Source organism: Callithrix jacchus, chromosome 5 (assembly GCF_049354715.1).
Source record: "Callithrix jacchus isolate 240 chromosome 5, calJac240_pri, whole genome shotgun sequence".
NCBI lineage: Eukaryota > Metazoa > Chordata > Mammalia > Primates > Cebidae > Callithrix > Callithrix jacchus.
The window spans coordinates 150,596,042-150,884,399 of NC_133506.1; the positions used below are offsets into that span (position 1 = coordinate 150,596,042).

General features: G+C 39.5%; 3 long non-coding RNA genes and 1 pseudogene across 19 annotated transcripts; 3 read left to right on the plus strand and 1 right to left on the minus strand.

The window, feature by feature from the left end:
- The first annotated feature begins 41,049 nt into the window (after positions 1-41,049).
- Positions 41,050-202,675, plus strand: LOC128932224 (uncharacterized). 15 transcript variants are annotated; one of them, XR_013536193.1, is made up of 13 exons: positions 41,050-41,119; positions 45,369-45,452; positions 47,893-47,998; positions 49,607-49,737; positions 50,498-63,372; positions 68,870-69,021; positions 71,765-71,897; positions 92,677-92,791; positions 94,548-94,728; positions 96,183-97,398; positions 118,540-125,031; positions 194,269-194,352; positions 198,107-202,675. It is a non-coding gene; the product is annotated as an uncharacterized LOC128932224 (long non-coding RNA). The 15 variants fall into 15 exon arrangements; XR_013536191.1 differs by having other exon boundaries at positions 194,269-202,675; XR_013536192.1 differs by lacking the exons at positions 194,269-194,352; positions 198,107-202,675 and adding an exon at positions 126,162-131,241.
- Positions 201,665-209,675, minus strand: LOC118153936 (uncharacterized). Of its 3 annotated transcripts, none has more exons than XR_004743761.3 (6): positions 209,524-209,675; positions 209,317-209,399; positions 208,565-208,687; positions 208,101-208,400; positions 203,489-203,615; positions 201,665-201,838 (listed from the first exon to the last, which is right to left on the minus strand). It is a non-coding gene; the product is annotated as an uncharacterized LOC118153936 (long non-coding RNA). The 3 variants fall into 3 exon arrangements; XR_004743760.3 differs by having other exon boundaries at positions 201,666-201,838; positions 208,101-208,207; positions 209,579-209,675; XR_004743759.3 differs by having other exon boundaries at positions 201,666-201,838; positions 208,101-208,207.
- On the plus strand, positions 203,072-218,622 carry LOC144582774 (uncharacterized). The gene is made up of 2 exons (XR_013536206.1): positions 203,072-207,540; positions 210,631-218,622. It is a non-coding gene; the product is annotated as an uncharacterized LOC144582774 (long non-coding RNA).
- Positions 218,623-271,688: 53,066 nt separating this feature from the next.
- On the plus strand, positions 271,689-272,192 carry LOC100395826 (divergent paired-related homeobox pseudogene; annotated as a pseudogene).
- Positions 272,193-288,358: the final 16,166 nt, after the last annotated feature.

Genomic DNA, 288,358 nt, shown 5'->3' on the forward strand with positions numbered 1-288,358 from the left:
TATTTATGGAACAATATAATAAGGAACCATCAGTTGGGGAGAAAGATGTGGAAAAATTTAAACAATAAAATATTCCTTAAAACCTGATAAAGAATTGGAAGCATTTGGCTAATTAACATTTTCATAGTTAAAGCTCTTAGTCTTAATTAAAGTAAGAAGTATTACAAAAATGCATGGGCACATTGACAATTCTTTTTTTAATATAGTTAAGCATGAAGCTGGATTTATTGTGGAGGCAAGTTTCACAACTTACTTGCATTGCTTCACACTGTGTTTACTGTTGTACGTGGATAGTGTGCTTACTGCTTGTGCCCCTGGAGTGAATCTCTTGATTGCACAAGATATATGATGGTGTTGGTGAACTTGGGGACGTTGAGTTGTGTATCAGGAATAAAATATTCATTATGTGGGTGTTCTGGGGCCCTAGGTAACATTGTAGGCTCCAGGGTAAAGTTAGTATGAAAATTTAGGGTTCGTTTCCTGTTTCTTTGTTTTTGCTTCTGGTTTTTATTCCTTTGCTGTTTATTCTCCTCTAGTTTTGCTTGTGTATCCATACATAGAAAATCATGTTTTTATTATTTTAATTTGGTTCCGTGAATAGTTATTTTGTTTCCTATGCACTTCTAGCAAATCATCATCTGTTCTATTTTTCTATTTATCCGGAATTCTTAAGCTACCTTTGTCAGGCCTGCAGGAATTAATGGAGCACATTAGCTTTTTATCCTTTGTAGAAAATAAAAATAAATAAAAGTTCTTCTTCAAAGCTTTCCAGTTAGTTCATTATAAATTGTAGCTCCTTTAAAAATTAATTTACTCTAGACTCTTGGCTAACACTCCTGAGTAGCTGTTAGTCATAATAAAGAAATGAATGTATCCCGTGTGCTTAGTTCTTACACTTTAACCTAGATATTTGCACTGACACACCTGGACAAGCCCAGGCACGTCCTAGATCATAGCTTATTCCTCTTTCTTATTTGGAAGAAGTTTTGCCCCTCTAAGCATTCCTCAAGTTGCTTCCTCTTTTCTTTTATTCTCCTCTGCCTTTACCTAGTTAGGAAAGTTTTAAGTTGTTAGCCAACCAGGTGTAGCCTAGACTGTGAGGTCCAGTTCCAGCCAGTGGAATCAGGACACAGCAATAGGGCGGATGCATTAGATATAAATGGCCCTACCTCATTTGTTTGGTGTACTCTTGTGGCAAACTGGTGGTGAGTGTACCTTTTCTGCAGAAAGTAAAGTTGCCTTGCTGAGATAAAATTTATATTCAAGTGGTAATTCTTTTGTGACACCAAAAATTTACATATAACATCCTTAAACTAGCCTTGGATTTTAGGCTTCCTGATACTTTAAGTGTGTTGAGTACACTCTCACAAATATAATTGAGTCATATTTCTCTCTCTCTGCCTAATTTCTCCAAGATTTGTAAAGTATTCATGAATATTCTTAATTCATGTGTTTGTTTACATACATTCAAGCAGGGTCCCCAGGGCCACTCAGGGAGAGAGAACCCAGAAACCTGGCATGCCAGCACAAGGGTAAACATTTCTTACCAGTCCGTCTCTGGCCTTTTTCTCTAAGCAAACTGGTTAATCTCCTCTGTGAAGTTTTAAGTTAATTGGTTTAATAATAATAAGAATTTAATCAAATATTTTATCAGAAAAGTGAAAAAATGCTTTTTATTTAGTTCATGTGACTTGAGTAATCTTTGGAAAATAAAGACGGTTTTAAAGACTGTTAGTAAAACACAGTTGTCTTCAAAATGTAAACATTTGGTCTGAATTCTGTTCAAATATTAGGTTTGCTAAATGCTTTAAGGTCATAAACTGCTTCTTTGGCCTTTGAAAATTGTTTAACTTGCCTGCTTTCCAGCTAGGTAAGGCCTGGGGACAGATGGAGTTGGTAATGCGCCCCTAGCTGTGTAGGAAATAGTCAGACCTTATCAGAACATAACTTACCAGGTTTTACATTAAAGTTAAAATTGCTAAGAGTCGCCATTGTAACATGCAATTAAGATGACTAGAAACAGTTTTACATGCAAGGCGTGTAAGAACCGTAGAATGTGGGTTTTTGTTTTTCTTTTTTTTGTAAAAGGTTATAAAAGGTTTTTGTTTCTTTAAAATGTCTGAATCATCATTTTGGCAAAATAAATAATTTATGGTAATCTGAAATTCCAAGATCAAACTTCAGTTTCAACATTGTCTTTCCTAGTGCCTGAAAACATCCAGAAAAGAGGTAAACAGGATTATCTGACATGTTTGCGGACATGGGATTGCCAAAATGATGGTCAGTCTTCTTTAGGTTATGCTTTTATGAATAATACTAATATATTCCAAAACTGTATAAAGCTGCTAATGCAAGTAAAACCAAAAAATTAATTAAATATCATGAAAAGACTTTCATGTTAAACCAGTTAATACTGAAATTGTTTAAAATAGTTTATAACCAGTGCTTGATCCCATATTTCTGAGAAAACAATGAAAGCTTCAGGTACATTTGGTCACCTGGTCGGTCATTTAAACATTTTTTAAAGGGATTTCATTCAATTGTTCTTTTCAGGGCATGTTTTCTGGTTGTATTAAAGCTTTCCCATGCAAGAGGGCTGATGTTATAACAGTAGATTATTATGCTACAGTTTATTTTCACTAGTTAAAGAAAGATTTTTATTCTTTTTTTGAGACAGAATCTTGCTCTGTCTCCCAGGCTGGAATGTAATGACATGATCTCAGCTCACTGACACCTCCCCTTTCTGGGTTCAAGCAATTCTTTTGCCTCAGCCTCCCAAGTAGCTGGGATTACAGCTGTCCACCACCATGCAGGCTAATTTTTTAAAAAAAATTTTAGTAGAGACAGGCTTTCACCATGTTAGCCAGCCTGGTCTTGAACTTCTGGCCTCAGGTGATCCACCTACCTGAGCCTCCCAAAGTGCTGGGATTGCAGGTGTGAGCCACTGCACCCGGCTAGAAAACTTTTTATGGTTTGAATATTATGGAAACGTCAGAGAAAGACTGTCCTTGCCATCCAAACTACAATAAAACTTCGGGACCTTGAACTTCAAGTTTATAATCTCACAACTGAGAAGGGTCCCTCCACACTCTTGGAGCTGTGCACCCATTGGAACCATTAGGTTAAAACTAACCAGGGAAAATTCTCCCAACAAGAGAACAGCATCCTTGATGTGAACAGGTTTTCCCGAGTTCACAGATGAAGACTTCTACTGTTACAACACTCTTATCTTTGAATATTTTTTCTTGCTTATGCCTCTACGAACAATGGAAGTGGAAAAGGGATCTGTTATTTGCACTAATGGGGTAGACATTTATATGTGAAGGAGTTTGCAGCCAGCCTTTTACATGGATAACCTTCTACCTTGATAGATAAAAGATGAAGGCCCGACGTAGGTAAGAAACTTTAATGGTACATGTGTTGCCTCATAATCAGTCAAAAACAAAACATTGGTTCGCTCCTCTTAACCCACATCATGGGGTAAAGAGAGCATTGCCAGAAGGCCTTCAATCTTCTAAAAGGCCATGGTTTAAAGTAGAAGAAGCAATGATTAGAAATGTATCCCTCATGATAGCTTCTATAGCAAATCCTGCTGTAAAGGCTACAGTTACACAATAGACTAAATTCTCTTGTGAAAGTTATGATAGAATTGGTTAAACTGAGACGCATCTCTGAAAGCTGCTGGCACTTGTGGCCTATGGAGAAATACATCAAAAGAAGATTATAGAAATTCAGTGGTAGGGGACTGAGGAAGAAAGTGCATAGTGAAGTGGGCGAGCTCTTCATCTAGCTCATTCTTTGGTCTATTTGATTTTAGGAGGTTTGGTTTATGGTGACCATGGGTAAGGAGCATACTCCAAACTCTTGGTATTTTCCTCCCAATAGTCATAGTAATAATCTCCCTGATACACTGTATTCTCTCATGGGTTTTAAATGCTTGCATGCAGCCATCTCTAGAATGTCATATGGTCTCTCTTCAGCTGGAATGAAAAGAGCTGAAAGATATGTACAGCCATGAGGACATCATAACCTGTAAATTACATGCTGAAACTGGAAACCCAAAATTATGGTAACTAAGAGTGGTGCTGAGGCCCTAAGTTTTGGTCACACTCTTAACCTAAGTGAGAACCTGATCACAAATGGGGAATTTTCTTAAACAAAATTCTGGGAGGCCATTGTTTTGGACTGAGCTAATGCACTAGGCCCCAACAAACCAAATCAAACCAAAATGGAGTCGCTTGTGCTAAGACTTTAAGGAATCACATAGATTCTAGAACAAACCAGGTTTTGTTTTTTCTCCTACAAATCTCTATATATTCTTGACAACACATTAAATCTTCTAACCAAATTCATTTCCTCTTGCCTAGAGACTATCAAGCTTCAGATGATCATGCAAGAAAGGGTCCAGCCAGTTCCAGGTGAAGACACCACCACTGGCCATCAGAAAGCGGCCTGCTCCTGTTGGAGCCGGGCGAGAGTTCCATGATCCCCTGTAGGCAGGGACTATACCTGGAGCCAGCGTGAAGCAGTTATAGAGAAAAGACCGTCGGTCCTTCTGACTCCCATAACGATTTATGGGGATCACATCTCTCAGTAGGGAGATGAGGCAGGAAAATAGGGTGTGGAGGCAGGGAACATAAGGCTGATTCATACCTCAGCTATGACAGGAAATGCCGTCTCCATAGGGCATACACCTAGTAAATGACTTTGTAACTTTACTTCATCCTCTTCATTTACATAGGGCATACCCCACGTAGGGGATATTTAAACTCACAAAAAGTCTGTGCCAGGGCCTTTGAGCCCCTATGCCTAGGCCCGCTCCCACACTGCGGAGTGTACTTTCATTTGCAATAAGTTCCCTCAGCCCTTCCTTGCCTTGTGTGTTTTGTCCAGTTCTTTGTTCAAGACGACAAGAACCTGGACACCCCCTACCGTTAACAATTTCGGCGCCAAATCCTTCAGCAGGGATTGTAAAAGACTGGATGCTCTATGCTTGTTACAAGCCCTCATTCTTCAGGAAGAAGCTAGGAGTTGAGGATTCATGCTTATTGTAAGGAGCTGTGGTGAAGATGGGGTTTGTGCATCAGTATATCTCTACTCTTCCTCCCTGTTTCAATGTGGATATTTTCTCAGTTGTTTGGTATTCAGGAGTCTTTCAACCAGTTTCTGGCTTTCTCTTGGAGGGAACTGATCCAAATATAGGTGTTTATTTGGTGCATTTGTGGGAGGAGGTAGAGTCAGGAGCTTACTATTTCTTCATGTTGCTGATGCCACTTTCCAGAATTTTGTCTTGAGCAAATGACTTGAAATAGGCGAATATGATAAATTACTTTTAAGGTCTTAATCTCCTGAAGGAGATTGTTTTGGCAAATGTTTTGGAACAGATATCTATTTAGATTCACTAGCACATAGAGACAGAGACACTAACCAGCAGATGTTCCCAAAATATAGGTGGCAGAGATTTATTTAATTAAGGCAAGTGGTTTTCAAAAATAACAACAAAGGATGAGTCCAAGAATTGGCATAGTTTATACATAACTGTGATGTTTATATTTATTTTTCTCCAAATAAGGCATTTCTCTGCATAAGATAATATGTAACCATGCTTTTGGGTAAAAGGAAATACATATTAAACATTTCTAAAGCATCTGGAAAAATATCCCTTTCCCCCATCTGTTCTAGACAGTTAAACATACTTTGGACCAGTTAAATTTTCCACAGTAGTTTCTTTGGACATTAAAATGACTGAATTCTCCAAGCAGAAAATGAAAATCCTGAAATAGAGACAGAATAACAAGTATTACTTCTGTTCAATCAAATATAAAATTTAATTAAATTACTTCTGTTTATGTGCTTTAACATTTAAATCTTCTTGCCCCCTAAAATAATTGAAACTACCTGATGGAAAATAACCAATTTGAGACTGAATAAAATGAGCCTGGTGGTCTCAGGGACAAGCACAGTTAGTCAAGTAGTGTTGGTAAAATCCATTTTTATATCTAATTTTGATAGCAAGCCATTAGGTCAGCACTGAGTTTAAGAATATGGCCCCAGAGAAAAGCTGAAACATGGTGTCCTCACTGTTTCTAACTTCAGCCCCATCTGGTTGAAAATTTCTGCCGTGGTTCCCAGAACAGCTTTTAGGTAACACTGAGGCATTTCAAAGGAGCTTTCTAAGGACCAAATAATCTTCAAAACTTTCAAAAGAAAAACCAGATGGTCTTCTAAGCCTTTGCTACTCAAGGTGCTTATTGTGGGCTAATAGTATTGACATATCCTGGGGGCTTGTTAGACTTGCAGAATCTCAGGCCCCACCCAGGCCTACTGAATCAGAACGTTCTTTTTAACAAGATCCTCAGGTGATTTATATTAAAATTTGGAACACATTAAGTCTTGTTTTAAGCTCTTTAACAGGTTTTTGTCGGAGGGTCAGTTGGCGGTGAGAGAGTTCCATGTTTTAAGAGATAGGTATGGGTCTTTGGGAGGAGATTCTGGCATTGCAGCTGTGCAACTGAACAGCTCGCTGGGAAAATGCAGAAAAGGAAAGGGCCTCATTGAGATCATAGCCTCTGGTGGCAACCATGCTCAGAAGACTCACCTGTTCTGTGGTACAATGAAGTTTCTCAACGCCTTTGGTCACTTAATCAAGTTTGAATGAAACCTGCCTATTTCTACATCAGGCAGGATGTAGAAAAGCACTGATGCTACCTCCACAAATTCTCAAACCCACGTTTGTGTTCATTTATGGACTAACAGCCATCTTCAAGGGGCTAATCCTTCGGCACTTGATCAGACAAGAGAAAGTAATTAAACCTACAAATAGCCTGACTCTTTAAGTGCACAAAAAACATTTCTCTCTTCCCACAGAAGGACACAGATCATTCCATTCCAATACCTGGAGGGACGCTCACTGAGATGCATAACAGGGTCCAAATTCAGTCTTTTTCCAATTTTTCAAAGTGCAGTTCTGGCCCAAACCTCTACAGAAGCATAGAACCCTGCCAGTTACATCTTGTGCAGTACGAGGAAATCCTTTCCATTTTAGTCTCTGGCAGTCAGGACCCTCTATTTTGTTTTGAGATTGGTTTTCTAGCTAATAACTTTGTACTTTTTGTCCCCAAAGATCTTTATGGGCAGAACAGACAGATGTGGATGGGGCGGCTGAGCAGAGGCCGGGTGGCCAAGTAACTTCATGCTGAGCATTGAGATGCGCTTGTTGGGAGGGCTCTTTCCCTCATTTCTCTTCTTGGGTCTCTGTGTGTCTCCCAACCCTTCATGCTCTCATCCTTGTGTAACCAGGGGAACATACTCAGTTCCAAGTTCCAAAGAGGTTCTTGACCTCGCTAACCCTGAAGAATGGGGAAAGGGGCCCCAGAGGTGCAGTGAGTTTGCCGTTCGAATAAATATCGTGGACCCAAAGAGTTTTGCGGAAAAGCGATTTTTTAGACAGAGAGAGAGAAAGACAGCTCCCATGCTGTCGTGGGAGGGGACCCAGGGAAGCAGCCTATCTCTTACTGCTGGTTAGGGTCTGACTAAGCAGTAACATGGTATCTTTCCAATACAACTCAGGGACCTGCATTTGATTCAGTCCCTGAGTTCTTTGTTTAAGACAATACTCGATTGGTTTACAAAGTAGCAGCACTCTTCTCCTAAAAAGAGAAAGGTTCTCTTCTCTCTGCTGTTAGCAGATCCAAGGCCCTTCTATTTTGAAGAGCCATGGCACCTAAAGAGTTAAGCTGCTTCTGCAGAGTTTCAAGAGAATTAGCAACCTTTTCCATGTAATCATTTAACGCCTGAGATAGCTTATAGTAAAACCGAGTAGAGGTAGTAATTCCTCCAATGCCAGTACCAAGTGCTCCTATTATTCCAGCCCCCACTGTGAAAGGAATAATTGGGGTTTGAGTATGGTGTGGCCTGGGCAAGAGAAGACTCTGCACTTGAGAGTCGGTGTAAATCGTCATGGGGGGCACTAGGAAGGAGAGGAGGCATATTTCCCCAGGGGTATTGTTCAGGCAGCTGTAAGCTGAGGTGCCACAAAGAATAAGCCTGACCAAACAGGTGGGGGCTATCTCAAAAGCCCCGGGGTAACACTGTCCAGGTGAGCTGGTCTAAAGGGTTTACAAAGGCGAAGAGAAACTGGGAGTCAGGATGTAATGGAACACAGAAAGAGGCATCCTTAAGGTCCGGGACTGTAACCCATTGGGCCTCTCCTGGCATTTGAGGGCGCAAGGTGTATGGGTTGGGTACGGCTGGGTATGAAGGGGTTACAGCTTCATTAATAAGCCTGAGATCTTGCGTCAGCCTCCACTGTCCATTAGGTTTTGTATTCCTAAAACTGGATTATTACAAGGGCTGTTACAGGACCTCACTAGACCCTGAATTTTTAAGTTCCTTACAGTATCCCATAGCCCGCTTTTGGCTTCTGGTCTTATGGGGTACTGTCTTTGGTAAGGAAAAGAGGTCGGATCCTTTAGCTTTATTCGAATTGGGCATGCATTCTTTGCCCACCCAAATTGTCCCTCCTTTGCCCAAACCTCGGGATTAACTCCTTCTTTAAATAATGGGCAGCAGAGAGGGATTTCCTCCCTGACGATGTTCATATAGATAATGGCTCCTGCTCTGTCCTTCTCATCTGGAGTCACTTGGTTATGTACTTGACCGAGGTACCAGGTGTCCCCAGACTCTTGAACTGCTGCTAGAGCAGCCTCTCATTGCTGGTTAGGGTCTGCCTAAGCCATAACATGATATCTTTCCAATCCGATTCAAAGGACTGACCCAGGCCCTGCAGAACATCTATGTACTTGTCTGGGTCATCTGAAAATTTTCCTAAGTCTGCCTTGATTTGCTTTAAGTCAGAAAGTGAAAAAGGAGCACGGACTTTGGTTGGGCCAAATTCTCCTCCTACTGCCTGTAGGGGGCAGAGTTGGGGCATCCTAGTAGCCTGAGGTGCCTTTGGCAGCTTTGGCCTTCCCTGAAGCTGAGGAGACCTGGTCAGCATCGGTGGAGGGAGGAGCCACAGGGAGTCCTAAATCTGGGGGTAGTCCTGAGGAGGGGCCAGTAGCGCATAGGTTACAAGCCTTAAGTAGCTAAGGATTATCCCTTAGAGAAAAGAAAACTTGCACATAGGAGACTTCAATCCATTTACCTTCCCTCTTACAGAACAGGTCTAATTGTAGAAGGGTGTTATAATTTATACTTCCCCTAGGAGGCCAGGCTTCTCCACTCGGCAGAGGGTATTGTGGCCATGCTGTTTGGCGGAGAAAAATGAGCCATTTCTTCTCCAAAGATCGTGGGTCAAATTGGTCCCAGTTATCCAGGATACACTTTAAGGGTGATTTTGCCTTGGGAAGAGTAGCACCCATCTGAAATTGAACACAGGGATACCCACATCCCTGGTTATTCCTCGCAACTGCTAGCCCTGGGGCATCCCCCAGTTAGAGCACCTTGTGGTTTCCTCGTGTCCTAGATGCGTGATTATCTCCTGGGCCCCCCAGGTGCCAGGTTTAATCACTCTTACTGGCATCATGTGCATACCCTCACTGTCTAATGTCCTTATGGCCACCTTAAGGACATGGGGACCGCCAGGCTTAGTGGCCCTTTACCAGCATGTCCTTGAAGAACTAGGCCAGTGAGTCTTGGGCAATGGGTGCCAATATTCCCTAGCAAGAGTTTAATTAACATAGGCCTGATCATAAAGCTGCCCTAGGAGGATAAACTCCTTGGGAGGGGCCTCTAATCGCAACAATCTTAAAGAAGGTAATGGCAGGCTGCCTGGCTGGAACAATGCCCTCGGGACCGGGCCTTCTCCCCCACCCCACTTTCCATTCTAGGAATATGCCCTAGGGTTGTGGGGCCTGTAATGAACTATTTGAGCCTCAGACCAGGTCTGACTATGGTATTTTAGATGGAAAAGTTCTGCCATACGGAGAGTCAATCCTAGGCAAGACAAATTGTACGTCATCGGGTTCTGGCACCACTCAGTTGGACTGCGAAATTGCCAGTGACAAAAAACACAATGTCCTATAGCCTCCAGTACCCTCTGATAGACTCCTGCTCTGTTAGGACATAACCTAGCACAGTGGACTAAGAGAACTGGCCCTGTGTACTGTAAGAGGTCCTCATGGGCATAAGCCTAAGGGCACCACGGGCAACGGTCCTGGGACTGCTGCCCCAAGAGCCTCAAAGTCCTAGCAAGGAGGATAATAACCTCCTGTGTAGAAAATATCTTTGAAAAAAGAGCCGGAAGAAGTCTGCCTTACAGAAATCTGGACCCAGGAGGTTGGGGTCTGAAAGGCTGGGCATAGCTCGCACAGGCGGCTTTTTGTTAGAAGGTCTAAGTGGGGCCACAACCTCAACTGGACTGAACCAGGAGTTTGGACCACGGCCCTTTCCTCTGGCCGGCCCTCGGCTTGGCCCAGAGCGAAAAAGAACAGCAAGAAAGGGAAGCTGGTTCGGGGCGGACGGACTCCCAGTTCTGGAGAGCTGGGAGCTGTTGCAGAGTCCGTTCCCAGAAAGCCTGACACCCGTGTCTTTAGTCCAGCGGCTGCACTAGTTGCACTTTGATGGCCAACAGGTGCCTGGTTTTTACCTCTTCTACAAATTTAAAAGAAGAGAAAGGACAGATTAGCAAGCAAAAGGGGTCCAATATCACTCACCGCTCTGAAGTCCCACGTTCTCCTGGCGGGCTTGGCAGAAGATGTAACTAGGGGAGCGTCCTGAAGATGCTCCCAGTTCTGAAGAGGTTCTTGACCTCACTAACCCCAAGAATGGGGAAAGGGGACCCTGGAGGCGTGGTGAGTTTACCGTTCGAATAATATCATGGACCCAAAGAGTTTTGTGGAAAAGTAATTTATTAGACAGAGAGAGGGAAAGAAAGACAGTTCCCACACTGTCGTAGGCGGAGACCCAAGAGAAGGAATCCTATAGGTAAGGAGCAGCTGGAGTTTTAACCCTTGAGTTGTATGCCTGCCCCATTCATGTTCTTGTCCAATGAGAGGAGTTCTTTCAAACTTCCTCTCGAGTGATTGATGTTAGACTGATATTACTTGGTCCACAGCCCTGAGTTACAGAGCCCCCTTCCTCCCAGGGCTTTCCCATGGGCTCTTTGGGACAAAGGAGCTTCACCTGGCTTTCCGGACCTAGCCCACCTGCGGGAAACCGAGACAAAGAACTTTACATTTGAAACCCCTCTGGTTTCCAAATGGAGGTGTGGAGCCGGGAAACTCCTGCCTTTGAAACCATGCCCCTTGTGGACCGGGGAAAAGTCCCTCACTTGTAATAGTAACTTTCATGATCGAATTTAGTTAGCCCATCAGTGTGATTCCATTCAGAAATGACTACCTAAAATGATATCTAAATTTCAAGTAATAATTGTACTTTAACCATCACTTTTAACTGATTGCCCAGTCTGCCGTTTTAGGACTTTACAATTATGCTCTGCTTGGATATTTAAAAGGGTCTTCACTGAATCAGCCTAAAGCTTTCTGAAAATGGCCACTAATGAATTATCACATGGAATCTTCACAGAATTCCTAAGCCCCAGTGTTCCATAATAAAGACAGGAATAGTGGGAAGAAGGCTGGCTTTGAAGCAAGATGCACCGAAGTCAGCATCTTAGCTCTGCCATCTTGGATAAGTTACTAAAGCCTCATTGAGTCTCAGTTCCCCCACTGTATTGGGAGAAATAATACCTATTGTATGGTTTTCTGTGAAGATTAAAAGAGATAGCAAATTTGAGTTGCTTAGCAAGAATACTGGCACCTAGTGGGGAATCAAGAGGTTTAATCCTTACTTTTAATCTGCCTTTCCTTTTGTTTATGAATGGCGTCTCTAGCCTGTTTTCTCCAGAAAGCAGAGCCTCAGTCAAAAAGTTATGTCAAAAAGCTACTGTTCACATAGCAAAGACTTAGAACCAATCCAAATGCCCATCAAGGATAGACTGGATAAAGAAAATGTGGCACATATACACCATGGAATACTATAGAGCAATAAAAAAGGATGAGTTCATGTCCTTTGCAGGGACATGAATGAATCTGGAAATCATCATTCTCAGCAAACTGGCACAAGAACAGAAAACCAAGCACTGCATGGTCTCACTCATAAGTGGGAGGTGAACAATGAGAACACGTGGGCATAGGGAGGGGAACGTCACACACTGGGGTCTGTCAGGGGGTGAGGGGATAGGGGAGAAATAGCCTTAGGAGGAATACCTAATTTAAATGATGGGTTGATGGGTGCAGCAAACCACCATGGCATGTGTATACCTAGGTAACAAACCTGCGTGTTCTGCCCATGTATCCCAGAACTTAAAAAAACTATAATTAAAAAAAAAAAAGTTATGTGCTAAAACTTTATAGAGTGAGTGCAATCCAGGGAAGCAAACATGAAGGAACCAGGTAAATGAGGTAATGGAAGAGAAGTGCAGAATGGTGCATTTCCAAACTGTCTACACTTGACTGGAAAACTTTCTTGTTGCTTAGTTATGCAGGACATTGCCAGGGAGGGCATATGGAAGTGTGAGTCTCAGCACAATTTCTCAGGAGGAGGAAGAGGAGAGAATAATCTATCTGTTGACTCCTTTCTGTCTCCTGTTGGTCATTGGCCAAATCCATCCCCCACCAGCAGAATTGGGTTGTCAACCTACGTTTTTAGGTTATTTTTGCCGTAAGAGTGCTGGCATTGAGCCAATGAAAGGGCATAAGCCAGAAACATTTAATACTTGTCTCTTTGCAACATGCAGCTTTGCAGACCCCTCTTGGAAAGTCAGTGGGTTTGTCTTAGGAAGCCCCTGGCATCTGCATCTTAGCATTGACAGGAAAGCTCAAGGGTGAGAGGTGAGAGCCCTGTGGTGTGAGGTAGAGGTGTGATGTGACACACAGCCTGGTCCTTCCTCGAACTACACGGGACTTCAGGACGAGCTGCTTGCTGTAGCAGGGTCAACTGCTGGGCAGCTCCCCTGAGGGGACAGGGATGAAGCTCAGTGGGCAAAGATAGACATCTTCTCTCTGTGCCAACAATAATGTCACTGGTGCCAAACAGTCTTCCTGGAGAGTCACCCAGAGCACTGAGCAGAAAAGTCCTAGCCAACCAAATCTGACTACATGAACTGGGGCTGGTATTGTGACAATAGGATATGGGCTTTCAATAATTCATGAATGTGGAGGGATATAAAGTTGGCTTTCAACACAGATTTGACCTGGGTCAAGTTTATTCTTAGAGCCCTTTGGATTAAAGCTCAGGAGAAAGGTTTGGTTTAGAGACCTTGATTTGCAGGATTAGCTTGTCCTCTTTTTGACTTCAAAGTCTATTTCCAATCACATCACTGTGCCTACTGCCTTAGTACAAAGATGGCACCAAAGCCATGGGATGGAACATCATCATCCAGAATGAGCAGGGACCAGGACTCCTTGTACCTGAAATGATGGAACAAAAGGCTGTGGAAGACACTGAAAAATAAGGTCTTAGCAACAGAGAGAAAGCCAAGAGAGAGAAATTAAGAAAGAAGAGATTTTCAGATTAAAGGAAGGGATCGCCAGTGTCTGATGATACAGAGAGGGCAAGGAGAATGGGAAGAAACAAGATAACAGAATGTTGTAACTGCTGCTCTGACCAATTTCTGTGGCAAGATGGGGACTACCTAAAAGCATCTGAGTATTGAACAGTGTGAAGTGAGGAAATAGAGCTAATATTTTTTGAAGTTTTTACTTAAAATTGGCAAATAGGAAAATAAAAAAAAGTTTTAGTACCTTGCCAGGGAATGGGGAATCAGAGTTGAAGCAAGTTTTTTTTTTCAAAGCACAATTCATTAATTCAATTTGCTGTAATTCCATTGGGCTGTTTCCAGCTTTTTGAAAAGTAGAAATAATGCTGCTATAAACATTCTTGTAAATGTCTTTGGGTGCATATGTGTTCCTATTTTGGTTAAGCATCTCTAGCAATAGTCACGGTGCATTTCAATATTCAATCAATAGCTCAGTTTATTGATTTGTCAGTTACATCATGTTGATAAACCATCTGTTACCGTACTATTTCTGTAAGTTTCTGTTCTGTCAGTTACTGATGGAGGTGTCTTTAAACCCACAGTACATTATTGATATCTATGTCTGCTTTTACTTTTGTTAATTTTTGCTGTGTTAGAAAAACGTACAAATTTTGAATTGTATATTTAAACATATACAGATTTAGAACTTTTTTTTATATCTTCATGGTAAGTAGACATTTTTATTGCTGGGAAATTTCCTTCTTTATCTCTGGTATATTTCTTATCTTGAAGTGTTCTTTATCTGATATTCACTGTCTCCTGCTCAGGGTTTGGAAGGCCTATCTTTTTCTATCCTTTTGCTTTCAATCTTTCTATGTCCTTGTATTCAAGACTTGTCTCTTAGAATCAGAATCTTACTTTTAAATCCTATTTTCTCTGATCAAACGTTGCCATTTCTAAACCATTTAGTTCATTTATGTTTATTATAATTATCTATAAGCAGGTATTTTTGAGACAGTGGAAGCATTTATTCCACTACCTCAAAAATAGTGGAAAAAATAGTGATCTGAATAGGCCACTTTCCTGGTGTTGGTCTCTTGGAGATGGAGTGGGCTCAACAAGGAGATGTGGGAAATGCTCCCATTTGTGGGCAGGAGGGAATGAAAAATGAAAGAGATTGAAAACATAACTGAGGGAAAGAAAAATCTCAAGTAGCTGTCACCTGTCTTTCCCTGAAGTCCCCTATCCCTACGTTCTTCTATGTCTACTTTGCCAAAACTTCAAGGGGGCAGCTTTCCCAGATTCTGCTAATGCTGCTGTTCTGATTAATTTGGAACTTTGGAAGAAGTCTATTTGGATTGGCAGAAATAATGACTTTTTAAATTTATCCTTTTGATTTTTATCTTAATATGTAATCCAATTTTATCTGATTTTTTTTTCACACAAGCTGGTGCTCTCTGTACCCACTATATTAAAACCTTCCCTTTATTCATGGACTGGCTAATTTACTAAGTGCTCACTTGTATTTGTTGCACGATGGGATGAAAGGATGAGGAAGAGGCGTGGTTGGGAAGGAGGCTGGATCTACTGGCTGAGCACCAAACTGTGCAGCCTATGGCAATGGAGAGCTTGCGATTCTCTAATGCACAAAAGCTGATGCTGACCTTCTCTGGGCTGTACTTTTTGCCAGCTTTTCCTTACTAACTCCCAAATAAGAGTATCCTTAGCAGAAACTTCTTGCTACCTGGTGAGATAGATAATCCTAGTGGCTAAATTCACGGGCTCTGAAGTCACACTGGTTTTAAAGCTTGGCTCTGTTCCTTACAATCTGTGTGATCTTGAGCAAGTTCCTTACCTTCATGAGCCTTCACTTCTTCATCTGTGAAGTGGGGATAAAATGATGCTACCTTCTGGATTTTTCATGAGGGAAAAATGAGCATATATGTTGTGATGTTAATTTTACCTGTCAACTTGGCTAGTCCATAGTACCCAGTTATTTAATTAAACGGTAATCTAGGCGTTGCTCTGAAGGTATTTTGCAACTATGGTTAACATCTACAATCAATTGACGTTAAGTAAAGGAAACAATCTTCTGTCATCTGAGTTGGCCTCATTAAATCAGTTGGAAAGCCTGAAGGGCAGAACTGAGATTTCCAGGGAAAGAAGAAATTCTGCTTCAAATTTCTGTGGATTTTGGACTTGCCAGCTTCACAATTGCATAGGCCAGGTCCCTGAAATAAGACTCAATGTGTATTTATACCCTGCAGGTGCTGCTGCTCTGGAGAACCCTGACTAATACATATGCACAAAGCGCTCGGCACAGTGCCTTGCTGGCCGTCAGTCCTCAGGAAGTGTTGGCCTACCGTTGTTATTTTGTGCATGTCTGATTAGCGTAGAGAATGCTTTCTGGAAGCATGAAGCTGTCAGAAGATAATCCTTATGAAAAGGCAAGCTCAACAGTCATTCATTCTTGTCATACCTCCTGCAGTTTTGACCTGCCTCTGTTCTGTTTTGTTTTGTTTTTCCTGTGCAACGATGCTTAAGATGCTCGTCATAATATCTCAGATCTTGCACCATTCCCCCCTTGGCAGCTGACTTGCCCCCTGTGATTCTCTGACATTTCCTTGAGAAGGCCATTGGCCACCACGCTGCACTTCAACCTCAGCCTCTACCTCTTCCATCATCTGCAGCTCCTGGGGCACTCTTGCTTGTGTGTCCTTTGTGGTTATTTTGTGAGTCAACATTGAGCCCTAGAATATTCCTTAGTGGAAAAAAGAGCAACCACAGAGGGCTGAACTTCATCCTGACTGGACAAAATGCCCTACAAGCTGTCAGTTCATGGGCTGAGAGCTTCAGAGCATTTTATTTGCGGCACTCACTTTACATAAGACATTTTTGTAGGTCAAAAAGATTGAATATTGGTGACTTCATATACTTCACCCTAATAATGACACTCTCCCTAACTGGAATGGATTTATATATTCTCTCTCTACAGTTTTAATTAAAAGATGTTTCTATGACCAGAGTATTAGAGCAAATCAGTGCTGTCTAAGACTGTGCTAAGCAGCATGCGTTGTTGTTGTTGTTGTTATTGTCATTAGACTTTACAGCAAAAGGCAATCCAAGGGCATCACAGGGTGAGTCTTGGCCTGAATAGGCCACCTTCCTGGTGTTGGTCTCTTGGAGATGAAGTGGGCTCAAGCAGGAGGTGTGGGAAGCTCTCCCATTGTCGTTACAGACAGGCAGGCTTAGAGCAAGCTATGCCTCCAGCCCAGAGAACCATCGCAGAGCCATTTGTTTGCTCCCCTGAGTATTAGCAGCTATTAGCAACTCTTCTGTGCCAGTGAGTGGTTTTCATTGTTCTGTGGATTTTTAGTACAGATGGTATCAAAGGCCATGTGGCAGAATGCTAAGCGTATACCTACGTGGGCTTTTGCAAAGTAGAAAAATACTAAACTTTAGTCATTAAAAATTTTACAATTCTGTCTAATGCATGACACCATCTATAGAGGCTGCTGAAGTCCCACATCCTTACTGGACGCTCAGTGAAGATGTAAGCTGCCATGTGATGTGGTGGTGTCAAGGCCTTGACTTTTAGCTGGACTAACCAGGCTTGAGTCCTAGTTCTGTTACTGCATGGTTGTGTAACCTAGGGTAAGTTAACCTCACTGTGACTCAGTTTTCTCAACTGAAAATGGGGACAGAAACAGTCCCCTATCTAAAAGGATTGTGATGAGATAGTATCTGTTAACCACTGTGCTATGTATATAAAAAACATGGTATGTGCTGATTATTGTTTTGTTTTGTTTTGTTTTTGAGACGGAGTTTCGCTCTTGTTACCAGGCTGGAGTGCAATGGCACGATCTCGGCTCACCGCAACCTCCGCCTCGTGGGTTCAGGCAATTCTCCTGCTTCAGCCTCCCGAGTAGCTGGGATTACAGGCACGCGCCACCATGCCCAGCTAATTTTTTGTATTTTGAGTAGAGACGGGGTTTCACCATGTTGACCAAGATGGTCTCGATCTCTCGACCTCGTGATCCACCCGCCTCGGCCTCCCAAAGTGCTGGGATTACAGGCTGATTATTGTTATTAAACGAATGGCTCTTAGTACACAGGAGACATTTTAAAGTTCAAATTGTGTTACAAAGAAGCAATACGATGCAGAAAGCAAACAATCTATCCGGCAGTCAAACTCCAAAAACTATACTATTTTTTTTCTTATTTTAGGATGGTATTGGTCACTGTGTGCTATTATGTAGGTCGTAGACTAGCTTAAGTCTCTGGGTTTCAAGAGGACTTCTGTTACACTGTTTCTGTTCTAACCCATTTCTCCCTCCTGGCATTTGATAGCTCTTTGACAAATGCCTGAAGTGGCTGATGCAATCATTTTCCTTCCTACTGACCTGTGGCTGTGGCATTGAAACTGTTCGTTGGGCTCCAAGAACAAAATAACTTGACTGGTACAACCAGATCCACCCACTTATCCTGAAATTAGAGACTGCATCTACCCATTTTGCCCACAATGAATTAAAAATGAATATGTTTTGCTTCTTTTGTTCTTCTATTGCTACCTGGCATTTTAGAATCTGACAGTATATAATCATAGGAAAGTATTATTCTAAACTACCAGCTTCTTTGAAAGGCATATCTCACAAGAACTCAGAGGAAACCTAGACATCTTTATGAGTTATTTTCAAAAAATGTCTTGGAGGAAGCTTGGGATCTCAGTAGTGCATGATTTTTCTCACTGCTCTGAACACTGCATTCAGATTCACTCCAAAGCTACAGAACTTGCCTCAAAGAATTCAGCCTAAAAGGAGAGAAATGGCTTTTTCAGCAAAAGCGATAAAAATAACCTAAATTTCCAGGGTGCCTTTCCGCCGAAGAACTCATAAAGCCTTTACAGGAATTGGTGAAAGGATTTTTGTCCAGAAGGGTTCCTTTTCTCAGGTAGCGTTTGATTGGTAACGTTTCTCCAAGTTTAAATATATTTCTGAGCGTCTTTCTCATCTTTTGTTATTGTGTTTTCCGCTTGAACGCATTTCAATTTCACTTATGGACATCTATTCCTTTCAAGAAAAAAAATCAGGGCAAGAGCTGAGTCACTTTTCTTATTCCTCTCATCACTGAGTTTCTCTGGATAGCATTTTCTTCCCAAGTCTTCTGCTCTTTTTCAGCCACTTCTAACTTCATCTTTCCATTGTATTTCAGTCATTCCCAGCCAGGGCCAATGAGCTGACAGTGCCTCACTCCAGGGCCTGGGGCCCCAGTTAACAGCCTTATGTTTTAATAGAGTGCCCTATTCCGTTAACTAGTGTTCAGAACCTTTGGCCTTGGCTCTACCGGAGAGTTGAATCTTTTGTTTCTTCCCGTTGTGCGATGGTTAATATTGTTCTTTGTAGCTCCCGGCCTTTCTTTGCCCACACATATACAGCTGTCCCTTGAACAACATAGATTTGAACTGTGCACTTCCACTCATACACATGTTTTCTTATTCCTTTGCCACCCCTGAGACAGCAAGACCAACCCCTCCTCTTCCTCGTCCTCCTCTACCTACTCAGTGTGATGATCCCTTTGCACTTAGTGAAGAGTAGATATATTTTCTCCTCCTTATGATTTTCTTAGTTACATTTTCTTTTCCCTAGCTACTTTCTTATAAGAGTACAGTATAGCATACATATACAACGTATGTGTTAATTGTTTATATTATTGGCAATGCTTCCGGCCAACCTTAGGTTATTAATAGTTCAGTTTTTGGGGAATCAGAAGTTATACATGGAACTTTCACTGCACCTAGGATCGGTGCCCCTAATGCCTGCATTGTTCAAGGGTCAACTGTATTTGTTTGTGGTGTTAGGGGAATCAACTTATATTCCTAAACCCCTGAGTTCTCAACTTCTTAATGTTTTCCAGCCTTTCTTTAATTTCATACACACTACCCAAATTTTCCAACTCTGTTTTATTTTAAATCAAGTATTTTATTATAAAACCAAATATTTCTAGTTTCAGACTCTTTATTTTTTTCTATTATTATTATTATTGAAATATGGTCCTGCTCTGCCACACGAGCTGGAGTGTAGTGGTTCTATTGTAGCTCACTGGAGCCTCCAACACCTGCACTCAGGCAGTCCTCCTGCCTCAGCCTCCGAAGTAGCTAGAACTTGGTGGGCACCCCATGTCTAATTAAAAAAAAATTTTTGCAGAGATGGAGTCTTGCTATGTTGCCCAGGCTGGTCTTGAACTCCTAGCCTCAAGAGATCCTGCCATATGGTCTCCCAAAGCGCTGGAGTATATAGGTGTGAACCACCACACCTGGCCTGTATCTTTCTATTTATTATAAGAGCTGTATATGTTCATTATAAAAACAAGTTAGAAACAACTTTCTGTATGTAATCCTACCTCAAAGAGATTAACAGTTCCCTTTTTCTTACAGTTTTGTTTTTGAACCCCCAAAATCAAAATTGGTGTCATTCCTTATAGGTATGAATTAAAAAAATAATCAGAACTGGAAGAAACAGTACACTTGGCATAATGTGCCAAGTATTTATAAATTTTGTATCTGATTTTTGTAAAAAGTTTATATTATTTTGTGACTATTTCCTCAGGTCTTACATCCTCCAACAACCCCATGAGTTTATTGTTTGAAAGCGTGTGAGGGTTTAGGTACTCCTGAGTGCTCATAAAACTCTAGGCCCTGAATGATGGATTGTGTTGCTTGTGACTTCAAAGGAAGGAAAATAATAACAGATCACAGTCCCTGGAAAGTGAAGGCACAGTTATAAATGTAACAAACCTTGAGATATGTGTATCAGTCATGGTTCTCCAGAATGCAGCCAATAGGAGATATATGTGTATATATATATTTAGAGAGAGAGAGGCTTATTTTCAGAAATTGGCTCATATGATTGTGGGTGCTGGCAAGTCTGAAATCTGTCAGGCAGCCTGGCAGGGTGGAAATTCAGGTACCAGTTGCTGTTGCAGTCTTGGGTCTGAAATCTACAGGGTAAGGCGGCAGGCGGAAACTCAGACAGGGTTTCTACATTGCAGCCTTGAGGTGAGGGTGATGGAATTCTGTACCCAAGTAAGTCTTTCAGCAAACTCTTAAATAATTGTTTTCATTTATAGTCTGCAATCAGGCAATTCAATACCACAGGCTCAGGAGACGCCTGACAGTAAATGGTTGAAGAACAATCCAGAACTCAGAGAAGTGCTTGAAGTCAAATGCTCCTTCCTGGTTCTATTACTACATATGTGTTGACTTAAATAACCTCTGTTTCTTAATGATTCTCATTTTCAAAGGCCAAATCTCCACATTAAAACCAACAAGCACAAATCATTATGAAACTGCTAAGGGATAGGCTGATTCCTGTGCTGAAACTCGTCAACAGCATTCAAAGATGAAATGCTTTCCCACTGATTTTTATAGACCTGCAGCCAAAGTTTTAGGCTCCAGGAAATCTACAGCCAGGTCAGTGTCTTCTCTAAGCAGCGTCTGCTATAATTAGTTTGCATCAACTCAAAACCTCTGTATATACTTATTGATTTGTGTAACAGCACAGAAACAAACTTCAGAATCATCTGTCTTATAAAATGCATGGAAAAAATCCTGTGTAAATGTGAGCAAATTTGAGTCCAGGGCTTCCTTACTCAGGTGTTGGCACAGAGAAGGCAGACCTGCTATCATTCAAGGATGCAATCTGTCTGGGCAGGTAAGGAAAGAAAAAAAAAGGAAGCTGGACAAGAAAGTTTAGGGTCTGGGCAAGAGTGGGATGGAGATGCTGCACCATGAAATCTAAATTGCAGAGAAAGGGAGGGAAGTGAACAGAGACAGGGCTGTGGATAAGGCCAAGATGGAGCATGGGTGAGCTGGGGGCCTTGCTGACGGTTCCAGGTTGGAGCCCAGGACCACGTGCCACACAGCAGGTGCTCCACAGAGGCCGGAGCCTTCACCGCCAGGTGGGGGAGTAATGGTGTGGGAGATATTTGGAAGGTGGGCAGGACAATAACCTGGTGAATAACAATGATAATTATAATAAAGGCTCACCAGGTATCAATCTATGTGCTGAATACTTTATATATCCTATGTCGTTAAACACGGTGTGAAGAACTTCTTGAAGTCTGATGTCTCAGGGGACAGCTAGTGACAGTTACGCTGGGGAGACCAGGAGGAGGTTCAAAGAGGAGTCTGAGGTTAGAGGGGAGTTGTATAGGAGTGTAGGGTGTACTGGTTTGGGAGGGAGGATGATGAGGGGGAGTGGGACCAAGCATTGGAAGGATGATGATATTGGAGTGAGGAATAGGCAGGAGGCTGGGCTGCAAGGACAAAAAGAAAGCATAACCCAAAGGATGCCCAGCTCAGATGGGTCTGCTTTAGCATGTTAACTGAGTGAGTGTGGGATAGACCTTATAGAAAAAAATACAGCATGAAAATCCTGGAGTTGCTCAGGGATTCACGAGAAGACCCAGACAGGACATGTGCTGACAGCCGAACGGCTCAAACCAACCGCTGTGGGTTGGATGCGTTGGACAGATTTGGTTCTTTCGAGCTCTTGTGGCTTGAGGACAGGCTGACTTATTATGTCTGGCTTCAAGTTCATCATGAGATCATAAGAAAACATCACCCAAACTGGGAGTGCTGAAATCCTTTCTTCCTGTGTATCCAGTTAGCATTTATGAACACATGGCCATAGAGAGAAGGAATTATGTGCATATGTGTGTGTTAAAATAGTACTTGACGATGGTCTAATGCTTGACCTTACCTTGCTCTGTGCAAGTAAAGGCATGGCTTAAGGAGTAAAAGAATGTCTGGTAAAAATAAAGGAAAATGCCCATTAAACGTGTGTACAGTTTAATTTGTACAGTTAATATGGTAAAAGAATGTACATGAGCCCTCATAAATACTCCTTATGTTCCTTAAATCTTGGTTATTGCCATTTTCCTATATGCATAGTTTTCTCATAAACTCCTTAGCATTCAGATTTCTGCAACACGATGAAAATCATGCAGTCAAGAGCAAAACTCTTAGAATCTTATCCCACTTCTACATCCTTGTTTTTTTTTTTTTGTTTTTTTTTTTTTGAGACAGAGTCTCGCTCTGTTGCCAGACTGGAGTGCAGTGGCATGATCTTGGCTCACTGCAACCTCCGACTCCCTGGTTCAGACTAAACTCCTGCCTCAGCCTCCTGAGGAGGTGGGACTACAGGCACCCACCACCACGCCCAGCTGACTTTTGTATTTTTAGTAGAGACAGGGTTTCACCGTTTTGGCCAGGATGGTCTTCATCTTTTTACCATGTGATCCTCCCACCTCCGCCTCCCAAAGTGCTGGGATTACAGGAAATGAGCCACCGTGCCCTGCCCACTTCTACATTCTATGAAAATATTTAGGATCTATTTTTGTTTTTCTATTCCTTTAGTACCAGAGCCAATGTGTCTTTTAATTCATCCTAACACTTCCTACTAATAATCAGATCAATTAGGTGGGAGAGAAATATATATGTAAAATTGAGGAAAATAATTTGTAGGAATTTAAAAGGAGGGATACTTCAATCAAAATTGCTTACTCAGCAAAGCCTTTCCTCCCTACAGATGATATAAAACAAATACAGGTACACATCCCAATTCTGTACCTGTAATATACATAACAATGTATCACAGACTGGGTGGTTTAAATAACAGAAATTTGTCTTCTTGCAATTCTAGAGGCTAAAAGTTCAAGATAATGTGTTGGCAGGATTTCTTCCTTCTGAGACCTCTCGTGGCTTGCTGATGGCCATCTTCTGCCTGTGTCTTTACACAGGTCTTCCCACTGTGTGTGCCTGGGTCCAAATTCTCTCTTCCTTTAAGGAATCATCCTAAAGACCGCACGTTACCTTAATTATGTCTCTGAAGATTCTATCTCCAAATGAAGTTACATTCTGAGGCACTGGGGGTTAGAACTCAAACCCATAAATTTCTGGGAGGACACACACTTCCACCCATTACGGTGCCCTTCCAAAAGCTTCTGAATTGTAAGTCAATGGAGACTTTCGGAAATCAGTTGAGCTTTAATTAGTAAGATCTCCTGGCTGTTACAGACAACTTCACAACACATTTTATGGAAATGGACACACAAATAGGAAGGGAAGGTCTCTTTAGCAACCTCATTCTTGCTCTGAGAATGTAGAATGCATTATGGACTTAGAGAAAGCCATTAGTAGGAGTCTCACTGAGATGTCTACTCCCTGTGGAACAAGCACATGCTCAGGCAAATTCTCAGCACATTCTCAAATTGTCCAAAGTGTTGTCACTTGACAAGAGTCAGGGAAATAGCAAGTCATTAGATGAATCCATCACTGGGTGCCACCTCTTGGGTCATGCCTGAGCCTCTCAAGAGTTTTCTTACCTGAGGTTTCGATTTCTGTCACTATGTTAGGTATTAACCATAAAAAGCATCTATTTTAGGGGCCGGGCGCGGTGGCTCACGCCTGTAATCCCAGCATTTTGGGAGGCTGAGGCGGGTGGATCACGAGGTCAAGAGATCAAGACCATCCTGGCCAACATAGTGAAACCCCATCTCTACTAAAATTTAAAAATTTAGCTGGGTGTGGTGGCGTGCGTCTGTAGTCTGAGCTGCTTGGGAGGCTGAGGCAGGAGAATTTCTTGAACCCAGGAGGCGGAGGTTGCAGTGAGCGGAGATTGCGCCACTGCACTCCAGCCTGGCGCCTGGCGACGGAACGAGACTCTGTCTCAAAAAAAACCCAAAAAAACAAAAAAACATCTATTTTATCATTAATGGGCTACTGGGCTGGGCCTTGGAGTTGTTCCTGACCTCTGTTTCCACCTAAACATTGGAGGGGAACCACATTAAGGAGACCTTGGGCCAGACACAGTGGCTCACACCCATAATCCCAGCACTTTGGGAGGCCAAGGTGGGTGGTCACGAGGTCAGGAGTTCGACACCAGCCTGACCAACATGGTGAAATGCTGCCTCTACTAAAAATACAAAAATTAGCTGGGCATGGTGGTATATGCCTATAATCCCGCTACTCAGGAGGCTGACGCAGGAGAATTACTTGAACCTGGGAGGCGGAGGTTGCAGTAAGCGGAGATCACACCACTGCACTCCAGCCTGGGCGACAGAGCAAGACTCTGTCTCGCAAAAAAAAAAAAAAAAAAAAAGGAGCCCTCACGATCAAAGATGAGCAGCATAATGGGGATGGAAGGGCATAACAAATGTCTAATTGCCACAGTTTAACACAAAGGATGAACAAAAGTGTCCGACAGAAGTGGAGGGTGGGAGGTTTGTAGGAGAGAGTACGAGGTGACCTCTGTGAGATGGCCCATGGTGATGTATTTATTAATGGTAAAGGTGAAATTACAACTCCCTTTCCAGGAAATGAGTCAAGGTTTGGAAGAAAAGATGGAAGTTTTATGATGTCTTGCAGCAGAGGAAAAGAGCTTAGTGAATTGCGATGGGGGGCATGAGAAGTGTTCCAGGCAAGCGTTCATGAGTGAATCTGTCAGCAAGTGGCAGCTCCATCCAGTACACGCTGGCCTGGTGGGAAAGTTACAGCTTAAATATTGCTCAACACTTGGTGTGTCAGAACAGATTGTACCCCTTGTTTGAGAAGACTAGTTTTATTTACCCCTTTCTTGGCATTTCAGGAAGCCACATGGATTTCCGCCCAGCATCCCACCCCTTTCCAGAATCCCATTTCCTCACTCTACAGCCACATCCGTCCATTGCACAAAGCTACACACCTTTTCAGTGCTTTCCCTGCACGTGCTCTTGCGGCTGTTACTTCTCTTTGGAAAATTCCTACTCTTCAATCCTTTCTAAGACTTATTAAATTTCAAGTCCTTTACAAGGATTCTCCTGATCCTTTTACTTTGAATATTTTTTTCTTTCTCTTCTGGACACCTACAGCATTTTAAACTTAGGATGAAATTCAACCCGTTTCATTATATATTAGGATTAACTTGCTCTGATCTGTCCCCATTTCCAGTAGACTATCTAACTTCATGAAGAAATCAATTTTTTATTTTCACTTATACCCTCTCCTGTACCAAGCACAACTCTTACACAGAATGTGCATCATAAATACCAGTCGGATGAAGCGGAATCAATACTTGCTGAATGATGTTGAATGAATGCTGCGAAAATGGCTCCCTTCCTGTGGGTACCCCCTTACTTAAAGTGAGACCAGGCTTCCATACAGCATGGTGCTCTGGGGGCTGGACTAGAAGTGCAGGAGGGGTGGATTGTGGCTAAAATGTCTGGGTATGGTGTTAAGGGCATTCACAAACCATAATCCCAGGGTGAACAGAGTTGAGAATGAAACAGATAGTCCAAAGGAAATGTCAGCTGAAGAGGCAGCAACCAACCGCTGAACAGGGTGTAGTAGCCACCCGGGCTGAGGAATGGCCGGAAGGTTGAAGGGTCTCCTCAGAGAGGCCAGGGTTGAAAGATTGGAACCTGGTGGGTGAAGACCTGTTAAGTGGACTAAGCTCTCTAAGACACTTCACTCCTTTACTGTTTCATGTAGAGATGTTTCAAACCATTGTGTGCCATCGTCTTGGTTCAGACATCATCAACAGAGCTTTATAGATACTCTTACCAGTTAGTCTGGCAGGTCATTTTAACAACCTATCTGGAGTTCATTTTTCGTAAACTTTCCTTTAACAGGAAGCCTTCAGACTGTGCTACAACCTCGAAAATGAGGCAAGGCGAGTGGATTTCTCTAACTCTGGTCCAACCGAATGGCTGGGACAAACCACAGATGACTCTTCCCCTCAGGGACAGCCGGCGGAACGTAGCCACCTCCTAGAATCTAATGACCAAATTGTGTCTCCTTGAACTTTGATTTCCTTCTGGGTTCTAGATCTCTTGGTGATGGTGAGACGTGCTATAAAGAGTTCTCAAATTAGTCCAAGTCCCACTTTTTCCACTGACAAATATTGTAGTTGAAGGATAGATACCTTGCTTTTAATTTTCATTTTATTTTATTTTTATCATTTTTGTTTTTTGAGATGGAGTCTCACTCTGTCACCCAGGCTGGAGTGCAGTGGTGTGACCTCGGCTCACGGCAACCTCTGCCTCCTGGGTTCAAGCCAGTCCCCTATCTCAGCCTCCTTAGTATCTCGGATTACAGCTGCCTGCCACCACACCTGGCTAGTTTTTGTATTTTCAGTAGAGATGGGGTTTTGCCATGTTGGCCAGGCTTATCTTGAACTCCTGGCTTCAGGTGATCCACCCGCCTCGGCCTCCCAAAATGTTCGGATTATAAGCATGAGCCAGTGTACCCGGACACCTTGGTTTTACAATGGGATAATAATCCTAAGTATCCCTATTTGCAAAATCTTGAAGGTTGTGACCTGGACACGATAGGTCCTTGAGACTGTTTTCTTCAATTAGCTTGGTTAATTACTATTTCTTGAGCACTTGTTTGGAGGGGCTCAACAGGACAGTCCCTCTAAGTGCCTACCCTCTATGCTTTGGCCTGCTTATCCCATGGACCTATTTGCCTTGTGGAATTCACAGTTCTAGCAAGCCTCTGCAGTCTAGAAAAAATATTGAAACTGAAATCATTGATATCTGCCTCACTACTTTATATATCTCTTTTTTCTTTTTCTTCCTTTCTTTTTTTTTTTTTTTGAGATGTAGTCTTCCTTTGTCGCCCAGGCTGGAGTGCAGTGGCATGATCTTGGCTCACTACAACCTCTGCCTCCTGGATTCAGTGATTCTTCTGCCTCAGTCTCCCAAGTAGCTGGGATTATAGGAGTGTACCACCACATGTGGCTACTTTTTTTGTATTTTTAGTAGAGATGGGGTTTCATCATATTGGCCAGGCTGGTCTTGAACTCCTGACCTCATGATTCACCCACCTCGGCCTCCCAAAGTGCTGGGATTACAGATGTGAGCCTCTGCTCCCAGCCTACTTTATAATATTTCTGTAAAGTGAAGATAATTAAAAAAAAAAAACTACTTGACAAAGCTGTGCCAAAGATGAAATGAAATGCGACTTGGAAGGGATTTGCGGACTGTGAAAACCTTGAGAAACGTAAATGATCATTACTACCATCTGCAGACTCAGGAGTGCCTATTCCTGCTGCCCTGGTCTGAGCAAGACTAGGAAAGGAGCTGGGAAGGACTGGTGGCTTTTCATGCCGTGGCTGCCCTCTAGTGGCTATAATCACAGCCGCTTTATGGAGGCGTGGCCCAGAGAGGAAGGGAGGAAACCCATCAGGTTGGGAGAGGAGTGTTCAGTAGGGCAATCAACTTCGTCCTCAGCCTTCTCTGTGGGAGACAGTGCCCACACCCCTTTACCTGTCTACACTGCCTGCTGTAGTGGAGGCACAAGGCTTTGGAGGTCAATAGGCCTGACTCTGTCACTTACCACTGACCTGAGTCAACTTAATGACTCAGATGATACTTAATCTCCTGTATGTATAATGGAAAAAATAATGCCTAATTTGAGAGTTGTTGTGAAGATGAAATAAACTAATTTATGTAAAATAGTCTTTGCAATATCTGGCACATTTTAAGCATTTTTAAAAAGGCTTTTTATTCCCTTCAAACTTTATTTATATTTTGGGGTTTATATTGGCAGGCTACTGAGGGCTGGGAGTATATATTTAATCCTTATGTAGATCATCTTAGATGTGTTTCCAAGAAGCAGAATGTTCCCACTCTAACCCTTCAAAGGGAAACCAGCTGCCCTGGAACTGATAAGTTCTGCAATGCCAGGGTTTCATAAATCTGCTCATCTAACTCTGTTCTCATTTTCTTTCTCTGGTCTACTTGCTGCTTTAACTGGGGACTGCATCCTGCCCAGGAGGGTTTTTGAGTGGAACGTCTCTCTCACAGGCCTCTGGGGTAAAGAACTGTCTTATCATCTAGGCATATGCCCAGCTCAGGTCTTCAGGAGCTGAGCGTGAGCAGCGTTCACGGGGCAGCCATTCCCTCCACTTTCCCTCCGGCCCCAGCCGACACCAAACAGCTGAGGCAAATCAGGCCACTCACTCTCTGTGCTTTGCTGAGAATGGGCATCTTCAAGGCAGGAGACATTATTGGCTATTTCCAGGGAGGACATATTCACGTTCTCAGAAATGTTCAGGCATTTGAAGGGATGGGTCTTTAAATCACACAGAGGCAACACATTGAATGACTTCAGGCCAGTTACTATCTCCTGGAGTGTGCTGGGACTGGCTCCCAAGAGCTGGTTGTGCCTCTCTCCTGTCAACCGCATGTGGGAGCAAAGAACTGAAGGAGATAAGGGAATGAGCTGCTCAGCTATCAGAGAAGACTGCTCCAGGCAGGAGGAACAAACCGGTGCCTGGCATGTGGGAGAAGCATCAGGGGGACTGATGTGACAGAAGAAGAGGGAGCAGGGGAAGATCTGAGGTTGAAGCAGGAATTAGGCCTTATAAACACTCGGCCTTTTTCTCAGAGTGAGATGAGCAGCAGGGTCTGAGTGGAAGAGTGAGTGGAAGGTTTAATGAGATCATCTGGTTTCTCTGTTAAGATGAGGCTGTAAGGAGCAGGTGTAGACACAGGGAGAACAGGTAGGAATTCTTGCAGCTCTCCAAGCAGATGCCCTTGGCATGGGCAGGTCCAGAAGTGGTGAGGGGATGAGCTCCTGGATATCACATGACAGCAAGGCCTGGAGATTTGAAGATAGATTGCCTCTGGAGTGTGACAGAGGGAGGGGAGGTGAGGATGAGTGGAAGTATGTCGGCCTGAGCAACTACAGGGATGAAGCTGCCATTATGAAGATGAGAAGACCATGGGAGGAGCTGATTTGGGGAGGATATTCAGGAGCTGGATTTTGGACGTGTCAACTTTGAGATGCCTAATAGACATTGACAAAGAGAGAAGTTTGATGTTTGGTTACACAGCCTGCAGGTCAGGGGAAAAGTTCAGACCTGATGTAAAAGTCTTCAGCATAGAGATGATACTTAAAACCAAGACATTCGATGAGATCACCAAGGCATGAGTATTGATAGGATAGAGGTCCAAGCAGTAAGCTCTGAGGCACTCCAATGCTGAGAGGTCATGGGGGTGAGGAAGCGTCATGGAAGAATACTACAGAGGAACAGGCAGAAAGCCAGGAGCCAAACTAGGCAGCCAAGGAGAGAACATACCGCAGAAATAGGGAGTAATCAACTGTGTCTGACTGTGTTGACAGGTCAAGTAAGACGAGGACATGGAAGTGACTATTTAGCAACGTAGAGGTCATCATTGACCTTGATGAAGCAATTTTGATATAGTGCCCCATATCCAGATTATAAAACCAATATTGTAGCTTGTTAATTTGTTTACATTTCTTTCTATCACACTGATGGGTTCATTTCTTAGACACGGGAAATAGGAGGTCTCACTCATTTCTGTATCCTGGCATGTGCAAAGAATATTCTTGGAATGAATGTGTAAATACACAGAAGGGGGTACTTTAGATATTGGCCTAGGCTGCCCGTTGTGGGGCTGCAGTCACCCCCCACGACTGCTGAAGCAGAAAGAGACCTCTACTAAAGATTGACTTGGATCACCCGGGGATTTAGGTGGCCCTTCGTCCTATTGTTAATGGCACCATCAGCCATAAGTCTTACTTTGTGCATATCGTCATCATCCAATAATCACATTCTGGCAATTCTTCCCTCATGGTTCATCGAAGAGAAACTCTTTTGACTCTACTTACCAACTTCTCATGACACTCCGACATTATCAACTCTCTAATACCATTCGCTACTGCTGAAGACTAATTTTCCTCATGCTCAAACTTTCAAAGACCTATATATTATGCTTATTATTCTTTTTGTGGCTTTAAAGGGTGCCTGTCATTTAATCATTGAACTGGAGATATCTATTGAGTGAGGTGCGTGCCACCTAGAGGTTACTCTTTGGAGATACACGGTGAGCAAGTTAGACACAATGACTGCCCTCAGGGAGCTTGTAGTCTAGGGGGTTTATGTGGCAGAGACTTTAAACAAATAATTACAGTGAAGTGATAAATGCCATGAGAGAGAAAGTGTCCTCGTCGTCCATGTTTTCAGGGGCTCTATCCTAGGTCCTCCTCTCCTCGCTCTGTATGTGCTCCCAGGTGATTTCATTCACTCTCTTCGATTCAGTTAATGACTCTCAAACAGACATCTGCTCAAATCTTTCTAAACACATCCAACCAATGTCTATTGGGTCTCTTTTCTTAGGAGTCTCAGGATCACTCTCATGGACAACGTGTCAAAAACAGGAGCAATCATCCCCTGTGCCCCAAAACACACCGACACCCAGGCTCTTCTGTGTTCTGAGCCACCATCACCTGCAGCATCACTAGGCCAGCTGCCCACCCCAACACCACAGCTCTAGCCTGGGCTTCCTGGTCGACCTCACCCTATTGTTAGCAACCTGTCTCTAGTTCCCTTACTTGTTTCTCCTACATCTCTCAAATCCCACAGTTCCCTTTTTTCCTGCTGAAATTACCATTAAATTGCAACTGTTAACTTTTATTGGATCTTACTATGTTTCAGGCCCTGTAATAAGTGCTTTAAACATGTTTTCTCATTCAACCCTCAGAGCTGTACTATTGGGCAATCTCCGGTGAGCGCTAGTGTTATTCCCACTTTTACAGAAGAGGAGGCTGAGATATAGAAAAGTTAAGTACTTTGGAGAGTGTCACACAGCTGGTAGGTGAAGGAGCTTTGCACTGTGAACCTCTGCCATTACCACAGAGCCCTTAGTTCAGGCAGCTGTCATCTCTCGTCCGGATTGCTCCAGTGTCCTCCAGCCATAGCCCTTTTCTAAGCCTCACTTCACACCAGAGTAAAATCATATTTCTACTTAAAGTTCTTTAGTTGCTCCCCTCTACCCTTAGGATAAATCCCAAAGCCCGTAATGCAGCTGCTGCCATTGTTCCCCATGATCTGACCTCTGGTTACTTTTTAGGGCCTTCTCATTCCCTCCCTCCCGCACTCACCACACAGCCCTAAAGCACGTAATTTCAATAAAAATTATTACTTATCCCAAAGGAAACGTTTTATTATATGAAAAACAATTTTTCTTGTTTAACATTCATCTCCCTCTAATCTGCCCCTAAAAACACTTCCCCTCATTTATGCTGTTATGAATTTTTTATTTTTAATTTTTTCCCCAATGTTTTAAATCCATTTTATTTTGAACTAATTTAGACCAACAGAAAAATTGTAAAAACTGTTCCTTTATATTCTTCAACTAGCTTCCCCTAATGGGAACTTCTTGTAAGACCATAGTGCAATAATTAAGAACAGGAGATTAACATGGGTGTAATATTATGAAAGACCTTATTGTAATTTGATCATTTTTTGTTAATAACCTTTATTTTTTTAGAAAAAGATAAAAATAGGAAAATAGGACTAATAGGAATGTTTTGGAGTGACCTGCTTTTTTTTTTTTTTTTTTTTTTTGAGACGGAGTCTTCTCTGTCACCTAGGCTGGAGTGCAGTGGCACAATCAGCTCACTGCAACCTCTGCCTCCCAGGTTCAAGTGATTCTCCTGCCTCAGACTCTGGAGTAGCTGGGATTACAGGCACCTGCCACCATGCCCAGCTAATTTTTATATTTTTAGTAGAGACGGGGTTTCACTATTTTGGCCAGGCTGATCTCAACCTCCTGACCTTCCTCAGGTGACTCACTCGCCTCAGCCTCCTAAAGTGCTTGGATTGCAGGTGTGAGCCACCTCACTTGCTTTTTTATTGCTACATAATAATTGTACATATTCATGGGGTACATATGGTATTTGATATAAACATACAACATGTAATGATCAAATTAGGGTAATTGAGATGTCCATCACTTCAAACATTAATCATTTCTTTATGTTGAGAACATTCCAAATCTAGATATTTAAAAATAAACAATAAACTGTTGATAACTATATTCTCCCTACTGCGCTGTCAAACATTAGGATTTCTTTCTTCTAACTGTATTTTTGTACCGTTAATCAACCTTTTTCCATTCCTGCCTGCTCCCCTTCCAGCCTCTGGTAATCACTACTCTATTCTCTACCTCCATGTGGTCAACTTTTTTGTTTGTTTTCTTAGCTCCCACATATGGGTGAGAATATGGAATATTTATCTTTCTGTAACTGGCTTTTTTCACTTAACATGTTGTTTTCTATGCTGGTTCATGTTGCTGAAAATGACAGGATTTCATTCTTTTTATGGCTATTATTCCATTGTTTATATATACCATATATTTTTTGTCTGTTCATCTATTGATAGGGATTTAGATCAATTCCATATCTTGGCTATCTGAATAGTGCTTCAGTAAGCATGGAAGTGCAAATAGCTCTTCGATATACTAATATCTTTTCTTTTTTTTTTTTTGAGACGGAGTTTCGCTCTTGTTACCCAGGCTGGAGTGCAATGGCGCGATCTCGGCTCACGGCAACCTCCGCCTCCTGGGTTCAGGCAATTTTCCTGCCTCAGCCTCCTGAGTAGCTGGTATTACAGGCACATGCCACCATGCCCAGCTAATTTTTTGTATTTTTAGTAGAGATGGGGTTTCATCATGTTGACCAGGATGGTCTCGATATCTTGACCTCGTGGTCCACCCGCCCTGGCCTCCCAAAGTGCTGGGATTACAGGCGTGAGACTAATATCTTTTCTTTTGGTGTATATCCAGCAGTGGGATTCTGGGTCATATGGTAGTTCTATTTTTAGTTTTTTTTGAGGACCCTCCCTATTGTTTTCCATAGTGGCTGTGCTAATTTACATTCCCACCAACAGTGTATAAAAGTTCCCTTTTCTCCGTAACCTCACCAACACTTGTTATCCTTCATCTTTTTGATAATAGCCATCCTAGATATCTCATTGTGGTTTTAATTTTCATTTCCCTGATAATTAGTGATGTTGAGCATTTTCTCATATACCTGTTGGTTATTTGTATGTCTTCTTTTAAGAAACATCTATTCAGGTCCTTGCTCATTTTATAATTGAGTTATCTGGGGTTTTTTTTTTTGTTATTGATGTATTTGAGTTTCTTGTATATTTTGGATATTAACCCCTTGTCAGATATGTGATTTGCAAATATATTCTCCCAATCTACAGGTCCTCTCTTCTTTCTATAACTTGTTTTCTTTGCTGTGCAGAAGCTTTATAGTTTGATGTAATCCTGTTGTCTATTTTCATTTTCGTTGCCTGCACTTTTGAGGTCATATCCAAAAAACTATTGCTCAGAAAAATGTCATATTGTTTTCTCCCTATGTTTATTTCTAATAGTTTTATAGTGTCAGGTGTTGCTCTTAAATTCCAGTCTCTAATACATCTTGCATTGATTTTTCTATGAGGTGTGAAATGGGGGCCCATTTTCATTCTTCTGCATGTGGATATCCAGTTTTTCCAATTCCATTTATTGAAGAGACTCTCCCCTTGTGTGTTCTTGGTGCCTGTGTTGAAAATCAATTACATGTAAATGCTTAAGTTTATTTCTGGCGGAAGCACTTTCTTTGGTTCCACAAACATGTTTTCCTTCACCTTTGAGTCACCCTCATTTTCCTCTGTTTAGGAAGTGTTCTTTCGCTATGTCTGACCCTCCTCCATCACTTATCCCACATTTTCTGGAAAGATAATATCTTATCAGTTAAGTTTCAGTTCAGAAGTCTTTTTTCCTGTGGGAAGCCTCCCTGATTCCCCAAGTCTGGATGAGATGGTGTGAGAGGCAGAGTATTGGCTCCCGAAATATCCATGTCATTACTGCCCCACACCTGTGGATATATGACCTTGCGTGGCCACAGGACTTGGCGGATGTGATTAAGAATACTGAGTCAGGCCGGGCGCGGTGGCTTGAGCCTGTAATCCCAGCACTTTGGGAGGCCGAGGCGGGTGGATCACGAGGTCAAGAGATTGAGACCATCCTGGTCAACATGGTGAAACCCTGTCTCTACCAAAAATACAAAAAATTATCTGGGCACGGTGGTGCGTGCCTGTAAACCCAGCTACTCAGGAGGCTGAGGCAGGAGAATTGCCTGAACCCAGGAGGCGGAGGTTGCGGTGAGCCGAGATCGCGCCATTGCACTCCAGCCTGGGAAACAAGAGCGAAACTCTGTGTCAAAAAAAAAAAAAAAAAAAAAAAAAGAATACTGAGACAAGGAAGTAATCTTAGACGATGCAGATAAGCAATGTGATCACAAGGGTCCCGACAAGAAGGAGTCAAGAGAGTCAGAATCAGAGGCGATGTGACTGTGGATGCTTCACATCGCCTGGAAGCTGGAAAAGGCAAGAAAACATGTTCTTCCCCCGAGCGTCCCCAGGAGCACAGCTCTGCGCACTCCTGGATTTAGCCTTGTAAAACCCATTTTGGACTTCTAAACTCCAGAATGATAAAATAATCCATTTGTGTGTTAAGCCACTCAATTTGTAGCAATCTGTTGCAGTAGCAACAGGAAGCTTATACAGATGGCTTTCCCTGTGCTTCCACACCTTCCACACTCTGTGTCTTCACACTGCAGATTCCATTTCAATAGCTTTATTACCTGCTCATCTCCTTAGTGGCCCATAAGATCTGTAAGAGAATGCACTGAATCATGTTATGCAGCTGATATTCTCAAGGACAAACATTGCTCTTGGAACGTAGCTGGTGCTAAATTAATATTTTTTGGATGAATGCTTGTCATATGTGTGGAAGTGCTATAATGGGTTTTCCAGGTTTCTCAGGGAATAATTGTGATGAGAACCTAAGTGTGGTGTTTCTTTGTGGGCTTACCTCAATCTTAAGTGTGTATGTATCTATATATATATATGGAGCAAAAATTACTGCTTTTTCTCCATAGGATTATTCTTAGCTTGGTTTGCTTGGCTTTGCTTGCCTGCCTGGAAATTGATGCTTTAATAAAGTGCTTTCTTGTATTTGCACTCCTGCAGGCACAAGGTCCCTTGTTATGAAGAGCTTAAAATAACCTTTCTCAATTACTAGCCTCTTCTGCCTGAACCCTCAGGTTATTGACGTCAGACAACTTACAATTGGCAGGTGACATAATACCATTTGGGAGAACTTTTAAAACTAGACATTCCCAAGTTAAGGCTGGGACCTCTAGCATCAGAATCTCCAGGAGAGGGATCTGTTCTGCAGGTGATTCCGATGCAGATCCAAATTTGGGAACCTCTGAGACTCAACCCTACAGCAGCTGTCACTTTGGCCACTAGATGTCAGACTTTACTCTCCGCCCTGTGGTTCCAGCACAGAAAACTTGTTACACCACCCCACCCACCCCACCCACCCCACCCCAATGGAAATTTAGTATGCTTTGGGCCAAGTGCTAGGATAGATATTTTCGTATGTTTTATCCCATTGAGCTTCACAAATGCACTGAAAGTTAGGCATCATTGTCCCCAATTTACAGATGAAGAAACTGAGGCCTGTGGGATAACACAGAAAGGTCATATCCTTTCCATTTAACCATGCTGCCTTAATCTGGTTGGCTTAGACAACTAACCTGTCTTGCCTGTAGGAGCTTAGTGAATATTTAACACATTAGCAGATAAACGTAAGCCTAAGAGCAGCACCAGGTGATAGCTCTAATTTTCTTTCAAAGCAACTTTATTACAATAATTTATCTTTATTTCAGTTTTCATAAAAGGGCAAGGAGAAATAAAAAAGAGGTAAATGTATTGCCTTTTAAATTTCTTGGATAGCCTTTGAAGACAAATAAGCAAAAGTCTAGTGCTGGGCATGCTGAAAAGATAATCATATTCAGAACGTCCAGTGTGGCCACTGCTAGAATGTGGTCTCATGAGACTGGAAGGAATGAGGCTCCTTGAGAGCTGTGTCTCTAAAATTGTGTTCCTCCGAGTCAGGATGCTGGCTGGTGTGTGGTGTGTGTATCTCTCGTATGTGGGGGCGGCCTTGTGGTGTGTGGGTGTGAAAGGACGGGGGGCCAGGGAAAGATGGAAGAGAGAGGACATTAGAACTCTCAGTCGCTGTTTCAGTGAGAACATCCCAACGTTATCCTTTTATGTATTGGTACCCCATATGAGATTCTGTTTGGAAAATGGTTTCCATGGCCATTAAGAGGAAGAAACTGTTGACCTAGGTCATCCCCCAGATTGATAAACAATTGTATTATTTTATGCAAAAAAAAGTTCTTTTTTTCTGAGATGGAGTCTTGGTCTGTCATCCAGTGGTGTGATCTCGGCTCACTGCGACCTCCGCCTCCCAGGTTCAAGCGATTCTCCTGCCTCAGCCTTCCAAGTAGCAGGGACTACAGGCATGCACCACCATGCCTGGCTAATTTTTTGTATGTTTAGTAGAGATGGAGTTTCACCGTGTTAGCCAGGATGGTCTTGATCTCCTGACCTCGTGATCTGCCCTCCTAGGCCTCCCAAAGTGCTGGGATTACAGGTGTGAGCCACTGCACCTGGTCATTTTGTGCAAAATTTTAATCTGTGTTAGCAACCTACATAGGCTCAGCAAAACACTTCGAATGTATTCTTAAACTGTTTCAGTTAAGGAAAAAATGTTTAAGGTTTGTAGGAAAAAAGAAAATAAGACAAAAACAACTACACTGTTTAAGTAAGAAAGGTTCAGACAGAAGTATTTAAAAAATCTATTGTTTTATTTTTTCTGTTAAAAGTCAATATGATGTATTAACACAAATGATGAAACTGAAAATGAGAAATCCCTCCTTTTTAGCAACTCTGTCCTGAATCAGGGATATGATTACGTGACGAAGGACCGCACGAAGGTCCGTGAGAAGCCCTGTGTCATCGAGATCATTGCAACGGAAAAGTGACTTGCTGGGCCTATAAGTGGGTCGCTGAACGTTCCCTCAACCTCCCTCCTGCCACCCTGCCCAGATTTTAAAGAGCCTTGGGAAGGAAGTGTCATACACACTGGGAGCAGCACAGTAAGCCTGTGTGATTAATACTAGGTTTCCCTTTTTTAGCTGCTTAGGATCAAAAGGAAAAAATAAAGGTTAGAAAAAATCCATATCAAGCGTAACATAGGATTGGAAACACATCAGTGGTTGGAACAAATGAGAACCACATTTTCATCATCTGGCTCCAATAACTGAAGGAAACACCCTTTCCTTCTTTGGGAGCTGTATTGCTCTCTGGAGTTTCAGGGAAGCCCAAAGGTGGAGACCACGTGACCTCCAGGTGAGCCTGTAACCGGGTCCTGCCAAAGCCTCTAATGGCCCCTCTGACCCCCTTTCCCCTTAAACTACACCCATCTCGTCTCTTCCCAGGACATGGTGTCTTTTAGGGACGAAGGGGATGGTAGCATTTCCTGGAGATTTTGGACATCCAACAGCCCCCTCCCCACCCCCCATAACTTCTCAGCTGCCTTCCTGGCCCCTAGGGTAGAAGGGGCAAAATCAAGACCCTTATGTTTTGGAGCCATTTAAACAATTTTATCAAAAAGTTTTGTTAAAATAGATATTCTTATTTTTCAGCTTCTTTTGTTCTTCAGTATTTACATGCTAAGTGTACATGCTTGCATATTCTTGCATATTTCACAATATCCTTTTAAAAAGCTGTTTGGTTTCTTTTGACAGGAGTTCAAATCTGGCTTTTGAGCTCTGGCACAGCAGAAGAAAGGTAGCCAACAGTGGAATCTGAAACAGCCCGAGGGGCCTTCTCTCATTAGCCCTTTTGATACCCAGAGAAGTCACTCTGTCTTTACAGCATCTTATTTTTTTTTTTACCTTTATCACTGAACTCTAGAGATAATGAGATATCATTCTCTCTCTCTCTCCCCTATTTAAATATGCATTCTGTGAAGGTGGGAACCTTAAATAGTGCCTGGTATATAATAATTGCTCAACAAATATTTGTTAAAAAATGGGAAGATGCTTATTTAGACAGTGAAGGGCTTGTGGGGGGTGGGCAGGGTTGCTGCTCTGGGTGCAGTCTGGGGAAGTAGGTATGGTGAGCAGGTAAGACGTGCACATGGTCTTGTCCAGGATGTAGGAGTCGCAGCACCACAGCACATTTAAATACTTCTGGAATGTTTGATACTGGCATTGAAATGGGTGGGGGTTCCCTTGACCCCTTCGCAGGACTTGTGAAGGGGTTGGCTCATTTACTCAGCTGCAGCACTCAATCTCTTATGGAAGTGAGCACAGTAGCAGATGGGTATGGGAACGTGAACAAATGAACACTGGAACTGACTGGTCCCTTCTCTCTGGCAGGAGCAGGTTCTGTGTGGGCCCTGTGGCAGCATCCAAGTGTGTTATAATGCTCTTTTAATTCTGCTGTCTGGAAGAGGATGTCTGCAACTCCCCAGAGCCCCAGAGGGCATGTGTTATGATCAGTGCTCTTTTAGCGTTTGGTATTCACAGACAGCTAAGTATTAACCAGGTCAGTGAAGGGTCAGGGTGACAGCTTTTTATACCCTTATACCCTGCCCTCTTGATACCTGAGTTCTTGTCTGATGTCAAGAAAGAATCAGGTCACAAGAAATAATTAAAGGTGGAAATGGCTCTCAGCAGGAAGGGGAGCTGGAAAGGGGGTGGAGTGGGAAGATAATCTTCTGGAGTCCAGCAGTTCCCAGCTGAACTTCTCTCCTACCATAGTCTCCAACATCCAGCTGTTTCTTCTCCTCTTGATGTTTAGACACTTCTCTCTTCTGTGCGTATGATTGCTGAGTCTGGGGTCTGGGGTTCTTACAGGCACATGATAGGGGATGGGGTGGGCCAAAAGGCAGTATTCAGGTGGGAACACAGGGATAGTTCTCACTTTGGTCCAGAGGTCCAGGCTTGAGAGTGGAGCCCTCGCCAGGAATCCTACCCTCTTCTACCCAGTATTTCCATGCCTCCTGTCCTTATCAATGTCACCTCTTCCTTGAGTTCCTAGTGTCAGCCAGTCCAAGTCAATGAGTCAGTAGATTTTCTGATTTTCTTTTCTCTCAAACTGTCAAAAGCTGTTCAGAGTTATTGAAGACACTCAATTTATTGCAGTTAGGAATGCAGAAACTTAGATGAATAAAAAATGTTATCAGATTTTAACTTAAGACCCTTATTGTTAGATGTTTATTTTCTTTAAGGCTTTTGGAAAAGGAAATAAAAAAATCTTAAGTACATATAGATGGCATGAAGAGGAATGCAAAGATTTATGTCTTTGACAATGAAGTGGATTTTTTAAGTGTTAAAAAAAGAATGATAATTTTTAGTTTAAAGGCATTGAGTGCAAGGACAATTACGCAAGTAAAACCTCACTTTTTGAACTCAGAAAGTGATAGTTCATTGACTTAATGGATTTTCAACTTAGCAAAATTGCCTTCTAAAAAATAACTAATGCTGTTTTTCTCCTGAGAAAAGTTTTTTTTCCCCCCATCTCAGTGTTTTCATAAGCCCTAAAGTATTTTTGCTTTTAGTCAGGCTTTTCTATGTGGGTTTTGGTGTGAATGTAGATAAATTTTAAGTTTCTTTCTGCACCCAAATTACCACTCAGTATTTCTTTCATATAAACATGCTTTGAGTTGAACCACTCATTTCTACTTATAATATCTCATTTAGCTACAGTAACTTCACGGACCCCTTAACTTGCTCTATAATAGTGGGAATACTGAAAGTCACCAGGTCACCATGGGCATAGAATGTGCTAGAAGTGACTCTTGCCTGGTTATAATTTTGGCTGGCCCTGACTTGCATTGCATGTCAATTGCAGGAGTTTGTTACCTACCTAGGAGGGTTTCAATGGGGAAGAACCCTGCAAGCTGCAGGAAGTTCTTCATATGTCTACTGACATTTGACTTGTATTCTTGCCGAGAGGTGGTATGCTTCCAGGGATCACTGGGGGACACAGAAGCAAACCTGGGAAAATTGAAGCAGGGCCCCTGAGATGTAATTTACCAGGTATATGCACTGGCATCCTGGCTTAAGGGATGGAAAAAAGAATAACCTGTGCATGTCTACAAATTGTTTCAGATTTGAAGAAAACGCCATGATAGATTCCTCTGTGTATTTTCTGAAAAAGCAATTCCTCAGCAGTTTGCTTACATATTTACAACACTGTTGAGAATGTTCATAATTATAATCATAGCCACAGAGAGATTGAAGATGTTTAAATTCAGCCTCTGGTCAATCTGAGTGTTCTGGAAGGAAAGGAAATTATTTCTGACTGCATGTATTTCTGCATTTCATATCTTGATATTAATTCATGCTGTGATCAAGCAAACCCTCTCTGGGACTTATTAATGCTTTACATTTACTTTGGGGCTTTTTCTTTGAGGAGGTATTGTTATAGTAAGTAGCTGGTCAGGGATAGGCAAGACAGGAGAGGGCTCTCCCACCCTGTCCCAGAAATGTCAGGCGACATCAAGGGATGGTCAGGCAGTTGTTAATTGTCTCTCTAAAATAATGATTGGTCACAGCCAGTGCTAGGGAAAGGCGGTTTCCCTATGATAGAAAAAAACCTGAAACAGGTGAATGGCAGTTTCCTGATGAGATCTCGGGAGTTGGGCAGTGGGCTCCAACATGCGCATCAAGAGGCAAAACTACAGTTTAACTGGTCTGTGACGTTCCATTGACATTTGACTGGTGAGGGAAGAATGCCTCAAGTGAGCATGCGTACAACTCCAGTAAACACACTGCGCATGCTCCCCTCCCAAGTGCCCGCAGGTCACTGCAGGTGCAAACGCCCACCACCAAGGGAGGAATCGGGGGAGAAGGAACGCAAGACCCCGGAGGTATGCCAACATAGAAAACCACAAGTCAAAAGGTCAAACCACACACTTGTCCTCAAAGTTGCCTGCTTGGCCCTCTTCTAAGTATACTTTCCTTCCTTTTTCTTCCTGCTTGAAAGCTTTTAATACACTTTCATACCTACTCTAAAACTTGCCTCGGTCTTTTCTTCTGCCTTATGCCCCTTCAGTCAGATTCTTTATTCTGAGGAGACAAGAACTGAGATTGCTGCAAACCCATATGGATTTGCTGCTGGTAACAGTATGATTACTTTATTTGAAATGTTCACACCCTCTCATCATATTACAGAAAACAGACAGTATCCATGTAACTGTCCTCTTACCATCCACTTCACTCCCATCTTCCAAAATAAGCAAATTATAGCCCTAAGTGGACATTACGATCAATAAGAAAGGAAGTGGAGGGAAACAGGTTTATATAGTGGGATGAGCACTGGACGACAGCTAGGGAAAATGATATGACACCCTACTGCTGCTAGCCAGAGATGTAATGTTGGAGAAAGGTACATTTTGGGGTCATAATTTCCTTGCCTAGAAAATAAGAAAGGTTGGCCAGATGACTTGTAGGGTCTCTTCAAGCTCAAATTCTAGGATTGGAGTTCAGAGAGCAGCAGAAAATGGCTGTGAGACCCTCTTTGGGGACAGTCTCCCCCACACTGGGGATTCTCTTCTTTTTCTTCTCAGGGAAACAATGAGCACATTGTGAATTATAATAACATTCAGCAGGTCGGGATTTTGTCACCATTGTGAATACAGCTTCCAAAAGGAAAGGGAGAGAGAAAAAAAGACTTAAACAAGAAAAAGAGTTTGATTTAAAAAAGATAAAATTTATACCAAGTTCAAAAACTAAACTGTGCATCAAAATGTACACTCATGGTGTATGGATACATCAAAAAATGAAACAGGGTGAATAATTTTTAAAAAGGAAACAGTATTTATGTATAATCCAAATCAATCTACATGGTGTGTTATTTAAAGGATTCCCCATTCCAGAGTGCTTAGGAAATAAGAGTTTCTGGATGGCTGAGTTTACCCAGATACCTAAAGGTTAGTTAATCTTTTACATTTTGTAATTTATTTTTAATGAGAAACTTTCTAAAGTGTACATTTCCTTGTCTTTTGAGACAGAGTAGATTAAATGGAACATAACATTTCAGCATAATTAGCCCTTGGGAATATAAGTCTCGAGTGCTCAGTTCAAAGTTATAGACTCAGATGTAGACATAGATGGTATGGCTTGTGGGCTGAAGGCTTATAGACACAACTGTGCTCCTGAAATGTGTTTGTGTTTTTGGAATTAGTGCTTTGGAAATTCCCTGTTATCAATCTGCATCACAGTCATTTGCCTGCTTCTTGTAAAGAAAGTGTGGCCTAAGGCTACACCAGCTAAATGAATTCCTGAGGAGTTGAGCATAGCTGCCTCTCAGAACATTAGCGATCTAATTAAGGCAGTCTTCCTAATGACTGCTCTTAGGTCCTTTGGCTCGTAAGCACTGTTCAGTACATGGTTGTTCACATTCTGGACCACAGGCTGTGTGGGCCACCCCTCCTCTCTCCGATGTCAGATGTCATGCCTCTTTATAGCCACTTCCCCTAGTGTTTTCTGCTCCCAGGTCTAGAACTGCCCTAACAGAACAACCCATCAAGGTCCTCTTCCCTTCTGATCAGCACATTAACCAGCTGCCATGTGTTAGTATTTGACTAACACATTTGGCATATTGGCCACTGGATATTCAAGAACCTTGTTGCTAAAGAGGCAATTAAAAGGATTAACAAAAGCCATTATTATAGTTCTATACGTATAGTGTACTTGTAGGGTTATGATATATATTACTCTTTCTTTTCCCCAAATATAAAAGGTTTTCCCTCTATCCAATGGGTTCTTGCTCCAGTTGTCAAGCCAGGCCCCCAGAGTTCGAGGAAAGGGATGGACAGCAGGACAGTGGCGGTGTTGCTGCTCCTTGCAGCAGAGCCTGGTACCCATGGGAAGAAATAACAAGCCCAGGTCATGCAGCTGATAAGAAGAAGCAAATCTGGGATTATTTCACTAATCTTAGGTATAAATTTGCCTCAGCATAAGCTATGAGTTAAAACCAGTAGAATCATTAGAATCACAACAGATTCAAGGCAGCATCTATTAGAATTCATGATGTTTTTCCTTGTTTCCTATTGTTTACTCACAGTCAGGGAAGTATTTGGTTTTGCTGCCTGCATAAACATGATATTGGAATTCTTTCAAACATATTATTTAGTTTCAAGCTGTCGCCCAGTTCTTATTTTTTGTTTATGCGTACTTCAGCTCCGTATAGATTAACTGCAAATTTATTGTATTCTACTACTTGCTTCTTTCAATTTTTACGATGTATTTACTTGGTCCAGAGCGCTAATATAATAATCCATTTACATATGTTTTATAGCATGACTGGCTTTTTAGGTACCAACATATTCTGAAAAGCAAGATTGTTATTTGCATTTATAGTGTCATATAAAAGATGTAGGATTTTATCCATCAGTAAATTTGTTGCATTTTATATTTATTGATATCAATATACTTCTTTCTATCCCTGTGATTTTATACCTTTTGCCCAGAATGTTGGAATATTGCTGATCATGATTTTTGTATTGGTTCTGATAAGTAATATACCATATTTTTATGGGTAACATAGTATTTCTCCTATAAAACCACAGTAAAATCGCTTTCAATCCTTTTAGTTTGATAAAAAGTACTTTATTTTTCCCCAAGAGTTTTTCATAAAATCTCCAGGTACCTTGTATGTGGCGTGTGTTCTGTGTGCCCATTCAGCGTCTTCTGAGTGATGGCTGTGAGCCTCACTTCCACTTCAGCAGCAGGGTGATTTAGAGCTCCTTCTAGCATATCGTGAGAACTGATATTTGAATGAGCTCACAAAATACATGTATGTGTGGGATTTTCCAGGCTCACAAAGGGTCACTTCTCATATTTTATCATCAAACGTCCACCATTATTTTTCCTTAACCAGATACCTTTTATAGTCATGATCCCCCTATAACCTTAGCATTTTAAGTAAGTCATCCACCTGTGAACTATTACCCAAACGAGGAAGAGGAGAAAGGATCATTTGCCGGGGACCATCTTTGTCATCATGTGGTTTGGGTTCTTAAGTAGCCACGATGTGTGAGGACCACTTGCATTTCATGATTTTTGAATTCTTATTTTAAATTCACTTTCGTTGAACAAACTTCTGTGTTTCTTTAACTATTTTTATTTCTGGTTCAAATTCAGGCATGCTCAGAAGAGAAAAAGAGTGGTTTGTTTTTATGATGTTAGCATAACACAGTACAGAACTGTCTCATTTATTTATAGCTTGAGATTTATGCCACCATCTAATTCCAAAAGGAATTTGAGGTGGTACATGGAGATGTTGACTTTGCTCTTATCTGAGCGCCTTAAAATGTAATTTATGCTGGTTGTTGTGTCCCATGTATCAGCCCCTTCTTGGCATTTGGTGATTAATGTCTGTGAATGGAACAAAACTCATACTGAAGGTATAAAACATCCTCTCATCTGTGAGGTCTTGGCAAGCACTGAGAAAACTGCAAGAAGAAATAATTTGAAATTGCACACTGGGCGCAAAAGAGTTGAATGGCTGTTTTGGTTTTAAAGGGGAAGTGTGAAGGGTAAAATCACTTTTATTTTTGAGATGGAGTTTCACTCTCATTACCCAGGCTGAAGTGCAGTGGCACGATCTCAGCTTACTGTAACCTCTGCCTCCTGGATTCAAGTGATTCTCCTACAACAGCCTCCTGAGTAGCTGGGATTACAGGCGTCTGCCACCATGTCCAGCTAATCTTCTGTATTTTTAGTAGAGAACAGGGTTTCATCATGTTGGCCAGGCTGGTCTTGAACTCCTACCCTCAGGTGATCCACCTGCCTTGGCCTCCCAGTGATTACAGGTGTAAACCACCATACCCAGCTGATAAAGTAACTTTTTTGAGACATTTCCACCAGAAAATGGCTAATGCTCCCCTTTGTACTCTCTGTGTAGGCAACCCCCAATCATTGGTGCCCCTCTGGGTTTCTGTCCTGTTGCCTCACTACTGGTGAACTGCAGGAACTAAGTCATGCATTTACTTATTTGTCTTTGCACAATGTCACATGGAACAACTCTGTGACAAAATAAGTTAAACAAGTTTGACATCAGTAAACAACGCAACTTCTGTTTTAATCTCGCTTCTCACATCATCCATTGGGAAGTAAAATAAGGAAGAAGAGGGGGAAGATGAGGATGGAGGAGGAAGGAAGAGCTGAAGTAGACATTTTTGCGTGGTGTTTCATTAGGTGAGTGATTGACCCCACATTTAATTGGCTGGCAGATGGCTCAATGGCTGTTTTTCAACCCAATTGACTGGATGTTTGGGCTCAGCAATTTCTCTTGGCAAAATTGTGAAGCAGTTTTGAAGCTGTCTTCACTGCTCATTCAGTTTCCTTTCCATGCTACCCTCCCTGATACCTTTGTGTTTTCCTCTGGGTGCCTTTCTGGGAGCACAGCCTGCCTCTCAAGGACCCAGGGTGGGACACACAGAAGGGAGAGTTCTAGAAAGAAAAGGAGGACTAGGCCATGCACAGGTGCAAGATCAGAGGCTCCCCTCTGCAGAGGCTGGGGAGCCACAGCCTTCATCACTGGGGTGAGGACCGACAGGCGGTGGATGCTGTGGACGTGGCTTCCTTATTTGCACCATCGAGGGTTTCCAAATCAGAATCACTTATGCTTATTAAAAAGTCATTTTCCTTGCCTCTATTGTGGACCAACTAAATTAAAATCTCTCTGGGAAGGACACTAAAATCTGAATTTTACCAACTCCTTAAGGTGATTTGGGTGGACATGAAATTGGACCCCCAGTGGACTCTCTCTCATCTACACGATCTCTTATGACTCAGCTCTAACCTTTAAAATGCTAAAGCCAAGTGAGTTTGTCTCACTTTATTCCCTGTAAGGAGAAGCCCTGGGCCACAGATGTCCAGCAGGAACTCTCCGAGAACCTTATCCTCATCAACCTTCCTCAGCACGTCATGCCTTGGCAGGCACTGCATGCAGGTGTGGATGGGTCACATTGCCCTCCCTGTGGAGCTGGGAGCAAAACAGTGTGACTCCACTGGGGGCTGGTCCAAATGCGGCCTCGTGATGGACTCCTGCTCGTGGGCACGAGGGCACCAAAGATAGGAGGGGCAGAAGGAGGCTCCCTGCCAATGGGCCCGCCAGCAAGTTCCATGGCAAGGAGAGTGGCAGGATTAGACAGAGGCAGCAAATGGAAATCAGGTCAGGCTGGAGGGAGAACATTCTGGATGACATCATGGTCGCCAGGAAGCTGGGGAAGGGAGCCTGCTTGGCTAGACCATGCAAAGAGTCTGAAAGGGTCAGAGGCAGGGTCAGCCGATCCCAGAGGGAGTGCAGATACTTTCAGAATGACCTCTGGTGCCGGGATTCTGGGGTGCTCTGGGGATGCAGGAATAGCCTGCCACCCTGAGAAACTCGTTGACGCAAAGTTCTAGAAACACAGCCAGCTGTCTGAGGGGAGTCAGGTCCATTTAGGAAGATCCTTTTTTTCCCCATGGCTCACTAAAAACGAAATCTAACTTCATCTCCCTGGGCCTCAGTTTTCTCATCCGTAAGATGTGGGTGTAGATAATCCCCGCAGTATCCTCCAGTCCTCTGTTTCTATGGAAACTAAGCAAAATAAATAACACAGGAAAATATAAAAAGACACTATTAAACAAGATAGAGGAAAGGTAGAATTTTCTGGAGAGGTAAAAGCTTGTTAAGGGCAGAAGGAAGCCTTGAGCATAGAGAAGCTGAGCAGCAGGCCACATGAGGAGCGGGGGTGGCAGGGCTGGCTCTAAGTCCAACACACACACTTTGGATTTGGCCCCATGGGGAAGCCAGGAGGAGGTGAGTGCTCACCGCTTACCCGAGGCTGGCTGAGGTCAAGGTACAAGCAAAACTACTCAAGGCAATCACTGCTCAGGGGATCCTCCAAATAAAATGGCTCATCCGCCTCAATCTGCTTTAATGGCTCCATTGCTGCTTATGTAGCTTTTTTTTTTTTTGAGATGGAGTTTCACTCTTGTTGCCCAGGCTGGATTGCAATGGTATGATCTTGGATCACTGTAACCTCCACTTCCCAGGTTTGAGCAATTCTCCTGCCTCAGCCTCCCGACTAGCTGGGATTACAGGCATATGCCATCACACCCAGCTAATTTTGTATTTTTAGTAGAGACGGGGTTTCTCCATGTTGATTAGGCTGGTCTTGAACTCCTGACCTCAGGTGATCTGCCGTCTCCCAAAGTGCTGGGATTACAGGCAGGAGCCACTGCACCTGGCTGCTTATGTAGCTTAAAAAAAAAAAAATGCCTATGCATTAAAAGGCTTCAGGGAATATTCACTTTGCTCAAATCCTTAGTGACAGTGAGCATCAAGCTTCCAAATGCCAAACATACTGCCCATAGCATGTTTTAAAAGCCTAAATAAATTGAAAGAATATCCAATGTACATGTTCCATTCTGCAACCCCAAGTCCCCTAGTGCCCTCTGGTTCCTCAGCGGGCCTCCTGTGTGTCTGGGTGGAGAGAGTGTCTTTGACCTGTCACAGGTGTGGTGCACTACCCCTAGCTAGGGCCCTCCCAGTCAGGAGGAGGGTGGCTCCTTCAGCAGGGGGACCAGCTCCAGAGTGCAGTCCCAGATGAGTGCCATTTCCAATGCATCTTATTTCCAATGTACCTAGAGACTCCGTCAGGAATGGGACCACCTCATAGAGTCACACACACAACCCTTCTTTTGGAGCTTGGAATGCAGAAAACCCAGCAGCACCAGCTCTCTCTTTAGACAAGGTAACCAAAACCAATTTTAAATCTCAAACATTCCTCTGCACCTTCTGGCAATAGGCATGGATGATCCCTCATTGAGGAATTTGTTCTTATCCATCTTGGGATTGAAGAGACATCCAGGTTGGGCTCCTCACACCGTAGGCTCCCGTTGGAACACAGGAGTGACTTGCAGGGAGGCAGCCCCCATCCCAGACGCTCTGCCCCTATCTCCTGTCTCTGATCCCCAAATGGGTGTGAGAAGAGTGAAATGGGAAGGTCACTTCTCACTGATTTAAAACTCTTACTACAGCACAGAGGGGCTACTTGTACTTTTACAGCAACTGAATAGCCAGTACATCATGTACAGAACACAGGAAACATTTGTTCTTGAATTTTCTTGATCACAGATGGTTCTAAACTAAGGTTGTGGAGCTTATGTAGACCCAGAGCACTCCCTTGCTTGTAATAGACTGTCTTTGGAAGAAAAATGCAGGACCTATTAGGTGTTTTCTTCCTGCTGTGAAAACTGAAAAGCAGGCTTGGTCCTCTTAAAGATTTCACCTCTGTACTGTCTAATTGATCGAGTGTATTTTAATTTTTGTCATCACATCTTTCATTTCCACGTTTATAGTAGGTTCTTTTTCAGTGCTGCTTGTACCTGTTTCATTTCTCCTTGTTTGTGTTTTATGCGGTCTTTTTTCTTGTTAAAAGAAGTTATGCCTCATTTATCTTTTTGAACACATTTAGCCTACATATTTGAAGGTTTTGCCAAAAAATTCTATAAAATTAAGTCTGGAGTAAATTTATATTTTGATGGTTAATTTTGTTGGCTGTCTCTTTTAGTATTAGATTGCATAATGCATCTGTCTCTCTCTCTCAGACTAGAAGATTTGCAATTGCTTCCTCCCGGCCCTCTGAGCCTCTGGGATTAAGAGGTTTCAGAGCAGTTTCAGATGCCTGTTCCACTGTGATGCTGGAGATGGCAGATCCTCTCACTCAGCCAGCTGGCAACGTGGTTTACTGTCACATTTAGATGAAACTAGGAGCTGCTGTCCAAAACGATCTCTCCAGAGGACATTTGCTGTGTTACTTTTTTCCTTGTTTAGTCCCTTTTTGTGATTAGGGAGAGCCCCCTCAGTTCCTGCTTTCAAGCTGCAAGCCTGCCCCCTGCCCTGTGTTTGATGGAGAACTCCTGGTCCCCCTTACCCAACAGAACATTATCTCTTGGTAGCCACTGCCTGCTTCCAGATGTGGGGCCTACTGGGATCCTGGTCTCAGCCACCTCACCATTTTGCATCTCTATTCCATTTCTGGTGCAGGAAGACGTTTGTTTTGCTGATTCTGGCTGAAGTTTTCTGTTCCCTTTTAAAATACGTTCCTGTCATCGCTATATTGCACTTATTACTATATGTGTGACCTCAAAGCGTGAACACTTGGATATAACTCCAAAAATGTGTTTCTGTTTCTGCAAAACTTAATTTTTAACTTATGCAAAATTCTGCTGTGCCTTCGTGCATTTCAAACACTTGTCAGTTCCTAATGTGTGCAGGTCATTGTTCTCAGTTCTAATGGAGCAGTGGGGAGAAGTGTTATAAAGCTTTTCGACTTCCAGATGGTTTCAATTTAATCAAGGTTCAACTCTCGTACTCAACGAACTGTAATGCAGACAATGCCCATCATCTTCTGAACCCAAACCAGAAGGCCTGGTCTGACTGTAATCAAGCAACTTGAACTTTCCAGTCTGTTTCTCCATCTGCAAAATTGTAAGTGTAGAATCTACTACTTTGGGTCATTTTAAGGATTAAATAATATAACAGAAATAAAACACTTAGTATCTGGCACAAAGAGATTAACTATACTTATCTCAGTAGGCACTGTATCAACTTTAAGTATCATGACATTCACACACACACACACACACACACACACACATATATGTATATGTGTCTATATAGAGGAGAGTAGTTTCTTAAAAACTTAGGTTTTTTGTTTCTTTGTTTTGAGATGGAGTTTCGCTCTTGTTGCCCAGCCTGGAGTGCAATGGTATGATACTGGCTCACTGCAACCTCTGCCTCCCAGGTTCAAGTACTTCTCCTGCCTCAGCCTCCCGAGTAGCTGGGATTACAGGTGCACACCAACACACCCAGCTAACTTTCATATTTTTAGTAGAGAGGAGGTTTCACCATGTTTGGCCAGGCTGGTCAAATTCCTGACCTCAGGTGATCTGCCCCCGTTGGCCTCCCAAAGTGCGAGGATTATAGTCATGAGCCACCATGCCCAGCAAAACAAAATATTTTTGTTTTAAATTTTTTTCTCCTTAAATTCTTGTAATTGAACTGTGATGGAATGGGCTTTTCTGCCCCCTAAACCACCGATATTTTGGTGTTTCCTCACCTGGCCCAGGAGGGATTTTTGTAGCAGAATAATGCATCCACATTATGCACAAGAGAGATTCGTTTGTCTTGAAAGGGTTCTTTTTTAAAGACGATAAAAAGTCACCATCTCCTCCTTGAATGAAACTAGGAATGGGGTTTCAAGGGCTTCGGCACAGAACCAGCAACAAAGGAGGTTCTAGGGGTGGACAGAATGTAAAGAAAGGAAGAAAGGAAACCAAGGGAGAGGAACTCATGGATGCTCATCTGAGAAAGCCTCTGCATGTCTGAGAAGTGACCCAGTGAGAAGATATTTTATACTATCCTCTGTACTCTGAGAGTATTTGTGATTGGTGGTGAGTGTGATGGGATTCTTTTCTGGTAATGGGTATCCTTAAGTTCACTGCTGGAATGGCTGAGTGATGCCCATTTTTCCAAGGGTAGAACCATGGCCGAAAGCTTGATTCCCTGGGATATCAGATGCCCTGGGATGCCCTAGATCACCATAGGCAAAGCTAATTGTGAAGACTGGTGAGAAAGTAGTGTCTACACGAAACATTTCCCTAACCCACATATAGATATTTTGGTCCAAGGGCATCCTGGGAGGGGTGTGGGCACTTTACATCCAATGTCTTAAGACAATGGAATGATGCAGTATTTAAAACAGAGACTCTGGAAAGTCTAAGATGAGTGGACCCCAGAGCAGGATAGATGCTGTGTGAGTCATTGGACAAGAGAAAAGCTCAAGAGTGATTCCTTCCTGATCAGAAAAGGCCCATGGACTTTGTGCTGAAGAGATCTTTATTTTATTTTATTAAGTTCTGGGTTACATGTGCAGGATGTGTGGGCTTGTTATATAGGTAAACGTGTGCCTTGGTGATTTGCTGCACCCATCACCTAGCTATGAAGCCCTGCATGCATTAGCTATTCATCCTGATGCTCTCCCTACCCCTATCCCTCTGACAGACCCCAGGGTGTGTTGTTCCCCTCCCTGTGTCCATGTGTTCTCATTGTTTGGCTCCCACTTATAAGTGAGAACATGTAGTGTTGGTTTTCTGTTTCTGTGTTAGTTTCCTGAGGATAATGGCTTCCAGGTCCATCCATGTTTCTGCAAAGGACATGATCTCATTCCTTTTTATGGCTGCATAGTATTCCATGGTGTATATGAACCACATTTTCTTTATCAGTCTATCATTGATGGGCATTCGGATTGGTTCCATGTCTTTGCTATTGTGAGTAGTGCTGCAGTGAACATATGTATGCATGTACCTTTATAATAGAATGATTTATATTCCTTTGGGTATATACCCAGTAATGGGAATGCTGGGTCAAATGGTATTTCTGATTTAGATCTTTGAGGAATTGCCACACTGTCCTCCACAAAGACATCATTTAAAGTGCATCCAGTAGTACAAAACTGGGATGATGATGTGCCAAGCACTTTTAATTTTATTTTTCTCATATTAATAACCACAAGCAGAATGTTGGCTGATGGCCTGTTTTGATGATTAAAATGAGAAGGCTGTAACAGAGGTAAAAGACCTGTACACATAGCTAAGTGCTGCTGGGATCATGCCTATCAAGTCAATATCATCTGGAGGAGCACAGAAAAAAAGGAAACCTTTAACATGATTTGGGATGGATTTAGAGAAAAATGTCAACAGCCACCCTCATTTTTCACAACCTCGGTATCACAGCAATAATTTTTCTAATATGCTGAAACCCTTATAAGTTAAAACAGCCCTCATGAGCAGCCACCTTATTTCAGGAGAAACCAGATAGTGTTGAGCTTCATTTTTGAATGTTCTTGTGGATTTTTCTTTTTTCTTTTTTTGAGACAGAGTCTTGCTTTGTCTACCAGGCTGAGTGCAGCGGCACAATCACGGCTCACTACAGCCTGGTCCTCCTGAGCTCAAGTGGACCTTGCGCCTCAGCCTCTTCAGTAGCAGGGACTAGAGGTGTGTGCCACCATGCCCAGCTAATCACCTTCTGGAATTTTGAATGGATATTGCCTCCCTGCCCAGGAAGACCTGGAATGCTCATGGATTGCTGGGGCGGATGCAGGCTCATGGGGACAGGGTTGAGGGGTGCTAGGTGGTCTGCACATGTGGCTTTAATGTGTAGGTTCAGTTTTATGTTTCTCTCCAAGAGTTTTATATTTGTCTCCAAGAGTATTAAACATAAGTTAAGACCCACTCAAAATGAAGCAAGGCCACTGCAGTCGGTCTAAAATAAAGGAGGGAAATTGGAAATCATAAACGTTTGTGGTCAGAGGTCACAAAATGCCTGGCTGTGCCAAAACCAAACCAAGCAACATGAGATGCTTTGGGCCAAGCCCAGGCTCAGAACATCTGTGTCTGGAATGGCCCAGATTCTGTTCTCAGATTTTATCTGTTTTTCGGCCTTACCCCAAATTCCAATACAACGTCAAAATAGAACCAAATTTTCCAATGGCATGACCAAGGCTTCCTTTAGGGAAGAGTAATTTTTCCCTTAAGAGTGTTAGCTGACTGATCCTTCACCTATCTCTGGTTACAAAATTCATACAATCAGGATTAAAAACAGATTTCTTTTCCATGTTACTTTTCCTTATCAAGGGCTGCAACCCACTAAAAACAGCAATTTGCTAATTTTCCCAATATCTTCCATTTTCCTCTTCACAGTTCCGTTTCACATCCATGACTCTTTCGAGTGATGCCTTAAATTCTTACTGCTTGCTTCATTTGAAATTTATGACATTTAATGAATTTTTTGTCATAAGGTTGATGGGTTTCTTTCTTCCTGTTTCTCGTCCCTTTCATAACATGACATTTGGAAACTTGGACTTTAATATTTTCTAAGTCTTCTTTTTAGCACTGTTTGCTCTCTCGTGTTTTTAGAATGATACTTTTACCAGTTCTCAAGTATTGCCAAAAGGAATCAATTAACATTTCTCCAGATCTCATCTTGGAAATAAAAAGATAAATACATTCTTCCATGCTAAAAAATAGAACAGAAGATCGTCCTTGTGCGCATCCTGGTCAATTCAGATTATGAGTCTGTTGAGAGAAAATTAATGGACAAAAGCAGGCTATTAAGAAAAGAATATAAATAATTACTTTCTACAATCAATTAAGTAATTCAGGAGAACATCATGTGGTAACTAGATTATTAGAGACATATTTTTTTACTGACAGACTATATAAAACTCTGATACTTAAAAGAATACTGTCTTTTCTTTTTTTTTTATTGCCCTTGAGGTTCTGGGGTACATGTGCAGATCATGCAGGACTGTAGCATAGGTACACACCTGGCAATGTAGTTTCCTGCCTCCATCCCCCGTCACCTACATCTGGCATATCTCCCCATGTTATTCCTCCCTGACTTCCCCACCCCAACCCACTGTCCCTCCCTCGGCCCCCCACATCAGACCAGTGTGTGATGCTCCCCTCCCTGTGTCCATGTGTTCTCATTGTTCAACACCCGCCTAAGAGTGAGAACATGTGGTATTTGATTTTCCGTTTGTGTCAGTTTGCTGAGAATGATGGTTTCCAGGTTCATCCATGTCCCTACAAAGAACATGAACTCATCAATTTTTATGGCTGCATAGTATTCCATGGTGTATATGTGCCATATTTTCCTTGTCCAGTCTATCATTGATGAGATTTGGGTTGGTTCCAGGTCTTTGCTATTGTAAACAATGCCACTATGAACATACATGTGCATGTGTCTTTATAATAGAATGATTTATAATCCTTTGGGTATATATCCAGTAATGGGATTGCTGGGTCAAATGGAATTTCTAGGTCCTTGAGAAAGTGTCACACTGTTTTCCACAATGGCTGAACTAGTTTACACTCCCAGCAACAGTGTAAAAGTATTCTTATTTCTCCACATCCTCTCCAGCATCTGTTGTCTCCAGATTTTTTAATAATCACCATTCTAACTGGTGTGAGGTGGTATCTCAATGTGGGTTTGATTTGCATTTCTCTATAATCAGTGATGATGAGCATTTTTTCATATGTTTGTTGGCCTCATATATGTCTTCTTTTGAAAAGTGTCTGTTCATGTCCTTTGCCCACTTTTGGATGGGTTTGTTTGCTTTTTTCTTGTAAATCTGTTTTATTCTTTGTAGATTCTGGATGTTAGCTCTTTGTCAGATGGGTAGATTGCAAATTTTTTTTCCATTCTGTTGGTTGCAGCTTCACTCTAATGATTATTTCTTTTGCTATACAGAAGCTCTGGAGTTTAATTAGGTCACATTTGTCTATTTTGGCTTTTGTTGCCAATGCTTTTGGTTTTTAGTCATGAAGTTCTTACCTATGCCTAGGTCCTGAATGGTTTTGCCTAGGTTTTTTTCTAGGGTTTTTAACAGTGTTAGGTATTATGTTTAAGTCCTTAATCCATCTGGAGTTAATTTTAGTGTAAGGTGTCAGGAAGGGGTCCAGTTTCTGCTTTCTGCACACTGCTAGCCAGTTTTCCCAACACCATTTATTAAACAGGGAATCTTTCCCTATTGCTTGTTTTTTATCAGGTTTGTCAAAGATCAGATGGTTGTAGATGTGTGGCATTGCCTCCAACGCCTCTGTTCTGTTCCATTGGTCTATATCTCTGTTTTGGTACCAGAACCATGCTGTTTTGATTACTGTAGCCTTCTAGTACAGTTTGAAATCAGGTAGTGTGATGCCTCCAGCTTTGTTCTTTTTGCTTAGGATTGTTTTGGCTATGCAGGCTCTCTTATGGTTCCATACGAAGTTTAAGATGGTTTTTTTCCAGTTCTGTGAAGAAGGTCAGTAGCTTGATGGGGATAGCATTGAATCTATAAATTACTTTGGGCAGTATGGCCATTTTCATGATATTGATTCTTCCTAACTATGAGCATGGAATGTTTCTCCATCTGTTTGTGTCCTCTCTTATTTTCTTGAGCAGTGGTTTACAGTTATCCTTGAAGAGGTCCTTTACATCCTTTGCTACTTGTATTCCTAGGTATTTCATTCTCTTTGTAGCAATTGTGAATGGGAGTTTGCTCATGATTTGGCTCTCTGTTAGTCTGTTATTGGTGTATAGAAATGCTTGTGATGTCTGAACATTGATTTTGTATCCTGAGACTTTGCTGAAGTTGCTTATCAGTTTCAGGAGAGTTTGGGCTGAGATGATGGGGTCTTGTAAATATACAATCATGTCATCTGCAAATAGAGACAATTTGACTTCCTCTTTTCCTAACTGAATATGCTTTATTTTTTTTTCTTGCCTAATTGCTCTGGCTAGAACTTCCAATACTTCGTTGAATAGAACTGGTGACAGAGGGCATCCTTGTCTAGTGCCAGATTTCAAAGGTAATGCTTCCAGTTTTTGCCTATTCAGTATGATATTGGCTGTAGGTTTGTTGTAAATAGCTTTTATTATTTTGAGATATGTTCCTTTGATACCTAGTTTATTGAGAGTTTTTAGCATAAAGGGCTGTTGAATTTCGTCAAAGGCTTTCTCTGCATCTATTGAGATAATCATGTGGTTTTTGTCTTTGGTTCTGTTTATGTGGTGGATTACATTTATAGACTTGGGTATGTTGAACCAGTCTTGCATCCCTGGAATGAAGCCTACTTAATCATAATGAATAAGCTTTTTGATGTGCTGTTGCAATCAGTTTGCCAGTATTTTATTGAAGATTTTTGCATCTATGTTCATCATGGATATTGGCCTGAAGTTTTCTTTTGTTGAGTCTCTGCCAGATTTTGGAATCAGGAGGATGTTGGTCTCATAAAATGGTTTGGGAAGGATTCACTCCTTTTGTATTGTTTGGCATAGTTTCAGAAGGAATGGTACCAGCTTCTCTTTGTACATCCGGTAGAATTCAGCTGTGAACCCATCTGGATCTGGATATTTTTGGTTGGTAGGCTATTAATTGCTGCCTCAACTTCAGCCCTTGTTATTGGTCTGTTCAAGGTTTCAACTTCTTCCTGGTTTAGGCTGGGGAGGGTGCAAACGTTCAGGAATTTATCCATTTCTTCCAGGTTTACTGATTTATGTGCATAGAGTTGTTTGTAGTATCTCTGATGGTAGTTTGTGTTTCTGTGGGATCCGTGGTGATATCCCCTTTATCATTTTTTATTCCATCTATTTGAGTTTTCTCTCTTTTCTTTTTTATTAATGTCATTTGCAATCTGTCTATTTTGTTGATCTTTTTGAAAAACCAGCTCCTGGATTGGTTGATTTTTTGAAGGGTTTTTTTGTGTCTCTATCTCCTTCATTTCTGCTCTGATCTTAGTAATTTCTTGTCTTCTGCTAGCTTTTGAGTTTTTTTGATCTTGCTCCTCTAGCACTTTCAATTTTGATGATAGAGTGTCGATTTTACATCTTTCCTCGCTTCTCATGTGGGCATTTATTTCTTTAAATTTCCCTCTAGACACTGCTTTAAATGTGTCCCAGAGATTCTGGTACATTGTATCTTCATTCTTATTGGTTTCAAAGAACATCTTTATTTCTGCCTTCATTTCACTGTTTATCCAGTCAACATTCAGGAGCCAGTTGTTCAGTTTCCATGAAGTTGTGCAGCTCTGAGTTAGTTTAATTCTGAGTTCTAATTTGATTGCACTGTGGTCTGAGAGGCTGTTTGTTATGATTTCTGTTCTTTTGCATTTGCTGAGGAGTGATTTACTTCCAATTATGTGGTCAATTTTAGAGTAGGTGCCAGGCAGTGCTGAGAAGAATGTATATTCTGTGGATTTGGGGTGGAGAGTTCTGTAGATGTCTATTAGGTCCACTTGGTCCAGATCTGAATTCAAGTCCTGGATATCGTTATTAATTTTCTATCTCGTTTATCTGTCTAATATTGATAGTGGAGTGTTAAAGTCTCCTGCTATTATCATGTGGGAGTCTAAATCTCTTTGAAGGTCTTTAAGAACTTGCTTTATGTACCTGGATGCTCCTGTATTGGGTGCACATATATTTAGGATCATTAGTTCTTGAGGCATTGATCCTTTTACCATTATGTAATGCCCTTCTTTGTCTCTTTTGATCTTTGTTTGTTTAAAGTCCATTTTATCAGAGACTAGGATTGTAACTCCTGCTTTGTTTTGCTCTCCATTTGCTTGATAAATTTTCCTCCATCCCTTTATTTTTACCCTATGTGTGTCCTTGCATGTGAGATGGGTGTTCTGAATACAGCATACCAATGGGTTTTGATTTTTTATCCAATTTGCCAGTCTGTGTCTTTTGATTGGGGCATTTAGTCCATTTACATTTAAGGTTAATATTGTTATGTGTGAATTTGATCCTGCCATTTTGATGCTAGCCATATGTTTTGCCCATTAGTTGACACTTTTTTCATTGTGTTGATGGTCTTTACCATTTGGTGCATTTTTGGAGTGGCTGGTACTGGTTGTTCCTTTCCTGGTTTAGTGCTTCTTTCAGGAGCTCTTATAAGGAAGGCCTGGTGGTGACAAAATCTCTCAGCAATTGCTTGTCCATAAAGGATTTTCTTTCTCCTTTGCTTATGAAGCTTTTGGCTGAATATGTAATTCTTGGTTGAAAGTTCTTTTCTTTAAGGATGTTGGAAAATTGGCCCCTACTCTCTTCTGGCTTGTAGGGGTTCTGTGGAGAGATCTGCTGTGAGTCTGATGGGCTTCCCTTTGTGGGTGACCTGACCTTTCTCTCTGGCTGCTCTTAGCATTTTCTCCTTCATTTCAACCCTGGTGAATCTGATGATTATGTGCCTTGGGGTTGCTCTTCTTGAGGAATATCTTTGTGGTGTTCTCTGTCTTTCCTGGACTTGAATGTTGGCCTGCCATTCTAGGTTGGGGAAATTCTCCTGGATAATATCCTGAAGAGTGTTTTCCAGCTTGGATTCACTCTCCTTGTCACATTCAGGTAAACCTATCAAACGTAGATTAGGTCTTTTCACATAATCCCATATTTCTTGGAGGCTTTCTTCATTTCTTTTCATTCTTTTTTCTCTATTCTTGCCTTCTCATTTTATTTCATTGAGTTGATCTTCAATCTCCAATAGCCTTTCTTCTGTTTGGTTGATTCAGCTATTGAAACTTGTGTATGCTTTGAGAAGTTCTCATGCTGTGTTTTTCAGCTCCATCAAGTCATTTATATTCTTCTCTAAGCTGTTTATTCTAGTTAGCATCTCATCTAACCTTTTTTCTAGGTTCTTAGTTTCTTTGCATTGGGTTAGCACATGTTCTTTTAGCTCTGAGAAGTTTGTTATTACCAACCTTCTGAAGCCTGTTTCTGTCAATTCATCAGATTCATTCTCATCCGTCTTTGATCCCTAGATCATGAGGAGTTGTGATCCCTTGGAGGAGGATAGACTTTCTGGTTTTTGGTGTTTTCATCCTTTTTGTGCTGGTTCCTTCCTATCTTGGTGGCTTTATCTACCTGTGGTCTTTGTATTTGGTGACTTTTGAATGGGGTCTCTGAGTGGATGTCCTTTTTGTTGATGTTGAAGCAATTTCTTTCTGCTTCTTAGTTTTCCTTCTAACAGTCAGGTCCCTCTGCTGTAGGACTGCTGGAGGTCCATTCTAGACCCTGCTTGCTTGGGGATCACCCGTGGGGGCTGCAAAACAGCAAGGGTTGCCACTGGTTTCTTCCTCTGCTATCCTCGTCCCAGAAGGGTACCCATCAGATGTCGGCCTTAGCTCTCCTTTATGAGGTGTCTCTTTGTGTATATGGGGATTGGGGAATTGTTTGAGAAGTCTGTCTGTCCCTTATAGGAGCTCAAGTGCTGTGCTGGGAACTCTGTTGCTCCATGCAGAGCTGCTGGGCAGGTACCTTTAAGTTTGCTGCAGCTGAACTCATAACCACCTCTTTTTCCAGGTGCTCTGTCCTAGGAAGGTTGGCATTATTTATAAGTTCCTGTCATGCTGCTGCCTATTTTCCTAGATGCCCTGCCCTGCATGGAGTAGTCTAGTCACAGTCTGCAAGCAGAGGTGTTGCTGAGCTACCGCAGGCTCTGCCCAGCTGCTGTGTGAACTGCCTCATTAGTGGTGGACTGCCTCTGTAGTGGGTGATGCCCTTCCCCCAACTGAGCTGGCCCATCCTGGATGCAGCTGCACTTGCGGCAAAACTGTCAATCCAGAGTGTTTCAGATTGCTTGTTTAGTGGGGGTGGTACACGTCAAGCCAGATCACCTGGCTCTCTGTCTCAGCCTCCTCCCTTTCAGTTGAATGGGTGGCTCTGTCTCCCGGGAATTCCAGGCACCACTCTAAACAGCCACCCAGACTTGTGTGAGTTTCTGTGCGCTGACCCGGCACCGACTGAAACCGCCACACTGAAAACTTGTGGTGCTTTTTGGCCTGGTATTCTCCTGGTCTGTGGGCAGTGAGGACTTGTTTGGAAATGTGGTGAGCACTCACCCTCTGTGCTGTTCTCACTGGGATCTGCACTCCGGAGCTGTTCCTATTTGGCCATCTTGGATCCTCCAGAATACTGTCTTTTCTCAATAGGTGGAAGCACAATGTTTTGAATGCATTTGAACAAACTCCTACTTCTTATGCTTATATGTAAATATCTGCTTGCAAATATTCTCAAAAGTAATTATTAAAGTATATGTTGAAAGAATGAGGGTCATGTTACATGAAGTTCCAGTATCTTCCTCTGTGATAACATCTCCATTGATTTAGAGCCCTTAGAAAATTCTTTGCCTTATAGCAACTAACCAAGTCTTGGAATAAATGCTGAGATAAAACCAAACTGGTGCAAAGTAACAACATTAATGAGACATGGTCTGCTTATTTTTTCCTCTGGAGTATTACATTTTAATACTAGAAGTTTCAAATCAATTTCTTTTTTCATTCCAAGTACCCAGAAGCTATAAAATCAGATATTAGCATTGGTGAAGATTTATTACAAGAGTTATATATTGAATTATCTATTCTAAGAGACCTGATAGAGTCAGATACTTCAGTGAAATTTTTGTACAGTTATCTTGGAGTTTTTTTAATTTGTTTTGTAGAAAATCAACACTGTTTCATCTATCCAAATATGTTACAGTCTAGCAAAAATAGGCTATAGGCTTACAAATATTTACATCATTAATAAACACACATATCTACTTGAAAATCCATGGTATCTATGAGCTCTCCCACTCAAGTATTTTAAAGTAATGTAGGAATACACCGTCTTTGTGAAAAACTTAGACATTATGGATTAAGCTAGTGTTTTTCAGCCCTCCATTTTCAGTCCTGATTCTCTTCCTCATGTTAACCAGTGTTAACAGTTCTTTGTATATGATGCCAGATCATTTATTTCTTCTATGCATTTTCATCTATATCTGTATTTATATTTATAGCCATACAGCCATTTGATTGGACACTATTAGCATAATCACAAAAGCTTACCCATTTTACAGAAACCATGAAAATATTTAGATCCTAACATTCTTTCCTTTTTTTTTTTTTTGTGATGAAGTCTTGCTCTGTCACCAGGCTGGAGTGCAGTGGTGACGTCTGGGCTCACTGCAATCTCTGCCTCCTGGGTTCAAGTGATTCTCCTGCCTCAGCCTCCTGAATAGCTGGTTCTACAGGCACCTGCCACCACACCCAGCTAATTTTTATAGTTTTAGTAGAGGTGGGTTTCACCATGTTGGCCAAGATGGTCTTGATCTCTTGATCTTATGATCTTCCCACCTTGGCCTCCCAAAGTGCTGGGATTACAGGTATGAGTCTCCGCGCCTGGCCAAGTTTTTTATTGCCTCTAAAGTATAGAAAGTTACAAAATTTGAAAATAATGCTTAAAACTCTACCAAATATAATATTACCAAATTTAGCATTTAAAAGAAGTCATTTACATTTGAAAATAATGGTTAAGTTGGACTTTCTGTACTTCACAAATATTCCCAAGTACAATTGAAAATTATTGAAAAATCATAATTAATTACAGAGTAAATAAGTTACATTAGCCAAATCTTTTTGAAAGCAAAATTAGAAAAATCTTTTCTAATTTTTACAACAAAAAATTATATTTAATTTAGGAAAGAGGTCCCAAATTTGGTGGGGTAGTACCTTCAAAATTTAAAATTTTCCAGATCTTACAAATTTCTTAAAACAGCCTTGCAGAACTATGTAACATGCTTTTGTGTATTTTTTTAAAAACTTGCTTTGTATGTAGAGATTTTCAACATGAGTAACATATATCTAGTTCCTTGTTTGGAACTGACCGCTAATATTTCATGGTGCTATTGGAAAGTGTAAAGTATGGTGGAGTATAGCTGTCAATGGAAATTAGTGAATCAAGTCCCTATCTAGGGACTATCGAACATTAGCCAAAATAAGAACTAGTCTGATATCGAACTGGTATGAGATATTAACTAGATCACTTTCTCTACCAGTATGTGTTGTTGAGATTCTAGAATATGCTCCTTATTGTGCTAGGTATTGGGGGAATAGTGCTATATAAAGTGAGTTCCCTCTTCCCGGAGCTTATAGACTAGTAGCGGGGAGGGCAGATGTTGCAAAATAATGCATAAAGTTTACTATCACAAGGAAAGTAGAGGGTGCTCTTACCCATTTAGGGGTTCAGCAAGATCTCCTTGAGGAAGTAAAATATAAGCTGGACTTGATGGTTGAATAGGATTTTGCCAAGCCACAGGGAGGTGTCAGTCTGAATTGAAGAGCAAACCTGGCACTACAAGTTGAGGGAATAGCATGTGGAAAGGCTTAGAAGCAAGAGGGGATTTGGCCTTATGTATAAAATAACAAAAAGGAGAAAATGGAGACAGGAGAGCTAGGCAGCTGTCAGAGTCTGAAAGGCTTTGAAAGCAGTTAGGGAGCTTGACTTTGCTTCTAAAGGGAGTGGAAAGTCATTGCCAGGTTTTAAGACCAACATGGCCTCTTAGAAAGATAACTCGAGTGGCCATGTGAAGGACAGATTGGCAGGAGTCAGCCTAGGAGCAGAAAGACCAATGTGGAAGTTGTTGCACTAATTCAGATGAAAAATCAAGACCCAGGATAGAGTGATGGGGAGAATTCACTGACTCAAACTGCAGAGCCTGCCAGCAGGACACATCTGTGCCATCTCATTTTGGCCTTGGTAGGACCTGGATTAGAATAAAAGGTTTGGTCCATCTGGCCGTCAGGTGAACGTTGGTTCAAATCAATATTTGAACCATGACACTATGTACCAGAGGTGGTCCCATCGTGTGTGGGAAAGATGAGGAAGACTGGGTTCAATTACCTTTACAGAGATGCCTAGATATGTTCCTTGGATTTTAGACCAGGAGTCTGGTAACTTATAGACTTTGGGCATCCCATAGAAAAATTTGTTTTGCCTACCAGTGTTTTTCTTTTTAAAAGGAACTAATTATCAACATTTTAATACTGTGATACTTTATATCAAAAGCTGGATTTTCAATCTCTAGAAAAATCAGGCCTAGTTACGCTGGATTTCCATTTCTACCTGGTAACATCCTTCACGTTTAGATGAAGCCTATGCTCTTTCCTTTGCCGCATTCCTCTCCACTCTCTATTGCCTCCTTGGTTCTGGGTATTAAATCATGGTGCTTGTGATAGAGGTGGGAGGTTGAGAAATGCTAGTCAGACAGAGGCAGGTCCCCAGTAAACCCCACCTCCAAGTGGAAGACAGTTTAAAGCCTGAAAGCCAACCTACAAGTTAAATCTTTAGACCAGATTGATATCTTGTCTTTCTGTTTGGCAAGGTTTTTTCTGATGGGTCCCATCCTTCACCTATTTTACATTATACCTACCCTTTCCTAATTGGTTTTTCTACTTTGTCATGCCCACCTTTTAGCGGTGTCTTTGCTTTAACATTTGTTGTATAGTCACAAACCAGTCAACACACACTCCCCATTCTTAGTCCATAAAAGACCCCAGAGTTAGCCACAGTGAGGATCTTTCCCAACTTTGGGTAGGGGAGCCATCCCTGCCCCCACTCACTGTGTCCCCCCTCTGCTGAAAGCCATTTTCATCATTCAATAAAAATCTTCTCTACCTTCATCATCCTTCAATGTCTCATGTATTCTCATTCTTCTTGGGCGAAGTACAAGAGCTCAAGAACCACTGAACACGGGTACAAGCTATAACACAGGTGAGCTGAGGCACACTAATGTGGCCAAGCAAGGTATGGGAGGGGCATCACCAGCCAGGAGTCCCTGGCTTGCAAAGTGACTGAGAAGAAAAATCCTACATCACTTGCAGTGTTACACTGCATTTCTCACACCCAGCCTGGTTTTTCTCATTTATGTTCCCTGCTCCCATCTATAGGTGTATTTAAATTTTTGACCCCCATTATAGTGAATTTTCTTTAAAAACCCTGGCTTGGCATTAAGTGACCTACCTTAACCTAACAAACACTAAGTTCCTCTCTTATAGACTTTATACTTAAACTAGAAAAAAGGCACAAATCGATGTAGATCCAAGATGGCCGATCACTAACAGCTCAGGATTGTAGCTCCCAGTGAAAGCTCAGAGAACGAGACGACACCGCACTTTTAGATGAATTTTCGTCACTCACGGATCAGCCGATTCCCAGTGGAGGAGCCCCACGGGTTGCCAGCGCGACTCTTGTGGCCGCCGCAGCAGTTTTGCCGGCGCCTTGGCGCAGCAGCTCTTCATGCAGAGCAAACGGGACTGCTACCCCTACTGACCGGAGTTTGGAGCTCCAGTAAGTCAGAGCTGCTTGTTGCGGACTCAAGAGGGAAGCCAGAGATTCCCAGGCAGAAGAGCACCATCAGTTTTATCACTGCTATTTAGGCTGCCACAGTGGGTTGCTTGGATCCCTGCACTGGGAATCAATAAATCAGACGTCGACTCAGAAACCTAATTAGAAAGGCGGTTCATCTACAATGAAGGAAAAAAACGGCCTAAGAAGGCCGAGTATACTCAAAATCAGAACCCATCAGCAATGGAACAAGCCCTGATGGAAAAGGACTCATCAGCAACCGAACAAGCCCTGATGGAAAAGGACTCATCAGTAAGGGAACAAGCCCTGATGGAAAAGGACTCATCAGCAGCAGACAAGTCCTGATGGAAAAAGACTGTGTTCCATTATCTGAAGTAGGCTTTAAAAGGTGGATGATAAGAAACTTCTGGGAGTTAAAGGAACTTGTTCTAACCCAATGTAAAGAAACTAAGAACTTTGAAAAAAGGTTCGATGAAATGATGAAAAGAATAGACAATATAGAGAGGAATACAAATGAACTTATGGAGTTGAAAAATACAATATGAGAACTTAGTGAAATATGTACAAGCTTAAATAGCCGAATGGATCAAGCAGAAGAAAGGATATCAGAGGTCGAAGATCAACTCAATGAAATAAAACGACAAGACAAGAATAGAGAAAAAAGGATAAAAAGGAATGAGCAGTCTCCAAGAAATATGGGACTATGTGAAAAGACCTAATATACGTTTGATTGGTGTACCTGAATGTGATGGAGAGAATGAATTCAAGCTGGAAAATATTCTTCAGGATATTATCCAGGAAAATTTTCCTAATTTAGCAAAGCAGGACACTATTCAACCCCAGGCAATACAGAGAACACCACAAAGATATTCTTCAAGAAGACCAACCCCAAGGCACATAATCGTTAGATTCACCAGGATTGAAACAGAGGAGAAAATATTAAGGGCAGCCAGAGGGAAAGATCAGGTTACCCATAAAGGGAAGCCTATTAGGCTTACAGCAGATCTCTCAGCGGAAACCCTACAAGCTAGAAGAGAGTGGGGGCCAATATTCAATATACTTAAAGAACAGAACTTTCAGCCCAGAATTTCATATCCTGCCAATTTAAGCTTTACAATTGAAGGAAAAATAAAATCTTTTAGGAACAAGCAAGTACTCAGAGATTTTATTACCACCAGTCCTGCTTTACAAGAACTTCTAAAAGAAGCATTATACATAGAAAGGAACAACCAGTATGAGCCTTTCTAAAAATACACCAAAAAGTAAAGAGCATTAACATAAAGAAGAATTTACATCAACAAAAGGATAAAATAGCCAGTTAATATCAAATGGCAGTAATCCTAAATTTAAATCGACTAAATCCCCCAATCAAAAGATACAGACAAAATCTAATGGTATATTTAAAGATATACAAAGACTCAAATAAAGGGTTGGAAAAAAACTTACCAATTAAATGGAGAGCAAAAATAAATAAATAAAAAGCAGGAGTTGCAATTCTCACAATGAATAAAAGAGATTTCAAAGCTACAAGGATACAAGGGTAAAAGGATTAATGTAGAGATCTTAACACCCAGATACATAAGACCCATAATGAAATTTAGATTCAACGAGACAGAAAATTGACAACGATATCCAGGACTTGAACTCAGATCCAGAACAAATAAACTCAATAGAGCTCTCCATTTTAAACACACAAAATATACATTATCCACTTTAAACACACAAAATATTGATCAGCCATTATTGATACCCATTTTAGGAATGAAGTAATATTTCTTTTTCCCTCTTTTTTTTCTCTTTTTCCCTCTTTTTCTTTAAAAAAAAAGAGAGAGAAAATAAAAAAGAAAAAGAAAAAAAGGCACAAATATACATTCATTCATTCAATATTTCTTGAGTACCTGCTATGTTCAAAGCATAAATAAAGGAATTTATTTATCACTGCCTTCATGATTTTTACAGTCCAACTATAATATAATAATAAAATTGCTATTGAAATAATAATAGCAATATATGATAATATAATCACAGGTGAATTCTGAGAAAGTAAATGGTTACTATGAGAAGTGGAAGACAAAGGCTTAATTTACATCAAACAACCAAGGAAACTTTCCAAAATGTAGCACTTGTTCTCCACTCTTGGATAGGTAGACAGTGTGATGCTCTGAACTATATCTACCCTTCAGAACTGGGAGATGTCACTCAAGAGTTACATGGAATAGAAGGTTTATGAGACTCAGATTTAACTCTGAACTGTGAGGAACATAGTGAACTGCCCTTGAGGACTGTGAGTCACCTCCTCATATCACTGCGCCTCGAGACGGTCTACAGAAACATCAGTTTCCACTGCACTGTCTCATCTCACTGGGAAAATCCTTTACCCTCTCTGTCACTGGGAAAATCCTTTACCCTCTCTGTCACTGGAAAAGCCTCAATAATTCCTTCTGTAAGTGATCCCTAGTGTCCCTTCAGCTCTAAGGTCCTATGACCTGTGAATGAAAGGGCTAATAATGCATGACAAAGGGTTTGAAGTATTACCAGGTGGTACCTTACCTGCCTTCATGGGGTACCAAAATATCTTTCAGAGGTGGGGTAAGTCTGGTTAAGTGAGATTCTAAACTCTGGAATGAATTTGAAGGTTTCATTTCAGGGAGAAGAGTTAAGAAAGTATCTTAGGTTGAGGATGTGCACCAGAGGCAAAGATATAAGACATGAACCATAAAAATAAAGGAGTAAGGCCGGGTGCAGTGGCTCATGCCTATAATCCCAGCACTTTTGGAGGCCGAGGTGCGAAGATCATGAGGTCAAGAGATTGAGACCATCCTGGTCAACATGGTGAAACCCTATCTCTACTAAAAATACAAAACTTAGCTGGGCATGGTGGCACATGCCTGGAGTCCCAGCTACTTGGGAGACTGAGGTTGGAGAATTGCTTGAACATGGGAGGCAGAGGTTGTAGTGAGGTAAGATTGTACCTCTGCACTGCAGCCTGGTGACAGAGCAAGACTCTGTCTCAATAAATAAAATAAAATAAAGGAGTAGGCAAGCATAAGGCACAAATTGATGAGTAAGTGTCACTATGGAGAGCAAGAGGGAGGCTCAGAGATATCCAATGACGCTGTGAGTGGAAGGAATTGGATCCATGACTAGAGAATTTAGTCTTGACCTCATAAGAAGGATCAAAGTGGTGTTTTAAGGTTGTTCAAGCAGTTCTGTAGAACTTCTCACCACCCTCAATGTCATTGACTAACAGTTTTCAAAGCCACCTATCTAACATTTTGGGCAGAGACTCCTGAGTTCCTATTCAACAAAGGCTGAGCTTTTGGGTCTTAAAGGAGTGAATCACAGCTGAAAGTCCATTGCACTGTGATAAAGAAGCCTGGGATTGAAATGACATTATGAATATAAGCAACCTTCCACTTAGATTTTTTTCAGCCAATGGCTGAGAAAGTTTTCGTCAATCACCAGTCTGCACCAATCCTAGGTAATTTGCTATTATTAATCTCTTTTTTCCTCCTCATTGGCTAGGCAAACACAAGGCCTGTCAACCAAAATAAGAGAAAAAAGAAGCAGGGTGAACTGCTTTTCAAGCTCTCTGTCTTACTTCCTGGTTATTTGCCAATGGCAGGCAAGGCTTCATTTTTCTGGATTCTTCTTTGAGAAGTTTGAGATTGAGTTTTCTAAAGTCTTACACCTCTTTTAAAAGCAAAAAATGAAAAATAGTGCTGAAAGATGCCTATACTATGCCAGCAGAGAAGAATTGGACTCATAAGTGACTAAAGATTTCCACTTTAATATGATTTAAAACACAAGGATAAAGCCAACTGCCTGCCAGAATCCCTGGCCATATCATCAGAAGTTCCAAAGCACTAACCTCGACAATGGTGACTTTCTTCAACTTAGTTTTATTATTTTATGTCTTCTCAGTTTGAAAATTATTAACTCAGCCGGATAGTAGCCATCAGAAGCAAACTTTAAACTCAATTTAGAAATTCCTTGGGAAGAAAATGACTAGGAATATGTATTGTCGACCTCATTTTAAGAAATTTCCTTATAGGCTTTCTTGTTTATCTTTTTTTTTTTTTTTTGAGACGGAGTTTCACTCTTGTTACCCAGGCTGGAGTGCAATGGCGCGATCTCGGCTCACCGCAACCTCCGCCTCCTGGGTTCAGGCAATTCTCCTGCCTCAGCCTCCCGAGTAGCTGGGATTACAGGCATGCGCCACCACGCCCATCTAATTTTTTTTGTATTTTTAGTAGAGACGGGGTTTCACCATGTTGACCGGGATGGTCTCGATCTGTTGACCTCGTGATCCACCCGCCTCGGCCTCCCAAAGTGCTGGGATTACAGGCTTGAGCCACCGCGCCTGGCCCCTCCTTGTTTATCTTAATGAATTAAATCCCATCCCAACTTTGCAGATAGTTCAGAGGAAAAATACACATCACTGTAGGTTTCAAAGAAGTTGTGGAGATTTTTTGGTGGGGAAATGGAAGAAAAATGACAGAGAACTTATATATCTAAATTATTTAGAGCCATGGTTTTGGAAATATTTTGCTGGAGGTGATGAAAAGTCAATCACAGTTTATCAGATTTAAAGTTGGGGCAGTTGCTCTAAGCAAAAATGCTGTGTGCCTCTGAAAACCAAAGAAACAAGGCATTAAAACACTCTGATAGGGAAGCTGAGCTTTATTACACATCATCTCCCATGTTAGAGGTCTGTCCCAATTGCTACAGGGCACATCTGCCAGCTTGCTAAGCAGCTGTGGATAAGGGTTTTCACTATGCAAGAAGAATTTTTGTAAATAAACTTCTATTTTAAATGTAGCAAGGGAGATCCTATTTAAAGAATTCTACCCTTTAATCTCTAGATCGTCTTTGAAATAATCCTTTTTTGTTTTTTTTTTAGGTCCTACAAATCAGATCATGTGACTATTCTCTTGCTAAGAATGTTCAGTGGTTTCCTATTGCTTACCCTTAATCTCTGTCTCCAGAAACTTCAATTTTCCTGCTCCAATTATAATGGTAACAACAACAAACTTCTTGGTCTGATGACATAAAGTAAGAATTACTCCCAATCACACGAGTCCTTTGGTAATTATATCCAAGTAGTCTTCTAGATTGAAATACCATGAACGCAGGGAAACCATGGCAACACATTGATTTTTTTTTTTTTTAGCACTCTCTTACTGTTCTGTTTTGCCATCCTTGAGGGAAGTTATCCCTTTTTATCTAGTGAACTTGTTTATTTCCACTTGAAGCATCACCTTTTTTGGTAAACTTGCCCAAAGCCTGCAGCCCTGAACTGTCCTAACCTTAATCCCAAAGCATTTACATTTCTTTGTATTATAACAACTGGGTTTGACTATAATTATGCCAGAACAGCGAGGTGTCCTCCAGTACACTCGGAGATCTGGGAGGGCAGTGGACCCTGTTTTATACAGCTTTGTGGCTATAGTGCCTGAAATACAGGCAGTACTTGAATGCCTATTAAAAACATGACTTTATAAAACAATGATAAATTCTTTTATAAGAGCTATTTTTCTGATGTAAAGAACCATACACCAATCAATTTAGTTAAAAGTCTGAATATCCCTCTGTTAGGTTTTCGTGAGTTGGGGTGCAACAATATGCCATATAGCTTCATGGAGAACAACGGGAAAATTATCGCAGATATTTCCATGCCTGATACAGTGACGTGTCCATCAGAGTGTCACAATAGACTAAGAAAAGTGGCGGAAAGGAAAATGAAAATCCCAGGCTTCAATTCTATTTTGTGATTAATTTTCAATCTCTGTCCTTTTAATGGACTGGAAAAGTGTTAATGACATTGTCTGGTGAAAGTTTCCTTGCCCTATCCCTAGAGAAGTTTCCATTATCTACAGCAATATTCAGAAGGCTGGAGGTGTTTGGGGAAAGGAAGTAATGGGTTAGCCATGTTAGCATTTTGGCTGTTAATATCTTCTTCTCTCCTCTTCTGCAATTCGAATTTAAATGACATCTGCTAGACACACCCCAAAATTCCCTCCCTCTAGAAAGCCTGCTTTGGTCACCCTCTCAACGTGTAAGTTCCCAAACAAAAATTCCTTATTTTATTTTTATAAACATTTTTAAGCCTTTCATGTCTGTTCAGGATTCCTAATTATAATGAAATCTTCCTCAGGGAAAAGCATACATGTTCCATTTCTTTCTTACCCTCTTTCCATAAAATGTTAGTCCCTTTTGTGTTGCTATAATAGAATACCTAGGACTGGGTAATTTATAAAGAAAAGAGGTTTATTAGCATATGGTTCTGTAGGCCTGGACCTATGAGAAGCATGACACTGAATCTGCTGGACTTCTGGTGACCACCATGTGCTTTGTTGAGACATGGCAGAGAAAGTCCAAGGGAAAGTGGACATGTGTGAAGAAGGAAAATCAAGGGCATCCTCATCTTGGCTTTTAAACAAACCATATTCAAGCAATGTTCTCAAGAGAGCTAATGTAGTCTTGCCAGAGCAAGAACTCACTACTGTGAGCACCAGGCCACACCATTTGTGAAGGGTCTGACCCCATGACCTCAACACCTTCCACTAGGCCCCACTTCCAATACTACCAGATTGAGCATAAGATTGCAACATAAACATGGGGATAAACTCAAACCTTATTCAAATAATAGTACATACCCCAAAGCAACAAGCACAGGCTTGACCTCATGTTGATAAATTAAATATTTACTTCTATAGGAAATCTTTACCATTTTGTCAACTGTCTCCTCATCCTCTACCCTCCCAATGAAATGATATATGGATGGTATTTAATTGAGATGACTTTCTTCTTTCCGTCCTTTATTTTGTTTTATTTAGAAAATATTGTAGCACCTCTAAAATCAATTTGGAGTCCCAAATTGCTACAGATAAAATCTTGTGATGCTGTATCTCAAAACCAGAATAGAATGAGTGTTGTGATAAGTCTTGTCACCAGGGTTTTAGTCCTGGCTCTGCCCTGATAGACATTACTTTGGGTTAATTCTGGTCTTACTTTGCATCATTGTTTTAGTTTCCTAATATGTAAAATAGGAAGAATAAATAATACCCTCCCACTATCATCGAATTGGTGTAAAGATTATTTGGATAGGATGGAAACACACTTTGGAAAGAATAAGCTACTACTTTTGAGTGTTCTCATTTCCTAATACCTGTTATCCAGGACACGCATATTGAGAGGTGTGCTAGTAAAGACTCCAATTTGTAGCAGCTGCCAATTTCTGTGGTGTAAATACTCCCACTATGGTTGATTTCAAGCCATCAATTATTTAGCATCCAGCTTCCAAAATTCGTGAATGTTGAACAACTGAGTCTTGACACAGGCTGGCTTCAGCATACTCCTGTACATACGTCAGACTCTGAGGTCATATAATTAGACTATTGCAAAATAACATGATAAAATAACAAACCAGCTATTTCCAATGTGACAAAGTGAAGATTACTCCTGATTCTCACATAAGTCCTTCCATCGTTGTATCTAAGTGGTGTTCTGGGTTTGGATACCATGAACGCAGAGAACACACAGCAACACGTCAATTTTTAAAAAATATTTGCTTACCTATTCTATGACTGCTAACAAAACGATTCTTTTGTGGGTGGCCACCCAGTTACAACGAAGTGGCTGTAACAGTCTCTTCTGAGCTCGTTATCTTATGTCTTAAGTGAGGAAAAAGGAGTAATAATCATCGCTACAGCTAATGTTTAATGAATCCTACTCATCTTTTCCTCACAGCCACCTTGTGTGACATGTAATTATTATTTCCCATGTTACATTGCAGGAAAGTGAAGTCTAAGTGAACAAGAAGCAAAGGGAGGAGCAGAAATGCAACTGGAGGCAGCCAGGTGTCAGCCAAGGCGCTCCATCAGCTCGTTTCCCTGTGTGAACCATCTTCAGCATAATGCTGGTGTCAAGTTAGTTTCTTAACGTATTCTACCTATGGGAATATTTACTTACATTTATCACAATGCAGTCATGTTCCCTTTCCACTCTTAACTTTACAGCAGGAGGCCTTCTTGAAAAATTTTGCTCATTAAAATAGGAGCTAGTTGGTTTCTATTAATGGCTCAGATATTCATCTCATCATCTGATTTTAATTTAGACTATTTTTTCCATACGGTAATGGTAGATTCCCCTGCACTCAGTATGTAACAGGGAAGAATGTTCACTCCAAAATGGTTGAAATAAATGGTGTAATACCACGTCATTGTATACAGAAAAGTCTTCTTATTTCTTCATATCTATGCAAGCCCCTATCTCTACACAAAGTTTTCTTTTAGAGTTTGACTTTTATATTATTGTGAATATCCTACAAATAGAATTTTATATTTGCTCTCTAAACACACCAGGAACAAAAGAAGAATAAAGTCTAACTCTGAGTGCCTGTTAGATTGGGAAGGAGGGTCGATTGTGTGCATCTGGGAGAAAAGTCTGTTTTTTAAATGAGTGGTGGCTTGCAGAGGAGAGGTGCAGAGGAGATTGGGTTGGAGATGGTGTTTATAGCAAAGAAAAAGCCATGAGAGCTTAGTGTGACCTGTGACCTCTCAGAGCCTGCACTGTATGAGCAAGCACAGCAGGGTTAGTCTACTGTTACTGAAAAAATTGCCTCTTGTAGATAATGATTTCCTTTCCCTTTCCCTCTCTTTTGTTAACAATCCCATTTCATAATTGTAAAACCCTTTAAATTATGTTTGAATGTAAATTATGGTAAAAATAATAAATACTCAGTCCAGCCTAGGCTATAAGATTTCTCTCTCTTGATTTAGGCTTCTCTGTATTCCAAAAATACTTGATTCACTGCAAGTGCTAAGTGAACAATGAAAGTGAGAAGTAGAGAGAAGTATGATTCTGTTCGGTCCAAAGGCAATTTCAGTGGAACTTCAGCTGGCTTTATTTATTCATTTATTCATTTATTTGAGACGGGGTCGCATTCTGTCGCCCATGCTGGAGTGCAGTGGCCAATCTTGGATCACTGCAACAACCGCCTCCCGAGTTCCGGCAATTCTCGTGCCTCAGCCTCCTGAGTATCTGGGATTACAGGCACGCACCACCACAGCTGGCTAATTCAGCTAGAATTAGAGTTATACATTGTGGAACTACATAAACAAGGAGAAGTTTTAAAGTATTTCTAGTCAGAGGAGAGGTTCTTCATTCTACTCTCTACCTTCATGAGGTCGACTTTTTTAGCTCCCACGTATCTGTGAGAACATGCATATGGTCATTATTTCTTGATTTATACATTTAACATATTTCCATTAACCCTCCACTTTGAAAGATGAAGATTTACTTCCATAACTTATCCAAGTTATTTTTTTCATCTCTCTATTCCGATTTTTGGTAGTGATTATTTTAGTTCTGTTGCTTGCCTTTGTAACTTTAAATGTCATCTTTAAACTTGCATTTCTTATTTCATCAACTTAAGTTATTGACTTTCTACTATATTAGATAAGAATATTACTATTTGCTTCCTTTTTTTCTACACTCTTCTCTTCTTATATCATCAAGGTTGATGTTTCCGTTCTGTTTTGTAACTATATTTAAGGTTAAGGATTAATTCAGTGAGTTATCTCTCAAAGTTGAAAGGGAATAAATAATATTTATGTAAGTAAACTCTTGCATTTCGTTTCTTGCCAAGTAAAATAGGATTGCATTTCATTCCGCATGGGTGCAATGACCTAACTCCTGTGTCGTTTGAAGGAGAGAATTCACAGCATGGATCCTGAGTGGATTTTCTTTTCTTAGACTCGCTCTATTCTTCAAAATCATGCCATAGTTTACTTTGCAATGCGTTTGGACATGATTTCTTACACAGTTTTATGGTTTCCTTAACTGTTCTAATTAATTTGTCCCCTTCTGGTTGTGAATAGAAAGTGTTTTTGTTTTTATTTTTACTAATGCAAGATAGCTCTGTAGTCTTGGTATACTGCTTGGAATCCATCCTATTCCCTTTTATTCTTAGACTCCTGTGGCTTCTTATTTTTAATTTGAACCAGTTGCTTACTAGACATTCTGCATAGCTATCATACTGGCAACATTTTCGTTGAGCTCCTCAGTAAGGTTCATTATTTCTTATAGCCCATGATTCCCTTTCTCTTGACCCTTGTTTTTCTCCTTAGGGGAAAAAAATGAATGGTAGGTAATATTCTGAGCACTTTAACTTCTAAAAATGCTTTTGTTTGTCTTAACCCTCATGAAAAATTGGGTGGGTATTTAAAAGGTTTAAAAAATTTTCCCTCAGAACTGAAATATCACGGCATCTAATGATGTTTATATTCTGTTTTGTAACTACCTTCTCTAAATGTTGAAAAGCAGTAAATAGTATTTATATAAGAATAGCAATTTGCTTTTTGTTTGTTGCCAAGTAAAATAAAGTGCTAGGATTGTTGTATTTCATTCTCCATGGTCCAGTGTCCTGATTCCTGTGTCCATTTAGTGTTATCGATAAGATATTCAATTCCTGTCTGAGTTCTCATTTTCTGTGTTTAGCAATGTGGAAGTGTTAGGGCCTTCTCTTTTCCTTTAGCATTTTGAAATTTCATGGCAATATATTTACAGGGTTTTTAAATGTTTCATTACTTCTTGGATCTCTGTATTCTCTTAGAATTCCTGGATTAGGTTCTGTTATCTTTCATGCTTCAATATTTCAGTTTTGTATTCTAGGAGATTTCCTTCACTTTAACCTCCCAAACTTCTATTACATTTAAAGATATTTCAAAATAATGTTTACTTTTTAAGGGTTATTCTTTATTTTTATGGTTTCTATTTTATAGTATTTTTTTCTTGTTTAATGAATGGAATATATTCTTTAAACAAATTTATTGAGGTACAATTTATATACCATAACGTTCGTCCTATTTAAATGTGCACTTCAATGATCTTTGGTCAATTTAAGAGTTGTTCTTCCACCAGTAGAATCCAGTCCATCACCTCAAGAAGGTCCTTGCGCCCGTTTCCAGTCAATTTCCATTCCCAGACTCATCCCCAGAAAATGACTAATCTGCTTTCTATCTCTACAGATTTGTATTGCAGTCTTTTGCACCAGGTTTCTTTCACTAGCATGTTTTTGAGATTAATCCATATTGTGGCAAGTATTGGTAGTTGATTCCTTTTTATTGCTTAATAGTATTTCATTGTGTAGATATACTAATTTGGTTTATTCATCAGTTGATGGGTATTTGAGTTTTTCAGTGTTTGGCTGTTATGAATAATGCTGTACAAACAATTTACGTTAAGTGAACATAAGTTTTCATTTGTTTTAAGTAGATATCTAGGAGTAAAATTGCTGGCTCATATGGAAAGTTGAACATTTTAAGAAACTGTCAAGCCATTTACCAACCCCACTCCCTGATATTGATCTTTTTTACCAGCAATGTATACAGAACCTCAACTTCATAGAGGATGGCAAGCAGGAAGAGTGCCACAGCTCCGTGAGTACTCCAGGAAAGCAGACAAGCCTTAAGACAGTTACTTACTCACAGCACAGAAACAGCGCAGCATAATTGTGCCAGTTTGCCTTGTCCTCAAGTCCCATAAAGGACCTAGAAGATGCTGTAGAGGAACCCAGGGTTTAGGGCCCAGAACCCTTTGCAGCAAATAGCAAACAAGTCAGTCCATGACTCCGGGGAAGCAGGAAGTCACATGGTAATCAAGCTACAGTTGCCTCCATGTATTCTTTCCCAGCTACAGGAACCGCTCACGTTTAAGGAAAGGATAATCCTTGCAGTTTGGCACATGCAGCAGTGCAGCAGTATGCAGGAAGGCTCGGAGCCCACAGCCGACTGTCTTCCCCAACAGTGAAAACAGTGAAGCTTGTGGAAATTGGTTAGATCCAGCATATATTTTAAAAACAGCTGGTAGGATTTCCTGAAAGATTGTACTATCATTTTCAAAAATTTTTGGTAGTAAGAATATATTCACCTCATTAGTTAAGTTAGTTGTCTTACTGATGTGTGCTTGGTGCCTAGATGGGCACCTGATGCAAAGCTGATGTGTTACTTGATGTAAATGTTTAGTAAATTATCTTATGACTAACCAAATGAAATCAGTTCAACATAGCCTTATTATCAATGTGTAAAAATTACTGTCAGTGGAACCAGGTAGTACACTATGATATGTTTCTTTTTACATGGAACAGTTTTCTTTTGCTTGGGTTGATTATTGCCTCTTTATTTTTCGTCTGCTCAGGTGACTAAATATCATCACTAATTGATCCTGGACTCTCTACCAGAAGTTTAACTGTCTTCCCCAAATAGTCAAACATATAGAGAAATCCTCAGATTCATTTTCTTAGAGACACCCGTACTTGAGCCCTCAGTTCTCTTGCCCTGATGTATACACATTATACTCTGCACTTCTCGTACATCTGTTTTCTGCGGTTCTCATCTGGGAAACCCCTTGATTCTTGCAGTTGATTTACATCTTCCAGAACATGGCTGAGAGGCTGGAAAATGGTCTATGGGAGAGACATTTGAGGCCTCCCATGTCTGAACTATCTTTATAATATGCTAATACCTGACTGACCTGAGAGATTGGTTGAATACTGTACTTTCGAAATCAGTTTCCTTCAAAATTCTAGGGTTTGTGTTCTTTGTCTTTTAGATTCCAATAACATATTACCTGTTTCCCCCGCCCCTGGATTACCTATTGGTCAACTAGATTGTAACTCTCCGCAACTATGTTTCATTCTGTGTGTTGGTCATTCAGTGAATTATTCCTGTAGTAATTCCCCTCCATGTGTTTTTTTATTTTTCTCTTGGAACTCTTACTATTTAAATGTTAGATGGTCTGGACTTGTCCTCTAAATTATATTATTTTCTCCTAATTTTCATCTCTGCTCTTTGTTCTACCTTTGTTCCACTTTTTGGGAGATTTTCTTCCCAGGAAATCTTTGTAATTCAAATTTTCTACTGACTTTTTCTTTGCTATCATACATTGTTATGAGTTGCATTGTGTCCCCTAAAAAGGTATTTTGAAGTTCTTACCCCCAGTGCCGCAGAAGATGACTTTATTTGGGAACAGAGTCTTTGTAGATAGAATCGAGTTAAGATGAGGCAATAGAGTGGGGTCTAATCCAATATGACTGGTGTCCTTATAGGAAGAACACAGGGACGCAGAGGGAGAATAGCATGTACTGTCAAAGGCAGAGGTTGGAGTGATGCAGCTGCAGCTAATAGATGCCGAAGATTGAGGGCCAGCACCAGCAGGGAGGGAGAGGCAGGAAAGGCTCTGCTCAGAGTCTCAGAGGGAGCATGGCCTGGCTGACATCTCATATTCCAATTCTAGCTCCCAAAACTATGAGAAAATAAATTTTGGTTGCTTTAGCCTCCTGATTTGTGGTAATTTGTTATGTCAACCCTAGGAAACTTTACATAGATGTAACGTCCAAGATCTCTTGTCAAATTTTCTTTTCTTTATTCACATTGTATGTTTCCTCAAAGATTCCTCCCTCCCGTCCTTTTTTCCTGCCGTTTCCTTCTCTCTCTCTCTCTCTTTCTTTTTCTTTTCTTTTCTTCTTTCTTTCTTTTCTCAGGGTCTTGTTCTGTCGCCCAGGCTGGAGTGCAGGGACACGATCATGGCTCTCTATAGCCTTGAACTCCTGGGCTCAGGTGATTCTCATTCCTCAGCCTCCCAATTAGCTGGGACTACAGGCATGTACCACCAGGACTGGCTGATTTTTTTTTTTTTTTGTAGACACTGAGTCTTGCTATGTTGCCCAGGCTGGTCTCAAGCAATCCTCCCACCTCAGCCTCCAAAAGTGTTGGGATTATGGAGGTGAGCCACCATTCTCGGCTCCTTCTTTCCCTCCCTTCCTCCCTCCCTCCCTCCCTCCCTCCCTCCTTCCTTCCTTCCGTTTGGTCTCTGTCTTCCATATTAATGGTATTTTACAAATGTCTGGTGTTGTTAGTCATCCATTCAATTTCAAGATTATCACTCTAAAACACTGATTAGAAGTCCCTTGCTATGGGCAGGGCTCATTGAGAGTGACAGGCAGAAAGGCTCCCTTGGGGAACCTTGGGTCTGTGTCTGAAGTATCGGTTATTAGTAGATCTCTTTTCTTGGTAAATTACACCTGAAAGTCGCTCTTTAATTTCCTTCCTGGGAGTGGGACTGGGAGTGAGGGAGCTAAGGGTCTCCCTTTTTGCATGTAAATTTTTGCCTGAGGTTACTCAGGCCTAGTGCACCTCTGATTCAGTCTCCTCCAGCCTCCTGCCAGGCTGGGGCAGGGTGGTTACATAGCTGACTGGGAATGAGGAGGGATCTAGGGGTTTAACTGCTTCCGTTACAGATTTGCAATCAATTCTCTGTTTTTAGCTTCTTCTGTGCCCATTTTCAGAGGTGACCGGTGCTTCTGAAGTGCTGTCCTTGTCTGGGGTAAATACCCAAGGTTCATCATCTCATACCAAGGAAATCGAGGACACAGACACACGAGAAGTGAGTTTAAGAGCAGAGGTTTAATGTGTGAAAGAAAGAGAAGAGCTCTCTCCTGCAGAAAGAAAGGGGCTCTCCAATGGGTCTTTGGTTCTGAGGTGAAATGCACAGGGTTTTATAGATGAGCTTGAAGAGGCAGTGTCTGATTTACATAGGGCCCAAAGGATTAGTTGGAGCAGGTGTTCTACTTACATAGCCGTGAAAAGCCTGGCCGTCCTACCCTAATCTTTTGTTATGCAGATCGGCTCTCTACCTGGCTGATGCCCTGTTGCCTCCATTTTTACTGCACGTGTGTTGTCAAAGAAAAGGGAAGAGGGAACCTCCATGTTGAACATGCCTGGCTGGCAGGTAGCCTTTTCTTATTGGCGGAGCTGCTGACATTTACCCATGCAAACTTCCAGCTTGCTTATTTATGTCTGCAGCCTGATTTTACAGGCTGCTCTTTGTTAGAAAAGAAATTATTTCGGGGCTGTTTTCTGTTAAAAGGGAAGCCTTACCAAAGACTCTCTTACCCTCACCAACTGCCTAAATAATTTCTTTTTAACTCCTGTATCTACTTCCTCTAAATCTAGGGCTCTGCAGAATGATTCGGTTTGCTTCTGGCCTTCACCGGGATTTCTCCAGTGCTGTGTTAGTTTTCGAAATTTTCCCATCTGTAATATCAATTAATATTCATCTATCTTACAGTCAGCAACATTTTATTGCTGTCATCTGTTTCCCTGTCTACACTTTTAAAAGTTGTCTCTTGTTTAAAAGTGGTGCAGTAGGACAAAGAGGTAAACTTGTGTATTGAAGTCACCGTGTTTAACCCATTGCTTTCAATCTTTTTTTGGTCATCATATCTCCACTATAATTTTTATACACAGGAAATTGCTTTATTGTAAATAATCTAATTGGAGAGTCTTCATTAAATAACAAAGTGATTGTCAGGATACTTGGATTTATTTTATCAGTCTTATTTTGTTCTTTCTGTTTACTATGCTTGTTTTCCTCCTCTTTTGACTTCTGTTGAACTGATAGAGTTTTTTTTCTTTCTTTTTAATTTCCACTACCTTTTACTTCTAGATTCTTAGTGATTCCCACTTACTGGACGTAGTCTCAGTTAATCAACATCTCTGCCTCTCCTTAGCGATATAAGAATCTCTGACCATTTTAACTCAGATATTTTCTCACATTACTGGTGCACTGTATTTTAATCCTATCTTGCTTATAACAACTATTTGTCATTACTGTCATTATTCTTAGAGTTTATTTATAGTTACCCATAATTGATCGTGCTTTTCATTGCTTCTTACATTCTATTTCCTCTTTCTGTTTTGATTTTTTTCTCTTCATATTTTCTTTTAATTCTCCTATTTTTAGTTTTAATTTGGCTTCTTTCCCAAGTGTTTAAACATAGAGGGCCTGGTTAAAATTAACCTCTCAATCAGCTTTTAAATCACTGCTCAAAATGATTTTACCCTTCAGAAACATTCCAGATACAGTTTACATGTTTTTTATATTTTGAGTTACTGTGTTGAACTTTCCCCATCTATCACCAAAGACAGATGGGTAACTCCCATACTTCATTTAGTAGTTAATATAAGGATAAGCATAAATTTCAGGAAAAAAGGTGGAGGGAGAAAGATAAATAGAAAGAAGGAGTAGTGAAAGGAGGAGGAGGAGGAAAGGGAAAGGAAGGAAAAGAGAGAAACATATATCCTTATAGTTTTAAATATAATTTAGTTTTTTTTATAAATCTTATTCTGATACTGGATTCAAGAGGCTCTAGGAAAATGTTTAGTTCCTTAAGATAGGCAAAGGAAAACATGAGGTTTTATTGAAAGAAAAGATGTTCTAAAAGACAGAAACAAAAGGGACTGTCTGTTCTTAGAGCACAACTCTTACGGCAATTGGATGAGCTCCAAAGGGCCTTAGAGCTCATCCAATCCTAAATTGCTTAAATAGCAATTTAAATCTCTCACCCTCTCTTTTGTTTAACTGCAGCTATTCTTGAATAATGGAAAAATAGGTACATAGAATAACTTTTTAACAATGTCTCACTCCTGACACAAAAGAAGTTTTTTATTAATGCATTCAACTGAATTCCGATTTAATAGTTCAATACATTTATCTCAACCAACATTAATTGGCTGGTGATACAATTTCTCTTCAAGGAGAAATGATTTGAACAAGAGCAGAGTTTTAAAAATCTTTTTTTTAAAGAGGAGATTTGTACTCCAAGATTCTTTTGTGCTGTAGTCAAAAGAGATGTGCCTTATGGCTAAGGAAAATAAACCCAAAGAAAAGAAATCTGGGAAAGACTGTAGGTCTAAGAGGCATGGCTAGGGTGTTGAATGTAAGTGAATGTAACAGACGAACTTCAGTATTTGGGTCTGTTCTCGGAGTCACCTTGTTTTATCATAAGCAGTTGAGCCACAGAAGAAATGCAGAGTAAATATTCCAATTCCAAAGGATACATGTGTTGTAGTTCACAACCTTTAAGATAAAGTTGATGCTTCAGCCTTCGAGATGACACTAATCAGAGCACGCATTTCTCTGAGCTTCAGCTTCCTTATTTGTTAACAAAACAAAAGTGAAATATGACTTGGTTATGAACATGAGCTTCGAGGTCAGGCAGAGATAGTTTGAGTCTGGCTCTGGCATTTACTAATGATTTAAATATGGATACGTTATTTTATTTTTGTTTTGAAGCTGGGAAATGAGGATTACAAAAATACCTATGTCATAGAGCTGTGAGATTGAAGTAGTTTCGTTGATTAAAGCGCTTAGCCCCAATGTCTAGACAATGTAAGCTCCCACAAATGTCGCTGTTATGATTACTATTTCAGTTAAGATTTTTAATGTCTCATCATAATATCTAAAGGTTGCTTGTTGTAATAATAATAATGCACAAAATAAAACCTCATTAGAGGTGATTAATAGCAAGATCCTAGGTAACTATTGAGGTTTTTTTCCCTATCCATTTATAAAACATTGAACCCAACCTGTCTTAACCAGGTATCCTGAAGGCTGTATGTGCTCATGCACTTAAAGAGAAGGGACAATTTATGGTAGACCCTACTCCAGCTTTCCAAAACCCACTTCTTTCCTTCTTAGACGTGTAGGAATCTTCATTTTCCAGCCAGATGGGGTCCTGTGACTTGTTCTGCTCAATGACAAGCGAGAAGACATGAAGTATCACTTTTAAGGCAGTGGAAAGCCTTGGAGATTGTCGGGGTCTCTCTTCCTCCTGTGAAATGGTGAAACTCGGGGTTCTGAGCTGCTTGGATGACTGAATCACTGCATGGAGAAAATCTGATCTGGAAAGTGGGCCAGGCTACTATGGACTTTGGATGAGGAAAACCTGTTACTATGTAAGGCACTGAGTTAATGGGGCTGTTTGTTAACAGCTGTGTAGTACAGGGGATCCTCACTAATACACTGCTATAAAAGCTCAAAGTTACTCTTCATTTTTCAGACCTTAAATTGAGAGAGTTAAGTAGTTACAAGACAGAGATCACCTAATTAGTGACCCAGCTAGGACTAAAATCCTATTTCTAGGTTTCTTTTTAGTACGTGTCACTATTGAGATACCAGAGTCCACACCTAATTTGCAGGACTAATATGAAGAATAGAGACAAGGTAAGAAAATACCTAGCACACAACCCATCCCATAGTGGGTAATTTAAAGAATAATAACCAATGTTTTGATTATCTTTTTTTAAAAACCTACACTTCTGCCTGTGCCAAGCATGCTGATTAATGCTCTTTAATTCGGAACCAATATTAAACTAGAAAGTGAGAATGCATCTCAATTTGGGAGCAATTATATTTTTATAGCTTAGACTGCTGGTGCAGAATCTATACTTCAGTTCACTTACATTCATTTAAAACAAGAGAAATGCCACTCCATTTTTCAGATAATGACAGAAAACTCATTCACATTTTAAGCATCTAGAAAGTTTGAGAATTTATAAAATCAGAAGCCAGGCTCCTGGAAATTATTTTGTCATCATCCCTTTTTGGTCTTAATTCCTCTATCCTGTATCTCCTCTCATCCTCCTCTTCTTTACCTGTGCTCTTTATGGTGTGCCCCTTGTCTTTTGAGAGAAGTATTATCACATCATTGTAAATTCCTTTTGGCATTGCTAAGAAGGCATCTGGCTTCAGTGTAATTCAAGGATATCAGAATGCATTCAAACTATTAGTAAGAATATAGCATCTTCAGCTCAGAAAGGTCTAGAGCTCATCCAATTCTTATTCTAAATTAGGTCTTAACTTCTCATCCAAACAAATGTGTCAGAATTGCCAGAGATACGTCTTAAAAATGTTAATTCTTAGCCCCACCTTAATCTACTGAATCATAATACCCATGATTATAGAGGGGCATAGTAATTTCTTTTTTTTTTTTGAGACGGAATTTCACGCTTGTTACCCAGGCTGGAGTGCAATGGTGCAATCTCGGCTCACAGCAACCTCCGCCTCCTGGGCTCAGGCAATTCTCCTGCCTCAGCCTCCTGAGTAGCTGGGATTACAGGCACTCGCCACCATGCCCAGCTAATTTTTTGTATATTTTTAGTAGAGACGGGGTTTCACCATGTTGACCAGGATGGTCTTGATCTCCTGACCTCGTGATCTACCCGCCTCGGCCTCCCAAAGTGCTGGGATTACAGGCTTGAGCCACCGCGCCTGGCCGAGGGGCATAGTAATTTCTAATTTTAAAAAGTGGCTCACGCCTGTAATCCCAGCACTTTGGGAGGCCGAGGCGGGTGGATCATGAGGTCAAGATATCGAGACCATCCTGGTCAACATGGTGAAACCCCGTCTCTACTAAAGATACAAAAAATTAGCTGGGCATGGTGGTGCGTGCCTGTAATCCCAGCTACTCAGGAGGCTGAGGCAGGAGAATTGCCTGAACCCAGGAGGCGGAGGTTGCGGCGAGCCGAGATCGCGCCATTGCACTCCAGCCTGGGTACAAGAGCGAAACAACATCTCAAAAAAAAAAAAAAAAGAAGCATCATTTTCATCACATTTCTCTATTTCCTTCTGGTTATGTCTCCTACCAGGTCATTTCAATGTGTGGTCCAGTTTGGGAACTACTGATTAAGTTTCAGTTTTTCCCTGATTCTGGAATCACCTCTGCAAACTCTCTGGCAAATTTTCTCCTACTGTTATACATATCGTTGCCAATTTGATACTGTTACCTACTATATTAGCTAACTGCATCTTTATCTATAGCTTCATATATTTGTAAAGATGATACACAGAATGCTTTGTTTTATTCCTACAATGATGGACTGGGCAGGGCCCCTATCCCTTGTAGGATAGAGAGCAGACTTATGTATATGTAATATACATTTATATTTATGTATATTATATATATGTATATGTTTACTCAATAAGCATTATTGAAAACAATCTGAAGGGAAGTCTTCATGGTATAATATGTTGCATATTTTATATATTTAATTTAATTATAAATATATAATATACATAAATATAAATATAATATAATAGACCATGAAGACTTCCCTTCAGATTGTTATTGATAATGCTTATTGAGTAAATAATACTCTTTTCTCTGAATACATTTTTCACTGTTAATAGTCACTGAGTCTTACTTTTGAAATTTATAGTAGCAGCATTTAAAAATTAAGGCCAATGCTAAGCTATTTTGAGCATCTTTATTGCATCTTTTGAAGACAAAGAATCCTTTAGAGCTGAATGAAAGGAGTTGTTACATTGAGCACATTAGAAATTCAACAGCAGCAAGTAGGCTAACTTGGAAATGTTTATTGCAGCCTTATTCATAACAGCCCTGAACTAGAAATGAGCCAATTCACCAATTGTTCATTGCACAGTTAAACTCCTCTAAATTTAATTCAGTTGAAGTTTTTCTTTTATCAAGCTCCAGCCCCCAGTCTCCAGGGAGGGGAGAAGGGCTAAAGGTAAAGTTGATCACCAAAGGCCAGTGAAGTAAGGAGTCAGTTATGCCTGTGTAATGAAGCCTCCATCAAAACCTAAAGGGACAGGATTCTGGGAGCGTCCAGAGAGCTGAACACGTTGTGGTTCTGGAGAGTTGCGTGCCCAGAGGGGGCGTGGAAGCTCCACGTCCCTACCTATGCATCTCTTCATCCAGCTAGTCATCTGTATCCTTTGTAATATCATTTATAATAAATGATATCTGAAAGTAAAGTCTTTCCCTGAGTTCTGTAAGCCAGTATAGCCAATTAATCAAGCCCAAGGCGGGGGGCATCATGAGAACTCCTAATTTATAGCTGGTCAGTCAGGAGTATGTGTGACAACCTACTACTTGGTATCTGATGCTGTTAGATAGTGACAGAAGTGAGTTGAGTCAGAGAATACCTAGCTGGTGTCCACTGCAGAAGTGACTAGCTACTGGTGGAGAGAAATCCCCACACACTTTGGTGACCAGAGATGAAGTAAGTGTTTATTGTTGACTGTGTGACAGTAGGAAAAACAGTTTAGGTTTCTCATCCTTTTAGAGGTAGACCTAATCTTGAAAAATAAGTAGGGTCCAAAACTATACTACATGTCAATGGGGAATTTTTCTACACCCAGACTAAGTGAAAGAGGACATTTAATCACTGTAAAATCATTTTTCTGAATCCTGGCTTCATAAAAGAAGAAAGATCATTATGGAAAATTGAGAAAGATAGAAAAGTAGAAAAAAGAAAACCCAAAGTAGTCATAATTTCATGACATGGGGATAACTATATTTAGTATTTGGTTGTATGTGCCTCCAGGAACCCATGTGTATGTGTATCGTATTGCCTTGATCTTGGAAGCTTTCAGTTTTAAGATACATTTTAACTTAATATTTTACCGAAAACAAGTTTTTAAAATGTAATACATAATGTATTATTTTAAATCTTGTTTTATTTAATCCAAATAGTGTCATAAATTGCTTTGAGCCATCAATAGCTGTCACAGCTATTAAGTGATGTGATGCTTTTCATAATCCAGGCCTGTGATCATTACTTCTTCGTTTCTTATAGAAATGAAAGTATAATTTTGAGGTACACTGAAGAAAAAATCAGGGATTTTCTGCATTTCCTAGTTGGTTAAACTTGTTCCAAGTTTTTTCTTATCTGGAATACATACTTTCTCTTGGTCATCAGCCAGAGCTTCTGAAAATAGATCTGAAGGCTGAGTGAAAGTCCTTCACTACTCTTGAATTGGTCATGCCACCTCTCCTAGCTTTGAAAATTCTAAAACTGAGATCAATTTCTGTAGCATTTAATGCCATTACCTAGTGTGTGACCAACCAAATGCATGACAGGCAATCTTCTGCATACAAAATAATTTTTGTTTGAAGTATGCACCTAGAATCATTTTAAAGCATTAGAAGCAATAATTTGTGATTCAAATTTATGTTAAATGCAACTGCTTATACTACCCCAATGTTAATAACTCAGCTGAGGTAGCAATCCAATGAACATTATATGTACATAAACTTCGATTCTTATTTCTGATTACTATGGTACATTTGATAAGCTAAACTCAAAATATGGAGATCAATATTTTGTTTTATCTTAAATATCTTTGATTATTAGTGAGTTCCAATATGTTTTATACTTATTGGCCATTTGCAGTTTTTTTCTTTTTGAGACAGAGTCTCACTCTGTCGCCCAGGCTGAGTGCAGTGGCACGACCTTGGCTCACTGCAACCTCTGCCTCCCAGGTTTAAACGATTCTCCTGCCTCAGCCTCCTGAGCAGCTGGGACCACAGGTGTGTACCACCATGCCTGGCTAATATTTTGTATTTTTAGTAGAGGAGGGGTTTCACCATGTTGACCAGGCTGGTCTCGAACTCCTGACCTCAAGTGATCCACCCGTGTTGGCATCCCAAAGTGCTGGAATTATAGGTGTAAGCCACCATGCCCAGCCTGGCCATTTGCATTTTTTTCTCCCATGAATTGCCCTGGAAATGCCTCCTGTTCATTTTTGCTCATCGTTTTTGTTTCTAATGCGTAAATATTCATATATTAAGGAAAATAGCCTTTGCTTATCACAGTTAAGGTAAATATTTTTCTAATATCTTAATTGACTTTTAAACGTATGTTTGTGTGTACATACAAAATATCTATGTTCATGAAATCAAATGAATCCATTATTTTCATTAGAATTTATTTCAATGATTTTATACTTGGAAAGTTCTCTCTCCATCCTGAAGTTAGATTAAAATATAAAGAATATATTTTAAATATATTTAATATAAAATGCATTTGCTTGAAAAATATATTTTTGTTTATAGTTTTATATTTTATGTATCTCTTGATCTGCCCGTAATTTAATGTTTTATATAAAGCTCTATTTTTACTTATAGGAAATAATTTATGTAGTTCATCCTCCTCTGAGTAATTGATCATATTTTGCTTATTATTATATTAGGTTATATGATATTTCTGGATTCTCCTTCTGCCCAATACGTCTGTATGTTTTTTCTTACATCAGTAGTATGTAAATTTAATTGGTGTAGAATATCAGTTTGCATTGCATTCAACTTTAATAGAAATCTCTACTATGAAGAAGGCACTTTTTTTTCACTTTATAAAAGTCGAGGGGCGAGTAGCCCAGAGTTGATCAGCTGCTCAAGATAACATCAGAAACTGATGATTCTGCCTACTTCTCGTGCTTTCAGACTCACTGGAATTCACAGCATCAGCTCTGTGGCGTTCCTGCTCCCCAGTGGCAGCTCCCAGAGACTTCCCAGCCTCCATATTGCACAATCCAATTTCTTCTTACATATATACATATATTTAAACATATGAATATGTGTATTAATATTTGTACCGGTTCTGTTTTTCTGAAGAAGTCTACCTAATATAAATATAATTGAATACCTTTTGTAGCAAATAACTTCCCTTTCCTTCCCCGTTCACCCTTACTGAGCCATATTATCTGAGATAATAAACACCCTACTAACTTTAAAATGTAGGTAAACTCTTCAAATTTGAAACAAGTTATGTGAAACCAATTATGTGAGTATTTAAAACAACTGCTATATCTACCTCTATATCGCTACCTGGTTTCAAATTTCTCTGCTAATCCTTTCTAGTCACTTTGGTTTTTCATTTTCAAGCTCTTTCATTGCTCTTTAAAATTTTTTTTTTCCTGCTGTTGAACATCTGCTTATGACTTTCCTTGGTCTTCACGTATAAATTTCAGTCACTTGTTTTTTCTACTGGGAGCTCCAGGTGTTCTACCATTGTGTTCCAGCATTTATTGATTTTGAAAAGCACTTTGGGGCCAACTTGATGTGTTTCTCTTTGTAGGTAACTTGAACATTTTCCTTTGATTGCTTTTAGAGTCTTTTAATCTCCAAAAATTCTAGCAGAGTATGTCTTTTTTGAAATTGTTTTTCTTGTAACATGAAGCACAGCCTCCATTTCTGGATTTATGTTTTACTTGTTTAGATCGGGAAAGCATCTTTCTATTTTTGGGGGTTATTGTTTCTAAATTTGATATTTGCTATCTTTGGAAGTTTTATGGTCTGTCATTTGGATATCTTAAACTGAGCTTCCTTTTCTATCTTTTTCTACTTTTACTCTATTTCTGGAAGGATACTTTCTCATTCAAAAAACTTTTTTTCAGTATCAAATCTGTTATTCATGTCTGAAACCAGTTTTTTAAAAAAATTGTGTTTTCCATGTTCTTTTAATTGTAGATTATTTTTTATTTATGATTAATTATTTTAACTTGACAGATTAAAAAATCTCAAATGTTTTCTAAGATTTTTCACCTTTCTTTGTTAACTGTCTTTTAAAAGGAGCTGCCTTTTGTGATTCTTTTAAACCACAGCATCCTTTATTGACACCAAGATTTTTCCTCTCCTTCCCTGAAAGAAGGAGGTGAAGGCTTATTTGGTGTGGTGTACCAGTTAGCAATTTCTGCATAACAAACCACTCCAAACTTACTGGTTTTATATAATAACTGTATTTCGTTTATGATTCTGTGGAACAACAGTATAGGCTAGACTCAACTGGATGGTTCTTCGAGTTTTTGTTGGGCTCCTTCATGCATCTGTGGTTGACTTGAGGTCAGCTAAGTGACTCTGATTCCGAAAGTTGACGGGCTGCTAGCTAGGGCACCGCACCTGTTCTCCACAGCCTCTCATTTCCTCCTAGGCTAGCTTAAACGTGTGCTCATGAAAGGATAATGCATCCAAGAGAGCAAGGAGACACATGAAAACACCTTTTTTACACTTCTGCTTGCATTGAATTTGCTACTGTCTCATTACTGAAAACAAGTCACATGGCTAAACTCAGCTTCAGAGTTGGGAGGACTGTAGCATTACAGGGCAAAGGGGGTGAGGTCACCAAAATATTTGTAAAATTTGAGAATTTTATGTATTCATAAGGATGAGTCCTTTAACTTCTTTCAGCTAGACAAAAAGCAAAACAAGCAGAGGTCCCAAAATGCAGTTACATTTTATATAAAGCAAGTGGTGTCTCAAAAGCATTAGACTTTTCAAGTGATTTTAAGAAACTAAGGAATTAAATGATTGCTCACAGACTTTGGGAATTCCAAAGTTCCTACTATTAGTAGTGTATTAGTCAGTTTTCACACTGCTGATAAAGACATACCCAAGACTGGAAAGAAAAATAAGTTTAATGGACTCACAGTTTCACATGGCTGGATCGTGGTGGAAGGTAAAAGGCACTTCTTACATAACAGTGGCAGGACAGAATGAAAGTCAAGCAAAAGGGGTTTCCCCTTATAAAATAATCAGATCTCATGGACTTATTTACTACCAGGAGAACAGTATGGGAGAAACCACCCCTATGATTCAATTATCTCCCACCAGGTCCCTCCCACTACACATGGGAATTATGGGACAAGTTAAGATGAGATTTGGGTGGAGACGCAAAGCCAAACCATATCATTCTGTCACTGGCCCCTCCAAAATCTCATGTCCTCACATTTCAAAGCCAAATCATGCCTTCCTAGCAGTCCCCTAAAGTCTTAACTCATTTCAGCATTAACTCAAAAGTCCACAGTCCAGTCTCATCTGGCAAGTCGCTTTTGTCTATGAGCCTGTAAAATCAAAAGCAAGTTAGTAACTTCCTAGCCACAAGGCAGGTACAGGCATTGGGTAAATTCAGCCATTCCAAATGGGAGATATTGGCCAAAACAAAGGGGCTATAGGCCCCTTGCAAGTCCAAAATCCAGCAGGGCAGTCAAATTTTAGAACTCAAGAATGATCTCCTTTGACTCTGTCTCACATCCAGGTCATGCTGATGCAAGAGATGGGTTCCCATGGTCTTGGGCAGCTCTGCCCCTCTGGCTTTCCAGGGTATAGCCCCTACTCCTGGCTGCTTTTATGGCTGGCATTGAGTGTCTGCAGCTTTTCCAGGCACATGGTGCAAGCTGTTGGTGGATTCTGGGGTCTGGGGGACAGTACCCTCTTCTCACAGCTCCACTAGGCAGCACCCCATTGGGGACTCTGGGGGGGGGTACCTACCCCACATTTCCCCTCCACACTGCCCTAGCAGAGATTTTCTATGAGTGCCCCACCCCTGCAATAAACTTCTGCCTGGACATCCAGGCATTTATATACATCCTCAGAAATCTAGGTGGAGGTTTCCAAACCTTAATTCTTGACTTCCGTGCACCTGCAGGCTCAATACCATGTGGAAGCTGCCAAAGCTCCGGACTTGCACCCTTGAAGTCATGGCCTGAACTGTACCTTGACTCCTTTTAGCCATGGTTGGAGCAGCTGGGATGCAGGGCACCAAGTCCCTACACTGCATAGTGCAGAGGGACCCTGGGCCTGGCCCACAAAACCACCTTTTCCTCCCATGACTCTGGGTTTTTGATGGGAGGTGCTGACACAAATGTTTCTGACATGCTGTGGAGACATTTTCCCCATTGTCTTGATAATTAACATTTGGCTCCTTGTTACTTATGCAAATTTCTGCAGCCTGCTTAAATTTCTCCTCAGAAAATGGGATTTTCTTTCCTATCACATTGTCAGGCTGCAAATTTTCTGAATTTTTATGCTCTGTTTTCCTATTAAAACTGAATGCAGGCCAGGTGTGGTGGCTTACACCTGTAATCCGAGCACTCTGGGAGGCTGAGGCAGGTGGATCAGGCAGGGGTTTGAGACTAGTCTGGCCAACATCGTGAAACCCTGTCTCAACTAAAAATATAAAAATTAGCTGGGCATGGTTATGCACACCTGTAGTCCAAGCTGCTTGATAGGCTGAGGCAGGAGAATTACACAAACCCAGGAGGTGGAAGTTGCAGTGAGCCGAGATCACACACTGCACTCCAGCCTGGATGACAGAGTAAGACTCCATCTCATAAAAGAAAACAACAACAACAACAACAACAAAAACTGAATGCCTTTAACAGCACCTAAGTCACCTCTTGAATGCTTTGCTGCTTAGAAATTTCTTCTCCAGATGTCCTAAATCATCTCTCTCAAAGTTCCACCAATCTCTAGGGCAGGGGCAAAATGCCATCAGTCTCTTTGCTAAAACATAACTAGTCACCTTTGTTTCAGTTCCCAACAAGTTCCTCATCTGTATCTGAGACACCTCAGCCTGGATTTTATTGTCCATATCATTATCAGCATTTTTGTCAAAGCCATTCAACAAGTCTCTATGGAGTTCAAAACTTTCTCACATTTTCCTATCTTCTGAGCCCTCCAAACTGTTCCAACCTCTGCCTGTTACCCAGTTCCAAAGGCACTTCCACATTTTCGGCTATCTTTTCAGCAGTGTCCCACTCTACTGATGCCAATTTACTGTATTAGTCTGTTTTCACATTGCTGATAAAGACATACCCAAGACTGGGAAGAAAAATAGTTTTAATGGACTCGCAGTTCCATGTGGCTGGGGAGTCCTCACAATCATGGCAGAAGGCAAAAGGCACATCTTACATGGTGGCAGCAAGAGAGAATGAAAGTCAAGCAAAAGGGGTTTCCTCTTATAAAACTATCAGATCTCGTGAGACTTATTCATGACCACAGGTACAATATGGGAGAAACTGCCCCCATGATTCCACTATCTCCCACCAGGTCCCTCCCACGCATGTGGGAATTATGGGAGTACAATTCAAGATGAGATTTGGGTGGGGACACAGAACCAAACCATATCCAGTAGTGTCAGCAAAGTTTAATTTCTTTCAAAGCTTTGAGGTCCAGGCCAGGGCAAGGACTGGGCCATGGAAATATAAAGGAAGGAAGGAGGAAGATATGAGACAGATGTTGAAAAAAATGAGAAGCAATTGAGTTTAGCAAGTTAACTGTATCAAGAGTTACCAGAGATGATAGAGACTTGGATGGTTCTGAATTTGTAATGCAAATGATTGGGAGACAGAAATAGCACTATCTTGGCTATTTATGAGGGGAGAGATAACGAGTTTTGAAACATGCTGAGTCTGAGCTGGTGAGGCATCCATGTGATAATGCCCATCAGTTATTTTTTATATTTTTCATCTCAAGATGCAGTTTTCTTCTACAATCATAGGTATGACTCATAGAAGTCCTTATTTTTAGAAATGAAGCACATTAAAGTGGTTAGTTATAGGATTTAACAGCCTAACATAGTATGTTTTTCAATGGTAGAAAAATCATCAAAAATATCATTGACAAGAGGAAAATAAACCAGAGTCAAAAACATTATTTTCACATCCTTTTATTTTCTAGTCAAGCGTTTAATGGGAATTGATTTGCTATCTTTCGGTGGCTCAAAGGAACTATCCACTCACCTCTAGTAAACATACAGAAGCAAACATCTTATTGACGGTGAATTGACAGAGTCCTCTGTACAAATAAAAAAGAAAATGATAAAGAAATAAGTGCTTTGCTATTTCTAAAGAGCCTTCAAAAAATCAATTATTTACATAAATTAATATAAAACTTCAAAATAAAATAATCTTTAGAATTTAAATTGTGTATTCTCAAATAATGAATAACTTCCATATCAAAATAAATCATAGTTTACCAAGCAATTTAACATGTTATCTCAAGTGAGCATCTCAAATCTGTGACGAGGTAGGGGTCCTTACATCCTTATGAGGACTGTAGAACCCGGAAGGGCTAGTTGACATGTCCATGATTGACCAACTAACAAAAATGGGATATTTTATTCAAGAAGTCTGATTTCTGAGTTCAAAATTCTTTAAAGTTTTGAAAAATAATTTAAAAAGTGTATGCATGTGTGGGAGACAATGATACATCTTTCCTAATTCCTTTTAACCACGAAGATGAAAGTCTGTCTTTTGAATGACTTAATTTTTTTTAATTCACAGTTTTGATGCCGTATCCATGAAGGCCCACTCAGGAACACAGAAGCAGCACCAGTTATTCGAACAAGAGTAACTTGACATGAGAAATCGATTAAACAGATATGAGAGGACTAAAAAGGTATTGCAAACATAGTCACTGCAGGAAGCATCTACCACCTTTGGGGCTGGGAGAACAAAGGGCAACTGAAAGTTGGGTGGGCATGTAGGGAAATGGTAACTGGCTAAGGATATGTTGGCATGCCACTGACAAGGTCTGCGGCAGGGATATGCAGAGAATAATTGATTTTACTGGTATTACTAGTTTCATTTAACTTGCTTTATCAAATGCCACTAAAAGTCGAATCCCAGCTTTTCAGAGGTTTGAGCTACTCCGAAAAACAGTTGTGCAAAATCCAATCAGGTATGTCAGTGGCATGGGGCAGTTGGACTATTGGGAGTGAAACTCCCTGGTACAGGCAGTAGGGAGATAATCAACTGCAGAGAATTTAAAAACGGTAATAAAACCGATTAAAAGACAGTTTGTTTTTATTATCACACTGCATTAGCAATTCTAAACAATGTCAGTGAAGTACTCCTCCCTCATGGATAAAACATCGCCCCCCCCACTCTGTTCCTTGTGTATGCACTGCAATAAGCTGCTTTATCTTCTAGGGAAATATATTTATGGTCAAATTATCTCAGGTGAGCATCTCAAGTCTGTGAACAGGTAGGAATCTTTAAATACCCATGAGGACTTCAGAGCTCAGAAAGACTAGTCAGTATGTCCATAGTCAACCAACTAGCAAAAAAGGGATCTTTTATTCAGGGATTCTGATTTCTGACTTCAACATTCTTTTAATTATAAGTTTTCGAGTAGCAGTTAAAAAAAATATGCCTTTGGGGAGATAATGGTATAACAAATGAAGCCACTTGTTTCCCCCTAAGTTTCTGGATTCTCCAAGCAGTCTGCTGAATGAAGAATGACTGCACCTTAATATTCTAAATCATTCACATGAGTAGGCCTAATTTCAGTAATGATGCTGAAGTAAACTACTATGGTTACATTTAGCACATGGCTGAGAATCGTATTTTTTTTCTTTTTTATTTGAGATGGAGTCTCGCTCTGTCGCCCAGGCTGGAGTGCAGTGGCATGATCATGGCTCACTGCAAATTCTGCCTCCCAGGTTCAAGCGATTCTCCTGCCTCAGCCTCCTGAGTAGTTGGGATTACAAGCACGGCCACCACGCCCAGCTAACTTTTATATTTTTAGTAGAGACGGGGTTTCACCATGTTGGCTGGTCTGGTCTGGATCTGACCTGGTGATCCACTTGCCTCGGCCTCCCAAAGTGCTGGGACTACAGGTGTGAGCTACTGCGCGCGGCTGAGAATTGTGTTAATAGTTGACCAAACAAGAGAACTCTTTCTTTATCTTCTGTTGATAGTCAGTAGCCATTGTGCAGAGGTGAAGCTCCTGCCTACTCTATTGTTTGAAAAGACAAAAGATTGGGAAATATTAAACCCTAGTGCTCATCAGAAATCCTTGCTATTAACTTTGTTCCACATGGTTGCTCAGAGACCCAGATCATTGCTTCCATTTTATTACTTCACCATCCCAAGGATATCAATTTCATCTGTGTGGGAGAGTTGAGTCATTGCCTTGTTCCCTGGTGTGTGGAGGGCCAATGATTTTTTTTTTTTTTTCAAACAAGTGATACAGAAGAAGCCTGTATCACTTTCATTCATATCCTGCAATCTAAAAGTATTGTTTAGGAAAATTGAGCATATAATCTCACAATGCTACTTTAAAAGAAACTAAATACATGCTCTAGATCTATCAAGCAAAAGAAAGACACAGAAATGTCATTTCCTCTGAGTCCTCTCTACTTCATTGCCAGGCATGAGAAAACTGCCTGCTTAAAGGATTCATCGTGAGAAGCCAGCCCTATGGGAGTTATTCACTTATGAGAAGCTGAGAAACAGTCTCTAGCTAGGCGACCATGGCTCAGCTTAAACTGAATTCATATGGAAGAAAGGAAGATCAAATTTTAAGGAGCAGTTAGCAGTCTGCCACAAACAGTATGTATTCACAGAGTTTTATAACGTGTCTTATCTCACAGCTAAAAAGATAAGACTCAGCCCACAGCTAAGAGAGCAAGTTTTAGTAACAGCTTCTAGAGATTGTGAAATTGACAGATGAGTGAATATGTATTCACACAGACATAATGAGATTATAACGTCATGATGAAATCAGAACTCTGTATTTGCATTTTATTTCAATACAATGTTTTTCTTGCCAGATAGAGGAAAGCTCATTTGTTCTTCTGGATGCAAGAACAATGCAAGCAATTAAAATATAGCAACTTGCTACATATTTGGAAGACCTATTTTTAAACAATATGAATATTATTTATTTAAACACTTAGATTTCCTTGGAGACTTTTACCTCAAGGTCTACACAAACCAAGAAAACAGTTTTAATTATTTTAATTTGAGACAGGTTCTTGCTCTGTCGCCCAGGCTGGAGTGCAGTGACCCTATCACAGCTCACTGCAGCCTCAACCTCCCCAGGCTCAGGTGATCCTCCCACTCAGCATCCCAAGTAGCTGGCACTACAGTTGCATGCCACCATGCCCGCCTAAATTTTCTATTTTTTTTGTGTGTGTGGAGACAGGGTTTTGCCAGGTTTCCCAGGCTGACTCAAGTAATCCACTATCCTGGCCTCCCAAAATGTTAGGAGTACAGGTGTGAGCCTCTGTGCCTGGCCGAAGAAAACATTTTTATATGGAAAACACTGTATAAAAAAACCAGGGGAAAGTCTTCCTGTCCTGACACTATTCAGTCAAATATACAATGTTTGCCAGACTACTGAGGAAAGCCACCATCTCTGGTGATGGCCAGCATTTTCTTTACTGATGTCAAATCAGCAGTTAATAGCGTAACCTCATTTTGTCTACTTTATTTTATAACTAGGTTACATAGCAGTTCACTAATAGGTATGATACTGAATATATTGCCAGATACAAGTTGTCAAAATTGTCTGTGGCCTGAACTCCTATTATTTTGGCATCTCCCTGGTGTTTATTACTGGCAGAAGTGAAGTTGGTATTACAATTGCCTGCATATGCTGCTTCACAGAAGAGTAAGGGATCAATTTCCTCCTAGTAAAAGAGATTATTAAAAAATAGAATTATAAGCATAAATTCTATTTTAAAATGTTGAGATAACACTATTGGCATAACTTGAAGATCACACCCAACTAAAGCATGAACTACAAGTCTTATTACTTATTACAAGATCTTTTATTACTATGCAGAGGTTCAGTTGACTACCCTACAAAGAGGGTGAGTATGTTAAAACACAAATAGGAAAAACGCGTTCTATATACAGTCATGTGCCTCGGAATGATGTTTTAGTCAATGGACCACGTATATATATGAGTGGTCACATAAGATTATAATGCCATATTTTCACTGCCCCTTTTCTATGCTTGGATATGTTTAGATACGTAAATATTTACCATTGCCTTACAGTTGGCCACAGTATCCAATGCAGTCACATGCTGAGCAGCTTTGCAGCCTAGGAGCAACAGGCTACTCCCCATTGCCTATAGCGGGCTGTGCCATCTAGGTTTGTGTAAGTACACTCTGTGTATGAGATCTACACAATGACAAAATCACCTAATGGCATATCTCTCAGAATGTATCGCCGTTGTTAAGTGACGCAGAACTGTTTCACGTAGCATTTGAAAATAAAGTAATTTGTTTTGCAGAAATGTCAAAAATGGATTTCTTTTTCCTCAATAAAATGTGGCTGCTTCTAGGGGAAAATTAACATACAGGACTTGAACTTACAGTGTTAAAACCATGGAAGGAAATCTTAGAGCGCATGTTGTTAAACATTCCCCAAGTCACACGTTACTTCATCACCCCTGACAGATTCCCCTCCATTCACCGCTGTCTGAATGCTTCCGTGAGGCAGACCCCATTCCATTCCCTCACTGTATTGATGGACAGCTCTAAACTGCCTCTTCAACGTCTTATTCTCATCAGCCTTTTCTGAAACAACAGCGCAAATCTGATCTCATTTCTCCGATTATCCATCACATTTTTGAGGAGTATTATTTTTTTTCCCGGCTAACCACTCCCAACTTTTTCCATATTCCTTGATAGAAATCACTTCCTGTCCCACTGCGATTCTGATGACCTTCCTCTGGACATACTTCTGTTTTTCAATGTCCTTCAGAAAAATATTATAGATGTCTTGTGAGCAGTCCAGAGAACACAGTCCAGTAAAACAATCTTTTATGAGCTTGGTGATAAGCATTTATTGATGACAGTGATGCGGCATTCACTTTCGCATCAGTTGAACCCTATGGCCTTGTGTGAACGGCATGGGGAGCCCTCTTATTCCCAAGTACGGCCTTGCAAGGAGTCTGTACTTCCATCTCTAGTGATTGAAAGATTGGATTTATTCACTTGATACTAAAGTGTTTTGTTTTACACACATTTTAAATTCCTTTAGTAAAATATGTCATTGGATATAGGTAATACTTTTAACCTTTTTCTACGGATCTTTTATTTGGATTTAGTTGACAACTACATGAGAGCAGGAAGGGAGAAAAGCTGGCAGTAGAGAGTTCATGAAATGAAAAGCATTTTCAATATCATTGCCATGAAGACAGCAACAGGGAATCGGGAAGATACCAAAGAATACGTTTTACCAACTACAAAACTTTCCTGACTCTTGGTGTGTTGTATTGCATTTGCTGACCTTTAGTGTTTATACTTGGAAGTTACTTTGTATTTCAGACATCTAAAACCAGGAATGGTCTAAAGATAACTAAAGAGAGAAACAGTACATACAATTTTTGGGTTCACATCTTAGATTAAGACTGTGTCTACTATTAGGTTGATACAAAAGTAATTACTTTCAATGAAAAAAATCTGCCATTACTTTTGCATCAGCAATTTCTTTTGCATACTTTAAAAAGATCCTCTCTTTTACCCCATGTCTTTACATTCAAAGTTGGCTTTTTATACACAGCACACAGCTAGGTATTGCTTTCCATCCCATCTGACAGTTGCGATTGAACTGGAATATTTAAACCAGAGCTGTCACAAATATATATAATGTGAACCACATATGCACTTTAAAAATTTTGAGCATTCACTTTAAAAAAGTAAAAAGAAAGGTGAGTTGAATTTTGTTTTGTTTTTTTTTTTTTGAGACAGAGTCTTGCTCTGTCACCAGGCGGGAGTGCAATAGTGCGATCTCGGCTCACTGCAACCTCCAACTCCCTGATTCAGGCTATTCTCCTGCCTCAGGCTCCTGAATACTTGGAATTATAGGTATCTGCCACTGTGCCCAGCTAATTTTTTTGTATTTTTAGTAGACATGGGGTTTCGCCATGTTGGCCAGGATGGTCTCATCTCCTCACCTGGTGATCCACCAGCCTTGGCTTCAAGAGTGCTGGGATTACAGGCGCGAGTCACCGCACTCGGCCAGACTTTAAGTATATATTTTATTTAATCCAGAACATACAAAATATGTTCATAGGTAATCAATATAAAATCATTGATCGATATTTTACATTATTTTTTGTGTGGTCTTCAAAATTCAGTAATTTAGACCACTCATTTATGAAATATTTGATAATCACATGTATCTAGTGGTTATCAAATTGGATAGTTTTAGACAATTATGCTTAATCATCATTAATTAGATTAAATGTGTCATCTTTCTAGTTTATTTTTTTAATTTAAATTATTGTTTGTTCCTGTCTCTCTTTTATTGACTTCCACCCTTGTCATGCTGTAGTGAGGTTCTCTAAGCTCCTGCTGTGGGGTGGTGTTAGAGTAAGCTAAGTAGGAAACTGGGACTTTATCACTTCTGGATGTTGATGAAGACATTCCCCCCATTCACAGCATCAGCGAGGAGACTTTTTTTTTTCCATCTCTACCTAGCAGTAATGATGCTTTCTTCCCCTACACATAGGGGTAGTGTCAAAGGGGACCTAGTAGAGACTGAGATGGTTTATCCCTGCCCACACTACCCCAGTGGCATCAGTAGAAGCAGAAACAAGGCACTCCCAGCTTTCCCAGTCAGAGTAATATCAGTAGAGACCTTTCAGGGAGTGGGAGCTCCCACCTCTTACCAGCGGTAATGAGGGAGATCCTCACCCCTTTGGGTATTAATAGAATCCCGGTGGGGAGTCTGGACTTCTGCCCCACCTAGGAGTAGTGCATCAGGACTGTCCTTCTCCTCTTCTCTTTCCTATATAGTGTCAGAGAGGGTCACCTACAACAGAAGGCTTATAAAAATACAAAATCTCATGATATAATACTCAAAATGTCCAGATTTAAATAGAAGCATCACTAGTACATCATAAAAAGAACAAGGAAATCTAAACTTGAATAAAAAAGAAACACATGCAAACATCAAGATAACCAAAATATTAGAATGATCTTACACAAACATTTATGGCAGCCATCATAAAAATGCTTCCATGGGCAATTATGAGCATGCTTGAAACAAATAAAAAAAAAGAACTAAAGAAATAAAAGCTATGAAAAGGAGCCAAATGGAAAGTTAAGAACTGAAAAATTTAGCTAAAATCTAAAACTTAATAAGCTCAAAATCAGAATGAAGGAAACAGGAAAGAATCTGTGAACTTCAAGGTAGAACAATAGAAATTATCCACTTTTAACAAGAAGAAGGCTCATCTGAAATGCAACATTCCACAACATTCCTCACATGCTGGAAGAAGAATGATTAGAGCCCTACTCCTGTAAGATTATAACAAAAGCTCAAACATGCGTGTAATAAGAGTCCTACAAGAAGAGGGGAAAGAAGGTAAGATGGAAAAAGTGGCTGGGCGCGGTGGCTCACACCTATAATCCCAGCACTTTGGGAGGCTGAGGCAGGTGGATCACGAGGTCAAGAGATCGAGACCATCCTGGTCAACAAGGTGAAACACCGTCTCTACTAAAAATACAAAAATTAGCTGGGCATGGTGGCACGTGCCTATAATCCCAAATACTCAGGAGGCTGAGGCAGGAGAATTGCTTAAACCTAGGATGCGGAGGTTGCGGTGAGCCAAGATTGTGCCATTGCACTCCAGCCTGGGTAACAAGAGTGAAACTCCGTCTCAAAAAAAAAAAAAAGATGGAAAAAGCACCTGAGGAAATGGTGGTTGGAAACTCCCCAGATTTGGTAAAAGACATAAACTATACACTCAAGAAGCTGAATAAATATAAAATAGTATAAACCCAAATAATCATAAACCAAGACACAGTCAGTTTTCTGAAAACTAAAGACAAAAATCTTGAAAGCAGTAAGAAAGAAATGACTGTGTATCATAGAAGAAAAAGAATTTGTATGATTGCAGCTTTCTCACTAAAAATTATGACTGACAGAAGGAGGTAACACAACATCTCTCAAGTGCTGAAAGAAAAGAGCTCCCAACCCAAAATCCTATATCCAGCAAAAATATCACTCAGGAATGAAGTGGAAATTAAGATAGTATTAGATAAAGACAAACTAGAAGAATATGTTGCCAAAAGGACTACCCTGAAAGATTGGCTCAAGGGAGTTCTCTAAATAAAAAGGAATAATAATAGAAGAAAAACTATTTTGGCCCTACAAAGGGCACGAACTCATCTTTTTTTATTGCTGCATAATAGTCCATGGTGTATATGTGCCACATTTTCCCTGTCCAGTCTATCATCGATGGGCATTTGGGTTGGTTCCAGGTCTCTGCTATTGTAAACAGTGTTGCAATGAACATTCGTGTGCATGTGTCCTTATAGTAGAATGATTTATAGTCCTTTGGATATATACCCAGTAATGGGATTGCTGGGTCAAATGGAATTTCTATTTCTAGGTTCTTGAGGAATTGCCACACTGTCTTCCACAATGGTTGAACTAATTTACACTCCCACCAGCAGTGTAGAAGTGTTCCTATTTCTCCACATCCTCTCCAGCATCTGTTGTCTCCAGATTTTTTAATGATCGCCATTCTAACTGGCCTGAGGTGGTATCTCAATGTGGTCTTGATTTGCATCTCTCTAATGACCAGTGATGATGAACATTTTTTCATATGTTTGTTGACCTCATGTATGTCTTCTTTTGTAAAGTGTCTGTTCATATCCTTTGCCCATTTTTGAATGGGCTTGTTTGTTTTTTTCTTGTAAATCTGTTTGAGTTCTTTGTAGATTCTGGATATCAGCCCTTTGTCAGATGGGTAAACTGCAAAAATTTTTTCCCATTCTGTTGGTTGCCGATTCACTCTAGTGACTGTTTCTTTTGCTGTGCAGAAGCTGTGGAGTTTGATTAGCTCCCATTTGTCTATTTTGGCTTTTGTTGCCAATGCTTTTGGTGTTTTGGTCATGAAGTCCTTGCCTTCTCCTATGTCCTGAATGGTTTTGCCTAGATTTTCTTCTAGGGTTTTTATGGTGCCAGGTCTTATGTTTAAGTCTTTAATCTATCTGGAGTTAATTTTAGTGTAAGGTGTCAGGAAGGGGTCAGTTTCTGCTTTCTGCACATGGCTAGCCAGTTTTCCCAACACCATTAATTAAATAGGGAGTCCTTTCCCCATTGCATGTTTTTGTCAGGTTTATCAAAGATTGTATGGTTGTAGATATGTTGTGTTGACTCCTGGAGAACATAATTCTCTGCAAACTGACACAAGAACAGAAAATGAAATACCGCATATTCTCACTCTTAGGTGGGTGATGAACAATGAGAACACATGGACACAGGGAAGGGAGCACTACACACTGGGATCTATTGGGGGAAATGGGGAGGGACAGCAGGGGGGGGAGCTGGGGAGGGATAGCATGGGGACAAATGCCAAATGTGGGTGAAGGGGAGGAAGGCAGCAAAACACACTGCCACGTGTGTACCTATGCAACTATCTTGCATGTTCTGCACATGTAGCCCAAAACCTAAAATGCAATAAAAAAAACTATTTTGGTATATCAGAAAGAATAATAGAGTAAATGTAAGGGTAATTTCAAAACATTTTTCTTCACCTATTAAGTTTTCTAAATTATGTTTGATGGTTGAAGCAAAAGTTATAATAATATCTGGATGGCACTGAATGTATGCAGATGAAGTACTTAAGACAATGAAAATGTATATGGGAATGGGATGTAAAGGGAAGTAGATTTCCTAACTTCATACTATTTGGTGAAGTCACACTGGTAGACTGTTTTTATGGTACTGGGATTTGTTTTAATCAGGTGTGGCAAGACACACAGACATAAAAATGACTCTGATGAAGGAAAAAGTTTTATAGATCCTTAGAAACAGGAGGCATGACACATCACAGGGAGGCCATACAGGGAAACACCAGTGTTGGCCAGGAGGCAGAGGGAGCAAGGGGGAAAATGTGGGCAAGAGACTCCTGTTTTTTCTGTGCAAAACGCAAGGCAAGACAGGGTAAACTGGGTTAGGGTTGGCTAGTTTAAATAATTTCAGTGGGCTCTAGGGTATAGGGTCCTGATCTGTCTGGTACAGGGTCCTAAAGTGATTATGGAATATGGATAGTTAGCCCAGATGTAAGTACTAGATAAAGGCAATCCCTGGGAATTTGAGCTCCAGATTGGTTAGTTTGTATATGAAAAGTGCATTCCCAAGCCAGTCATTTTCTATTTCTAGAAATTCATTAGCCTTAAGAGGAGCAGTCCATTCAGGAATAAGATGCTAAAGTATTAAATACAAACAATTAGAAAATTTGGTGTGTGTGTTTGCATGCATGTCTGTGCGTATGTGTGTAAAATACATTATATATGTTATATATTACATATACCACGTGTATTAGTTTTTTTTTTCACACTGCCGATAAAGACATACCCCAAACTGGGAACAAGAAGAGATTTAATTGGACTTACACAGTTCCACATGGCTGGGGTGGCCTCAGAATCATGGTGGGAGGTGAAAGGCATTTCTTACACAGTGGCAGCAAGAGAAAAATGAGGAAGAAGCAAAAGCAGAAACCCTGATAAACCCATCAGATCTCATGAGACTTGTTCACTATCATAAGAACAGCATGGGAAAGACCAGCCCCCAGGATTCAATTACCTTCCCTGGGTCCCTCCCACAACAGATGGGAATTCTGGGAGATATAATTCAAGTTGAGATTTGAGTGGGGACACAGCCAAACCATATCACCATGTTATGTATCTATAATGTAATAATTAGAGAAACAACTAGAAAAAGTGATATAGAAGGATGCACCCCAAAATAATTTAACAAATGAAAATGAAATTCATAAATGTTTTTAAACAGGAAGACAAGGAAATTAAAAAAAGAAAACAAAAAAATGAACAAAAAATAAAATGAAAAAAATCCAACTTCAGCATCATAAGGAACTTAGAAGTTATTATTTTCATTCTTACAATAGAAAAACTAAGTAAACTGAAAATCAATTATTTTTCTTGTACTTGGGAGGATTGATGTAACAGGGAAAACTACCACCCTGACATCTGGAGAAACAAGCAAACCTGAGGGAGAACCATAGCTAAAATCTGCTCAATGGAAAATGGGTCCCTGAGGAAGCACAGACACTGTACTTAGTAGAAAAAGACTTTAAGACAACTGTCTTAAATATACTAGAAAAACTAAAGAAAACCATCAACAAATAAACTAAATAAATCCAGAAGAACTATGTATAACAAAATACAAATCTGTAAAGAAAAGAAATTGACATTATAAAAAGGAGCCAAACAGAATTCTGGAGCTGAAAAATACAATAACTGATGTGAAAAATCCACTAGAGTGGTTCAGTAGCATATCCGAGCAGGCAGAAGAATGAATCAGGAAATCTGAAGATAGATCAATTTAAATTACCCAGTCTGAGAAGCAGAAAAGAAAGAAAAAAAGAAGAAAAATAAGACGACCTAAGAAACCTGTAGGATACCATCAAGCATTTTCATATACTTATAATGAAAATCCCAGGAGAGGAGAGAAGGTGGCAGAGAATAAATAATGGCTGAAAACTTCCCAAATTTGATAAAAGACATAAAACCACACATTTGAGAATCTCAGCAAATTCCAGAAGGATAAATGGGAAAAGAATCACACAGAGACAAAGACAAAGACAAATTGTTGGAAGACAAAGACAAAGAGATAATTATCCAAAATGCGTAACGAAACAACTCATGGCATACAAGATAGCATTGATATAGCAGATTTTTCATCAAAAATCATGAAGGCCAGAAGAGAGTGGGATAACATTTTGAAAGTGCCAATAGAAAAAATTTTGTCAACTGAGAATTCTATATCTGTCAAAACTTTCAAAAATGAAGGAGCTGAGTGCAGTGGCATGTGCCTATAGTCCCAGCTATTCAAGAGACTGAGAAAGGAGGATCACTTGAAGCCAGGAGTTTCAGGCTGTATGGTGCTGTGATCATGCCTGTGAATAGCCATTGCACTCTAGCCTGGGCAATATAGCAAGATCCCATTTCTTAAAAAAAAAAGAAAGAAAGAAAGGAGGAATGAAGTCATTCCTAACAAACAAAAGATAAGGAAATTTATTATTAGTAGACCTTTCCTACAAAAAGTGCAGAAAAAAATCCTTGAGTCAGAAATGAAAGAGGCTGGGCAAGGTGGCTCACGCCTGTAATCCCAGCATTTTGGGAGGCCAAAGAAGGCCAATCACCTGAGATCAGGAGTTCAAGACCAGCCTGGCCAACATGGTGAAACCCCATCACTACTAAAAACACAAAAATTAGCTGGTCATGGTGACACACACCTATAATCCCAGATGCTCAGGAGGCTGAGGCAGGAGAACTGCTTGAACCCAGGAGGTAGAGGTTGCAGTGAGCCTAGATCATGCCACTGCACTCCAGCATGGGTGACAGAGCAAGACTTCATCTCGAAAAAAAAAAAAAAAAAGAAAAATGAAATGAAAAAAGAATGAATTCCTTACCCAGTCCCAGGTGCTTCTTCCTGGCAGTGTGAAAATGGACTAATGCACATAGTTTTCAAATTTCAGTGTGCTTTAGAATCCAAGAAGACTTGCGCAAACAAGGATTAGCCAGCCGTGTCCCTGGAGCTTCTGATTCAGTAGGTTTGGGGTGGGGCCTGGGATTCTGCATTTCCATCAAGTTCCCAGGGGATGTTGACATTCCACATTTTGAGAACAGTTGCTTTATAGGATGCTTTTCTGAGGGAGTGGGAATGAACTCTAGTTCAAATCAGCGATTCCCCCTTGAATTCCTCTATTAGTGCCTGTGTAATGGTAATCATCCTAGATTACGTCCTAGGGTGGAATCAGCATAGTACGTTCAACTAGATGTAAACCGGCAAAACCAACCATACTTCAACCCATGATTGGCCACCATGTAGCTTATATTTTCTCTTCTCAAACATTATTGATAATTGATGGTTAAATAATGACTTGGTAATATTCCTTAAATATATATGGTAGTGGAGCAATCTTTGTTTTTCCACCACAAAAAATCCTCTTCCGCTTTTGAAGTTCTTGCAGCTCTGCCCTCCTCCCAGTCTCATTACTGAATTGTCCCTAAATTACAAGCATGCAGTGGGTATTTGGAACAAGGGGAGGCATTTCTGCTTTTCCACTGTTTCTTATGGGGATATGTTGCTTCTCTTCCTCCCTGGTGGTGTTGAGGCCTCACAAACATCTCAGCAAGGGCCACTGTGTTACTTTTGTAATAATTTATTTCAGTCAAATCTGCAAAAGGCTTTTCTGGTCTCTACACTTTTGTTAACTCTGACACTCACTGTGACACCTCACCACCCACTCTTAGTTTTTCTCTATTTTCTGATAAAGAGATAACAAACATCAAAAGATGTGTTAATCTAAGCTCCGCATGCTGTAATCCTTGCCTTTGGGAATTTCAAAGCTGCTTCTTAGCTGAGGGCATCTTCTTCTTCTTTCTTTTTTTGTGAGATGGAGTCTCACTCTGTCTTCCAGGCTGGAGTACAGTGGTGTAATTTCGGCTCACTGTAACATCTGCCTCCAGGGTTCAAGCAATTCTCCTACCTCAGCCTCCCAAGTAGCTGGGATTACAGGCGCACACCACCACACCAAGCTAATTTTTGCATTTTTAGTAGAGATGGGGTCTCACCGTGTTGGCCAGACTGGTCTTGAACTCTGACCTCAGGTGATGCGCCCGCCTTGGCCTCCCACAGTGCTGGATTGCAGGAGTGAGCCACCACGCCTGGCAGCTGAGGGCTTCTTAAAGGAGACTGTTCCTCTTGATGAATGAATACTTCGCTTGTATTATGAACAGATTGACTGCAAAGCAATTTCAGTGCTGTCTGCTTGTACTTATGCTTTGCCTATTTTTGCTTTAAAGATTGATATCTTTAAAAAATGATTGATGATATCTACTACATATTGCATGATCTAGCAAACAGCTAATATACGCTGAATATATGCCACATGCCAACATCTACACTGAGTGCTTTTCATAATTTAATTCTCATAATTACCCTGTCTGGTAGGTACTAATATTCCTATTTTACAGATGAAGAAACCATCTGTAAGTTGAAAGGCTAATTAACTGAGGTCACAGAGCTAAACAGTAGAGTGAGGATTAAAACCCAGTTAAGACCCAAATACATTGTATTCGGAACGCTCAGCTGCTCCTCATTTATTTGCCTGCCCAGTTATCAGCAAATTTACACAATTGCTACATACTGGCTCCAAATCCTAGAGAATCTTAAAACTGCCTTCTCTTTCCATTTCCATTTATTGAGGAAAGGATGTTCACATCTATAGGCAAAGATGCAGATGGGGAACACAATGTAACAGATTATGGCTCTCTAGAACAATTTAAAATGCTGTCATCTCCCTTTCACTGATATTCTCTGATGGATTCATTTGCCCATGATAATAGAATTGCTGCTTCAGTCTCCTGCCTCCCAAATTTCTTCTGGCTCACACTGGCCAGTGGCCTTTGGCTTTTCACTCTTAGCAATTCCTTCCTGAAAAGCCTGTTTGCTGGTGCATCTCTACACCCGGAAGAGAGGAAATCCATCCTAACTTTCTGACGGGCTTTTCATTAGTTTCAAGTTCAAGTTGAAGTTTTTACTTTTGTTGAGAAAAATACACATTACCGGGAGGCAGGTATAGGAGGAAGCAGCCTGGTCTCTCGTTTTGTTGATGTTCTCTGTTGCCCAGAGATCCAGTTTCATGTTTTGAAATTTTTAATAGTAAAATCAAACCCAACGGGAAAGACAATCAACACCCTGAAAAGAAAAGAGCCAGGGGAAAACAGATAGCTTTCTTCACTGAGGTTTCACCGGATTTTCCTGATTGTGTTGATTTTAACTTTTAAAAGGCACCATGGTTTGCTGTGTTTATTTTCCAAGTTTCCATTCCTAACATATGACCCTCATTTGGGTAGAAAAGTAGATTCATTATTTCCTCCTTTGAACAACTGCTTTTCTGCTACTATAGAAGAGAAATGAGAAAAAGTGAGCTAAATTCAAGATCAAAACTGAGAATGTACAAAAAAATGATGTTATTTTGCATGAGATTGTATTACAAAATTATTTCTAACTTTTTTTATTTATTTATTTATTTTTGAGACAAAGTCTCACTCGGTTGGCCAGGCTGGAGTGCAGTAGTGTGATCTTGGTACACTGTAACCTTGAACTCCTGTCCCCAAGTGATCCTCCTGTCCCAGCCTCTCAAGCAGCTAGGACTACAGCGTGTTCTGGCATGCTCAGCTAATTTATTTTATTTTGTTTTTATTTTTGTAGAGGCGGGATCTCACTAGGTTTCCCAGGCTGGTATCAAACTCCCGGGCTGAAGTGATCCCTTTGCCTTAGGATTACTGGCATGAGCCACCATGCCCAGCTATTTCTAACTCTTCATTAAAAGCTAATGACTATCCAGATCTCTGCCAATATAATTTAGTTTCGCTTGTTTTTGAACTCTATATGAATTGAAGTTACAATATGTATTATTTTGTGTCTGACTTCTTTCACTCAATAGAATGTTTGTGAGATATAGCCATGATGTTGTATGTTGCAATCTTTCATTCATTTTTACTACTATGTAGTATTTTGCTGATGGTTATTCCAAGATTGATTTATCCAATCTCTTGTTTAATGATGTTAGATATCCAATCTCCTGTTGAATGATACTTTTTAGTCATGTTGCTATGAGCATTCTTGTACATGTCCTTGGTGCACGTATGTATACCAGGAGTATAATTGGTGAGTTAGAGAGAATCTGTGTGTTCTACTTCATTAAACAATATCAGACTGCTTTCCAAGACAGCTGGCCCAATTTATACCCTCACCAGGAGTGTATGGGAGTTCCTGTTGTTCCAACAATTGGTATTGTCCTGAGATGCTTAAACACATCCTTCCCTTTAATGCCAAACTGACATTTATTGAGCCTCCTTCCTGCATGACAGGGAGATCGGTCTTTGTAGTTCTTCCCCCAGTAATTTCAGACACTCTCCAGAGAAAGCTCACGCATACTGTAGATCCCGCTCAGCTGTTAACCTTGTGTTGGTCTTGTAGACAGTTGCTTCACTCCCTGCAGGCAATTCTTGCCATTTTATATTCTTAAGCCCTGCTGAGGAAGCACAGTGAATGATACTCTTTTGGTGGAGGACTCGGTAAGCATCATGCAAGAGACAGGTTTTGGGGGATAAGAAATGAGTGATGGATTCTGAAAGTTGTGACACTCTTTTTTTTTTTTTTTTTTTTTGCCAATCAGTTTGAGCTTATGACGTTAGCCTTGAACTGATGACCTCACCTTCGCGAGCGCCATGACCTCCGGCGGGAGCCACTTTGGACCCCGTTGTGACACTCTTTATGCAGACTAAAGATTAACTGGAGTACAGCTGAGTGTAACCAGTTGGAGGGGAATGGTAGAGGTGTCTGGCTTCAGGTTATCTTCCAAGTGATTTACCTGGGATGTCTGCCTTCCACCCTGATGCTCTGTTCCTTTGACTCAACTAGGCTTTCTGGCTAGGTAGAAAATTTATACTACTATTAAATTTGGGCAAGAGGGGCTCTAGCCCTAGGCCTAGCCCTCCTGTTCTGCTTTCTCCAGCTGTGCTCCATTCCAGAGTGCAAGGAGAGCTCAGGGTCAAGGAGACATGACCCCCTTCTACACTGTGCTTCAGGGACCCAGCACCTCAGAATCCCATGTCCAAACAGCCCCAAGCTATGTTTCAAAGCCTGGGTGGGCTCCTTCCCTGGGTCTGTTGTCCTGAGGCAGATACTACTTGTGTGTGTATAGGCCCAGACAGCCAAGGAGTAGGTACTTACAGAAGGTATGAATTTGGATATGAGGGCTGGATTATTCTCAGGCATGTGTACAAGCCCATTTTGCCTTCTGGCCTGAGTTGGGGAAAGAAGAGAGAGAGAAGTTTCGGGGAGCTGGGAGCCTGGACCAGTTATCTCTGCACGTCCACATGTTAATGTAGAACTCTGAGGAGTATGAGAATTTTAAATTCAAATACGGCCTTGTAAGTCATTAGGAAGGTATTATTTGTTAAGGTAAGAGAATAAAATGTCTTTTATTTTGTAGTTTTCAGCTTGACTTATTGTAGCTTTTAAGTATCTAGACCAATGGTGAGGGCTTGTTCCCATACCCTCGTCCTGGGCCCTGCAAACGTTAGTGAGGTTTCAACCTCTATACCTCGATGGTCTGCTCCAGCTCGATTCTGGCAACTAGCTCTGGAATCTTCTACTTAGTATCTCGCTGGCATTAGTTATTTCCTCAGCTTTCTCAGGTTCCCTTACTATCTGATTTTGTCCCCCAACCCTGCAAATATCAGTATTTAGTGACTGAGGTTGTCATCCTGCACCTTACTTGGAAGGATTCTGCCACACCTCCTGATTAATAGTGGATAATATCTTTTCCTTCCTCTACCTTCACCTACCTACCAAGTCTTTCTGATTAGTCAAAGAAATATCTACATTATAAAATGAAGAACTATCCACCTCTTTAATGACTGGGATGGACCGAGACAAACCAAACCCCACTACCAAGCATCTTTTGTAGAAAACATCTTTTAATAAATACTTTAAGGTTAAGTTTTTGTTATCAAGTGCATTTGAAAGTTGGAGAGAATCCATGTGTTAATTATCAGGAAAATTCAAGCTTAAGGGAAAATGTGGAACATTTATATAAATGAAATTTTGATTCGGCAATCTAATATAACTCTGCAAATAAGCAGTTGCCTATTAGCCCCAGGCACCTAAAATAATGAAAAGCACAGAAGAAAGCATCCGCAAAATTATAGAACGTATATATTAATTTTTCCCCTTAAATTATAAAGGATTAGTGAATTACTTATGTATTAAGGTAACAAAATATTTTCAAGCTGATGTCAGAGCCCATCACAAGGAGAGTCAGTGTTGACTGCACGTGCTGATTGATGACCTTCTCGTTGTAGAAAGGGAAAGTGGTCTGGGTGGGTTAGGAAATGTTCCACACAATAGGGTGTGGGTGGGGGACCATAGGATTGTAAAGTACCAGGGAGCAGCTTGTTAAGAAGAAAATGTGAAGACAGAGAGGGACAGCAAGGTGACGGGCACTCAGGGGATGGAAGAAGAAAGTTGGTGAGAAATCCCCCTAGGCGGGAATGATGGAAATTTTGAGAATGGCTCAGAGGTGTCTAAGGCTGAGACCAAATTTCAAATAATCTCCTATGCTTTGTGATGTTACCGCTCTCCTGCCTTCTCTCTACAAAATGTTAAACAAAATACCTCTATGTAAAACTATCCCATGTTACAGTATCTGTGAGAATCACGAAGAGGAAACTATGCTTATTTAGGTTAGTATATGATGAAAAGCAAAACCAGTAAGAGGGGAAATTCGTATGAAATGGGACATTCTACAGAGGCAAGGAATAAGGGTAAGATTTGACTTAGAGAAATATAATCTTCTCTAGAATCCCTGGACACTTTGGTGGTGATGCCGTTTCCCATCATTTGTGGGACGGGTGCTGAGCTATTGTGATGTAAATGTTAAAGAAGAAGGTGATTCTGTAAGGCTGGAGGATTTGGGGGCATCCATATGATGGCACCTGGGCCATCTTCACAAATTCAGGCTGTCTTTATTTTAAAGAAGTGTTTTTATAGAATACAGTACATACAGAATTGATTAGAAGTGATTTAATTCTTTATGAAATGTGAAGTTTCAAAATTGATAGGTTTGTAAACTAAAGGATGTGATGTATTAGATATGGGTTTTAATCAACAAGCATTTTACATTTTTTCTGTTCTTAGCATTGTACTTATGCTGAGAGACACAAAGGGTATGTCAGACACAGTTCTTGCTCTACAGGAGGTAACAAACAAGTCACATGACGCAGTAAGAAGGTGGGGTGCTTAGGCTTGTGCTGGAAGGCAGCAGGAGTTAAGAGAGAGAAAAGAACAGCTGAGATGCAAACATCCTAAGAAGTTGTGCTGTACCATAAGGGAAGGCTGGAAACAGGAGGCTGGAAGAAGATGTGATCTTCCAGGTTGAGGTAACAGCATATGCACAGGCACAGACAGATGCAGGAATTCAATATGGCATGATGTACACACACTACAAATTAGGTGACTGGGTAGAGGGTTTTTCCCCAAGAGGAATAAAGGAGACACATGCCTGTGGAGCAGGGAAGATAATGAAAACTTTGAAAGACCAGGTGGGGATTCCCAGGTGGGATCTATGATAAACAATGGGGAGTCACTGCATATTTAATAAATGGTATTTTAGATATACTTGCCTCACAGCAGGCTATAGCATGGCTACATAAATGATAAACTAGAGGTAGGAAGGAAACAGGGGCCCAAATCTGGGCATGAGTGACATGTGACCAGACCAAGATGGTGGGATCACGGTGTAGTTGGAGGAGCCCCAGAGGTTTTCCACATTTGTGCTCTATTAAGCATTATACCCTTAAAAGCTTTCTTCAGATAAAAATATACCATTTAACAGAGGTCTAGCTATTACTGTCGTCCCACATTCAACATATATTTTAAACTTTTTCCATTTGAGCAATTTTTCATCCACTTTTTTTTTTTTCTGAGACGGAGTCTCCCTCTGTCTCCAGGCTGGAGTGCAGTGGTGCAATGTGGGCTCACTGCAACCTCTACCTCCTGGCTTCAAATGATTCTCATGCCTCAGCTTCCCAAGTAGTGGGGATTACAGGAACGCACCACCACACCCAACTAATTTTTGTATTTTTAGTAGAGACGGAGTTTCACCATGTTGGCCAGGATGTTCTTGATCTCCTGACCTCATGATCCACCTGCCTCAGCCCCCAAAGTGCTGGGATTACAGGTGGGAGCCACCGTGCCTGGCCCATTCAACTTTATAATACAAGCCCCTCTAAAGACGTTTACTTCCCGATTTTGGTAAATTTCCTGTTTATGCATTTTTATAAGCTTGGGATAGCCAACCTATTTCCTAGAAGACTCATGCATTCTAGACCTCTGATAGGAAAGGTGAAATTAAAATTCATTATTATTTTATCTTTTGGTTTCTTTGGTCATAGAGTGTACAAGACAAAGATGTACAGTGTGTGCAATATCAGGTGCCCTGCTGCAAAGTGGCTCTGGTCTGGCAAGGCTGGGGACGGCTCTTGCGGGTTTGCAGTGGGATTTAAAGTTTGATGAATGGATACAAAACATATCACTGGTATAATCTAAATGATGTGACATAATTTATGCTCCAACTGTAAAACCCTCATAAATCCCAGCAAATGACAAGAAAATCGCATATGTTGGGCCATTCTGCGAACTACGTACACGGGCCTCAGTGAATTTATGATCTTTCTGTTTTCGACTCCTTTCTCCCATTTAGGAGATTAGTTCCTCTCTTGTTAACTCTATCCTGCGAAAGGCACAAGCTAAAACTGTCTCACAAACCTTCACCATTAATCCTCAGATGAATTTCAGCATTTGAAAATGCTAAGATGCCAGAACTTAAAAAAAAGTACGACTTTGCTGTCTGTTTTATTAATCACTAGTGTCTTTGTCTCCAGAGATAAGTGCGACATTAATCAGAAATTCAGGAAAGCATTTCCCATGTTGATTTAAGTGGGTTTCTGGGGTCACTTTTAGAAAGCATAAAACATTTGCTCATTATTCTGTATATACTAAGTTACTGAATGGTTATTTCTCATTTTATGATCTTATAATTCAAGCTATAATTTTAGTCCTTAATTAGAGAGGGATTAGGAAACATAGCAGTTACTCATTTATAGGAAAAAGGGCTTTCATTATATGAAATTGCTTTATAACTGCAAATATTACTAAGACAAAAGCAGGAAAAAGGAAAATATTTAACAAATAGATAAATAAAAGAAAAACCTTGTGGAGATACTAGCTATAGATAGGTGGGTTTTAAGTTTAGAGAAGCTAAGCCTCAGGATGCTAGATTTTTCTTTTCAGCTGTCAAGGCTGTAACTTGGGTATTAAAAGCTGATGAATAACATAAAGCAGCAGCATTTTCTGTAGGTGCACTTGGAGTAAAGATAACTTAATGAATATAATTGCACTCAAATAGCTTAGGGTTAGCAATTATAACTAATTACTGGTGTAGAGTTTCTCTCTCTCATTTCTAATAAGGAGTACAGTGGAAGGATAGTTTAACTCTAGACACCAATTTAATTTAAACGTTAATGGGAATAGTTTTGGTTTTGCCTAAAAGATTTTGATGAATTTTGATTGCAGCGAACTTCAATTCCAGCCATGTCTTCATCATCAGCCTTTCTTCGTCTGTCACTTGGAGGATGTTCTATCCTGTCCTAACGTCTATAAAACCGAGCAGCTCAGAGTCTCCCATGAATTAGTGAAAAGCCCTTGCACGATTTTGGGTGAGCAGTGAGGCTTAGCTTCTGTGGATTTTGAACTGTTGCATGAAATCAGTCAGGATTTCAGAGCACCAGTGAGTGGAGGTGTCTCCTACATATTTGTATTCCTAGAAGCATCCAACACAATGGCCAATAAGTAGTTAGTGCTGAAGAAATGTTTATTGAGAGAAGAGGTGAATGCAGGTATTTTTGTATATTTGGGTTGGGTCATTGTTTTCTTCTCTCTCTTTTTTTCTTTCTACACATAGGATAAAGAGACTGTAATACATGACTAGAATAATTTGATACTTAAAAAATAAATGGTTGGAAACAATGACACATTAAACTATCTATTGTGCAAACATTCACCACCAAAGCCATTTTTGGCCACAGTGCAGGACTGTTAGAACTTATGAGGGACCTTTAATCTCTGCCAAAAGTCCCAAGTAGTTGACAATTATATTATTTCTCTATAAGTTAATCTTAACTGATTTGCCTGTTTGGGGACAAAAACCAAAAACAAGCCATGTTACCATTATGTTCACAAACCAAGAAGCAGGAAGCCTTTTAATTCTCATTATCTTCATTAGTGAAGCAGTTTACTTTGCTGTGTTTTGTGCTTTGAAAAAGTTTGACTAGATATACAAAATATAGAGCAGAGAGGAGGAATAATATTGCATATGAGAGCTAGAAAACTTAGGCTCGAAGGTGGCTCTGCTGTGTGACCTTGGGTGAATTAATTATCTGTAGCTAAGTTCCTCATTTGAAAATGGGGGTATAATAATGGCGCCTAACTCCAGATGGTGTGACGATCGAAGGAATTAGATAAAGTGTTTAGACAGTGCTTGGAACATAACAAATTGTGTATAAGTATCAGCCATTTTGGTATATGACTTTACAGAAAGCATAAATGCTGAAGAGAATAACCCACTTACTGAGAACCACAGCAGTTTCATGAATATAAGCATATCATTCCAAAAAATATTATAGGAGAGATACATTCCAACAGCACAAGTAAAGGAAAGAAAACACTTTACAAATGTGTAGTTAGTGAATTCTAGTATTCTAAAACCAGAGATATTGGTGGCATGTTGAATAGGAGAAAAAAGGAGTCCAGGAAGATTTGGAGTAAACAGGGAGTCAGACAGTTGATTTTCAACCTTGGACCCTGTTCGAATCACTTGGGAGCGCCTATTAACTCATACCGGGGACTCTATATTTTTGAGAAATGCCCTAACTGATTCTGATGCAAAATGATGTTAGAAAAGAGCCTTAGAGAATGAAGGGGAGCCGAGATCTGGGCTTGGGAGTGGGAATGAGATTTGGGTAGGCAACTCAGGCAGTTGGCACCATGGGAAAGTGTCACTCAGTGTTACCAAGCCACAGCTAGAATAATTCGTTCAACTCAGATCAATCCATCAGCTTGTTACTGAGTGTTTCTGTTCTGGGTTCACATAAAACTGTGTTTATTTTCAAATCAACTACAATCTTTTTCTCTGATACAGGATGAGAATAATTGCTTTCCAGACAGAAAGTTAAAGCCTTAAGCAGTAATTCCTTCCTGTCCACAGTAAGTCTTGCTTTCAAGACTAATAACAAGTATCATTTTCTTATGACTGATCTCTCTATCTATCCATCCTACCTATCATCTATATCAATCTGTCTTCATCATCATCAGTTTATCCATTCTAGGTCTTTTGGTAGTAGATATTTCAATACATTAAAAACAAACAAATGAAAAACCAAAATAAGCCTGACATTTAGTGCCTCCAAGCTCCAACCATTCTCTTTTTTTAAACCACTTTAAGTAGAGACAAAATAAGCAAAAGGTTTACTTCGGTGGTAGAGTAAATTTACACTTTGTGGAAGTTTAAATTTGAAAGGCTGAACTAGATTTCTGAATTTTTCGAAGTGAAACTGATGAGATTAAAATAAATTGCTCCATTTCCTGGAATCAGGCCCCACCCAAATGGATCATGAGTTTTTCTGAAAACTTGATTAAAATTAAAATGATCTCATATAGAGAGGCTTTGGAAATGGTGGAGAAAACCCAACATCAGGCATGTTTGTTCTCTATACGTTAGAAAGAACGGGTCAGAATTTGGTAAGATTTGAAAGTGGGGATGTTGTATCTTTCTTTTGAAATTTGGTCTTATCCTACTTCCAGAATGAAGAGATTCCATTTCTAGTACTAAGTGTTCTCTATTTCCTTTCACATTTCACAATACTTTCCAGGCCAATTTTTTTTCCACATATAACCAATGAATCCAGTATCATGTTTTTAACAATCTTTCATTTCCTCTCCAATTTGTGATGTTATTTGGAATTCTTATGTGTATAATAAACTGCCTACGGATTTAAATTATTTTAAATTCATGTATATTGGGTTACTCCTTGACTGTTTACCTTGTGACATTGACTTATCTCTTTATTTTTGCATCTGTATCAAGCTTGGCAACTGTATTTTTTAAAGCATATTTTCGTATCTGGCAAGATGACATCCATAGCCTTCTTCTTCTTTTTCAAAATGCACTTCGCTTTTTACCTAGTTGCTAACCTATCATTACTTCAAAAAATATCCCTTATCAACAATTTTTAAAAGGCTATTGGGATGCCTCTTGAAACCATAATAAACTTATACATTATTTTGGAAGGAATTAATGTTTTTATAGCATCAGTTCATCAAGGAACATGACACACCTCTACAGTTATTAGTTTCTCAGACCTCTCAGTAAAGCACACTTCTGTTATTGCTTGGGATCATTCTGGTTTCTTGGTGATTTTTGTTGCTGTGGCAAATGGCATTTTCTACCTGGTTACCGTTGGCATAAGTGAGATTTCTACTTATATAATTATATGGTTTGCAAATCACTGAAAGCTTTTCTTTCAATAAATTACCTCTTATTTCTGTTTTGTGTTTATTTTATTTTATTTTTTTATTTTTTGAGACAGGGTCTCTCTCTGTCACCAAGGCTGAAATGCATTGGCACAATCTCAGCTCACTGCAACCTCAACCTCCTAGGCTCAAGCAATCCTCCCACCTCAGCCTCCCAAGTAGCCGAGACTTCAGGCACATCCTACCATATCTAGCTAATTTTTTGTACTTTTTATAGAGACAGAGTTTTACCATTTTGCCTAGGCTGGTCTCAAACTCCTGGACTCGAGTGATCCAACAGCCTCAGCCTCCCAAAGTGCTAGGATTACATGTGTGAACCACTGTGCCTAGCCTGGTTTGTGTCTGATATCAGCTAAAACTTCTAGAACATGTTGAATAATAAGATTATAGTAGGCATCTTGATTTTACTCTCAATTTTACTGGAACCTCCTCTAGCATTTCTATTTTAAGTATGACGTTGTCTATGGCTTAAGATAGATGTTATTTGTATTATATGAGAAGCTGTCTGGGATACCCAACCTCCAAAATGTCTATAATGATTCTTATCTTCTGGTAGTCACACTTTTGTGAAGTCTCCTCTCATAGTAAATAAGGCTGATGTGTGTAACAATATTATGGATATGAAGTCTGACGACTTCTGGGGCTGGTTCATAAAAGACATTGCAGTCTCTGCCTGGAAATTTTCCTCTGATTACTCACTCTGGGGGAAGCCAGCTGCCATGTTGCAAGAATCTCAGGCAGCCCTATAATGAATGGTGAGGAACCAAGACCTCCCATCAAACAGCCAGCTCTAACTTGCTAGGCATGTGAGTAAGTCGGCTTGGAAGCAGATAGTCTGGCCCCATTCTAGCCTTCAGAAGACTGCAGCCCTGGTTGATATTTTGATTGCAAACTCATGAAAGACCTTGAGTCAGATTCATCTAGCAAAGACACTTCTGAATTCCTAACTTATGAAATATCTGAGGTAATAAATGCTTATTGTTTTAAACTGCTAATTTGGAGGTAATTTACTATGCAGCAATAGATAGCTGACAACTTCCAAAATTATATTTAAAATAAATTATTTAAGGCCAGGCACGGTGGCTCTTGCCTGTAATCCTAGTGCTTTGGGAGGCTGAAGCAGGTGGATCACCTAAGGACAGGAGTTGGTGACCAGTTTGACCAACATGGTGAAACCCATCTCTACTAAAACTACAAAAATTAGCCAGGTGTGGTGGTGCATGCCTGTGATCCCAGCTAGTCAGGAGGCTGAGGCAGGAGATTTGCTTGAACCCGCAGAGGTTACACTGAGCCAAGGTCACACCACTGCACACTAGCCTGGGCTACAGAGCAAGACTCCTTCTCAAAAAAGTAAAAAACAAAAATAATAATAATAAAAATAAAATAAATCATTTAAGTTAGCAATGGTAAAAATGATGCTCAATGCCTTTTGGACATCTGTGAGATTATTCTTTTTTTTTCTTCTTCTTTGGTGTTGAAGGCAGATGCTTTATTTCATTAGTTTTCCTAATATTAATGTACTTTTATCTTCCTAAAGTCTTCTTGATCATGGTAAATTATTATTTTAATATATTCTCTAATTTTATTTTCTAGTCATATTTATTTTGAATAAATATTTTGAATTTTAGCTGTAGATAGGTGGGTTTTAAGTTTAGAGAAGCTAAGCCTCAGGACGCTAGGTTTTTCTTTTCAGCTGTCAAGGCTGTAACTTGGGTATTAAAAGCTGATGAATAACATAAAGCAGCAGCATTTTCTGTAGGTGCACTTGGAGTAAAGATAACTTAATGAATATAATTGCACTCAAATAGCTAATTATCACTAATTACTGGTGATTAAAAGAATAAAACGAATTTTGTATATATCAATTAATAAATAAGCTTGACATACACTTTTCTTTTTATCATAATAAAGGTTGACATACTTTTGGAAAATTATCTGTTGTTTATTTTTTTTCCCTGTTCTTAGAATTTAAAGGGAATCATCTGTCCCTTGAAAACTTAAAGACCATGAACTCCTCTGAGCTCAGGGCCTTTTGCTTGTGCTTTCTTTGATAATTTTCTCAATCCCTTCGTATTTATTGGTCTATCCAGGTTTTCTACTTAAATCCATTTTTACAGTTTATTATGTTACAGAAAATGTTAACCAAATCACCACTGAGATTATTATCCTATATATTTGCTTTTGGTATTATTTTTCTTACAGTTTTCAAAAATCTGGCTGAAATAAGATACGAAAGTGGTGAAGAAGCTAAATCCATCAGCAGAATTAAATATCCAATGGGAGAAATTGCTCTTTCTTGATGCTATTTCATCTGTGGTAGGAACCAGCTTTGGGGAATGACTTTAGCTGTTTTACCTGAGTGGAGATGTAGCCAACATGCAGCCGAAAGACTCAGAAGGAGTTGGATCAGTGGAATCTAAGGAAAGCTGGGAAGCTACATGAGGAAGGAAGCATATTCACGCATCTTGCTTGACACTCCCCCGAAGAAATAATGTTTTGTTATTAACAGTTGAATTAACTTATCTGGGAACATTAGGCCACTGAGACACTAATTGCATAATGGCTCCCACATTTACCAGCCCAAAGTATCAAAGTAAGAGGAAAATATAACATGATGAGGAAAATACGAATGATTTTGGTTGCATGCCTTTATAGGAACCTGCTTGCCCTCATTCCGGTCCTGTTCACATTCCACGCATGGCTCAATCTCTGCTACGGCTTCTGTCATGTTCGTTATTCTCACTAACGTCTCAGTTGACATGAAATAAAGGTTTCCTCTTCGCCTATGGAGTCTAAAGCTAATTTACTTTCTGAGTGGCTTAAACTAACTGAACCCTGCAGCTTGCTCAGCACTTGGAGCTATATTTGGAAAGGTTTTTGACAGTCAGTACAGTTTTCTTCTCTCACATCCTGAAAATTTTATCAAAAGAAAACATAAAATTTTTTAAACGTCGGTTTTCCCCCTGCACTGTTGTAACTAATCAGTACTTGGGGAGGCCTTTGCTCATCTGCTTTGGTTTCGTGTCACCACTGAAGTGAATTTATACGTGGACTACACACTCCAGAAATCCTTTAACCCTCTAGTGTCTTCTCAGTTACTTTCTGCAACAACTCATTCCCCGACCAAAGCAGAAAGGTCCAGGGAGACCGTCGCCTTCCCATTTGGCTCAGCTGACTGGTCAGCCACAGATGCTGGTGATTGATGCCTCTCTATTCCCCAGCTCTGCCAACATTTCCAAATCTGGACTTCTCTTTCTTCTTCTTCTTCTTTTTTTTTTTTTTGTACATCTTTGAAAGCTTCCTTGTTTCACTAAACTTGTCAGTAATATATCCTATTTTCTGCTCACAGCTGCAGTGGAAATGTAACACTATTCTTCCTCTTCACTAAGGATTTTCCTAAGGCCACGGTGATAGGGCTGTCCTATGCTCATGAGGCCCAGCACCACCAAACAGCTGTTGTTTTACTGTTCCAGATTAGCGAATGGTTAAAAAACCCAGGCAATGCAGAGGTCCTGTGAGCACTACAATAAATGCTAATTCAGTCTTAAGCCCTTCACCATCCCTTAAGAACTTTAAATGCTGACACCTGGGGTCAAGCGTTTGCCACACATTTTCTGAAGGATTTGGGGCCTGCTGCTGCTTCACTGCCCCTTACCAATCAGCTTGATTGGTGCTTTTCTGAGGACCTACCCTTTATTAAAGAGCCTTCCTCTGCAAACTATTTTAAATAGTTTCTGTCTGGAAATAACTTATCTCTTGCTTCATGTTCAAACCATCTGCTTAATTTGTAGACTATTAAGAGTACACATACTTTACTCTGTAATAAAAGAAATCCTTGGAACTGTGAGCCAAGATCGTGCCATTGCACCCCAGCCTGGGTGACGAAGTGAGACTCCATCTTAAAAAATATATAAAAAAGAGAAATCCTTGCAATCGAGCTTTTAAAATTGCTCTCCAGGTGACAGTGGGGCAAGGCAGGGGAGGAATGCGGTCTGTTCCCAAAGCAGGTAGCAAAGATTTTGACCCAAGTCCTGCCTGTACCATTTACCAGCCATGCGTCTTTGGGAAACTGACTTCTTCTCTTTGATCCTGAGTTTCTATTCCTGTTAAACCGTAAAAGGAAAGGGTGATAATAATACCTACCTCCTAGTGTTTTGTATGTTTTGTTTTTAATATAAAATAACACAATATACTCAAAAATATTTTATAAATGATAAAACATCAGAGGGCATTAGAAAGTATTTTGCAACTGCTCTTGTAGAAGACTATGGAAATGTACAGACCTTTGTTTATTTACCATATTTGGAGATTCTGCTCCTTGGAGAGAATTCTAGACATGCCTTACTCAGGGCTATCGGCTCCACTGATAGAACAGATCACCCAAGCTGATCTCTGTATTTAATATGCATGTACACTGTTGCCCATGGCTTGGGAAACTTAACCACAGACTCTCTGTTCATCATCTCTGGATTGGTTTTATTTTCTCATCTCTAAAATTTTGTTTGCTTTTGTGTTCATGTTTGTTATTGTTTGCTAGGCAGTATATTATTTTAATAAGATTTAAAAATCAGTTTCTAGCTCTATGTATTTCACTATTTTCAGTTTTCTAATTCCTTTCAACTTAGAATTTTAATTTCTCTTTTCTAGCTAGGTTTTGTTTTTACTTTTTTTCCCTAGTTACTTGAGTTGAATCTTTATTCTCTCACTTCCTGTCAAAAGACATATGGTCTTTCCCATGCTAACTAATAAATACTCTTAAAAACACAACTATACATAGTATCCTTGTACTTGCTAATCATTGCTTTTTCTTGATAGAGACATAACACATTACATATGTAATATCATCCCTGTTGTCTTGTGAATATTTCTTAAGATTCTGCAGCCTTTCTCAAGATAACTCCAGCCTGGCGACATGGTGAGACTCTGTCTTAAAAAAAGAAATTTAGAAGTCTTTAAAAAGTGAATTCCAAAATGATCTCTAGCAAGATCATTGCTTCAATAGGCTCCCTATGCAGTGCCTTTTTGGTTTAACAAAACAGGAAAATAAATGAATATCTTGATAAGCTGCATTTCTCACCTCATTCCTTTTTTCTGCATCAAGTTTAATCTTCACTGTTGAGTTTGCGTTCTTTAGCATATACGTGCTATTTAGAATGGCAAATATTGTTCAAAACATATACTGTCGTGAGAAGGGGGAGAAATGTGTTCCTACTGGTGATTAGTAGGAAAATACAATGGTATCTTGTTTTTGTTAGTGAATTTGGATAAACTTTCATTGATCTCTTACTTCGTTACCATCAGATGAGACTAATTCTTTGGAGTGGATTTGTGCCAACATTGCTTAGTTAAAAAGGTAAGAGATATGCCTCACTGAACTATCTGTAGCATCATCAGAAAGCTTTGCTCCTCCTCCTTGAAGGGGGCAAGACGTTTAATTTCTGTGTGTGCTGCTTTGCCCTCAGCATGTAATCTATTGACACCACTATGACATGCCTTTTATTTGCAGCACAGACAGGACTTGTGATGTTTTATGCTCCTGATTCCCTTTGCTAAGACAGCTTCCGGATGTTTAGTCACACATGCACGCACACACACACACACACACACACACACACACACACAGCAAATGTGATGGCAATCTGCCCTTGTTTACCCAACCTCCTGCCACATTAAACTCGACACAATTATTTGTGTTGAGGGTAATTTCTAAAATATTTTACAATGAGCTGCCTCCTTCTGACAGCTACTCCACAGCCTGAATCCAGAAAGTGTTACGGCACAGAGTTAAAAGGTGTTTGTCTTATAAAGGAAAGAGAGAACACGAAGGCAATGGACAACAGAGGAGGAAGTTGAGAGGTTTCTTATTTAAGAGGCTATTTTGCTCTACCAGATAGTGCGGCCGGCCACAGGCTGCAAAGCACAGGACCTCCCAGTGATTCTTTCTATGTCCGGTACATTCCAAGACAGCATCTGTATGTTCACATAGTTGTTATTTTTAGAACTCGGGACTACTGTAAACATTTTTTCTCCTCTGAGGCTGTACTTTGCATTTGCATCAAGGGTAGCTGAGGTGTCTTGAATTGCTCTCTGTCAACAGAGGAATTTAGGCAGCTGTAATTCCCCAGGAGCACTGTGTCCATGGTGTCCACTGAGGGCACAAACAGGCCCTCCAGATCCAAAATATTCCTCTCTCCGAATACACCTGGGAGGTTTGAACTGAATTAAGACTGTAAGGTATCTGAAAGGAATAAGAAATTCGCAAGCTAGAATATTAGCAGGAATTAATTTATCAATCACCTCTTGCTTCCAGGCAGAGGAAATGAGACCCAAAATAGAAACCTTCCCTGGACAGAAGAAGTGGGAGAGGTCTAGAGCTCTGAGCTCTGAGGCCCAGTCTGTGAGTTTTTTAACCATTCACTTATTAATTCCCTAATTCACTTATTAATCCATTGGTGTGCCAGCGCTGTGCCCATGAGAAATGGGCACCACAGGATTACTAAGTAAATAGTTAAACAATGTTGAGTAAATGCCATTGGGGCCACCCTGGTAGCCTTGAGTGATAAAGGCAGATGAGAGGGTTGGTAGGCATGGATTGAGAGGCAGGAGGATTTCCTGAATTTCTGTGCCTATCCCTAGGCAATGGACAACAGAGGAGGAAATAAGAGGTTTCTTATTTAAGAGGCTATTGCTCTGCCAGACAGTGTGGCCACTCTAGGCAGGCTCAGAGCAGGCACCTCTTAAAGTTTTTGGCTATTGAACTCCCAGCATGATTTCCTAGCAGCGCCTCTCCGTACTTTGCTCACTCACTTATCCATAGCCAGAAGCATCTGCTCTGGCATACCAGGAGTGGAGCTTCCTTCCTCTGGGTTTGTCTCAAGAATGGCCGAGTTGAAATAGATCTATCAGAAACACTTTCTAGAGGGCTCATCAGAGAAGGATGCTTATTCTCCCCTAACCTTCAGAAAGCAAAAGCACTTTGATTTCACCAGAATGAAAAATAAATTCTAATGAAATACTGGATACAAATGCAAAAATACCTATTGGCAAAATTCACTCCATGCTTTGAAATTAATTCCAAGGCACACTCACATTTATCTTCGATTTAGAAAGGAGAAAATTGCTTTCCTTTTGTTCTTTAAAATTTATGTAACTGTAACAGAGGGAAAATTAGAGTACATGAAGTATAGAAACTGAATCATAATCCAGTGCAGTGCATTTCTTTTTCCGGAAAGTCAAATGTCATTTGCATTTGAGCTGATGAGCCTTTTTTAGTAACCTTATGAAGACTTTTTCCCCTTTCTTCCTCTGATATTTAATCAGAGGATTTTTAATCTTCAAATTAAATTTTAATCTTCAAATTAAATTTTTGTAACTTAAATAACTCCAGTTATTTTCCTTTTATGCAGGCTCTGCTATTATAGTAATCAGGTTCTCTGAGACATAAGTAGGTCACATGACTATATTTCAAAATAGGATTTGGTGCTCACAAAGAATCATATGGAAATGACTGGGGAAACAAAATGAGGGTCTTTGATGATGGCAGTGAAAGCCTGAGATTGCTTAAAGTTGAATGTGAGCCACTGGGTTTAGAAATGGGGGAGGGACATCGCTGACTTTCCAGAAAGCAATGAAGGTGTTTCTTTATAAAGTCCTCTAGGCATTAAATGAGCTTTATTTCAACTTTTTTTTCTGATTGTAATTGGTATTTAAAATATACATTCATATATATACACACACACACACACACACACACATACACACACACAGAGGGATCAGCTCGCTATATAGTAGGGCTGTGAGAAGTAGGACTCAGTGAAGTTCAGTTTCTGTCCTACTAGAGTTTTATTTTAGTTCAGTTTTTCAAAACTTTTTTGTAGAGACAGGGTCTCACTATGTTACCCAGACTGGTTTGGTCAGGGAGAGAGGCTTTGTTAGGTAGCAAATAAGTATCACACTACAGGCCTGCTCTAACCAATCGGTTGTGATTGCCTGGGAACTCCTTGGAGGAATGTTGGTTTTTCAATCTGAGTTTGGAGTCTATTAGAGATGCCAACCCTGGTACAGCAGAGAGGGTGCAGCTTACACACCCATGTATACCAAACTGGGTCAGTGGGTGGACTTTTGCTTCTGAAGAACATGAAATCCCTCCATTCTGAAAGTTTCTGCTACTCAAAGATTAGTTCTTACCCAGTGGTTCTCAAAGTTGAGTGAGAATCAGAATCACCTGGAGGCTTGATGCAACACAGACAGCTGGACCCAACCCAGAGTTTCTGTTTCAAAAGGCTGTGCTCTGAAGTGTAGAATATTTCCATTTCATCAGATTTAATGAACAGTTACAACACAGAATCAAATATGATTTTTTCCCCCAATGATCACTACCAGCTGTTTTCTATCAAACACCTTCCCCACTGACAATGCTGCCTTAAGGGCATCTCTTCCCAGATTTGATGACTTGTCAGCTTCTCTTGATTGTTAAAAGATTCAAGAGGTCTGGAGGGTGGTGCCTTAGATTTTGCCTTTCTAACAAGCTCTAGGTGACCATGGCGCATGTCAGGGAACCACACCTGAGAACCACAGCTCCACAGACCCTTCCCCAGCTCTGCTCCCCTCTTTGAAGGTGCTGCTGGCTGTCAGTCCAAGGGCATCCTCATCACGACATGAAATACAACAATCTGGAAACCCAGTAATTTCCAGGTAAGAGAGTGCGAGGTGTTGGGTGGGGAGAGATTGACAAAAGCTGACTTTTACCAATAGATCGCCCATCCCCTTTACTGAATGAGATCAGTGGATGAGGTAGGAGTGTCTGGAAATCTCTTCAGAGCTAAGAGGGGCATTCACCAGTTCCTACTGAAGTGCATTTGAGAAGTGAGATCAACATTTAAAAATTAGGAAATAAATTAAATATGTTCCGGTTTGAAACAAATATTTTGGTCACCTGTTCCTCAGAGGCAGTCAGGCAACCCCATTGCCTTGCAGAACTGGCCTGGTTCTTGCCAGGACATTAGTTCTCTTGAAAAGGTGATGGTCTTACAGCTTAGCTCAGTGACTGCTCAAATGGGAATTTTCCTGACTTTCCTTCCCCTTGTGCCCCCTGAGCCTTTTGTATGCAAATTGTCAGCTATTTGTCACAGAAGTAACAGCGAGTCAAGTTCAAGCTGTTCAGTCAATCCCTCTGCCACATTCGTGGATATTTTAAGCTCATTTTGTTAAAACTTGCTACCTTTTCTATCTTATGGTAAATATTGAATTTAATGATTTTAGGTAAAAATGTTTGAATTGTTCCCATTATGTTTCATTACTAAAGATTAATACTCTTGTCCTAGAACAATTGCTACCATATTGATTTAGTAACTAGATTTGAGGAATGGATTTCACTTCATAAGATAAAGGTTTATTCATCCATCAAATGAATCTTTATTATGAGCCCACCATGTTCCAGGTGTAGGGATTTAATAGGGGAAAAAAGTCCCCTTGCTTACAAAGAATATAATGTCAGGCAGTGACAAATGCTGGAAAGAAAAGTTGAACGAGGTAAGGGAAGAGAAAGGCAGAGGAGGTGACATTTGAACAGAGACCCAACTGATGTGAATGGTCTGAGTGAAGAGCCCATGCAGAGAGAAGCCACTTTCTTTTTCTCTCCTTGCTCTAGGGTAGATATTATCTACTTTACTTTTTAACAGATGTTTTCTTTATTTATCCAGCATTTTGGGTATTTTGTATTGTGAGGACTATGAGCTGTCCATAATATGACTAGAATAGGAATTCTATCTTATTTAATCTTAACCACAGCATATTGGAATATATAACTTATCCCCATTTTATAGATGAGGAACCTGAGGCTTGGAAATTTTAAGCAGAAGCTTGCCTAAGATCAGCTAGCAAGGGGTGAAAGTGGATCTAAACCCAGATCTGACAGACTCAGAAGAGAGCACTCTCTTTATGAAACCGCACTGCCTCTTCTGTGTACCCACTAAGCTGAGCATCTTCACCGAGACATCTTCATGGAATCTTAGGGGAATCTATTCCACCTTGTACAACATCATGATCTAGGAGTGGAGAAGGATATAGTCTTAGAAAATGAAAAGCAAAGCCCCAGGGGGTCGTCCCTCTTTGATTTCCCCCTCTGAATAAAAACACTGTTGCACACTTGGAATAAGAAAACCAACTAACCCAACTGTGTACATGAAAGCTTCACTCTAGATCTCCGTTATGCTGGACATCTACATGCATTAAATTTACATAAGGATTTGACATTATGCAAAGTTTATGATTTTTAGTACATTGAAAAATTAGTCTAGCTAAACTGGCATTCTCTAAGGGATATAACTTTTCTGCCCTCCCTCCTCTGGCCCCTGAAATCTTGACTGCAATGGGGGAGTTGAGTCTACTCAGCCTAGATACGGATCCATAAACACGTGTTTGTTGTGGAGATTGACTGGATAGATGTGGGGAGAGAGGAACATCTTCATGGATTTCATAAAGACACCCCAAGGATTCACTGAGGCTGAATCAGTCACACTATGGAAGAGAACCATAGAGCGTTCACTCCGCAGTTAACCTATGTGTAGTGATGCTGAACCAAGTACAAACAATTGGCAGTAGAGCCACCGGGCAGCACGAAGTTGGCAGAATAAACTGGACTGGAGCCGAGGGACCTGGACTGGAATTTGACCTTCTCCTCTTCCTGGCTCTGTGACCCTCAGCACAGCTCTCAAGTGCTCAGAACCTCCAATTCTGTCTACAGTGGGGGTAATGTACCTCTCCTATGAGAGAATTGTGGAAAACCCTGGACTGGTGTCAGGATTGTGTGTCAGGCTCTCCCTTCCTAACAAACTCTCGTGTCATTGTATCTATAAAGAGGCTATGCTCCAAGTGTAGAATATTTCCATTGAAATGGGAAATATTTCATTTAATGAATATTCATAAAATGAATATTTTATTTAATGAACAGTTTCAACATAGAATCAAATATGAATGTTTTTTCCCCAGTCATCACTGCCGACTGTTTTCTGTCAAACACCTTCCCCACTGATAACATCTCTTCCCCAGATTCGATGACTTTGCAGCATCTCTTGGTTGGTAAAACAGATTCGTTCTAGTTTTCATGATTTAGTTCTGTTCAAATTGCATTCTTATGTTTTCAGGGGTGACTCACGGGCCTGCAACCCATTCATTCACTAAGGACCCTGTGCTTGGCCCTTCACCTGTTACTGTCTTGAAATGATTAACAATTTTAAGCAAGGGGACCAGCGTTTACATTTTGCACTGGACCCCAGAAGTTATGTTGTGAGTCAAGCTCTTCTTCTATCTCTAGTGTATAGTACACTTGGGACTCTGAGGGTCTTGGGACAGGGATAGGGCCAATGTATTAGTCTGTTCTTATGCTGCTAAGAACATACCCAAGACTGGGTAATTTCTAAAGGAAAGAGGTTTAATTGACTCACAGTTCCACATGGCTGGGGAGGCCTCACAATCATGGAGAAAGGCGAATGAAGAGCAAAGTCACGTCTTACGTGGCAGCAGGCAAGAGGACATGTGCAGGTGAATGCCTCTTTACAAAACCATCAGATCTTGTGAGACTTATCCACTATTATAAGAACAGCATGGGAAAAATTCACCCCCATGATTCAATTACCACCCACCAAGTCCCTCCCATGACCTGTGGGCATTTTTACAATTCAAGATGAGATTTGGGTGGAGACACAGAGTCAAACCATGTCAGCCACTGTGTGTCCTCTTCCACCCTCCTCCGTCTCTCTCCCTTCTTTGCCTTTATTCCTTTGGATTGGAGCAGAGAGGACAGTGTGAAAGGCATAGCCCCCTCTGTGTTGAAAATTAAACTAAACTGCCTCTGCCTTCTTGGTATGAGGTTAGAGGTGGCCCCCCAGACCTTGCTGGTGAGGTTGGCACAGTCCTAAGCTGTTCCAAAGGCTTACTCACCTTCTGGCCCCCTCAGCCCTTGCCTGGCTCTCTCCTGCCTCATGTCTCCAATGAGTGTGCTATGGCAACTCGTGGAGTCTGATTGCTTGTGTGCACCTTCTCTGAACTAGACCCTGCAGAGTTCCATGCCTTCCTTCTTAATGAGCAGGCTCTCATCTGTAGTCCTTGCACTAGTTAGGAGCCCACAACCACAGGTGACATTGGTGAGTGACTGAGAGACCACATAGTGTGGCTAGAAAAGGAATTCTGTCTTATCTATCAAGCCAGCTAATGGAGACTACAAGTGAGTACTCAGTGGCTTTCTTCTGCCTTCTCCTGCCTGCCTCCCTTTGCCCCCTGCCTTTGAGGGATTATCCCTCGTGGACAAATGGACTCAGATGTCCTCAGAGGCAGCAGGAGCAGCCAAGCCTATGCTCAGTGGCCTCGTCTTTGTGCTCCCAGTGCTAAAGGTTGTTGTTAATTAAATTGGGTTTATTTGCCTGATAAATTTTGGTTGTTTAAATAAAAGACCCAAACCGAACCCAAAATGCAAATTGTTTTGGAGCACTTTGCTTCCATTCATTCACGTCACTTAGACAATGCAACTGTGGCTATCTATGAGAACGTTATATGTCATTGTGTTAGAGGTATTTATACCTGGGATTTTTATATATTGAATACCAAGTCTCTCTCTTTAGATTGCTGGTGAAACATTACATCAAGATTAGCTAAAAAAAAAAAAAAACCAAAAACCAAAAAACAGTCTTGTTCTACTTTTGCACTGTTGGTGGGAATGTAAATTAGTTCAACCGTTGTGGAAGACAGTGTGGCAATTCCTCAAGGATCTAGAATCAGAAATACCATTTGACCCAGCAATCCCATTACTGGGTATATACCCAAAAGATTATAAATAATTCTACTATAAAGACACACCCACACATATGTTTATTGCAGCCCTATTTACAATTTCAAAGACTTGGAACCAACCCAAATGCCCATCAATGATGGACTGGATAGAGAAAATGTGGCACATATATACCATGGAATACTATCCAGCCATAAAAAAGGATGAGTTCACATCCTTTGCAGGGACATGGATGAAACTGGAAACCATCATTCTCAACAAACTAACACAGGGACAGAAAACCAGACACCTCATGTTTTTACTCATAAGTGGGAGTTGAACAATGAGAACACATGGGCACAGGGAGAACATCACACACTGGGGCCTGTCAGGGGCTAGGAGGCATGGGGAGGGAGAGCATTAGAACAAATACCTAATGCATGTGGGGCTTAAAACCTAGATGATCGGTTGATAGATGCAGCAAACCACCATGACACACATATACCTATATAACAAACCTGCATGTTCTGTACATGTACCCCAGAACTTAAAGTTTAAAAAAAAGCCATGAAAAAACCTGTCTTGTTCTGATTCAGAAGTTTGGTTTGGGCTTCTCTGCTTCTTGGTTATCCTGGTCCTACTGAGATTCCTTAGGCAGCCTCCTCCTCCTGTCCCCTAGTGTCTAGGCTTGTACTAAGGCCCTTGACATTATTTGAAGAAAAGCTTATGACTTTTAAAATACAGTTAGGCAAAGTTCACTTAACGTGCTATCTTTTTTTTTTTAATCCATGAAGTTTACTCTCTATGCTTGCTTGAAATAGACCATCAAAGATACTGTATGTTTCAAATAAGTCACCAGTTTCCAGTCTATAAGAAAAAGTGCAAATCAGTCATCAGTAATTAGTGTGCTAAGGCAACAGTCCCCAACCTTTCTGGCACCAAGGACTGGTTTCACAGAAGACAATTTTTCCAGACTAGTGGCTGGGTGGGGATGGTTTTAGGATGATTCAAGTGCATTATATTTATTTTATGCTTTAGTTCTATTATTATTACATTGTAATATATAATGAAATAAAATTCGTCATAATGTAGAATCAGTGGAAGCCCTGCGCTTGTTTTCCTGCAACTAGATGGCACAATCTGGGGGTGAGGGAAGACAGTGACAGATCATCAGGCATCAGATTCTCATAAGGAACACACAACCTAGATCCCTCATATGTACAGTTCAAAATAGGATTCATGCACTTATTGGAATCTAATGCTGCTGCTGATCTGAGAGGAGGCAGAGCTCAAGCAGCAATGTGAGCGATGGGGAGCAGCTGTAAATACAGACGAAGCTTCACTGTCTTGTGGCAACTCACCCCCTGCTGTGCAGCTCAGGCCACCGACCAACACTGGCTCTTCCCCAGATTCAATGATTTTTCAGCATCTCAGTATTCCTGATTATTTTTCACATCCATACCTCTTATGGGCCCTTCTTGTCCTGCACTGACCAACCTGGAGTGTGAACATCTGGTGTCAGGGCCTGGTTTTTTGTTTTTTTTTTTAATAAGATTCTTTTCTTATAGCCCCTTCTACTTCTTTCCCTCCCTGCCTTCCTTCCTTTCTTCTTTCTTTCCTTCTCTAATTCAAAAGGCTTTTGTTTGGTTGTTTTTGGTTTTGTTTTCACAGAAATCGACACTACAGATTAAATTATAGTCTTCTTTGTTCATCAAGTTTGTACCATTCTACTTTCTTTTCTTTTCTTTTTTTTTTTTTTTTTGAGACAGTCTCACTCTGTCACCAGGTGCCAGGCTGGAGTATAGTGGCACGATCTGGGTTCAATGCAACCTCTGCCTCCCGGGTTCAAGCAATTCTCCTGCCTCAGCCTCCCAAGTAGCTGGAACTACAGGCGCGTGCCACCACGCCCAGCTAATTTTTTGTATTTTTAAGTAGAGACGGGGTTTCACCATGTCGGCCTAGGTGTTCTCGATCTGTTGACCTCGTGATCCGCCTGCCTCAGCTTCCCAAAGTGCTGGGATTACAGGTGTGAGCCACCGTGCCCGGCCACCATTCTACTTTCTTTCCAGATAGCCAAACTCCACAGTGACTTTGGAACATATCTTCTAGTGATATGAGTGTGCATTCAAGCGTGATATTGTTTTGTGTCATTTTTAAATGGACATTGATATTGTCAGACTTTATTATTAGTCTGTCGTTTCCTTTTTTATTCACTATTTTATTTTTATTTATTTAATTTAATCTAATTTTTTATTCATTTCTGTGTTTTCCAAGTTTCTGTGTGGACAAATATATTTGTCAAGAACTGCACTGCTGTTTTGTGAGTTCTAATTGCCATATTTTTTGGTTGCCCATCTTTTTTCTGCCTTCTGGATTATTTCATCTTTATTCATTAGTGATTTGGAAAAATACATTTTATTTCTATTATATCGGTGGTTATTACTAAAATTAACACACATGTTTAAAAAAAAAAAACCTAAGCCAGAATCTTAATCCCCCTCCTGAACCTTAGAATATTTGTTCTCCAAGATCCCCCTCTCCATCTTTCAGGTGATTATTGTCTAGTATTTCACAATTCTAAAGCAGTTATCGCAGAGAATTATTAGTATTTATAGTCAATATTTACTTTGAACTTTTAATAAGTTTATAAATTTTTGGCTAAATATTTTTTCTTTACATCTTTTTCAATATTTTTCACCTCCATATTTAGGAAACATTTTCAGTAAATATCTATGAGTAGTAAACTCTTTCAATATTTTAATGTCTCAGAATATCTTTACCTTGTTTTTGTTGCCGGAGTACTATTCAGTTGCTCATGCAATTTTAGATTGACTTTTTTCCTCAGCATTTGAAAATGTTATTTTATCATTCTGATAACTGCTACTGTTTTTGGATATCTGCTGATCGAAATTGTAATTGTGATTTCATGGAGAGAGATCTCTGTTTTGCTCTGTGGCCGTATCTTAGATTTTGTCTTTGTCTCGTTGTATAGTCTCACTCCTAAGTTCAACCTGCTTAATGTGCTTTTACAAGACTCCTGTCTTTTTTTAAATCTGGAAAAAATTTAGCAATTTTCTCTTCAGATGCTGCTTTTCCCAATTCTCCGCATTCTCCCCTTGTGAAAATCTTACGGGATATATGTCGGATCTTTTCATTTTTGTCCTCTGTGTCTCTTCACTTTCCTTTCTTTTCTCCTCCGAGCTCCAGTCTGGTTGTTGCACTTACCCACTTGCATTAGACTACTGGGATTTTCATAACAAAATACCACCACAGACTGGGTGGTTTAAACAAAAGAAATTTAGTTCTCAAAGTTCTGGAAGCTCAAAGTCCAGAATCAAGGTGTGCGCTTGTTCTGTTGTGGTACTGCCTTCACAAAATTATGATGGTAAGAGAAATTTGATATCGTTGACTCCATCTTGTTTCTGACCTCCAAGCTCTCCTTAATCATTCCTGAACTTAGGCCGAGCTGCCTCTGGAAAAAAGTAGTTTATAGTTGAACCCTAAAAGAAAGAGAATAGCCCTTCCTAAAACTAAAGTAGTTTTGTAAAACTAGTGAAAACCCACAAAGTTAGGGTTATGAGAGGGGCCTGAATTCTGCTAAGATGTAGGCATAGTTAAACAATAACCAGCCGTTGTTCCAGAAGCCACGAGATTTGTGACTTCCCTGAGTACGCCTGTAGATAACATCATTATTGTAGAACCTAAAATTGGCCTTTTGAGATTTTTTTTTTTTCAGACTTTTGCTTTTCTGACGACTGATGGCTCCACCTGGACTCATGACTCAGCTGATCCTTTGGCCCCCATTCAGAGGCAGACTCAGAGGGGAGGACTGTTTGCCACACCCCTGTGGTTTCAGCCCCAGCCAATTAACAGTTCCTAATCCCCTGTCCACCAACTGTCCTCGAAAAATCCTAATCTCCGAGTATTTGGAGAGACCGATTCGAATAATAACTCCATCTCCATTAGTTGCATGGGATGGCCAGCCTCGTATCAGCCACTTCTTTACTGCCCTACCATGGTCTCAGCGAACTGCTTTTGTCTGTGCAGTGGGCAGGAAGCATCTATCAGTGGGCAGGAAGCATCTATCAGTGGGCAGGAAGCATCTATCAGGTGATCATAGCTTTTCATAAGGCCTCTCTCCCTGGTGTGCAGATGGCCGCCTTTTTGTTGTGTCCTCTGTGTGTATGGACACGTGGTCTTTCCTCTGTGTGCACACATCCCTGGTGTCTCTTTGTGCGTCTACGTTTTCTTTTCTTTTAAGGGCACCAGTTACACTTTACAAGGGCCCATACTTCTTTAAGGACCTGTCTCCAAATACAGTCACATTCTAAAGTCCTGGGGTTTAGGGCTTCAATTCACCCCGTAACAACCTATTAATTCACTACTTCTTACTGTCTCTAAATCTATTTTTTTATTCTTTGCGTTATTAAATTTCAGCAGCCATAGATTCAGTTTCAATAATATCTTTTCGTTCTTTCAAAGATTTGTTCTTTTCCCCCCAACATCTTCAATATCTTCTTGCATTTCTTTCTTTCTTTAAATGTTTTAGACATACATATTTTAAAATCTCTTTGAGGTGGTCTTGTCTTCAGTTCCTGGGAAGGCACAACTTCCAATGATGTCTCTTCTCTTGACTCTCTTATTTTGTTTTCTCATGTCACTATCATAATTTTCTTTTCTTTTTTTGGGGGGGATGGAGTTTCACTTTTGTTGCCCAGGCTGGAGTGCAACGGCATGATCTTGGCTCACCTCCACCTCCCAAGTTCAAGCAGTTCTCCTGCCTCAGTCTCCAGCATCGCTGGGATTACAGGTGTTAGTCGCCATTCCCGGCTAATTTTTGTATTTTTTGTAGAAACAGGGTTTCACCATGTTGGTCTGGCTGGTCTCGAGCTCCTGACCTCAGGTGATCTGCCTGCTTCAGCCTCCCAAAGTGCTAGGATTACAGGAATGAGCCACCACGCCCAGCCTACAATTTTTATTGCTATTATTGTTTTACTATGAGCTCCTCATCCTTGGGTTGTCTTCTGTGGGGATCTCCTGGGTGCTGGTTGTGACTTTAATCTTACAGAGTAGTTTTATGCTTGCCCATGTTGGGAGCACACTAGGTTTCCACAGTGCTAGACCACTGTTCTATTACATTCTTAACTTGGTGTTCCTCCACCATGCTAATATCATGAGTTCAGACTTCACATATGTGCATGGTGCAAGAGGAGGGCTCAGATTTCTCACGATTGGCTCTTTTCCCCCATATTCCTTAGGGGAAAACAACTGGAGTTTCCCTTTGTGACTTGTCTCCAGACACCCGTGCTAGAATCAGAACTCCCTCCCCATCAGCCTTCCTTCCCTATGTGTCCTTACGTGTCCCTTTGTGTCAGGTCCAATAGAAGGATAGCTCCTTGGCTTCAGCATTCACTCATTGTCGTGACTTGGAGTTTTCTCTTCATTTTGTGGTTTTGAGTTAAACTATATGTTAAACACTTCTTTGTTATAGTCAGCATGTCTATGTTTTAGAGGTTAAAGAGGCTTTTGTTTCCCTGCTAATGCTCAGTCAATTTTATTGACCCCGAAGACCTGAAGTACTGGATCATTGTCAATGTCATCTGTAATGATGTTTGCTTCATTTAATATAAAATGCAAAAGTTCTGCTGCTGGCTATAGACGAGCTACATAAGACTATTCCTTCTATTTAATCAGCTCTGCTGCTGTTTCTCCTGTGTTTTGTATCTATGTTCACCCCAGATGGAGAGCCTTCCTCTTTATGTTTCTTTTGGTGGGAGAATGATTTTCCTTTTTAATCTATGCTCGGATGGATCCACCACTGGGCCAAAGCACAAATATGGGCTATTTTCTCTATTCATCTTCGTTATGGCAGAAATTCAAAATTTTTAACCCATCATAGTTTCACATCCAGTGTTGGGTGGATCATACTTTTACCCACATTATCTCATTTGACCCTCTTAAAATCCAGGGCAGCTATTATTATCTTAATTTTATAGCTAGGGAAATTGGTGTGCAGGGGATAATTATTTATCCAAAGTTAGTAACTAATGAAACTGATGATGACGCCCTTTCCTCCATGGAGGAGGAGCTTCACAAGGAAACGTGGCCCAAATGGAGTGTACTGGCTCATTTACTCCTCTGTGTGACATGAGCAGAATCTTAGGGCTCCTCTCAGCCTAAGAACCTGTATTTATAAAATCACCAAGAAAACCTCTGCAGGACCATGCCCTTTATTGTACATATTTAAAACAACACCAAAATTCCTTGGAGGCAATTATGATAATAGATACAAGAATAATTCTGAGAAATGCATTCATTTGCTTTCTGAAAAGCTGTGTGTTGCAATTTTAAACTTCTTGAAATTATTGTCTGAAATTTCTGGGACATAATTTTTGGCACCAATTGCTACAGAATTAGAGCAAATGGCTTTGTAGACAATATATTTACATGATAATGTGTTAATTTGATAATTTTATATCATGGAATATTGCTTATTTTCATCTTCAGAAATGCAATTCATATACTGGTGGAAAATTCAGAAGATTGCTTTGGCCCAGGTCTTCATAATAGAAGTTTTGTGATGCCTTAAAAAAATGTATTAATGTTCTGCCTCGAGGCCCTCAGCTTCATCATTTCTGTCTCTTCTACTCCCGTAATAAGTAATGCCCTAACACCACCCCCATGTTTTGTGCTCTCTTGTTTTGTCCTGTGGAGTTAATAAAAAGTGATCTGTTGGCAGCTTTTGTGGGCAACTCCTCATGTCTTTTTGGGGTCCCCAGGTGCCTGATGAAGCCACCCTGTGTCTTTTGCTTCCTTACCTTCTACGTGGAAAAGGGAATTAAAAGTCTTTCCACCTGCCCTGCATTTGCCTTGTGGCTTCAAGAATATGAAAACTAATCAAAAGTGGAAATTGTAGCTTTTTATAACATCTCACAGCAGGGTCCTTTCCTTTAAAAAGATAGAAAAAAGAAAATGGAACAGAAGCACAAATTGACAGTTAAACCCATTGGGTCCAAAAACCTTCAAAGTTTTCTCTCTAGGGTCTTCTAAAAAGTAAAAGCCTGTGCTCTCGAGGTTTTTACCTCTGGGACTTAATGTGCAAAGATGCTTTTGACATTTCAAAGGGGTTTGATGTTTCACAGTTATGGGCAGATCTCCTCAAAGTTGCATTTTGCCTGATACGCTGTTCAATGTTGTTCTTTCACATGGGCGATTTCAGCGAGAGCTATGTTCTAACGTCTCTTAGATCTTGAAAATTACTCGTCCTGCTATTCCAGGAAATGTAATCTTACAAAGCTGAAAACTTCACCTAAACACCACAGACTGGGTGAAGAAAGGAAATAGATGATGATTTTTAATTACTGCCTTGAGGCAGGTGCCCAGAAACATCTCCCCACTCACTGTCTTTTGCAAATGGTTTTTAGGGTGGAAGGAGAGCTATACATATTTTGGTTAGCAAGAATACATTTTGTGTGTGTGTGTGTGTGTGTGTGTGTGTGTGTGTGTGTGTGTGTTGCTATATTTCCTGATTCCTTCTGTGAGCTTCAATTTCATTTTGTCAGTTCCAGGATATCTGTTCTCAAGAAAGGAAATTTGAGATGCCTGAATTCTGCTGTGTTTATTGCCGTTAATCTTTAGTGCCTCTCCCCTCTAAGTATTTACTGAAAACATTGTGTAACTTATTTGTAAGAATGTCAATACCTGTATAACATTGCTCAGAGAATTTCTAAAAATCTACCAGAGAAAACATTTGACACACAAAAAATATATTAAGTCTCATTGACAGACACACAAACACATCCCTTGAAAGAAACTGAGAAAACCACTGAAAAAGAAATAAGATTTTGGACTTTGCCAGAGACAAACTGAATCGGAGAGATTAATTTTAAAAGCATTTTATGGTTTTCACACAGCTTAGCATGGAAGAATGACCAGGTCAAAAATGGTCTTCATTTTTAGTAAATGAGGCAGGATGCCCTGAAGCGGTGGCTTGCTCTGATTCTCTACTTGTCTTTCTAAACATTGGTTTTATGGATTCTTATTGCCCATCCTGCTGACAGCACAGCACACAGGGCAGAATTCAATCTCAGTGTGGATGTGTCCAGCTTCAGATCAGTGAATCAGGGGCAAGGCCTCATCCTGAGTTTACAATCTTTAAATCATGGATTCCCTGATCTATAGCCAGGGAGCTCAGTTTTGCTATTTGAGGATATAGGCTATTGATTTGTGAAGCAATAGCTTAACAATTAATCAAGAAATGATTATTCATGGAGCATCTTTAATTCGTTGTATACTCCCTGGGACTGATTGGGAGTACCCTTTATCTGTCCTTGCATAGCTGATGCTAATCTGGTTGGGGAGATGCATTGTTTAATATGTATTAGACACTAAGCAATGAGCAAGCTGTGCCAGTCAGTATTAACAATATAATTAATGTTGTCAATATGCAACTCTCTTTGGGGTTCACAGACCAGTAAGATCTATGAGGGCAGAAACTATGTAGGAAGGCTTCAATTAGAAAGGTGGTTAAATGAACCACAGGGAAAAGAAGATGCATTATTGGCTGACTTGGTGGTAGAACACAGAGTAGAATAGCCTACTGAGGGAAAATCATATCTGAATAGAGGTGTAGGGTCATCCTATACCTCCACCCTCATGTTCCTCTACACAAATCTCCACATATTCTAAGCTTCAGCCATTTTTGACTACCTATCATTATCTTTATTCATTTTTATTCACATTTTCATTCAATGAAATGAATATTTATAGAATGCCTGCCTAATGTTAATACTTTACCAGTCACTGAGGGCTCAAGGGTGAGTCAGCAGCCATGGTTGCATCCTGGTTATGAGCATGGATTTTGGAGTCAAATAGACTTGACTAAGGGCTGTTTCTGACAATTACCAGTTAAACAAATTATATAAATTCTCAAAGCATCAATTTCGTCATGAGCAAATAGGAATACCTCACAAGGTTGTTTATAATTAGAATTTTGCCTAGCCTTCATCCTTACCGGTTTTTTTCTATAGAATAATTCCTTCCTCTTCCCTGAAGTTTTGGGATGTTTTCCAGTGGAAACTTTATGTGTCCTCCAGAGGGCAGTCTCTTGCAGATACTCTCCCGGATTCTCAGGACTTTCCTGACTTCCGCCAATCCTGTAGACTGGTGTAGAGCTTTTCCTTCGATTCTGCGCATTATTACACATCTGCATATCCCCCCCCAACCCCACCACACGAACACTTTTTATTTTGGTTTTAAGTGAGCCAGCCTCAGATTCTATTGCCAATGAATACAGATGTTCTGAGAATTAAATGAAATCCAGCAAAGAAGGCATCTAGCATAATCAGAGCATGTAAGTGTTTAGTAATGTGAGCTACCATTATCGTTTTGTTATTTATTTATTTATTTATTTGGGACAGGATCTCACTCTATTGCCCAGGCTGGAGTGCAGTGGAGTGATCTCAGCTCACTACAACCTCTGCTGGCTCAAGTGATCCTCCCATCTCAGCCTCTTGAGTAGCTGGAACTACAGGTGGATACCACCATGCCCAGCTAATTAAAAAAGTGTTTTGCTTTTTTTTTTTTGTAGAGACTGGATCTTGCCATGTTGCCCAGGCTGGTCTCGACCTTCTGGGTTCAAGCAATTTGCCTGCCTTAGCTTCCCAAAGTACTGGGGTTACAGGGGTGAGCTACTGTGCCTGGCCCATCATTTTATTTATTAAGACGGTGATGACCTCTGCCCTTACTGTTCTTGGAGTCTAGTGTGTGATGTAGAAAGATAAATGGGGACACGGTGTGCTCAGTACTCATTGAGGGAAGTAGGGAGTGTTCCTTATGCTTGGAGGGAAGCAGACAGTACCCAGGTCAGGGGCAAAGAAATTCATCATGGAGAAGGGACTGCTATGTTGAAATACAAAGCATGAGCCCCAGACAGCCAGACCTGGAACTGGGGAGGGAAGCATAGTGGGATAGAGAGAGGGCAAGCAAAGTTATTCAAGGCAAGAGACCGAAATATGTAAAATCTGGAGAGAAAGAAAATAAAATGTCCTAATAGAACTGAAATAGGTTGTTTGAGAAAATGCTGGAAAAGTAACCAGCATCGGAACATGCAGTTCTTAGACCATGTTAAGAAGTTTTCACTCTATCCTAAGAGCAAAGAAGAATTCTTGAGGAATTTCAAGCATAGGAGGGATATGATCATGGTCCTATGCTTTAGAAATATCTCTCTGATGTGGAAGAAATGAAGTCTCATATTTTGCCCAATTAGAGCTGCCTAAACCAGCCATAATCTTTGTAATAGTGATATCCATATGCAGACAGAGACAGACTAAGTATCCAAAAATGCTTTAGCTAAACCAATAAGTCACTCAGCATTTATAGGTTGAAATTAATTATAGGAGAAATTGGTTCCTGTCTTTTTATAATTTAAGTGGAAAGATATAATCTTCTATAACAAATGTTATAGCCTAAGTGGTTATGCTATACTGAGTATATAGCATATACTCAGGCCTATAACTCAACAGTTACCTACATTAGAAAGTCTGTTTTTATCACCTTAAATACTAGTCAACATAGATGCTTTACCAAGTGATCACCAGGAGAAGATGCTGTACATTTGTAGTCTTTAGAACTCAGCCCCACTTGTCTGGCTGCCAACAGTGCTTCTAACTTACTGTGTTTTCATGGCCACGGGAATGTAAACATTCCATAACCTCTTCTTCCTTGTCATTCCTAGAAGAGCAATTTTAAGGCAGTATTAATAATGCTTCATGTACATGTACCTACAGGGTTGCTTTCCCTTTCTTTGCAAATCCTCCTGCCAAATACTGTCATAACTCACTGCTCCATAACCAAGATCAGTAAAGATTGAAAGAGGATCCTCCTTGATTCTACACTGGATATTCTGTAGAGAATCAACTGAAAACAAGATTGGAGATGGCAGTTATCTGAATATGAATAGTGGAAACGGGAATGTGCTAAGAAATATTTACATGATGGACTCGATGAAACTTGAGTAACCTATTGGAAAAAAGGCATTGGAGAAAAATTAGGAAAGAATGAGACCGGATAACACCTAGGTTTCTATCTTAGGTAACTGTGGAAAGTGGTGACATTACAAGAATCGGAGCACATATTAGGGGGTTAAGATGATGGAATTCTGTGTGGGCATGTGCATTTGAGGGCTTCTTAACTGTGTTGTGTGTCACGTATCCTAGTTTCTTTCTCCCGGATTCTCTCTCTGACTGATGAATGCAGGAGTGACCATATGGACCTTCCAGGAACAAAGCTTAAGAGCCAGATGTTTTCCCACACAGTCTTGGTCTCAGAAGAAAAACAACATAGAGTCTCAACTGATTTGAGATGAATATGTGGTATAAGCAAGAGATAAACCTATGTTTTACCATAAGCTGCTGGGATTTGGGATCATCTGTTTCCTCAGCTTAACTTAGCTTATATTTACTGTCGCAACATCTAAGCTATGTCTGTGGAAAAGGCACCAACTCTCAGAAGAGACATCAGGACTGAAGATACGGACTTGGAAAACTTCATTGTTTAGACGGTAGCCATATTCACTACAGAGGGTGCTATTTTCTGGAGAGATTACATATAGATTAATAGGAGAAGGGAGTCTGTATCAGTGAAGGTGAAACCAAACTAGAAATAAAGAAACCACCTTGGGTATTTTAAAAAAAGATAATTTAATACAAGGAATTTGTCGCATAAGTAATGGAAGAGCTGAAAAGCCAGACTATGACAGAGAGATACCATCTGGAGATTAGCACTAACAGCAGTTCACCACCACCCAGGGCCAGAAGGACAAAGAGAGGAGGGGTTATGACCAGAGCCCCGAGTTCAGGGTCTTTGGCAGAAGATGGGACCACAGCAGGCCTGCCAGTGAGAACTGGTGCCACAGAGTAACACAGCTACTGCTGGAGATGCCACAGGAGACAGACAGAGAGGGAGTTAGCCTCCCTGTGATACAGAGAATCACCTACATTTTAGACTTGATCTTCCTTGCTACAATTACATAGCAGTAATCTGATTCCACCTTGGAAACTGAGCTCATTCACCTGAGCCAGTAAAGTAACCTCCTCTCGGTCTACTGGTTCAAGAACATGAGGAGCTCAAATAACCAAGTGACACAGTCTCAGTTCCAGCTTACTGGGATCCTTGTGTCACTTGGTAGAAATACTCTTTCCTTGGCTGCACGGAGAGGAAGCAAAAATTCTACAAGTGTGCTATGAGGTACAAAGAGCACCCATGCCCAGTTCCATGACATGGACCCAGAAGGCATGCATTGTTGCTATGGGAGAAATAGCATCATATGTTGGTGACTTGTTCAGAGCATACACTGAGGCCGTGTGGATCTGAGTTGACATCAATCTTTAGGGACATAAAAATGTCACAGTGGCGTTTAAGTAACAGAAACAGGGAGCAGTTCTGATACTTACTAACTCAGGCGCTTTACTTAACTCTTCTGAAACTTACTTTACTTTTGCTTTAAATGAAAGAGTTAAAAATGCCAACAGGATATTACTTGGGTCAATACATGATTGCTGGAAACACCCAGGAAAATGACAAATCATGAGGTGGAGAGAAAGACTTTATCAACAACAGCAGGTGGAGAAAAGTTTATTCAAAGAACTTGAGCCTCAGAGGTGCAGGAACTTTACCTCTGTGACTTTGTTAATGTCACTTTATTTTCTCTGCTGGATGACTTAGCTGTCATGTAGAATCCTTCTCATCTTTAAGAGATCAGCTCAAATGCCATTTCCTGCATGAAGATTTGCTCAATGGGAATTACCATCAACATCTGCTCAAACAATATTTACTGAGGTCTTGCTATGAGTAGGGTGCTATGCTAAAATATAATGAGGTCAAGCTGTCAAGTCAAGTGAAACAAACCAGTCTGAAAAGGCTGCATACTATGTGATTCCAACTATATGACATTCTGGAAAAGACAGAAGTATAGAGACTAAAAATACTGATGGTTTCCAAGGATTTGGGAAAAGAGAGGCAGGATTGAACTGGTAAAACACAGAGTACATTTGTGGCAGTGACACGATTCTATATGATACTACTGTTGGGGTCCGGCATGTCTGCCAGGGGACTACCGACCTGCAGGAGTCCCTGAGACCACCAACATAGATGTCTCGCTCAACCTGAGGGAGAGAGTGCGCGGAAGTGAAAGAAAATAGAAAAGCCGAGTCTGGAGGGCTGGCTTAGGCTATGTCCAACCAGCCATTTTATTTTTGCAATATGTTTCCTTATATACTTTTCTGAAGTCAAAGTTGTTTACACCAGATCAAGTACTTAAGTTACAGTAAGCAAGTTACGCCCACTAAGTTACGCCCAGTAAGTTAATCCCATTAAGTAGGTTACACCCAATAAGTAAGTTACTTTCAGTAATTAGCTTACCCCCAATGGATCAATGTAAGTAAGTTACAGTCATGCGCAGTAAGCGATGAGAAGTAAGTTACAGTTACACCCAGTAAGTTATGGTAAGTACGTTACCAAGTGTAAATACTTAAGTTAATATTTTACAATGAAGGTAACAAGGGTCCAAAATGAGCACAATCAAGCAATAAACCATAAGAAGCCGAAAGTGGACACATTGACTCCCAAGTCCTCATATTCATAAAGTAATGTCTGTTAACTATTTAGAATATCATAGTCCCTCTCTCAGTTCCTGCTTTCCCTCAGCTCGACTCCCCCAACCGGGGATCTGTGTCCTGGCTCAAGCTCACCATATGGCGAGGCCCATTTCCCAGGGGCCTCACACGGGAGCGGTCCCCACAGATTCCCTCATACTATAATGGGGGATATCTGACATTATACATTTATCAAAACCCATAGAACTGCACAACCCAAAGAGTGAACCCCCATAATCGACTGGCCTTAGTTAATAATTATCAGTATTGATTCATCAATTGTAACAAATCTACCACACTATTGCAAGATAGAAGAAAAGGAGAAAGTGTTGGGTTGAGGGAAAGGAGTATATGGCAGCTGTCTGTACTTCCCAGTAAATTTTCTTGTAAACTTGAAACTGCTCTGAAAAAATCAGGTCCATCAATTTAAAAACTATGTAATGGAGTCTTCTATCTATTGCTTTAAAATTGAAAATTTTTCTGGGCAAGAAGATGTCCACAAAATAATTTCCATGAAAGTGTATGCTATATGAGCATGAGGGCATAGATGGTAATGATCATAATGTTCAGATAAGTATTCTCTAAGGACTGAGGCAAGGCACTGATGGGAGGGGAGAGCTTGGGTAAGAAGAAAAGAATTGCAAGGGCATTCCAAACCAGGCAGGCCATCTGATTAAAACTGGAAGAAATGGTAATAGTCATGCTTTGCTCAGGGATACATTCTGAGAAATGAGTCGTTAGTAGATTTCATCATGTGAACATCACTGAGTGTCCTCACACAAGCCTAGATGGAATACCCTACTATACACCTAGGGTATATGGCACAGCCTATAGTTCTTAGGCTACAAACCTGCCCAGCCTGTTACTACACTGAATTCTGTGGGCAACTGTAACACATAGTAAGTATTTGTGCATCTAAAGATATCCCATAGAAAAGGTACAGTAAAAATACAATATTGTACACTTATGGAACCACTGTTATATATGTAGTCCATCATTGACTAAAACATTATTATGTGGTACATTTCCATATGTGTGAAACCTCTTGCTAACTGTAGGGGAACTTTTAAAAATAATTATGATTGTTTTTTTTGAGACAGAGTTTCACTCATGTTGCCCAGGCTGGAATGCAATGGCATGATTTCAGATCACTGCAACCTCTGCCTCCCAGGTTCAAGCAATTCTCCTGCCTCAGCCTCCCAAGTAGCTGCTGAGATTACAGGTGCATGCCACCATGCCCAGCTAATTTTTGTATTTTTAGTAGAGATGGGGTTTCACCATGTTGGTCAGGCTAGTCTCAAACTCCTGACCTCAGGTGATCCGCTCCTACTTCGGCCTATCAAAGTGCTGGGATTATAGGCGTGAGCCCCGGTGCCCAACCTGTAATTACAATTTTTAACTCTCTAACCTTAAGAGAGAAGGAGAGGAGGATGACTATCAAATTTGCTTGCAAACTGCAAGTAATAACTTTGTACTTTCTTTGTTCTTCCTATTTGCAAGTACTATTTAGTTTTTAGTTACCAAAATTTGTCTCCCAGAGAAGCTTAAAGAATTGGGACCCAGCCCTGTTGTAATATCCTAAGGGAAATAAGGCAGTGAGGGGCAGGGCCCTGAAGCCAGGAGTGGTGGGTGCATGGAGGGCTGGGTGGGAACTGTGAAAATGGAGCCCTGGCCAAGGGTGGGACTACAGGGTGCAAACCCTTCATGGTTTAGAGAATGTTTGACACCATACCTCACATTGGTTTTTCCTGTAATAAACTGTTTGGTCAAGGCCCAGGATCACCCAAAGCCAGGTCTCAGAAGGTTCATTCATGTTTCATTCACCACTGTATGTATTCATTTGCTAGGGCTGCCATAATAAAATACCACAGACTGGGAGGCTTCAGGAACAGAAATTTATTTTCTCATAGTTCTAGAGGCTAAAAGTCTAAGATCAAAGTGTTGCCAGGGTTAATTTCTTCTGAGGCCTCTCTCCTTGGCTTGTGGATAGCTGTCTTCTCCCTGTGTCTTCTCTCTGTGTTTGTGTCCATGTGCTAATCTCCTCTTATAAGGATACCTGTCAAATTTGATTAGGGCACACCCTAATGGCCTTATTTTAACTTAATTACCTTCTATCTCCTGTACAATCACAATATTAAGTACTAGGGTTTAGGAATTCAACATATGAATTTTGAGGAAAAATGCTTCAGCCTGTAGCAATCACCACCCATGTTTCTCCTGAGATAGACACTGATCACCTCTCCTGGGATCAGGGGTAGAAGATCAGGAGATTTATTAGTCATTGCTGTTACTTAACAATAGCAACAAAAACAATATTAGTTAACTTATGTTGAACATATACTGTTGGCCAGGCACTAGGATCAGGGCATTAAGTGAACTGGTGATGTTTGACTCAAGAGACCATTAGGCCAAGCAAAGTGGCTCAAGCCTATAATTCCAGCACTCTGGGAGGCCAAGGCATGTGGATCACTTGAGGTGGGGAGTTGGAGACCAGCTTGAACAACATGGCGAAATCCTGTCTCTACTAAAAAAATGCAAAAATTAGCTGGGTGTGGTGGTGCGTGCCTGTAATCCCAGCTGCTTGGGAGGCTGACACAGGAGAATTACTTGACCATGGGAGGTGGAGGTTGCAGTGAACTGAGATTGCACCACTGCACTCCAGTGGGGGTGACAGACTGAGACTCCCTTCTTTGTCCACTTCACCAACAAATCAACTTTTCTCCTTTTTGAAGGATTAGCATTAATAAGGCTCACTGTTGGGAGAAAATTATCCATCCATGGGTCTCTTGTGTTTCTGCATACATCCTACCAGCAGAGGTGCTGACTGCCTGTTTTTCTCAAATATATTTTCTGGGATGCTTATTATAGCGAAATGCCATGAAAGATAGATCAAATGTTTCCCTTAGGAGTAAACAGCTGGCATGATTATCGCTTATTACAAAAGTTATGTGTTCCCTAAACTCGAGTTCCTCTTCTATAATGCAGCCTGCTGTATGTGCTGATCTTCCCTGGCCTTCCATGTATTTCCCTATGTTTTGGGCTCTAGAAACAGCTGCAAGAAAATGCTTATACTCTGACTACTCTATTGTTGTTAGTAAGAAAGTCTTTTGTCTCTGACCGAGGAATCTCATGTCTTCTACAGCATCCATGAAACTGTAGCAGTTTAACTTGATAGTTTACAAGTAGGGCAAAACGTAAGACTCTTCATGTTTCTTGGTACCCATTTAATCTGTCCATGTGGGTAGATTAGGAATAACTGGGTAAATTCTTTCCTCTGAATGGTTAAAATGATCAGGCCAGTTGACGGAAAAGAGGGTTCCTGTCGGCATATGAAGGAAGTAAGGCTAGATCAAGAGAGACGTGAGCCAGATGTAGAGAAACTGGACTTCCTGCTGAAAGGTTGGCTAGATCTGATAATTAATAGGGAGATGTGGAACAGGATGGTGAGGGTGTGCAGGTTAATGAGTTGGGAAGATAAACAGCTGTATTATTTAAGGTAGATTGGAGAAGGAAAAGTTCAAAGTATAGGAAGAATGGTTACAAGAGATTTGTCTTGGCAAAAGGTGATAAGAAATTGGACTAGAAAGATGAAAAGAAAAGAAATGGAGGCAAAAGAATTAATGTTTATTGAGTTCCCGAGTTCCTGAATTAATGTTTTGCCTGAGTTCCTACTCTGACCAGAAACCTAAGCTATATGGTTGTTTGATTGACTAGAAGTGGGAGTTGCCCAGTTATAAGCAGTGTAGCAGGGACTGAGGCTGTGGGTGCTGAGGCAGGAGAGGCTGGCAGGAGTGGGGCATGGTACAGGCTGCACATAACCTTCTGCTTTGTTGTGGAGACCTAGAGGGACTGAAATCTCTCACTGTGAAATCATGGAGAGAAGAAAATCCTAAGTGGCCTATATGGTAGACTGAGGCAACCCAGGGTGAGTAGACATGCAAGTATCAAGCATGCTGTGAGGTACTAGCAGTGCTGCAACCGGGAGGTCTTACAGTTCTCATAGAACTATATGCTTTTTCCTTTTCATTCTGACTTTTATTGAGTTTAGTCCAGGACTTCCCAGGTCCTTTCCAGGTAATTGTTCATAGGACAGCTCTTTTGCCTACCAGTTGGTCCTAATCCCCAAAGATAAATGTTACGTATCCATTGCCCTTTGCATTGGATCAAAGCTTGTGGGATCAACGGACACTGATTCTGTAGTATTTTGGGGAATATCTTTATTGGAATCCACAGAGAATTAGAGGGAAGGTCTGGAAAGCCAGATAGGGAGAAAAGGTTTGAGGATGACACCAAAGTTTCTCGTGTGTCTGATGAGATTGTGTTAATGGCAGAAATAACTGCCAGAGTTTGGAATAACTGCCAATTTTAGGGGGAGGAGGTGGTAGGATTTAGGACCTCAAATGTTCCTTTTTACACCCTTTCCCTGGTAGTACGTTCATACTTCCCATATTGTCTTCATTATCAAAACTTCTAATTCTCCTCCTGTGCTTGTAAAATGGCTAGAAGTAGTGTCAAAGAATGAACAACAATCTGAGTCACGTTTTAGGTTTTCAAACTGTCAGAAGCAGTTCAAACAGTTCACACAGCTGCACTATAATCAACAGCAACAGAGAGAAAGCAATAAAATGCTATTGCAGATCTCAGAAATTACACTTTTTAAATAGTGGATGGGGAACAAAAGATCCAGATTACAAAGAGAAAATAATTTGATAACCGTTGGAGTTATATCTGGAGCGTTTAACAATAAATACAATTAATGAAAACAATGAACTGTCACTATCTCCAATGTTTTTCACTTTTTGCAATTACCTAAAACTTCTGCAGACAACAATGCCCACACAAATATAAAGATTTATATTTTTAGACACGGTCTTATCAAAAAGCCATTTGACATCAGGAGTCTTTGTCTCTCTTGGCTGAATGGAAGGAAAGTTGGCACTCACAATAGAGAGCACAGCTTAGGCAACTGCCTTGCAGACAGTTTCTCCCCCAACCATTTAGCTCACCAGAGCTCTTTGTTGAGTTTACTAGGCTTTAAATTCAGTTTTCTAATCAGCACATAGAAGGATTTATAACATAGCATCCCCCAAACCACAATAATTTCAAATCTGAGGAGATTTATTCCTAGTCCTTTACATTGAAATGTGATTTTCTTCTTAAAGGGGAACTCATATTTCTGATTTCATAGTTGCTCATTTCAAAGAGGAGGCTTAAATTATTTTGTTTCCATGATGATTCAGGGCGTTTCATGTTCCAGCATCTGCATTTAACAGATTGAAAGGTGTAAGCCAATAGTGCTCACATTTATTTTACCAAAGACCTCATCATTTGCAGAGATTAAGTAAAAGGAACTCATGACCATTATACAGTTATCCGAGCAATCGTGTATATTATTATAAGTATAACTAAGATGAAAATTTGAAACTAAAAAGTTATGAAAAAAAGCAACTAGGGAACTGAAGCTGAGTTTATGGCTTACAACTAAGGAGACCAGGGGTAGAGGAGAGACCTGGAGCAAATCTAGAGTTTCTTGCTTCTGCTGACCAGCTAGAGAAGCACATAGAAGGGTAGCTTCTGATTTTTTTTTTAAAACTTTTTGATAAATTTTATTTTCAGAGCAGTTTTAGTTTATAGGAAAATTGAGTAGAAAGTACAGAGGGTTCTCATACATCTCCTGAAACTCCTCTCCCCATTTTCCCTATTATTAACGTCTTTCATTAGTGTGTGTACATTTGTCACAATTGGTGAGTCAATACTGATACCTTTTATTAACGCAGGTCTCTACCTTAGGGTCCACTCTTTGTCATGTACATTCTGTGGTTATTGTCAAATACATAATGACTTGTACCCATCAGTATCATACGGAATCGATTCACTGTCCTAAAAATGTTCTGCTCTCCACTTATCATCCCTCCCTCCTCTATGACCCCTCGAACCCCTGGCAACCACTGACTCTTTTTGGGGCCTCTATAGTTTTTCCTTTTTCAGAATGTCATACAGTTGGAATTACACAGTATGTAGCCTTTTCAGACTAGCTTCTTTCACTTAGCAATATACATTTAAAATTCTTCTGTCTTTTCACGGCTTAATAGCTTATTTCTTTTTAGTGATGAATAATATTTCATTGTACAGATGGACCGTGATTTGTTTATCCATTCACCTTTAAAAAATCATCTTGACTGCTTTCAAATTTGGGCAATTATGAATAGGATGCTGTAAACATTTGTGTGTAGGTTTTTATGTGAGCATAGGTTTTCAGCACATTTGGGTAAATACCAAGGAACACAATTGCTGAGTTGTGTGGTAAATGTATGTTTAGTTTTGTAGGAAACTACCAAACTGTTTCCAGAATGGCTATACCGTTTTGCATTCCCATTACCAGTAAATGAGCTCCAGGTGTTCCACATTCCTGCTGGCATTTGGTGTTGTCGTTGTTTTGGTTGTTAGCCATTCTAATAGGTTGTAGTAGTATCTCATTGTTAGTTTAATTGGCAATTCTCTAATGACATACCATGTTGAATATCTCTTTATATAATTATTTGCCATTTGTATATCTTTTCTGGTAAGGTATCTGTTCAGATTGTTGGCCGATTTTAAAATTGAATTGTTTGTCTTCTTACTTTTTAGAGTTCTCTGTGTATTTTGGATGCCAGTCTTTTATTAGATATATGTTTTACAAATATTTTCTTCTAGTCCGTGGCTTGCCTTTTCATTTTCTCATGAGTGTCTTTTACAGAGCACTGATTTTCTGCCTACTGGATCTGTCCATTTCTGATAAAGTGTTGAAGTTTCCTACTAAAATAGTTGATTAGTGTATTTCCACTTGTAGTTCACCAGTTTTTTACTTATGTGTTTTGACACTCTGTTGACAGAAAATTTTAATTTTATCAAAGTCCAAATTATCAAATTTTTCTTTTTTTCTTTCATGGATTATGCCTTTGGTATTATAGCAAAAATGATCACCAACCTCAGTTCACCTACATTTTCTCCTGTGTGTTCTTCCAGGTGTTTCATACTTTTGCATTTAATGTTTAGGTCTATGGTTCGTTTTGAGTTAGTTTTTATGAAAGATGTAAGTCTAACTTCATTTTTTTTTTTTGCATGTGGGTGTCCAGTTGCTTCCACATCATTTGTTGAAAGGACTATCCTTTCTCCACTAAACTGCCTTTGTTAAATATGAGAGGTCCAAGAGCACACCCTTATCTTGTTCCTAATCTTAGCAGGAAGGCACCTAATTTCTCACCATTGAGTATGACGTCTTTTCAAATGTTGAAGCAGCCTTGCATACCTGGAATAAATCCCACTTGATTTATCGTGTTGTGATTGTGTTGGAAACTTGTGATTGCAGTTGTATAATTTCTTTTCATGCATTGTTGGATTAATTTGCTAATAGTTTCTTGTGAATTTCTGCATCTATATTCGTGAGAGATGTTGGTCCATACTTTTCCTTTCTTGCGATTTCTTTGTCAGGGTAATCCTGGCTTCATAATGAGTTAAGCAGTATGTCCTCTGATTCTAGTTTCTGGAAGGGATGGTAGAGAACTGATACCATATCGTCCTTAAATATTTGGTATAATTCACTAAAGCTACAAATGGGTTTAATGCTTTCTTTTTGGAAGGTCATTAATTACTGATTCAAGTTGATAATTATATTGACATTAATCAATAATTAATAGAAGAAGATTCGACTTTAATAGGTGGATTCAGATTGTTTATTTCTCTTTGTGTGACTCCTGGTAGATTGTGTCTTTCAAGGAACTGGTTCATTACATCCAGGTTTTCAAGTTTTTGGGCGTAGAGTTGCTTGTGCTATTCCTTTATTATTCCTTTCATGTTCATACAATCAGTAGTTATAGCCCTTATTTCATTCATGATGATATTCATTTGTGTCTTCTCTTTTATTCTTAGCTAATCAGGCTATTCTTTTACAATTTTACTGATCTTTTCAAAGAATTAACTTTGAGTTTGTTGATTTCTTATGTTTTATTTCATTGATTTCTGCTTTAATTTTTATTGTTTTTTTTTTTTTCCTTTGGCTTTAATTTGCTCTCCTTTTTCTAGTTTCATAAGGTAGAAATTTAGGGAATTGATTTCAGATCTCTATTATTTTCTAATATATGCATTCGGTGCTATAATTTTCTCTCTGTGCACTGCTTTCACTGCATCCAACAAATTTTGATAAGTTGTATTTTCATTTTTATTTTGATTAACATATTTTTAAATTTTTCTTCAGGCTTATTTTTTGACCTATGTATTCTTTACAAGTTATTTAATCTCCAAATACTCAGAAGGTTTCCAGATCTCTTTTTATTATTGATTTGTAGTTGAGTTATATTGTGATCTAGAGCATACCTTATATGATTTACATAATTTTAAATATGTTAAGATGGGTTTTATGGTACAGAATGGGCTCTATCTTGATGACTGTTTCACATGACCTTAAAAAGAATGTGTATTCTGCTGTTATCAAATGAAGTGTTCTATAAATGTCCATTAGATCCAGTTGATTGATGGTGCTATTGAGCACAACTATGTCCTTATTCATTTTCTGTCTACTGGATCTGTCTATTTCTGATAGAGAATGTTGAAGTTTCCAATTAAAATAGTTGATCTGTCTGTTTCTACTTGTAGTTCTGTTCATTTTTTACTCATGTTTTGACACTGTTGTTAGGTACATACATATTAAAGATTATTATATGTTCTTGGAGAACTGACCCCTTTATCATGGTACAATCCCCATATTTATTCCCAATAATTTTCTTATTCTGAAGTTTCCTTTTCCTAAAATTAATATACTACTCCAGGTTTCTTTCAATTATTGTTATCATGATTTGTCTTTCTTCATCTCTTTACTTTTACCCTATATATGTATGTTTTTATATGTAAAGTAGACTTCTTGGACAAAATATAGTTGGTTTTGCCTTTTTATCCACTATGACAACCTCTTTTAATTGGTTGCCTGAAACCACTGAAGTTTAAAGTGGCTATTGACATAGCTGGATTTATATCTGCTATATCTGTTACTGTTTGCTGTTCACTGCCGTTGGATTTTCTTTTGTCTACTTATTGGTATTTCACTCTTTTTCTGCCACATTTGGTTTCATCTGGGAATTTTATGTAACTCAATTTCTCTACCTAGATCAGTTGAGAATAAAAATAAAAGTTTTTACTTAATCTTCATTTCTGCCTTCTCTAATGTTCTTCCTTTCTTTATGTATATCCAAGTTTCTTGCATATATAATTTTTCTTCACTCCATAGAACTTCTTTTAATATTTCTTTCAAGGCATGTTAAACTTCTTTTAACATTCTTGCAAGGAATTTGGCAACAAATTTCCTTAGTTTTTACTTATCTGAGCAAATACTTTTTTCTCCTTCACTTTTAAGAATAATTTTTCTGGATATAGAATTCTAGGTTGGTGGTTTTTTTTTCTTTTAATACTTAAATACCTTATTCCACTCTTTTTCTTGCTTTCATGCTTTCTGAAGAGAAGTCCAATAATATTTTTTTTTGTGTGAGACAGAATCTCACTGTGTCACACAGTCTGGGGTGCAGTGGTGTGATTATGGCTCACTATAGCCTTGACCTCCTGGGCTTTTTCACTTTTTGAAAAGTAAATCTCCCACCTCAGCCTCTTGAGTAGCTGGGACTACAGGCCTGCACTACCATGCCCAGCTAATTTTTGTATTTTTAGTAGAGACTGGGTTTCACTATGTTGGCCAAGCTTGTCTCAATCCCCGATCTCTGGTGATTCTCTCACCTCAGCCTCCCAAAGTGCTGGGTTTACAACAGGCATGATCCACCTCACCTGGCCTGATATAATTTTTATCATTGCTCCTCTATAGGTAAGGTTTTTTTCCCCCTTTGGCTTTTTTTTATACTTTAAGTTCTGGGGTACATGTGCAGATCGTGCAGGTTTGTTACATAGGTATATATGTGCCATGGTGGTGGTTTGCTGCATCCATTGCCCCGTCATCTACATTAGGTATTTCTCCTAATGCTATCCCCTCTAAATCTCCCACAACCTGCTATACCTCCCCTAGCCCCCCAATCCCCAGGCCCCAGTGTGTGATGTTTCCCTTCCTGTGTCTGTGTGTTTTCATCATTCAATACCCACTTATGAGTGAGAATATGTGGTGTTTGGTTTTCTGTTCTTGTGTCAGTTCACTGAGAATTATGGTTTCCAGGTTCATCCATGTTCCTACAAAGGACATGAACTTATCTTTTTTATGGTTGCATGATATTCTGTGGTATATATGTACCACATTTTCTTTATCCAGTCTATCATTTCTGGGCATTTCAGTTGGTTCCAAGTCTTTGCTATTGTGAACAGTGCTGCAATAAACATACATGTGCATGTGTCTTTATAGTAGAATGATTTATAATCCTTTGGGTATATACCCAGTAATGGGATTGCTGGGTCAAATGGTATTTCTATTTCTTGATCCTTAAGGAATTGCCACACTGTCTTCCACAATGGTTGAATTAATTTGCACTCCCACCAATAGCGTAAAATCATTCCTATTTCTCCACATCCTCTCCGGCATCTGTTGTCTCCTGATATTTTAATGATTGTCATTCTAACTAGCATGAGGTAGTATCTCAATGTGGTTTTGATTTGCCATTTTCTAATGATCAGTAATGATGAACTTTTTTCATATGTTTGTTGGCCTCATATATGTCTTATTTTGAAAAGTGTCTGTTCATATCCTTTGCCCACTTTTTGATGAGGTTGCTTGTTTTTTTTTTCTTGTAAGATTGTTTAAGTTCTCCACAGAGTCTGGATATTAGCTCTTTGTCTGATGTGTACATTGCAAAATTTTTTTCCCTTTCTGTTGGTTGCCAGTTTACTATATTGATAGTTTCTTTTACTGTGCAAAGCTCTTAAGTTTAATTAGATCTCATTTGTCTATTTTGGCTTTTGTTGCCATTGCTTTTGGTGTTTTAGTAATGAAGTTCTTGCCCATGCCTATGTTCTGAATGGTATTGCCTAGGTTTTCTTCTAGAGTTTTTATGGTGTTAGGCCTCATGTTTAAATCTTTAATCCATCTAAAGTGAAATTTTGTATGATGTGTAAGGAAGGGATCCAGTTTCAGCTTTCTGCATGTGGCCAGCCATTTTTCCCAACACCATTTATTAAACAGGGAATCCTTTCCTCATTGCTTGTTTTTGTCAAGTTTGTCAAAGATCAGATGGTTGTAGCTGTGTAGCATTGTTTCTGAGGCCTCTATTCTGTTCCATTGGTCCATATCTCTGTTTTGGTACCAGTACAATGCTGTTTTGAGTACAGTAGCCTTGTAATATCGTTTGAAATAAGGTAGTGTGATGACTCCAGCTTTTTTTTTTTCTTCAGATTATCTTGGCTATGTGAGCTCTTTTTTTGTTCCATATGAAGTTTAAGGTGTTTTTTTTCAATTGTGTAAAGTAAGTCATCGGTAGCTTGCTGGGGATAGCATTGAATCTATAAATTATTTTGGGCAGTATGGCCATTTTCACAATATTGATTCTTCCTAACCATGAGCATGGAATGTTTTTCCATCTGTTTGTGTCCTCTCTTATTTCCTTGAATAGTGGTTTGTAGTTCTCCTTGAAGAGGTTCTTCACATCATTTGTTAGTTGCATTCCTAGGTATGTTATTCTCTTTGTAGCAATTGTGAATGGGAGTTCACTCATGATTTGGCTCTCTGTTTTTCTATTATTGGTGTATAGGAATGCTTGTGATTTCTGCACATTGATTTTGTATCCTGAGACTTTGCTGAAGTTGCTTATTAGCTTAAGAAGATTTTGGGCTGAGATGACGGGTCTTCTGAATATACAATCATGTCATCTGCAAACAGGGACAATTTGATATCCTCTCTTCCTATTCAAATACCCCCTTTCTTTCTTTCTTTTGCCTGATGGCCTTAGCCAGAACTTCCAATACTATGTTGTATAGGAGTGGTGAGGGAGGGCATCTTTGTCTTGTGCCAATTTTCAAAGGGAATGCTTCCAGTTTTTACCCATTCAGTATGATATTGGCTGTGGGTTTGTCATAAATATCTCATTATTTTGAGATATGATCCATTGATATCTCATTTATTGAGAGTTTTTAGCATAAAGCGCTGTTGAATTTTGTCAAAGGCCTTCTCTGCATCTATTGAGATAATCATGTGGTTTTTGTCTTTGGTTTTGTTTATGTGATGAATTACTTTTATAGATTTGCAGATGTTGAGCCAGCCTTGCATCCCAGGGAGGAAGCCAACTTGATCATGATGGATAAGCTTTTTATGTGCTGTCGAATTCGGTTTGCCAGGATTTTATTGAAGATTTTTGTATCAATGTTCACCATGGATATTGGCCTGAAATTTTCTTTTTTAGTTGCGTCTCTGACAGATTTTGGTATCAGGATGATGTGGGTCTGACAAATTGAGTTACAGGGGATTCTCTCTTTTTGTCTTGTTTGGGATAGTTTCAGAAGAAATGGTACCAGGTCCTCTTTGTACTTCTGGTAGAATTCAGCTGTGAACCCATCTGATCCTGGACTTTTTTTGATTGGTAGGCTATTACTTGTTGCCTCATCTTCAGACCTTGTTATTGGTCTTTTCAGGAATTCAACTTCTTCCTGGTTTGGTCTTGGGGGATGTAATTGTTCAGGAATTTATCCATTTCTTCTAGATTTACTGGTTTATTTGCATAGAGCTGTTTGTAGTAATGTCTGATGGTAGTTTGTATATCTGTGGGATTGGTGATGATACCCCCTTTATCATTTTTTATTGCCTCAATGTGAATTTTCTCTCTCTTCTTTTTTATTAGTCTGGCTAGTGGTCTCTCTATTTTGTTGATCTTTTCAAAAAACTAGCTCCTGGATTTATTGATTTTTTAAAGGTTTTTTTTGTGTCTTATCTCCTTCAGTTCTGCTTTGAACTTAGTTATTTCTTGCTTCCTCCTAGCTTTTGAATTTGTTTGATCTTGCTCCTCTAGTTCTTTTAATAGTGATGTTAGGGTGTCAATTTTATATCTTTCCTTGCTTCTCTGGTGGGCATTTAGTGCTATAAATTTCCCCCTAGACACTGCTTGTCCCAGAGATTCTGGTATGTTGTGTTTTTGTTCTCATTGGTTTCAAAGAACGCCTTTATTTCTGCCTTCATTTTTTTATTTAGCCAGTAGTCATTCAGGGGCAGGTTGTTTAGTTTCCATGTAATTGTGCAGTTTTGAGTGAGTTTCTTAATCCTGAGTTCTAATTTTATTGCACTGTGGTCTGAGAGACTGTTATGATTTCTGTTCTTTTGCATTTGCTGAGCAGTAATTTTCCTCCAATTATGTGGTCTATTTTAGAATAAGTGTGATGTGGTGCTGAGAAAATGTATATTCTGTGGTTTTGGGGTGGAGAGTTCTTCAGATGCCTATTAAGTCCGCTTGGTACAGGTCTGAGTTCAAGTTCTGGATATCCTTGTTAATTTTCTGTCTCGTTGATCTGTCTAGTATTGACAGCGGGGTGTTAAAGTCTCCCACAATTATTGTGTGGGAGGCTAAGTCTCTTTGTAGGTCATTAAGAACTAGCTTTATGTATCTGGGTGCTCCTGTATTGGGTTTATATACATTTGGTTTTTCTAGATCCCCAGATATATTTCAGAGCTTTTTAAAGCTCACTGGGGACATGTCATTCCCAATTTTTCCTTTTAAGTCTTTGGTCAGCCTTTTGTTACCCTCAAGTAGTATCTTCCCCTCAGGCAGCTGTGATGTTAAAAAAATTGTAATGATTATTTTTGACAGTACCCTAGGGATTAAACCGTGCATAGAAATAGTTCTGAGTCAGATCAAATAAAGACAGTCGTTGAGAAAACAGCTTTTAGGAGAGCTATCACACAGGTCAAATAGTGACAATTCTCTGAAGATAAGGCTTTGGGGGAGCTCCAAACCCATTCATTCTGGGCCCTTTGGTGGCTATGAGGCTAATGGTTTTCACCACTACCATATCCACAAGGCTGTTGGTTTTCAAGGCTACTCCAAATCTGGGAAGAGGTTGATGGGAATAGGGCAGGTGAAGAACCATATAACTTACTACTCTTACCAATATTCAGCTGTTTATCTGAATACAAGCCTCTGAGATTTTTGTAAGTCTTTGGTTACTTTTCAGAGTTCTGAATGAGTTGATTTTGACAGTTGTTGTCAGTGTTCTCACAGCTTTTATGGAGGATCACATTTTCAGAGGTCCTCACCCTGCCATTACAGAAGTTAGACCCAGCAATCCAGTACTAGATTCAGAGACATAAATTGAGAAGCTACCCCTGATTTATGCTTCAAGTATTCTATGATTTTCTTCTTTTAATTTTCTTTTATGTGTTAAATGCTTTTTGAAAATGCCCATCTCATCCACTGCATTATGGCAAATCAGGGAAAGAGTTTTTCTCAGGTCTTCATCAGAGTGGGTAGAGAATTAAAGGAAGAAAATGTACACCTGAGCCCCAGAAACTCCTAAGTATTGGAAACTAAAATTAGTAAACCCCCAAAGAAAGGTGAAACTAGGCTTAGGCAGCATTGGGTCCCACCAAATGCTCTTCCGGATCTAGATATTCTTCTTGCCATACTAAAAAAATTAGAATATTTAGGTTGGCCGTGTTGGCTCATGCCTGCAATCCCAGCATTTTGGGAGGCTGAGGTGGGCAGATCACTTGAGGCCAGGAGTTCAAGACCAACCTGGCAAACATGGAGAAACCCTGTATCTAGTAAAAATACAAAAAAAAAAAAAAAAAAAAAAAAATTGGCTGGGTGTGGTGGCTCATGCCTGCAATCTCAGCACTTTGGGATGCTTAGGTGGGTGGATCACAAGTTCAGGAGTTCAAGACCAGCCTGGCTCACATGGTGAAACCTCGTCTCTACTAAAAATACAAAAATTAGTCAGGTATGGTGACATGTGCCTATAATCATAACTACTCAGGAGGCTGAAGCAGGAGAATTGCTGAACCCAGGAGGCAGAGATTGCAGTGAGCTGAGGTTGTGCCACTGCATTCCAGCCTGGGTGACAGAGCAAGACTTTGTCTGAGGTCGGGGTAGGAGAAGTAGCTGGGTGTGGTGGCAGGTGCCTGTAATCCCAGCTACTCAGGAGGCTGAGGCATGAGAATTGCTTGAAACTGGGAGGTGGAAGTTGCAGTGAGCCAAGATGGTGCCACTGCACTCCAACCTGGGTGACAAAGCAAGACTTTGTCTCAAAAAAAAAAAAAAAAATATATATATATATATATTATCTATATATATGTATGTATTTGAAGTTTTGTTTGAATAAATGAGCAAATTAAAAAAAAGCAAGTTGCACGTTGAGTAACACCTGGATAACCAATTTAAATAATTCACTATCACAAATGAATTACGTTTCAATATGTGCATCAAATGGATCACGCAGATTGATGTAGACTTCAATACTTTTCTACTAGTAAAATGAGACTTTGGTTCTATATTGCTAAAGTCCTCTGATTTAACAGAATTTAAGAAATAACTTATTGTAGTAATAAAGCAGAAAGAAATATAGATAAGAAACTTAAAAGTTTAGAACCTGAATTGGCCTCACTGATTTAAAAAAATGTATTCAACGCCTGCAATGTACAGAGCCTGTGATGGGTACAAGAAATAGTAAAATGAATGAGACAAGAAGAAACAAGGATAGAAATCACTTAATCCTATTGGGAATTATCTCCTAAAAATAAAATAAAATTAAATATTTTATTAGGGAAATTGTAAATTATAATTTTTTAAAATTATTAATGCCAATGAAAGTGATCTGTACTTGCTTTCAAGTTAGATTGTAACCCTATGTCCTATTTGTATTAGAGATGTCATGACACTCTGAATATCCTAAACTACCTTTTATGAAATATAGTGCTCCTTTTGAATCAAAGTGAAAAATTATACTTCAATGTATCCTGATCTTACAATACATTTTTTGCAAACCTGCTGATCACAATGTAGCAGATTAAAATTTCTTTCAAAAGAAGAGAAGAAATACCATTCATAACCAGCTCATTAATCTTGAGTAATGTCTACATAATGCAGAAAATAAGTACAATAATGCTTCCCAATATGTCAAGGGCAGTAATAAATACTGGCCAGTGCTACTTCAGTTCCCTCTGATCTTTCCTTCTGAAAGCACAGAACCCATTCAATATCTTCCATCACCGCTGGCCTCCGCTAATTGAGCTGCTCCCCACTGTCCCCGTGTTATCTCATGGTCCCTTCTCCCAGGCAGCAGACTAACTACATCACATTTGAGAGTCCCTGGTATTAATAGAACCAAACTGAGAGATTCCCTCTTGATCTGGCCAATGAGTTTTTATAGAATGAATACTCCTTAAAATTGCAGAAACGAGAATGGTTCCTTCTCCTGAGGTTGCTTTTACTCTCAGCAGTCAGAGGAAAACGTCATAAGTTTCCGTCACCACATAGTCAATAGCTGTGCCTCTGTGAACTGCTCTTCTTCCCATTACTAGGAATTAATTGTTCATGTTCCTAGCTATGGCTCCACCCTGTGCATGAAAGCTAATCTCCTCTTTCCTATTCAATGACACCACTTCAGAAACTTCCTTCTTGTCTTTCTTCTCTACTGGATCATTCTTGTGAGTATAAACCATGCTATTATTTCACCTACTTAACCCCACATGTCCTAGTGAACTTCATTTCTTTTGTCCCCTTTAATGTATTGCAAGTTTTAAAAATCATCTGATTTCATTGTCTAGTTCTCCAATTTCTTCTTGACCCCATTTCAGCCAGGGTGAATTTCGGTTCTCATCATACTTGACCTCCCAGCCACATGTGATGCTGCCAGTTACTCTCTTCTGGTTGAACTGCTTGCTTCCTGTGCTTCTTATGGTTTTCCCCTTTCTTTCCTATTATAGTTGCTCAGTCTCTGTCTCCTTCACCTGGTCCTTCTCATCTTCCCATCTTCTTTTTTTTTTTTGTATTTTTAGTAGAGACGGGGTTTCACCGTGTTGACCAGGATGGTCTCGATCTCTTGACCCTGTGATCCACCCGCCTCGGCCTCCCAAAGTGCTGGGATCACAGACTTGAGCCGCCGCGCCTGGCCCCCCATCTTCTTAAAGTTGGAGTGTCCATGAGTTTGGTCCTTGCATCTCTTTTTCCCCTTGCTTCATTCAGCCAAAAGATAATTCTATCTAGGTTTAGATACTATAATATGCTGAAGATCCCAATTCATATATCCAGACCAAACCTCTCCCTGAACTTCAGATTCATATATCTGACTAATTACTTAATGTCTCTACTAGATATCGAATAAATATCTCAAACTTACATTCAACACTTATTGTTTCTCTTCCTCCCCAACAATATCTATCTGCCTCTCTGGCAGACTTTGCCTTCTCTGGAAATGTTAACTCCATCCTGTCAATTGCTCAGATCCCGGAGCCATCTTTGGGTCCTCTTTCCCCCTCCAATTCCACATGCAATTCATTAGCAAATCCTGTTGGCTTAACCAACAGACTCTACCCAGAATCTGATCGTTTCCAGTGAGTTGCACTGCTGTCACACTGGTCAAAGCCACCATCCTCTCTCACCTGAATTACTGCAATAGCCTTCTAACTAATGTGTCTGATTTGCCCCTTTGCTCTTTCTACAGTTTATTCTTGTTTTTTTTTTTTCTGCTGCAATGAACATATGTGTGCATGTATCTTTTTTTTAAGGATACTAATAAGTAAATAATAAGCAATAACTACTATAGTATCTAAATATGAATTTTTTCCCTTAAAGTGTCTTGCATGGATATATGTGAAATTCAAATACGTTTTAATGGGACACAACTATTTTAATTCATTTTCATATTTATTGCTGCTTATCACAATGATTGAGGCTTGGAATATGTTAACTGCTTTCTTTTCTTTTCTTTCCTTTTTTTTTTCAAGGGAAAGATCTAACTGTATGGACTTCACATGATGTAGCTCGAATTCTGGCCTCTAAAGGAGGCTTATGGCTATCTGTCAAGTGCCTACTCAAATGTCAGGACTTAGGGCTCAAAGGGCCTGTACTCCAGCTGTGCACATGTGCAGCCCTCAGTCCAGCTACTTTTCTTCCTGAGGAAGGAACAAACACAGAACATGACTGTCAGTAGATTATAGCTCAGAACTATGTGGATCAATAGGATCCCTTATTTTTTTTATTTTTATTTTTTGGAAAGAAAGAAAAAAAAAGGAGTTAAGGGGAGGAAGAAAGAGGAAGAAAAAGAGGGAGAGAGAATGGGAATGTAGCTTTATTCTAAAAATGGGTATTAATAATGGCCAATCAATATTTTGTGTATTTAAGGTGGAGAATGTATATCTTGTGTATTTAAAGTGGAGAGCTCTATAAATATTTATTGAGTTTACTTGTTCCAGATCTGAGTTTAAGTCCTGGATATCCTTATTAATTTTCTGTCTCATTGAGTCTAAGTCTCTATGTATCGGGGTGTTAGGATCATTAGCTCTTATTGTTGCATTGATCCTTTAACCACTGTGTCTTTGTTGCTTTGAAACCTATTTTATCAGATGCGGGATTGCAACTCCTGCTTTTTATTTATTTATTTATTTTTGCTCTCCATTTGGTTGGTAAATCTTTCTCCATCCCTTTGTTTTGAGTCTTTGTGTATCTTTGGATGTGAAATGGGTCTGGATGTAGCATACCATTAGGTTTTGGCTGTATCTTTTGCTTGGGAGATTTAGTTGACTTAAATTTAGGGTTACTGCCATTTGATGTTAACTGGCTATTTTATCCATTTGTTGATGTAAATTCTTCTTTATGTTGGTGCTCTTTACTTTTTGGTATATTTTTAGAAAGGCTAATACTGGTTGTTCCTTTCTATGTATAATGCTTCTTTCAGAAGCTCTTGTAAAGCAGGCCTGGTGGTAATAAAATCTCTGAGTACTTGCTTGTTCATAAAAGATTTTATTTTTCCTTCAGTTGTGAAGCTTACTTTGGCTGGATATGAAATTCTGGGCTGAAAGTTCTGTTCTTTAAGGATGTTGTATATTGGCCCCCACTCTCTTTTGGCTTGTAGGGTTTCTGCTGAAAGATCTGCTGTAAGTCTAATAGGCTTCCTTTTGTGGGTAACCTGACCTTTCTCTCTGGCTGCCCTTAGTATTTTCTCCTTCATTTCAACCCTGGTGAATCTAACGATTATGTGCCTTGGGGTTGCTCTTCTTGAGGAATATCTTTGTGGTGTTCTCTGTATTACCTGGGGTTGAATATTGTGCTGCTTTGCTAGATTCAGAAAGTTTTCCTGAATAATATCCTGAAGAGTATATTCCATCTTGGATTCATTCTCTTCATCACATTCAGGTACACCTATCAAACATAAATTAGGTCTTTTCACATAGTCCCATATTTCTTGGAGACTTTCCTCATTCCTTTTTATCCTTCTTTCTCTATTCTTGTCTTCTTGTTTTATTTCATTAAGTAGGTCTTCGACCTCTGATATCCTTTCTTCTGCTTGATCAATTCAGCTATTCAAATTTGTACATATTTCACTAAGTTTTCGTGTTGTGTTTTTCAACTCTGTTAGTTCATTTATATTCCTCTCTATATTGTCTATTCTTGTTAGCATTTCGTCAAACCTTTTTTCAAAGTTCTTAGTTTCTTTACATTGGGTTAGAACAAGTTCTTTTAACTCCCAGAAGTTTCTTATCATCCACCTTCTGAAGCCTACTTCTGTTAATGGAACACAGTCCTTTTCCATTAGGGCTTGTTCCATTGCTGATGAGGAACTGTAATCCCCTGTAGAGGGAGAGGGGTTCTGGTTTTGGGTATTCTCAGCCTTTTTAGGCTGGTTTCTTCCCTTGGTTATATATTTATCTATCTGTTGTCTTTATGATTACCGCCTTTCTAGTTGGGTTTCTTAGTGGACGTCCAGTTTATTGATTCCCAGCACTGGAATCCAAGCAACCCACTGCGCCTGCCAAAACAGCGGCATTAAGACTGATGGTGCTCTTCTGCCCAGGAATCTCCTCCCATTTACTCTGCACGAAGAGCTGCTGCACCGAGATGCCGGCAAAACTGCTGTGCCAGCCACAAGAGTTGCGCTGGCGACCCGTGGGGCTCCTTCACTGGGAATCTTCTGGTCCGTGAGTGATGAAAATTTGTCTGAAAGTGTGGCGTCCTCTCGTCCTCTGCGCTTTCACTGGGAGCTACAATCCCAAGCTGTTAGCGATCAGCCATCTTGGATCATCTTGGATCTACAGTTTATTCTTAACACAAAATGCAACGCAATTCTTAGATCACAAGTCAGACCATGTCACTGCCTACCTCAGAACTTTCAGTGCCTTTCTCTCTTATGTAAAGTAAAAGGCTAAAAGTTTACAATGCCTACCAAGCTCTAAAGATTTGATACTCTTTCCTCTCTAGCTGCATCTCTTACTACTAGCCCCCTGCCCTTCAACTGCATTAATCTCTTTGTAGTTCTTCCAACACAAAAGGCATGCTTCTACTTCAGGGCCTTGGCATCTGCTGCTTCTCCGCTGCAGAGTGCCCATCCCTCTGTTACCCAGATGCCTGGGTCCCTCATCTTATTCAGGCCCTTGCTCAACTGTCATCTTCTCAGTGAGGGCTTTCCCAGATGTGCTATTCAAAATTGCAAAACACTGTCCCAATCAGCCTACATACTTCCTATGCTCTTATTCTGCTTTACATTTTTCCAAAGCACTTTTTAACATCTGACCTGTAGTATTTTTTCTTATGTTACATCTCAAGCACCTAGAACAGTTTCAGGCACATAATGTAGCTAATGCATATTAGCAGAATGAATGTTAATGCAGAACCTGGGAAAATAATTACCATGTCTCCTCCCAACACAACCACTGGAACAATGGGAAGCCAAGGGCAGGAGCTACCTTCTGAGTAAGAAACAGATTCCCATGTGAGTAACATTTCTCCACCTAGGCATAAAGGACTAAAATTAAGCCTCATCTTAGAAACAAGAATTACCGAGAAGACAAATTATGAGTGAAAATTGCAGAACTAATAAATAATCAATTCAGGGTTCCCAAATAATATTAGAGTAATCAGAGAATAATACAGAATAGTTACTATGAGTTGTTTAAAGATATAAAAATTCCAGTTAGAAAATATCAGGAATTACTAGATTTATCAAATGTTACTGTTAATGTCAAAATACGTGAATGTGTTTAACAGCAGATTATGGGAAGAATTTAACCAGCATTTACTTAAGATGGACAGGAAGACAGAAAATGTGAAAGAGAGGTTAAGGGATAAGATTGAATGAGAAAATCTACTATAGGAATGATGGATGTCTCCAGAGGATTAAAAAAAAAAAAAACAAAGAAAAATTTGGAGAGAAAGTAGTTTAAACCAGTGGTCTCCAACTTTTGGGCATCAGGCATCAGTTTCGTGGAAGAAAATTTTTCCATGGATAGGGAGTTGGAGGGAATGGTTTTGAGATGAAACTGTTTTACCTCAGATCATCAGGCATTAGATTCTCATAAGGAGTAAGCAGCCTAGATCCCTCTCATGCACAGTTCACAATAGGGTTCATGCTTCTATGGAAATCTAATGTCATTGCTGATCCGACAGGAGGCAGAGCTCAGGTGGTGATGCTTGCTTGCCCACTCACCTCCTGCTTTGTGGCCTGGTTCCTAACAGGCTATGGACCAGTACCGGGGTTACCCTGAGTTTAAATGATAATAACTGAGTCTTTTACCAGGGGACTCCTTGTTTAAATGATAATGATTGAAAATTCTGCAAACACTGAGGTTTAAAATACACCACATGAATCCAGGAAGACCTACGAAATACAGTGTGTCTAAAGCAGGATAATAAAAAGAAGTTCATTCTTAGATAAATGTGCAAAAAATGGAAAAATATCAAAGGCAAAGAGAAGATCTTGAAAACAATTATAGAGAAAGAACCGATCATGGTAAAATGAGAACAGACTTCCCAACAGCAAAAATGGAAGTTAAAATACAATGAAAGAATAATTACAAAGTTTGGAGAAAAAATAATTCAGCCTAGAATCCAGTGTTCCATATAGCTGTTATTCAGGATATAATATAAATATAAATGGGAGCGTCTGCTACCAACAGACTTACTTCAAAAGAACTTTGAAATTATTTTCTTCAAAAAGAAGGAAAATGATTCCAGAAGAACAGTCTGGGGTGAAAGAGAAAATGATATATGATCACATGGTAAATATTTAGGTAAATCCTAGCAAGCATTGTCTGTGTAAAACTACAACGATGGTTGAAAAACAAAACCAGCTAAGAATTCCAATGTCTCGCCCAACTCTGCCACCAACAGGATCTGCAGTCTTCTCACAGCACCCTAGTAGCTGTTCTCCACCAGCCCCGTGCCTTCCTAACTTAGTCTTCATCCAAACTCTCAGGGGATTTCAATGCAAATTTCTAACAACTATTTTTGGGCAATGGACAATAGGCAGCATAAGGTTATGCTCTTTGAGAGGAAAGAAACACTAAAGATGAGCTCAACATTCAGCCTCGCTTTTCATCTTGGGCACTTGCCAAATTGCAGCACAAAGCGGATCCCAAATAGAAAGCAGTATCATGGCGGAGCAGAAGGAACAGAGCCGAATTCAGTGCTGTTAAGATAGCTGCCATTCGTTGCACATGATCATGAGAACAGGCAAACACATTAATGTGTATTCATACAATGGAATTCTACTTGGCAATGAGAACCACAACGTTCTAATGCATGGAGCAACATGGGTTAAACTTAACAACATCCTGTGAAAAAGATGCCAGACTTGAAGGAGAACAGATAACATGATGCCATTTAACAGGAAAGTCTGAAAAAGTCAAAACAAATTTATGGGATTAGAAATTAGAATAATGGTTGCCTCTACAGGGGTGGGGAGGTAACAAGGATTCACTGAGAAGGGACAGACAGATTGATGGGCATAAAACTCACTGAAAAACTAAGAAATGAAAGAAATATCATTTTAAAATTTTTATTTCATGCAACCTGATTTCTAACTCCTTAATCCCAGGCATTCTAATGCTTCCTTCCTCTTTTGGGGTACTGCATGGCACTGGGTTCTAATGCAGCACCGTAGCACTCAGGGCAGGAGACACCCTGGCTCTTGGTCACCGACCCCCAGACATTGCTCCAGACAGCATGATCCTCCTGCTACTTCTGCACCCTCTTGGCCACAGGGTCCCATCTTCCTAGATGTGCCATGCAGCATCCCCTCCAGAGTCAGGCCATCTTTCTGGAGGAGCTGCTGATGAACAGCCTCCTGTACTCTATGGAGCCTTTAATTACTCAATCTCTGCGAGCTCTGGGAGAATCCATCAGGCTTGGGGAGGGCCCTGAATTCACTGCTACTTCTCCAAAATGTTTACTTTCCTCTTTTTGGAGACAGAGTCTTCCTCTGTTGCCCAAGCTAGAGTGCAGTGGTACATTCATGGCTCATTGCAGCCTCAAACTCCTGGGCTCAAGTGACCCTCCCACTTCAGCCTCCCAAGAAGCTGAGACTACGGGCACATGCCAACATGCATGGCTATATTAAAAATTTTTTTTTTTTTTTGTAGAGAAGGGTTCTCACTGTGTTGCCCAAGCTGGTCTTGAACTCCTGGTCTCCAGCAATCCTCCCAGCTTGGCTTCTCAAAGTGCTGGGATCACAGGCATGAGCCACTGCATCTGGCTGTTTCTTCTTTTTCATGTATGAATCCTCTCTTCTTTTTGGGCTTAGGCTTTCAGAAATACAAGCTTCGAAAAGAGATGTTTGTCAAGCAATCCTAGATTTCCATCTTGCCCCACCCTCTGAATGGAGTCATAAGCTCGGAGTCAACTCTGGAAATCGAGAGCAGGATAAAGGATCAACAAAGGACAAAAGTACTGGTGTCTTAAGATACTATCTCATGTTATTTTGCTAGTCTCTTCACTCTCTCCCTTATGGAAAATCAGACTCCATTTAAAATTTCACTTCATGGCCACTGAGATGTTTTTTCTCTTGAGTAGGAACTGCAATGTGCCCATAATCACCTCCCTTTGTAAATGGCCCCCTGATGCTGCGTCTGCATTTCCTGCACATTCTAACTGTTGTCTTGACTCTGAGGAGTTCAGTGATGTGCCGGGGTTCGTGTTGCTGAATGGATTGGTGTCATTAGCCACTGTAATCCCAAACTATCAGCAACAGGATTCTCTGCTCTCAGGTTTTGTATAATCTGCTTGGCACCACACCACCAAGGTCTTGTAACTGTGTTCAGCGGGCTCTGCAGCACACACATTACTTCCTGGCCAGCAAAGGCCTAATCCCTGACCAAGGTATTTCAGGTCTGCTCTGAAATGGGTAAGAATTTCTACTCGGCTAATAGCTAAGATGAGTAAAAGTCAGATAAAATTGTTAAAACTGTGTAGGAAAAATATCCTTTCTGCAGCATGTACCAAAATTAAAAATATGCAGTTGTGAGCAACTTTGGTTCAGAATCTTTTCTTTCCCTGACATTCCTGAGGGCTTTCTCTGACCTTTCTCCTGTTCTGTGACTCAAATCACTGATCCATTAAAATAGAACAAAAGAAACAGAATTTCCATGCAGATGAGAAAAAAGAGCATAGCATTTTTTTAACCCTGCGCAAGGCAAGAAGTGCCCACATAAGGGATTTGTTCAAATACACGGACAAGGTGGACAGACTGAAATAATCTTGGTTAAGACCAACCAGTTAGAAATAGAAAAATGTACTGAGTTCTGATTGTGTTGACCTTTTGGTTTGGGGTTTTATATCCAATTTCCTCTGAGGCTGACAAGCCTCTGGACATTTGTTTTTTATTTATTCATGGATACGTCCTGCAGCCCTTCTGGGAGGAGACTCCCAATCCTCCTCCTCTGCTGTGTTCTACACCCAATTTCTCCAACCCTATGCTGTGAGTCACTGAGGTCATCCATCAGCAAGCACTGCCTCACGTTGCTGAGAGTCTCCTAGAGCATACTACACTGCCAGTGGAGAGAGAAGATTGGTCTGCATGAAAACTGTCTTTTCTCCTCTCTTGAGGAGAAAAGTACATTCTGGGGTTGGTGCTAGAGAGAGCAAAACAGTCCTCAGCAGCGGGTCAGACCTGCAGACTGAGCAAGGTTGACAAACCAAACTAAAAAAGAGAAGATTGGTCTGCATGAAAACTGTCTTTTCTCCTCTCTTGAGAAAATTCCTAGGTGAAAAGTACATTCTGGGGTTGGTGCTAGAGAGAGCAAAACAATCCTCAGCAGCGGGTCAGACCTGCAGACTGAGCAAGGTTGACAAACCAAACTAAAAAAGAATTAGAGTAATATCAAAGAAAATATGACACCTAGGGCGAGAGTGATGTCTTAAAGGAGACATAAAATGCAAACTATGAAGGAAAAGATTGACAATTTTGACTTCATTTCAAAAACTGTTGTATGACAGAGATATAAAAAATGTAAAAAGCCAAAGGAGATTTTTACAATGTTTCTAAGCAACAAATAATTCATCTCAAGTATCAGTTTAAAAGATGAACAACTCAAAAGAAAAATAAGTAAAGAAAACAAGCAAGCACTTCACAGAAAAATAAATACTCATAGCCAATAGATAAGAAAAGATGTACAGCTTTTGCTAGTGATCAGGAAAATGCAAATGCTCTCCCTCCATTTTGGTTGACGAAATTTAAAGTGCATGACTTTACTAAGTGTGGGTAGAGAAATAGAAACCTTCATCACCGCAAGTACAACCACAATCAAATACATTTTGGCATCATTAGGCAAAGTTAAAAATAAACACACATGCCTATGATCCGGAAACTATTTCTAATTACTCTAAGAAAAACTCTACTTTGGAGAAAGAAACATACTCAAGGACATTTCTGTAGTGTCTTTCACAACAGAAGAGCCTTATGTAACCCAACTGTCCATCAATAGGGGAATGTATGCATGAAGTTAGAATTATACAATGGAAAATACATACAGCATAGTCTAAATGAATTAATTGGAGCTATATGTGTTAATATGAACATGTTGAAAACTGACCCTGGCTGACATATTGCCCGTGTTGCAGAATGGTCTGGGGAGTATAGAACTACTTATATTAATTTTTTTTTTTTTTTGAGATGGAGTCTTTCTCTGTTACCCAGGCTCAAGTGCAATGTTACGGTCTCGGCTCACTGCAGCCTCCGCCTCCCAGGTTCAAACAATTCTTTTGCCTCAGCCTCCCGAGTAGGTGGGACTACAGGCACAGGCCACCATGCCTGGCTAATTTTTGTATTTTTAGTAGAGATGGGGTTTCACTATGTTGACCAGGCTGGTCTTGAACTCCTGACCTTATGACCTACCCACCTTGGCCTCCTAAAGCGCTGGGATAACAGGTATAAACCACCACACCCAGCCTACTTATGTTAACCTTTAAAAGAGAAAAACAATAGTATATATGGTGTAATGTTTACATGTATATATAGGCATATAGGGTGTATATACACTAGTGTGTATATACTATATATAGTGTATTATACTGTATACATAATAGTGTTTTTTCTTTCTAAAATTAATATAAATGGCTTATATATGGCATGTATATATGTGTGTGTATATACACACACACATACATATATATGATAAAAATACCAACTGCAGAACGCTGATAACTTCTGGAAAGGGAGAGAAAGATAAGGAAAGAGGAAGAGGAGGAGGAGGAGGAAGCTGGTACCATTCTTTTGAGTGCTTCTTCTTTGCTAGTCACTGTTCTAACTATGGTCAATAGATTATCTCATTTCATTCACCCACATAGTTACCTATAATACAGGTACTATTATTATCATCCTCATCTCACAGACAAGAACATAGGATTTCAACTTGTCCATTGTAAAGTGCTTTTTAGAAAAATTAGACCTGAAGTAAATTTGATGAATAGTCACATTTATTACATCAGTGTGGGGGCCAGCATACATATTATATTTTTGAGAGGTGTCTCGTGACACAGAAGCAGGCAAGTGAAACAAATGGGATCTTTTGCCACATTTGAAGATCTCAGAATACCAAAAATAAATTACTCTCTTCCAAGACTTACTTTCCTAAAATGCTGAAAAACCACTAAAGTGAATTAATATCTTTGCCTGTTCAACCTTGGTAGTGACTTATCATCAATATAATTACTGAGTACTAACCATCAGATAAACAATTATTTTCTTAGTTAACAACTGAATACATTAATTTACTAGCCTAAGCCATCCTTCAAGGCAATTTCTTACTTTATAAACATAAGTTAAACTTTAGGATTACAAAGAAAATAGTGTTTCTTATCTGATAATAGTTAATTTGCAGTTTATATAATTTTATATATGCTTCATGCACTAATTCAATCAGAATAAACTGGCTGAGTGATTTGAAGAATCAAGAGAAAGTGCTACATACCATTCTTCAAAGTCTTCATTTGCCTTCCATTCTCTTAACATTTTCCCTAACACTTTAATCTTGTTGGCAAAGAGTCAGCAGGTGGCAGTTTGGTCAAATGTCTCACCATTTCATAGTGAGGATCACCCACTTTGTAGCCTGGGATGATTGAGTCCAAACCCATCATTGCTCTATCTGCTCTATTCACTCATTTTCCCCATTTTATCAGTTATACGTAACTTATAGCACCCTTGCTTCCAAGAATCATACATCATCAATTATAAATATATGGAGCTGCAAGTAAGAGAATGCCTCACCTGTACAGTCTCTGACTTACTGTGGAGTGTTTGACATGATGGTGTGAGAGCAATATACATTCAATAGAAACTATACTTTGAATACCCATACAACTCTTCCATTTTTCACTTTTGGTACAGTATTCAATACATTACAGGAGATATTCAACACTTTATTATATAATAGGCTTTGTGTTAGATGGTTTTGCCCAACCACAAACTAATGTTAGTGTTCTGAGCATGTCTAAAGTAGGCTAGGCTACCTTATGATGTTTGGTACATTAGGTATATTAAATGCATTTTTGACTTATGATGTTTTCAACTTATGATGAGTTTATCAGTATATAACCCCACCATCAATTGAGGAGCATCCGTATAATATAACACATATAGAGGTAGGACTGAGACCCAGGCTCTTTCTATCTATCTCTCCATCACTCCCAGCTTGCCTGCTTTTGTTACCTCATTGATAGTAAAGAGTTGCTGCAGCTCCAGCGAGGCAGACAAATGGGTATAGGAGGAAAAAAATTATATCTGGGTATTTTTCCTCTAAACAGAATGAAAATACTATCCTAGGAATACAAGCAAACTTATGCACATTTTAAAAAAAAATCAGAACTATGTCACATGGTCATCTTTGGTTGCAAAGGAGGCTCGAGAAGTGGAAAATAGGATTGTCCCATTGGTCTTAGACAAGTCATGACCCATTCTTTCTTGATGTATACATTCTCTCTCTGCACAGAGCAGTTATCTTGGCATAGAAGAAAAGAGGAAGGCAATTATGTGACTTCACAGTGTTCAGCCATCTGATTTTCCCAGGGGGAAGGCATATTCTTTAATTCAGTGTTCAATGTACCTGCTCCTGATTTAGCTCCACTGGACAATGGAAAAAGTTTTGTAGGAAAGGGTAAGGTTTAAGAAGTTGGATATTCTCCATCTCCTTCTTGAGCCCATGTCTGGGTAGAAAATCCACCAGGGGTGGTTAAAGAGTTGGATTACAAGGAAGACTGTTCAGGCTGCTCATAGGTTTTGCACTATATTGGCAAGGCAGAAAATTAGCAAGGATATTAACAAATGAACGATCTCAATCATGTTATAATCTATGAAGAATCTAAAGCAGACCAATATATAGGGTGGAACCTACCTGGAAGGGAAGCAAGGAGCAATATTGATACTGAGTATTTCAGATGGGATAGACAGCGTAGCCTTCCCTCAGGGGGTGACTATTGACTTGAGACATGAGTTATAAGAAGGCACCAGTCGTGAAAAATCTGAAGCATGAGTATTGCAGGCAGAGGTAATAAGTGCAAGGACCCTAAGTTGAGAATGAGCTTGGACTGGAGCAGAGTGGGAAAAGAAGAAAGTGAAATTAGATAAGGGTAAGGTAAGAAATAGAGGTGAACAAGGTAGTAGAGAGCCTCATGGTCATGTTAAGAAATTGGAAGCTTAAATACAGTAACAAAAATAAGACAATTACATAATCTTGTTTTGTTTTACAACATATAAGGGATGCTAAACCATTCTTGGGATAAATCAGAAATATGGTGCCACTTAACTCAGGTCTCTTTACATACCTAGCCAAATGTAAATTGTTTTCACTGTTAATAAGAAATCACTCTTAGAAAAAATAAAACAGTCCTCATTGCTGCAAAAAGTAAATGTTAAACAAATATTTTTAAATCTTGGTTTAAAGTATTGATAAGTTGTGAACCAGTTTGGGACATTAATGTATATTCATGCAATGACTAGCTTCAGATGACCTTTGAAAAGGTGCTTTTTCAAAAATAAATGGAAGATTGAACATCTAGTTTTTAGTTCAGTTTGTGAGAAGCTTGGAAGTCATGACTCCAATCTTCACAACAATAAAAGTTGCACAAACTGAAAATCAACAGCTCTTCTTAAATCCATTAGGAAACTGAAGTCACAGTGCACCCCAAAATTGATGTCTGTCACCCCCAAATTGATGTGACAGACAGGCTGATAGAGAGAATCACAACTTTCTTGGGCAAAAGCCCAAGAATCAAAAGCACCACTAGAGCCAGTGCTAGAGCAGGAAAATTTAGCCTGATGAATTGCTGGATGATCTGTGTGGATAAGATTGAGAGTAAAGAACTTCAGGGGGCCCAGTCCTAACAGCGCCATATGCTCCATATGAGTTTTACTTTCAAAAGTTCTATCAGTAAATGTACTTATTAAAATACTTTGAATTACTTGTGTGGTTTTTTTTCTTGTATCCTGATGCTAATGCTTACTAATGTATTTATTTCAAAAGTAATACATGTTCATGATGAAAAGTTAAATCAGTACCAAAGAATGTAAAAGCCTGTACTCAACCCCATTTCCCATTTCCATAACCCAGAGACAAATTTTATTTACAATCTATTGTATATTATTAAAAAATTAATAAATCTATCTAGATATAGTAACCTATATCTCTTTTCCTCATTCTCTTTCCCTTTTCTTAAATAAAATCACTTTACATGTATCTATTTCTATACATCTATGTATATCTTTCTATGTAGTTATACACACACATGAATATATATCCTTCTATATAGTTCAACTTTGTTTCTCCACTTAATAGCATTTGGAACACTTTTCCACATAGATATACTTCATTCCTTTTAACTGCTGCATAACTTTTCAAATTATAAAGTCATAATTTGTCTTCATGATGATCATTGAGATTATTGCTAGATTTTTGCTGCCATGAATGTCTTTGCATATATTACTGTATACTTCTGGGAGTAAATCTGAAGGTTGCATTCCACAGGGGACATGGTAGCCATAGCTGGCTACCTTCCCTTTAAAACAGTTTTGTTTTAAAGGGACTGGTTGAACAGTGGAGTTAACCCCCGAAAAAGGCAGCAAAATCAGCCCAAAGGCATCCAGCCAAGGCACAGTGGGGCACTGCCCCACCTGGAAAGGATGTCCACTCAGAGAAGATGGGAAGAAACCAGTGCAAAAATGATGAAAACATCAAGGTCCAGAACACCTCTCTTCTCCAGAGAGATCACAACAACTCAACAGCATGGCAATAAAACAGGTCAGAAAATGATTCTGATGAGCTGACAGAAGCAGGCTTCAGAAGGTGAGTAATAACAAACTTCTCTGAGCTAAAACAACATGTTTTAACCCAATGCAAAGAAACTAAGAACCTTGAAAAAGGATTAGATGAAATGCTAACTAGAATAACCAGCCTAGAGAAGAACATAAATGACTTAATGGAGGTGAAAAACACAGCACGAGAACTTTGTGAAGCATACACAGGTTTTAATAGCTGAATCGATCTAGCAGAAGAAAGGATATCTGAGATTGAAGATCGACTCAATGAAATAAAAAGAGAAGGCAAGAAAAGAGAAAAAAGAGTCAAAAGAATTGAACAAAGCCTCCAAGAAATATGGGATTATGTGAAAAGACCTAATCTGTGCTTGATTGGTGTACCTGAAAAGAACAAGGAAAATCCATCCAAGCTGGAAAACACTCTTCAAAATATTATCCAGGAGAACTTCCCAAACCTAGCAAAGCAGGCCAACATTCAAATACAGGAAATACAAAGAACACCACAGAGATGCTCCTCAAGAAGAACAACCCCAAGGTACATAATTGCTGACAACTCAGCAATTCACCAGGGTTGAAATGAAGGAAAAAATGCTAAGGGAAGCCAGAGAGAAAGTTCAGGTAACCCACAAAGGGAAGCCCATCAGACTCACAGCAGACCTCTCAGCAAAAACCCTACAACCCAGAAGAGAGTGAGGACCAATATTCAACATCCTTAAAGAAAAGAACTTTCAACTCAGAATCTCATATCCAGCCAAACTAAGCTTCATAAGTGAAGGAGAAATAAAATTCTTTATGGTCAAGCAATTGCTGAGAGATTTCATCACCACTAGACCTGCCCTACAAGAGCTCCTGAAGGAAGCACTAAACACAGAAAAAAAAAAATCCAGTACCAACCACTGCAAAAATGAACCAAATGGTAAAGACCAATGACACAATGAGGAAACTGTGTTGACCAACAGACAAAACAAACAACCAGTAACAAAATGGCAGGATCAAATTCACACATAACAATATTAACATTAAATGTAAATAGCCTAAATGCCCAATCAAAAGACACAGACTGACAAACTGGATAAAAAATCAGAACTATCAGTGTGCTGTATTCAGGAGACCAATCTCACATACAAAGACACACATAGACTCAAAATAAAGGGATGGAAGAAGATCTACTAAACAAATGAAGAGCAGAAAAAAAAAAAAAAGCAGGGGTTGCAATTTTATCTCTGATAAAATTGACTTAAACCAACAAAGATCTGAAGAGACGAAGAAGGACACTACATAATGGTGAAAGGATCAGTACGACAAGAAGAGCTAACTATCCTAAATATATATGCACCCAATACAGGAATGCCCAGATACATAAAGCATGTTCTTAATGACCTACAAAAAGACTTAGACACCTGCACAAAAATAGTGGGAGATTTTAACACTCCACTGTCAACATTAGAGAGATCAATGAGACAGAAAATCAACAAGGATATCAAGGACTTGAACCCAGATCTGGAACAAGCAGACTTAATAGACATCTACAGAACTCTCCACCTCACAACCACAGAATATACATTCTTCTCAGCACCACATCACACTTATTCTAAAATTACCACATAAGTAGAAGTAAATCCTCAGCAAATGAAAAAAAACATAACGAACAGTCACTTGGACCACAGTGCAATCAAATTAGAACTCAGAATTAAGAACTTAACTGAGAACCACACAAATTCATGGAAACTGAACAACTGGCTCCTGAATGTTGACTAGATAAACAATGAAATGAAGGCAGAGATAAAGTTGTTCTTCGAACCCAACAAGAATGAGGACACAACTTACCAGAATCTCTAGGACACATTTAAAGCAGTGTCTAGAGGGAAATTTAGAGCAATAAATGCCCACATGAGAAACAAGGAAAGATCTAAAATCAACACCCTATCATCAAAATTGAAAGAGCTAGAGGAGCAAGATAAAAAAACTCAAAAGCTAGCAGAAGACAAGAAATAACTAAGATCAGAGCTGAACTGAAGGAGATAGAGACACAAAAAAACCCTTCAAAATCAACAAATCCAGGAGCTGGTTTTTCCAAAAGATCAACAAAATAGACAGACTGCTAGCCAGATTAATAAAAAAGAGAAGAGAGAAGAATCAAATAGATGGAATAAAAAACAATAAAGGGGATATCACCACAGATCCTACAGAAATACAAACTACCACCAGAGATTACTACAAACAACTCTATGCACATAAACCAGTAAACCTGGAAGAAATGGATAAATTCACGGACATTTGCACCCTACTAAAACTAAACTAGGAAGAAGTTGAAACCCTGAATAGACCAATAACAAGGGCTGAAGTTAAGGCAGCAATTAAAAGCCTACCAACCAAAAAAAAGTCCAGGTCCAGATGGGTTCACAGCCGAATTCTACCAGGCGTACAAAGAGGAGCTGGTACCAATCATTCTGAAACTATTCCGAACAATACAAAAAGAGGGAATCCTTTCCAAATCATTTTATGAGACCTATATCATCCTGATACCAAAACCCAGCAGTGACTCAATAAGAAAAGAAAACCTCAGGCTAATCTCCATGATGAACATAGATGCAAAAATCTTAAAAAAAAATACTGGCAAACTAATTGCAACAGCACATCAAAAAGTTTATCCATCATGATCAAGTAGTCTTCATCCCAGGGATGCAAGACTGGTTCAACATATGCAAGTCCATAAATGTGATCCACCACATAAATAGAACCAAAGGCAAAAACCACATGATTATCTCAATAGATGCAGAGAAGGCCTTCAACAAAATTCAACAGCCCTTTATGCTAAAAACTCTCAATAAGTTAGGTATTGATGGAACTTATCACAAAATAATAAAAGCTATTTATGACAAACCCACTGCCAATATCATACCGAATGGGCAAAAACTGGAAGCATCCCTTTGAAATCTGGCACTAGACAAGGATGCCCTCTCTCACCACTCCTATTCAATATAGTACTGGAAGTTCTAGCCAGAGAAATCAAGCAAGAAAAAGAAATAAAAGGTATTCAAATAGGAAAGGAGGAAGCCAAATTGTCTCTATTTGCAGATGACATGATTGTATATTTAGAAGACCCCATCATCTCAGCCCAAACTCTCCGTAAGCTAAACAACTTCAGCAAAGTCTCAGGATACAAAATCAATGTGCAGAAATCACAAGCATCCCTATACACCAACAACAGACAAACAGAGAACCAAATCATGAGTAAACTCCCATTCACAATTGCTACAAAGAGAATAAAATACCTAGGAATGCAACTAACAAAGGATGTAAAGGACCTCTTCAAGGGGAACTATGAACCACTGCTCAAGGAAATAAGAGAAGACACAAACAGATAGGGAAACATTCCATGCTCATGGTTAGGAAGAATCAATATTGTGAAAATGGCCATATTGTCCAAAGTAATTTAGATTTAATGCTATCCCCATCAAACTACAAATGACCTTCTTCAAAGAATTGAAAAAACCACTTTAAACTTCATATGGAACCAAAAAAGAGCCCACATAGCCAAGACAATCCTAAGCAAAAAGAACAAAGCTGGAGGCATCACGCTGCTGGACTTCAAGCTATACTACAAGGCAACAGTAATCAAATCAGCATGGTACTGTTATCAAAACAAAGACATAGACCAATGGAACAGAACAGAGGCCTCCAGAGCACCACCACACGTCTACAACCATCTGATCTTTTACAAACCTCACAAAAACAAGCAATTGGGAGAGGATTTCCTGTTTAATAAATGGTGTTGGGAAAACTGGCTAGCAGTGTGCAGAAAGCAGAAACTGGACTCCTTCCTGACACCTTACACTAAAATTAACTCCAGATGGATTAAGGACTTAAACATAGACCTAACACCATAAAAACCCTAGAAGAAAACCTAGGAAAAACCATTCAGGACATAGGCATAGGCAAGGACTTCATGACTAAAACACCAAAAGCAATGGCAACAATAGCCAAAATAGATAAATGAGATCTAATTAAACTCCAGGGCTTCTGTTCAGCAAATGAAACAATCATTAGAGTTAACAGGCAACCAAAAGAATGGGAAAAAATTTTTGCAATCTACCCATCTGACAAAGGGCTAATATCCAGAATCTACAAAGAACTGAAACAGATTTACAAGAAAAAACAAACCCATCCAAAAGTTGGCAAAGGACATGAACAGACACTTTCAAAAGAAGACATATATGAGGCCAACAAACATATGAAAAAATGCTTGCCATAACTGGTCATTAGAGAAATGCAAATCAAAACCACATTGAAATATCATCTCATGCCAGTTAGTATGGTGATCATTAAAAAATATGGAGACAATAGATGCTGGAGAAGATGTGGAGAAATGGGATCACTTTTAACACTGTCGGTGGGAATGTAAATTGGTTCAACCATTGTGGAAGACAGTGTGGTGATTCCTCAAGGATATAGAAATAGAAATTCCACTGGACCCAGCAATCCCATTACTGGATATATACCCAAAGGACTATAAATCTTTCTATTATAAAGACACATGCACACGTATGTTCATTGCAACACTGTTTACAATAGCAAAGACCTGGAACCAACCCAAATACCCATCAATGATAGATTGGACAAAGAAAATGTGCCACATATACACCATGGAATACTGTGCAGCCATAAAAAGTGATGAGTTTGTGTCCTTTGTAGGGACATGGATGAAACTGTAAACCATCATTCTTGGCAAACTGACACAGAAGAGAAAATCAAACACCGCATGTTCTGTCTCATAGGCAGGTGTTGAACAATGAGAACACTTGGACACAAACAGGGGAGCATCACACACTGGGATCCGTTGCGGGGGCTATGGGGGGATGGTGGCAACAAACCACCTTGCCATGAATGTACCTATGCAACAATCTTGCATGATCTGCACATGTACCCCAGAATCTAGAGTACAATAAAAAAATGAAGGTGTTGAAGGTATTTAAAAATGAAACATATTTGTGAAAATACGAAATGTTTTCCATTTACTAATGATTATAATCAAAGCAAGGGGTTGTGTATTATTTGTGTGATTAGGTTAAATAAACACAATTCTCAATTTTGCTGGTGGATTTTTCCAGTTCTATTAATGACAATATTAGGGTAAACATTTTAGGTCCAGCCTGCTGAATTATAATGGCTGGGTTAATTGAAGTCAGGAGAGAGCCTAGTTTTAAAACCATAGCCTTAGACCAGAAGATCAATCGTCTTTTGGTTTATAAGGCTGGGGTTGAAATCAAAATTTGAGGCAAATCAGAGCTTCTCAAACATGTAATGCATACAAATCACTTGAGGATATTGTTAAAATGCAGATTCTGATTCAGAAGAATTGCTATGGGGTCAGAAATTCTACTTCCAGGTGACGCCTCATCCACTAATAGGATCTTGAAATAACAGAGGCAGAGGAGCTGCTTCATTATCAGAAGCAAGCTGTGCACAATTATAATGAGTGGCACGGTCAGAGTGGCAGCAGGAGACCTGCAGAGATCTTTACAGTTAAAATAACATGGCATCTTTAAGCGCAAAATAGGTGGGCAGTCAACAACACATTCCTCCATCTTTTGGATGGTCAGCTAACAGCACGTTGCTCCCAAAACCAAGATATACAGAGAGCAAACACCTTGGTTTAGTATCTGTTTCTATTGAGGTCTAGTCAGAAAAAATAGAAATCATGCTACATCACACAAAGGGGATTTAACATAGGGAATTGGTTACAGAAGTGTCGGGAGATTGAGAGGGCAAAACAAGCATGCTGAGGTCACTGAGAGATGAATCGCCATAGAAGGCAGTGCCATGTGATAGTTCAGCAAGCTTAAAGGAAGAATTGGAGTCACCAGAATCTAGAAGGGTTGAGATGGGGCTCTGGCTTAGAAAAATGAGATCCTAGGCTCTGAACCAATGCCATAATGGGATAAACTTTGAGCATCATCTGGGAAAAAGCTAAATACTTTGTGGCCAGAGGGCAGGCTATGGCTCACTAAAGTTTTTTGACACTCTTCCCATGGAAAAATGGGATCTGCCTCCCCATCCTTCAAATCCAGGCTGACCTGTGACTCCTTTGACCAATGAAATATGGCAGAAGCAACGGCCATTTGGGACCTAGTCTTTCAGAGGAGTAGCAGCTTCTCTGCCTTAGCCTCTTGGGGTCCTGACCTGCTGTGTAAGTTTAGCCATTCACGGGAGTGGTCCTGAGACTGCATGAGGAAGAAAAGGCTGAGCTCAGCCTTCCAGGGCCGCCACTAAGGTGCCAGGTATGTGAATAGGTCAGTTGGACCCTTCAGAGATGGGGCTAAGTACCACAGAATGACCCACTGATGTCCTGTGGATCAGAAGAATCTCCTGGCCCAGCTTTGCCCAAAAGACATACAAAATCAAGAGAAAAAAAATGAAACAGTCATTGTTTCAGGCGACACATTTTGAGTGGCTTTTGTTGCAGCAATAGATACCCCTAAAGCATTTGGTTTACTTTTGGCTAGTTTTTCACTTCATGGTCCTCCCAGACACACAGGGGAAGAAATCCTGCCTCCTCTGCGCTTCCTAAGTCTCTCCCCAAGCAGAGAATGATTTAATACCTTCAACAGTAACTTCTCTACTTTGCATCACTCAAACAGCATTAGGAAGACCCTGGGTGGAATTAAATATTCTCTCTCGACTTCTCTGCAATCCTGGCCATACTGATTTTATCCCAATGGCTAAAGCATTTAACTTGGCTATGTGATTGAAGACATATTACACTAAAGTAGCATTTTTCTTTTAAAAGACAAGGATGTACATTGTGAATAAAGAATAATTGCCTCCAAAGAATGCTCTTTTAACTTGGCCCTGTGGTCAGTCACTTTTGCTGTGGCTTGGTGTGACATGGAAATATTACATTTAGATAGCATTTACTTTGGACAAGGGTGCCAAATGTGTACAGTTGCACACCATATGCTTTTCATTTTGCAATAATCAATTCCAAGATTTCCATTTTGCCTGCTTTTTCTAGGCAGTCTTTCCTGAATGACAGCATTTAAAAATTACAGTAGCCATCTTTAGTGGATGATGAAGCTCTCTAGCTCTTGTTTTAAATATTGGCCTCTTGGTATTTCCTAAACCTCTAACTTTAGATATTATTATCAAGTTATATTTAGTGGCTTTTCCTCTGGGGTTTCATTCATTATATTTTCAGTTTTCATCTATTATTAAAAACATTAAATATAAAGTCGTGGATAGATTTCCAGGCTTCTCCCATGTATAGTAAATAATCCTCATTTATTGTAAGTTTTGCTGGTGATTCAGATGCAGGTGACCCAGAACCAGCTTGAAAAAGAAGGAACAGCCTCATTCCCATGCCTATATTCCAACCAGAGGTTTGACATAATGGTTCTGGTTTTTGGAGGTTAGGGCTGGGAGAAACGACAAGCTTAACATGGCCCCCTCATCAGCCACAAGGGATAGACCCTGTGTTTCCTTTAGACTCACACAGGCAAATTAGGAAACTGCATTTAGTTTTGCCAGACAGCAAGATGTGATTTATAAAATTAGTACTGTTAACAAAGATCTGAAAATGCCCTTAATGCAGTAGCTCTCAGCACAAGCTGCATAGAAGAGGAGTGGGGGAGCTTTTACAAGTTTTCATACTCTGGCTACACATGAGATCAACTAAGTAAGAATTCCTGGGGGTGGGATATCTGTACTTCTGAAGCTCCCCTGGAGATTCTGATGAGCAGTCAAGGTTGAGAACCACATGCATATCACTCTTAAGGCACCATAGCATCTGCTCTCCATTTCCGAAACTGGCAGCAAAAATGGCACGGCATGCAACAGTCCACAGTGCAAACTGGCTTTTTGAGGAGTATATATATTCTAATATGTGAACCATGATCAAAGGCACAAAGTAGCTAGTGTGCTTGGGGGGTGACAGTGCAAGAATTACCACAGAATTGAAGAGCTGGAAAAGTTCCTTAGGCTTCCATACTCCAACTGCCTGACATTACAACTAAGAGAAACAAATGAGGTCACAGCAAGTTGCTGGCACAGGCAGGACAGGACCTGGGGCTCTCCCTCCCAGGCCAGTACACTTTTCCCTGGCCCTGTTCACCACAGCTCAGCCCTCACTTCTGGGGCTCGTGTGGCCAGTATGTTTCTGGAATGCAGAATTTCTGTTTTTAGTTCCCCTAACTCATTCTCAGATAACTGATACAGAAAGACTATGGGTCAGTACTGTATTCACATCTCTAATTTATTCTCTGAAGTAGTTACACTTTTGTTATTTTTATCCATTCCAAACAGGGTATTAGGGATGATGTATATCCCATTTTGTCTTTGCAATCGGCTCAGAAGTGATTTCTCTTTTTTTGTGACCACTTACAGAACATACATCTGTCACTCTTACGACCCTCATCACTGACTCTCCCATATTGGTTTCTATTTGTCTGTATGGTACATATATTTTTTTCTCTAATAAACTCTTATTATCGCAAAATCTCACACAAAGTTGATATTCAATATAGGCTTCCAGATTTGTTGGATCATATTTTAATATTCAATTAACTTTATATTTCCTTTTCCATATTTTGTTACCATTTACATTTGTACAACAAAAGAACCAATTTAAGCTGGAAATCTGAATTGAAATCTAAATCTAAATTTTAAACTCTGAAATTGAGCCATTCATTGGCTTTCTGAACCAACTAGGATGTTTCAGCCTCTTTTTAAAAGTGAATTGCTGGTGGCAGAGCGGTCTTTCTATATTAAGCTGTTGTCAGTGATGAGATATCTCTGTCATCCTAATTGTTCATTTCTCATCCAACGTCTTTCCACCTGACATTTTTTTTTCCCTGAAAAAATATGACCTTCATAGCACTTTTCTGTCAGTTAGAGTGAAGTACTGTCTCAGCAACTTGTCTCCACTGTAGATTGGTGCACGGATCTGGGACGTTCGTAAGAAAGTAACAATATTTTTCAAGTGAAAAGTCGGCATGTGCTAACAAGAGACTCAAGTGCTGGAACTTAATGGCTGCCATGGTTCAGATCTCCCTTCCCACTACTCAGTTTCTGGAGAGGGTTGAAGTAGCATGATACCTCATTAAGCAACTGGTATCCTCACCTCTAAGACATTTAACAGTTAAAAAAATTCAATGTCTCGAAATATCTCTTTCTGAATTTGTCTTTCTTCTCAAAATTTAGCTGGAAAAGGAATACTTACTTGATGTTAGTTTCTTAAATGATCCTAGTTGCCTTAATTCTATTTATATTTTCAATTTGATAAGTCCAAAATCATCTAAGTGGAAGTGAATTCTTTTGAAACAAATATGAATCATTTGTGAAGTGTCTGCTCATATCCTTTGCTCATTTTTGTGATGGGTTATTTTTTGCTTGTTAATTTAAGTTCCTTATGGATTCTGAATATTAGACCTTTATCAAATGCATAGCTTGCACATATTTTCTACTATTCTGTAGGGTATCTATTTGCCCAATTGATAATTTCCTTTGCTGTGCGGAATCTCTTTAGTTTAATTTGGTTTCACCTGTCAGTTTTTGCCACAATTGCTTTTGAAGTCCTCATCATGAAATCTTTGGCAATGTCTATGTCCAGAATGGTATTTTCTAGGTTTCCTTATAGGGTTTTTATAGTTCTAGATTTTACATTTAAGTCTTTAATCTATCTTACTTTTTGTATATGGGGAAAAGTAGGAGTGCAGTTTCAATCTTCTGCATATGGCTATCCAGTTATCCCAGCACCATTTATTGATTAAGGAGTCATTTCCTCATTGCTTGCTATTGTCTGCATTGTTAAAGATCAGGTGGTTGTAGATGTGCAGCTTTATTCCTGGGTTTTCTAATCTATTCCATCTCTCTCTTTTTTTTTTTTAAACCAGAACCATGACACTTTGGTTACTACAAAATTATAGTATCATTTAAAGTTGGGTAGTATGATGCCCTTGTTTTTGTTCTTGCTTAGGGTTGCTTTGGCTATTTGGGCTCTTTTTTTTTGCTCCATATGAATTTTAGAATAGTTTTTTTTCTAATTCTATGAAAAATGGCATTGGTAGTTTGATAGAAATAGCTTTGAATCTATAAATTGCTTTGGGTAGTATGGCCATTTTTACAATATTTATTCTTCCTATCTGTAAGCATGGAATTTTTTAGGGTTATTTAGATATATACACATATATGTATGTGTATGTATATATATATACACACACACAGTTTTGTGTGTGTGTGTGCGCATATATATACACATACACAAATTATATGTATATATATATGTTTTCCATTAATTCTTGAAAAACAAAAATGAGCTACCATGTTTATTCACTGCAGGTAATGATATGCTGTGAAAGCTTTAACAATTGGCTTTCCAAATAAAAGCCCCGATTCATAGCATCTGTGATTTTCCAAATAAAAGCCCTGATTCATAGCCAGTTTCTGTGGTGTAAATATTCCTACTGTATCTGGTTTCAAACTACTAACATGACATCACCGAATACAGAGTTGGGAAGAGATGCATATAATCAGCTCTTGTGAGCTGCTGTGTGCTGGCTCCAGTGTATCTCTGCATGTCTCCATCAAAATGTTTTTCTCTACATGTTCCCCATAGACAGACTTTTCATTATGTGATTATCACATCAGTAGTGAACATTTTAGAGACAGCTCAAGTTACTAGGAAAAAAAAAAAACCCAGATTTTAGAGTCAGATAGCCTGGCCCTGGCTCCATACTTATAAATGATAGAAACTTGGGCTAGTTTCTTAGCCTCTTAAAACCTAGCCTTGGCCAGGTGCGGTGGCTCAAGGCTGTAACCCAGCACCTTGGGAGGCCGACGTGGGTGGATCACGAGGTCAAGAGATCGAGACCATCCTGGTCAACATGGTGAAACCCCGTCTCTACTAAAAATACAAACAAAAGTTAGCTGGGCACAGTGGCGCGTGCCTGTAATCCCAGCTACTCAGGAGGCTGAGGCAGGAGAATTGCCTGAACCCAGGAGGCGGAGATTGCGGTGAGCTGAGATTGCGCCGTTGCACGCCAGCCTGGTTAACAAGAGCGAAACACAGTCTCCAAAAAAAAAAAAAACAAAAAAAAACCCTAGTCTTTCTTTGCCTTTGTGTATGAGAGGGTGCTGTGAAGACGAAGTAAAATGAGATCACTGTTTAACAGTACTGTAAACAAGGGGTCAAGAATGATCAGGGCCTCAGGAATGGGCTGACAAGACGAATCCAAATCTGCTTAAGAGCAAAACTATTTTTTACACAAACGGGTCTTTTTAATTTTAAAATGAGTTTTTCGAACTGTTCTCTATAAGAAATTTCTTATTTCATCCTGTGAGTTCAGTTATTCTCAGTTCTTTTAATTCATAAAGTTAAAGAACCTCAGGAGTAGTAAAAGATGGATGCGGGGGACGACCTGATTGTTTTCCTGGTGACAAGGGTGGGAAGTGCCTGGTGACAGCGGAGCGCTTGGAGAAGTCAATCACCATAAAGTTTATTTCTGTTAGAGTGTGCAACATGTTACACTTTGATCTTCTATTTTTGACCCATACAAGCAGTCTTTCTTTATTCTTGCTTAATTACATATTTTTTAAACACTGTTTTCTGAAGTTCTGTTTGAGAAAATGAAGTATTCACATGGAGTATGATATGAGTCTGGATATGATTTGCTGCTCAAGAAAAGAGAAAAATATTAAGAAACTCTCAATATCTAAGGATTTTAAAACACCACGTTTGTTCTTTAAGGCAGAACTTTCCCTGTTGCAAAGGACAGAAATTTAGTCCTAACAAAGCTTAAATCAAAACGGACTTTGTTAGCTCACGTCACTGGAAGTCCAATTGGTAACTTTAGGATCAAGCTGTAGCTTGATCAGTGTGTTCACGAGATACCACTGAGTCCCTCCCTTTCTCTCTTCCCTCTCTCTCTTCATTTCTCACCTCCATTACCTTCTGCTTGTTCTCGTCTAAGCCAGGTTAGGCTCTCTGTGTAAAATGATGGTCACAGTAGCTTGAAAATAATAAGGGGTGATTATCTCAGAAACAGACCTTCTTTCCTCTCCCCCAGCAGCTGCATCAATCCCAAATTTAACCCTGTTGGATCAGATGCCCACCCCTGGGGGAAATCACTGTACCCACGGAGACAGAGCATTCTATTAGCCATTCTCAGTCATGATCCCACACTGACCTCATGAAAAGGGAGGTAGGAGTCTGTTATGGCTTGAATGTATCTCTTCCAAAATTCAAGTGTTGCCAATGCGACACTATGAAAAGGTAAGGCTTTCAAGAGGTGATCAGGTCATGAGGGTTCCTCCCTGGTGAATGAGATTAAAGCCCTTGGGAAGGGGGCATCCCAAAGAATTCCTCTCATTCACTCTTCTGTCATATGAGGGCACAGCAATCTTCCCATCAGAGATGCATCTTTTACCAGACACCAAACCTACCTGTACCTCGATCTTGCACTTCAGCCTCCAGAGCTGAGAGAAATAAATTTCTGTTCTCTGTAAATTACCCAGTCTGGGGGGTATTCTGTTATAGCAACATAAATGAACTAAGACATAAATTGGAACCAGAGAAGTGGGGTGTTGCTATAACAAATACCTGACAACGTGGAAGCGGCTTTGGAACTGGATCATGGGTAGAGACCAGAACAGTTTTGAAGCGAGTGCTGGAAAATACCGTGAGACTCTATTTCCATGAAGGGATCATTGAGGGCAATGCTGGTGAGCACTCAGAAGATGAGAGGAGCCATAGGGAAAGCCTCAATATTTTCAGAAATTATCTAAGTGGTTGTGAACAGAATGTTGGTAGAAACATTGACAATGAAGACAATTCTGATGAGGTCTCAGGTAGAAATGAGGAACAAGGTACTGGAAACCGGAGAAATGACCATCCTTGTCACAAAGCAACAAAGAACTTGGCTAAATTATGTCCATGACCTAGGACTCTGAAAGGCAGAACATAAGAGGGACAAACTAGGATATCTGCAAAAAGAAACTCCTCAACAGCCAATTATTGAGGGTGCTGTGTGATTTCTCTTAATTGCTGATAGCAAAATATAAGAAGAGATCAATAATTTAGAGGTGAAAATTAAATTGTAATTCAAAGAGATGCAGAATACAAATATTTGGAAAATTTGCAGCCTGGCCATGTAAAAAGAATAAAGAGTGTGTTTAGTAGAGAAAACCAAGAGTGTGGCAAAGAGACCATTGGGTAAGGAGATCAGTGTGGCTAGAAGGAAGCCAGGTGCTATTCATCAAGACAATGAGAGAATAACTCAGAGAGGCTGCCCTTGCCATCACCAGCCCAGAGTGACAGGACCTCAGGGTCAAAGCAATTTAAAGGGAGGGAACTAAGGCTCCTGTGGGGACCTTAAGTCTAATGCTCAGGCTGAGAGGAGTCTGCGCTGCCCAGCTGTGCACAGATGTGTCAAGGTGTGTCTTGGGCTATTGCATTAGAAGGCATAAATGATGAGCCTTGGCGGTGTCCACATGGTGCTAACTTTGCAGGCTTGCAGGGTGCAGGTGCTTTAGACGTATGGCTTCCTCCACCTAGATTTCAAAGGATGTTGATAGCCTCAGGGATCAGGCAGAGACTTGCCTCAGAAGATGGCCACTGCGGAACCACCCCTACTAAGGCAATGCTTAGTGGAACCATAGAGGCATGGTCACCCCCAACACCCCATAAGTGTATGTAGAGCTGCCAGCATGCAATACCATCTTGGAATTGCTGCAGGCACCTGACTCCAACCAGTGAGAGCTACTGCATGGGCTGTGCCCAGCAAAGCTGTGAGGGTGCTGTGAGGGCTGCCCAGGGGCTTCGGGGCCCAACCTCTGCAGAGGTATCTGAAGGAGAAGCTGTGTCCCACCCCTGTCTTACTTAGACTAAGGGACTTTGTTGCGCATGGCTTACTTTTCTGTTTTCCTTGCCCTCATTCCATAGGGTAGCTGTCCCTGCCCTAGAGGGCCATCTCTAAGGGCTCTGTCTTTGTTTGTGCTGCTATAACACAGTACCACAGACTGGGTGATTTATAAAGAACAGAAATTTATTACCAGTAATGGCAAAAAACACAATTATTTTTGCACCAACCTAATATTTCTCACAGTGCTGGATGCTGGGAAGCCCCAAATCGAGACACTGACAGGCTCCATTGTCATGGGAAGGCTGCATCCTCAGGAGGGGAGGGGACCTGTGTTCACATAGCAGCAGAGCAGAAGAGAGCAAGTGGGAGATGAGCAGTGCATGTGGCCTCATTTGTAAGGCCTTAAATCCACTGATGAGGGCAGAGGCTTTAGGACAGAATCATGTCTTAAAGCCACACCTCTTAATGCCAACACATGGGCAACATTGGCATTTTGGAAGAGACACATTCAAACAATAGCATTCTGCCCCTGGCCCCCTTAATTTATATCCTTCTTACACACAAAATACATTCATTCTATCCCAGTAGCCCCCCAAAGTCTTAACTCATTCCAGCGTGACTTTAAAGTCTAAGTCCAAAGTCTAATCTAAATTGGATATGGGTGAGATTCCAGGCACAATTCATCCTGAGGTGAATTTCACTCCAACTATGAGCGTGGGAAATAAAACAAGTGATTTGTTTCCAAAATACAACAATAAGGCGTAGGATAGACATTTCCATTCTAAAATGGAGCAACAAGTAAAAAGAAAGGAGTAACAGACTCCATGTAAGCCTGTCAGTGTCTCGATTTGGGGCTTCCCAGCATCCAGCACTGTGAGAAATATTAGGTTGGTGCAAAAATAATTGTGTTTTTTGCCTTTACTGGTAATAAATTTCTGTTCTTTATAAATCATCCACTCTGTGGTACTGTGTTATAGCAGCACAAACAAAGACAGAGCCCTTAGAGATGGCCCTCTAGGGCAGGACAGCTACCCTATGGAATGAGGGCAAGGAAAACAGAAAAGTAAGCCATGTGCAACAAAGTCCCTTAGTCCAAGTAAGACAGGGGTGGGACACAGCTTCTCCTTCAGATACTTTTTTCTTTTCTTCCTCTCTGCACAAAACCCAGACTACTGCCTCGCTGATGCTGTATGCACTAACCCCAAGGGTTTAGTCATACAAAGAAAACAGGCATTTTTCTGCACTCTCATAATGTTTAACCATGCCTTTTACTTAAAGAATTCCGGTAACTGTCCTTCGGAGAGCCACAATGTTGAACCAAGGTTGTGGAGTATTCCACCTTGGGAGGAATGTCGGATGATTGATTCACAGCCTTGTTGCCACCAGCCAGACCTCCAGGTTGCCATAACCATGGCAACCAGATGTGCTGCCCTGCATACCCTAAACCTCCCATGCTTTACCCAGCCTGCAAACCCTACCCCTAATTTCAATTCCTACTCTCCACCTAATAAAAATTCCCTACTCAGCCATTTTCAGAGAGCCAGCTGGAAAATCCCTGCACCTTAGCTGTTTCCCTTGCACAAGCCCCCAAAATAGAGCCTTATCTGGAAATCTACTTGGCTTGTGTTAATTTCCATTATATGAGAAACCTAAGAGTCCATGGTCTGTAACACAAGTACTCTACACTATCTCAGGTGGCCATCTATTCTAAACTTAAATGCATCAGAATTAGGGAACTTTATTATACGCTGCTGCTGCTACTACTGGTATCAATAGCAACCATTTTTTGGACACTTAGAAGCTCACAGGCATTGGATGGATGTAGTCCTATATGTTGTGCTCCACAGGCCACCCTCAAGCTGCCCTGCCCAAAGCCAGCAGCTCCACTGACACCTGCTTCAGCAAAGAAGCCCTAGCAGAGCTCGTTCCCCAGAAGACTCATTTCTGAAAGGAATATAGCACAAGGCTCCTGATTGTCAGCACCTGGCTCCACTGTTTACCTCCTCCTGGCAAGGGACTGCGATTTTGAGTTTGGACCTCGGCATTAGGCAGACAGGATGACAGTGATAGGGACCAAGAATGACAAATGTCCACTTGTCTTTGTAATACCTACACATAATCTTCTTATGTGCTTAAACTTTGAAATAAAAAAAAACCCTCAATGCAACTAAATAAATTAAAACTCACTCTATCTCCAAAAGGAAAACACTCAAGAGTCTCTCTGTTTTGCATACAGCTCTGAATTCAGGAATTTGGGGCCAAGTTTTTTGGTTTGTTTTTGTTTTTATTTATTTTTTAACCAAGTTTTCTCCTAATCCCATATCGGTCTTCTGATGCCTCTGGACCAAATCTGTAAAGGTGACCATCACATCACATCCTATATATACTAGGGGAGTGGAAGAGATAAAAATAAATTAGTGGCCGGGCACGGTGGCTCAAGCCTGTAATCCCAGCACTTTGGGAGGCCGAGACGGGTGGATCACGAGGTCGAGAGATCAAGACCATCCTGGTCAACATGGTGAAACCCGTCTCTACTGAAAATACAAAAAATTAGCTGGGCATGGTGGCGCGTGCCTGTAATCCCAGCTACTCGGGAGGCTGAGGCAGGAGAATTGCCTGAACCCAGGAGGCAGAGGTTGCGGTGAGCCAAGATTGCGCCATTGCACTTCAGCCTGGGTAACAAGAGCGAAACTCCGTCTCAAAGAAAAAAAAAAAAAATTAGTGTGAAAGTACTGTCATTATATGATATGACAAGAAAATATGGATACATGCCATTGTCCTCATTTCAGCGACAGATTGTTTACAGTTTTTATCAGTTCTTTTCTTCACCAACTCTTTCATCTTCCCTTGGCCCACGGTTAGGACCTTGACTTGCTTGAGTTGGTTGCTCAGTGGATGGCTCTAAACTGTATTCCTCAGGCATCTGGTCCTTGGTAGTCCTTTCTGCATGAGGGCTATAGTTGTTGTTGTTGTTTGCAAAATTGGGGTGTTTATCTCCTTAACCCAACTAGAAAAAAATGCATAATCCAAACTTCCTATAAACACAGAACAACGAAATGGAGCAGGATTGAAATTACCTTATTCCCAACCTATGTGAGTCAAAATCAGAAGATCAGATTGAATACAAATGTTCAAGTCACCAAAGAAAGATACCTACCAGTGGTTACCTGGGCCTGTTTTTAGCTTTTGGTTCATCTGTTTTTTGGGAAGTTCTCCAGTCATCTCTCCAACTTATGTTATTTATTAACAAAGAAACTATTTATATATTTACCAAGGCATCTCTTTATTTAGAGACAAATCAAAATTTTTTTCAAACATTGCCTTTTGAGGTAAATTAATAAACAACCATGAAATAACAAAAAACAAAGCAAAGCTCTTTTGGTCATTTTTTCACCTCTGTTGTGTGTTTAAATTAAGTTTTCCAAAAATCTCCTAAGGGAGAAATTACCGTCTGGGTCTGCTCAAACTTTACCTGTGTCCACAATCTCAACCAGGAACAATTTGACCACAGAAATATATTTCCTTTTATCAATAGATTGATAAAAGTATCAATTATATATCATTCAATGTAAATCATAAAATATATATCCAAAATATAAAATTTTTAAGTGCTGGGAAAGAACAGAGAATGAAAAGGAATGAATGGAAATATATGCGACACTTCAACCAGACCAATTTCTTAATCATTAAAACTCTTTTCCTATTTTAATTCAACATAGTAAATTTCAATAGGAACTGAAAAAATAGGAATACGGTGCTAGGTAATTCTAATTTAAATTTGAACTCTACTTCAGAATTCTCATATCAAGGCTTTCTGAACATTTCGCCAATTATTTTCAGAAGGAAATGTGAAAGAGCAATATATCAGAATTTAAAATGAAAAGTTTGTAACTTCACAATCCCTCTTCTGAAACCCTTGGAGTCAGAGGTGCTTCAGTATTCAGAATATTTCAGCAGTGTTCTGAGGCAGCTTTCGTAATGAAATACATTATTTTGCTGTATAGAAATGTATGATTACTTACATAGAGTGGGACGAATAAAGACTAATCATAGCCTCATGTCAGTTAAGGTCAAGTTTCATGGCCAAATGAGTTCAGATCAGAGCAAGTTTTGTGGTCAAGTGAGTTATGAAAAGATTTTCCATTTTCAGAGCTGTTTTACATCCTGTAAATACAGACTAAAAATCAATACCGTCCTACACTGAGGAGAACTTTGTTTTTAAAAGGCTTTACATTGTTGTCCAGCGATTTTTCATTAAGGCTTTTATACAGAACTCAAATGATTGTAAAATTCTATAATTAACTCTCATCAAAAACAAAACAAAACAAAAAACCCTTTAATCTTTAAGGCCACCTACACTGTGCAAATAATGTTCAAAAAATTAGAGGAAACCACAAATTCTGTCTGTTTTCAGCATCTCAAAATCTATATAACACCGATGTGGTTCGTTTGAGATTTTGACAATTTACAATTCAAAAAGGAGTTATGGCTGCAAAAAAGTGTGAAATTCTGTGTGATTGTATGTTTTGGGGGAGCAGCTATGAAGTAGACCTTTCCCTCTCTTTAATTCTAACCTGCAAATTAAGAAATAAGTTTTTTTCAGTTGCAGAATATTAAAATACTCTAGCCGATTCATATCATATTTATAATTTATATATTCATAACATAAATATTTAAATAAAATATATCTATATTTTAAATGTTATAATTTATTTATAATTATATCATAACTTATTTATAAGGTACGATTGATTATATTTAATATTTATATTATTTTACATTTATAATTTATTTTACTTATTTCTAATATTTTAATTCATTATAAGTGTTTAGAATTTGTTTTATAATATTTATAAATTCCCCTCCCAATGTTTATATACTTACCACTATTCACACCCCTCCCTTTTGAAATAACTACAAAAAGCCTCCTACTTGTCTTCCCCACTTTGAAGCAAAAACAATGACTGCCAGAAAAGTTCCATGTAGGAAGTTAAAAAAACATCAATCAGTTTCACAGACAGCAACTGAAAGATCTAAAAAAGCCCTTACTTAAAGGCATATGCTTTCCTTTCAGCACAACTCAGCTCTTCCACTGGGGAACTTCATAAAATACTACACACATCAAGAAAAAAGTATACCTCTTGGCAGTAAAACTTTGTCAACTGCTTCAAAACAATCCTGTTGAAATGATGTGGGGCTACTTTGGGCATTTTTCTGAAGCTCCAATATCCTGGCGACTCATTATTAGCATGACACTAAGCTAGAAGTGGGGGCTAAAGAAGCTGAGATTTTTTTTTTGAAATAAATAAATGTTCAAATCTCTCACTGAAAACCTGGAACATGATTTTGGGAAAGCAGATGTGTCAGTGTATGAGACTTTACAATAATTAAACCCCTTGACTGAAAATTAGAAATGGAAAATAGCCGGGTGCAGTGGCTCACACCTGTAATCCCAGCACTTTGGGAGGCAGAGGTGGGCGTATCACCTCAAAGTCAGGAGTTCGAGACCAGTCTGGCTAACATGGTGAACCCCCATCTCTACTGAAAATGCAAAAATTAGCCTGTGTGGTGGCAGGCACCTGTAATCCCAGCTGCTCCAGAAGCTGAGGCAAGAGAATCACTTGAACTTGGGAAGCGGAGCTTGCAGTGAGCAGAGATTGCGTCAGTGCACTCCAGCCTGGACAGTAGAGCAAGACTCCATCTCAAAAAAAAGAATGGAAAATATAAACAAAGATAAACAAAGTTAAACAGCCCAAATATCATTATGTTCATAACCAAGAATGTAATGCAGCCACTAAGCCATCCATAAAAACTGAAATTATGTGAAAAAAATGTTCAAAGTGTAATCAGAAAAAGCAGTTACCAAAATCTAGTATAATCTTCATGTTCCCTCACTACTGGATCATTCCTGTGAGTAAACACACCTGCTTTATTATTTCCCAACTTGAAAGAAAAATTCCTTAACCCAAACATCCTCCTCCTGGATTATTTCTCTGCTCCAGTTTCTCCCATTTACTGTAACTTTTCTTGAAACAGTTGTCCATACTCGGTTTGTTTCCTGAACTAATTACTTTTCTTTTTCTTTTATTAGAGACAGTGCCTCAATCTGTTGCCCAGGCTGGCATGCAGTGGCATGATTATGGCTCACTGCAGCCTAGAACTCTCAGGCTCAAGCAATCCTCCCATCTCCCAAGTAGCTTGAAGTATAGGTGTGTGCCACCATGCCTAGCTGTACTTTTTACTTTTTCTAGAGATGAGATCTCACTATGTTGCCCAGGCTGGTCTCAGACTCCTGGCCTCAAGCTATCCTCCTGTCTCAGCCTCCCAAAGTGCTGGGATTACCCATGTGAGCCACTGCACCCAGTCCTCCTGCACAGACTTCAATTAAGGTTTTGCCCTCATGATTCCACCAAAATCCGTGATTCCTAAGTAGTCAAATCCACTGATCAATTCTCAAACCTCATATGATGCACCTCACCAGCTGTATTTGATACAAGTGATCTCCTCCTTGGCTGTTTTCTTCTGGACTTCTAGAGCACACCTTTGTGTCAGTTCTCTGAACTGGTCAAGCCTCCTTACTCCCCTTTGGTGCTTGCTCTTCAACTTCCTGCCATCTAGACACTGGGAGTACCCCAGGACTTGGACTGCAGACATTTTTCTTTCTAACATATTCTGCATCATCTAACGGCACCTAGTCTCATGACTTTAAATGCCATCTGTGTGGCTACGACATTAGTCTACTCTCTCCCCAACCTACGTGACGTCTCCATTTGTAACCTCCATTTTCCTCAATTAAAACTGATTCTCTTACAGTCTTCCCTCTCTCAATAAATGGTTTTCAAGTACTTAGGCCAAAAATTTTGGATTCATTCTTGTCTCTCTGGTTTTTAAAATCCACTTCCATTTCATCAGCAGATGCTTTGGATTTTACCTTCAAAATGCCCCAGATCTTCCCACCCTTCTCACCTTTATTTCTATTCCTCAGGTTCTAGGTCATCTTCTCACATCTGGCTTCTGGCATCCCCACGCTGTCTTTTCGCCACTGTAACCATGGTCAGCTTTGTAAAAGGTATGTCGTGTCCTGTTACTCTTCTGTTCTCTCTTCACAATCTTCCCATCATACTTGATATTGTAGATCAACACTCAGAATTGATTCTAAACCTCTCCAGTACACAGAGCTTCAACCTCCCTTGCAGTTACGTTCTGGACATAAGTTAGATTCTGCCTGTTAACATGATTGCGGAACTGGCACCAGCTGTGTCGCTGCGGCCTCAAATGCTGTTGCTGGCAAGCCCTGGTGTGGAGCACCGTGGAATGTTTTTGGGTTTGGTTTTGGTTTCGGCAGAAGCATCCTAGTGTTCAGGAACCAGCTTAGGATGGTGACAAGCATTTGCAGAAGCAGCAGCTACCTCATCCCTGAATCACAGCTTGAGCTGTACGCTCCAGAAGACAGATGCTGCGTGGCATCTTGACTCCCCATGAGCATGGTAGAATAGTAGCTTCCATGGTACACTCTTGCAAGACAGTTTTTCTGGAAGTCATTCCCGGAGATGCATCTCATAACCTACTCCTCCAGTCCATTCAAAGATTTTGCAAGCACCAGATTCACTAAACTGAATCGCTTTCTCCCTCAATCAGCCAGACAGGTTTCCATTCTTGGATACCCAATTTATGCCATCACACCAGAATCAATCCAAAGTCCTTACTGTACCCATGAGACCCTGTGTGCTACGGTGCCTGCCACCTTTGAGTTTATGGCCTTCCACTCTTCCTCTTGCTCATTCTGCTCCAGAAACACAGGCAGGGAAACAAGCATGCTGCTGAAAGAAAACAGAAAAAAATGAAGATATAGCTGCTCAGTTGTGTTCTTACAAATATATTTACATTGCCCAGAACAACAAAGTAGAATACTAAGTGTAACGCCATTCAAAAGTATTGTTGATCCTCGAGAAAGGTTTTGAAACCTGCCTTTTAAGAGTTTCCCTGTATTTACTCTAGCTTAATAGAGCCCCTGTTTATCTCTCTAATCAGTGTAAAATACAGGTAATCTCTCTGATACAAACCCTGTGCCCTACGGCATCGCTTTTTTGTTTTTCCCTTTGTTGGATTTTCAGGTAATTTTCAATAAGAGGAAAAGAGTGTTTTCCCCCACATTCATGCTATTATATTAAGGCTTGTACCCTTCATTTTGCATTTTTGTTGTGATATTTACATTTAGAGAGATTTCAAATTTGAGTTTGTATAATTTCAGCTTACTTGCTTGTGCCTCTAAAGAACTGGTCCGTATAGACTTCATGAATTCCAAACCTGTCATTCTCAGCAGGTAGCTGTGAATTAGACCATGCATGGGACAATCTGTTTATTTAAACTACCTATGCAATTTGGGCCAAATCCCATAGCCAAGTAGCTGTAAATATGCACAAGCAACTGACAATAGGCTGAAACTAACAATATGCATAATAGGGGATTTGCAAAGCTTTATCAATCTATTCCTTTTTCTTTTCTTTTCTTTTTTTTTTTTTTTTTGAGATGGAGTTTCGCTCTTGTTACCCAGGCTGAAGTGCAATGGCGCGATCTCGGCTCACCGCAACCTCCGCCTCCTGGGTTCAGGCAATTCTCCTGCCTCAGCCTCCTGAGTAGCTGGGATTACAGGCACGCGCCACCATGCCCAGCTAATTTTTTTTGTATTTTTAGTAGAGACGGGGTTTCACCATGTCGACCAGGATGGTCTCGATCTCTTGACCTAGTGATCCACCTGCCTCGGCAAATGAAGCAATGAACTCTAGTATCCTGAATTGCAACACGCACTTATTTATTTATTTAGATTTGCGTTTGAGCCCTGAGAAGGAAAATATGTTTATGCGTTAGCGGCCCTTTTGATGAGATCAGGATATTATTAACCTATTGAAAAACATTCAATTGCTTTGAATCAGTACTTGGTTTGGATTTATCTTTTTCCCATTCAAGAGATGAATTGCTTTGTTCATGAAGAAGTTCAGATTTAAGAGTTAAATTTGAAGTTAATTCCAGAAATATTTTTATTGCTGGATATTTGTTTTTTGAGGCAAAATATTTCATGCTCAATAAGAAGCTTGAAAGTAATGCCTGAATAGTCTCCAGGGACCTGTGAGTGCTGAGCTTATTGACTGTGGAAGGAGAATGCTGCCTCCACAATTCTGGTCTGTGTGGCTCTTAAAGCCCCAGCCAGGGAACAGTGGATGCAAATGAGTTAGCATTTGGAGGATTCTGTTATCTTGCCGGTGGCAACCCAGAAGGCAGGACCCTTTCTTCAGAAAGATGTGAAATAAACTCAGTAAGTGCATTTTTTTCCAGAAGAGCCCAGGAATGATTTTATTGGTAAAAATGGCCATATTTCCACTTTTAAAAAGAAACTGTCAAAATAAGCATACTTGGCTGTTTTGTAATTTTTCTAGTAATTTTGATTTGCAGCAAGATGAGGTGGCTTACATCTGTAATCCCAAAACTTTGGGAGGCCAAGGCTGGAGGATAGCTTGAATCCAGGAGTTCAAGACCAGCCTGAGCAACATAGTGAGAACTTGTCTCTACAAAAAGTTAGCAAAATTAGCCACATGTGGTGGCATGCACCTGTAGTTTCAGCTACTCAAGAGGCTGAAGTGGGAGGATCGCTTGGGCTCAGGAGGTCAAGGCTGCAGTGAGCCAAGATCACACCACTGTACTCCAGCCTGGGCAACAGAGTGAGGTCCTATCTCCAATTTTTTTTTAATTTTTAAAAAATAAAAATTCTCAATAAATATTATCTATGACAACTACTGATGGCCCAATTTTTCTTTTTTTCTTTGGAAGCATAAGGAAATTAGGTCATTTTCTGAGAGCGAGGATGCCAGTACTTGAGGGAAATAATGAAGGCTTACATCAGCCATGGAGGGGCTTGGGCCAGAGAGATAGACATGAGGTAACAGAAAGGAAGAATGGCCAGACTAAGTGCCTGCCTGATATGGGAACCCAAGGATTGTCAGCGACCAATCTCCATGGTTTTATAATAATGTCCAGGAACCTTGGACTGCTCCTGTGGAAGCAGGAAAGACAGATGTTAGATCATAGATCTTTTTATTTATTTATTTTTAGACAGCATGTTGCCCAGGCTGGAGTGCAGTGGCATGACCATAGCTCACTGTAGCCTTGACTTCCTGGGCTCAAGTGATTCCCTCTCCCCAGCCTTTCAAGAAGCTGGTACAACAGGTATGTGCTGCTGCACCTGGCTAATATTTAATTTTTAAAAAATAGAGGCAGGGTCTTCTTATGTTGCTTAGTCTGGTCTCAAATTCCTGGCCTCAAATGGTCCTTCTGCCTCAGCCTCCCAAAGTGCTAGGTTTATAGGCATCAGCCACTGCGCCAGGGTGTGGCCAGGGTGTTCAGTAAAAGATAGTGGTGAAGGGAGTTGAGGATGCTCGTGAGAAAGTAAGCAGGACAGATGATGCACCTGAAGGCCCAAGCTTGTAGGAGAAGGAAGAGAGGACATGGGAGCTGATAGGCTACAAGAATACAGAAGGATCAGGGCTTGCAATCTGTGAAGGAGCCAGAGCAGTTGTGGAGGAAATAATAAAATAAGAGGTGGAAGGACAGGGGCTGTGGTCATAAAGACAGCATGGCAGTATTTAATTCCTCATAGCACCCATCCCTTTAGTAAGGACGCCCTTTGCATCCTGGCACACTGTCACCCATATGCAATCTATGATGCCCAGACTTCTTTCAAGTTAGGCTAAGTTCCAGTAACTAAGGTCCAAGTGGAAGGGTTGTGTGGAACTGAGCCTGCTGAAAAAAGAGGTGGTGAACCTTTTCAGCCTTCCTTTCATCTGGAATGCAAATGTCATCACGGGAGCACGAGAGGCCACCTTGGTTGCTGAGGCTGCTCACTGAATATGGGCAACAGAAACACAGAAGTCCCTACCTGGTCTCCCACCCCTGGAATGTTTTTGTTTTGTTTTGATTTTTAGGTAAAGGAGACATAAAGCCCTATGTGGTTTCAATTACTGTTATTTGGGGGTTTATTATTACTGTCAGCTGACCTGAAACCAAACATACAGAGTATGATGCCAAGTTTAAAGATTTCTGAAGTGAAGTATTGAAAGAACATCCAGGCTAAGGGCGTGAAGAATTGTGAGATGTAAGCATATATCTAGTGATTGCAACATTTTAAATTATGTTCTATTAACATCTCCACCCCTGTGGCTTTTCTCACTTGTCTTCATCTTACCATGAGATATCGAGCCAAACAGAACTGGTTTCATTATTTTCCCTCATGACATTTGAAGGCAACTGTTGTGGGCTCAACTGTGGTATCTTCTTTATAGGTCATGCATCCTCTAGTCTGTCAAGCTCTCTTTATGTGACAAAGTTTTGCATTTCTTTCCTCTGAGCATGCCCCCACTTCCTCCAATTCAGTTTTCAAGTGTGAGGTCCAGACCAGAACACAGAGTGCAGGTGTGGGTCCGAACAGGCAACCATCTCCTTCACTCAGAAGGACAGGCTTCTATGACTTCATTATCCTTTCCAGCAGGCACCTCACATTTTTCATTCACATGGAACTTTGTTTTGATGAGACTCACCCACGTTGCTGTTAAAGCCACATCTTCTCCAATATCGAGTTGTGTAGTTCTGATATCTTTTAAGTGCAAGTGCACAGCCTTGCACAGCTGGCCCTATTAAATTTCTTCCGTAAAACTGGCTTACTGCTTCAGCCCACAGAGATTTTGGAAAATCTGATTGTTACCCATTGTACTTCCTCTCAGCAAGCCTCATTTGGTTGCAGTTTTGGTAAGCCTGATCTGTTTCTTCATCTACATCACTGACCAAATGTTAGACAAGCTACCTTGCTGTCAGACAAGGACGTCCTCCCTCCATGCTGCCATTCACCAATCAATTCATCAGATTCAGGGGAGTGTAATCGGCAGCAAATTACTGTTCTTATGATTATATTCAGGATTTCTTAGCCCAAGAAAAAGAAAGCTTAAAAAGCTTCCTATTGTGAATCATTTGGTCACTGCAGGCTATTTGGAGTGAGTAGCTTTTTTGCTGGTATCCCTATAAAAGGGTTCATTGTTCACATTTGTTAAAACTATGATGTGTCAAGCTCCAGCTAGATCAGTTTTCCTTATGGCGATGAGGTGTGTGTTACATCAGGGATTCTGAGTTGTATGTGCAAATCCTTTAAGAGGACACTGGAACATGTGCCTCCATGAGGGAGGTGGCCGCATGTGCTTATCCTATTTTGAGGCATGACTTTGAAACTGCACCAGCAATCACACAAATGTACCCGGAGTTTTTGCCTCCTCATTTATAAGCCACATTGATTTGGATCCTGGTTTCTAGGATTTAGCCATGGTTTCAAGGGGTCAGTGAAAAAAGAGCATTTGAAATTATGCAAATCACTGTAAGCTTTTAGGAGATCTTTCCTTTCTGGAGAGGACAGATGTCCATTTTTGTTCCCTAAGTGACATATTCTTAAAGGAAAATATTTACCTTTTCAGAGCTACTTATTTTACTCAAGTTTTTTACCTTTTAACATGCTAAAACTTAATGCTTTTTATTTTCCATGGTAGTAGAGAGCAAGTTTATTTTCATACTGATTTGAACCCAAGGAAGTTCCAGGTTTGAGTGTAATACTAATGGCAGAATGTTGCTATTACCTTCTTCATTCGCTCTTAGGGGCATTCAAGCAAGAGAAAGATAAATGAAAATTTCTGGACTGAAACCTACATCTGTTAAGAACACATACTGGTTTTGTGCCCATTCGAAGTTGTTGAGGTCTCCAGTCATGCAGAAACTCATCTTTTGATTATATCCCAATTCTTGGGGCCTCAGGACAGGGAGGAAAGTAGCTTAGAGGCAGAGGAGGTGGACAGGAGATTCTCCAATGGCAAGACCCAATCTGGTACCAGCTACGATCCTAGTTCAAGGCTATGACAGAGGCTGATCTGTTAGTTTTGGGGCTTGCTGTCATGTAAATCTGTCGAGATCTTCTTGGCTCTTGTATACCACGCTCTCCTATAACGATCGGAGATAGCTGTATTTCACACCATGCTGCCCAAGCCAGCCAGAGGCAGTTTTACATTTTTAATTCTTGTTAGACTCTTATTTTGTTTAAGGCATGTTAAAAGATTTATAAATATGATCGCATTGAACAAACACCCTCTGAGGTAGATATGATGCATCATTATCCACCTGTCACAGATGTAGGATGTGAAGATCATGTTGGCTAATGAATCCTCTTAAGGTCACATAATTAGGAACAGCTGACCAGGATTTAGGCCCAGGTCTGCTTGACCCCAAAGCCTAGTTTATTCTCACTACTCATGCTGCTTTCACTTCCTCTGGGCAGCAGGATTCTTCTATTTTGACTTCCTATTAAAATGGAATCTTGGAGGGGTCAGAGCAACCTTGAGGAGACAAACAGCCTGCAGTGTCTGTCTGGGTCCACCCAGCACTTCCTTCCTCCTGACTCATGCCTAAGTGTTTGCTTCCACATTCTCTCACATAATTCAACTACGTCAAGGTCTACAATTTCTGAGATTTGACCCTGACCTGACCTGGGGATTGATCTGACTAATGAGGGAGGGGTTTTGATTCATTTAGAAGGAAATCTTATCAAATTCTTTCTGGCCCGTCTACCCTTTGTAGTTATGTGTGGCCAGCGGCTTGGTCACCAGCGTCCTGGTCACAGGTAAGTGGCCCTACCCCTTAGAGAATGTTACGACCAAGGGGAATTGGGACCAATATGTTACTTGGGTCGAACGTTCAAGTAGAAGCATGATACTAATTTTTCGTGATGTATCTCTGTCTTGTTCTAAAGAACAAGGAGTTCTTTCTTATAGAATCATAACAGATAGGCATTAATTATAGTACTTGGACTTCAGGAAGAAAAACACCAAAACTAAATGATTAAAAAGATCGTAGCTCCAAGAGTTCAGCTGAGCCAAAGGGTTCTACCCAACAAGGAGACAAGTTCCCATTGAGGCTGAGAGCAGCCTTCCTGCCTTTGAGGGAAGCTGCTCCTCCTGTCAAATTTGCTTTGGCTTAGAGTTGTGTTTTTCTCACCATCAAAATCCATTTTAAACATTAACCAAAGTGACTGTGGATTCCTGAAAACCTCTCTAACATGAATACCAGAAATTTCATGGAAAGAGGTTGTTATTGGTTATATTCAAATGGTTTCGAACTGCAAAGTAGGAAATATAAAAAGAAAGTGTAAGATGGGTTTTGATTTGGGACCCTTCAAAGCAAATCCAGAGGAATAATCAGATATAAGAAGATAACAGCCCACTTTTTCCATATCCAGATTTGAAATTATAAATAAATTCTAATTTAAGGCCTGCATGTGATTTTTAGGCCTGCTGTAACAAAGCACCATAAATAGAGTGGCTTAAACAACAGAAGTTTATTCTCTCCCAGTCTGGAGTCTGGAGGTCCTAAATCAAGTTGCTGACAGGGCTCGTTCCTTCTGAGGGCTGCGAGGGCAGGATCTGTTCCAGGCCTCTCTGGCTTGTAGACAGCCTTTCGGATTTTCTGTGATTGCTCTGGGTAAACATCAAAAGGTTTAATAGTGTTTATCTTTTTAAAACATGGTTTTAACAACTGAATAGAAAATGAATTGCCCTAGGACAGAGTAAGAACAGAGGAAAGAAGACCAGCTGGAGTCCAGAGCATGTTGAAACCATCCTGACTAGAAACTGTGAGGGTGTGACCTAAGGCAACAGTGAAACAGGGGCTGGATTAAAGGTAGAGCTTTCCTGCATCAAAGGACATTATTGCAAGCCTACAGAATGAAGGAAAATACTTGCAAATTATATATCTGGTAAGGTTCTAATATCTAGAATATATAAAGAACTCTTACAATTCAACAACAAAAAGACAAACAGCCCAATGAAAATATGGGCAAAGAACTTAAATGGACACTTATCCAAAGAAGATATTCAAGTGGTCAACAAACACTAGAAGCTTAAAATCATTAATAATTAGGGAAATGGAACTCTGAACCACAAAGCAGTGTGACTTCACTAGAATAACTATGATTTAAAAGAAAAATAACAAGTATTAGCAAGGCTGTGGGGAAACTGGAATCCCGTATGATGCGGGTAGGAATGTAAAATGGTACAGCCACTGTGGAAAAACAGTTTGATGGTTCCTAAAAAAAATCAAATATAAAATAAAAATAAGTTCATAGTAGTATTATTCGTAATGCCCAGAAGACAAAAACAACCCAAGTTTTCCTCAACAGATGAATGGATAACCAGATACGGTATAGATGGCCTTCCTTAGCCATGGGTCCTGCATATGTGGACTCCACCAAGTTCAGATAGAACATATTTGAAAACAAAAGATTGCATCTGGATTGAACATATAGAGACTTTTTTCTTTTCCATTATTTCCTAAACAATACAGTTTAAAAACTGTTTATATAGCATTTATGTTATATTTACAATTATTTAAGTATAAATATAGCAATATGTATATTTAGATTTAAATATAAACATTTAAAATTATATTATATATAAAATACATTTAGATATACATTATATAAATTGTTATAAATATATATGTATTAATGATTACATAAAATAAATATATAATATATACATATAATATAAATATTATAAATGCTATGTATTTATAGTAATATTTATTCTTAGCACTTATAAATTTAGCATAGTAGTATACATATTTATATTGTATTTATAATATAAATTTATATATTAAATTTTTATTTATATTTATATAATATAGCATAGTAGTATACATAGCATTTATAGAATATTTATGTTGTATTTACAATGTATTAGGTATTATAAGTAATTTAGAGATATTTTAAAGTATACAGGAGGATGTGCATAGCTAATGTGCAAACACTGTGCCATTTTATAACAAGGACTTGAGACTTGAGCATCTTTGGATTTTGGTATTACAGGAATGGCAGGAACCAATCCTTCATGGATACCAAGGGATGACTACATATACAGTCAATTCTCATTGTCTGTAGTAGTTATGTTCTATAATCACTACAAAAATGAATTAGTGAATGTCAAATTATTGCTACTAGGGGGAAAAAGGGTCCTGTGAGCATCTACTCAGTATTTTGGTCAACTAATCAGTGCATGACCTTGTTTTGTGTGTGTTTCTGCTTAAAGAGACTTCAATATATATTGTTGATTCATCAACACAGAACTCACAGACAACAGCACCCATGCTTGAATGAAGATCCTCTGACACACATATTGTCTCCATCACAGCCTTCTTGCCCGTAGGGATCCTAGACAGCACTTCAGCAGTAGGACTGGGTTAGGGACACTTTAAACACTGAAATCCACAACAAAAAGCCCAAAAAACATGGAAAACATGTTACCAAACAGACCACAAAAATGACACTTTTTTATAGTATAAGAGCTGAAATAAGAAAGCAGAGCTCTGATTTGTAAAACCTCAGCTAAGAACATGAGCACCAGGAAAGTGAAAGATTTTGCCACTCCTCACATTCGTGAATGACCACACAAACCCCATGAGTACTGATTTGGGGATTACAAATAAACTTTAACAAGTAGAAAGATTTGCAATTATGGAATCTGTGAATAATGAGGATCCACTCTATGTACAATGAAATATTATCCAGCCTCTATTTCTGTAAAATAAATGATACATGCTATAACATGAATAGACCTTGAAAACAGTTAAGTGAAATAAGCCAGGCACAAAGCAACAAATATTGTGTAGTTCCACTCATGGAATTTCTGCATAGACACACTTGTAGAAGCAGAAAGTGATTAGCAGTTACCAGGGACGCTCAGTGTACATGTGTGTGGTCGCGGGGCAGAATTTCTGTGTAAGGTGATAAAGAATTTTAGAAATAGTGGTGATGATTGCACAACATTTTGAGAGTATTAATGGGACTAAATTGTATGCTTAAAAATGGTCAAAATGCCACATTTTAGTTATATATATTTTACACAATTGAACAAAAAATTTAGACACATTAAGACAGATACGGTAACCAGTTAGTTGCCTTTGAGGGGTCAAAAAAAAAAAAAAAAAAAAAAAACCCAGACAGTGCAAGCAAGATGTATTTAGCTCTCAGTGGAAACAAGCGATGGTACTTGAGTAGCATTTTTTTATTAATATCTTCATACTTGTTATCCTCTCGTCTGACCCTGGAGCTCATTGCTCTCAGCATGGTGGTGCTGTACACACAGCCGTCACTTCTGCATGTCACTGTGAGAGTCCCTAACTGTCTGATCCATAGAAAGGCTGCAACAAATGACAGCTGCATTGTCTCCACAAGGGAGCAGGGACACATATTTAAGTGTAACGTCTGAGGGTTTTCTGGCTTGCCTACTGAGTTGTTAATAAAGCAACTTAGCCCTATTAACTAGTCCTGCAAGCTCCTCACTTCCCTACACGTGATTACCTCCAGAAAACGCCTCTCACTTTTATATTGCTTCAGTCCCCTGCATGGTTTCTAACTCCTTTCTGTTATTTTCTGTGGGGGAAAGAAAATCAATTCAGAGTGACTGGAAGACATTCAGCTTTATCTAAGAGTGATCGATGGCAAAAATTATCATCTTTGTTTTTCTCTTGTTCCAAGAAGCTGAGCTTCAGAAAAAAAGCAGATGGTGAGGAAAATATAAGGTAATAGCACCTCAGGGGCAAGGGTTCGGAAGGGCTTTGTGGCTCATTCAAGAGTAACATTCAGGATGCGACTGGGGAAATAATGCGTATGTGAGCAGAAAGATAGATTTACAAAGAAGCTGAAGCAAATAGGCATTTGACGATTCTTTATGTAATATGCATATTCAAAAACTAAGGTTTAGCCATGAGTCTTCCATTAAAATAATCACTTGTGTGCTACATGATTGTTCATTGGCCCAGTAGCTGCCTTGTAATTAGGAGATAGGTGTTCTGATTATACTTTTTATTTTACCAAAGGTAAAGAACAGAATATCTTGGAAGACAAGTTAGAAACATGATGTATTTTACATTTCTCATGATTTCCTCTTATACATGCAAAAATGTATACTTTGTTATTGCTGATGAATCTTTTTAATTCTATTTCATATGATGAAAAAAATATTCATTTAAGTATTTGCAATGGATTGAATGTTTGTCTCTCTCTAAAATGCATATGTTGACGTCGTTTTTTGTTTGTTTTTGTTTTTTTGAGATGGAGTGTCCCTCTGTTGTCCAGGCTAGAGTGCAGTGGTGCAATCCTGGCTCACTGCAACCTCCGGCTCCCGCGTTCAGGTGCTTCTTCCTGCCTTAGCCTCCCAAGTAGCTGGAACTACAGGTGCACGCCACCATGCCGCGCTAACTTTTGTATTTTTAGTAGAGACAGGGTTTCTTCATGTTGGTCAGGCTGGCCTCAAGTAAGCCACCCATCTCTACGTCCCAAAGTGCTGGGATCACAGGTGTGAGCCACCGTGCCTGGCCATATGTTAATGAACTCTCAACCCCTAATGTGATGTAGTATTAGGAAGTGGGGCCTTTGCAAGGAAATTAGATAATAGTAGAGGCCTCACGAATGGGATTAGTACTCTTATAAAAGAAACCCCAGAGAGCTTTCTCATCTTCTTTCCCTCATATGAGGGCACAATGAAAAGAAAGTAGCCTGCAACTCAGAAGAGGACCTTACAAAGAACCTAACCTGCTGGCACCCTGATCATGAATTTCTAGCCTTCAGGACGATGGAAAATACGTTTCTGTTGTTTGTAAGCTACACAACCCATGGTACACTGTTATAACGGCTTGAATTGACTAAGACAGTATTGAAATAAAGGTTGTCAATCTAAAGGGAAAAAATAACAATCTTAGCCAAGTTAAACCAAGGGTTTCTTATTGAGAAATTAGGTGTCAACCCTCATGTGCCAGTCTCTTGTGACATGTGCTTGACTTAAACCTCTCGCTAGTGACAAAGGGTGGCTCCCTCTACCACTACTGCAAGCCAGGCAACATTAGGGAATTTTTGTTGCTGCAATGTGGAGTCACAGCACCTTGTTAGGCATTCAGCAATAAAAATGTATTTCCTTGTGCATGTTACCAAGTCAGACCCTGGAAATTATATCAACCAAATTATGGGGGTTGAGTGTAATTCACCTTTAGACAATGTTGAAAGAAAAACTTTAGACAAATTTAATCTAACAATTTATTAATATTTCAGCAAAAAACCATTCATGTATCAGGCAGCACTCAGAACTGGAGAGATTGAGAGCGCGCCACTCTGCCACACAGGCAGTAATTACAGATAGAAAACAGAAGTAAAGTATGGAATTAGCTTGACTGGGTACAGGTAGGTATTTGTTGTATTTGGACGTGGTCTGATCAGTTGGCAGCCTTTGACTGACTGACATGCAGCTGCTAGCTAATAGCTGAGACCCAAAAAATACTCTTCAATTAGGTTTTGGTTAATTTACATTTATACACAGAGAGCAGAATATCTTGGGGGACAAGTTAGAAACATGATGCATTTTACATTTCATGTAAGGTTGCAGTTCCTTGCATAGAAACTCAAAGTACTGAAATCGCTTCAGGCCATGGCCTCGTGTGTATTTAATTTAACAGCAGATAGGCTTTGGTACTTCAGAGTCCCATGAACAGGCATAGGTGCAATGAACAAGGCATGGTTTGCTCTTGGGTACAGTGAGAGAACAACTTTCTTGAGATGTGCTTTGTGTGTGTGCATTAGCGTGTGTGGTGCTGTCTCATCCAATCACTAACTCTCCACGGAAGGGTCACAGGTTGTTCAATTAAGGAGATTATAGCTAAGTATGAACTGTTGGTGGCCACAAGTCCATGTGCTTGCTCTTGGGGAAGGGGAAAAGATACCAAGAATGACTCTGTTGAAGGTTGTGAAAGGAAATCCAGTCTTTTCAGACAGAAATGAGTACTCGACAAGGAAAAGGGAAATCAAATCAAGGTGAAAGAACATGATAACTTCAAGAAAGAGAAGGCTCTTTGTTAAGTTACACCTTCAGGGCAATGTATCATCAGGCATGAGGCTCTGTCTTCAGAGGTGATTAGAACTTCCAAGGGGAAAATAAGAATATTTAAAAGAAGTGGTACGGAGGGCTTCTGTTACAGATGATGGAGGAGGAACAAATGGGTCAAGGCCGCTGGTGATTCATGATGGATGGTTTCAGACAGTCTGCACTGGCCGGATAAGGGCCACAGGAGAACACTGGGCTCAACTTCCTCCCTTAATACATGAATAACACAAGGCCTGAAGGAGTCATATAAGGTAAGTGGGACCAAAGTCTTAATGGGTGCTAACTCTTCTTAATAACACTGCTTTGGTTTCACCATGGCACTCAGGAGGGAGCTATTTTAAAGGAGTATCTAGCTTTGGGAAGGAATACCACATTCTATCTGCAAAATATTCCTATAGCATGTAAGAATCACAGATCATTTGCTGAGCCCTTATGACTACCAGGCACAGTTATGTGAACATTTATACATATTCTTTAATTTTATTTTTACAACAAACTTATGAGGGATTACTGTTATTTTATACTATACGCCATAATGCTTTATAGCATATTTTCCTACTATTATTATCTCCCGGTTACAAATGTGGAAACCGGGGCACAGACCAGGAGCTAGGCATAGAAGGAATTCATTTTGTGCATCATCTTCGAGTATAAGAGAAGGTTAAAGTATTTTTGCAACAAACAGAAATTAACATTTTAAAGTGTTTGATCACCCCATGGGAATCACATTTATGAGGAATCATAGTGATAAATTACCATGAACCTCTCCAGGACCCTCTAACACTCTGCCTACCTCTATTATGGTACTTACCTGCCACACTGCAATTTTCTCCTTTCTCATCTCTTCCTTTGTGAGACTAGACGATTTGAGGACATGGAATCCATTTTCATTTCTATATCCAGCACGGGCCACAGTGCCTGGAACATTGTAGGTGTGCAGAATGTGTTTGCTCAGTGGTTTCATTTACTCCACTCTGTGATCATTCCAGGATAACACTGTTTATTTTTCCCAGCCTTATCCTTACTCCCACATGCAGGATGGATGGGGAAGCTGATTGCTCTATGTAGAATGATTTGACCAAAGTGACGTCTTGTGTTCTAGAAGAATATCCTATGTGTCCCAGGAAATCAAGTTAGCCAGATTTCAAAAAAGAAAGCCAAGTTCCAAAGGTGGAGATGTTGTTAGAGACAAGAGTTTAGAACTTGACTACCTCTAGCACATTCTGCAGGGCTCATTTCATGGTGCATTTCCTCTGAGACCCTATCCTTACTCACATGGATTAGATTCAGAGGCCTTCCTCCAAGTTCTCACAAGACTGTTTTTTCTTCGCTTAGCATTGTATGGTAATTGTCTGTTAATTTGTTTTTCTGTCCTCATCTGCCATTAGACTTGGGTTCCTTGAATGAGAGAACTATATGTCAGTCATATCTCAGGGATCTAGCACAATGTTGGCACATAATATATGCTCAAGAAATACTTGTTATATCAGGGAATGAATGAACCAAGAGAAAAGAGACTCAGTGAAAGCAGGCTGAGATCAAATGGGATTAGAGACAGAACACAGTGCGTCAAAAACGCTGTCTTGAACACAAGCTGATATTTGTGATTTCCTTTCCAGGGGACATTGTATATCAGCCTAGCTTAACAACCAGAGGGGAGGCCGGGCATGGTGGCTCAAGCCTGTAATCCTAACACTTTATGAGGCCAAGGCAGGCAGATCACCTGAGGGCAGGAGTTCGAGACCAGCCTGGCCAATATGATGAAACCTCGTATCTATGAAAAATACAAAAATTAGCCAGGTATGGTGGCAGGAGCCTATAGTCCCAGCTACTTGGAAGGCTAAGGCAGGAAAATCACTTGAACCCAGGAGGTGGATGTTGCTGTGAGTTGAGATTGCACCACTGCATTTCAGCATGAGTGACAGAGTGAGACTCTGTCTCAAAAAAAAAAAAAAATTAAAATTAAAATAGAAAAATAAAATAACCAGAGGAGAGATGGGCAACTCATCCCAGGTTTGGGACCTCACCAGTTCTCCCAGTGAAATTCCTTAATGTGCTCTCATGGTTTCCAAATTTATTTCAGTCCAAAATTATCACAATGCAGCTCAATCTGTAAAATGGATGAAAGCAGAGTTTTTCTAGTTGAAGTGGGTCAGAGGACTCAGACTCCACCCATTGGCCCTTTTCTGCTATCAGCCCACTTCTTCCCCCCACCCCTTCCAATTCAGCAGCACCCAAAAGTGCTTCATAGAAGCCTAGTTTTCAAACCAATCTTGTAAAGCTTAAGACATGATAGAAGGAGCCACGACTGCTCTTCTGGTCTGTTTTCTCTAGCGGCAGTGGGCATTGGAGCTGATGGTCGGCATGCAGCACAGAGCAGGTGGTCTCATGACTTCCTTGGCCAGTTTACATAAGATTGTTGCATGTCATCTCCATTGTTGCTTCATTCTGTGTCTTCTCAGCTCTGCTTTCTATTCAGCCATTTGCTGTGGCTGATAGCTTCATGCAAGTGTAGCCAGGCAAGACCTCCCCAGCTGCACTGCCCATCTCTTGCTTTCTGTCTCTGGGCTTCTCTCCAGCCCCAGCCTATGAAAGTCCACTCAGCCATCACGTGCTCAAACCTGGAATCAAATCAGGGAAATCCTTGACCCATGGAGAATAGGAGTTATAGGTAAATACTGCTGTCTTCTGTAATTTGGGTGAACAACTGAGGCACATTCAGTGAAGTCCATGTGGCTCATGCCTATAATCCCAGCACTTTGGGAGGGTCCAGTGGCTCATGCCTATAATCCCAGCACTCTGGGAAGCCAAAGCAAGCAGATCATCTGAGGTCAAGAGTTCGAGACCCACCCAGCCAACATGGTGAAACCCTGTCTCTACTAAAAATACAAAGATGATCTGAGCTTATTGGCATGCACTTGTAATCCCAGCTACTTGGGAAGCTGAGGTAGGAGAATTGCTTGAACCTGGGAGACGGAGGTTGCAGTGAGCTGATATTGTGCCACTGCACTCCAGCCTGCCTGGGTGACAGAGCAAGAGTCCCTCTCAAAAAGAGAAGATCTCTTAAAGATTGTGTCCGAGTCACCCATAGCAGTAATGACCACTGGAACAGGCTTTCCTCCTTCACTGTTGTATTCTTCCCAATTGTTCAATCCTGTTTCTCAGGATCTACCTAATACAAACTACCTACACTTATGCTATTGTCTCGGGTTGACTGGGGTGGGAGTGTGGGGGGTCAACCAAGTTAAGACATTCCCTTAGACTCTTTATCTTTCTGCTTAGTACTTATCATCCCTGATGTGTTTTATATTAATTTATGTTTATTTTTCTCCCTTACATAGAATATAAACAGCACAAGAGCTGAGACTTCATTTCTTTCAATGGGGTATTACCAATGCTTTGAATAATGCCTGGTACATAGTGAACACTCAGTAAGTCTTTTTAAAATGAATCTGTTGAATCTGTTGCTATATTTCTGATTCCCTGGCTGTCAGGGTGGATGTGAGCTGGACATGTTCATCAGGAGACACAGACACTTGCTGGTGGACCAGAGTCCAGTGTGGATGTATGCAGAGCTAAACAGGTTCCCACTACCACCAGATATGAAGTCTTTTGTAGACTGCAAGGCTCTCCTCACAATAGACAGCGTGCACAAAGCACCATCCACACCACAGCTGACACACAGCCACCCTGCCTCACATTATGCCCATTCAACTGGTGTCACAGGAGACAGGAGACTTGGGGGTCATCTACCTTGGACCAGACTTGAGCCAGTGAGAAGGGGGACTCCTTGTTGCAGTAAGAAGCCATGACTGGTCCCAAGTTGGGCCTCCAACCTCTCTTGTTGAAGGGAGAACAGGCCAGGACTCACCACTCCTGCCCATACTGGGGTTGGTTCCCACAGCCATGAGGTAGGAACAAGGATTTCTCTAGTGACAATGAGAAACGCTGGGAGGCATTTGACTGCCAAAAAGAACAGGGATGAGCTCCAAATCCAGAGGTCCGAAGAATGAAGAACGAGGATAATGAAACCAAGTAAAGAGCCCCCAGAATTAAATGGGTGGTGCATGTGGGTATTTGCACTAAATTATGGCTGATTGAGTCTTTGGCTTTATATACTGTCAGAAGGGCCGCAGCCTGGCTGTAAGGACAGGTGTGGGGCAGCTGCTATCATACAGCTTAAAAACACTAAGAAGAAAATAGTCAGAGCTCATGAGCTAAAAAATACAGCAGATCTGGGGACCAATAGGCTCAATTATTTGGAACTGTAAAATGTATGGTGACTGTAATTGCACTAGGTCACTCTTGGTGAAATACTGCAGCAAATGCTGTAAGACTTATCTCTGGGAATAGCATTTTTAGTGCTATCTTTAGAGATACCACTGGACTGGTAATAACGCTGACTCTTCATGGTTGGGGGCATTTAAAATAATCTAGAGGGTTTTGTCTCAAAATAGCCTAGAAAACTTGCTCAAAATGCAAATTCCAAGACCTCATCCCAGCAAGATTCCAAGCAAGGAGGGGATCTTTAACAACCCAGGCAATTCTGATACTAGGCCAGTCAATACCACACTTTCAAGTGTTTTTTCAAAACACTGGTTTAATACATAGCATGATTTTCTGGCTCAAGAACTTTTGCAACTCATTGACATTTGAGAGGCCTACACCACTAAATAATTCTATATTCTTATGTCCCCCAGACTCAATCACCTTTTTCATGCAGTTGTAGTGATTTGGATTTACTTTACACTCTGTCTGGAATATCTCACTTATATTTTGGAACACATTGTGGAACAGGGAATTCATTTCCAGTCTGATCAGCTGAGAATTAAATATATAACTGTCCAGTTGCCTCAAACCTTTCCAGAAAGGTCTGAAAAATATGTACACCCATCTCCCCCACTCCCCCACCAAAAATACATTAAAAGATCTTTCCAGGTTTTTAATACCTTCTTTTTTTTTTTGGTGCTTTAGGTTCTGGGTACATGTGCAGATCATGCAGGGTTGTTGCATGGGTACTTACATGGCAAGGCAGTTTGCTGCCTCCATCCCCCCATCACCTATATCTGGCATTTCTCCCCATGTTATCCCTCCCCAACCTCCCCACCCTGCTGCTGTCGCTCCCCTGGCCCCCCCACAACAGACCTGCTTATAATACTTTTAATGGTGGTACAGACATCAGCAAAGAACGCAAAATTAAGAAGCTTGCGCAGCATCCTGTGCTTTGGGTTTGTTTACCAGGAAGAGATGAGAGTTGAAAGGAAGCCGAGAGAGCTACATCACTGCCACACGAAGACAGACCCCAGGCCCATGTGTTCCCTTCACATGGGAAGGGAAGGCAGCACTTCAGGTCACACAAGCAGGTTTCTTGGCAACTGTATGTTCTTCTTTCAGACACCTTTCAAGTGGCATATGATCTTTTGTGATCTACCTTTCCATCCTTTCTCCTGTCTACCAGAACGATCATCAAGAAATCTGGGCTCTGCACCAACTCTAGTCATGGTGCAGCAGAAATCACTGTAGTGAAACTTTAGTCCAGGAGAATGGAGAGTTGAAGTCTCTGCTCACGTAAGGACATCAATGACAGAATCCACTCTGGAAATGAGCATTGTGTCCAGTTCCAATCATAATATTTATTTAGAGGATAATATTTAAGAAGAATAGGTACAAACTAAATAAGGATGAGGGGTTCTTATAAGTCTTTTAAAAATGGGAAATGTCTAAGAAAGCAGAGTATCTTTGCACATTTAATTTTTAAAAATGTATTATAATATATAATATTTCAAGAATTCTGAGATGCATGTCTTTTCATGTTTTAACAACTCTGAAGCCATCCAAACAGCAATGACTCAGATTAAAAGGTAGCACAGTACCAATATATTGAAAACTCCTGGTGTGTCTCCCGAGTCACATTCCACTCTCTTACCTTCCTCAGGTGACCGTTACCTATATTTTTACATTTGTCATTGCATTCCTTTTTAGTATAATTACCTTTTATATGTATGTATCTTTACTAAGACATTGTATTTTTACGTTCTGGAGATTTTATAATTGATATTGTACTACAGTTTTCTGTAAATTTCATTCAACATCATTTCTGAGATTTATCAATGTTATATATGATTTAATCATTTACCACTCAGTATTCCATTATATGAAAGCACCAAATTTATTCATCTTCTATTAAGGACACTTGAGTTGCTGCCAGAGGGCAACTCAATTTTGTTTTCTTTTTGCCACTATAAAGAATACTGTGGTAAACCTGGTATATGTTAAAATCTATTGATTTATAGGTTCTAGACATAATCATTTGTATTATGTATGCCACAAAGATCTTCTAGTTTATGGGTTGTATTTGTTACTTTCTTTATTGTATCATTCTTAAAGTTTTATTTTATTTATAATTGACATAATTATAGATATATATGGGAGACAATCTGTCGTTTTAATACATGTGTATATTATATTATGATCAAATCCAACTAATTTTAGCAAACCTACCACCTCAAACACTTTTCACTTCTTTATGGTAAGAACATTCAAAATCCTCTCTTCTAGCTATTTTGAAGCATGCAGTATATTATTGATAACTATAGTCATCCTACTGTGCAATAGAAATCAGAACTTATTCCTCCTCTCTAATTGTACTTTTGTACCTGCTGACCAACCTCTTTCTAATTCTATTGGTCCCTGATAATCACCATTCTATTCTCTATTTATATGAAATAAGCTTTTTAAGATTCCACATACAGTGAGATCATCTGATACTTTTCTTTCTGTGTCCGACTTATTTCACTTAACCTAAGGTTTTCCAGTTTCATCCATGCTGTTGCAAATGGTAGGATTTCATTCTTTTTGTGCTGAACAGTATTCAAGTGTGTACATATTATATTTGCTTTAGCTGTTCATCTGTCGATGACGGTGAATAGTTTTTTTGGTGTGTTACTGAATTCAGTTTGCTAATATTTTGTTAAGAAACTTTGCAACTGTGTTTATCAGGGATATTGGCCTGCATATCCCTGATGATATGTTTTTTGTTGGCATCCTTATCTGGTTTTGGTATCAGGGTAATGCTGGCATTATAGAGTTAGATTGGAAGAGTTCTGTCTCCTTCAAATTTCTGAAATAGTTTGAGAAGAATTATTAGCTCTTCTTTAAATGGTAGACTTCCAGCAGTGAAGGCATCTGGTCCTTGGCTCTTCTTTGGTGGGAGAATTTTTATTATGGATTCTATCTTCTTATTATTGGTCTGTTTAGATTTTCTATTTCTTCACTATTCAATCTTGGTGGATTGTTTGTGTCCAGGAATTTGTTCATTTCTTCTAGGTTATCTAATTTCTTGGCATATAGTTATTCATAATAGTTTCTTACGATTCTTTGTATTTCTGTGGTATCAGTTGTAATGGGTCCTTTTTCATCTCTGATTGTATTTGAGTCTTCTCTCTTTGTTAAACTGGCTAAAGGTTTGTTGATATTGTTTATCTGTTTTTTAAAAAAACAACTCTTCGTTTCACTGATCTTTTGTATTTTTTGTCTCTATTTTGTTGCTTTCTCCTCTGACTTCTATTATTTCTTTCCTTCTACTGATTTGGGGTTTAGTTTGGTTTCGTTTTTCCATTTCCTTGAGGTGCAACATTCAACTGTGTGTTTGTTCTATTTTTTTCTTCTTTGATGTAGGTATTTCTTACTAGACACGTCCTCGATTATTGCTTTTGCTGTTATCTCATAAGTTTTGATTCCATGCTGATTTGTCTCTAAAATTGTTAAAATCTTCCTTTTACTTTCCTCATCGACCCATTGGTGGCTAAGGTGTATGTTGTTTAATTTCTATGTATTGATGTAGTTTCCAAAGTTCTCCCTGTTCCTGATTTCTAGTTTCATACCATTGTGGTTAGAAACAATATAATTTTGATTTTTCAAAATTTATTAAGACTATTTCGTTGCCTACTATATGGTCTCTCCTGGAGAATATTCCATGTGCACTTGAGAAGAATGTGTATGTTCTGCTGTTGGATGGAATAATTTGCGTATATCTGCTAGGTCCATTTGTAAAAAGTGCTACACAATTTCAGTATTTTCTTTTTAATTTCCTGTCTCATTGATCTGTCTATTGTTGAAAGTAAGGTATTAAAATCCCCTACTATTATTGTATTGCCATCTATTTCTTCCTTTATGTTCAATAATATTTTCTATATATATTTAGGTGCACTAGTGTTGGGTGCATATATATTTAGAATTGTCAGATCTTCTTGGTGAATTGTACGCTTGGTGAATCATTAAATAATAGCCTTCTTTGACTCTCGTGACAGTTTTGACTTAAAGTCTATTTTATCTGATATAGGGATAGCTACCTCTGTTCTCCTGTTTACCATTCGCAGGGTGTATCTTCTTTATCTCTTTACTTTCAGCCTATGCATGTCTTTAAAGCTAAAGTGAGTCTCTTATAGTCAGCACGAAGTTGGATCTTATTTGTTTAATTTATTCAGCTACTCTATGTTGTCATTGGAGAATTTAAGGCATTTATGTTCAAAATAATTTTCTTTTTTTTTTTGAGACGGAGTTTCGCTCTTGTTACCCAGACTGGAGTGCAATGGCACGATCTCGGCTCACCGCAACCTCCGCCTCCTGGGTCCAGGCAATTCTCCTGCCTCAGCCTCCCGAGTAGCTGGGATTACAGGCACGCGCCACCATGCCCAGCTAGTTTTTTGTATTTTTAGTAGAGACGGGGTTTCACCATGTTGACGAGGATGGTCTCGACCTCGTCACCTCGTGATCCACCCGCCTCGGCCTCCCAAAGTGCTGGGATTACAGGCGTGAGCCACCGCGCCCGGCCCTCCAAAATAATTATTAATAGATAAGGACTCTTGCTATTTTGTTAATTATTTTCCAAAATTTTATAGATCTTTGTTCCTTTTTTCCTCTCTTATTTATCTTTGTATATTTGGTGAGTTCTGTTAGTGCTAAATTTGATACCTTTTTCTCTATTGTTTATCTGCTATAGGTTTTTTTATTTCTGGTTACCATGAGGCTTACATAAAATATCTTCTCATTATAATGGACTATTTTATACCAATTGCAACTTAACTTCAGTAGTACACGAACATTCTAGACTTTTAGCTCCCATTTTTATCTTTGATGTGACTGTGTCTTTTTGTATTATGCATTTCTTCACAACTTTTTATGGCCATAGTTACTTTTAACCGTTTTGCTTTTAACATCCATACTAGAATTATATATGATTTATAGAGCACCATACATTCTTGCAATATTCTGAATTTGGTTGTCTGAGAAAGACTTTATTTCTAAGGACAGCCTTGACTCCTTCGATGTACTTTGGCACTCTAGTTACGTCCATCAAAATGTAGTTGTTCATTATTGTTTTGGCTGTTTTTAGGGCAAAGGGGAATGGGTGCTAAGGTTTTCTAGTCAGCCATCTTGTTGACATCACTCCATCACTCTTATAACAGGATTTATTCATTATTATGTAGTTACATATATTAATCTTTGGCTTTATGTTATGTGTGTATATTTTGTCTTATTTAAGAAAAGTTTTCCTACACCAAAAGTATAAAAGATATACTTCAGTATTTCTTTTAAAGTTTTGCATTATTTTCCTTCAAACTTAAACTTTTAATCAACTAAAATTTTTGAGGTGTGTGTGAGATATTCCTCTAATGTAAACTTTTTCATATGACTAACCAAGTGTTTCAGCATACTTGTGAGCAGCCCATCTTTTCTTACTGATGCCCTGCCTCCCTGCCATAGATCTCCATGTCTACGTGGGTCTGTTTCCACCTTCTCTGATCTGCCCATTGGTCTCTTCATTGATACTGCAAAGTCACAATCATTATTCCTTCATAGTAAATCTTAATTCTGGTATGGCAAATTCTAATTTATTATTTGAGATGTCTTGCCTGTCATTGTCCCTTTGCTTTTACATTAATTAATTTGTACAGGTCTTTAACAAAACATTGGTAAAACTTTTATTGAAGCTGTTTTGAATCCATAAATCTATATGAATAAAAACTGACACTGATCCTTGAATGATCCTTTAATAAACTTAGTATGTTTCTTAATTTATTTAGGTCTATTTACTATCTCTTGATAAAGTTCTCTAAGTTCTCTGCACAATGGTTCTGCACATCTTTATGAGATATACTTTAGAATTACTTTTTAAACTTTTCTGGCTATAATAACTATCTGTTTAAAAATATTTTCCAGCTGTCTTTGCTTTATAAAAATTCAATTGTTTGCTAGAAACTTTTATTAAACCTCTTACCAAAGCTAATAGTTTCTTTGCAAATCATTATAGATTTTTTTTGTGTAGACAATCAACCTCTGTGAATAATGAAAATTTATTTCTCCTTTTCCAATCCTTATAACTTTGTGTTATCTTAATGCATTGGTAGGGATCACCAATTTAATATATATTTTAAAAAACAACATCTTATCCTTTTCTTAATTATAAATGAAAAACTTCTAGAATTAGAAGCACTAATAATGTTAGTGCTAGTGTTTGGAAACACACCTTCAGATTTTAAAAGTCCTTTATTTTGCAAGTTTGCCAAGACTTTTTCATGAAGGGTATTGATTTTTACTGCATGTTTTTATGCCTCTGTTAAGATGATTATGATTTTTCTCTATTAATGTATTAACATGCTAACATATATGAGATTTTCTACTTTCCAACCAACATTACAGTTCTTGAAACAAACCCATAGTGATGTTTTATTATTTTATTTTTATATATTGCTAACTCAGATTTGATTTGCCAATTTGTTTTGGGTTGTTGGTTTTGTTTTTTTTTTAATCACCATTCATGAGTGAGATTTGTCTTCCATTTTCCTTGTATCGAATTTGTAAAACATTTACTAGCTTCATAAAATGTATTATGAGGAAGAATCTGTGTATGGTTGGAATGATCTATTTCTGGAATGTGTGGCATAACCTCCTGGTAAAGCCAGACGACTCTGTGCCAGGCAGTGGATTCAGCGTGTTAGGTGACTTGTCTCATTCAATCCTTGCAACAGGAGGAAATGGAAGCCTAGAGAAGTTAACGAACTGGCCAAAGATCACCCAGCTAAGAAATGACAGAGGGGAATGGAATGTAGCCTTCGGCCATCTGATTCAAAGACAACACTTCCTAACCATTGGGTACCAAAGAGTTTTTAAATGACTGCTGTGTGGCAACGTGAAGAATGATTTAGAGAGAACCAAAAATGGACAGTCATTGGAAGGATTCCTTATGAGTGACACATGGAACATGAAAGGAGAGACAGGATTTTTATTACTTAAAATTGGACCCTGGTAATGAACTGAAAAACTTTCAAATGCAATTTGGCTTGTGTCAAAAGTCCTCTGATTTTACTAATGTCCGTAGAGCAGGGCTTTAGATTTCATAGCCAACAGCCCCAAGAGCCTTCAAAAGCATGGCAGGCACGACTTCCTTGTGGGTTTGGGTTGCTTTGTAAGGCTGAGGGGCATGTATTGTGCTGCAGAGGCTTCCATAACATAGGACCTCCCTTTGTAAAACACTTCTCCTTGAGAGTTAATTCTGATTTATATTTCAAAGTGGGGCTAGGGTGTTTTGTTGAAGACTCCTTTCAATATAAACAGCAAATGTAACTTCTGAGACTTCTTGGAATAGTTTAGCTATGGTTACTGTTGTTTTGACTAGGCATACAAATATCCTACCAAAGTGAAAACAGGTTTTAAAAAATCCAGCAGATCACTTAAAAGACTATAACAGAGGATGTGTCTCTGCTCCAGGTGGGGATAGACTCTCCCAGAGAGCAATCAGATGCTTATGCCCAGGGGTGGCTCATGTGGGGTCTTTAGAGAACTGGCTTAGATTATCTATGTAGCTTGGGTTCCTTGGGCTGCTTTTGGAACAGCCCTGCAGAGGAGGGTGGGGACTATTGGGTCATAATGTCTGTTCTCCTCTGGTAGAATATATGAAAGGAAAGGGCAAAGGGTCAAGTCATTTCTAAAGTCCTGGATCCTCTTTTGTTTTTTCCTTTGGCCCTTTTATGTGTTAAACCTCTTCAGGTCAAACAATCTTTAATTTCATACAAAGTAAGCAGAAATCTGTGATTAACATGAAAATGAAGTATCCATTGACTAACATCAGAGCAATAATTTCATGATTTTTAATTGGCCATCATCTCTTATCATTGCTACAAGAGGAGGAAAAAAAGCCTTCTTTTCCAGGCACTTGAATAAGTAAATATGACAAGGAGTTAAATAATGAAGACAAAAACAACTCATCCCACATATCCTTGGAGATACAGAAACAGGAAACTAATTCTCCTTCTAATTCTCCCTAGCTGAGAAGAACAATTGAAATGTATTCTATTAATGGAAATCACAAGGGGAAATACATAGAAAGTTGAATGGGAGCTATGTATTTAATTTTAAATATGTCTGGAATTTTTTCTTATAGCTCAAACTCCATGTAGTCTTTTTTTTTCCCACTAACCTTAATATTTGACCAAGTTCCTTTATTCATTTTGCTACTTAGATAGAATTCATTAAGTTCAGATTCTTCATTGAACTATGGTTCATGTACTTGAGTTATCACATAAAGGACTTTTCATTGTTTTGATATTTTGCACATTGTATTTGTGCTTATCCAAATTGATTGATTAAATAAAGAGGGTTTAGGAACAATTACCAAGGATTTCAGTGATGCTGAGTTGCATCATTAGAAATTGAGGATCTTAGGAACTGATTCTGCCAGTTTTAAAAAGCTAGGTGAAGCAACTCACAGACCACTGCAAAGGCCAACGATTCCCTGATTTGAGGTTTAAAGCTAAATTATTAAAACAAATATGGAAAGAGAGAGACTTCCAGTATGAACACGGCTGGGTAAGTCAGCATCTTTTTCCTTTTCCTCCTAGAGGTTATATGAAAGCTAACAAGGAGGAAGGAGCAAAACCATAAACTCTGTTTTCAGTAAAACTAGTATATAGTTATTATCCACTTACTTCAAAATATACATAAGAATGCCAAAACAAGCTTAGACTGGGCATAGCCAAATAGAAATGCAGAGAAAACCACAAAGATGACTAAATGTCTCAGAGCCAAGAAAAATATACTTCCTGAAGATTAGAAGTCTTACCCTGATGTGCAGACCTATATAGATCATTTGGATCAATGGGAGTAAAAACTGGGGTTAACAGGGAAGCTTGAGGAAGTCTCTCTGGATGCAGTTTGGCGCAGAGAAGGAAATAATAGAAGACCACACAATAATGTAGAAGAACTATGTAGAAAAGCCATTTTAGCATTAAGCACTGTGTCTGCATGATAGAGAAGAAGGAAATATTTAGGTTGTGAAGCCTGGAAGGCTGCACTACCCCTACAGACACACATGTACATTCACATGCTCATGCTCATACACAAACCTTCAGCAAAATCCAGTCCAAGAAAAATGTGTTTATATGAGTTATAAGAAAAAGTCACTACAAAAACATTGAATCAAAGATAGTATATAATTAAAAGTATGAGGAAAATCAGAAAACTTAAGACTAAGAATATTCACTGAAAATTTTAACTGTGCAGCAACTAAAAATTACGACCAAATATTTTACTATGAATTGAAAAGAAGAATTTAAGAAGGTATTCACTTTAATGAAAAAAGATTACAATGTAGAAATATAGAAATTGAAAGAGCAATATAACAAGAGATGAAATTAAAGTAGCAGAATTCAGGAAAGAAATATAAAAAAATGAAAATATCACAGAAATAAAAATGAAATCAGAATACAAGGGAGCCTGGGTGTGGTGGTTCACACCAGTAATCCCAGCACTTTGGGAGGCTGAGGCGGGTGGATCACTTGTGCCCAGGAGGTGGATGCTGCAGTGAGCTGTGATCATACCACTGCACTCCAACCTGGGTGACACAGGGAGACCCTGTATCAAACACAAACAAACAAACACAAAACCACAATGGAGAAGTGATACTAAAAAAGCTACAATAAGTAATACAGAGAATATATAAAAAGTAAACAATATAAAATAGAAATAAACAGATAAAAAGATTATACACACACACAAGGATAACTAGAGAAGACAGACAAGGTGATCCAATTTGTACATAATTGGAGTCTCTAAGAAGGATTTAAACAAATAATTTAAGGTACATTCAAAAACATGATTCAAGTAAAAGAAAATTTGAAAAAATAAGTATACCCTTATATATACACACACATATATATGAAGGGCATACTATGTGCTAAAAAAAGATGTCTGTTAATGTTGAACACTGAGACATGAAATAAGACAAATGGACCCCACATAGTAAAAGGTTCTTAAATTCTAATAAAATCTACTATAATTGATAAAACTAAGACAAAATAAAATTACAATAGCAACAAATATAAAGGACCCAACAAATATAAAGGAACCTACAAGGTATGGTTCAGAAAGTTTGAAAATATAAAAAGATAAATAAAGGAGAATTGGGCACATTTAAGCACACCATCAATCAAAAAGGAGACGTTATAATCTTAATAGCAAGCAAGGTGGAATATGATATGGTTGCATGAGTGCTAAATAATAAATAAGCCTGGTTGTTCATTATAGTATTATTTACAGTAGCAGAAGATTGGAAACAGACCTATGTCCATTAACAGGGGATCAGTTAAATAAATAATAATTACTAGATATGGTTTGGCTCTTTGTCCCATCCAAATCTCATGTTGAATTATAATCCCCAGTGGAGGTGGGGCTTGGTGGGAGGTGACTGGATCATGGGGGCAGTTTCTAATGGTATAGCACCATCCCCCTAGTGCTGTCTCATGATAGAGTTCTTGCAAGACCTGGTTGTTTATAAGTGTGTAGCATTAGCTGGGCATGGTGGTATATACCTGTGGTACCAGCTACTCAGGAGGCTGAGGCATGGGGAAATATATATATGAATAAAGAAATCTGGCAGGTGAGGGCTACAGTGAGCCAAGATTTTGCCACTACACTCTAGCCTGGATGACAGAGTGAGACCTGTCTCAAAAAAAAAAAAAAAAAAAAAAAAAAAGTAGCACCTCCCCCTTCTTTCTCTTCCTCCTGCTCCCACCATGTAAGACGTGTTTGCTTCCCTTCCACCATAATTGCAAGTTACCTGAGGCCTCCCCTGCTATGCTTCCTTTACAGTCTGCAGAACCAGAAGCCAATTAAAATTTCTTTCTTTCTTTATAAACTACCTAGTTGCATGTAGTTCTTTATAGCAGTGGAAGAATGGACTAATACGCCTAGTTTGGAATACTATGCCATAAATCAAAAATAATTTTAAAAAATCATTCTATATGCGGGCTGGGTGTGGTGACTAATGCTTGTAATCCCAGCACTTTGGGAGGCCAAGCCAGGTGGATCACCTGAGGTCAGGAGTTTAAGACCAGCCTGGCCAACATGGCGAAACCCTGTCTCTGCTAAACATACAAAAATTAGCCAGGTGTGGTGGCATGTACCTGTAATGTCACTCAGGAGGCTGAGGCAGGAGAATCACTTAAATCCAGGAGGCGAAGGTTGCAGTGAGCCAAGATCACACCACCACACTCCAGCCTGGGCAGCAGAGTAAGACTCAGTCTCAAAAAAAGAAGTAACATTCTGTTTGCTGACACAAGAAAAAAAAATTCCTCCCCAGCATAATAAGCAATGTGAAAGGAGCAAGGGCAGAGTAGTAAATAGTACTTTTTGTCTAAAGAGGTTGAGAGGGGAAATGTATATATGAATAAAGGAACTATAAACTATAAAAAGTGCGTAATAAATCAGTTACAGAGGTAGGTGGGATGCAAGGAAGACCATTTGCTTTTTGCTTTTTAATTTTGTAATTAACCACGTGAATATGTTCTCCATATAAAAGTTAATTTACAATATGATAAAAATAAAGGGGAGATTATTATAGCATTGCCAAGTTTATATTTTTTCCACATAGTGACATTTTAAAAACCCTACCATCTATTATAACTTTTAAATCACAAAAGAAAAGAAAGGGCATCTTGAAAGAAATAAGCAAAAGTAAGAAAGAATGACAATTTTTGAAGAATTTTCTCTTAAATTGATACAATACTGCCTTTTCCTCATTTCACTGTAGACTACACTTCATCACTACCTGGTCCTGGCCCAGAAAGGAGCACATTGAAACCATCAGGAGAGATAGAGGACATGAGGGAGCTTGTGATCCTGGAGTAGATACAAGACTTCCTCTGGAACCTAGTGGGAAGGACACTCTCATAATGAGATTCCATAATTCTTATGCCTTAATACTGATATATCAATATCTATGTAATTATGTACACCTTTACCAAATACTGAAATATTTAGAACAGTGAAAAAAGACTTAAAAATGTTAAAACAAAGGTTTTTAAAAATAATAGAATCAAGGTCCAAAAGCTAACCCCTCACGTGGAGGCTGAGGTTCTCTGTGAGTAGGAAAGTGATGGATGCTACTGTCCAGGGTAAGCAATCTTGGCTGCTGTCAGCTGTAAGTTGCCCTGCTAGCCCTGGGCTGTGGAGCAGTGCATGGGGTCCATATGAGGGCCAGTGAAGAACATTTTCTTTCATCTGGTTGCTACCTCTGGACTCTCCTATTTTATTTCCCTGTCCCCACAGGTAGTTTTCCGATTGAGAGACCAAAAGGTAAGAATTCAGTTTCCCTATCCCCTGCAGTTAGATAGAAATGATTAGAGAAAATACATGTAATTAGAGCACAGAATATTTTTCTTAGTTTTTATAAGGCACACTTACACACACTACTGTGCAATACCAATGCCTAACATGCCATAATATAATAAGTAAACTGAGGCTGAAGAGCTGGATTGGTATTCAATGCCAACAATAATAACAACAGCTAACATCTGCAAAGCCCTGACTATACCAGGTGTAGGTTAAGCTCTTCGTATGTGTAACATTACTGAATCTGTACATCTCTGTGAGATAGGTACTACTACTATACCATTTTCCTATGAGATCGGATCCCTGAAGCTTGAGGAAGTTGAAACCACTCCTTCTAGATTATGTGACTAGCAGAAAACACTTTCTCCTTGCCTCCTATGCACAGAGACACCATGAGAGCAGTGGAAATAGGCCTGAATTAAAAGTTAAGAGAACCAGCCGGGCACAGTGGCTCATGCCTGTAATCCCAGCACTTTGGGAGGCCAAAGCAGGCAGATCGCCTGAGGTCAGGAGTTCAAGTCCAGCCTGGCCAACATGGTGAAACATTGTCTATACTAAAAATACAAAAATTAGCCAGGCATGGTGGCAGGCACCTGCAATCCCAGCTACTCAGGAGGCTGATGCAGGAGAATTGCTTGAACCCAGGAGGTGGAGGTTGCAGTGAGCCAATATTGCACCACTGCTCTCCAGCCTCAGCGACAGAGCAAAATTTCATCTCAAAAAACAAAATAAACAAAAAAGTCAAGAGAACCAAATTTGGTTTATGGTTCTACCTCCTAGGTAAATCATTTCATTTTTCCAGGTCTGCTTATTCCCCTTTAAAAGAATAGAAATAGAATCTCTAACATGATCGCAGTGTCATAGACACTCACAGTCCCCAGCTGGTGCTTCCTGAGCTGTGCAACCCACAAGCCCACCCTGGTTCCTCCACCAGAGCACAGAGGGATGAGAGTGTTCTTGGGAATGCTCTAAGGATATATACTATGGGGTGTCAATCATCCTTCTCCAATAAGGAAGAAATGACAACGATGTAACTTAGCACATGTTCCCAGAGGTTAAGAATATACTTACACAAAAACTTGTGTGGTGCCTACTTCTGGTCCAAAGATTTTTATAGATAGTAGCTCACTGGAGTATGTCATGCCAGAAACACTGAGACAGTGATGTAGTGAACCCTGAAAGAAGATGAGCTCTGCTAGTCCTGTCATGTTCTCCATAGCCCTCAGGTGATGCAGAGGTTTCCAGTGGCTCCTAGGACTCAGCAGGAAGACGGACAGGGAGCTAGGCACTATGGGGCTGCAAAGTGGCTGCAGGGAAATAGAATGTGGTTGGCAGTATCCCACTGCTGGGGCCAAGAGGAAACATGACTGCCTCCCTGATGGGGGGTGCCAGTGATTGAAAAGTCAGGGTGAGGCCGGGCTCAGTGGCTCACGCCTGTAATCCCAGCACTTTGGGAGGCCGAGGTGGGTGGATCACGAGGTCAAGAGATCGAGACCATCAACATGGTGAAACCCCGTCTCTACTAAAAATACAAAAAATTAGCTGGGCATGGTGGCGCGTGCCTGTAATCCCAGCTACTCAGGAGGCTGAGGCAGGAGAATTGCCTGAACCCAGGAGGCGGAGGTTGAGGTGAGCCGAGATCACGCCATTGCACTACAGCCTGGAGCGAAACTCCGTCTCAAAAAAAAAAAAAAAAAAAAGAAAAAAAAAGAAAAGTCAGGGTGAGCGCAAACATCACACACACACACACACAACAGAAATCACTGCATCAGCATAGCCATCAGTATCAGTCTCCACCAGAGTGAGATTTGAGGCAGTGCCCCGTAACAACGAGAGGAGCTGTACAGGACAATGTCTAAGAAAACATCTATGTTGAGGTATGTTCTTTCCATTCCCAGTTTTTTTAGTTTTTTTTTTTTTTTTAAATCATGAAGGAATGTTGAATTTCATCAAATGCTTTTTCAGCATCAATTGAAATGATTATGATTTTTGTTCTTCATTTTGTTGAAATGATGCATCACATTGATTGATTTCTGTTTGTTGAACCATTTTCGCATCCCAGAGATAAATCCTACTTGGTCATGATGAATGATCTTTCTAATGTATTGTTGAAAACAGATCCCCAGTATTTTGTTGAGGATTTTTGCATCAATATTCATCAGAGATATTGACCCGTAGTTTCCGTTTGTTGATATGTCTTTGTCCTGTTTGTACATCAGAGTAATATCGGCCTCATAGAATGAATTTTGAAGTATTCCCTCCTCCTCTATTTTTCAGAATAGTTTAAGTAGGATTGGTATTAATTCTTCTTAAAATTTTGTTCATTTTGGCCAGGTGCAGTGGCTCATGCCTGTAATCTCAGCATTTTGGGAGACCGACGTGAGTGGATCAACTGAGATCACGAGTTTGAGACCAGCCTGACCAATGTGGTGAAACTCTGCCTCTACTAAATAAAAAAAATTAGCCAGGGGTGGTGGTGCACACCTGTAATTCCAGCTACTCGGAAGCTGAGGCAGGAGAATAGCTTGAACCCAGGAGGCGGAGGTTTGTAATGAGCCAAGAATGCAGCCACTGCACTCCAGCCTTGGCAACAAGATCAAAATTCCGTCTTAAGAAAAAGAAAAAAAAAATGGTAGACTTCAGCAGTGAAGCCATCAGGTCCCAGGCTTTTCTTTAGTGGGGGACTTTTTATTATGGCTTTGTTCTCGATGCAATTGGTCTTTTCAGGTTTTGGATTTCTTTCTGGTTCAATGTCGGTAGGTTATATGTATTTAAGAATTTGTTCATTTCTTCCAGATTTTCCAATTTATTGGCATGTAGTTGACTATAGGAGCCACTAACAGTCCTTTGAATTTCTGCAGTATCACTTGTAACGTCTCCTTTTTCATTTCTGATTTTCTTTATTTGGATCTTCTCTCTTTTTTCTTAATTGGCTAAAGCTCTGTCAACCTTTTTTAACTTTTCAAAAAAGCAACTTTTGTTTTATTAATATTTTACAGTATTTTTTCATTTCAATTTCATTTATTTCTGCTCTGATCCTTATTTCTTTTCTTCTGTGAATTTCGGGTTTGGTGTGCCTCTTGCTCTTTGCATTCTTTAAGATGCATCATTAGATTGTTCATATAAAGTTTTTCCTCTTTTTTGATGTAGGTAGTTATAGCTATAAACTTCCCACTTACTACTGCTTTTGTGTTTTCATTACCATTTGTTTCAAGAAATTTTTCAATTTCCTTTTTACTTTCTTCTTTGACCCACTGGTCATTCAGGAGCATATTCATTAATTTTCATGTATTTGTATAGTTTCCTAAATTCCTTTTGTTATTACTTTGTAGCTTTATTCCATTGTGGTCAGAGAAGATGCTTGTGGGATTTTTCGTTGTTTTTTGTTTGTTTGTTTTCAGTTTTTTTGAATGTTTTAAGACCTGTCTTGTGACTTAACATATGGTCTATCCTTGAGAATGATCCATGTGCTAAGGAAACAAATGTGTATTTTGCAGTTCTTAGATGAAATGTTCTGTGAATGTCTATTAGGTTCATTGAGTCTGTAGTGCAGATAAAGTCTGATGTTTAATGGTTGATTTTCTGTCTGGAAGGTTTGTCCAATGCTGAAAGTGGGGTGTTGGTCTCCAGCTATTATTGTATTGGAGCCTATCTCTCTCTTTGGCTCTAATAATATTCCTTTTTATATCTAGATACTCAGGTATTGGGTCTGTAGATATTTAAAATTGTTATAACCTCTTGCTGAATTGGCCCGTTTATTATTATATAGCAACCTTCTATGTCTCTTCTTATAGTTTCTGTCTTGGAATATTTCGTCCAAAATAAGTATAGAAACTCCTGCTCTTTTTTGGTTTCCACTGGCAAGAAATATCTTATCTTTTTTTTTTTTTTTTTTTTTTTGCATTGCTTTATTTTCAGTCTGTGTGTCTTTACAGGTAAAGTGTGTTTCTTGTAGGCAACAGGTCAATGGGTCTTTTTTTCCATCCATTCAGCCAGTTTATGTCTTTAGATTGGACAGTTTAGTCCATTTAAATTCAATGTTATAATTGATAAAGTAAGGGCTCACTCCTGCCATTGTTATTTTTTTTCCCCAGTTGTTTTATGGTCTTCTCTCCCGTCTTGCTTTCCTCCCTGTCTTCCTCTGGGGAAGGTAATTTTCTCTGGTGACATGATTTACTTTCTTGATTTTTATTTTTTGTGTATCCATTATATGTTTTTTTGGTTTGAGGTTACCAAGAGGCCTGTAAATACTCTCTTAAAACACATTTTGTAACCTGAAAACAACTCACCACTGTTTGCATAAACAAACAGGCAAAAGGAAAATTTATAAAAACTCTCCACCTTAATTTCATCCTCCTGATTTTTAATTTTTTGCCATTTCTATTTTTATTTTATTCTACTGGCTATGTCTAGAAAAGTTGTAGTTTTTATTTTTGATTGGTTCATCATTGAGTCTTTCTACTTAGGATAAGAGCGGTTACATACCAGTTACAGTGTTATCATATCCTGTGTATTTCTGTGTACTTATCAGTGAGTTTTGTACCTTCAGGTGATTGTTTATTGCTGATTAATGTCCTTTTCTTTCTTATTGAAATATTCCCATTAACATTTCTTGTGGGACAGCCCTGGCATTAATAAAATCCCTCAGCCTTTGTTTTTCTGGGAAAGTCTTTATTTCTCCTTCAGGTTTGAAGGATATTTTCACCAGATATACTATTCTAGGGCAAAATTTAATTTCCTTCAGCACTTTACATGTATCATGCCACTCTCTCCTGGCCTGTAAGGTTTCCACTGAAAAGTCAGCAGCCAGATGTGTTGGAGCTCTATTGCATGTTATTTGTTTCTTTTCTCTTGCTGCTTTTCTTTCAATCAAACTCCCAAAGGTCAAGGATAAAGAAATCCTTAGTATTAAATGCCTTAAGGTGGTTTTCTTTGGGTTAAACATGCTTGATGTTCTTTTACTTGGATATTGATACTGTTCTCTAGATTTGGGAAGTTGGATAAATTTGTTACCCCTACCTTTTTCTCTACCTCTTCTTTAAGGCCAATAACTCTTAGAGTTTTCCTTTCGAGGTGGTTTTCTAGATCCTGTAGACATGCTTCTTTGTTCTTTTATTCTTTTTTCTTTTGTCTCCTCTGACTGTGTATTTTCAAACAGCTTGTCTTCAAGCTCACTACTTCTTTCTTTTGCTTGATCAATTATTCTATTAAATGACTCTGGTGCATTCTTCAGTATGCATTTTTCAGTTCTAGAATTTCTGTTTGATTCTTCTGATTTCAATCTTTTTGTTAAATGTATCTCATAGTTATTTGTTTCTCTGTGTTTCTCTGAATTATTTCTCTGTGTTATCTCGAATTTCTTTGAGCTTCCTTAACACTGCTATTTAAAAACCTCTGTGTGAAAGGTAACATATCTCTGTTTCTCCAGGATTGGTCCCTGGTGCCTTATTTAGTTCATTTTGTGAGGTCATGTTTTCCTGGATGGTGCTGACGTTAGTAGATTTCTTCAGTGTCTGGGATTTGAAGAGTTAGATATTTAACACAATCTGAATTGCTGGGCTTATTCGTAGCCATCCTTCCTGGCAAGGCTTTTCAGTTATTTGAAGAAACTTGGGTGTTGTGATGTAAGCTAGTCCTGCTTTAGGGGGCACTCCAGTAACACTGTGGTTTTTGCAGACTTGCGAAGGTACTGACTTGATGGTTTTAGACCAGATCTGGGAGAGTTCTCTGGATTGCTAGGCACAGACATTTGTTCTTTTTCCCTACTTTCTAAACATACAGTCTTTTTCTTTGTACAGAGCCACCGAAAGCTTGGGGTGGAGTGACACAAGCACTCCTGTGGCCCCCACTACTATGAATACACTGAGTTGGACCTGAAGCCAGCACAGCACTGGATCTCACCTAAGGGCTGCTGTAAACCCTCTCTGGATAGTGCCTATCTTCACTTAAGGCCCTGGGTCTCTACAGTCGGCAGGTAGCAAAGCCTGCCAGGCCTGTTTCCTTTCCTCTCAAGCCCTGGGTGGGTCCAGAAATGCCACCTGGGGGTCCGAGACTAGAGTCAAAAAACTTAGAAGGCCACCTGATATTCTATCATGTTACAGCTGAGCTGGCACACAAACCACAGGATGCAGTCCTTCCCACTCTTCCCTCCTCTTTCCAAAAGCAGAGGAGTCTCACCCTGCAGCCACTGCCATCCCAGGCCATGAGGGGTACTCCCAGACTACTACCAATGTTCCCTTGAGGCCCAACCTCTCTTAAGTCAGCTTGTTATGAATGCTGTCTGGCCTGTGACTCAACCTTCAGGGCAGTGGATTCCCCTCTGGCACAGGGCATGTCCAGAAATGCTGTTCAAGAGTCAAGTCCCGGAATCAGGGACCCCAAAGTACCCCACTGTGGCTGTGCTGGTACCTATGATATAAGACAAAGTCTCCTTTACTTTTCCCTCTGCTTTTCTCAAGCAGGAGTTTTGCACCATAAACACCACAGCTGGTAATGTTCTGAGTCTCACCTGAAAGCAGCAAGTCTCAGAGGCTCACCAAGGCCCATGATGTAGTACCTGGGCTGTGGATTCCCTTCTGGCCCAGAGAGTACCTATGGAGCTTCCTATTCCACCATCTTGTTCCACCTCCTCAATTTATAGAAAAGTTTTAAAATTATGTTTTTAAGTGCTCTAGGACAGTGATTTTCAAAATTACTTTAGCTTTAAATGATTTTTACAAGAAAAGTTTTATGTGGAAGCTACATAATAAAATAGATTATGGAGATACCTGTGGAAACTAGGTATTTTCCCTCTGGAAACCAAGGGACAGGTATCTTCAAGATTCTAATTAGAGTTTGAGGTGAATGTGCCTGCTCTCAGGTATGCAGGTAGAGTAGAAGATGGGATCAGAGAAGAATGGGAGGAGTTTGGAACAGGAAAGTGAGTCTACTAGAGATAGTCAAAGAATTGTCTAGCAAAATTCCCACTTTGTCTTCATTTTTCTGACATTTTGTGTCTTTTTGATGGTAACCTGAATAACTCAAATGTATGCATTATTTCAAATATACATTTTCAAAGTTTAAAAATTTTAGCTGGGCACAGTGGCTTACACCTATAATCCCAGCACTTTGGGAGGCTAAGGTGAGCAGGTCACTGGAGACCAGAAGTCTGAGACCAGCCTAGCCAACATGGCAAAACCCCGTCTCTACTAAAAATACAAAAATTAACTGGGCATGGTGGTGGTGCCTGTAATCCCAGCTACTCAGGAGGCTGAGGCAGGAGAATCTCTCTTGAAGTCAGGAGGTGGAGGTTGCAGTGAGCCAAGATCACACCCTTGCACTCCAGCCTGGCGACAGAGCAAGACTCCATATCAACAAAAAAAAAAATTACAGAGCACATGTACTATTTTGTCTCACCAATCATCAAAACCACACAATGAACTAAGCAGAAAGGCCAGTAGTTGAAGTAGTGAAGTTGCCTTTGCAAAAATTACATCAGTGAGAAAATTATGACAGTGAAGGAGAGCTGAGTTAACCTAGCCCCCATCTTGCCTTTTCCTTAATTATTCCTGGGCTTTTGGGCCAAGCAGACTTTGAGAGACAGTCAGGCTTAATCAGTCAGTTTAATAGGTCTTCCCCAAAACTCAACCACTTCATAAAGGTAATGTAGGGCCATCAAGCTGGGGAAGCAGAGGAGCCTGATTCTGCTAATGTGTAGGCATAGACTGTCAGTCATTCCACAGATAACAACACTATTGTAGATTAGCCTTTTGAGATATCTTTACTGAGGTCCTTTATTAAAGTTATTTTTTTCATGTCTGACACCCATGGCTCCACCTAGACCCACTAACCCTGCTCCTGTGGCCCCGCCCAGAAATGATTCAGCATGCAGGAAGACAGCTTCCACCCACTTTGATTTCATCTTTTCCCCAACCAATTGGCAGCAAGCCTAGCTCTCGCTAACACTTCCCCCAAACTGCCTTTGACAAACCCCTAACCTAGGAGCTTTGGAGGAGATTATTGAGTGCTAACTCTGTCTCCCACATGGCATGGCTGGCCTCGTGTTAAGCTCTTTCTTTACTACAATGTTGTGGTCTTCATTTGTGCAGCAAGCAGGAAGAAACCCTTGGGTGGTTACAGCAGTAGAAGTTCCATTTTACACATTAGGCAATATAGCTGTGATTGAGTTGTAATATTTTTAAAAATATTTGCAAATAATTATCCAAGTAGTAAAATGTATTCATAACTGATTTCATAAACCTGCTTTAACTTGAATTACTTAATTCACATATACTATTGTATTTAAGTTTAAATTCATTGAAAAAATAAAAGAGTAAAAAGTAGGATTTGCTAAGATTATGAAATATTTTTATATTTCCTTTACCCAGCTCTGAGATGATTCTGATTACAAAATTATTTGTGTTGCAATCAGAATAAAGTTTTTCCTGTGAAACTTGTCTTAATATGCCCTCAGGAGATATTCAGTTTTCCTTTTCTGTGACATATATGGCATTTTATTTTACTTTAGACTCAGGTAAAACCAAAGTCTTGGATCTGGATTCCCTCTTTCATTGTGCTCCACAGGAAGCCTTGCTGGAAGGCAGTGTTGGATAGGAAGTACATGAGATAAGGAGCCAATTATTTCTATGCAAACTACTTAAATACAGTGATTTTTGTTTGCACAAGGAGGATCAAAAGAATCATAGCCATCTGGAATCTACAGAATTGAAGAAATGCATTACCTACAACTAACAGGGAAATGGGGAAGAGAAAGCTGTTGACATGTAAAAGTAGTGACTTTAAAATAACTTGTCTAAACAATCCAATCCTGCTCTGCAAATTCTGAAGGAAGATAACTTCTGCAGAGGCCACATGATGAGTTCTGTGTAAAAAAAACCCACTTAAAGTCTCTGAAAATTGTCATAAAGTCATACAGAAAACAAATACACATTTATTCAAGAAAATCTATTACATGTATTTATTCAAGAATAATACGAGTCTGCAGCACTTGAGTCACAATGTTTTTCCTTCTCCCCCTGCCAGCTCATTGTGATGGGATCTCAACTCTGGGTAAGTGTGGCCCAGAAGACAAGGCTCCCTCCCCACTAAATCCCCAGTTAGGGCTGCTATCACCCCCAGGAGAAGCAGGCCACTGGCACTTTTCATCACTCCAGTTTCATTTTATAGAGGCTAACTTCCAAGTGAGTACTACAGAAAGAGTGAGACTCCCTTATGCCACACATTTCCACTTGTAAGTTCCACCCTGGGTATACTGAGAATACCAGGACCCAATTGCTCTCACCCAGCTTGCTTCTAAGGTAGAGGTTCCACACTGGGAAAGACAAGCCAAGAAACCCAGGGGCTACCACCTCTATCCAGGATCCTGCACATAAAGCAGGGCTGTGTCACTCCAAGGAAAGCAGACCACTGTCCTTGAACCCAGCTCTGGAGCAGTGGCTCAGAGATTGTGCCCAGGGGCAGAGGCAGCCTATAAGAATGGAGAGCTCTAAAGCTCTTTATAAAGGAATTGTCTTTATTTAGAAGTGGGGAAGTGCAAGCCTCAAGGTTCTCCCAAAAGCAATGGACATTTCCGTGATAATCATTTTGAAGCAGCTAGTTCCTCCTTGAGAGCTTTGAGCCAAACTCTAGGTTTGTGTGATTACCACAGAGAATCTCAAAAAGGGATTGCTAAGAAAATATATCCAGGGTTTGGAACAAGCCTCAAAGACTGGACCCAAAAATTACTCCTGTAAAGAGGCTTACCTAAACTGGATAAGATGGTGGAACACCTTATGTTGCAGGGCTTCGTTAGAAACAAAAGAGAAATCAGCTGACAGTTAGTGAAGCCTGACATCTGGCTGTGATAACAACAGCGGCAGACGACACCTTCTGGGAAAACCTCAAAATAAGAAACACTAAAAAGTCCTGCTGAAACCAGTGTCCACCCAAGTGACTATGTGCAAGTCCAATGTGGTGCCCTCTGAGGAATAAAGTCAGAGGCTTCCTAATCATCAGGGAAAATAGACCCTGAAAACAGTCCAGTCCAGTCACCAAACAAAGAAGCAAGTGAACAATAACAATAAGCCTCTGGTAAGGGATCAGAATCCAGAATTACTACAATATATTAATATTATTTTAAAACTTTCAGCAACAATAAAAACATATGAGACATGCAAAGAAACAGGAAAGTGTGACTCATGCACAGGGGAGAAAAGAAAAGAGAAAACAACAATTGGACAACAGAAACTGATTGTGAGTTGGCAAGATATTATATTTAATAAACTTTGAAAACTTAACAAATATGTTAAAGTTAACAATGGCTTCAAAGAGACTTCTACCAAGATGGCCAAATAGGAACAGCTGCGGTCTGCAGTTCCCAGCAAGAGCACACCGGAAAGCAAGTGATCTCTGCATTTCCAACTGAGGTACCAGGTTCATCTCATTGGGACTGGTTAGACAGTGGGAATAGCCCAAAGTGGGCAAGCTGAAGCAGGGTGGGGCACTGCCTCACCTGGGAGGTGCAAGGGTCTGGAAAACTCATTCTCCCAGCCAAGGGGAGTCATTAGGGACTTTTCTGCCACTCCGGCTTAGATACTGTGCTTTTCCTGCTGTCTACACAACCCACATACAGCGCTGAGACTCCGGTAGGCTGTTTCAACATTGCCTGTGTAAGCAAAGCCGCTGGGGAAGTTTACACAGCAGCTGGGCAGAGCCTATAACAGCAGAGCAGCTCAGTGAGGCCTCTGCAGGCAGACTGTCAAGTAGATTTCCTTCTTGCTGGGCAGGGAATCTCAGAAAAAAAAGACAGTAGCCCGTCAGGGACTTACAAAGCCCCACCTTCCTGGGACAGAGCACCTGGGAAAAGGGGAGGCGTGGGTTCCGCTTCAGCAGCCCTAAATATACCTGCCCAGCAGCCCTGAAGGGAGCAATAGATCTCCCAGAACAGTGCTTGAGCTCCATTAAGGGACAGGCTGCCTCCTCAAGTGGCTCCTTGACCCCCCATGGGATCTAATTAAACTTAAGAGCTTCTGCACAGCAAAAGAAACTATCAATAAAGTAAACCAGCAACCAACAGAATGGGAAAAAATTTTTGCAATCTACCCATCAGACAAAGGGCTACTATCCAGAATCTATGGAGAACTTAAACAAATTTACAAGAAAAAAACAACCCCATCAAAAAGTGGGTGAAGGATATGAACAGACACTTTTCAAAAGAAGACATTTATGCAGCCAACAAACATATCAAAAAAGCTTATCATCACTGGTCATGAGAAACATGCTAATCAAAACCACATTGAGATACCACCTCATGGCAGTTACGATGGTGATCATTAAAAAATCAGGAGACAACAGGATGTGGAGAAATAGGAATGCTTTTACACTGTTGGTGGGAGTGTAAATTAATTCAACCACTGTGGAAGACAGTGTGGCGATTCCTCAAGGATCTAGAAATAGAAATACCGTTTGACCAAGCAATCCCATTACTGGGTATATACCGAAAGGATTATAAATCATTCTATTATAAAGACACACGCACACGTGTATTTATTGCAGCACTGTTCACAATAGCAAAGACTTGGTTCCAACCCTAATGCCCAGCAATGTTATTCTGGATAAAGAAAGTCTGACACATATACACCATAGAATAATTGCAGCCATAAAAAAGGATGAGTTCATGTCCTTTCCAGGGACATAGATGAAACTGGAAACCATCATTCTCAACAAACTAACACAAGAACAAAAAAACCAAACACTGCATTTTCTCACTCATAAGTGGGTGTTGAACAAGGAAAACCCACAAACACAGGGAGGGGAACATCACATGCTAGGCCTCGGCAGGGGGGGCTAGGGGAGGAATAGCAGGGGGTTGAGGGATTGGGGAGGGACAGCATTAGGAGAAATACCTAATGTAGATGATGGGGCGATGGATGCAGCAAACCACCACCATGGCACGTGCATTCCTATGTAACAAACCTGCATGATCTGCACATGTACCCCAGAACTTAAAGTATAATAAAAAAATACAAAACAACAAAAAAGACTTCAAAGTAGCCATTATAAATAGGTTAACAGGGCTAAAGGAAACCATGCTTTATATGAACAGAAAGGTACAATGACATTGTCTTGTCAAAAAAGAATATCAATAATATAACATTTAAAATTAAAACTTAAGAATTGAAGAGCACAAAAAGTGAAATTAAAAATCTGCTGAAAGGGATCAACAGAAGATTTGAAATGAGAGATGAAAGAATTAACAAACTTAAAGATAGATCAATAGAGATTATGCAAGGCAAAGAGCAGAAAGAGAAAAAGCGAAGAAAATTGAACAGAATTTCAGAGAAATGTGAAACAGCATTAAGGAAACCAATATGTATGTAATGGAAGTACCAGACAGAGGGGCAAGAGAAAAGAATCAGAAAAAAAGTACTCGTATAATATTATTAATGTAGTCTACACATTCAAAAATCTCAATGAAAGATAAAGACAAAGAGAAATAACCCACAAAACAGACAGTAAAATCGAAATAGGCAAATGGGATTCTATCGAAGTAGAAATCTTTTGCACAGCAGAGAAAACAATCAACAGAATGAAGAAACAACCTAAAGACTGGAAGAAAGTACTTGCAAACAATACATCTGATAAGGAGTAAATATCCAAAAGATATAAGGAACTTAAACAATTCAATAATAGGAATACAAATTTACTGATTTAAAAATGGACAAAGGACCTGAACAGGTATTTCTCAAATGAAGACAAATAAATAGCCAATGGGTATATGAGAAAATGCTTAATTAACATCACTATCATAAGGGAAATACAGATTAAAGCCACAATGAGATATCACCTCATAACTATTAGACAGGTTATTACAAGTGTTAGGGACAATATGGAAAAAAGGGAACTCTTGCATACTGTTGGTAGGAGTGTAAATTAGTATAGCCATAATGGAAAATAGTATAGAAGTTCCTAAAAATAAAAATAAAAATCATTACCATATGACCCAGCAATTTGACTTCTGGATATGCGTCCAAAAGAAATGAAATTGTTAGGTTGAAGAGATATTTACACTCCTATGTTAATTGCAGCATCATGGACAATTGCCAAGATAGGGAATCAAACTAAATGTCCATTGATGGATAAAGAAACTGTTTCTCTCTCTTGTACGTATGCATTATAATTTTCCATTGTATATGTATGGATACATGTACATACACATATATATGATACAATATGTGTTATGTACATATACATGTATACATACATATATATGTACATATATACATACTTATATAATGCAAAATTATTCAGCCTTTAAAAGAAGAAAATTCTGCTATTTATGACAACTGGATGAAGTTGAAGGACATTATGCTTCATGAAATAACCACAGAAAGACAAATACTATGTAATCTCCCCTATATGTGAAATCCACAAAAGTTGAACTCATAGAAGCAGAGACCAGAATGGTGGTTGCCAGACATTGGGATTGGGAGTGGGAGAAATAGGAAGAAGTTGGTCAAAGGGTGTAAAATGTCAGTTACATAAGATGAATAAATTTTGGAGATCTAATGTACAACATGGCAACTATATACCGCATTGTATACTTGAAATTTGCTCAGACAGTTTCTCTTAAATGTTCTCACCAAAGAAAGGAAAAATAATGACTGATAAAAAGAGTTTGGATATTTGTGTTCTCCAAATCTCATGTTAAAATGGGATTCTCAGTGTTGGAAGTGGGGCCTGGTGGGAGGTGTTTGTCATGGGGGCAAATCCCTCATGAATGGCTTGGTGGAGTCTTTTGGTAAAGAGTGAGTTCTCACACTATTAGTACATCCAAGAGATTGTTGTTTAAAAAAGACTGGCGTCTCTCTGTTTCTTCTTCTCTTGCCATGTGACATGGCTGCTCCCCTTCATCTTCCACCATGATTGGAAGCTTCCCAAGGCCCTCACCAGAAGCAGATACTGGCACAAAATAAACCTCATTTCTTTAAAAATGAGCCTCAGGCATTATTTTATAGCAGCACAAAATGAACAAATACAGTGACTATGTGAGGTGTTGGATATGTATTAGTTTGATTGTGGTAATCATTTTACAATGTATAACATATATCAAAACCACATTTTAATCATAAATATGTACAATACTTGTCAATTATAACTCAACAAAGTTGGAAAGAATAAAGTGTTTGCTTGATGAAGAAACAGACAAAGTGAAAATTTTGGCAGTAATAAGAGAAAAATATCATATACTACTGAACTCCAATAATAATGACTTCTCATTAGAAAAAGTAGAGGCTAGCAAACAATGCAATGACATATTCAAGGTACTAAAAGAACAAAAACTGTCAACTAAAAATCTTACATTCAGAAATACTTTCTTTCAAAAATAAAGGTGAAATGAAGGCATTCCTAGAAAAACAAAGACTGAGAGAATTTGTTGCTTCAGATCCTTCTTGCAAGACAAATTAAAGGAAGGTCTTTGGGCTGCAGAGAAGTTACCCCAGACAGTAATTCAAATCCACGCACGAAAAAAAGTGAAGAACATAAGTAAATGTAATTATGTAGTTAGAAAATACAGTTTAAATGCACATTTCTTCCCCTTCCTTCTCTTTCTTTCTTTCTTTCTTTCTTTCTTTCTTTCTTTCTTTCTTTCTTTCTTTCTTTCTTTTTTATTTCACTTTAAGTTCTGGGACATATGTGCAGAATCTGCAACTTTGTTACATATGTATACATATGCCATGGTGGTTTTGCCACACCTCCTTCTTTTAATTGATTTTAAAAGAAATGGTTTAGAACAATATGTACATAATTTTATCACTACACCTGTACATATATAACTGTAACATACTTTATGATAACAGCACAAAGTAGTTCAGTGGAAACGAAGGTGTATTAAAGTAAGACCATGACACTGAATGGTCACTTGAATCCACAGGAACAAATGAAGAGAACCAGAAATGGTAAATAAGAAAGTTAATGTAACTTTACAGCCAACCTAACAAACTCTATAAATATGTCCTTGCTTTCCTGTCATCTCTTATTTTCTTTAAAAGACACAAAAATGTACTAAGTAATGATTGTAACAATGTATTATTGAGTTTGTAACATATAAAGATATATTTATAGCACCAATAGCATAAAATAGGACAGAGGAAATAGAAGTATATAGAAGTAACATTTCTATATATCACTGGAATTAAGTTAGTATATTACCTGAACTAGATTCTGGCAAGTGAAAGATATATATTGTAGGCCTTAGAGCAGCCACCCAGAAAATAACTCAAAAAATATAGTGAAAATCATTATGTAAATGAAAATATTCCATCATATTCATTTAATGAAAAAGAAATGTGAAGGAGAAAAAAGAAAAAATAGACAAGATATATGAAAACAAAAGGCAAAATTGCAGTTGTAAATCCAGCTACATCAATAACAACATTAAATATGAATGTGTTAAACAATCCAATCAAAGTCACAGATTGGCAGACTGGATAACAAAAATCAGATTGAACTACAGAATGTCTACGGGAGATTCAAAAAGAATTGTGTGAAAGTAAAAGAACAGAAAAATAGATATCATGCAAACAGCAATGTTAAGAAAGCTGGACTAGCCATACTGATAGCAGATAAGCAGAATTAAAACAAAAATATTATTACTAGAGATAAAGAGAAATAATTTATGATAAAAGGTTACTATATCAAGACGATATAATCATTATAAGCCTTACAACAGAACCCCAGATGATGCAAAAACTGAGAAAATTAAATAGACAATTCAACAATATCAGTGGGAGACTTTGATACTTCATTTTTAATAATGACATAACAACTAAGGAAAAGATTAACACAGAAATAAAAGATCTAAAGAACAATATAGAACAACTAGACCTAATAGATATGTATAGAACAGTCCACTCCAAAATAGCAGAATACACATTATTCTCTAGTGCACATGAAACACTCTTCAAGATAGACCATATGCTAGACCATAAAACATGCCTCCATACATTTAAAATAATTGAATTATACCAAATATGTTCTCTAACTATAATGAAATGAAATTAAAATTAGTAACAGAAAACTAGGATAAATATGTAGAAATTAAACAATACACTTTTAAACAACCAATACATCACAGAATAAACCATGAGAAAGATTAGAAAACACTTTGAGATAAATGAGAATGAAGATACATATACCAAAACTTATGGGATCCAGTGAAAGCAGTGCTGAGAAGAAAATTTATATCTAAAAATTCCTATATTTTAAAAACAGAAAGATCTCAAATCAACAACCATATTAAAGGATGTTTTTTGGACCGAAGAAACTAGATTTTTAAAAAGCAAACTAAACACAACACAAACAGAAAAAGGAAATAATAAATATAGAGTGGAAATAACTTAGTGAATACAAAAACAATAAGAGAAAATAAATGAAACTGAAAATTGGCTCTTGGAAAAGGTCAACAAAATTGACAAATCTTTAGCTTGATTAACCAAGATGAAAAGAGAAAAGATTCTAATTACTAAAATAAGCTATTAAAGAGGAAGCATTACTACCAACCTTACAGAAATTTTACTATAAACAATTGTGTGACAACACATTAAATACCCTACATAAAATAGAAAATTCCCAGAATGACGCAAACCATTGAGACGGACTCAAAAAGGAATAAAAAATCTGAACAGACCTATAGCAATATTTCTGAATAACCTCCCCACAAAGAGAAGCTTAGGAAGAGGTGGTTTCACTGGTACATTTTACCAAATGTTTAAAGGGCAATGAATAATAATTCTTCACAAACTCTTCTAAAAACTCGAAGAGGAAGGTATCTGAGGCCAGTAATTTCCTGATGCTGAAATTTAGACCAAGACGTCATCATGAGAAAACTACAGAACAATATATTCTATGAATATAAATGAAAAAAAATTCTCAACAAAATACCAGCAAACTAAATCCAGCAACATATAATAAGGATTACCTACCATCACTAAGAGGGATTTATTTCAGGAATACAAAAGTTTAACACCTGAAAGTCAAGAAGAATATCAATGTTGAATTACAGGAAGCTCTTGGAAATAAGAAATAAGTCTCATTCAACTTTGTGGTAACTTACCCTTCTAGCTGTGTGATTTTTGAAAAGTTACTTAGTCTTCTATGCTGCCATTTTCTCATAAAATTATTGTAGTTCACTAAATCAATAGAATAAAGGATATGAGAAACATGATCATCTCAATAGATGCAGAAAAATAATTTGACAACATTTAATATTCTTTCATGATAAAAACATGCAACGAACTAGAAATAGAAGGAAACTTACTCAAGCTGATAAAGGGCATATATGACAAACCCACAGCTAATATCATATTTAATGATGAGACTGAGCAAGAGCAAGGCAAGGATGTCCCCTCTTGCCACTCTATTCAAAATTTTGCCAAAAATTCTAAACAAGTCAACTAGGCAATACAATACAAGGAAAACCATGTGGATTTGAAAGACATATTTTTACTTGCAGATAACAGGATATTGTATACGGAAACTCACAGGAAGTTCACTAAAAAACTATTTGATCTGATAAACAAGTTCAACCATGTTGGAAGATAAAAAAAAATTCAATATATAAAAGCATCAATTGTACTTCTATACATTAGCAAGGAACAATTCAAAAATGAAATTAAGAAAATAAATCAATTTGTAAGAGCATCATAAAGAATAAAGTAGAAATACATTTAACAAAAGAGACTCAAAATCTATATATATCAGGGACCTGATGAGTAGAAATAGAATAGCCACTGCTTGGAATAACAACTCACCTAAAATTCAAGAAGTGGTGATGTTAAATTTCACGAAACACTTTGTAATAAGAAATAGTTTCCATCCCAGTTTTATCTGCAATGCCTTTCTTACCAGCTGTGTGAATTTAGAAAAGTTACATGGTCTTCTGTGCTGCCATTTTCTAATGCATAAAATTGGGATAATAATAGTGCGGACGTCAAAAGACACTGTGAAGCTTAAATAAGAGGAGTTTTTTAAAACAAGGTGCCTGGGGCCAGGTGCGGTGGCTCAGGCTGTAATCCCAGCACTTTGGGAGGCCGTGGCAGGTGGATCACGAGGTAAAGAGGTCGAGACCATCCTGGTCAACATGGTGAAAGCCCGTCTCTACTAAAAACACAAAAAACTTAGCTGGGCATGGTGGCGCGTACCTGTAATCCCAGCTACTCGGGAGGCTGAGGCAGGAGAATTGCCTGAACCCACAAGGCGTAGGTTGCGGTGAGCCGAGATCGCGCCATTGCACTCCAGCCTGGGTAACAAGAGTGAAATTCCACCTCAAAAAAAAACAAAAACAAAAACAAACAAACAAACAAAAAACAAGGTGCCTGGTCAGGAGCAAGGGCTTTTTCAGTGTTCCTTATATAATCCCTCAAATTTAGAGAAGCCTTCACCAACATATCATTGCATATGAGTTAATTAGTGATTTTATATCATTGATATCCAAGTATAATTTTTTTTTCTACCTCTGATCCCCTAGAGTCTATCCTCAGCATTGCAGGTAGAGTTGTTCTTTTAAAACCATAGAGCCAAATGTGGGTGAAGGGGAGAAAGGAAGCAAAACACACTGCCATGTGTGTACCTATGCAACTGTCTTGCATGTTCTGCACATGTACCCCAAAACCTAAAATGCAATTTAAAAATTTAAAAAAATAAATAAATAAAATAAAACCATAGAGCATTTTAATCTTCTGCCCGTCTATGCAGTGGCTCCCCACCATTCTGTTCACTAAAAGCTCTTCAGCTTTTTAAGGACTTTTCCCTAAATGTCTACAAGTACTGGCACACCATCTCCTCGCTGACCTCATGTTCTACCCTTCTGCTCCTCACTCCTGCTGCTCTACCCACAGTAACCTCATTGCTGTTCTTTGCACGCACCAGCAAACATACAATTTAGGGGCTTTGCACTAAGTTAGTTAATCTCATGACTAATTCTCTCACCTCCTTCTTGATTTGTTCAAATATACCTTCTCCCAGAAGCCTCTCCAGACTACCCTCTGTAAATAGTAATCCCCCACCCACCCCCACCATCACCAGTATTCCTGGTCCTCTTTACCTACTTTACTTTGGTATTTATTACTCCTTACAAACTGTCTGTAGTGACCACTAGGAAGCTCTCCCCCAGCTGCTGAGTGTAGTGTGCTGCCACCCATAGTGGGCAGCTGTTGTTCTCTTCAGGCATCGTGTCCACTGAAGAGAGCTGCCTCCATCAAGGCTGAGCAGGTTTTGGGAATGCATTCAAAGTGGCCATATAAATGCCCTGTCCCCTTGCCCAACTCAGGGCATTCTGAATGACCATCCCAGCTTCAGGGCCCCGCACAGAGTAAACTATCGTATCTCCTTCCCAGTTTAAATGATCCCCAGGAGCACTTTCTCACACATTTCCCTGCATAGATCTCTGTTTCATCTGCAACGCTACACATTCTACTGACCTGTTATGTGTATTGTCATTTTCCTCCCACAATAATACAAGCTCCCCTAAGGAAGGACATTCTCTTCACTGATATATTCAAAGCACCTTCACAATGCCTGGCACATACTGGACACTCAACAGATATTTGTCAAATGAATACTAAGTATTAGATCTTTTTCTCTGATTGAGAAAATTCTGAAAAAAAAATAGATAAAAACTTTAATTTTACACATATAAAATGTTATTCATTGAAATAAATTTTGTCTTGTATTAACCCTATACCACAGAAGCAGAAATATATGTAGACTTGTAGACCTTAGTTTCTCTTCAGTTTATTGTGGTGGGATATCATTTAAAAATTATGGTGATACTGCCATTTTTTTAAGAGATGCTATACATCCATTTTCTCATATATATGTGTGTATATATATATGTATATATATGTGTGTGTGTGTGTGTGTGTGTGTGTGTGTGTGTGTATATGTATATATATATATATTCAGTTTCTTATTTCATGTATCTTTTTCTTGGACCAAAATGTGAACAGTTTTATTATTTATAGCTTTTAAAACTGTCAGCATGATTTACAGTTTTTCAGGCGCTTCCAGAATATTTCCTACTTTACTGGTTTTCCAGTTATAAATTTACTATTGTTTATTTCTTTTTCTTTCTTCTAGTCTTCCTACAATGCAGGGCATGAATTTTGATACTGTACTGTGGTCAGAAGTCATTGAACACATGCTCCTGAAACTCTAGGATATCCTCAAAATACTAATGTCACTCTCATTTACGGCACATGTCAAGAGATGGGTTTTGATTTTTGCAAATACTACCCTTACAATGGGATATTTTTTATTACACCACCCTTTCATGAAGAAAAACTAAAGAAACTGGGAGTTCAAGATAGACAGATAGGTAGATAGATGTTTCTAATTTATTACATGTAATTTTCTAGTTTATATATATGCATTCCGGTTTTCTGTGTATATTCTCTATATACATAAAAAGAGAATGACTCTTTATAAACTATCTATCTATCTATCTATCTATCTATCTATCTATCTATCTATCTATATAGATAGACAGATACATCCCCCCCGGACCAGGGGTCAAGATACTGGAGAGAATGGAAATACCACACCTTAAGGAATAGCCCTGTACTCCTTAACAATTTTCCACGCAAGGTATCTGTGGCCTTAGGCAGTCTAGTCACAGACATGAAGGACACAAGGCCCTTGACAATTCACAATCTGCATAAAACTCAGAAGCGAGAAGCCCAGCAGAAAGCAACAGTGGGGCGGCTGGGGAGCTGAGCAGAACTTGCAGCTGTTGTATGGTGCTGAGGAGACTAACATTTGTGTTTAGGGTAACTATGCTTGCCAAGTTTTGAGGGGCTCGAATCCAGAAAGAAAGGAGCACATCAAAGTGAGTTTGATCTCTGGGTTCACATTTTCTTACACTTCAAGGGGCTAGAGGTTGAGAAACTGAAGAGAAAGCAGTGCCTAAGAGTCTGGGAAGCTGAACAGGGCCTTGAAGCTTACAGTGCTGAGAAGGCAAACTTAAGAGATCAAAGCCCACCAAAGTCGAAGATCCTAGTAGGACACTTCACACTTCTAGGACTCCATAACCCAGTTACTCAGAGGACGGTCAAATCAAACCAAGACAATGTCTCGTAAACACTGACCTCTAATTTCAAATCTGCTCAACAGAATGGTCTGTTACAACTCCAGTTGACCACCAGAAGCAAAAACAGACTCCCTGGAAGAATATTATGCCGTCCAAAGCCTTGAGTTACCTGGACAACCAAAATTCTTTGCATTCAGTAAAAAAATAAACATAGCAGGCATCCCAGAAGACGGAAATAAAGAGCAACCACCAAAAGGAGGTAATAGAGACATAAAACAGACCCAAAGATAATCAAGATACAGAAGTTATCCAATCAAATGCCCAGATAACTGCAATTAGTATGTTAAACAAATGGATGACAAGATGGAAAATTTCTTCCAAGAACTGGAATAGTTAATGAAGAATCAATGACAAGATTATAATGGAAAAAGCCAACAGATTGACTGAAGAGCAGATTGCACACAGCAGACAAGAGGCATAGTTTACTGGAACACATTCAAACTGAGGCATAAAGAGACCAAAGGACAGAAACAGAAAAGCTATGTGAGACATGGTGGAAAAAATTAACAGACCTGAATCAAAGCCCCCAAATAAAGGACAGAGAGAATAGGAGAAGAAGAATATTTAAAAACCTGATGGTTAAGAATTTTATAAAACAGGCCAGGCGTGGTGGCTCACACCTGTAATCCCAGCACGTTGGGAAGCCAAGGGTGGCAGACGGCCTGAGGTCAGGAATTTGAGACCAGCATGGCCAACATGGAGAAAACCCATCTCTACTAAAAATACCAAAAAAATTAGCCAGGCATGGTGGCAGGCGCCTGTGAGCCCAGCTACTCAAGAGGCTGAGGCAAGAGAATCACTTGAACCTGGGAGGCACAGGTTGCTCCACCACACTCCAGCCTGGGTGACAGAGCAAGACTCCATCTCAAAAAAAAAAAAATTTACAAAACTGATAAAAGATAACAAGCCACAGATTTAAGACTGTCACTGAACCCTGGACAGAAGAAAACCAAATAAATGCACATGCATTTGAAAAGATTGTAAATGTACATTCCTTTGGACTCAGCAATTCCACTTCTCAGAAGAAACCTGCGGATACTTGTAAAACATTGCCATTCATGACTACATTGTTAAGTGTAAAAAAAAATCTAAATGACAATCAATGGTAGGCAGCATTAATAAGTTTTGATACATCCTCTCTCCCCCATCCTTTCCAATGACACTACTTTTTAAATAATTCTTTTAAACAATATGCTTATTAGGATGTCAATCTTGTATTTATTCTCTGATTCTCTTTACTCTCTCTTTATTGGGTGACTTACTGTGGTAGAGTGGGTCAACTCTCCAATTTTGGATTTGGATAAAATACCAAAGTATGCTACATACACCTGGTCTCCCGAATGACTGCTGAGGGACCAGATGACACCGCTTAGAAGTGCAAAGATAAGCTGAGGGTGAAGCTTAGCTAATGGGAAATAGGGACAGGAGAGAAATAGGCAGATAATATGGCCTCCTTTCCCTCCATTGTGGACTACATTGACCTGTGTTTCCTCCTTGAAATCCTTCGAGGGAAGCCTCCTGTGTTAAGTGCACTAAGCACCCTGCTGTGTCTCTTCATGGCTTGTTGTGAAGCAGAAGGCTGCATGGGAGCACATCACCTCACGTGCCTCACACCTTGCCTTGCCTCACTTCCCTCTTCCCTCCCATTGTCCTAGGCTTTTGCCTCTCGAATAAAGCATTAGCACTTAATTATTGCATCAGGCTCTACTCTCCAGAGGGTATGAACTAAGGCAATCACATTTTTTTGTGCCATACAATGGAATACTGTGAAGTCAACTTGAAATAAATGGTTCTGTATGTACTGAAATTGAATGCATATACCTGCCTGTAGAAAGATACATTGATGGATGGATGAATAGATAGATGATACAGAGAGAGAGAGAGAGAGAGAGAGAGAGAGAGAGAGAGAGAGAGAGAGATGATAGACAGAATAAAGCAAGGCAAAGAATAGTAAATCTCTTATGCTACCATTTATGCAGCAAAACTAAATGTTTTTTGTATAATTCTACTATATTTTGAAGGATACACACTAAATAAATTGTAATTATTGGGTAACTGTGTACAAGACAGAGTCATTTTTCTTATATACCATCACAAAATCTTGGAATTTTGTAGTTACACTGGTATTAGCCATTCAGTAAAATTACATAAGAAAAAAGATAAGCAACGACCATAAAATGAGATTTAGCAAAAGAGAATATTACATAGAAACAGTTGTTATGTTTTTACCCCCCAAGATATTAAGATTTCCTACCCAACAACTGATAAAAGTGAAAGGAGTAAGCAGAATCAGATGCTGCCATGTCCTAAAAACCATGTTAAAGCCGTTGGGATTTATTCTATGAGCAATTAGAAGCCATATGAGTGCACCGAATAGCGTTAGCTGGGGAAGATAACTCGCATTTTGGTTGTATGGTGATGGATTTCATGTGAAAAATCTGGAGGAGGATCAATTAGTGGTCATTGCAATAATCCAGGATCCCCACACTTTGCATTAGGCTCTGACTAGAGAAGCCAGGCAGGTAAACTAGCAATTTTAAATTTAATGTTTTATGTAAGTCGCGGAGCCATCATATAACTGTCAAAAATAGTCTATTATCTAGATCATACATCTTACTTTCTGGCAAAACAGCATCCCTGTGTTCCTAGCAATCATTTTGTCCTATGACAGGCTAGTCATATTTCAGAAAGATGTTTTTTTCTTTCAGCTAATTATAACCTATAACGTTGATACTTATGACGAGTTTCCCAGAATCACTCTACCTTTATAACATAGTTTGAAAAGCTAAATGCTCTCATTTTTGTCCAAGGAATATAAAAGTAATCTGATTTCTATGCACCATAGCTTATCTCCCAGGAAACCACCATAGTCAAGGAAAATATTGATTGAGATAAATGTTACCTTAGGAAGTTAAAATTCTGGAGTCAGAGACGCTGAACTAAGATAAGACTACATATCCACAAATGAATACTCTCCATACTGGAAGCCTGCTTGCCTTTGCATGTAAATATCTTGATTTTTATTTCCTCCCTCCCGTGGTCTTTATCTTTGTATTCTCCTGGTTCCCCAGAGAAGAAGTGCCCTGCTGAAGAAATAAAATAAAGAAAAGCCTGTGAAACCACATTTCTTTCATTTAAGAAACAAAAAACAGTGCTGAAATATATGGAAGCCATGTATCCACTAATGATACGACCATTGAAAAAGAGGACCCTGTTAAACTACCTGCCAGCAATATTTTTAAATGTTATGAGTGAATATAATATTTGCTCTTTAAGACTTGGGCTAAGAAACATCTCTGAATTTATTTTTGTTTTCTGTTTGTTTGTTTTTCTAAGACACAGTCACCCAAGCTAGAGTGCAGTGGTGCCATCTAGGCTCACTGCAACCTCCACCTCCAGGTTCAAGCGACTCTCCTGTCACAGCCTCTCAAGCAGCGGGGATTACAGTTCTGCCACCATGCCTGACTAATTTTTTTTTGTATTTTTAGTAGAGATGGGGTTTCACCATATAGTCCAGGCTGGTCACAAACTCCTGACATCAAGTGATCCACCAGCCTTTGCCTTGCAAAGTGCTGAAATTACAGGCGTTAGCCAGCATGCCCAGCCTATCTCTGCATTTATATAAGGCTGATCAGACAGTTATTTTTCTCAAATTTAGGGAAAGGCCCTACTCAGAAACACAACTAAGTGACAGGAAACTAAGAAAGTAAAATGGGACTTAACGTCTATCAGATTAACACAGACTCATGATTTAACACTTCTAATTTGGTACAGATTTTTTGACATTTTTTGTGTGATTTTCTTCTAAAAGATAATATTTCCATTTGTGCTGTTTTAGGAATTCACATTAGTTACATTTACATTAACTATAGTAATACTTAGTTAATGTAATATAATACATTATATTAGTATATAGTAATGATATTTTGAGTAATAGAAATCTCAAAATATCTATGGCCCTAAGACAGGAAGTCCCAAACAAAAAGGTTGTCCTTTTCTAAGCATCAATTTAGGGACTTGGGATCCTTTTATCTTGTGGTATAGCTGTCTTCAGCACATGGCTTCCTGGGTTGCTATGCTTGTCTGCAGAAAAGAGCAAGACAGTTGCCAGGAAGATTATTATCATCCATTCCTAGAAGTTGTTCATACCACTTCTGCTCACATCTCATTGTCTGGGACCCAGTTACTCCCCAGTGGCAAGGGTGAGGGGACACAAGGTCTACCTATTTGTCCAAAAATTGGTTTGTTGAATAGTTAGCCACTCACCATTGTGGTCTTTCATTGTTTTAAAGTTTTAGTAAATGAGTTTGTTGTCCTTCAAAAGAAAAGGAGTCTTCATATATACTGTTTAAAAAGGAGGGAATAAAAATTAACAACAATGCTCTATTTGTACCAGCGGACAACATTTTAAAAGTCTTCAATGAAGAGAAGCAGCATACGCCAGATGCAGTGGCTCACACCTGTAATCCTAGCACTTTGGGAGGTGAGGAGGATGGATTGCCTGATCTTAGGAGTTCAAAACCACCCTGAGCAACATGGTGAAACCACATCTCCACTAAAATACAAAAAACACAGCTGGGCGTGGTGGTGCACACCTGTAATCCTACTTACTGGGGAAGCTGAGGCTGGAGAATCATTTAAGCCTGCGAGGCGAAAGTTGCAGTGAGCTGAGATTACGCCACTGCACTCCAGACTGGGAAACAAAGCGAGACTCTGTCTCAAAAAAAAAGGAGAGAGAAAAGTGGCATAATCCTTAAGAATAGACAATGAAGCTAAGCCATGAGTGTGAATTACTATGTGCTTTAACAAATCATGTTTGAAGAGCAATTCTCAGAATGGTTAACTTAATGTCAGGACATGTTAAGGATACCAACTCCCAATGCAAATGTTAGTATGTTTTCTCAGTAAAAAACACCTGGTAGGCAAAAGAACACAGTAAGTTTTATATAAACACTCCATTGTAAATGGAACACAGACTATAAGAAATTTTATAAGCAAATTCTGCAAAACAATAAACTGTTAAGGAGAACCAAACTGGGGAAGGATAACTAAAGAAAGCAGTAGATAACTTGATACTTGTAACTTATTTCAGATAAACAACAAATACTTTTTAGTATTTATGTGTGCCAAGCAATATTTTTATTGTATTTCAATGTACATGTGCATAGGCAGTAAAAATAATTCAAATTTAACTGGGTATTCTGTATTTTTACTTGTAAAACCTGGCACCCCTACCTAGCAGCAATGAATCACTCCTTTTTTAATGCCCACAATTCATCTTTACCACTGTAATGATTTATCAGTGTTTATCTGCCATTAAACTCCTGAGAGCAAGTGTGGTATAGTGGTTAAGAGCAAACACTGGGAGCCAAACTGCCTGGGTTCAAATGCTAATTGTTCGACTTTCTACATGTTTTAACTCTCTCAAGTTACTTAAGCTCCTTGGTCTCACCTTTATTTCTGAGGTAACAATAATAGCACCCACCTCAGACAATTGACAGGCAAGTTAAAGGGGCTAACAAATACAATACACTTGGCAAATGCATTGTTCATAGTGTGTATGATACAAAGCATCCTACTCAACATTCTTCAGTCCAGAATCAAGACTGTAAGTCCCACAAATACAGAGAGTTTGCTTTAATTTTTTTATAAAATCCTCCATAATACTGTGCTTATATTAGACACTGAAGAATGTTCCTTAAAGGAATCAATGAACAAGATATCTCCACTGATCATTGCCTTGACTTCTCCCCGGATGCAATCCATGAAATAGCCTAGATCGAAGCCTCTGTAAAAGCTTTGGAAACATTTGTCAGCCTCGGGAAACAACCAGGTAAATGGGAAAGGTATATTAGGTATGGGCCCAGAGAAGGGCAAGTGTGTAAATGAAGGTACTGGAGTGAATGTGCCTCTGGGAGAGACTAAGTGCTATTTTAGATGAATTTTAACAAACAATCATCAGAAATGCGGAAAAGTACTGGGAAGAGCTGCCAGAGTTGTCAGGTCTATTACTCTTTCCAGTAGGGCTCAGCCAAAGCAAAAGGGGTAACTGAGAGCTAGTAAACAAAGGTTAACTGTCCAGGCTGTTCACTCTGGTTGGCAATGAAATCCTTGCCTATAGCTCATGGAAGCCAAGTTGGGCTGAAGAAGGACTTAAGGAAAGGGAAGTGTCCAGATGAACCAGAAGATTGCACAGGGCAGTGGCTCTCAATATTTCAAGCATTAGAACCACCTGGAAGGTGAAAGCACAGACTCCCCACGCCCAGCCTCTGACTCAGTGGATCTGCAGTGGAGCCTGAGAATTCGACTTTCTAACAAGTACCCAAATGACCTGAGTGTGGCCAGTCATGGAACCACACTGTAAGAGCCTCTGGCCTAGAGAAAAAAACTGGGGGTCACAAAGACCCCACAAAGACAATACAGTTTTTCTTTCCTCCCAGCTTTCATTTGCTAATTTACTTAGGGTCCTATTCACACGGTGATGGTACTTACTAGTGGCTATTTGTCTATTTAAGGGATGATGTTGCTTCTGCAGTGATTAAACTTTCAAATGACATTTTCTTTTCTTTTTTTTTTTTTTGAGATGGAGTTTCGCTCTTGTTACCCAGGCTGGAGTGCAATGGCGTGATCTCGGCTCACCGCAACCTCTGCCTCCTGGGCTCAGGCAATTCTCCTGCCTCAGCCTCCCGAGTAGCTGGGATTACAGGCACGTGCTACCACGCCAAGCTAATTTTTTGTATTTTTAGTAGAGACGGGGTTTCACCATGTTGACCGGGATGGTCTCGATCTCTTGACCTCGTGATCCACCCACCTCGGCCTCCCAAAGTGCTGGGATTACAGGCTTGAGCCACCGCGCCCGGCCCCTCAAATGACATTTTCTTACATCTAAACCAGTTAGTTCAACCTGCCGTAGAAGGGTGAAAGACTTCTATGGAACATGGTATTTTAAACTCTTCTATAAACAGAGTGAGAAAATTTAAACTGGAAGCACTTTCTGAGACGGTATGTGGTAAACTGAAAACTAAAACATAACCAGTGAGGCTTTGCCAAGCCAACACTGCTCCTGGTTTTCCATCTCTAACCATGAAGTGGTCAGCGTGGAAGGCTGAACAGTTCTTGGCTGAGATAGATCCTGTGTTGACAGCCACAGCAGGGAGGCTGCAGCAAGGTCTGGACTTTGCACCTCAGCTTCTTAAGTGTAGCCTCCCTATATGCCCTCTTTTTCCTTTTGGCCTCCAAATAGAACCAATCACTCAGTGCTCTAACTCAAGTCCTATCCTCTTTCTTTCTTACTACAGGCCAAGAGCAATGAAAATCTGGACCAAGTTAAGTTAGTGTTTTAAGGACATGCTTAACTTTGGAGAGCATTCTTAGTTATATATTTTCATGGTATGCATTATACCCAATACACAAAAATATCTCCATTGTTTTCATTCTTACTAAACTCAGGACCTGTAATGTTACTGACCAATCTAACACAAGCACACTTTCTGCTTTTTTTTTTTTTTCAATAAACATCCAGGCACCTAAGCTTGACTTACATATATGTAGATAGTCTGTTGAGAGTGAACCTCTTTATATCTGCATAGCTTTGCCAGCAGAACTGACAGCTGGCATTATCTATGTCAGCAGAATTTAACTGTTTGTCTAGGAATTTTTGTCCAAGAAGTTAAACCCACAAAATAATAATTAAACATGACTCTTTTCCAATAAACTACTGTGAACCAATTGGTCTGGGGCAAGCAGCTTGTTTAGCAAATAATAGGAAACTTATCAAGATTTACTTCAAGCCCCTATCACTGCTGTGTACACTAACGCCAAACTATTATATCTTGAACTTTGCACAATCTCAATCAGTTTCCCATTGTGAATGGCCAACCCTAAATGACATTAGCTGGAACTCCAATCCCATTGATATCCTCCCCTGACTTCCCTCCTCCAAGACCCAGTAGGACGTCAAGATGGGCTTCTTCTTCATGGCAATAGGTCTAATAAAACCATGCTAGCACAAGGCAGTAGGTTTTCTGGTGGTCTCACGGGGATTTAAACATGGATGCTATCCATCTAGTACATACATTATCTGTAAGACTTGTAATATAAAAACATTGAGATCACTCTTTTCCTCAACACACACAATCTTTTTCCTCTCCCTGTGTTAAAATGGCATTTTAAATGAGCAAGTTAATAGCCAGACGGTATTATTATACCTAGCAGTCTTGAAAAATTTTATAAGAATTTTATGGCCGGGCACAGCGGCTCAAGCCTGTAATCCCAGCACTTTGGGAGGCCAAGGCGGGTGGATCACGAGGTCAAGAGATCGAGACCATCCTGATCAATATGGTGAAACCCCGTCTCTACTAAAAATACAAAAACTTAGGTGGGCATGGTGGCACGTGCCTGTAATCCCAGCTACTCAGGAGGCTGAGGCAGGAGAATTGCCTGAACCCAGGAGGCGGAAGTTGCAGTGAGCCGAGATCACGCCATTGCACTCCAGCCTGGGTAACAAGAATGAAACTCTGTCTCAAAAAAAAAAAAAAAAAGAATTTTATAAAACTGTATATGCTCCTACAAATTTTTCATTCATATCTAAAACTCTCATAAGTTAGAAAAATACAATGTCTAGCATCTTTTAAAAGCTGATGTTTTAAAATAAAACTGCTACATCACTGTTAACAGTCTTCTGTTGCAGGTATTACATTGAATGAAATCCCATAACCACTAATATTATCATCTTTGAATTTTTTAAAACTAGATAAATAATATTTAACATAAATTTCATATTGTTACTTTAACATTTTGAACTAGTTTTTTCACTCCATTTTGCTCACATACTTTTATCTTAATGTAATATGATTTATGATTAAAAACTTTTTTTTGAGATAGAGTCTTGCTCTGTTGTGCAGGCTGGAGTGCAGTGGCACAATCTCGGCTCACTGCAACCTCTGCCTCCTGGGTTCAAGTAATTCCCCTGCCTCAGCCTCCTGAGTAGCTGGGATTATAGGCACATGCCACGACGCCCAGCTAATTTTTGCATTTTTAGTAGAGACAGGATTTCACCATGTTGATTAGGCTGGTCTCAAACTCTTGCCCTTATGATCCAGCCGCCTCAGCCTCCCAAAGTGCTGGGATCACAAGTATGAGCCACTGTGCCCAGGCAAAAACTTTTTATTTATTTTTCACTTTTATCTTAGGTTCAGAGGGTACATGCAGGTTTATTACATTGGTATACTGCAAGATGCTGAGGTTTGAGGTATGATTGATTTCATCACTCAGGTAGTGGGCATCGTAACCAAAAGGTAGCTCTTTAGCCCTTGTCCCCTCCCATTCTTCCCCCTCTAACAGTCCCCAGTGTCTGTTGTTCTCATGTTTGTGTCCATGTGTAGCCAATGTTTAGCTCCCACTTATAAGTGAGGACATGCAATATTTGGTATTCTGCTCCTATAATTTTCTTAGGATAATGACTGCCAGCTATATCCATGTTGCTGCAAAGGATGATTTGGTTCTTTTTTTCTGACTGCACAGTATTCCATGGGGTATATGAACCAAGTTTTCTTTATCCATTCCACCACTGATGGGCACCTACGTTGATTCCATGTCTTTGCTATTGTGAATAGTGCTGCAATGAACATATGAATGCATGTGTCTTTTCGGCAGAACAATCTTTTTTCCTTTGGGTATGTACTCACTAGCGGAATTGACACATTGAATGGTATAGTTCTGTTTTGAGCTCTTTGAGAAATCTCCACTTTGCTTCCCACAGTGGTCGAACTAATTTACATTCCCACCAACAGCATGTAAGCATAAGCATTCCCTTTTCCCTGCAGCCTCATCAGCATCTATTATTTTTTGACTTTTTAATAATAGCCATTCTGACTGGTATGAGACGGTATCTCATTGTGGTTTTGATTTGCATTTCTTTGATGATTAGCGATGTTGAGTAATTTTTCATGTTTCTTGGCCTCTCGTATGTCTTGTTTTGTGAAGTGTCTATTCATGTTCTTTGCCTACTTTTTAGGGGGGTAATTTGTTTTTTGCTTGTTGATTTTTTTACATTCCTTATAAATTTGACATTGTTGGCTATGAGACATTGTCAGCTGCATAATTTGTATATATTTTCTCCCATTCTTAGGGTGTCTGTTTACCCTGTTGGTAGTTTCTTTTGCTGTGCAGAGAAGCTCTTTCATTTAATTAGGTTCCATCTGTCTTTTTTTTTCTGTTGCAATTGCTTTTGAGGTCTTAGCCATAAATTCTTTGCCAAGGCCAATGTTCAGAATAGTATTCCCTAGGTTTTCTTCTACGATTTTTATAGTTTGACATCTTACATCTAAATCTATGATTTATCCTGAGTTAATTTTTTTATGTCATAAAAGCAGGGGTCCTACTTTATTCTTCTGTATATGGTTAGTCAGTTATCTCAGCACCATTTATTGAATAGGGTGTTGTTTCCCGATTGCTTACTTTTTCTTTATTTTGTCAGAAATCAGATGGTATGCACTTGTGTTTCTAGTTTCTCTATTCTGTTCCATTGGTCCGTGTGTCTGCTTCTGTACTAGTACCACGTTTTTTTGGTTACTGTAGTCTTATGGTATAGTTTGAAGTCAGGTGATGCCTCCAGCTTTGTTCTTTTTTGCTTACAATTGCCTTGACTATTTGGACTTTTTTGAGTTCCATGTGAATTTTGGAGTAGATTGTTTTCTAATTCTATAAAAAAATCACATTGGTAGTTTGGTGGGAATAGCACTGAATCCGTAGACTGCTTTGAGCACGTGCCATATTAATGACAGTGATCCTTCCAATCCATGAGCATGGGTTTTGTTATTAGCTTCTGCCATTTATAATTCCTTTCAGCAGTGTTGTATAGTTCTCCTCATGGAGATCTTTCACCTCCTTAGCTAGAAGTAATACTATTTTATTTATTTTTTATTTTTGGCTATTGTAAATGGGATTGTGTTATTGACTTGGCTCTCTGCTTAAATGTTATTGGTGTACAGAAATGCTACTAACTTTTGTATTAACAAATTGATTCTGTACCTGACACTTTAATGTAGTCATTTATCAGTTCTAGGAGTCTTTTGACCAAATTTTTAGTTTTCTAAATATAAAACTGTGGTATCAGTAAAGAAAGATAATTTGACGTCTTCTTTTCCTATTGGATGCCTTTTATTTCCTTCTCTTACCTGATTGCTCTGGCTGTAATTTCCAGTAGTATGTTGAATAAGATTGGTGAGAGTGGGCATCCTTGTCCTGTTCCAGTTCTTAAGGGGAGTGTTTCCAACTTACCCATTCAGAATGATGTTTCTTGTGAGTTTGGTGTAAATGACTCTTACTATTTTAAGGTATGTTCCTTCAATGCCTAGTTTGCTGAAGTTTTCAATCATGAAGGAATGTTGGATTTTATGGAAAGCTTTTTCTGCATTTATTAAGATAATCATATAGGTTTTGTTTTTAATTTTGTTCATGCGGTGAATCACATTTATTGCTTTGCATATGTTGAACAAACCTTGCATCTCAAGAATAAAGCCTACTTCATCAAAGTCAATTAACTTTTTTTTTTTGAGATGGAGTCTCACTCTGCAACCCAGGCTAGAATGCAGTGGTGCGATCTTGGTTCACCATAACCTCCACCTCCCAGGTTCAAGCGATTCTCCTGCCTCAGCCTCCCAAGTAGCTGGGACTATATGCATGTGCCACCACGTCTGGCTAATTTTGTATTTTTAGTAGAGATGGGCCTTCACCATGTTGGCCAAGCTGGTCTCAAACTTCTGACCTCAGGTCATTTACCTACCTTGGCCTCCCAAAGTCCTGGGATTACAGGCATGAGCCACCGCACCTGGCCTGAATTAACTTTTTGTTGAGCTATTGCATTTGGTTTGCTAGTGTTTTGTTGAGGTTTTTTTTAAATCTATGTTTATCAAGTATATTGGCCCATAACTTTCTTTTTTTCCATCATGTCTTTGCCAGATTTTGGTATCAGGGTGATGCTGGCTTTGTAAAATGAGTTAGGAGGAGTCATCCTTCTCCTCGGTTTTTTGGAATAGTTTCAGTAGAATTGGTACCAACCCTTTTTTTGTTAGAATTTGGCAGTGAATCCATCTGGTCCAGGGCTCTTTTTTGGTTGGTAGGTTTTTTATTATTAAGTCAAGTTTGGAACTCAATATTGTCCCGTTCAGTGTTTCAGTTTCTTCTTGATTTAATCTTGGGAGGTTGTATGTCCAGAAATTTATTCATTTCCTCTAAATTTTCTAGTTTGTGCTTAGAGATGTTTTTTAAAAAAACTCTCTAACTAGCTGTGTATCAATCTTGTTTATCTTTTCAAATAAACAACTTTTGGTTTTGTTGATTCCATGTATGGATTTCTGTAAACCATTTCGTATAGTTCTCCTTTTATTTTAGTTTTTTTCTTTTCTTCTGTTAGCTTTGGGATAAGTTGTTTTTTTTTTTTCTAGTTCCTCTAGTTTTGATATTAGATCATTGATTTGAGACCTCTCTAATTTCCTGATGTGCACATTTTGCACATAAACTCTTCTCTTAACACTGCTTTTGCTGAATCCCAGGGATTTTGTTTCTGTTTTTGTTTGTTTTGAAGAATTTTTGGATTTCTGTCTTAATTTCATTGCTTGCCCAAAAGTTATCGAGGAATAAGTTGTTTAATTTTCATGTAGTTTGTGGTTTTGAGAGATCTTCTTGGTATTGGTTTCTATTTTCATTCCACCGTGGTCCAAAAGTATGGTTGACATGATTTTGACTTGTTTGAATGTACTGAGACTTGCTTTATGGCCAAGCATGTACTCAATCTTAGAGTATGTCCCACGTGCAGATGAGAAGAATATACATTCTGTATTTGATGGGTAGAGCATTCTGTAGATATCTATTAGTTCTAATTGGTTAAGCATTCACTTTAAGTCTAGAATTTCTTGGTTAGTTTTCTGCCTCAATGATCTGTCTAATGCTATCATTGGGGCACTGAAGTCCCCAACCATTATTTTGTGGCTGCCTTTTTGTAGGTCTGAAGGAACTTGTTTTATGAATCTGGTGCTCCATTGTTAAATGCATATATATTTAGGATAGTTAAGTCTTCCTATTGAATTGAACCCTTTATCATTATGTAGTGCCTTTGTCCTTTTATATTGTTGTTGGTTTAAAGTCTGTTTTATCTAAGAATAGTGACCCCTGCTCTCTTCTGATTTCCATTTGCATGGTAGATCTTTCTCCATCCCTTTACTTGGAGCCTATGGGTGTCATTACAGGTAAGATGGATCTCTTGAAGGCAGCAAATGGATGGATCTTGTTTGTGTATCCATCTTGCTACTCTCTGACTTTTAAGTGGGATTTTTTTGGCCACTTACATTCAAGGTTAGTTTTTTAATTTTTTTTTCTTTTTGAGATGGAGCCTCACTCTGTAGCCCAAGCTGTGGCACAATTTGGCTCACTGCAACCTCTGCCTACCAGGTTCAAGTGATTCTCCTGCCTCAGACTCCCAAGTAGCTGGAATTACAGGCACATGCCACCATGCTCAGCTAATTTTTGTATTTTTAGTAGAGACAGGGTTTCACTATGTTGGCCAGGCTGGTCTCAAACTCCCAACCTCAGGTGATTTGCCTGCCTCGGCCTCCCAAAGGAAGTATTGATTTGGGAGGTCAGGACTCTGGCCTACACCCAGCCTCAAGGTTAGTATTGATACGTGAAGTTTTGTTCCCATCGTGAAGTTGTTAACTAGTTGTTTCGTAGTTTCTATTGAGTAGTTGTTTTATAGGATCTGTGGGTTATGCACTTGAGTGTGTTTCTGTTGTTAATCACCTCACCAAACTTCTCTGCAAGGAAAAGCAGCACAAATATCAAATTTTCTAAAGTTAAATTTCTGTGATCAAGATTACATGCTTATGATGTTACCATAACAATTTGAAGTAAATGGTTGATTAAAACAACATAAATATATTACTAATTTGACAAGCAACTATTGATTATAAAAAGTAAAACTTTATTATAAAATAATCTTTAATTAGATAGTTGGGCCCTTCTGTTTTTAATTCATTAATATATTCAAGCATTAATATAATCCTAAAATGAGACAGAGTTTAGCATCAATTCTATGTTCCATTTTTTTATAGATGTTAACTCTAAGATATTCTATTGCATAAATGAATAAATGGGAGTTAAGAGTTTTTTGGTTTTTTAAACAATGATGACTCTTTGAATTTTTTCTAAATATATGCCAAAATTTATACAGTGGTCAAGTATCAAGTATTTTTTCAAAAGTGACAGAACATTGATAACTTTTGAAGCTAGATGATGGGCAGGAAGGGATTCCTTATAAGTTCTCACTATTGTTTTACATGCTTGACAATTTTCATGATATAATACTTTTAAATTTGTGATCTATTCATCGATAACTTTATTAGATTTTCTTTAAATTTTGTTGAAAGTCAAGAATTGGAAACCTACTGGCTTGCGATATGATTCATTATTTAGCCATTAGAATCATTTATTTTCCCAAGGCAAAAAAATCAATATTTCCAATTATCCTATTGTTCAGCATCCTTAAGATTTTTATACCTCAGGGCAATTAACACATCATTTGGTCAGATGAAAATTATGTGTTTCTTTTGTAAATTTGAAGAAGGGTAATTATGAAAGGAAGAGGGACAGGGAGCTACCTCTCATCATGGGGTTGTTCTGGGCAGATTAATTTTAGGGGACAGCACATTATGAAGGTTGAAAATATTGTCATTTCTTTAAACTCTCCTCTGCTGGAATGGCTTTAAGCCCCTGGGTCTTGGCATAATAATTTGAAGGCCGCTGGTCTAAGCTACATCTCTCTCCATCACGTGCCACCTGTGTCTGTGTTTGTTTGCATTAATACAGGAGCTTTGCTTTTATAATTGGAAGGACACTGAGGTGCTTTATTTGAATGAAAATCCTGGTATCTCTCCCAAAGCAAACATTTCCACTGTATTTGATATCTTATGACTGAAGGAATAAGGGCTAAAAGCTTTTCATGAGACTTTGTGAAATTCCCAGTAATAGGATGAATAAAGAAGGGCAGAAGCTAACATGGGATTCTGCCACCAGATGCTACAGACTTTGTGAGACTGCAGGCACCAACAGAGCTCCTAGACTCAGATATATCAAAAGAGGTCAAAGAGACAGAGTTAGAACCCATGTCAGAGCAGCGAGCTTTGGGAGCAACTAGAAATGTCATCTTCAGCAGGGTCATTGTAAGTTTTAACTTTTGTGGTAAAGGCGGCATGAGGATTTAAGCCATTGTCACTTTGTCATTATGTTAATTTTGTTTCATTTTGTAATCACAACTTATTAATGTCTCGACTTAGAGTTATTCAAAGAAAATGAGTTTCATCAAAAATGGAACTATATTGTAGTGTTTCTTGGAAATGTAAGAATTCTCAGGGGGCTCAGTACCATCCTGGGGAAGGCATCTACCTTTCAATGAGAAAAGTTCTAATTTTAATAGTTTTATGTATGGAGTCTTTCCATAAGATTTCATTTGGAAGAAGGGTTAGTTATACTTCTATTTCATTTATAGAAAAGAACATTTGTTTTGGAACAGGTCTCTATGTCTGACCTTAGGGAAGTTATCTTAACTCTTTTGACCCTTGGTTTATCCGTAAAATGAAAACAGATACATATCTCCTTCAGTGTTGTCATCTGTAGTTACTTTTTAAAGTTTAACAAATCATAAGAAGTCAATTTAAAATATCCCCTTTTAGGTATAGAATAGTGCATTAGTCTGTTTGCAGTGCTATACAGAAATACCCCAGGCTGAGTAATTTATAGAGAAAAGAGAAAGTATGGCACCAGCATCTGCCCCTGGTGAGGCCTCAGGAAGCTTACATGGCAGAAGGCAAAGGGGAGCCAATATGTCACATGGCAAGAAAGGGAGAAAGAGAGCTGCCAGGCTCTTTTAAACAACCAGCTCTCACATGAACTAAGAACAAGAACTCACTCAGCACCAAGGTTATGGCACTAAGCTGTTCATGAGGGATCCACCCCCATGACCATCAGACATATCCCACTAGGCACCACCTCCACGGCTGCAGATCACATTTCAACATGAGATGGAGGGGACAGAACATCCAAATCATATCAGTTAGCAATTATGAAACTACTTTACATGTATCTAGGGTTAAACAAATAAGTAAATATTTTGCAGATAATGAGCCAGATTTATCGCTGTAAGAGAAAAAAGTTACAAACCCTGTAGAAGTATGAATGTGAACACGTTGTTTAATAAATGATGGATGAATGGAAAGATGGATGGATGGATGGATATAGATGTATGTTTTCACATGGTTTAGTATTCATACATTTATTCCACAGCTCTTTCTCCTGAGATGGTCAAAAAGCAGTGACACTCCAGTAGCAATGAGCACACCTAGTGCACAGATCTTGATTTCTGAATATGATTGTTCAACAAAAAGAACTAGGGTGCCTTGTAGAAGTGGTTCATTCCAGGGCTGAGGCAGGGACTAGATAAGATAAGCCTGGAGAATGTTGTGGTGCCAGAAAAGAAGGACGTACTAAGAAATGAAAATTAGGATAGGGGATGTGGCATATCAAAGGTACAGAAGAGCCCACCTAAAAGAGCCCCCTATGGCCAAATCTGGAACAATTTGAGCAACAAAATAAATAACAATAGTACTGGATTAAAACTCAAAGAATAAAATGAATATTTATGAAGTCAAATGAACATAAATAAGTGATTGTATAAATAAAAAGGGGAGAAAAGACAACTCTTTCTTAAGGAAGCATTCCCATTACTACATGTAGAAAGAATTATGGATATAGAAATTCACCATCAGAACACAGAAGAAATGATTTATAAGGCAGATATACTAATGGATGCTAAGATTAATGGGCACAAGTTTAAAAAGAAAGAGGATATTTGCATAGTGTCAAAGTATCTCCCCTCAAATATTTATTCATTATAAAGGGAAAAGTAGTAATTTTACAGTGGAGAAACCTGCAAACACCATCTTGGCCAAAACATGGTAGAATGTTTAAAAATGAGTGGGAGTGTTTTTGTCTGTTTGTGGCGGGGTGGTGGATATTGCCAGCATTTAGTCTAAAAATGCCAAGGATGCAACATGTTCTACAACAAGTAGAATAGCAATGCATGATAAATGGTACTGCATTTGCACAATTCTCAGATGTGCAATCATGTAGATGAGACCCTTATGGAAGTGAAATGCCTTTTTATAGTCTATCAGTATCTAAGCCTATTCTGTTTCACATAAAAGACAATGTAGTTTTGCGTGATGCTAAAATTCATTGAATTCAACTGTTATATAATTTAAGGAAAGGTCCTACTTTGTTTACTAATAAAAAAGTTGTTTGTTTCAGAAAATCACCTCACTGATAGTAGTTTTGACTGCTTGTAAAACATTGGTCTACAGTCATTCTATGTTTAGGTGCAAGTATACAAGCACTTCAGGTTTTCTAGGATAGCTGTTCCGGGGCATTTACATGTTGAATTACATACTCTTTGACTATGAAGTACCCACCTTCATTTCTTATTATATTACAAATAGGTATTATATTGAATTTGTTGAATACACACATGTTGGCAGATTAGCATCTCTGGGAATTTCAGTTCAGGATTATAGAAAAGGGGTTACATATTTTTAAGGGTGATTTGATTAACAGGTGGTCCTGGGCCAACTGGATATCCAAACACAAAAGAGTGAATTTGGATCCCTCCCTGACACTATATATAAAAACCAACTGAGAATGAATCAACACTAAATCTACGAGCTGAAACTATGAAAATCCTAAAACACGCATGGGGTAAATCTTCATGGCTTTGGATTTGGCAATGGACTCTCAGACATGAAACCAACAGCATAATCAATGAAAGAAAGAAAACAGATAAATATGATTTATCAAAATTAGAAAATCTTGTGCATCAAAGGACATTATCAAGAAAGTCAAACAACCCTATAGAATCGGAAAAAATATTTGCAAATATGTATCTGTAAGGTTTTAGTATCTAGAACATGTAAACTACTGCAACTAAACAACAAAAAAAGCTAAACAATAAAAAGTAGGGAAAGAACTCAAGTGGACGTTTCTCTAAAGAAGCTACGCAAGTGAGCAACAGCATATGAAAAAGTATCATATGAAAAAATATCATTATTCTTTAGGAAAATTCCTATCAAAATCACAGTGACATAGCATTTCAAACCTATTAGGATGGCTATAGTTTTTTTCCCATTTTTAAATTGCAGTATAATACACACGACATAAAATTTACCATCTGACCATTCTAAGTATACGATTCAGTGTTATGAACTGCCATTAACATTATTGTACAACTATCACCACCATCCTTCTCTGGGATTCTTTTCATCTTTCAAAACTGAAACTCTATATCCATTAATAATAACACCTCATTTTTCCCCTTCCCTCAGCCCCTGCAACCACTATTCTATCTTATGTCTCTATAAATTTGACTACTCTAGGTACCTTGAATAAGCGGAATCATACTCTATCTGACTTTTTGCAATTGGCTTACTTCATTTAATGTAGCCCCTTTGTAGTTCATACATCCTGTAGCATGACTTTCCTTTTAAAGGCTGAAAAAAATCCCATTGTATGTATACACTCCATTTTCCTTATTTTTCTACTCATCAGTGAATACTTGGGTTGCTTCTACCTTTTAGTTATTGTGAATAATACTGTATAAACAAGTGTGTACACATACTTCTTTGAGATCATACTTTTATCTACCTACAAGTAGAATTGCTAAATTATATGATAATTCTTTTTTAAATTTTTTGAGGAACCACCAAACTGTTTTCCACAGTGGTTGCACATTATAAATTCCCACTAACAATGTAGAAGTTTTTCAATTTCTTCACATCCTCACCAGCACTTGTTATTTTCTCCTTTTTTCTTTGATAGTAGCTCCCTTTCCATTTATTAATGTTTTCTTTTATTTCTTCCGGCAATTTTTTTTGTAGTTTTCATTGTACAACTCTTTCACTTCCTTGGTGAAGCTAATTCCTAAGTATTTCCTCATGGGTGTGAGGTGGTATCTCACTATAGTTTTGATTTGTATTTCCCTAATGATTAGTGATATTGATTCAAATGCTTATTGGTCATTTGTATATCTTCTTTGGAGAAATGTCTATTAAAGTTCTTTGCTCATTTTTGTATTGGATTAGTTTTTCTATTGTTGAGTTGCAGTAGTTCTCCCTACATAGTCTTGATTTTAATCCCTTATTAGACATATTATTTTTAAATATTTTTTCCTTTCCTGTAAGTTGCATTTTTAGGTTTTTTGTTGTTGTTGAGACAGAGTCTCACTCTGTTGCCCAGGCTGGAGTGCAATGGCATGATCTCGGTTCACTGCAGCCTCTGCCTCCCGGGTTCCAGCAATTCTCCTGCCTCAACCTCCCTAGTTCCTGGGATTACAGGCATCTCCACCATGCCTGACTAATTTTTGTATTTTTAGTAGAGATGAAGTTTCATCATGTTGGCCAGGCTGGTCTCAAACTCCTGACCTCAGGCGATCCACCCACCTCAGCCTCCCAAAGTGCTAGGATTCCAGGTATGAGCTACCATACCTGGCCTGCCTCGTTACGTTGTTAAAGTATCTTTGAAAACCCAACTTTCCGGGTTTTATTTTTCCTTTTCATGCATGTTATTTTGGTGTCATATCTAAACAATCACTGCCAAACCCAATGTCAGCAAGAATTTCTCCTATGTTTTCTTCTAAGATATTTTGAATTGACAAACACAAATTTATATATTTATAGCGTACAGCATGATGTTTTGAAATATAAATACATTGTGGAATGGCTGTCAAGCTAATGCATGTTTTACCTCACATAGTTTTCTTATTTTTTGTGGTGAGAACACTTAATATCTACTCTTTTAGAAATGTTTAAAAAAAGCTTCTTAGGCCTCACTGCAATACAGGCTGAGCCCCAAGATGTCACATGATTCTAATGTGGTCAGTTAAACCACTAGGAGTCCCAAACAGGATTTGCCGTTTGCTTTTTAAGCAGGAAATGTGAGAAGTAGAAAGTCTGCTGGAAGAGACTCTAGATTCCTCACTCTATTCAAGAGTGGCAGAGAGGAGGATAAACTATCAGTAGACAAATATTTACTGAGACCTAATATGTACCTGGCACTATGTGAGGCATTGGAGGACCCCAGGGTCTCGGACCTTAGGGAGCTTATAATCTAGTCGGGAAATTGGATGATAAATAAACCTAAATAGACAGGTTAGTTGATTGAAATGTGAATTTGTGTTTTGTTCATATTATATAGGACAGCAAGCTATTTTTTTCCTTATCTTTTCCAAAGAGTGAGAGTTCTGTGTTCTAATGGTTTTGCTTTCAGATTCAAAAATATAAGACGTGAAAACCTGAAAATCACCCAGGTTTACATTTTGAATGAGAGGTGGAAAATCAGTTTTATATCTACCAAAAGATGTTAAAATCACGTCAAAGTATATCACTATTCACCATCTGGTAGTAAGGCAAAATGACTCATGTGGAGAAATAAAAGTCATGGAAACAATTTTCATTTGATGTATTTGGTTAATGCAGTGGATTGATGACCTATAAATATGTATATGTTTGAATTCTCCTTGCACTGCTTGTAACATATTACTACTGATTCTCTCCTTAACTAAGTAAAGTAAAATCTTTGACAATAAAAAGAAATGTTAAAGTGTACATTTCATTGTTATTAATATAATCAACATGTTGTACAACAGATCTCTGGAATTTATCCCTCCTGTCTAACCGAAATGTGGTATTCTTTGACCAACATCTCCCCAACTCACACCCCTCCCATGTAGTGTAGTAACCACCACTCTACTCTCTACTTCTGTGAATTTGACTTCTAAGAGTTCTATAATTTTATTACCTGCTACAAGTTGGAATGATTTTATAGAAAATTTAGGAGAAGGGAGAGGGAGTTCTCATGTCAGAATTGCCCTTTTTCATTGCAGGGTGTGATACAGAGATTACAAACACTGACTAAAGCTTACAAGATACATGCTAAAATATTCTACGTGTAAGGCAATCCATAAAACTTCATGACTGAGAAACAAATCAGCAAACGCTTATGATTTAGAAAGAAGCTAGTGTCCTTTTCAATATAAGCAGGATACATATTAGAATGTGTGTAGATTGAGCTACTCATAAGATTTGAGAGATTCACATTAAGATTCTTTACTCAGGGACAGGATGTAAGCCACAAATCATAAGATCTTCACAAATGGTTAATCTGAAAGCCTACCAAATGTAACCTGTAGGTTATTATATGTATAAATGTTTATACTTATTCTATCATTTTGCTATATTTAACTGTTTATTAATATATGATGTCCTTCCCTGTCTCTTGTGAATATTTTAATTTAAAATCTATTTTGTCAGATATTACTACAGTCAATCCTGCTCCCTTTAGGTTACTATTAGCATATAAGATCCTTTTATATCTTCTCATGTTCGGCCTATTTGTGTCTTTGGACCTAAAGTAAGTCTCTTACAGACAACACATAGTTGGGTCATGGTTTTTAAGTTCATTTTGCCAACCTCTGCCTCCTGAGTTCAAGTGATTCTCCTGCCTCAGCCTCCCAAAGAGCTGAGATTATAGGTGCCCCCCACCACATCCAGCTAATTTTTGTATTTTTATAGAGATGGGGTTTCATCATGTTGGCCAGGCTGGTCTCAAACTCCTAATCTCAGGTGATCTGCCTGCCTCAGCCTCCCAAAGTGCTGGGATTACAGGCCTGAGCCACCATGCCTGGCCCAGAGTAGTAATTTTTTTTAGTGTATTAGCCTCTTAAATCATGTTTAAAAATGAAAAGTAGAACTCTACTTATAAACTGGAGTAACAATATTCCAAGCTTTGAGCTACTCCCTAGTTTTAATTTCTACATATAGGATTCCCTTTAAAATTTGTCACAGGAAAGATCTAATGGTAATGAATTCCCTTAGGTTTTGTTTATCTGAGAATGTCTTTATTTCTCCCTCATTGGACAGTTTTGCTAGATAAGGAATTTGGATCTAACAATTCTTTTACCTCAGCAATTTGACTATATCATTTCACTCTCTTCTGGTCTCCAAAGTTACTGATGAGAAATCTGAAGATATTTTTATTGAGAGTCATTTGTAAGTGACAAGTTGCCTCTCTCTTACTGCTTTAAGATTTTCTCTTTCAACAGTTTGATTGTAACATTTCTTTGTGTGTATCTTTTGAATTTCATCCTACGTAGAGTTCATTGGGCTTCTCGGATGTTTACAAACTCACCAAATTTGGGGAATTATCAGTGATTCTTTCCTTTTTTTTTTTGAGATGGAGTTTCGCTCTTGTTACCCAGGCTGGAGTGCAATGGCGCGATCTTGGCTCACCGCAACCTCCACCTCCTGGGTTCAGGCAGTTCTCCTGCCTCAGCCTCCTGAGTAACTGGGATTACAGGCACGCGCCACCATACCCAGCTAATTTTTTTTGTATTTTTAGTAGAGACGGGGTTTCACCATGTTGACCAGGATGGTCTCGATCTCTTGACCTTGTGATCCACCTGCCTCGGCCTCCCAAAGTGCTGGGATTACAGGCATGAGCCACCGCACCCGGCCCGATTATTTCTTCAAAGAGCATCTCTACCTCTTTCTTTCTATTTTATTCTTCTGAGACTTCCACAGTGTTTGAATCGGTCCACTTGATGATGTCCCATAGATCTCTTAGGCTTCATTTTTCTTTAATCTTTTTTCTTTCTGTTTTCAGATGTGATTATTTTGGTTTTCCTGTATTCGAGTTTACTGATTCTTCTTTTGGCCTGAAGAAATCTGCCTTCAAGTCCTTCTAGTGAATTTTTCATTTCCGTTATTATGTTTTCAGCTCCAGAAGTTTTTTTGGTCTCTCTTAAAATCTTCGTCTAGAAGACCTGTTATCTGCTCTTCCTACTGTGTGGTTTCCATTTGTTAATTTTTTTCCTTTGAATGGGCCATACTTTTCTGCTTGTTTGCCTTGTACTTTTTTTGTTGAAAACTGAGTATTTGAATGTAATAAAGCAGTAACTCTGGAAATCAGATTCCCCCACTTCCACAGTGTTTGCTATTTTGTTTGATTGCTTGTTTTTGTTTTTGAAATGTTGTGGCCGGTCTATTCTGAGAATCACTTTGAGGTGAAAACTTAAGATCCTCAGGTCTTTTTGAGGCTATACCTTTCCCTGGAAATGTGCAGCAACTTTCTAAATCTCCACATATGTGGTTGCTTTTGAATGTTCTAAATACTTGGCTCCCAAGAGGGGAAGAAAAAAAGGAAAAAAGTAAAGATGGGAAAACACACTGGCCCTTTAAATCCACAGAAAGTTGCTTCAGCTAGAGGGGAAGTTTATGCAGTAATAAAAGTGAGGGTATGCAATAATGACTGCCCACCTCTGTGCCTATAGCTCCCTGACTAGTAGCAGCAATCAGTAATGAGAGCGTGGATCCCTGATATTTGGAGGACAACATCCTTTCTGATCACTCTGGCTCCCACAAATTGCATGCAAGCTACTCCCGGAACCTGTGCACAGCTGCCTGCCACAAGGCTTGGGAGTGGGAATGGGCACATTGGAACACTCACACATTGCTGGTGGGTATGTAAAGTGGTACAGCCCCTGTGAAAAACATATGCTCAAAAGAATCAGAAACATGTACCAAAAAATACTTGTACACAGATGTTTATAATAGCACTATTTACAATAAACCAAAGTAAAAGCAACATAAATGTCCATGAATAGTTAAATGGATAAGTGAATTGTGGTACATATGTATGATAAAATATTAATTAGCCATAAAACAAAACGAAGTGCCGATACATGTTACCATATGGATGAATGTCGAAAAAGTCATGCTAAGTGAGAGAAGCCAGGCACAGAAGGTCCCATGTAGTATAATTCAATTTTTATGAAATATGCAATATATGCAAATCTATCAAGACAGAAAGCAAGTTAATGGTTGCCAGAAGCTGGAGGGAGAGAGCAATGTGAAATACTGGTAAAGGGTATGAAGTTTTAGTTTTGAGTGATAAAAATATTTTGGAACCATATAGAGGTGGCAGTTGCACAATACTGTGTGTGATGATGCCAAATGCTGCTGAAATGCTCCTGACTGGAAATGCTCTCTGGAAGTCAAGTGAGAACTCAGCAAAATTCTTAAGCTAATTCGTGGTCATGGAAAATCTCCTTACATGAGAACTAAAATTGTTCACTTTACAAGAGTTAATTTTATGCTATACAAATTTCACCTTGATTTTTAAAAATCAGGGATTTGATGAGTTTTAGAACACTTGTTCTAAGCAGGTGAAATCCTGATCAAATAGAGATCCTAGTTACCCTGATTTCATCGTTACACACTATAGCCACATATCAAAATATCACGTGTACCCTGTAAATGTGTGCGATTATTATGTAACAATTTAAAAACAATAGAAAGTGGTTTCAAAGATAATGGAGAGAGCAGAAGGTAAGAAAAGAAATCCTGATCAATAACTGGATGTATTATTCATGCTCTTAATTGGAAAGAATGCATATTTTATAGATTATCTGAAAGATGGTTAATTAGGTATTTTGAGTTTTTCATGGCTGACAATTTATCTCAGAATACTTTCGATTAAGCAAGAGTCCCTTGAAGCAGGGTTCTCAGGCTGTAGGGGAACCTTTTTCTTTCTGTTTCCATTGCTCAACTACTCAGCCTTAAGGTTGCTGCCTGCAGCCCCCCTGTTGATATGACAGATATTTACAGCTCAGCAAACAGATAAACCAAGACTTAGTTCCATCTGATACTGTCCCTGGTTCAATTCACTGTCTCCATAGGAAACTTAATCACCAAACAAGTGACAGAAAGAATAACTGGTATTTGGCCAGCTGGAAATGCTGTCTGTAAGTCAAGTGAGAACTCTTAGCTAAATTCTTGAGCTAATTAGTGGTCATGGAAAATGTCCTTACATGAGAAATTATTAAATAAACCCTGTCAGCGGATCATTTATATCACAGCTGGCACCCATCACAGCAGTCACAGATCATCGTGCCTCAGCCTGGCTTGTGAAGACCACCTGGCTGTTCCACAAAGATCAGATAAGGCTTTACTTAGTAGGTTCTGCCCTAGCTGCTGATGCCGAACAAGATAGTAAATGGATGCTCCAAGCTGACATATCCTGACATCAGTCCCAGAAACATCACTCTCCATAACTCTTCATGGTAACTTCATTCACAATCATTCCAAGAGCAGAATAGATTGACTGGTCAGAATGGGTCCCTGGAATGCATGATACTGAGGATTATGCAACAGCAGCTGGGCTGACTCTTGTGGCTATGCCCACATGCTTGGGAGCAAAGACAAATAGTCATAATCTTTGATCATCACATTTGCAGTATCTCTGATGTGGATGTATCACTTCCAGCCAGCACATTGTGAATGGTTGAAATGATACAAACAAATGTTGAAAACTACTCTCTTTATTTTCTTAATATAGCAAGAGGCTGAAACATTGTCCTTTTATTTCTCTTCTCTCTGTCACTGGCTTTCTTTGCCTCCTAAAAAAAAAATGGAGGTACCCCAGCACTACTTACAGGTGCTTGTTTCAGATTAGAGCAGAAGGGAGTATGGTCACTCGGCATCCCCATGCTCATTGTACAAGCTTCAGAAACAGCTTCCGCGCTCCTGCTTCTTGCCACAGACACACCATGAGAGAGGATCTCAGTGAGAGAATCAGTGCACCAACCAAATAGTATACAGACGAGGCAGCAGAGAATGGCCCAGGTAAAGAGTGAAATTGCCTGAAGTTCTAGAGACACACTCCTGCAAGCTTTTTGCATCAGCATAGAAGACTTTCCTCTTCGTGCTCTGCAAAGACAGGGGAGGATACCACTCTGCTAGGTAGAATGATGCTACCATTCCCTGCTTTCGGCAGACCCAAGTCTCACTGAGCTACAAAACTAGGTGAGAGTTAAGAGAGCAGTTGGATTGAAGATGTGTACGTACATATAGTATGCCAATATATGAAAGTGGGCTGACGCAATGCACGCTAAACTGTTACAAGCAGTTATTTCTTGGGAAAGTAAAGGGAATGATAAGAAGAAGGAGAGAATTTCACTTTTTATTCTCCACACTTATATATTGTTCAAGATTTTTACAATGTGGATGTACTCATATATTTATTGTGAAAATGTGTTCAGAATAGTTCTTTTTAAACAAGTGTTACCTTTTTAACATGAAAGCAATTACTGAAAGATAGATGACATAGATCTATTAATAATTTCCAAATGACTATCCCAAGAACCACTATGTAACTCTAGGTAAATTACCTTTAAAAAACAAAGAAAAGAACAAAGTAAGTGAAGACGAATCTCTTAAAAATTATTAAGTATGTTAATTAGCAACAGAACCAGACAGTAGAATTAAACATTCCCCCACTTTAAGATAAATATATGAAAATATCACAGGAGAAGGAAGGTAGGCTATGGTTAAGAATCTAGTCATTTGTCTTATCCCTGGATCTGAACCCAGGCACACATCTAGATTAGAAGATGCCAGGCTCAGAGGATCTTCCTAAAGGCAAGGACCAGATACATTCAAACAGAAACGAACCATGTTCACTGGGCAGCAACCGAAAGACCTGAACATCTTATTCGATGAGAATCCATATCCAAACTCCAGCCTTCAGAAAAAAATGGCCTCAAAAATAAATGCACCCCCCACAGTACTGCAGGTCTGGTTCAAGAACTGCAGAGCAAAACTCAAGAAAGCCAAATGCAAGCATCTTCAGCAAAAACAAGAAACTCCACAACTGCCAATACCGGAGGGTGGGGTCACCGCCAGTGTTAGCTGGAGAAATGCAGTCACGCTACCTAGATTGCCCAGCACTGCTCATCCAATTGGCCTGGTGTACACGGGTCATCAGGTACCCTCATTCCAGCTTATCATGTACCCCAACTTCAAGGTCCATGCAAATGAGTTCCTTGGCCACAGAATGGTCCATTTTGGTTGCTGCCAAGATCCTAACGTATACTTCCTCTACCCAATTGTGGAATCCCAAGCTTATGCTCCAAGCTTCAATTCTGCTTCTTCTGCCTGTTCATTTCTACAAAGTTGAGAGAGATGATAAATACAAAAAGTCACATGCTGAAAAAAAAATTCTAGTCATTTCCCTCCATAATATTTTAGCCTTACTGCATGAAATAGAATGAGCACTTGAAAACAGCTGCATTCCCAGCATGGGTTTGTTTCTGGTCTAAACTCAGACATAGACCCTTAAATTGAGGTCTGGACATTCTGGGTTCTGGACTGCTCTGGCAGAAGTAACATTGGCCTTTCTGAGAGTATCATGCATATAAATAAAAGGACACATTAAAAGGAACCTTGGCAACTACACAATAATGACATCTGTAAGAGCTATCTAGAGTTGAGAGCCATCAATGTGAACATGTGTTTGACCTAAGTTATCTCATTTGGTCCTGATAGTATCACTGTGAAGGTAGGGGAATTGCACTCATTTTACCAAATCTTCAACCAAGACTCTAAGAGGTTAGAACTTGAAGAGATCTCAGAGATACAGAGGATATGGTGCTTTAAAAAAAAAATTGAGTACAGATAAGGAACGTAAGCCCTAGAGACATGAAGTGATTTGTCCTCTGCTAGATGAGACTGGAACCCAGACCTTTGACTCTTAGCTCTTTCACTCCCTGATACCATTATATAGATTGGTAAATACTTTGCCTTTAATCTTCTCTCTCACACAAACTTGGGTCAGGGACCATGGGCAATTCTGTTTTTTCTTGACTAGTTCAGATAGAACAATAGTCACACATGTTGCCAAGCCCAGCCTTACTTAATAAGCATAACTCTCAAATCGTCATTTAATTGGTCACAAGTCTGCAGCTGCCTCGGAGCACACGCCTCATCCACCTCTCACTCCAACTAGTTATTTCAAGAAATAATAAAATTCTTTCTGCAGAGTCTTGCTCTGTCACCCAGGCTGGAGTGCAGTGGCGTGATCTCAGCTCAAGCAATTCTCCTGCCTCAGCCTCCCAAGTAGCTGGAACTAGAGGTGCACGCCACCATGCCTGGCTACTTTTTTGTATTTTTAGTAGAGAAGGGGTTTCACCATGCTGGCCAGGGGGTTCTCAAACTTCTGACCTCATGATCTGCCTGCCTTGGCTTCCCAAAGTGCTGGGATTACAGGTGAGAGCGACCAGGCCTGGCTCTTTGACATTCTTGAATGATGCTGACTTTTTATAATTATGAAGAGAGATGACAGCTTGCTGAAACATTAGCTTGATTCAAGTTATATGAATTCATCACTTGAAATATGGATTCACCACATCAGATTGTATATCTATTAATCAGAAATATTTTTGTGTCGTTTGTAGGGACATGGATGAATCTGGAGAACATCATCCTCAGCAAACTGACACAAGAACAGAAAATGAAACACCGCATATTCTCACTCATAGGCGGGTGATGAAAAATGTGAACACATGGACACAGAAAGGGGAGTACTAAACACTGGGGTCTATAGGGGGGAAAAGGGGAGGTCCAGTGGGAGGGGGAGCTAGGGAGGGATAGCCTGGGGAGAAATGCCAAACGTGGGTGAAGGGGAAAAGGAAAGCAAAGCACGCTGCCATGTGTGTACCTATGCAACTGTCTTGCATGCTCTGCTCATGTACCCCAAAACCTAAAATCCAATAAAAAATAAAAAAAATTAAAAAATTAAAAATCAGAAATATTTCATCTCTGCAATCAGCAGCAAGGTTTTGTCATTGCTGTTATCACTGCTGCATGCGCTGGTCTAGCATAAATTCCAAATCGCCCAGCTCTATGTCAGCATTGGCATCTGTGTTAGTCAGAGTCATTATGGCTGTGGAGTAAATATGAGTTTTGGTAGCTATTGTTGGGGGGTTATTGATGATGAGATGATGAAAGGTGGGAAACGAGAAGTGAGAAATGGAGTCTCTGATAAATGATAGGGCTGTGTCAACTAGGGATCTTAGATAAAGGCTGGATTCTGACAGAATAGAAATTAGAGTTTCTTCAGGAAAAGCTGAAGAACAAAACTTACAAACTGGGTAGAAAGCAGGGATGTTACATAGCAGCCAGAAGGGCACTCCCATCACCATCACCAAACACTAGCCACCACTACTGCATTTCTCCTCATACTCCGGATGGTGCCATCATACTTCTCTCACTGCTGAGCTGCCCACACCTGCCCCAGAATGGGCTCCCTGAAGTTCCTCTTTATTGGATCACAAGCTCCCAATCTGCAGTCTGGGAGGAGTTTCTGATTAGAAGTGCCTAAGATGTATGCCTTCTCCCTAGCAGCAAGACCCAGGCAACTAAGAGAAGTACCTGACAGCAGGAAGCAGGCTCTGCCTCCCAGTAATTGGCATTTCTGGGCATTTCTCAAATGTGGGAAGGGACTGCAGACATCTAAAAAAGATGTATGCTAAATACCCATGTAGCACTCCCTTTAGATGCCCAACATACATATAGATTTATATTTAGGAGGGGACGAAGTAAGAGGTGGCTCTATTTCAACCATGTAACCATCTTCCCTACCACCCAAAATATGTTTACCCTCTTCTCCAAAATAAGATAACCTAAGTATAATTGGTTAATAAATTTCGCTCCAAATCCTGGAGCTCTGGGTAATATTCTTTTCCTATTAATTTTGTCTTGTTACCATCTCAATATTTTATAACAGAGTAAACTTCAAAGTTAAAATTACCAATATATCCCTTATAAAATAGAAGGATAGAAAGAGTGGAAATAAAAAACTGAGTAATTCAAATATATGTATATGTATGTTCTTCGGCAAGAAAAAAAAATTAAGTCAGTGCTACCAACCTCATTTCTGCCATAGCCACAAAGTCGTGTTTGTTCACTATGACTTCTCTCTTCTATTTTACCAATTTCGTTTTCCCTATTGTGTTTGGCCAAAACCTCAGCGAGACGGGATTCTTTATTATGTATAATGACCTTGTTATGTAAGGACCGTAGGTATTCTACATAGATTGGGTTGTTGTCAAAATCTATTAATTGACTTAGTAGCATAGGAGGTAACAGAGGGGATCCCCTGGACTTCCATTCAAAGTCTATACCAGTGAGAGTATCAACTCTATTTCCCTTTGACAATCAGAATCGATCACCTCAACCAACACCAAAACCTCATCTATTTTTTGTTGCTCATTTGCTCATTGGCAAGAGGATCCTGAAATGATTGGGTGACAGCTTCAATTTCCAAGTCAATGGAGTTACTGCTGTGCTCCCTAGTGGACATATTCTTAAAATCAAAGGGAATGTGTCCTTGAGTCCCTGCAAAATCTCCATCCCTGTCATCATATCCTCTTTGTTCAGGAATCCATTGAGAAAGTACTAGAAATATTAGGGGATGCACCTGACTGACATTCACAGAACCAGTCACTTTGCCTTCCCGATTAAGAGCATCCTCCACACTTGAGGCCTTTGGGGTGGAGAGGCTACGAAGAGGGAGAGGAGAGGAAGGAGAGAAATTACAAAACAAATATTGTATAGCTTTCAACCAACTAGAGAACCAGACTTGGAAAACAGGCAGAAACAAAGATGGCAGGAGCAATCAACATCACACATTTTCCTCCTCCCACCTTCTCCCAGGAAGAGTCTTCTGCAAGGACACCATTCCCGTCCACCACTGTCTATTAGCAATGGATGAGAGACGCCACAGCTGCACCACTGCCTCCAGGGACTGGAAACACAGAATTGTGCTGGCTGTGGCCAATTCTTGCCCCCAGAAAAAACATTCTGTATGGCCCCTGCTTCTTCATTTGTCTACCTCTTAATCCAAGATCTAAGGCTGATGCTTCTGATTAGCAAATCAATACTAGCTCCCATGCCCAGGCTCAGGCTACAAGGGCAAGTAAAAGGCAGAGGTAAGACTTTCAGCCTCCTTAAGAGTAAGCTAGGTTTACTCACAATCAAGACTTAAAAGACAGGGAACTAGTCCCAGCTACTTGGGAGGCTGAGGGAGGAGAATTGCCTGAACCCAGGAGGCGGAGGTTGTGGTGAGCCGAGATTGCGCCATTGCACTCCAGCCTGGGTAACAAGAGCGAAACTCCGTCTCAAAAAAACAAACAAACAAACAAACAAAAAGACAGGGAACTTTCAAACTTAAGAGGTTCAAATGCTAGATAAATGAAAAAAATAGATAAATGTCTACTACAAAGTGGGGGGAGGGTAGGGAGTCACCTGATTTATTGTATTGGAGAAGCTAAAGGTCACATAAACCAGATCTAGAACTGAATATTGTAGGTATTTCGTGGCTTGTGGGTCTGCATTCACATCAGCTGATGTTATCCCCAGGGAAAGAAAAAAATAGATACAGAATTCTTATTTTTCAAACTGTCAATATTTTTACTTTGCGGTGGTCACAATTTCAATTATATAATTCAGAGCTTTCCATGTTGTTTATCATATGATGACAAAAATTGGATATTCTGGCCATCTTGCTTGGTTTTTATTTCTCAGTCTGAAAGATAAATGTATGTTTGATTTTAGGTGATTGATCTGGTGTTTCCCTTCTTGTGTCTTTTTCCCTCTTGCTTCTTATATACTATATTATTTCAGCAAGTAGGGATTATTTCTAAAATTTATTGTTTCCACATTCTTAAAAGCTGTATATGATTTAGTTTCTAGTTATGAGAGAAGTTGAGTATCTCCTCAGGAATATGCATTTATCATTGTAGCTGGTTCAGAGGACCAGCCTCTCATTTATCTTACTGACAGCCAATGCTCCTCATGGACAAATCTTCCCCAGACCTTTCTTATTTCTGAACAAAGAATATTTGAAGTGCTGTTTGCTCAAAGTCTACTTTTCATTCAGAAAAAATAAAAAATACGCTGACTTCTTAGTTTTCCATCTCTGACATTTCTTGTTTTCCTTTAGTGTCATTAGGCTTGTTCTCACAATCGTCTGTGCACACATCCAGTTTTCTCGTTACAATATCTTGCATTTATGTTATGTTTCACAATATTTCAATTTAAAGATAAAGAAGCAAGATTGAATCGCTTGTTCTAGACCATGCCACTAGCATGTGGTGGAATCAAGATTCAAATGCTGGTTTACTCACTCCGTGTCCCTGCTCCTCTGAGTCCAGTTAGCCTGACAAACAGGAAGTGCTCAATACGTGTTTGTTGAATACAAGAATAACCTGGAAATTATATAGAAATGCATCAAAATATATTTTATCTTCTGTGGGTAATCTCTGGTCATACAAGTCTGGGATATTTAAATCATTGATTAAAATTGGCTTTTGATATTCACCAAGTGCTAGTTTACCATCTAGATTCCCTGGAAATTCTAATGCATTGGTAGTCCAATGAATCAGATCAGAATCACTCACAGAAGTTTTAGAAACACTCTTTTCAGCAACCCAACTACCAGGAAAACATGAAGTTTGGTCCAAAGAGAATCGAATTGGATCTCATGGAAAACAGTAAACTTCCTGAATCGTTTCATCTGGAGACCAATGAGAAGTAAGAACATTGATCAACTGGCAAGATAATCTTTTCCTTTTGTAGCAATAGTCCCTGTCTCTGCCAATTTTTAAATAACTCTGAAACCAAGTGATATTCCCCCCTTTCATCTGTATATGTTGGCATTCTAGAGACATGGCCTAGATCATACAAAATGATGATTCCTCTAGCGCTTCTCATGCTACTATGCACATATCAGGTTCATAGTCATTTCCTAGGGCTACCATCACAAAGCACCACAAACTGAGTTGCTTAAAACAACAGAAATTTATTCTTTAACAGTTCTGCAGTACAACCATCCAAACTCAAGTTGGTAGGGCCATGCTTTTCCTGAAGGCTCCAAGGGTGGATCCTTCCTTGTCTCTTCCAGCTTCTGGTGGTTGCTGGCAATCCTTTGTATTCCTTGGCTTATAGAGCCAGCACTCCAGTCTCTGCATCTGTCTTCACATGGCCTTCTACAAAAACTGTGTCCAAATGTCCTTCTTCTTCTAAGAACACCACTCATAGTAGATTTAGGGAACTTATTTTTAAAACCCCATCTTAGCTTAATTTCATTGGCAAAGACTCCGTTTCCAAATAGAGGTTTTAGGTAGACATAAATTTTGGAGAAACTATTTAACCCAGCACAGAGGTTAAGAAATACTCATTCAGAAAAGGAATAGAGTGTCAAGGTCTTGCACTTTTATCTCTGCCAAAAAGGAAACTCAGAAAAATCACTTTGCAGAATGATTCCTCCCTCAATCTTTGAGTTATAATGGAAAACATTTCACTCCAAACAAAGAACGTAAGCATATTTTCCCACCTCATTAACTTTTTTCTTTCACAATGTTACCACATTTTCTGAGCAAGTATTTCTATGATCTGGATAATTAGATGCATACTTATAGTTTTAACAGTATCTCCCTCCACAACGTTTCTTCATCCTCTGGAAGTAGTGCTTTTTTCCAGACTGACTAGCTGTTCAAAAATCCAGTAAGACTCTCAATTGCCAAGGATTGGCAGTGAATACCATTCCTGGGGAGTCCCTAACCTGGACTACGGCTAAAAGTATGCAACGTACAGGGTGAAACTCCTTTCAAGCCTCCTTCCCCAGAAACAACGTTATTTATATAAAATCCGGTTAAAATCAACACAAAGACAGTTTCAGATGGAGAAAACACAGATTATCTGAAAAGGTGCATGCTGCTCTGTTTGGGATAAAGAACGGCTATAAAAACCTAGAACATTTATCATGTACAGGTGTTTTTGTCATTCTTCCCTAGACAATACAGTAGAACAACTATTTACATAGCATTTATACTGTATTAGATATTATAAGTAATCTGTAGATGATTTAAAGGGTATGAGAGGATGTGCCTAGGTAATATGCAAATACTATACCATTCTGTATAACAGACTAGAGCATTTGTGGATTTTGGGTGGTCCTAGAACCAGTCCCCCACAGATACCAAGTAATGACTGCATAGTGAAGTCACAGAATATAGTCAATTGCTTTTCTACTTACAAGCAGTGAACAACTGAAATTTGAAATTAAAAACAAAACACTATTTATAGCTGCACCCTAATAACAAAACACTTTGGTATAAATCTAGCAAAGTATGCATGGGATATGTATGCAGAAAACTACAAAATACTGATTTTAAAAAATCAAGGAATAAATAATAAATAGAGAGGAATTCCATATTCACGTATTCAGAGACCCATTACTCAAATTCTTTCCACCTTGACCTATAGATTCCATATCAATTAAGATCACAGAAATCTTTTATTAGACATTGAGAAACAGATCCTAAGTTTTATATGCAAAGGCAAAAGACCTAGAATAGGGGAATCAATGCTGAAGAAGAACAAAGGTTGAGAACTTAACACCATCCAATTTCAAGACTTACCATAAGTCTACAGTAATCAAAACGGTATGGTATTGGTGAAAGAATAGACACACAGGTGAATGTAACAAAATAGAATGAGCAGAAATCAGCTCACACAAATAAATGATCTTTGACAAAAGACCAAACACCACAGTGAAGAAAGGATAGTCTTTTCAACGAATTGTGCCAGAACAATTGGACATTCATATCCAAAAAAAAGAACAGAAAACAAAAAGAAACCTTGACTTAAATCATAAGCCTTACAAAAAGAGGAGGCCAAAATGGATCATAGGCCTAAATGTGAAATCAAAGCTGTACAACTTCTTAAAGAAAATAGAGAAAGTATACATGGCCTTGGATAGGGATCAGGGAGGAGTTTTAAAATACAATACAAATCAGAGATCTGGCAAGACAGCCAAATAGGAACAGCTAAGGTCTGCAGCTCCCAGCAAGACCAGTGCAGAAGGCAGGGGATTTCTGCATTCCCAACTAAGGTACCCAGTTCATCTCATTGGGACTGGATAGGCAGTGGGCATAGCTGATGGGGCATGAGCAGAAGCAGTGTGGGGCATCGCCTCATCTGCCAAGTGCAAGGAGCCAGGGCTTTCCCTCCCCCAGCCAAGGGAAGCTGTGAGGGACTATGCTATCCAGCCCAGATACTACACTTTTCCCACATTTTTGCAATCCACGGACCAGGAGATTCCCTAGTGTGCCGACACCACCAGAGCCTTGGGTCTCAAGCATAAAACTAGGAGGCTGTTTAGGCAGACAACAAGCTAGGTGCAGGAGTTAGGTTTTTTTTTTCCATGCCCCAGTGGCATTTGGAATCCCAGCAACACAGAACCATTCACTCCCATGGAAAGGGGGCTGAAGCCAGGGAGCCAGGTGGTCTCCCTCAGCAGGTCCCACTCCACAGAGCCCAGCAAGCTAAGATCCACTGGCTTGAAATTCTTGCTGCCAATACAGCAGTCTGAAGTTGACCTGGAACTATTGAGCTTGGTAGCGGAAGGGGCTTCCACCATTACTGAGGCTCGAGTAGGTGGTTTTCCCCTCACAGTGCTAAGGAGGCCAGGAAGTTAGGACCAAGTGGAACTCACCACAGTGCAGCAAAGTGGCTGTGGGAAGACTGGCTCTCTAGATTCCTCCTCTCTGGACAGGGCATCTCTGAAAGAAAGGCAGCAGCCCCAGTCAGGGACTTATAGATAATATTCCCATCTCCCTGGAACAGATCATCTGGGGGAAGGAGCAGCTGGGGGCCTGCTAGCTCTGAAGATAGCAGCAGACCCTGAAAAGGATTCTCCTAGAACAGCACTCAAGCTCTGCTAAGGGACAGACTGCCTCCTCACATGGGTCTCTGGCCCTGTGCCTCCTGACTGGAAGACATGTCTCAGCAGGGGTGGAGAGACACCTCATACAGGAGAGCTCTAGCTGGCATCAAGCCGGTGCCCCTCTGGGATGAAGCTTCTGGAGGAGGGAACAGGAAGAAATCTTTGCTGTTCTGCAGCCTCCACTGGTGATACCCAGGCAATCAGGGCCTGGATCTCCAGCAAACTGCATCAGACCTGCAGAATAGGGGCCTGACTATTAAAAGAAAAACTAACAAACAGAAAGCAATAACATCAACATCAATAAAAAGGACCCCCCAACAAAAAACACATCCTAAGGTCATCAGCCTCAAAGATTAAAGGTAAATAAATCCACAAAGATGAGGAAAAACAGCGCAAAAATGCTGAAAATTCCAAAAACAAGAATGCCTCTTCTCCTCCAAAAGATTACAAATCCTCTCCAGCAAGGGCATAAAACTGAACAGAGAATGAGTTTGACAAATTGACAAAAGTAGGCTTCAGAAGGTGGGTAATAACAAACTCCTCTGAGCAAAAGGAGCAAGTTCTAATGCAAAGCAAAGAAGCTAAGAATATGATAAAAGATTATAGGAACTGCTAACTAGAATAGCCAGTTTAGAGAAGAACATAAATGACCTGATGGACCTCAAAAACACAAAATGAGAACTTTGTGAAGCATACATAAGTATTGATAGCCAAATCAATCAAGCGGAAGAAAGGATATCAGAGATTGAAAATCAACTTACTGAAATAAGGCATGAAGACAAGATGAGAGAAAAAGAATGAAAAGGAACAAACAAAGCCTCCAAGAAATATGGGACTATGTGAAAAGACCAAACCTATGACTGATTGGTGTACTTGAAAGTGATGGGAACCAAGTTGGAAAACACACTTTAGGATATTATCCAAGAGAAATTCCCCAACCTAGCAGGACAGGCCATCATTCAAATTCAGGAAATACAGAGAACACCACTAAGATACTTTTCAAAAAGAGTAACCCCAAGACACAAATCATCAGATTCTCCAAGGTTGAAATGAAGGAAAAAGTGGTAAGGGCAGCCAGAGAGAAAGGTCAGGTTACCTACAAAGGGAAGCCCATCAGACTAACACCAAATCTCTCTTCAGAAACCCTAAAAACCAGAAAAGAGTGGGGTCCAATATTTCAAAATTCTTGAAGAAAATAATTTTCAACCCAGGATTTCATATCCAGGCAAACTAAGCTTCATAAGCAAAGGGGAAATAAAATCCTTTTCAGACAAGCAAATGCTGAGGATTTTGTCACCACCAGGCCTGCCTTACAAGAGCTCCTGCAGGAAGCACGAAATATGGAAAGGAAAAACTGGTACCAACCACTGCAAAAGCACAGCAAAATATAAAGACCATTGATACTATGAAGAAACTGCATCAACTAATGGGCAAAATAACCAGCTAGCATCATGATGACAAGATCAAATTCACACATAACAATATTAACCTTAAATGTAAATGGACTAAGTGCCCCAGTTGAAAGACACAGTCTGGCAAATTGACAGACTCAAGAGCCATCAGTGTGTTGTATTCAAGAAACCCATCTCATGTGCAAAGACACACATAGGCTCAAATAGAGATAGAGGAATATTTGCCAAGCAAATAGAAAGCAAAAAAAGAAAAACAAAAAACAGAGGTTGCAATCCTAGTCACTGATAAAATAGAATTTAAACAAACAAAGACCAAAAAAGACAAAGAAGGACATTACATAATGATAAAAGGATCAATGCAAAAAGAAGAGCTAACGATCCTAAATATATATGCACCTAATACAGGAGCATGCAGATTCATAAAACAAGTTCTTAGAGACCTACTAAGAGACTTGGACTCCCACACAATAAAAGTGAGAGACTTTAACACCCCACTGTCAATATTAGACAGATCAACGAGACAGAAAATTAACAAGGATATTCAGGACTTGAACTCAGATCTGGACCAAGTGGACCTAATAGACACCTACAGAACTCTCCACCCCAAATCCACAGACTATACATTATTAGCACCACATGGCACTTATTCTAAAGTCGACCACATAATTGGAAGTAAAACACTCCTGAGAAAATTCAAAAGAATGGAAATCATAACAAACGGTCTCTCAGACCACAATGCAATCAAATTAGAACTCAGGATTAAGAAACTCACTCAAAACTGCACAACTACATGGAAACTGAACAACCTGCTCCTGAATGAGTACTGGGTAAATAACGAAATTAAAGCAGAAATAAAGAAGTTCTTTAAAACCAATGAGAACAAAGACACAACATACCAGACTCTCTGAGACACACTAAAGCAGTGTTTAGAGGAAAATTTAAAGCACTAGATGCCCAAAGGAGAAAGTGGGACAGATCTAAAATTGATACTCTAACATCACAATTAAAGAACTAGAGAAGCAAGAGCTAACAGAGTCAAAAACTAGCAGAAGACAAGAAATAACAAAGATCAGAGCAGAACTGAATGAGATAGAGGCACAAAAATCCCTTCAAAAAATCAATGAATCCAGGAGCTGGTTTTTTGAAAAAATTTACAAAATAGATAGATCACTAGCCAGACTAATAAAGAAGAAAAGAGAGAAGAATCAAATAGACACAATACAAAATGATAAATGGGATATCACCACTGATCCCACAGAAATACAAACTACCATCAGAGAATACAATAAACATCTCTATGCCAATAAACTAGAAAATCTAGAAGAAATGGATACATTCCTGGACATATACGCCCTCTTCAGACTAAACCAGGAAGAAGTGAAATCCCTAAATAGACCAATAACAAGTTCTGAAATTGAGGCACTAATTAATAGCCTACTAACCAAAAAAAGCCCAGGACCAGATGGATTCACAGCCAAATTCTACTAGAGGTACAAAGAGAAGCTGGTACCATTCCTTTTGGAACTATTCCAAACAACAGAAAAAAAGGGACTCCTCCCTAATTCATTTTATGAGGCCAGTATCATCCTGATATCAAAACCTGGCAGAGACACAACAAAAAAAAAGAAAATTTCAGGCCACTATCCCTGATGAACATATCCCTGGCATAGATTGCCAAAATTCTCAAAAAAATACTGGCAAATCAAATCCAGCAGCACATCAAAAAGCCTATCCACCACAGTGAAGTCAGCTTCATCCCTGGGATGAGCATATGCTGGTTCAACATATGTAAATCAATAAGTGTAATCCATCACATAAACAGAACCAATGACAAAAACCACATGATTATCTTAATAGATTCAGAAAAGGCCTTCAATAAAATTCAACACCCCTTCATGCTAAAAACTCTTAATAAACTAGGTATTGATGGAACATGCCTCAAAATAATAAGAGCTATTTATGACAAACCCATAGCCAATATCATACTGGAAACAAAATGGGCAGAAGCTGGAAACAGTCCCTTTGAAAATCGACACAAGACAAGGATGTCCTGTCTCACCACTCCTATTCATCATAGTATTGGAAGCTCTGGCCAGGACAATCAGACAAGCAAAAGAAATACTTTTTCTTTTGGAAAAATATTTTAATATATTTTTTCTTTTGGAAAAATTATTTCTCACATACCTGAAAAAGGATTCTCAGTATCCAAAGTAGATATAGAAACTTTTAAAACACAACAGTAAGAAAGCAAACAATTAAAAAGGAGTAAAATAGGAAGAGAGGACGTCAAATTGTCTCTGTTTGCAGATAACATGATTTAGAAAACCCCATTGTCTCAGTACTAAAACACACTAAGCTGATAAGCAACTTCAGCAAAGTCTCAGGATACAAAATAGGTGGGTAAAAATCATAAGCATTCCTATACACCAATAAGAGACAAACAAAGATCCAAATCAGGAGTGAACTACCATTAACAATTGCTACAAAGAGAATAAAATACATAGGGAAACAACTTACAAGGAACGTGAAGGACCTCTTCAAGGAGAACTACAAACCACTGCTCAAGGAAATAAGGAAAAACACTAACAAATGGGAAAAAAAAATCCATGCTCATGAATAGGAAGAATCAATATCAAGAAAATGGCCATACTGCAAAAAGTAATTTATAGAGTCATTGCTATTCCCATCAAGCTACCATTGACTTTCTTCACAGAACTAGAAAAAACTACTTTGAATTTCATATGGAACCAAAAAAGAGTCCATATAGCCAAGAAAATCCTAAGCAAAAAGAACAAAGCTGGAGGCATCATGCTACCTGACTTCAAACTATACTACAAGGCTACAGTAACCAAAACAGCATAGTACTGGCACATATACACCATGGAATACTATGTAGCTATAAAAAAGAATGAGTTCATGTCCTTTGCAGGGACATGGATGAAACTAGAAACCATCATTCTCAGCAGACTAACATAGGAGCAGAAAACCAAACGCCACGTGTTTTTACACATAAGTGGGAATTGAAGAATGAGAACACATGGACACAGGGAGGGGAACATTAAACACCAGAGCCTGTCAGGGGATGGTGGGCAGGGAAGGGAGTGAATTAGGACAAACATCTAATGCATGTGAGGCATAAAACCAAGATGACAGTTTGATAGGTGCAGCAAGCCACCATGGGACATGTATACCTATGTAACAAACCTGCATGTTCTGCACATGTATCCCAGAACTTGGAGTAAAATTTAAAAAAAGAACTGAAAAAAAATACAATACAAATTGTGTGATTCACAAAAGGAAAAAATGATACATTGAACTGCATTAAAATTAAAATATCCTACTCTATGAAAGAAACTGTTAAGAGACTAAAAAGACAAAGCACACAGTAGGAGAAATATTTATGAAACACATACCTGAGAAAGGATTTGTATCCAAAGTAGACAGAAACTTTAAAAACACAACAGTAAGAAAGCAAACAATTCAAAATGAGTAAAACATCTGAACCAACACCTCACCAAAGAAAATGTACAGGTGGCAAGTCAGCATATTAGAAGATACTTAGCATAATTTGTCATTAGAGAATTGTAAATTAAAACAACAGTAAAATTCTACTGCATACGTAAAAGGTAAAAACAAAACAAGAAACCTGGCAATGCCAACTTCTGGTAAGAATTTGGAGCAAAAGGAACTCTTGTACATTGGTGGTGGGAATGCAAAATGGCACAGCGACCTTGGGAGACAATTTGGTATTTTCTTACAAAGCTAACCATAATATTATCATATGATCTAGGTATTTATCCAACTGAAATGAAAACTTACACCTAAACAAAAACCTGCACATGAATGTTTATAGCAGCTTTATTAAGAATTGCCAAAACTGACAGCAACCAACATGTCCTGCCACAGGTGAATGAATAAACACACCATGGTATGTCCATACAGTGGAATACTATTTAGCAATAATAATAAATTAGCCATCAAGCCCCCAAAAGACACACGTATGTTGTAAGTGAATACATGTAAATTAGGCACTCTAACAAAGCTACATACTCTATGTTTTCAATCATATGACATTCTGGAAAAGGAAAAACTACAGAAATGTTCATCAGATGAATGAATGCCAGAGGTTTAGAGCGGAGTAGAATAATGAATAGGTGAAGAAGAGGAATTTTTTTTTTTCAGGTAATGAAACCATTCTGTATTATACTGCTATGGTAAATACAAAACATGAAGCACTTGTCAAAAGTCATAAAACTTTACAGCACAAAAAGCAAATCTTAATGTATGAAATATTTTAAAACTCAAGTAAGAGATTGGAAGATCTCAGAAGGGAATGCAGAATGTGACAAAAGAATCTAAATGCATTACAAATGTATGAAAGAACTTCACTGAACAGAGTAGAGGAATAAGATGCTGGACTAGGTACTTTGGCAATGTGTGGTCTTTAAGATTAAAGGCAAAAGAAATGTACATAAGAATTGTACTCTAGTCGATGACATTTTTCCCATAGAGATGTGGGTTAACAATTCTAAAGCCATTGTACTGGAATTGAGCAATTAAGTTGATGGATGGGGAATACTGGAGCTTATTTCTCATTTTTGGAGGGCAAAGAGCTAGATAAACAAGGGGAAAAGAGTAGTATTTGTGTGGCAATAGAATAAAGTTGGAGACACCACTATGGACTCATGTTTAGCTTAAAATAGATACTTATGGCTACATATAGAAATATTTATAGATGTATATCTGTACAAGAGTTAGTACCCACATTTATATCTCTTTGCAAGGTCAGCTGAGACAGCCTAGAAGCAATGACACCCCAGTAGTAACAAGTATACCTAGGACCAAGAACTTGCTTTCTAATACAAATCTCCAATAAAAGAAACCAGGGTTCCTTGGAGAACTGGCTGATTCTGAGACTGGATCTGCAGAGAAGCAAAATAAACCTGAAGCATCTTATAATGGCAGAAATTAAGAAAGCACTCAAAATTTGAAAAAAAAAAAAACATAATAATGAGAATGGATCAAAGGGACACAGAAGCTAACTGAAAGAGCTTCCAATGGCCAAAACTGGAACAATTTAATCAACAAAATAAACAGTCATATGAAACAAATATATGAGTCCATAATAATAATAAATGAATAAAAATAGACAAATCTTCCAAGCAGAAGAATCTAATGTATGCAGATACTCCACCCTCAAGGAGGTGGAACTTAACTGTCTACTCTTAAGTATGGGCTTCCCATGGTGACTTTCCTCCAAAGGGTACGGTATGAAAAACGATGGGGGAAAAGAATAGCTTTACAGTCAAGAAATCTGTCAACCACTATCTCAGTCAGGTGGTCAAGGTTAACATCAACAATAATAAGTATTGATAGTGCATACCTTTGATATGATATAATGAAAATAACCCTTTACCTCCTTGTCTTTCTTCCCAAAACACATTTTTAAATTTAATTTTATTTTTAATTAACACATGATAATTGTACATATTTATGGGGTGCAGTATAACGTTTTGATACATGTGTTCATTGTGTAATGATTACATCAGGGTAATTAGCATAGCCATCATCGCAAACATTTATCTTTTGGTGTGAATATTTGAAATCCTCTTTTCTAGCTATTTCGAAATATACATCATTGTTAACTATACTTACCCTTCTGTATAATAGAACACCAGAACTTATTTTTTCCAACTATAACATGATACACATTGACTAACCCCAGCTGCTGGTAACCACTGCTCTACTCCTACTTCTACGAGATCCACCTTTTTTCAAATTCCACACATGAGTGAGATCACACAGTATTTGTCCTCTGTGCCCAGTTTATTTCACCTGACATCATATGCTCTAGGTTCATTCATGTTGTTAAAAATGTCGAGATTTCATTCTTCTTTATGGCTGAATACTATTCCACTGTGCACATAAACCACATTTTTTGATCCATTCATCCATTGATGAACACTTAAGTTGATTCCATATTTTGCCTATTGCAAATAGTATCTCTGGCTCATCTTTTCCAGTTTGAAAACCAGGAGTCCTTTTCACATGTAATACCTTGCCAGCTTGGGGAAAGGGCACTGTGGTTAAAAAGACTCATCTTCCTTACGATCTGCTCCTGATTTGTGTTTGCTCTGTGTCTGA